Below are 288,358 nucleotides of genomic sequence, written 5' to 3'. Positions count from 1 at the left end.
TAATATTGCTCTTAATGAGCTATTACCATATTGAAATTGACAACTCGCCTCTTCCAAGGGGGTTTCTTGCATGCAGACTAACATGCTGGAGATAAATGCGGCAGTTGACGGGTTGAAGCCGAATTCCCGCCGCGCTGTCAATTTCAGTGCTTTTAACCACCACCTGCTCCCAAACCCACTCACTCCTGCAAGTAAAAATTCACCCCCAAAGTGTCTACATGGGTTCAGAACCTTGGTTAGACCACATTTGGAAGCACTGTGAACTATTCTGGTCTCCACATTATAAAAGCGATATTGAGATACTGGAGAAGGTGCTAGATTTACTATGATGATGCCAGAACTGAGCGTTATACCTATCAGGGAAGATTGAACAGGCTGGGAGTCTTTTCTCCAGATTAGAGAAGACTGAGGGGTGACCTGATAGAGGTCTTTAAATTTATGAAAGGGTAGACGTAGAGAAAATGCTTTCACTTGTGGGAAGATCAGAACTCAGGGCCATAAATATAAGATAGTCACTAATAACTCCAAACATGGAATTCAAGAGGAACTTCTTTACGCAAATCCATGCCCATCTTTCCAACAACCCCCTGTTTGAATCCCTCCAATCAGGTTTCCACCCCAGTCACAGTACCAAAACGGCTCTTATCAAAGTTACAACTTACATCCTATGTGAATGACACTGGAAAGCTATTCCTCCTCATCCTGTCTGCATCCTTTGACACGGTTGACCACACAATCCTCCTCCAGTGCCTTTCTTCCATCGTTCAGCTGGGTGTGACTGCAGTCGTCTGGTTCCATTCTTATCTATCCATTCATTCATTGGCTCTCTTCCAGCTCCTGCAGTTTTCTCTGGTGTCCCCCAAGGATCTATCCTTAGCCCACTCCGCCCCATTTCTCATCTACATGCTGCCCCTTGGCAACATCATCCGAAAACACAGCGTTGGTTTCCACATGTATGCTGATGACACCCAGTTCTACTTCACCAAATCTCGTGACCCCTTCACTGTCTCCGATTTGTCCACCTCACTTGTCCAACATCGAGTACTGGATGAGCAGAGATTTTCACCAACTAAATATTGGGAAGACCAAAGCCATTCTCTTTGCTCCCTGCCACAAACTCCGTTCCCTAGCCAATGACTTCATCACTCTCCCCGGCCACTGACTGAGGCTGAACCAGACTGTTTGGAATCTTGCTGTCCTATTTGTCCCCGAGGAGAGTTTCTGACCACATATCCTCTCCATCACCAAGACCACTTACTTACACCTTCGTAACATCGCCCGACTCCACCTCAGCTCATCCATAGAGAATTGTTAGTATTCCAACACTCTCCTGGCTGGCCTCCCATCTTCCACTCTTCATATATTTGAGCCCATCCAAAACTCTGCAACCTGTATCCTAGCTCACACCAAGTCCCTTTCACCCCTCACACCTATGTTCGCTGACCTACATTGGTTCCCGGTCAGGCAACGCTTCAATTCAAAAATTCTCATCCTTGCTTTCAAATCCCTCCATGGCCTTTCAGCCCCCCCCCCCCCCACCCCCCATCTCTGTAACCTCCTCCAGCCCTACAATGCTTCGAGATCTCTGTGCTCTTCCAATTCTGGCCTCAAACGCATCCCTGATTTTAATCACTCCACCATTGGTGGCCATGCCTTCAGCTGTCTATGCCCTAAGCTCTGGAATTCTCTCTCTAAACATCTCCACCTGTCTCTCTCCATCTGTCTCTCCCCTCCTTTCATTCGCTTCTTAAAACCTACCTCTTTGCCCAAACTTTTGGTCAACTGTCCTAATATCTCCTTTTGTAGTGCAGTGTCAAATTTATTTGATAACACTCCCGTGAAGCAACTTGGGACATTTTACTATATTAAAGGGGTTATATAAATGGAAGTTGTTATTGTTGTTGAGAGGGGTTAGAATGCGGAACTCGCTACTGCAAGAAGTAGTTGAGGTGACTGGCATAATTGCATTTAAGGGGAGAAAGGAATAGAAGATATGTTGATGGGGTTAGAAGAAGGGTGGCTCGTTTGGAGCATGGACCTGAAGTCAGCTGACAGGAGACATGCGCATAGTGAGGAGAGGCATGCTTGTTTAGCTTTCCCCAATTCTTAAAATTGGGTGGCGTCGGTATTTTCCCGCTAAGCATTGTGCGTAAAATGGTATAACTGCAGACTAACAGTTCTTGTGTAAAAGCCGAATTCAAGATTATTTATCTGAGAGAGAGCAAACAAAAAGATAGATTATAGCAGACCCATTCGCCCTCAATTGCACCTTCTACTCATAACAGAATGATAAAAAACACCAACTTGGAAGGCCTAAAAATGTGAGTGAACAGAGAGTTCAGAAAGTAGAGCGAATGAAGAGTATTCTAAGAGTAGAGTGTGAAGAGTATTCCAAGATGAGAACTGAAGTAACACGGAGGAACAGCACAGAAATGACGAGAAGACGAATATATTGAAAAGTCTGAGTAAATCATAGGGGGTTTAGCCCCATTGAAAACTGATCAATCAGTGGCTTGCAATTAGTTCTTTATTTTTACAATCCTAGAGAAATTACCCTTCAGTTCCGATAAATGCACACAGCTACTTTGCCAAAAGAACGCATTATCATTAGATTAGGATTAATATACATTTAGGGAGAATGGGAGTTACATATAGGAATTCTATGACGAACTCGGATTTATTGAAAGGCACGGTTTATTTAAACCAACCTGTATTTACCCTGTAAAATATACAGAGCTGCATTTAAAGTTATCTCCATTCATTTAATTTTCAAACAGAATGAGTAATGACCAGAACTCGCACAGGTCAGTCTTCTATCCAAGTACCCAAACAAAACTGGATTTGATTTCATAAAAGCTACTGGGGTATGATGTGCTAACTGTTTATTTTTCCAAAGGGTGCTAGCTTCTATGATACTTCAGAATATTGAGGCAAGTTTGCAACCTGTATCTGAACTGGTTGAAAGACCAGCTCAATTGAAATGCAGCTCCCAATACAGCAAAGAAATGAATAAAGGATGATACTTTTGCACCACATGTAGCTGCAAACTGTAGATATTAGACTGGACTGAACCCCAGGGCTGAATTTATTGCTTGTTTATCTGTGAATGATGTTTCATTGGTCCATTAAAAAAAAACATACCCCAGCAGCTTCTATGAAATGAAGCTTCTTTGTGTAGTTACCAGGAGATGTGATTTAAATCGGTCTAATTATAATGGAAGAAAGTCAATGATACAAAGCAGCTACATCAGCAGTAGTGGGGCTGCAAATTCACATTTGAGTAGAAACAGATACTTGTAGTGTTAGTAGTGGAGTGGAATTTATATATAGACTACTACAATCCTAACACTGCAGATTGATCAGGGCAATTACTAGCAGCAAGGCTTTAGCCCAATTATACCTGTCTCAGTTAGTGAGAAGCAGATAAAGCAGGCCGGAAAAACTGCCTTCTTCAGGACCCAGTTAACACTTTTTGCAGACAGTGAAAGACAGCTCTCACTATGGAACTGCCAGGGTCACACCACTACCACCCCCGTCTATATTTATAAACCTACACAATTAAACGTGTTTACAGAGCAACAACCTCCCAACAATCTGAAAACTTTTTCACATGATTGCCTTAACAAGGTTTGTTACCTTGTTCAGCTTCTGGTGAAATGCTCATGGAAGATCCGACTAGCATGCACTGACAGTTTTACAAGGATACTATATGGAGGAATATTTTGCTCGATCTTAAATTTGGGGCACTTGCGATAAAGTTAATTACTCCTACACTCTTTAGAATGAAGTGTAGAGTTATATCACATTACCTGCCAGTGTTCATCCCTCCATGGGATGCATTTCCATTATCCTTTCCTCCCACCCCGCCCCCTCCCCCCCACCCGGTCGAACTCGGGGCACGGACTCGCCCTCGGGGCATGGACTTGTCCTCTGGACATGGTTCCTACATGCACTGGACGTCCTCTAGTAATTCACCCAAGTGGCCATTTTCCTTTTGAATCCATAAGCAGTGAGTGCTAGACTCTTTAACCCTGGAGGTCAGCACAGCCGAGTCTGTTTCCATCTCCTCCCAACATCCAAGCTCATGCATTTTCCAGCAGTGCACACTGGATTCCAATCATGTGTGGGAACCTCGGCTGGTTTTGCTCCCTTTAGGCACAATGGTCTAATAGTAGTGACTGCACTGCCATCCTAATTTACAGATTAGGAGATTTAACTGGTACCTTTCTGACCTGTGTGGCCGAGCTCCATGCTAGGCAGCGCATTCACCAACTGAGCCATCATGGGTGGGTAGGTGGGGGACATTGTTAATAGCTCGTACAGTAGCAACCCATCAATGGTAGATTTACCAATGTGGGGCCAGCTGTGGATAGGCAATGGCAGACATTTAAAGATCACATGGATGAACTTAAACAATTGTACATCCCTGTCTGGCGTAAAAATAAAACGGGGAAGGTGGCTCAACCGTGGCTAACAAGGGAAATTAGGGATAGTGTTAAATCCAAGGAAGAGGCATATAAATTGGCCAGAAAAAGCAGCAAATCTGAGGACTGGGTGAAATTTAGAATTCAGCAGAGGAGAACAAAGGGTTTAATTAGGAGGGGGAAAATAAAGTATGAGTGGATGCATTGGTGGTCATTTTCCAACATTCTATAGACTCTGGATCAGTTCCTATGGATTAGAGGGTAGCTAATGTAACCCCACTTTTTAAAAAAGTAGGGCGAGAGAAAACAGGGAATTATAGACCGGATAGCCTGACATCGGTAGTGGGGAAAATGTTGGAATCAATTATTAAAGATGTAATAGCAGCACATTTGGAAAGCAGTGACAGGATCGGTCCAAGTCAGCATGGATTTATGAAAGGGAAATCATGCTTGACAAATCTTCTAGAATTTTTTGAGGATGTAACTAGTAGAGTGGACAAGGGAGAACCAGTGGATGTGGTGTATTTGGACTTTCAAAAGGCTTGTGACAAGGTCCCACACAAGAGATTAGTGTGCAAAATTAAAGCACATGGTATTGGGGGTAATGTATTGACGTGGATAGAGAACTGGTTGGCAGACAGGAAGCAAAGAGTAGGAATAAACGGGTCCTTTTCAGAATGGCAGGCAGTGACTAGTGGGGTACCGCAAGGTTCAGTGTTGGGCCCCCAACTATTTACAATATACATTAATGATTTGGACAAAGGAATTGAATGTAATATCTCCAAGTTTGCAGATGACACTAAGCTGGGTGGCAGTGTGAGCTGTGAGGAGGATGCTAAGAGGCTGCAGGGTGATTTGGACAGGTTAGGTGAGTGGGTAAATACATGGCAGATGCAGTATAATGTAGATAAATGTGAGGTTATCCACTTTGGTGGCAAAAACAGGAAAGCAGAATATTATCTGAATGGTGACAAATTCGGAAAAGGGGAGGTGCAACGAGACCTGGGTGTCATGGTACATCAGTCATTGAAAATTGGCATGCAGGTACAGCAGGCGGTGAAGAAGGCAAATGGCATGTTGGCCTTCATAGCGAGAGGATTTGAGTATTGGAGCAGGGAGGTCTTACTGCAGTTGTACAGGGCCTTGGTGAGGCCACACCTTGAATATTCTGTACAGTTTTGGTCTCCTAATCTGAGGAAGGACATTCTTGCTATTGAGGGAGTGCAGTGAAGGTTCACCAGACTGATTCCCGGGATGACATATGAAGAAAGATTGGATCGACTAGGCTTATATTCACTGGAATTTAGAAGAATTAGAGGAGATCTCATAGAAACATATAAAATTCTGATGGGATTAGACAGGTTAGATGCAGGAAGAATGTTCCCGATGTTGGGGAAGTCCAGAACCAGGGGTCACAGTCTAAGGATAAGGGGTCAGCCATTTAGGACCGATATGAGGAGGAACTTCTTCACTCAGAGAACTGTGAACCTGTGGAATTCTCTACCACAGAAAGCTGTTGAGACCAATTCATTAGATATATTCAAAAGGGAGTTAGATGTGGCCCTTACGGCTAAAGGGATCAAGGGGTAAGGAGAGAAAGCAGGAATGGGGTACTGAAGTTGCATGATCAGCCATGATCATATTGAATGGTGGTGCAGGCTCAAAGGGCCGAATGGCCTACTCCTGCACCTATTTTCTATGTTTCTATGTTTCTATGTAGCAGCCATCTCCCTGTCTGCCAGCACTCTCCAGCTGCCTCCCACACAAGACAACACTACATCACGTGTGTGAGCTCCTCAGTCGCAACTCCAGAGAAAAGCTCTCGTCTCTTGCTAAAGTACAAGTGCTGCACTGGCTCAACGTGGCTTTCAGATCCAATCTGTGGAGTGCGGTCGGCCTCTGCAATGAGCTGCCAGTGTGCTTGGCAAGTGTGGGAGTCGCTGCGGGCATTGAAAAGGAAGCTAGACTGGTTGTTGTGAGCGAAAGATGTCCTGAGTTCCAGGAGGTGGATGGGCTGCGACTTCAGTCAACGTGGTCTCCTGGAGCTCATTCAATTGCTTTGACTGGAATTTTCCTTGTGATGCGCTGGCAGTGGGGGAGCTCTGTAGTGCGTGGGAAACCCAGAGATTTCAGCAGAGTGTTTATCAGTGACTTTTTAACGAAACCACTGCATTAGCATCTGACTTCCTGGTTTCCCGCCCAATTAGCACGAGCAGATGACGACCGCTAGAGTCTATTTCAGCGGAACTATTTAAAAGGACCCTGCGATGATGAAAGTTGAAGGATTGTCCAGGTGGGGCAACAGAGGAACAAACTTCATTAATGGAGTAACAATGTGGCAAGGCTGCACCTCGCTTAAATGATGCCCCCCTGGAGCTGATGCTGCGTTATGTAAGGTCCCGCAGGGAGATTCTCTTCCCAAGCCGACTCCAGCACATCACTCTCCATAAATACTTAGCTTTTGGTGCACCCATTCATATCTATCCAGGCACCTAAAGCACATCTTCAGCATTATGACTGTTTGCTCGATGGCAGTTCCCGTGGTCACATGGCTTTGATTATATCTCTCCTGGGTCTCATTGTTTGGGCTCCTAACGGGTGTCATCAGCCTCTGGGGGTAGCCCTAGCCTCCAATGAGCCAGCCACAAACTCTGCTTCGAGGTCAGAAGAGCTCTGGGATGGTGGACTGGAACAGGATGAAAGCATCATGGCAGCTACCTGGGAATCTTGCACACACCTGCATGATGATCTTTTTGTGGTAGCATATGAGCTGAACATTGATGGAGCGGAAGCCCTTGTGATTGATGAAGATTCCAGGGTGATCTGGGACGCCTTGATTGCCACATATGTGCACTCGGTGACCCCACGGACCTGTGGGAAGCCAAGCAGAGCCCCAAAAGCAAGCGCCCCTCATTCTGATTGGCCTCATTGGGTGCAAAGCATGCATAGCTGACGGCCCTGGCAAGCATGGCATTGGTCACCTGAGTGATGCATTTATAGGCAGCAGATTGTGAGATCTTTCAGATGTCCCCTGTAGATCCCTGGAAGGAGCCAGAGGCGGGGAAATTGAGGGTGGTGATGACTTTGACAACCACTGAAAAGCGTGCCCACCAGTTCTACTTGGCAGAGGTCTTCTACTAGGAGGCTACAAATGTCTGTGACCACCTGATGCGATACCATGAGCCTCCTGTGGCACTGGTGTTTCGACATGTCCAGGAAGCTGATCCTCTCCCTATATAACCTGTGTGGGGGTATCGCTTCCTGCGAGCTGCACCGCTGTGCTCATCCCCTCTCTCCTGTGGAGCGGCAGGTGAGGAGAAGGCTGCTGCTGCTCATCTTGGTCCTCATCGGAGGTAACGCTGCATAAGTGGCACCCATGCTGAACTGATGCTGGACAGATGGAAAGTGTAGATCAAACACTCAAAAATCCAAGATAGCAGAAATTACTTCCAAAGTAGTGGAAATCATCTGCAAAATAGTGAAAGCACACTCTCCAAAAGCCTTTCACTTAGGCAAAGAAGCAGGTGAGTACTTATAGGATTGTTTGCCTGTCATTGTGTCAGCCCCCTCAATTCACGCTGCCATCCAGCTTTGCTTTCACTGGCGAGTTCCAGGAAGCCTGGGAAACTGGAGAGTTAAAGCTCAAATCTGCAGTTAAAACAACTCCTAATTATCTCTTAACATCTTTCAATTGCCAACCCACTTATCCCATGGGGGGTGCCGAAAGTGCTGCAGTTAACAGCGGAAGTCAGTGGGTTTGAGCTGGCTTCCTGACCCACTGTCAGTTTCACCCTTTTCAACCACCCATCCGCTCCCAAACACGCTCAATTCCCACTTTGTTTTTCCTAAATTGACCCAAGGTTTTTTTGCTGAGTTCTGAGCAAGGGTCTATACCCGAAAGGTCAATTTTTGTCTCTCCACAGGTGCTGACTGACCTGCTGAGTGTTTTCGGTTGTTGTTGTAGATTTCCAGCATCTGCAGGATGTTGCTGGAGCAGTTTTCTTGTCTCTCCCAGGAGACTGCATGTTTGTGGAGGGGCTAATGGTGGAAGTTGCACCATGTACAGATGGCACAGGTTTGATGGATCAGTTGACCTTTTTCTTGTCTAACTATCACGTATTTTTTCTGTGGCTCAGTTGGTAACACTTCTGACTGAGTCAGAAGGGTGAGGGTTCAAATCCCACTCCAGAGACTTGAGCACAAAAATCTAGGCTAACAATCCGATACAGTACTGAGGGAGTGCTGCACTGTCAACGGTGTGATCTTTTGGATGTAAACGATTCCATGGGACTATTTCGAAGAACAGCGGGGGAGTTATCCCCGGTTTCCTGGCCAATATATAACCCTCTATCAACATCACTAAAATAGATTATCTGGTCATTATCACATTGCTGTTTGTGGGAGCTTGCCATGTTTGTCAAATAGTCTGCCATGTTTCCTACATTACAACAGTGACTACACTTGGCTGTAAAGCGCTTTGGACATCCAGTGGTCATGAAAGGCGCTTTATAAATGCAAATCTTTCTTTCTTTCATATCTATGCATATTTTGATTAAAAAAACAGTTCAGTGCTGTCAATGGATTAATAACTGTCCTCATATTCTCAGATAATGCATAATAACCTTAAACTGCAGTGTACACCAATTTACAGAGCACAAGCTTCCTTGATCAACATGCACTTGAACAATTCTACTGTGTGTTAAACAAATCGTTTGTTTGGGAAAAAGCAATAATCAAACAAAAAGCAACAGCCCCCATATAAAAATTTACATTAACACAAAATGCAACTGCATGTTTCTGCAAAATTAGCTTCGGCTGTAATTTTATCAGGGCAAAACAGAGTCAGTCACTGGTGCCAGTTTTGTTGACCTCTACCCACGCTCAATGTAAATGTGAAAATATGGTGGCGAGATGCCAGCTGCCAGTTAGGCTGCAGCTGGCACAATACGAGACCATGCCGAAACCATTCTTTTCTGCTGTCACACACATGTTCATGATGCAAAAATTCATTATGGTGCCACTACACATAAACACTAAAAAAGAAAGGATCATAAAATGAATGTACTATAAAATAACAATGGTGTTAGTAAAACACCCAATTGCTACATTTGTTGAAGTTTCCCTGCGAGTTCCAGCTTGTTCAGCAAGATAAGGGTTAAGGCAGACAAAACCGGCTCTGGGTGCTCGAACTGTACTGTAAAAAAACTTCAAAGGGCAACTGGACTCTAAAGAGAATAAACAAAAAAAAAATTATCACTGCTGGCAATCTGAAACAAAAGTGCTGGAATCACACAGCAGGTGAGGCAGCATCTGTGGAGAAAGCAGACAAGTTAACACTTTAAGGAGTGACTATCTTCCGTTTCAAACAGCTACATCCATAAAATGATATCAGGCTGCTGGAATTGTGGTGTGGGAGACACCCATATCTTTAAAATTATAGACGACAGGTGGTCTGATATATCACGCATACACACGCACACATACTCAATCTAGGCTGACACGTCAGTACAGTAGTGAGGGAGTGCTGCACTGTCAGAGGTGCAGTACATCAGATGAGACGCAAAACCAAAATCTCATCCTCTCTCTCAGGCGGATGTAAAAGGTCCCATGCCACTATTTTGAAAAAGAGCAGGGGAGTTCTCCCCAGTGCCCTGGTCAACATTTAATCCTCAACCAACATCACTAAAACAGTTTATTATGGATATTTATCTCATTGCTGTTTGTGGGAGCTTGCTGTGTATAAATTGGCTGCCATGTTTTTCACAACAGTGACTACACTGTAAAAGGAATTCATTGGCTGTAAAGTGCTTTGGGATGTACTGAGGTCATGAAAGGCACTATATAAATGCAAGTTCTTGCTTTCCTTGTCTGAATTTAATTGGCAACCGTGCCCTATGCATCAAGTTGCTTCTCTTAAACAAAAATAAAAGGAAATCAATAAACAGAATAATGAAATGCACCAGAATAATACTTTTTGCAAAAACAATTCTGAATTTTCCAAAGGATGAATACTTGTCTATGGAGGTTACCAGAGGGACTACAGTGTCTAAACAATCAACTCCTTCAGTGCTGGATTAACACAGTCTGATATGTTGGGCCCACGGAACAGCTTTTGCAGGGCACCTCCAAACCTACCGAGCCAGCGCTGTTTCTGCTGTGTTTTTAACCTACCTAGTGTTTAAAGGATGTGAGATTTACACCGACTAGACCTTAGCTGGTAGGTTATCTACATTACATTCGTGACTACACTTCAAAAGTCCTTAATTAGCTGCACAGCGTTTTGGAACGACCTGAAGTCATGAAAGGCACTATATAAATGCAAGTCGTTCTCTTATCTCGAAACAGAGTAGCAGTACTGAGGCTCAGGATGTGGACTTCAAAACAATGTACTTCTAAGAAAATAACCTTTTACTGTTGTACACGTAAGAGCCATCCATCATCAGAGTACAGGATTGTTCACCGACTCTTAGAGGCATGCAGTAAATTCTATAAATGCATATCAAACACTAACATAAGAAATAGGAGCAGGAGTAGGCCATTTGGCCCCTTGAGCCTGCTCCACCATTTAATAAGATCATGGCTGATCTGATCTTGGCCTCAACTCCAATTCCCTGCTCTCTTCCCACTACCTTTGACTCCCTTATCATTCAAAACTCTGTCCATCTACACCTTAAATATATTTAATGTAACCCCTAAATAAATCTAAATCATCGCCCAAAGCACATTTTGGAAATGACGGCTGTTCCATCAACAAATATGGGGTATGATTAAGAAGTTTGCAGATGATACTAAAATTGGCTGTGTGATTGAAGCTGTGGACTGCAGGAAGATATCAATCAAGTAGTTAGGTGGGCAGAACAGTGGCAAATGGAATTTAATTTGGAGAAGTGTGAGGTAATGCATTTGGGGAGGACTAACAAGGCAAGGGAATACATATTAAATGGTAGGACACTGAGAAGTGTAGAGGAATAAAGGGACCTTGGAGTGCATGTCCACAGATCCCTGAAGGTAGCAGGCCAGGTAGGTAAGGTGGTTAAAAAGGCATACGGAATGCTTGCCTTTATTAGCTGATGCACCGAATACAAGAGCCGGGGAGTTATGCTTGAACTGTAAAAAACACTGGTTAAGCCACAGCTGGAGTACTGCATGCAGTTCTGGTCACCGCATTATAGAAAGGACATGATTACACTGGAGAGGGTACAGCAGATGTTGTCGGGTGGAGAATCTTAGCTATGAGGACAGATTGGATAGGCTGGGTTTGTTTTCCTTGGAACAGAGGAGCCTGATGGGAGACCTCATTGAAGTGAATAGAATTATGAGAGGATTCGATATAATGGCTAGAAACGATCTATTTTGCTTAGCAGAGGGGTCAACAACCAAGGGGGAAAAAATTTAAAGTAATTTGTAGAAGGTTTAGAGGGGATTTGAGGGGAAATTTCTTCACGCAGAGGGTTGTGGGGGTCTGGAACTCACTACCTGAAAGGGTGATAGATGTAGAAACCCTCACCACATTTAAAAAGTACTTGGATGTGCACTTGAAGTGCCGTAACCTACAGGGTTACGGACCTAGAGATGAAAAGTGGGTTTAGGCTGGATAGCCTCTTGTTGGCCGGCACAGACACGATGGGCCAAAATGGCCTCTCTCTGTGCTGTAAACTTCTATGATTCTATGAAATATGGAATTAATGGTGGGTAATTCTATATTCCACAACACCATAGATATAAAAGATTTCAGGTCAGTGTAGTGACATTTTAGAAAAAAACAAAATCGTAAACCGAGTGGGTGGGGCTGTCCTTCGTGACAAATAATCCACTTATTTAACCAAACCACTTCATGAAATGGTCCTGTTGTATTCTGGCACTGCCAGTGTTATGGACTCTTTATAGTTGCATATTGTCGGGCAGATCACACAGCACAGTGCCACAAGGTAAAGGGCACAAAGCAGCAGAACCTCAACGATGACATCACACTATTGGTTCCCCCGATGTTTAGTGGTTAAAGCTACCAAGCTTAAAGGAAAGAAACAAAACCAGTGACCTTTGTGTGACTATAGCGCTGACCTCTCATCACGCAGAGTCCAAATCCCCAACTCAAAAGTTGAGCAACTGAGAAAAATACAAACTCACACTGCTCATCTCCACTTTGAAGATTTAAATATTTTCAGAACCCATGGCACTAATAGTGCTCAATTAGATCAGTTAGCACCAACTGAAAGAATGCCCCTTTTTTGCATTTAAGGAAATACTGAGAAGGCTTTAATGGCCTGTACCATTCTTCGAGTTTGGTTCCAGCTGGTGTGCTTTGGGCTTCGGACGTGTGGACTTTGAACATTCTCTTCATACAAAATGTAAAGGGAGAAAACCGTTCCAGTAATAAGTGTGACGTAATCTTCCTGAAATATCAGAGCGGTTCCAATAAACTGATGCCCTGCCTGCTACAAGTAACATTTTTAAATGTAAATGCACCACAGATTCTTTCTAGTGAAATAGAAAATAGGAAAATATGGAACCAAATAAAATGCAAGGTGTCAGGCATTATAGTAAAGAAAGCATTTATTCAGCACATTTCACTTCCTCGGGCCATCCAAAAGCATTTTATGTAGCTAATGTTGTAATGTTGGGAAACAGGGCAGTTAATTTGCGCACAGCAAGCTGCCACGAAGCTGTCACCAGATCATTTTTTAGTGATGTTGGCTGAGGGATGAATATTGGACAGAACACGGAGAAGTCCCCTGCTCTTCAAATAGTGTCACATCGTTTACATCCACCGGAGAGGTTTCATGGGGGCCTTAATCTCACCGCGAGCACCTCTGACAGTGCAGCATCCCCTCAGTACTGCACTGTGGGGCCGGCTTAGGTCACGTGCTCAACTCTCCAGAGTGGAGCTGAAACCCAGGAACCTCTGACTCAGGGACAAGAGCGCTTCCACTGAGCCAAGCGACACACCTCGTGGAGCATAAACTTGCAAACTACACAGAAATGGGACGCTTGTTTGGGAAATTGAATTGTTACATGTTAAGGTCCTAGGGAGATTGTTGGCTTTCGAGCACAGCGCTGCTATATATTTAACGCTGTATAATCCAACATTCGAATGTCTACTACTCAATAATCAAATGTATATCATTTTATACATGTAATCGCTAGACTATCAACAATAAAAACACACGGACCCTCTGGGATCGATCACAGCGGCCCCGGAGCGAAGTTACTTCCCCATCATTACTTGCTGCTCCCCAGTGGAAACCAACTCGGGGTCGCGGATCTATTCTGCCTTGTATCTCAACCTTGGGTCACAGTTCAAACTGAGCAAGTGCACGGCCAAAACGTGTTTTTCTTGCTTTCGAAAACACGATCTTTGCTAATATAAAGGGATCTTAACCCTGATAATGAGTTTCTGATTAAAGGACGGGTTCGCGCCACAAGCTGGTGCCAGCACTGACATCAGCCCCACGTTTCAACAGCCGCTTTCCAAAGTAACGTGAAGCCGAGCTACAAGAAATCGCCTGGACTTCGCCCAGGGAATTACTGCCCCCTCCAACTGCGGGTTAACCCCACTGTATCCTTGTCAGATCGCACGAAGTGGTTTATTGGTTTATTACTGCCATGTAAAGTTACTGGGTGTCAGATTGGAAATCACATGAGCAATTAGCATATTGGGGAGTCAATCTGTGCGACTTCTGCCTTTGAAAGGCACAGCACAGGTGGGTGCCGGTGAGAGTCTTCACTGGCCCATTGTGGTTTTCAAATGAAGACGATTTTCACATGGTGAGCACGCGTGTCAGTGTCAGCAACACACATGACAGGGAATGCCCGCTGGGCCAGATTGAGAAATTGTATCTACTGGAAAGAACATCAAGTGGTCATGGCAAGTTAGAATTGCAGTGTACCAAAGTGCAGTTGTGCACATATAGAGAGCCCCTTGTATTAACCACATTTACACACCACAATTAAACTGTCACCAAGAACAGAAATGGTACACAGGAGAGCGAGATACAGAAGGAAGTCAGCTATAATGGTTCACATTTAACATTCACTTGGCACCTACCTCCCGCAGCTCCGGTTAGTTCGCGCTCTCGATATATCCGTTAAATCCAATCGCTAAGAAGTTGCAGGGTGCCCATACGGCAACAAAAGTTCGAGTAGAAGTTGAATGTGTCACCAAAAAAAGACGCGCGGCTGAAACTCACAAGCGAAACCAGGCGCCGAACTTGAAATTGACCAGAAATTGTCGGTTTCAGCTTCCTCGGTGCGCCCGCTATCAACCCGCTCAGACGCTGCTGCACCCGGTAACCATTTCCTACTCACTCACACCGCCAGCAAACTTCCCACCATCTTTGCTCCACCGGCAGCGGTCCAAACACACATTCCTGAGACTCCGCCTTGTTATTTTTGAGTGGAGGACTCGCTCGATTCTAACGGTACCGAAGGAGCAATCCTGCTCTCCTGTGGTAACTGAACGGCAATTGCTGCTCAGAGAGAGAAAGTTGTGCTTCTCAGATGCTGCCTGTTTGTCAGTCACAAGCAACAGTGTAAAGACACTGCACGCTGGCAATGACGGCGTTACTGTTGTAGCTGGCGGTCAATAAACACACACACACTACAATCGAACATTTTAATGTGGCGTTGTTTTTGCCTTTTCTGTTAACCCTTAATCACACACTGGGTTGGCCAACATTAGCCCCCAACAATCTCACAAAAGTGCCCCCTTTTTTGAGGGGCACAACTGATAAAACCCAAATCATAAAAAGACAAAAGAAACTTCTCAAATGAAATAATAATGTAATTCCCTGGATCCACTACACACTTTAATCCGGGGAGCCCAGCAGGCGCGGAACCCGCGTTGTTTTGACAATCCACACACAGCTTCAACTGACTTAGCCTCTGAAACAAGACTGCCGCTTACGGTGAGGCTAAAACAACAGGACGCTGCCTTTACCTTGTGTGTGCAGATAGAGCTGGAAGATTAGCAGTGAGACATAATCAAGATCGCAAACGAATTAAATGAATGTATTTGTGTGTATCTAAACAGGTTCATTTTAACCTCAACCCTACGCCTGTCGCTCCCGATGATTGACAGGTTCAGCACTACAATTGCAGCGTGTGTCTGCACCCAACATGACTTACGTATTGACAAAATGTAACCAGGCTCGGCAATAAGTTCATTGTCTTCCCGGATCGCCTCGATATCTGCGAGGGTTGTTTGGGGGGTACTGTCATTTAAGCAGGGCAGAATTTGGGAGGGATTCGCACTCCGCCTTTACACTCGCACCCACACGACCATTCCGGCAGTTGCTCCACAAAGCACATGGAAAAACCGCCGAGGGAAAATGCAGGCAACGTTTGATGTGCAATACCTGCTGACAATGCTACTTTCTGCAACCTGTTTCACGAGAGAACAGGGACTGAGATGGAGCGAATTAAGTTAAACAAGTAAATCCAGCCTAAATGGATATACATTTCTCTATGACATTCCTTTCACATCCAAAGGGACATGATAAAGTTTCGGATAAACCCTTTCCATTGATTTACAAGCACACAATATAGCAAAAAATTTAGGAAGGCAAAGAGGAATCACAAAGCGAAAATATCAAAGAGTTTAAAAAGTAATAGTTTTCTATAGACACGTAAATAACAAAAGGAAAATTAAGATAGGGAGAGATCCACTAAGAGATGCACGAGATATACTCACATGTTTTGATAGTGAAATGGCAAAAATACTGACTTGTTACATTCCCTCAGTTTTTACCAGGGAGACTAACAAGGAGGACATGACATTCGAAGAAGGGACCAAAAGGATAAAGACAATTTAGAAAGGAGGGCGATAATTGATAAACTAGACAGATAGAGAGGGTAAAACCCTCGGTTTGGATGGATTGCATCCAAGCATACCAAAATAAGTTAGGGAACAGATAGCAGAGGCACATTATAAATATATTCACCAGGAAAGGGAATAGTGGCAGAAAGGACTGACTGACGGACAGCTAATATTATTCATATATACGAAAAGAGAGAGAGAACAAATCGAAGTATCAATAGACCAGATAGCTTAACGTCGGTGGTAGGAAAGATATTGAAATCTTGACTCAAAGATGTAACAGAACAACATGTAGAAATCAAAATAAAGAGTAGTCACTATCCAGGGCCTCAAATACCCCTTCCAGGTGAAACAGCGATTTATTTATACTTTTTTCAATTTAGTATACTGTATTCGCTGCTCACAATGTTATCTCCTCTACATTGGGGAGATCAAGCATAGATTGGGTGATCGCTTTGCAGAACAACTCCATTCAGTCCATAAGTGTGACCCTGAGCTTCCAGTTACCTGTCACTTTAATTCTCCACTGCATTCCCACTCTGACCTCTCTGTCCTCTGTCTCCTACACTGTTCCGACGAAGCTCAACGCAAGCTCGAGGAACAGCATCTCATCTTTCATTTAGACCCTTTACAGCCTTCTGGATTCAAAATTGAGTTCAAAAATTTCAGAGCGTAACCACTACCAATCTTTGGCTCCCTTCCACCGCCGCCACCGCCCCCACCTTCAGAGCCTGTCTATTTCTTTTATTCTCCTTGTCTCTAATGGCAGTTGGTCATTATCCCACCATTCACATCATCTTGATATTTGTTTCGCACCCGATCTGGAGTGCCCCCGAGTGGGACCGCCTGTGAAAGCTGCCAGTCCGAGCAGTACCGGCCGCAGAGAGGGAAGGAATGGCTACCTGAGGTAAGTGTGATTGCTTTTTATTTTTGTGATTCACGTTGATATGGTGTCAGTAATGTATTGGGAATGTTTCTGGTGTTTTTTTTTCCACGGAAGCCTCTCTTGGGACGCTCCGAGGCCAGCTGTTTAGCTCGGGATTTTCAGTTGCTCAGCCAGCCTAGTGCTCTAAAAGAGGTGTGGAATGCCTCCCGTAGCACTCCGCTCCACACTAAGGGTCCAGCTGGTGAAGTTTGTAGCTGGAGATGCAAACCATTTCCCTGCGCAAAATGTACCGCTCCGCCTGGATTAATGACACAGGCGTGTCCGAATTTCCACCCCATGGACTTTCAAAAGGCCTTCGATAAGATACTGTGTAGTAGGCTCATGACTAAGATCAAAGCGTATGGAGCCAGGGGACAAGTAGCAAAATGGATAGCAAATTGGCTAAAAACAGAAAACAGAGTTTAAGGGTTAAAGATAATTACTCAGACTAGCAGAAGCTAGGAAGTGGAGTTTCACAAGGATCGGTGCTGGGACCACTGCTGTTCATCATTTACGTAAATGATTTGGACTCAGGAATCAGAAGTACAATATAAAAATTTCAAATAACACCAAATTGGGGAGAGGTATAGTTATTACTGAGGTTGACTGCAACAAAATACAAGACGTTAACAAACTTGCAGAATGGGCGTGTAAATGGTAAATTAATTTCATTATAGGTAATTGTGAGGTGGTGCATTTTGGTAGGAGGAATAAGGAGGCTACCTACACCTTGGAAACTAAGAGTCGAAATAGGGTAGAGACGAAAAGATACAGATTCTCAAATTATTAAAAGTAGCAACGAAGGTTAACAGAAATATAAAAAGTGGAAACAAAGCACCGTGGTTAATGTCTAGAGGAACAGAATTCAAAAGCTGGGAAGGTATGTTAAAGGTCTGTAAAACCTTGGTTAGACCACACTTAGACTTCTGTGAACAGTCTTGATTTCCATATTTCAAAAAGAATATGGAAGCGCTGGAGAAAATGCAAAAAAGATTTGCAAGATAAATACTAGATCTGAGATCAGGAAGACTGAACAGACTGGGGCTCTTTTCTCTAGAAAAGAGAAGATGGAGAAGTTTTTAAGATTATGAAGGGTTTGATAGGGTAGACGTGAAGAAGATGTTTCCACTTGTGGAGGAGTCCGAACTAAGGGCCATGAATATGATAGTCATTGATAAATCCAATAAGGAATTCAGCAGAAACTTCTTTACTCAGAGAGTGTCGAGAATGTGGAACTCGCTGTCACATGGTGTGTTTGGAATGAATAGCTTAGATGAATTTAAGGGGAAGCTGGAAAAGTATATAAGCGATATGTTGATAAGGTGAGATGAAGGGGGGGTGGGAGGAGGCTCGTGTGGAGCATAAACATTGATATAGACCAGTTGGGCCGAATGGCCTGTTTCTGTGCTGTAAATTCTATGTAATTCTATGATATAAACCTCGTTAGTGCATCATTGTCTCCTTGGCATGTGACATCATGATGTCCAGCCCGTCACCAACCCCCCCCACTGTTTCATGGAGGGTAAGGGAGGAGGGGAGGGTAGGAGGAGGGGAGGATAGGAGGGGAAGGAAGGGAGGAGGGGATTAGGAGGAGGGGTGGTGGATGGAAGGTGCAGGGGATGGGAGGGGAAGAAGTGTTGATAACATGAAAGAATGATCAATAACAAGGCTCTGGTATAATGAAAATCAAACTAGATCTGGAAACTGAATCAGAGCCTTTTAAATTGAACAAATAGGATGAACAATGTGACTGTTGTACAATCAGTTCTGAAATGTGTAACATTTGCATGTCTAATTATTGCTGTTATGATTCATCCTGTTGTTGCTTTGGCCTATGAAGACAGTAACGTGTATGTGAATGTGGTATGAAACCTCTGAGTAAACACTACCAAACAAAGAGTCCCACACAGTTCGGATTCAATCACATGTCATTAAAAGGTTTCGAACAATGTCTTTAAACACCCCACTTGTCCCCACCCACCCCACCCCCAACAGCTATTTGTTTCCTGTGGATTATGGTCACCATGTATAAATTATAACCAACTGACAGGGAAAAATTAACTTTCCTTTAGTGCTCTTTGCTGCTTCTTCCAAAGACAGGCTCGAATTCCAGTGGAACAAAGCACTTTCCTCTCCCAATGTATCATCATCATCACAGGAAGTCCCTCGAAACGAGGATGACTTGCTTCCACGCCTAAAACGGATGAGTTCACAGGTGTTTCAATGATATTCTGGATCCCAAACTACATCTTGAAGAGTGGAAGATGCCTGCGCGTGGATTTTTTTAACGTGTGGTGGCCGTTGCACCCCAGCCACCAAACAGGCTTGACAGAGCTAGGTCTTGGCACAGTGGCAAGGATTAACCAAGACGACTGGAGACCAGCTCCGCTGCACGGACCTCGTGCGCACACATATCGCAGTGTGGGCTGGTCCGTGCGGCCCCTGGGCCCTCGCCTCTCTGGACCCCGAACTTTCGCCTCTTCTGGGCCCCGATCACGTCCCTCTACGAACTCTTGCTGCTCCTTCATCCTGACCTCGCTGCTCCTGCTGTACCTGCCAACACTGCAATCAGCCGTCGCCCTCCTGCAGCAGCACGTGCTGATCCCTGCAGTGGTATACCGCAAACGCTGCTTCCCTAAATGGCCCCGGCCTGTTGATGGTCTTGCAGGCTGGGACCGCGCCGATTTCTGGGCTGGGCTGCTGATAGTCTTTCCCAATGTATATCAGCTTAGACATGACTGACACTAGGAGTGAACTAATGCTTAGTACAGTGGTGGGATATCCCTCTGTTTACTAATTCAATCAAAACATCAATCCATTTGAAAGAACACACGGGAAGCTATATCTTTTTTTAAAAGGTCATTAAGATTATGAAAGGGTTTGATAGGAGAGAGGTAGAGAAGATGTTTCCACTTGCGGGGAAGACCAAAACTAAGGGCCATAAATATAAGATTCACTAATAAATGAAATAGGGAATTCAGGAAAAATGTTTTTACCCAGAGAGTGGTGAGAATGTGGAACTCGCTACTGTTGTGTATCTGTAAAGCATGCACTCCCATGTTCTGCCACCAGGGAGCGCATCCCCTGAAGTCCCAAGGGATCCCAGCATCCCTTGGGAGCACTGTATATAAGCCAGCCCCTAAGGCCTGTTCCTCACTCTGGAGTGTCTTAATAAAGACTGAGGTCATTGTTACTTTAATCGCCCTGTGTGCAGCCTCATCTGTGTTAGGACTATTATACGAGTATACGAATCCAACGCAAAGATGCAGCAAACTGTGGGCATCCTGGAGAAGTTCTCGGAGGGTGAGGACTGGGAAGCCTATGTCGAACGGCTAGACCAGTACTTTGTAGCCAACGAGCTGGACGGAGAAGCAGGTGCTGCAAAAAGGGAGAGTGGTCCTCCTCACGGTCTGTGGGGCAACGATCTACAGCCTCATGAAGAATCTTCTGGCTCCGGTGAAACCCACAGATAAGTCGTATGAGGAGCTGTGTACACTGGTTCGGGAGCATCTTAACCCGAGGGAGAGCATGCTGATGGCGAGGTATCGGTTCTACACGTGCCAACGTTCTGAAGGTCAGGAAGTGGCGAGCTATGTCACCGGGCTAAGGCGACTTGCAGGACAATGTGAGTTTGATGGCTGCCTGGAGCAGATGCTCAGAGACTTTTTTGTACTAGGCATTGGCCACGAGACCATCCTACGAAAACGTTTGACTGTAGAGACATCGACCCTCAGTAAGGCCATTGCGATAGCACAGGCGTTTATGTCCACCAGTGATAACACCAAACAAATCTCTCAGCACACAAGTGCTAGCAATGTTCATAAATTAACTGGAGCTGTGTTTGCGAGCAGAAATGTACAGGGCAGAACCCACGAGTCTGCAACTGCCAGCAGGCCTCAGGTGACCCAGATGACTCAGAGTCTGCCACAAAGGATGAATGCAAGGCAATTCACACCTTGTTGGCGTTGTGGAGGCTTCCATTCAGCCTATTCATGCAACTTCAAAGAGTATGTTTGCAAGAGCTGTGGAACAATGGGGCACCTCCAAGGAGCTTGCAGATGATCTGCAAGCTCTGCAAAACCTGCTAACCACCACATGGCAGAGGAAGATCGGTCCATGGTGGATCAAAACAGAGAGAGGAGGCAGATGCTGAAGTATATGGCGTGCACACATTTTCGACGAAATGTCCACCTATAATATAAAATTGAATGGATTACCTGTAGCCATGGAACTGGACACTGGTGCTAGCCAATCCATCATGAGTAAAAAGATGTGGTGCAACAAGGCACTCAGACCAGCCCTGAACCCCATCCACATGAAACTGAGAACGTACACCAAAGAGCTCATCACTGTCCTGGGCAGCGCCATGGTCAAGGTCACCTACGAGGGCACGGTGCACGAACTGCCACTCTGGATTGACCCGGCTGATGACCCCACACTGCTTGGAAGGAGCTGGCTGGGAAAAATCTGCTGGAACTGGGATGACATCCGAGCGCTATCGCATGTCGATGAGGCCTCATGTACCCAGGCCTCAAATTCTTAACACATTTCCTTCCCTTATTGAGCCAGGCATTGGAAACTTTTCCGGGGCGAAGGTGCGGATCCACTTGGTCCCAGAGGCACGACCCATTCACCACAAGGCACAAGCAGTACCTCACATGATGAGGGAGAGAGTAGAAATCGAGTTGGACAGGCTGCAACGTGAGGGCATCATCTCCCCAATGGAATTCAGTGAGTGGGCCAGCCCGATTGTTCCAATACTCAAAAGTGATGGCACAGTCAGGATTTGCAGCGATTATAAAGTAACTATTAATTGTTTCTCACTACAGGACCAATACCCGCTATTTAAGGGAGACGACCTATTTGCGACGCTGGCAGGAGGCAAGATGTTCACCAAGCTCGAACTGACTTTGGCCTACATGACGCAGGAGCTGGAGGAGTCTTCAAAGGGCCTCACCTGTATCAACACGCACCAGGGACTGTTCATCTACAACAGATGCCCATTTGGAATTCAGCCAGCTGCAGCGATCTTCCAAAGAAACATGGAGAGCCTACCCAAGTCGGTACCACGCACGGTGGTTTTTCAGGACGACATATTGGTCACGGGTCAGGACACCGTCACGCACCTACAAAACCTGGAGGAGGTCCTCCTGCGACTGGATTGCGTAGGGCTGCGGCTGAAGAGGTCGAAATGCGTCTTAATGGCAACAGAAGTGGAGTTTTTGGGGAGAAAGATCACGGCGGATGACATTCGGCACACAGACGCCAAGACAGAGGCTATCAGGAACGCGCCCAGGCCACAGAACGTCACAGAGCTGCGGTCGTTCCTAGGACTCCTGAACTTTTTTGGTAACTTCCCACCAGGGTTAAGCACCCTCTTAGAGCCCCTACATGTGTTATTGCGTAAAGATGAGAACTGGGTATGGGGACAAAACAAAGTAATTGCTTTTAAGAAAGCCAGAAACATTTTATGCTCCAACAAGCTGCTTGTATTGTATAACCCGTGTAAAAGACTTGTGCTAGCATGTGATACATTGTCGTACGGAGTCGGGTGTGTATTACAAGCAGCTAATGTTGTGGGGAAGTTGCAATCTATCACCTATGACTCCAGGAGCTTGTCTAAGGCCGAGAAGGCCTACAGCATGATTGAGAAAGAGGCAATAGTGTGTGTGTTCAGGGTAAAGAAAATGCATCAGGACCTGTTTGGCCTCAAATTTGAGCTGGAAACCGATCACAAGCCCCTCATATCCCTGTTCGCTGAAAACAAGGGGATAAATACTAATGCCTCAGCCCGCATACAAAAGTGGGCACTCGCACTATCAGCGTATAACTATACCATCCGCCACAGGCCAGGCACCGAGAACTGTGCGGATGCTCTCAGTCGGCTACCATTGCCCACCACGGGGGTGGAAATGGCGCAGCCTGCAAACTTGTTGATGGTGGCGCAGCCCGCAGACTTGTTGATGGTCATGGAAGCGTTTGAAAATGATAAATGTCGTGGCCCACAAGATTTGGACTTGGACCAGCCAAGATCCTCTGCTGTCCGTAGTAAAATACTGTGTACTGCATGGGAGTTGGGCCAGCATCCCCGTTGAAACGCAAGAACTAATCAAGCTGTTCCAGCGGCGAAAGGACAAGCTGTGCATTCAGGCAGACTGCCTGTTGTGGGGTAACCGCATAGTGCTACCCAAAAAGGGCAGGGAGACGTTCATCTCGGATCTCCACAGCACACACCATAGTAATGATGAAAGCGATAGCCAGATCCCACGTGTGGTGGCCCGGTATCGACTCTGACTTAGAGTCCTGTGTACGGCAATGCCGCGTGTGTGCTCAGATGAGCAACACGCCCAGAGAGGCACCACTAAGTTTGTGGTCCTGGCCCTCCAGACCATTGTCGAGGATCCATGTCGACTATGTGGGCCCGTTTCTCGGTAAAATGTTCCTGGTGGTGGTGGATGCTTTTTCAAAATGCATTGAATGTGAAATAATGTCGGGAAGCACCACCACTGCCACCATTGAAAGCCCAAGGGCCATCTTTGCCACCCATGGCCTGACTGACATACTGGTCAGTGACAACGGGCCATGTTTCACCAGTGCCAAATTTAAAGAATTTATGACCCGCAATGGGATCAAACATGTCACCTTGGCCCCGTTTAAACCAGCCTCCAATGGGCAGGCAGAGCGGGTAGTACAAACAATCAAACAGAGCCTCAAACAAGTCACAGAAGACTCACTCCAAACTCGCCTGTCCCATGTACTGCTCAGCTACTGCTCAGACCCCACTCGCTCACAGGGGTGCCCCTGGCTGAGCTACTCATGAAAAGGACACTTAAAACCAGACTCTCGCTGGTTCTCCCCAACCTGCATGATCAGGTAGAGAGCAGGCGGCAGCAACAAAATGTAAACGATGGTCGCACCACTGCGTCACGGGAAATTGATCTGAACCCTGTGTATGTGCTAAACTATGGACGTGGTCCCAAGTGGATCGCGGGCACGGTGATAGCTAAAGAAGGGAGTAGGGTGTTTGTAGTCAAACTAGACAATGGACACATTTGCAGAAAGCACCTGGACCAAACGAGGCTGCGGTTCACAGACTGCCCTGAACAACCCACAGCAGACACCACCTTTTTTGAGCCCACAACACACACCCAAAAGATCAACGACACCACCCCGGACCAGGAAATCAAACCCATCACGCCCAACAGCCCAGCAAGGCCAGGCTCACCCAGCAACCCTGCAGGGTCAACAACACGCCTGCCCAGCGAGGGCACAGCCAACACACCAGAACAGACATTTGTACCGAGGCGGTCCACCAGGAAAAGAAAGGCTCCTGACCGCCTCACGTTGTAAATAGTTTTCACTTTGACTTTGGGGGGGGGAATGATGTTGTGTATCTGTAAAACATGCACTCCCATGTTCCGCCACCAAGGAGCACATTTCCTGAAGTCCCAAGGGATCCTAGCATCCCTTGGGAGCACTGTATATAAGCCGGCCCCAAAGGGTTGTTCCTCACTCTGGAGTGTCTTAATAAGAACTGAGGTCACTGTTACTTTAACCTCCCTGTGTGCAGCCTCATCTGTGTTAGGAACACAACAGCTACCACCAGGAGTAGTTGAGGCAAATAGCAGAGATACATTTAAGGGGAAGCTAGATAAGCACATGAGGTATAGAGGATTAGAAGGTTATGCTAATAGGATTAGATTAAGAGGAGTGGGAGGTAGGCATAAACACTGGCATTGAACAGTTGGGCCAAAAGGCCTGTTTCTGTGCTGTACATTCTATGTAATATTAAGCACTCATTTGCTTTGCTAACTTCGTTTCTAGGCTACTATTCCTTATCTAATCCTACCATACAAGTACTAATCTTGATCCAAAAGTCGGATGCTCACCGGCTATCTGTTTTGTATGCCCATTGCAACCAAGTGTCAGTTATATCACATGTTCAATATTCATATAGCATCATCCTTTGCACAATAGGAATGCCAAGCAGTATAAAGCCGCTTCCTTCTGGAAGAAGTTGCTTTGTATCACCAGCTGTCTTGCTCACCCTCTTGGCAGCAAAGGCACAAAAACAACACACAAAGAGATACCGAGTGAGGATTCATGCGATTCACCAGATAGCAAACTTTTTTTTAAAAAGAAGGCTACATTGTAAATCAAACTCAAAATTGCTAACTGGCAGCCAACTATACAAAAGCAGAATAATATGTTTCACGAAAATAAGTACAGCCATTTCTCATTCATTTTCACCCACTGACGGCTAAATTAACCACCATTGCTGCTGCTACTTCACCGACACATTTCTGTGACCAGTGGGCGCCGCAGGGAATAGAATGTCTAATAGACACATGCAATAACATGAGGATTTGTTTACAAGTTTCCCTTTTGCTCTGTTGAAATTGGACTTCATGTTTCAATTCTTTTATTAGCTGTGCTCCTTAAATCAAAGGGACACGAGCAAATGTGTTTGTCTGTCAATGACACTTGGGCCACCCACTGTTATTTATATGGATCAATTAAAAAGGCATTAACTATACAGTTGATTTTAACAATATATCCTGATTTCATTTTATCTTGAGCTTCTTTCAGTTGAATTGGGCCACATGTTTGACTAATGTGTTAGTGGTGCCCTTCAAAAGGGGCACTTGTGGTAATTTCTGTCAGTTGGCACTGGGGCAACTCAGTGCCATGCATGTTAGTCCAATTAACATAGGCACAGCACATTCTCGGCAATCTGCAGTGATGTCACACTGTGTCAGTTTGTTGTAAACTTTTCTCGATTGTTGCTTCAAAAGAACAAATTTAATATTTTTTTAAAAGAAATAAGCTGCATCCAAACATGAAAAAAAGTTAGCATTAAAAAAATTATTTCCGCCACTGTGCTCTCTAAATGCTCCAATCCCCCTTTGCCATCTCATTTCAAAGTACTTTTGCCTCAGCTATGAATAACCTCCCTTCCTCTAGTAGACCAGTTCTATTTTGGAATGTAACCGGTTTATTGACAGGACTAGGTCGTGCCCAATTCTAATGGTTGACATGTGTTGCAAAGAGAAGCTGTTCTCATGGGCCCAAGCTTCCACATGATTTGCGCCTGATTTTTAGGAGCAACTGGTGGAGAACGGACTATCTTAGAAATCGCAATTCTCCACATTTTTTTTTCTGCAGTTCTAGTCAGGTAGAACAGTTCCACTTTGGAACAGAATTTTTTCTTCAAAAGGGGGCGTGTCCGGCCACTGACGCCGGATTTGAAAGTTTCCACAGTGAAAACGTACTCCAAACTAAAGTAGAATGGAGCAAGTGAAGATTTTTGTAGAACTGAAAAAACCTGTTCTACACATTAAAAAATCAGGCGCAGGTTACAAATTAGGCGTCCAGAACGAGGTGGGGGGGGGGGGGGGAAGGGAAGTCATTAAATTCTATAATAAATCCTTATTTATACTTATACAAATATTATACAAATAAATCCAACCTGAATAAACACTTATAAGCAAAGAAAAGATTAAATAAACCATCTTCCTACCTGTGTGAAAGTGCTTCAGGCAGGCCTTTCGGGACCGAAGGCTGAATGGGCCGGCCCGAGACTTCGGGCAGGGCCTGTCCCCAGCACCAGATTTACAGGTAGGTGGCGTTGGGTTGGGTCGGGTCGGGGAGGGGAGGGGAGGTTCGGGTCGGGGGGGAGAGAGAGAGAGGGAGAGAGAGGGGGGGGAGAGAGAGGGGGGAGAGAGAGGGAGAGAGGGAGGGGGGGGCAGAGGGAGAGAGAGAGGGAGGGGAGGGCGGAGGGAGAGAGAGAGAGGGAGGGGGGAGGGAGAGAGAGAGAGAGGGAGGGGGGAGGGAGAGAGAGAGAGGGAGGGGGAGGGAGAGAGAGAGAGGGAGGGGGGGAGGGAGAGAGAGAGAGGGAGGGGGGAGAGAGAGAGGGAGGGGGAGGGGGGAGAGAGAGAGAGAGGGAGGGGGAGGGGGGGAGAGAGAGAGTGAGGGAAGGGGAGGGGGGGAGAGAGAGAGAGAAGGGGGGGAGGGAGAGAGAGAGAGTGAGGGAGGGGGGGAGGGAGAGAGAGAGAGAGGGAGGGGGGGAGGTCAGGTCGGATCCAGTCCGGGAGCAGGAGTCGGGACGGGTCCAGTGGGGGGGGGGGGGGGGTCGGGTCGGGGGGCGGGAGCGCGGGTCGGGTCAGGTCCAGTCGGGGAGTCGGGGAGCGGGAACAGGAGCGCGGGTCGGGTCGGGTCCAGTCGGGGAGTCGGGGAGGTGGGGAGCGGGAACAGGAGCGCGGGTAGGGTCGGGTCAGGTCCAGTCGGGGGGGTGGGGAGCGGGAACAGGAGCGCGGGTCGGGTCGGGTCCAGTCGGGGAGTCGGGGAGGTGGGGAGCGGGAACAGGAGCGCGGGTAGGGTCGGGTCAGGTCCAGTCGGGGGGGTGGGGAGCGGGAACAGGAGCGCGGGTCGGGTCGGGTCCAGTCGGGGAGTCGGGGAGGTGGGGAGCGGGAACAGGAGCGCGGGTAGGGTCGGGTCAGGTCCAGTCGGGGCGGCGGGGAGCGGGAACAGGAGCGCGGGTCGAGTCGGGTCAGTCGGGGGGGTGGGGGGGGGCGCCGGGGGGGGGATCTGGTCCGGAGGCGGGGGGTGGGGGGACCGGGTGTCGGGTCTGGTCCGGAGGCGGGGGGGGGAGCGGGTGTCGGGTCTTGTCCGGAGGCGGGGGGTGGGGGGACCGGGTGTCGGGTCTGGTCCGGAGGCGGGGGGGGGACCGGGTGTCGGGTCTGGTCCGGAGGCGGGGGGGGGAGCGGGTGTCGGGTCTGGTCCGGAGGCGGGGGGGGGAGCGGGTGTCGGGTCTGGTCCGGAGGCGGGGGGTGGGGGGACCGGGTGTCGGGTCTGGTCCGGAGGCGGGGGGTGGGGGGACCGGGTGTCGGGTCTGGTCCGGAGGCGGGGGGGGGAGCGGGTGTCGGGTCTGGTCCGGAGGCGGGGGGGGGAGCGGGTGTCGGGTCTGGTCCGGAGGCGGGGGGGGGAGCGGGTGTCGGGTCTGGTCCGGAGGCGGGGGGGGGAGCGGGTGTCGGGTCTGGTCCGGAGGCGGGGGGGGGAGCGGGTGTCGGGTCTGGTCCGGAGGCGGGGGGGGGAGCGGGTGTCGGGTCTGGTCCGGAGGCAGGGGGGGGCGGGGAGTGGGTGTCGGGTCTGGTCCGGAGGCAGGGGGGGGGCGGGGAGCGGGTGTCGGGTCTGGTCCGGAGGCGGGGGGGGGCGGGGAGTGGGTGTCGGGTCTGGTCCGGAGACAGGGGGGGGGCGGGGACCGGGTGTCGGGTCTGGTCCGGAGGCAGGGGGGGGGCGGGGAGCGGGTGTCGGGTCTGGTCCGGAGGCAGGGGGGGGCGGGGAGCGAGTGTCGGGTGTGGTCGGGGGGTGGGGGGGGGAGCAGGAGCTGGCCGTGGGAGGAGCCTTATTCACGCAGCCCCAGTGAGGCCATTCAGCCAGGGCTAGGGGCGGCGTGCTTCGGGCCCCTCCCACACAGTTCGGCGCCTGGAGCTACTGCACTTGCGCGCCCACTGTAGCGCGCATGTGCAGAGGTCCCGGCACTGTTTTCAGTGCAGGAACCTGGCTCCGCCCCCCCACAGCTCATGCTGGCAGCGCCGAGGGCCAGAGGACCTGCAAGTAGGTGGAGAATACCGAGGATTTTTTTAGGCGCACTTTGTGGCACGAAAAACGGGCGTCCAGGTCGGGACTGCGCCGTGGAAAGTGCGTGTGGAAACTTGGGCCCCATGTGTTGTACTTGTATCAATTATATGGCTCCAGATGGAAGAATCAGTCAATGTATTTATTTGCCAAATACATCTCAGGAAAACAGGGCAGATAATTGCTACTAATTGGATAATTGGGCTAATATTTTCCATCTGAAACCTTTTCATCAGTACCAAAGGAACAATCAAGAGGGTAACAATTTGTACAGCAACCTAGCTATTAAAGAAAGGCAGCAAATGCCAAACCGTTTGGAATTATGAAAAGGAATGGAAAGTGAATGGAACACTTAGGGAGACCCCACAAGAGAGATCGATCAAAGAAAAGCTTAATTTCTGCTATGCGTAAACTAATTATTCATTTGAAATTTTTATGAAAATTATGTCCATACATTACATGCCATTTTGCTTTATTAAAAATTGCATTTCCTCTATGGGATTAAAGTTTTTGGCAAGTATTAAAATAAAACTTTAACATTGCACCAAAGTACAACATCACTGTGGGTTAGTCGATGTACATGGGGAAGAACATCAATGACACAGTGTGCCCTTTTCCTCCTAATGCTATATTTCCGGCTGGATTTTGCAACATAGCACCACATTACTAGGGCATAAAGGGGAGAACTTCATGTTTGGGAACAGGAACTTCACATTATATACGTCACAATATTAAAACTTCATGGGGTAGATTTTGACTGTGCGAAAGTATAAAATAGGTGATAGCGAATCAGCTGCCTGCATTACATCTCTCCCCATTTTATCAATGGAAATAAAAACAGGTACCGATGTGAAACAGGGTGCGGATTCACCATCACCTGTCTTCCACAATCGCTCAAAGTTAAAATCAACTGCCACATCTTTTAAGGGGGGTCAAGCTTTGCTTGAAGAGTTCTGTCTACCCATCAATGACTTCTTAAACCAACCGTGAGCGAATTGACACTTCAGTGCTAGCTTTGAGGTTAGTAAAGTATTTAAACTTTGAAATTCTTTATTAAAATATTTTACTGACATAGCGTGCACTGTTCCAATAAATGCTAAAAGACTGTATAAAATTAACAGCCAAGAATGTCATGATATTATGACATGCTGGTATATTGTGATATGCAAAGAACTATGATAATCACACAATCATTTTCCCACAACATTGTAATTAGAAACCAGAATAATTATGTTGAAATTATATATCAGCACTGGAACATTTTTACAGGACACTGTTGCATTGGCCAAAGAATACTTAAAAAAAAAAATCAAATTTCCGCTCGGTTGTGTTGGTTTTTTGGCGCAATTCGCCTGAAATCTGTGAAACCAGTGCAAAAGATCACAGAATTTTAAGCGTAAATTACGTTCAGCGCAAAGCAAGCTTCTGCGATCTGTGGCGCTAGTTTAAAAAACATTGTTAAAAGCTGGCCCCGCCCACAGAACTTACCACCCATGGCCCCACCCACAGAACTTACCATCTATGACGCCACCCACAGAACTTACCACCCATGGCCCCACCCACAGAACTTACCATCTATGACGCCACCCACAGAACTTACCACCCATGGCCCCACCTACAGAACTTACCACCCATGGCCCCACCCACAGAACTTACCACCCATGGCCCCGCCCACAGAACTTACCACCCATGGCCCCACCCACAGAACTTACCACCTATGACGCCACCCACAGAACTTACCACCCATGGCCCCGCCCACAGAACTTACCACCCATGGCCCCGCCCACAGAACTTACTACGCCCCCAGGGTGAATTAATCGGCATCGAGAGTTTCCATGAATTGCACTCATATGTGAGCCTTCAAAGAGGCTCTAAAAATGTAACTTTTTTAGGCATGAGAGCACAAATAGGCACGTTTTAAAAGCTTTTGACTATCATTTTTTTTTAAATTACTAGGAAATTGACTAATGTACCCCAATATAACTAGTAACTGATTCTGTATAGTTTTTTAAAAAGTCATTTTCAGTTGTTTAAAATCGGGTTACTCACAGGTGGTGGACTAGACACTCTGATTAAAATGCTTATTTTTTTGTGATAAACCAATTTTCAGCTGTATTAATCAAACTGCACCAAGTTACCACTCTTAAATATATCAAGGAATATTTTTAAAGCAAAAAACATTTTTTTTTTAAATTACATTGTAAAACACTGCCCAATTGCACTGGTTCATGGAAGATTTTACATTTGCCGATATGCAAATGAGTTTGAATGGAAACGAAAGAAAAAAAAACTTCTCAAAACTGGCACAATTTTGGGCACAATTTGCGGCCAAAGCACAAACTCTACCCCCACAAGTTTAAGGGCATCTTGTAATTTTCGATATTTGCACAATGGTACAATTATACAGTATTTTATTTAAATAGAGGATATTGCACTCATGATAGTATCATAGATTGATTTAACGGGTGCGACAGACTGCAATTCACAAACATCATAGTGTGATTGAACGAAACTGAGTGGGACGTTATTCACTGGTATAATATTAGGCCAAAAATTCCGGCCTTGCCGGGCCCATACGAAATGCACATGGACCCAGCGAGGCGTCACAAAAGCTGGTTTTCGAGGCGTAATGCGCATGCGCCAAAAACCAACTTTTCTGATCTGTCAAGATTTCGGTGGACATAATCTCCACATCCCCGGGAGAAGGACATTCGAGCAGCAGAGATTGGGCTATTTGCCCAACTCTTACCCAGCAAATGTCCTTCAAACGTTTACTCCTGGTAAAAGCAGGCGCATAGCTTACTTTTACCAGTTTAAGAGATTTAAAATATATAATAAATAAATTTAAGCATAAAATTTTATATTAAAAACCCTGCCCATTAAGGTAAGTTTATTTTTAACACTATTAAAACACATTAAAAAAAATCCCCCAAATATATTTTTTCTAAAACATTTAATTACATTTAATTTCAATTAATTTTAAATATGTGAGGTGATTTATTTATTTATTGTGCTGTGTTTTGGTGTTTTAGGGGTTTTCTCATTGATAGTAATGGAAATTCACACAAAAGGAGTTCCAATTTTTAAACGATGAGAATAGTGCATAGTGATTGGTGGTCCAGGCCCATGTGACTCCAGCTTGTACATATGTACCTGAAAGATATCTCCCCGTATGCTGCACAGCGACTCTAGGCCTCCGACCGGAATCCTACAGTCCTCCAGGACCACCAGGTACTTTTGTAGATTTTTTTCAAAGGAAGCCTCCGACCGCAATTTTCCCCCCATTGTATTTGTTAAGTAAATGATGATAATGCTCACCTTGAAAAGAATGCTCCAACAGTTATAGTTCCCAAATCAATGGCACCTCAGGCTTTGTTTTTCTATTGGCATTATTGTGTGTAACTACAGTGAAATCCAGACATCAGTTGGAGTTAAAATACAAAAATATATAAGATTCTGAGTGGGATTGACAGGGTTGATGTTGAGAGGTTGTTTGCCCTGGCTGGAGAGTCTAGAACGAGGGGGCATAGTCTCAGGATAAGGGGTCGGCCATTTAAGACTGAGATGAGGAGGAATTTCTTCACTCAGAGGGTTATGGATCTTTGGAATTCTCTGCCCCAAAGGGCCCTGTGGATGCTGAGACGTTGAGTATATTCAAGGCTGAGATAGATAGATTTTTGGACTCCAGAGGAATTAAGGGATATGGGGATTGGGCAGGAAAGTTGAGTTGAGGTCAAAGATCAACCATATCTTATTGAATGGCGGAACAGGCTCGAAGGGCCATATGGCCTACACCTTCTTCTAATTCTTATGTTGTTCTTATAAAATGCTGGAAATACTCAGCAGGTCAGGCAGCATCTATGGAGAGAGAAAGAATTAATGTTTCAGGTTGATAACCTTTCTTCAGAACTGGTAGGAGTTTGAGATCACCAAGTACAGAGCCAGGGAAAAAAGGGGGAGGAGGAGGTGAGGAAAGAACAAAAGAGAGGGTGGAGGGCAGGACACATTAAATGACAGCCTTCCACCCCACCACACTTCACATTCAACCAATCATCCTCTACCTCCTGCTACCTCCACCAAATACATCTTCCCCTCCCCTCCTCTCTCAGCATTCCGAAAGGACCATCCCCTCTTCGAAACCCTGACACATTCTTCCATCACCCCCAACACCCTCTCTCCTTCCCATGGCACCTTCCCATGCAAGCACAGAGGATGCAACACCTGCCCTTTCACCTCCTCCCTTCCCACTGTCCAGGGCCCTAAACAGTCCTTCCAGGTGTCACAGCGATTTACTTGTAATTCTTTCAATTTAGTATACCATATTCGCTGTTCATGATGTGGTCGCTTCCATATTGGGGAGGCCAAATGCAGACTGGGTGATCGCTTTGCTGAACACCTCCGTTTAGTCTGCAAGCGTGACCCTGAGCTTCTGGTAGCTTGCCATTTTAATTCTCCACCCCACTCCCACTCTGACCTCGGCCTCCTACATCATCATCATCATCATAGGCAGTCCCTCGAAATTGAGGAACACTTGCTTCCACTCTAAAAATGAGTTCTTAGGTGACCGTACAGTCCAATACGAGAATTACAGCCTCTGTTACAGGTGGGATAGTCAGTATTTGAAGGAAAGGGTGGGTGGGGAGTCTGGTTTGCTGCACGCTCCTTCCGCTGTCTGTGTTTGGTTTCTGCATGTTCTTGGCGATGAGACTTGAGGTGCTCAGCGCTCTCCCGGATGCATTTCTTCCTCCACTTAGGGCGGTCTTGGGCCAGGGGTTGCCAGGTGTCGGTGGGGATGTTGTACTTTATCAAGGAGGCTTTGAGGGTGTCATTGAAATGTTTCCTCTGCCCACCTGGGGCTCGCTTGCCGTGTAGGAATTCCGAGTAGGGTACTTTCTTAGGGAGTCTCATGTCAGGCATGCGGATGATGTGGCCCACCCAACGGAGCTGGTCGAGTGTGGTCAGTGCTTCGATGTTGGGGATGCTGGCCTGGGCGAGGACACTGACATTGGTGCGTCTATCCTCCCAGTGGATTTGCAGGATCTTGCGTAGGCAGTGCTGGTAGTACTTCTCCAGCGATTTGAGGTATCTACTGTATATGGTCCACGTCTCTGAGCCATATAGGAGGGCGGGTATCACTACTGCCCTGTAGACCAGAAGCTTGATGCCAGATTTGAGGGCCTGGTTTTCAAACACTCTCTTCCTCAGGTGACTGAAGGCTGCTCTGGAGCACTGGAGGTGGTGTTGCACCTCGTCGTCGATGTCTTCCCTTGCTGATAGTAGGCACCCAAGGTATGGAAAGTGATCCACGTTGTCCAAGATCGCACCGTGGAATTTGTTGACTGGGGGGCAGTGCTATGAGGCGGAGTCAGGTTGGTGGAGAACTTTGTCTTACGGACGTTTAATGTGAGGCCCATGTTTTCATATGCCTTGGTGAAGGTGTTGACGATGACTTGGAGTTCGGCCTCTGAATGTGCGCAGACGCAAGCATCGTCCGCGTACTGTAGCTCGATGACAGAGGATGGGACGATCTTGGATCTAGCCTGGAGGTGACGAAGGTTGAACAGTTTCCCATTGGTTCTATAGTTCAGTTCCACTCCAGCGTGGAGCTTGTTGAGAGTGAGGTGGAGCATTGCAGCGAAGAAGATCGAGAAGAGCGTTGGCGTGATGACGTAGCACTGCTTGACCCCGGTCCAGACATGGATTGGGTCTGTGGTGGATCTGTTGATCAGGATCATGGCTTGCATGTCGTCATGGAGCAGGCTCCATAGTTCCTCACAGTTGACAGTGTCAAAGGCCTTTGCGAGGTCAAAGAAGGCCATGTACAAGGGTTGGTGCTGTTCCCTGCATTTCTCTTGTAGTTGTCACGCGGTGAAGATCATGTCCATTGTACCCCTTAGTGGACGGAATCCGCATTATGACTCTGGGAGGAGCTCTTCAACCACAGGGAGAAGACGGTTGAGGAGGATTCTAGCGATGACGTTCCCAGTGGCCGACAGCAGGGAAATTCCTCTGTAGTTGCCGCAGTCGGATGTCTCCTTTTTTGAAGATAGTCACGATTACGGCATCTCTGAGATCTCCAGCATGCTCTCCTCTTTTCAGATAAGAGAGATGAGGTCATGCATTCATGTCAATAGTGCTTCTTCATCATACTTCAGTGCCTCGGTGGGGATTCTATCTGCTCCTGATGCCTTGTTGTTCTTGATCTGATAGATGGCCTTTTCTACCTCATGCAGGGCTGGGGTTGTGCTGAGATGGTGGTGCGTAGCATGCTGCGGGATGGAATCGAGGATACTCATGTCAAAGGCAGAGTTTCAATTACAGAGATCTTCGAAGTGCTCCTTCCAGCGGGCCCTGACTGCCTTATTGAGTGTCTCCCCATTCATGGCCAGCAGTGGGGTGGGGCCTTGGGTGCTTGGGCTATAAGTGGACTTAACTACGGTGAAGAATCCTTGCACATCATGGTTATCGGCCAGCTGCTGGATCTCTTTTACTTTCTCCACCCATCATCTGTTCTTCAGGTCATTTGTTTTTAGTTGGACCTCGGCCTTCAGCCATCTGTAGAGCTGCTTTGCTGCTACTGAATTGGGTTGCTGCTTTAAGTTGAGAAATGCCTTGCGCTTGCGGTTTATTAGCTCCTGGATCTCCTGGTCGTTCTCGGCAAACCAGTCTTGGTGTTTCCTGGTTGAGTGACCAAGTGTCTCTTCGCTGGTGCTGGTTATGGTGGCCTTGAGGGAAGACCAGGCGCTGTGGGCACTCTGCGTCTCAGGGTCATCGAGGGTCGCCAGGTTGGCAGTGAGGTGCTGACTGTATAGGGCTCTCTTAACTCGGTCTTTGAGTGCGTTGATTTTTCTGCGGCATTGCTTCTGTTGCCGTCGCCGCTTTGGGGCTATATTAATGTTGATGTCGGAACGGATTAGGCGGTGGTTTGTCTAGCAGTCGTCGGCTCCTGTCATGGCGCAGGTGATGCGCACATACTTGCGGTCCCTTGCTCGGATGATGATGTAGTCGAGCAGGTGCCAGTGCTTGCAGCGAGGGTGTTGCCATGATGCCTTTTACTTGTCCCTCTGGCAGAACAAGGTGGTTGGTGATGACAAGGTCATGCTCTACGTATCGCTGGAGTTGGTTTACCCTATCCCCTCTCTGCCGATCACGCCTCGCCAGAGGTCTGTGTCCTTATCGACTCTGGTGTTGAAGTCGCCGAGGAGGATCAGATTGTCATCCCTAGGGACTCGGGACAGGGATTGTTCGAGTCTGAAGTAGAATTCCTCTTTGGCCTCATCTGTTGCGTCGAATGTTGGGGCGTACGCACTGATAACTGTAGCGCACTGGTTCCGGGCTAGGGTGAGCCGGAGAGTCATGAGACGTTCGCTTATCCCGCAGGGGGAGTCTCTGAGACGGCCGACCAGCTCGTTCTTGATGGCGAAGTCAACTCCATGGAGGCGACGTTCTTCTTCTAGTTTGCCTTTCCAGAAGAAGGTGTAACCACTACCTTGTTCTTTGAGCTGCCCTTTTAATTCTCCGCCCCACTCCCTGACCTCAGCCTCCTACACTGTTCCAATGAGGCTCAATGGAAGCTCAAGGGGCAGCACTTCCTCTTTCGATTAGGCTCTTTACAACTTCTGGAATCAACATCGAGTTCCACAACTTCAGATCATTACCACTGCTTCCACTTTCTCACGACAGCAGGTGCTGGTATTGGTTCTGCACCTCAAGACCCATCTTTTATTTCTTTACTGGTCTCATTACCAATCCCTTTTGTCATTTAATGAGTTCTGCCTTCCACCCTATCACAGACCTTCCCTTTTGTTCTTTCCTCCCCTTCCCTTCCCCCTTCTTTCCCTGGCTCTGTACTTACATATAAACTGTTAAATCTCTAACTTATTCCAGTTCTGTTGAAAGGTCACTGACTTGAAACGTTAAGTCTGTTTCTCTCTCCACAGATGCTGTCTGACCTGCAGAGTATTTCCTGGATTATTTCATATTTCCAGCATCTGCAGTATTTTGCTTTTGTATCAGTTGGAGTGAGATTATTCAGGAACATGCCTGAACTGCAGACACCAGTTGAGTGAGATTGTTCAAGTAGAAGGTTGTTATTTGGGCAGCTGAAGCATGAAGACAAGATTTGGCTTGATGGATTTGTGCTATGAGACAATTGTAAGGTGGCAGTGAATTCAGATAGCTCACATGGAGGCTTAGGGCCAGCTGCCAGCCCAATGGTGCCTCTGACACTTTGCGGAATGGTCTCGTCAGCTGTTACGAGGCCTGCAACATCAGCCTGGGTGACTCTCATAGAATCATAGAAATTGACAGTGCAGAAGGAGGCCATTTTGGCCCATCGTGTCCGTGCCTACTGACAAAGAGCTCTCCAGCCTAATGCCACTTTCCAGCTCTTGATCCGTAGCTCTGCAGGATATGGCACTTCAAGTGCATATCCATGTACTTTTTAAATGTGGTGAGGGGTTCTGCCTCTACACCCTTTCAGGCGGCAGGTTCCCGACCTCCACCACACTCTAGATGAAAACATTTCCCCTCAAGACCCCTCTAAAGCTCCAATTACTTTAAAACTATGCCTCCTGGTATTGACCCCTCTGCTAAGGGAAATAGGTCCTTTCTATCCACTTTATCTAGGCCCTTCATAATTTTATACACTTCAATTAGGTCTCCCCTCAGCCTTCTCTGCTCCAAAGAAAACAACCCCAGCCTATCCAATCTTTCCTCATAGCTAAAATTCTCCAGTCCAGACAACTTCCTCGTAAATCTCTTCTGTACCCTTTCAAGTGCAGTCGCATCTTTCCTGTAATGTGGTGACCATAGAAACATAGACATAGAAACATAGAAAATAGGTGCAGGAGTAGGCCATCCGGCCCTTCGAGCCTGCACCGCCATTCAATGAGTTCATGGCTGAACATGCAACTTCAGTACCCCATTCCTGCTTTCTCGCCATACCCCTTGATCCCCCTAGTAGTAAGGACTACATCTAACTCCTTTTTGAATATATTTAGTGAATTGGCCTCAACAACTTCCTGTGGTAATTCCTAAATGGCTTACCCCTTATCCTTAGACTGTGACCCCTGGTTCTGGACTTCCCCAACATTGGGAACATTCTTCCTGCATCTAACCTGTCTAAACCCGTCAGAATTTTAAACGTTTCGATGAGATCCCCTCTCATTCATCTGAACTCCAGTGAATACAAGCCCAGTTGATCCAATCTTTCTTGATATGTCAGTCCCACCATCCCAGGAATCAGTCTGGTGAACCTTCGCTGCACTCCCTCAATAGCAAGAATGTCCTTCCTCAAGTTAGGAGACCAAAATTGTACACAATACTCCAGGTGTGGCCTCACCAAGGCCCTGTACAACTGTAGCAACACCTCCCTGCCCCTGTACTCAAATCCCCTCGCTATGAAGGCCAACATGCCATTTACTTTCTTAACCGCCTGCTGTACCTGCATGCCAACCTTCAATGACTGATGTACCATGACACCCAGGTCTCGTTGCACCTCCCCTTTTCCTAATCTGTCACCATTCAGATAATAGTCTGTCTCTCTGTTTTTACCACCAAAGTGGATAACTTCACATTTATCCACATTATACTTCATCTGCCATGCATTTGCCCACTCACCTAACCTATCCAAGTCACTCTGCAGCCTCATAGCATCCTCCTCGCAGCTCACACTGCCACACCACTTAGTGTCATCCGCAAATTTGGAGATACTACATTTAATCCCCTCGTCTCAATCATTAATGTACAATGTAAACAGCTGGGGCCCCAGAACTGCATGCAGTACTCTAGCTGTGGCCTGACTAGTATTTTATACAGTTCAAGCATAACCTCCTGCTCTTCTATTCTGTGCCTTGGCTAATAAAGGCAAGTATCCGATATGCCTTCTTAACCACCTTATCTACCTGTCCTGCTACTGTCAGGGACCTGTGGACATGTACTCCAGGATCCCTCTGTTCCTCTACACTTCTCAGTCTCCTACCTTTTATTGTGTATTCCCTTGCCTTCTTAGCCTTCCCCAAATGCATTACCTTACACTTCTCCAAATTGAATTCCATTTGCCACTGTTCTGCCCACCTGACCAGTTCATTGATATCTTCCTATAGTCTACAGCTTTCTTCTTCATTAACAACCACATGGCCAAATGTTGTATCATCTAACCCCATGAATTTCCTCTTCAGTATCAACCATACAGCCAATTTTAGTATCATCTGCAAACTTCTTAATCATACCCCCTATATTCAAATCTAGATCATTAATGTATATCACAAAAAGCAAGGGACCCAGTACTGAGCCCTGCGGATCCCCACTGGAAACATCCTTCTAGTCACAAAAACAACCATCGACCATTACCATTGGCTTCCTGCCCCTGAGCCAATTTTGGATCCAATTTGCCACATTGCCCTGGATCCCAATGGGCTTTTACTTTTGTGACCAATCTGCCATGTGGGACCTTATCAAAAGCTTTGCTAAAATCCATATGGACTACATCAAATGCACAACCCTCATCAACCCTGGTTACCTCTTCAAAAAATTAAATCAAGTCAGACACAACCTTCCCGTAACAAATCCATGCTGACGGTCCTTGATTAATCCATGTCTTTCTAAATGAAGATTTATCCTGTCCCTCAGAATTTTTTCCAATAATTTTCCCAACACCGAGGTTAGGCTGACTGGTCTGTAATTACTCGGTCTAACCCTTTCTCCCTTTTTAAACAATGGTACAATGTTAGCAGTCCTGCAGTCCTCCAGCACCACACCTGTAACCAGAGAGGATTGGAAAATGATGGTCAGAGCCTCTGCTATTTCCTCTCTTGCTTCTATTAACAGCCTGGGATATATTTCATCTAGGCCTGGGATTTACCCATTTTCAAAGATGCTAAACCCCTTAATACTTCCTCTCTCACTATGTTTATCTCGTCTAATATTTCACACTCCTCCTCCCTGATTGTAATGTCTGCATCGTCCCTCTCTTTTGTGAAAACAGACGCAAAGTACTCATTAAGAACCATACCCACGTATTCTGCCTCCACACACAGATTACTTTTATGGTCTCTTATATGCCCTACTCTTTCTTTTGTTATCCTCTTGCTCTTAATGTATTTATAAAACATCTTTGGGTTCTACTTGATTTTACTTGCCAATAATTTTTCATGCCCTCTCTTTGCTTTCCTAATTTCCTTTTTAATTTCACCCCGCACTTTCTATACTCCTCTAGGGTTTCTGCAGTATTGAGCCCTCGGTATCTGTCATAAGCTCCCTTTTTGTTCCTGATCCTACCCTGAATGCGCCTTGACTCTCCCTCTGGGAAAACACTTACCCCCACTCAATACCCCTCTGATGGCATGGTCCAGATGAACAATTCACCATATAAGGAATTGTAGGAAGAAAATGTAGTGTATTTGTGCTCTCATAACCATCTCGCCAACATGTGTTTCATTTTCATTTTTACTTTCATTTATGTGAAATACCAATGATGGGCACAGTGAAAGGGATATATAATAGACCTGGCTCACATTGTATTTTTCCCTGGTGCTTTCTATTTGAAACTATGACATTTGAGTTGAGAGACACAGATAATGATTCTGATCATTTTGGATAAATAACCATTTGTTTTAATTAGCCTTGTTTTCCCAGTGCAAACAGATTCTAATTTAATGAAAAATTACTAAATAAAGTCAACAACTGCTGAAATGACACTACCACTAATGCAACAAGTCTAGATTAGCAATGGAAGAAAATGAATCTCACATCCAGATTGAGCATTCACCCCTAAACACAGCCATTCTGCTCGTGACCCAGTGGCCCAGTGTATCTGGGGCATGGCGGCACACTGAACTGAATGGTAATTCCTCCACATTGAGTACTTGATCTCAGCCTGGCTGTTTAAGGAGATATTGGCCCCGATATTGATCTTAAAGTGGTTTCCGAGGGGTGGGGCGGTTAGAATTGCATGGGTGAAACCTGGAAATCAATTCAGTGGATCGGAATCTGCAATCGCAACTGAATTGAAACAGTAACTTTTAACTCCTGCATTTTGCATTTCCAAGCTGTGCAGCGGTGTGATGCAGACCCACATGATGTGCTCTCAGCTCTATTTAAAGGGACATTGCATAAATGGAAATTGGAGGAGCCAGGAGGTGTTTACGATGGATGCAGATAGAGCAAGGGCAGCACCCAGATTTAATGGAATTACTGCTGGGTGCAGTCAGGAGCAGGAGTGACATACTTTTCCCCAGCAATGGGAGGAAGAAATCTGTGGCTGTCACCAAGAAGGCGTGGTTAGAGGTATCTGAGGAAGTGAGCAGCAGGAGCATTGTGCCCCGGTCTTGGATGCAGTACAGGAAGTGATTTAATGACCTAACCAGGTCAGGAAAAGTGTGAATTGGCTGATTCAACTACATAGTGTGGTTTATGCCCACCCACCTCTTTCACTGTGTCTTGTTAAGTATATTCCATCACATCCCTCCTCACAGCCACTCAGCAACACCCAGCCTTCACTTTCTATGCACTTCATCACTGCCCCATTTAGCCATCTACCATTGCCACTCACTCCAATCCTTATGCAATGTGACACATCTGTCTGATAATCACCCTCACTGAATGCTTTGCATCCATCGGGAGAATACCTGACCTTCACACACTCATGGGGGTCTGTTTTCTCGCCCTGTAAAAAAAGGGAGTGCAAAACGCGAGGAAGATGGAGAGGGAGAGGGCTGGAGGTGGGCCGTCAGCTCACTGAAGGAGAGGAGGAGGCCCTGGAGATAAGTGACACATCTGCATCCCTCTCAATTGGAGATGGAGAAACACAGAACTCGCAGATGGCTTGTAACAGAATTACAAATACCTCTGACACACATAAGCTGACTTTATTTCATCAATGACTGAACTATGAGAAGACTGTATGGTGATTGTCAAGATTGTGACTTTGCAATAGCTAAATTATATCCCTTTCTTTTGTCTTCCAGGACCTTCACGTACACAGGCAAGTGTCACTGGACATGCATGAGGACGATTCCTCAGAGGACCTCATTCCTTCTGAGGATGCACTGTTATGTAGGTGAACCTCACCTGTGTGTAAGACTTGCCACTAGGGGGCACACCTGTGGGAGACCTATGGGTCACCTGTGTACCCTGGTGCAAGGAGGTATAAAAGGCAGGCCACCAAGTTGCTGCCTCACTTTGGAGTTATATTAACGAGACCAAGGTCACAATGGTTTGAGCTTACAACACAGTCTCGTGGAGCTATTCTGAACATAACATGCACCATCTCAGGACGTACAGCCATGCACCAGCGCAAATACTTGTACTTTGGTGGGTGCACTTAGACAGTTAGTTGGGTTTACACCTGGTGATTCACAACTCACAAGTGAGCACGAGCAGACACTGTCAGCAAGGACAGCCGTGGAGAGTCCGTGTCAGAGGGCACAATCCTCTCCAAGCTCTGCTCAGTTGGACACAGATGCTGAACCCTGGGGGCTATTGTTCAGAAGGAGGTGCAACAACAACTTTGCCAGGTATTGACACGTGTCATGTACACTTTTCACAATAGCGGAAAGGATGGAGGAGTACAACTCGATCGCTAGTTAATTGGTGGCGCAGGGAATTACGAGAATGTCTGCCATGGAGAGAGTGGCCGTCTCCATGGACCTTCAAGCACGGCTCTCAAATGGCTCCATGCAGGCCATAGCCACGGCCATGCAGATTTTGGATGCCAACCTGACTGCTGCCATAAACAGTACGACAGGTACCTTATCCATGGCCTTACAACACATCACTGATCTTCCCCAAGCTGGTCTGCAGCAAAGTGGAAGTTATTATATATGTATACTACAGATATACTGTCTGTGTAGTCACTGTATAGTTGCATAAGATGGAGACTTGTTTACCGGAGGTACCATCAACAAGGTTCACACTGTATACACTATGCTGGCTTCACCAGAGGGTGCAACTGGTGGAGGCCCAGGGGTCACCTGTACACCACAGGTACCCAGGTATAAAAGGGAGTCCACCATGTGGTATCCTCACTCTAGAGTTATATTAAATGGACTAAGGTCACTACAGTTCAAGTACAATACTTGGCCTCGTGGAGACATTATCAGAGCATCTAAGGACATAGCAATTGGCGACAAGATTACGGGCTTTCATGCGAAAATGGCTAACCTTGGTACATTGCAGCAGTTCGCTGATGGGGATGATTGGGACGCCTTTGTGGAGAGGCACGACCATTTCTTCACAGCAAACGACCTGGCAGGCGATGATCCGGCCACGCTGGTTGATAAACGCAGAGCTATCCTGCTCACCAGTTGAAGGCCCACTGTCCATGACCTCGTCAGGGACTTGCTGGCACCAGCGAAGACAACGATCAAGATGTACGAGGTATTTGTAACGCTGATCTAAGAACAACTCAAGCCCAAGGAGAACATCCTCACAGCCAGACACCGATTTTACACCCACCGACAGCCCGAAGGCCAGGAAATTGCGAAATATGCCACAGACCTCAGGAGGCTGGCGGCACCGTGTGATTTCGGCGAACACTTCACCAAAGCACTGCAGGATATCTTTGTCATTGGAATCGGCCATGAGGGCCTTCTTCACAGGCTACTATCTGCGGATACACCAGTCACACTGCAGAAGGCCATCATCATGAGCGAGGCATTCATGACCTCAACCTGCGGCTCTAGGTGGATGACTCATCCTCAGGACTCAAACCCGGCAAGTATTGTGCACAGACTGGCACCTTTTAGAGGCAGGACTGTAGAACGTGATCTCCTCAGGGGAGAGAGAACCGGCCCCGGAGTCCCTTAACTCTGAGTCCGCCGAGGGGGGCTAATCGGTTAGCACTATGCTGGCATTGCGGAGGAAATCACTGGCATCACCAGTGCAGTTTTAAGGACTATGTGTGCAAAGGGTGCAGCACAAAGAGCCACCTCCAGCGAATGTGTAAAAGAAATAGGATTCACCGTGTTGATGAAGAGTCTGCAGAGTGCCATGAATCCAGCGCGGATTATGAAGCGATAGTCAGAGAGGCAGCTCAGCCCCACGCTGAGGTGTACGGAATGTTTACCTGCACCACAGAATGTTCCCTGTTGAGAATGAAAGTCGAGATAAACGGTGCTCCAGTCTTCATGGAGGTGGACACGGGGGCGAGCCAGTCAGTAATGAATCAAGAAACCTTTGAGAGGCTATGGGACAATCAAACTGAATGACCCAAGTTGGTCTCGGTTCAAGCAAAGCTGTTCACCCACACCAATGAATTTATCCCAGTCGTTGGTAGTGCGAATATTAAGGTACTCCATGATGGCGCAGTGCACAAGTTACCACTGTGGATTGTTGCAAGTGATGGACCAACACTACGCAGAAGAAGGTGAATGGAGAAGATCCATTGGAGCTGGGAAGATTTCATCCCTCCAGCGATCAACTTCCCCCGTGCTCAGAGGCAAAGCAAGCCCCCACCTGAGGTTGGATCCGGCACCGGAGAGCAGGCACAGACCGCTCAACACGACTGTGTGGAGATGATCCAGCTGAGACGACCCGAACGCACCTTCCAGGCTCCAGTGGCAGGACTCTGGAGGAAGAAAATTGGATCCAAAGGCAACTTCCCAGCCTCGGTGGCAGAACCCAGGGAGAAGAGGATCACAGCAACCAACATCGTGGATGGAAGAAAGATGGCGTATAAACCAAGAGGTGAAGAGCTGAAGGAAAAGATGGCGGTGGCTAGACCACGAGGTGCAGCGCTGATGCAGCAACACGTGATACCAAGTGAAGAAGAGGATTGGGGCAAAGATAGCAAGGCTCTCTTAAAGGAAGCCTGCAACCCACCACACTTAAAGGGACAGTCCCACATTCTCACTCAATGTAATAACAACTGTGTTAAATGTAAAGCTTATAATTGATAATCAGAGTTTTATACATGTAATAAGTAAAGAAAAATCGGGTGATTGCGATCGGAGCTACAGTTTATCTACAATAAGCAATGAAACGTTATGCGATGCACGATTTCAACTGCATTCTGATAATGTAGTGGGCAAACACCCACTGGAAGCACACAGGTTCTGAGGGCTACCCGATGCTGTAGCCTGCGCCCCTGGGACCAGAGTGATGCACCACAGAGTGTGGCCACAAGCAGCTAAAATAGACCAGCTGCAGAGCAAGCGCTCTCAGGAGGGCAACGGCACCAGTATCGATACCCTGACCCTGATCGGCTCCGCCTCTCAGGTACCCAATGGCACCAACCGCCACGAGCCTGCAAGAGCAAACTGCGCTAAGGCGCAACCCCCAGACCCCATCGCCACCCAGGGTCACGAAGGGTCACCCGCAACGGTTCTCCCAATTGGAACTGGGACCAGCCAGGTTCCCAAAGCAAATAACGCCCAGGCAAGTGAGTTAGCAGTTCCCTGCGCACTGCTAGACAACTGCCCTTCTGGGAGCAGCAGCGACCCGGGGTGCAAGGAGAGGACAGGGAGGTCACAGGCATCTGTGAACCTGCCCGACACTAGGAGCAACGGCAAAGGCCCCGAGAGCAGGCAACTCGAACCAACCGGGTTCCCACTGCCAGCACCGGGCAACGCGTCGGTACCAGGCTACCTGGACACCATCCAGCAGCTCTGGAACTAGCTTGTCCTCAGGCACCGGTGCTGACCCCAGCATTGATCCCAAAGATGTACCATCAATGTATCTCACCAGTCAAATGTACTTGTCTCACAACTGTACCACAAATGCAATGGATATAAATGCAAACTTCCTTTTCTGGACTTGAATGTATATGAATGTAATGAGCCACCGGCATGATCTACATGTGGGTGGGAAATGGATATATGTAGCCATGGACACACATATGGATCACACCCAAAACCCACTGAAGCCCCACTGCATCATCGAACTATCCCAACTGGTAACCAGTACCTAACGTTGTGGCAATAAGGACTTGGGGGTTAACAGGGAGAGAGCCAAGCCAAAGCACAGCCAAGGTGTAAGGGCTGTTGGCACTTAAGTCTGGGGAGAGCAAAGCCAGAGCACATAATGCAAAGTTATTGGCACAAAAGACTTGGGGGAAAGTGGTGTTATATATGTAGACGATAGATATACTCTCTGTGTAGTCACTGTATAGTTGCATAAGATGGAGACTTGTTTACCGGAGGTACCATCAACAAGGTTCACACTGTATACACTATGCTGGCATCACCAGAGGGTGCAACTGGTGGAAGCCCAGGGGTCACCTGTACACCACAGGTACCCAGGTATAAAAGGGAATCCACCATGTGGTATCCTCACTCTGGAGTTATATTAAATGGACTAAGGTCACTACAGTTCAAGTACAATACTTTGCTTCGTGGAGTCATTATCAGAGCATCTAAGGACATAACAGAAGAAATGATGTGGCCCTGGCCCATGAGATGATGGCGATAAGTGATATAAGAACATAACAACATAAGAATTAGGAGCAGGTGTAGGCCATATGGCCCCTTGAGCCTGCTCCGCCATTCAATAAGATCCACTTTCTTTCCCTATCCCCATATCCCTTAATTCCTCTGGAGTCCAACAATCTATCTCAGCCTCAATACACTCAATGACTCAGCATCCACAATATTTTGGGGCAGAGAATTCAAAAGATTCATAACCCTCTAAGTGAAGAACTTCCTCCTCACCTCAGGTTATCTTGAGACTATGCCCCCTAGTTCTAGACTCTTCAGATAGGGGAAACAACCTCTCAGCATCTACCCTGTCAATTCCCCTCAGAATCTTATATGTTTCAATTAGATCACCTCTCATTCTTCTAAACTCCAGAGAATATCAACCCAACCCACTCAATCTCTCCTCATAGGACAACCTTCTCATCCCAGGAATCAATCTCATGAATCTTCGTTGCACCGCCTCTATGGCAAGTATATCCTTCCCTAAATAAGTAGACCAAAACTGTGCACAGTACTCCAGATGTGGTCTCACCAAGGCCCTGTACAATTGTAGCAAGACTTCCTTACTTTTGTACTCCAACACCCTTGCAATAAAGGTCAACATTCCATTTGCCTTCCTTATTGCTTGCTGTACCTGCATGTTAACTCTCTGTGTTTCTTGTACTAGGGGAGCTAAACCATTCTGAACACTAACAATGAATAATTTCTCACCATTTAAAAAATATTCTGTTTTTTTATTCTTCCTGTCGAAGTGAATAACCTCACAGTGAAGTGGGAACTCCACTCAAAGCGCTCCCACCTCTCACCCATTGCCCCCCTCCTCAGCCAATACCCCTCATCTCCTGATGCCTGAACAGCAGGTGGAACAGTCTTTGCCAGGGCCCTCATGGGCTCTGAAACCCACAGGTCATAGGTCAAAAGCAGTCAGGTCAGGGACCTGAGCATCTGCCTCTCCCTCTGCTGAAGCCACACAGGATTTAGAAAGACTTACATATTTACAGCACCTTTCAAGACCACTGGACATGAGAGAAAGCTATTATAATACATCAAGGGTATATATGTAGATGTTATAACAGATGTTATGTTGTTAAGGACACATAAAATTGATTGCCTAGCACCATTTCCATGTCTTGCCCATCATTGTATCCTCAGTGTCAACTCACCCCTTCACGTGTTTAATGATGAATGTCAATACATGCCGGGACCCATTGGGTGGATGTGCATTGGATGGATGCGTGGTTGAAGGAAGGTTTAGTGTAAGATGGGGGGGGCGGGGGGTGTCAGGGTTTGGTGGTGGTGTGAGTGGGCCAGCGAATTTAATTTATTATATTTTCCTGTGTGAGTCAACACCAGCTGAACCGTCGCATTATTAGGGCATCCTGGGCAGCAATGTATGTGGCTGGTACATTGGCAATGGGTGCCCCATCTTCATCCACCCCTTCCTCTATGTTCTCCTCATTTGAAGATTGATAAGCCCTTTCATCCTCCTCCACCCTCTCTGCTGCACAATGTTGTACAGGACTCAGCACACCACTATTCCAGCAGCCGCAGAAGTCACAACAGCCCACAATTGTTTTGCCTCTGGTTCCTTCCAGCGCACTACCAGAGACATAATGAGGGTCTTGCAGTCCGCTGCACATAAATTTATAGGGCAGGTGACTGATGGATTGTTTGCCGGGGCTGGGAGTTATGAAAACTTTCTCCGTGATGACAATAGCCAGAATGAATGGGCACTCGCATTCGCCTCTCTGGCTGCATTCCTCTTCTGATGTGCTGTTAAACATATCCAACGTGCTTCCCATCCTGATCTTGCCAGTTTGAAAGTCTCCAAAGTTTAGAAAAAGCTGCATCAACACAAGAACTTTCTGACAAGCATTTGCCAGCGAGAACAGAGACACCAGCTGTAATAAGTGAGATTTTATTCAGATGGGGCAATCATAACTTTAAATACCCTCCTGAAGTGCAGCTCAATCTCACCTCCATTTCACTGGTCAGTTTCCCGAGCCTCGGGAAACCCATGCTGGAGGCAGTAAATTTAAAGGTAAGTCAAATTCAATGGAGAAATATCTCTAACCTCTCATAAGAATATTACTTACTGTGATAACTACCCGCCTGCCTGCACTAATTAAGGTATCAACTTTAGCGAGTAGTTTACTCACTGGCATCCAAATGCACTGCCATTAAATAGATGGATACAGGTTGCGGTCGTGATCTAAAATTAACTTATTTTAACTACCTGCCCACCCCCAACTCATCTGTTCTTAGGGTTAAAATTCCCCCTATTAGGTCAGGAATGCCAACTTAACCTATGGCATTCTAGCGTCCCTCCTAGTGAGCAGCTCAGAGATAAGTAATGTGCACTGCCAGTTGGTTGGTGACTGGTGTGTGACATGGCAAGATCCTAAGGGACCATAGTCCCTGTTATATATGGAGAAAGAGTCAGACTGAACACTGTGAGCTCAAAATAAAGTGTGACCTTAGTCTTTTATTGCAGGTCTCCAGAGTGCCTCCCCAACCTGTGAAGCCTCCTTAAATACCTGTGCTCCCAAGCGATTATGGAATCCCTTGGGACTCCAGGGGATGAACCCTCTGGTGGCTGTAAATACAAGTTTACATATATAACAACACTCCCCCCCCCCCCAAAGTCAATAGTGTAACTATTCACAATGTGAGTCGATCTGGGACCCTTCTTGCCCTGGTTGATTGTCTCAGTGTGAAAGCTGGTGTTGTTGAATCATTTGTTGGGCCCTGCTGGACTGCTGTAGATGATGGGTTCTGCTTCATGGTCAACCGTGGTATGTTGGGGGATCAAAAAAGTTAGGGTCCAAGGTGGGTTGCTCAGGATAGTCCGTGAATCTGAGTTTGATTTGGTCCAAGTGTTTCCGGTGAATGAGTCCATTTGAAAGTTTGACCCGAAACACCCTGCTCCCCTCTTTGGCCACGACAGTGCCGGGAAGCCACTTAGGACCTTGTCCATAATTGAATACAAATTCAGGATCATTGATTTCAATCTCGCGTGACACATTTATGCTATCATGTTGAAGCCGCCTGCTCTCTATCTGTTCATGTAGATCAGGATGAACTAACGAGAGCTTTATCTTAAGTGCTCTTTTCATGAGTAGTTCAGCAGGTGGGATCCCAGTGAGTGAGTGGGGTCTCATGCAGTAGCTAAACAGGACTCAGGATAGGCGAGTCTGCAGTGAGCCTTCAGTTACCTTCTTCAAGCCCTGCTTGATTGTTTGCACTGCTCTCTCTGCCTCACCATTGGATGCTGGTTTAAATGGGACAGATGTGACATGTTTGATCCCGTTACGGGTCATGAATTCTTTGAACTCAGCACTGGTAAAATATGGCCCGTTGTCGCTCACCAGGACATCGGGTAGGCCGTGTGTGGCAAATATGACCCGCAGGCTTTCGGTAGTGGCAGCCGATGTGCTAGCCGACATTATCTCACATTCAATCCACTTGGAGTATGCGTCTACAACCACAAGGAACATTTTACCCAAGAACGGGCCTGCATATGTGTACCCTAGACCACGGTTTGGAGGGCCAAGACCATAAACTAAGCGACGCCTCCCTGGGTACATTGCTTAACTGTGAGCATGTATTACATCTGTGAACGCAGGACTCTCAGTCCGCCTCGATACTGGGCCATCACACGTGGGATCTGGCTATCGCTTTCATCATTACGGTGTCTGGGTTGGTACTGTGGGGGTCATTGATGAAGGTGTCTCTGCCCTTCTTGGGGACCACTACTCGATTGCCCCACAGAATGCAGTCTGCCTGTATAGACATTTCATCTTTGCACCACTGGAACGTCTTTATCTCTTCCTGCATTTCCATTGGGACACTGGACCAGCTCCCATGCAGCACACAGCTTTTGACGAGAGATAATAAGGGGTCCTGACTTGTCCAGGTTTTGATCCGCCGGGCAGTGACGGGCGATTGCTCACTCTCAAATGCTTCCATAACCATGGCTGGATCTGTGGGTTGCGCCATTTCCACCCCCGTGGTGGGCAATGGCAGCCTACTGAGAGCATTGGCAGTTTTCTGTGCCTGGCCTGTGGCGGATGGTGTAGCTGACAACGTGAGCGCCCATCTCTGGATGTGGGCTGATGCGTTGGTATTTATCCCTTTACTCTCGGAGAACAGGGATATAAGTGACTTATGGTCAGTTTCCAATTCGAATTTTAGCCCAAACAGATATTGATGCATTTTCTTTACCTCATAAACACACACCAACGCTTCTTTCTCAATCATGCTGTAGGCTCTCTCAGCCTTAGACAGACTCCTGGATGCATAAGCAACCGGTTGCAGTTTCCCGAAATCATTAGCTTGTTGCAATACACACACCCGACGCCATATGACGATGCATCACATGCTAGTACCAAATGCTTACATGGATCATACAACACAAGCAATTTGTTTGAGCATAACAATTTTCTCACTTTTACAAAGGCATTTTCTTGGCTTTTGCCTCAAACCCATTTGACCCCTTTTCGTAGTAAGACATACAGTGGTTCTAACAGTGTGCTGAGACCCGGTAAGAAGTTACCAAAGTAGTTCAGGAGTGCCAGAAACGACCGAAGCTCCGTCACGTTCTGTGGCCTCGGTGCGTTCTCGATTGCCTCCATCTTCGCGTTGGTGGGCCTGATGCCGTCCGCCGCAATCCTTCCCAGGAACTCCACTTCAGGCACCAGGAAAATGCACTTCGAGCATTTTAACCTGAGCCCCACACGGTTGAGTCGACTAAGAACATCCTCCAGGTTCTGCAGATGCTCGACTGTGTTCTGACCTGTGACCAAGATGTCGTCCTGGAAGACCACGGTGTGCGGGACCAACTTCAGTAAACTTTCCATGTTTCTCTGGAATATCGCCGCCGCAGATCGGGTTCCAAACGGGCATCTGTTATAACCAAAAAGACCTTTGTGCGTGTTGATGCAGGTGAGGGCCTTTGATGACTCCTCCAGTTCCTGTGTCATGTAGGCTGAAGTCAGATCCAGCTTCGTGAACGTCTTTCCTCCCGCCAGCGTTGCCTTTGGTAGTTGCAGGTATGTGTGACCTGCCCTGTATATTACAATTCGAAAACAACATCACTTTGTTCACAGTACTTGTAGCAGCACTTCTATCTTGAGAGATTTGCTTAGTATTGTCACTTGTGGCAATGAACGCCTGGGCTATGGCCTTACTCAAGGTTGGGGTCTCTACAGTCAAATGTTTGCGAAGTATGCTTTCGTGGCCAATGCCAAGTACGAAAAAGTCTCTGAGCATGTGCTCCAAATGTCCTTCAAACATTTGTGTCCTGCAAGGCGTCTTAGCTCGGCGACATAACTTGCCACTTCCTGACCTTCAGACCTTTTGTAGGTGTAGAACCGGTACCTCGCCATCAGAATGCTTTCCTTTGGCTTCAAATGCTCTCAGACCAATGTGCACAAATCTTCGTACGATTCCTCCGTGGGTTTTGCTGGAGTGAGCAGATTCTTCATGAGACCATACATTGGTGTCCTTCGTTTGGCAGCGCTCTCGTCCCCATCTAGCTCGTTGGCCACGAAGTATTGGTCGAGTTGCTCCACAAAAGTTTCCCAATCATCTCCCTCTGAGAATTTCTCCAGGATGCCCACTGTTCTCTGCATCTTTGGGTTCGCTATCTGTATCTCGTCGCCAGTTGTTGTATGTGGAGAAAGAGTCAGACTGAACACTGTTAGCTCAAAGTAAAGTGTGACTGTAATCTTTTATTGCAGGTCTCCAGAGTGCCTCTCCAACCTGTGAAGCCTCCTTAAATATCTGTGCTTCCAAGGGATTATGGGACTCCGGGGATGAGCCCTCTGGTGGATGTACAGAGTAAATACAAGTTTACATATATAACAGTCCCTAACTCACAAAGGGGAGGGGAGGAAAAGCATTCCAGTTTGGTTTAGGGACAAAATTGGAGATGTTTGTTATTGACTAAATAGTTAGTTTAATTGGTCTCGATGATGACTTCGACGCTATTTACACTGTACATTCTGCCATGCAGTCTTACTCATCTGTGGGTAAAAGAGACTTGTATTTTTATCGTGCCTTTCATGACCTCAGGATGTCCTAAAGCACTTTACAGTCAATGAAGTACTTTGTGAAGTGTGTTGTACTGTAGGAAACACAGCAGCCAAATTTCCCCACAGCAAGGTCCCAACTGCAATGTGATAAAGACCAGATAATCTATTTCTAGGTGTTATTTGAGGGATAAATATTGTCCAAGACACTTAGGAGAACCCTCTGCTCTTCTTCGAGTATGAGGTTCTATTCTCCTCTCCTCTCTCCCTCCTTCCCTCTCAGTTGTCAGTTGTCAGAAGATGCTGTATAGTGAGAACACCTCTTGCAATTTGTATTTTAGGCCCCATCTACTGTGGGGCAATAATATTAAATTTTTATAGCATCTTTAATGTAAAAATAAATCCCAATGTACTTGTGAAATAGAAATACATTTACCGAACCATGGAGGGAGTGATTAGGAATTGTAACTAAAGCTTGGTCAAAAAAGTGCATTTCAAAATGGGTTTTAAAGATAAGAGAGAAGTGTTGGGATTTAGGGAGGGAGTTCCAGAGGGTAGGGTTGAGTCGGCAGAAAGCTCTGCCATCAAAGGGCGATGTACAAAGGTTCAGAGGGGAAGGGATACAAGACTGGAGGAGGTTAATGTGCAAAGTTAAAGCACATGGGATTGGGGGTAGTGTGCTGACATGGATTGAGAAATGGTTGTCAGACAGGAAGCAAAGAGTAGGAGTAAATGGGTACTTTTCAGAATGGCAGGCGGTGACTAGTGGGGTACCGCAAGGTTCTGTGCTGGGGCCCCAGCTGTTTACACTGTATATTAATGATTTAGACAAGGGGATTAAATGTAGTATCTCCAAATTTGCGGATGACACTAAGTTAGGTGGCAGTGTGAGCTGCGAGGAGGATGCTATGAGGCTGCAGAGCGACTTGGATAGGTTAGGTGAGTGGGCAAATGCATGGCAGATGAAGTATAATGTGGATAAATGTGAGGTTGTCCACTTTGGTGGTAAAAACAGAGAGACAGACTATTATCTGAATGGTGACAGATTAGGAAAAGGGGAGGTGCAAAGAGACCTGGGTGTCATGGTACATCAGTCATTGAACGTTGGCATGCAGGTACAGCATGCGATTAAGAAAGCAAATGGCATGTTGGCCTTCATAGCGAGGGGATTTGAGTACAGGGGCAGGGAGGTGTTGCTACAGTTGTACAGGGCCTTGGTGAGTCCATACCTGGAGTATTGTGTACAGTTTTGGTCTCCTAACCTGAGGAAGGACATTCTTGTTATTGAGGGAGTGCAGCGAACTGATTCCCGGGATGGCGGGACTGACATATCAAGAAAGACTGAATCAACTGGGCTTGTATTCACTGGAGTTCAGAAGAATGAGAGGGGACCTTATAGAAACGTTTAAAATTCTGATGGGTTTAGACAGGTTAGATGCAGGAAGAATGTTCCCAATGTTGGGGAAGTCCAGAACCAGGGGTCACAGTCTAAGGATAAGGGGTAAGCCATTTAGGACCGAGATGAGGAGAAACTTCTTCACCCAGAGAGTGGTGAACCTGTGGAATTCTCTACCACTGAAAGTTGTTGAGGCCAATTCACTAAATATATTCAAAAAGGAGTTAGATGTAGTCCTTACTACTAGGGGAATCAAGGGGTATGGCAAGAAAGCAGAAATGGGGTACTGAAGTTGCATGTTCAGCCATGAACTCATTGAATGTCAGTGCAGGCGAGAAGGGCCAAATGGCCTACTCCTGCACCTATTTTCTATGTTTCTATGTTACAAAGATAGGATGAGGTAAGATTTTGGAGAGATTTGAAGCTCAGGACAAGCACCATATCGCGGGCGAAGTGGGACCTGATAAAATGAATCCTATATGTATAGGATAGTGCTACTATTGAAACTCAGAAAGTCAAAGTTAAGAGACAGTGATATTTATAAACTGCACTCCAGCCTGTTTTCACCGATGTCAACAGGAGAATGAAGTGGAAGGAATTGGATTCTCGGTGGCAGGCTGAAAGGAAATCTTACTGATTGGACACAAATTGTATACTAAATTTGATCTAAACTATAGTTATGGACATCTACATGGAAAATATATTTCCTAGGACGTGCAGTCCAGGTGCAGAAATTGGAATGCCCAGGGGCCAAATAGTACCGTGTGAAATACTGGTAGATGAACACAATAGCCGTGATTTTCCCTACCTCGGCGGGCAACGTCGGTGGCGGGTCCCGGCCTCGCTGCCGGCTCCAGCCCGCTGTCCAAAATCATTTTCCCTGATTGGGCTTGTAAAGCCAGCCCAGTGAGTTTGCCGGCCAATTGAAGGAAGTGGGTCTGATGACGTAATTTGATCAGCCAGTTTCCTTAAAGGGACCACGCACAAATTTATTTTGACAGTTGTGCGGTCAGTGTTCTACAATGCTGCAAACACTGACAAGCACTGGACAAAGGTGCACCCAAGCTCTGAAAATAGTTCTTAATCCTGTCAACAAGGTCATATTGACCTGAATTGCCTCTTCCACCGCTGCGTGTCAGGTCTGTTCAGTGCTGACAGAGCCGACATTTGGGAAAGGCAGGTGACGACAGGTTGACAGCGGGGTCCTGACTTGATGTTAAAAAAAATACATTTTCCCACCGAACATGCCCGCTGACCCCCCCGAAAATCTACCCTCAGTGAGTTTGTCTGAAATCCCTCTCTCTGTTATATTAACAGAGGTGTGGGTTAATCCCGCCACTCATAACGGAGAGAGGAACTTCAGACAAACTCATTCAGTGCTTGTCCATGTATGCCATGCAGTATTTGAGAGTTTGTTAAAGCCACAGTTTCTTTTCTACATTCTGTAATTCCAAAAAACCGCAAACCTTCATAATAGTTCTTTTACATATCGGTCTAACAAACAGGGTAAATCTCATTTAAATACTTATATACAGACAGAAATTGTAGCTTATCACTGTATTTAATTCTGTTCCTTGTCAAATGTCATAATTTGTTTGTCAAATTAGATTGCAGAGTAAAGATTCCACTGCATTATGGTGCATAACTACAACATGGGTATTGTTCTAAAAGAGCAAGACTGCAAGGGGGAAAACTTTGGGTTATTTGTGCCTCTTGTAAGTGCCCCAGGCGCAATCGATTTTTCGCCTAGGAGTGGTACCACTGCGGACTCCCGTGAAATTCCGCCCGAGGTTAACGGCGGAGCTAACCGGTAGTGGCCCGTTTCCACCCCAGAGCAAAAATTCGATAATGCCCCGTGAAGCTGCTGCGGGTGATGGCCCGATAGCTTCGCGGAGCGTGTATCAGGCTTTAGACCACTTGCGGGGCGAAGATTAAAGGGGAGGTGCAGTGGTGAAAATCTTTTTAAATGGCCTTCTTCACTGCAGATCCGTGCCATGATCTTGCAACTTGGCAATCTGCTCGTATGCCGGGCTGCTGCCATAGCGCCCCGCTTCCTGGTGGTCTAGCGATGGCCTCTTCTCCCTCCGCCAGAGTTAGCAGCTTGACCCTCCCCTTTAATGGAAGGGGAGGGCCCTGTCTTCCCGCCAGCAATAAGCCTCCCTCCACGTAGTGCTGGAAAATGAGCGTGGCTTTGTGCCTCGGTCCCTCCCCCGAGAGGAAGTGAAGCTCGGGGGCGGCATGCCCAATATAGCTCGTGAGGTGGCACTTCTGTGCCTGGCGCAGGATCTCCCGCCTCGCCGCTGGTACAGAATTTTCAGCCCCAAGAATATATCAATGTAACGGGGATTTAAATCGAATGTGTCATTTCAGTGACTTAAGACATTCAGCTCCACACGAATCCCCAATAACGTCACAAAGCACATTAAGCAGGCCTTTCACTGTTACATTTGCCTCCTAAACGGCCATTTTACATTATAGATCAGTAACAGGAGAGCAATACCAACATAAGCTCCATGTGCTGGTCTTCCACGTGTATGTTGTTCTCTCACACTCCCCTGTAGGCCTGTTGGAGGCCGATTCAAAAAATGGAAGCCTGGTTTTCTGCACATGTACAACGGTGGTGTGAGCGAGGAGGCAGGGAAGAGAGATGATTCTTCTGAGTGGAATTTAAAAGTTGCTGCCTTGGAATATTGAGCCAGCCCAGCGCATTATGTCTGACTGTGTCATCATATAAATGCAGAAGTGGAAGACCACTCGGCCCATCTAGGTTCATCCAGCCAGAGCGATCCAAATGCTTCCCCCCATAATGTAGCATCCAATTTTCTTAAATGAGTCCCTTGAGGATAATCTGTTATGCTCATAAATTGGGTTAATTTCACTACTTTCTCGTTATTTGTTTAAAAAAAGAGACTGTGTTCAAATAATTAAGAAGGTTGATATTTTATATTCGCTGCTCTACTTGGATGTTTATTCTGCATGTTGACCGCTCTGTGAAGAAGAATTTTCTGATATCTAAAAGTATCTGGGAGAGATTGGGGTCATCCCCGGGGGCGCAAAGAACTTTTTGCCTGAGTACGTTGCCGCTAACGACTCCCGCTAAATTGCGCAGGGGTTTAGCGGCGGCAGTAACCCATAGCACCCCGGTCTGCCGTACCGGTGTGATGATGTCATCACCGTGCGCAGCGACCTGTTTTCGCCTCGGAAGCAAAAATTCGGTATCGACTCCTGAAGCTGTGCCGGATGATGCCAGTGATAGCTTCAGTGGGCGCGTACATGGAGGCCGGCTGCTTGCTGGGCATTAGTTAAAGGGGAGGTGGCGTGCACATAAATTGATAAATCAGCCGACTTAACAGTCGCGGCCCATGGCTCCCTTGATCACGGGGCCCCTGCCGGGTTGATGGCACAGCACCCCATTCCTCAGCGCTCCAGGTAGGGTCCCCGCAGAATCTGCAGCTTGGCCCTCCCCTTTAATGATGGGGAGGGCCCCTTCTACGCGGCAGGGCTGCACTCCCCAGCGCTCCACTTCCTGTCGGGGGTGGTAACCCCAATTTCGCGAGTGGGGCGGGACTTCCGTGCTTGGCGCAGTAACTTCTGCCTCGTGGCTGTTACTCCCCCAAACAGGGCACTATGCAATTTCCTGGCCCAAATCTGGTCTGAACTTGTGTTCCCTTGTTCCACACCTGCTGTTTAAAGTAATATTCCGGTTTAACATTTTTGATACCTGTAACAATCTTATGATCTCCCTCCAAGATCCGGTACCTCCTTTCCAGGCTGAAAAGCCCAAGTTTCTCCTGTTTTCTTCTCATAGCTCAGGGAGAGTTAGCCTCATGGCTCTTCTCTGCACTGCCTCCAGCACTTGAATGGCCCAGCACAAGTATGGTGATGTGCTGAACTGACTCTCTGTGTTTAGCAGCACACCACAGGGTTGTTTATTCTGGCAAGGCCTTTGAAAACTATGGGCATACATTGACTCTGGGTATTGGGATATCGGCAGTTTGTACATTTCACGTGCCATCAACTTTGGGAGACCTGCACGCCCATCAATGACTGATGCTCGTGTGATGTACCAACTCCTTAAACACTCTCAGATACAAACCTGTTACCGCATTGCCAACCTGGTACTTTGCAATACAGGCCCCACCACTTACCATGATTATCATGGGCAGCTGCTTATATTGGGAAACTGCTGCTGACCATCACCATAGGCGTCAATTACAAAGGCGCTGCTTACAACGTATTAAGCGGGCCGACTATTCCAGGCAGTTCAATAGGTTCTTCAGTAAGTTTGCACCTCGATAATCCCCTGTACTTGTGAATTTCCTACATTACAACAGTGCCTACACTTCAAAAGTACTTAATTGGCTGTAAAACGCTTTGGAATGTCCAGTGGTCGTGAAAGGTGCTATATAAATGCAAGACTGTCTTCCTTTCGTTCTAAATCAGCCCTTTGTCTTGGTAACTGGATTCATCAAAGGCATCAATATAGAGCCATGAAGGGGAAGAGGAGAGGAGAGAAACGCACAATCCAAACTGGCGGTGCACTCATTGGCTGTTTAATCCTTAGCGCCTGAATACTGTTTGGTTTCAGCCCATTGAGAATATGTTAGCCAGCTTCAGTCTGATAGAGCAATGTTAACACCGGGGACAAAATGCGGAGGTTTAACTGTTTAAACCGTGAGGGGGCTTATGGTTTAACTGGCCCATTGCTTATAGCGGAAAAATCACGTTAACACCGCTATATGGGCTGTGTCTTGCATTTCTTATCCTTGAATAGACTCTTCACCACCCCCGCCACCAAACCACACACAACAGTAAGCACAAGGAGGAAAAAAGCCAAGAAAAAAATCAACACCAAACAAAATGTAAAAATACTGGGCAGGAGAAAGCCCCGGTCCTCCACAGGAGAAAGCATCTCCGACCCAAAAAGCCACCCACAGAATGCTGAATGCCTAAGACGGGTTAAAATTGGAACTCCACCGGGGTAAATCATCCATTTTTCTATGGCCTACCTTCTACAGTACTAAAGTCTGAAGAAGTATGACCCAGACTAGCGCTTGCTGCCCCACACTCATTGTAGCTGGAGGGGGATGAAATTTCCTGTTTAACAAAAAAACGTCTGCGCTTCTCTCCAAGCAAAAAATTATACATATTTTAGAGATGACACATTTCAAAGCCACCTATTTCCATGATTTCTTTAGCGAATCGTTAATTATGGAAAAATACAACTATAATTTGACCTTAACAGAGGGAATTTAGCCCCTACCTGCGGGCCAATCTCTGCCTGTCTGTTGCATCAGAGAGCAGATAATTGTGAGCCCGCTGCCTGGGCTCCCTCACAGAGAGGAAGCCCAAACTTCTGCAAGCGGAAATCCGTGGTGAAAAACTGGCAGAATAAGACAAGGGTGGGGTGGGGGGGTGCAGTGGGCAAGGCTTAACATTAAAAGCAGAACACAAGAAGAAAATAATGTGACCCATTGATCACCTTTCAACAATTCCGCTGCACACACAAAATGATAAATAAGTGAAAACTGAGTGAAGAGAATAAAGATCGACAATCCCATTAAATATGTACAAAAGTTTTTATTTACATGGCTGGCAAATAGCTTGCAACAGTAACAAAACAAAAAGGTCTTAAAAATAAATATAATAAATATATTTAAAAAAAATATTTAAGACAAAGTGCATGAAATTCGACAAAAATCATACTGCATTGGCAAAGGTTAAGGAGGGGAGGAAGAACGGTTCATTGGGTGGGGGCGGGCTGTGTAGAGAATACAACTTTAATATAAATAACCTGGAAGATCTCCCTGTGCTATAGAGTGCTGCTCTAAACGGAGAAGAAATTTAATCTTGAATCGTGTTCCTGAAGGTTCTGTTCCCTGTCCTTGGATATATTGTTCTTCCACAACCTGTATGGATAGGGCAGTAACATCTGATTAATGACCATGTCCTACAGTTGAAAGAATGCTACACAATCTGGCAAAACAATAACCCTCCGCACATCTTAATTCAGCCTTCCACAGGATGGATTGAAGAAAACGTGTAGCATCGGAACACTTACATTCATCAATTAGGCTGTGGTGAGACACTGTCACCATCAGGCAGCTTGAGAAATGAAGCAACATTCGCCTAGCGTTTCGAAGAAAACATAAAAACATAGAAAATAGGTGCAGGAGTAGGCCATTCGTCCCTTTGAGCCTGCACCACCATTCGATAAGATCATGGCTGATCATTCCCTCAGTACCCCTTTCCTGCTTTCTCTCCATACCCCTTGATCCCCTTAGCCGTAAAGGCCATATCTGAATATCTCCAATGAACTGGCATCAACAACTCTCTGCAGCAGGGAATTCCACAGGTTAACAATTCTCTGAGTGAAGAAGTTTCTCCTCATCTCAGTCCTAAATAGCCTACCTCTTGTCCTAAGACTGTGTCCCCTGGTTCTGGACTTCCCCAACATCGGGAACAATCTACCCGCATCTAACCTGTCCTGTCCCGTCAGAATCTTATATGTTTCTATGAGAACCCCTCTCATCCTTCTAAACTCCAATGTATAAAGGCCTAGTTGATCCAGTCTCTCCTCATATGTCAGTCCTGCCATCCCGGGAATCAGTCTGGTGAACCTTTGCTGCACTCCCTCAATAGCAAGAACGTCCATCCTTAGATTAGGAAACCAAAACTGAACACAATATTCCAGGTGAGGCCTCACCAAGGCCCTGTACAACTGCAGTAAGACCTCCCTGCTCCTACACTCAAATCCCCTAGCTATGAAGGCCAACATACCATTTGCCTTCTTCACCGCCTGCTGTACCTGTATGCCAACTTTCAATGACTGATGAACCATGACACCCAGGTCTCGTTGCACCTCCCCTTTTCCTAATCTGCACCATTCAGATAATATTCTGTCTTTGTGTTTTTGCCCCCAAAGTGGATAACCTCACATTTATCCACATAATACTGCATCTGCCATGCACTTGCCCACTCACCTAACCTGTCCAAGTCACCCTGCAGCCTCTTAGCATCCCTCTCACAGCTCACACCATCACCTGCAAACTTGGAGATATTACACTCAATTCCTTCATCCAAATCATTGAAGTATATTGTAAAGAACTGGGGTCCCAGCACTGAGCCCTGCGGCACTCCACTAGTCACTGCCTGCCATTCTGAAAAGGACCCGTTTATCGCGACTCTCTGCTTCCTGTCTGCCAACCAGGTCTCTATCCACATCAATATGTTACCCCTAATACCATGTGCTTTGATTTTGCACACCAATCTCTTGTGTGGGACCTTGTCAAAAGCCTTTTGAAAGTCCAAATACACCACATCCGCTGGTTCTCCCTTGTCTACTCTACTAGTTACATCATCAAAAAATTCCAGAAGATTTGTCAAGCATGATTTCCCCTTCATAAATCCATGCCAACTTGGACTGATCCTGTCACTGCTTTCCAAATGCGCTGCTATTTCATCCTTAATAATTGATTCCAACATTTTCCCCACTACTGATGTCAGGCTAACTGGTCTATAATTACCCGCTTTCTCTCTCCCTCCCTTTTTAAAAAGTGGTGTTACATTATCGACCCTCCAGTCCATAGGAACTGATCCCGAGTCGATAGACTGTTGGAAAATTAGCACCAATGCATCCACTATTTCTAGGGCCACTTTCTTAAGTACTCTGGGATGCAGATATCAGGCCCCGGGGATTTATCCGCCTTCAATCCCATCAATTTCCCGAACACAATTTCCCGCCTAATAAGGATATCCTTCAGTTCCTCCTTCTCACTAGACCCTCGGTCCCCTAGTACTTCCAGAAGGTTATTTGTGTCTTCCTTCGTGAAGACAGAACTAAAGTATTTGTTCAATTGGTCTGCCACTTCTTTGTTCCCCATTATAAATTCACCTGAATCCGACTGCAAGGGACCTATGTTTGTCTTCACTAATCTTTTTCTCTTCACATAGCTATAGAAGCTTTTGCAGTCAGTTTTTATGTTCCCGGCAAGCTTCTTCTCGTATTCTATTTTCCCCCTCTTAATTAAACCCTTTGTCCTCCTCTGCTGAATTCTAAATTTCTCCCAGTCCTCCGGTTTGCTGCTTTTTCTGGCCAATTTATATGCCTCTTCCTTTGATTTAACACTATCCTTAATTTCCCTTGTTAGCCACGGTTGAGCCACCTTCCTCATTTTATTTTTACTTCAGACAGGGATGTACAATTGCTGAAGTTCATCCATGTGATCTTTAAATGTTTGCCATTGCCTATCCACCGTCAACCCTTTAAGTATCATTTGCCAGTCTATTCTAGCCAATTCATGCCTCAAACCATTGAAGTTACCTTTCCTTAAGTTCAGGACCCTAGTTTCTGAATTAACTGTGTCACTCTCCATCTTAATAAAGAATTCTACCATGTATGGTCACTGTTCCCCAAGGGGTCTCGCACAACAAGATTGCTAATTAGTCCTTTCTCTTTACACATCACCCAGTCTAGGATGGCCAGCTCCCTGATTGGTTCCTCGACATATTGGTCTAGAAAACCATCCCTAATACACTGTAGGAAATCCTCCTCCACCGCATTGCTACCAGTTAGGTTAGCCCAATCAATATGTAGATTAAAGTCACCCATGATAACTGCTGTACCTTTATTGCATGCATCCCTAATTTCTTGTTTGATGCTGTCCCCAACCTTACTACTACTGTTTAGTGGTCTGTACACAACTCCCACTAGCATTTTCTGCCCCTTGGTATTCCGTAGCTCCACCCATACCGATTCCACATCATCCAAGCTAATCTCCTTTCTTACTATTGCATTAATTTCCTCTTTAAACAACAATGCCACCCCGCCTCCTTTTCCTTTCTGTCTATCCTTCCTAAATGTTGAATACCCCTGGATGTTGAGTTCCCAGCCTTGGTCACCCTGGAGCCATGTCAATGTGATGCCAATTACATCATACCCGTTAACTGCTATCTGTGCAGTTAATTCGTCCACTTTATTCCGAATACTCCTCGCATTGAGGCACAGAGCCTTCAGGCTTGTCTTTCTAACACACTTTGCCCCTTTAGAATTTTGCTGTAATGTGGCCCTTTTTGCTTTTTGCCTTAGATTTCTCTGCCCTCCACTTTTACTTTTCTTGTTTCTATCTTTTGCTTCTGTCCCCATTCTACTTCCCTTTGTCTCCCTCCATAGGTAACCCATCCTCCTGCCATATTAGTTTAACTCCTCCCCAACAGCACTAGCAAACACTCCCCCTAGGACATTGGTTCCGGTCCTGCCCAGGTGCAGACTGTCCGGTTTGTACTAGTCCCACCTCCCCCAAAACCGGTTCCAATGTCCCAGGAATTTGAATCCCTCCCTGCTGCACCACTCCTCAAGCCATGTATTCATCTGAGCTATCCTGCGATTCCTACTCTGACTAATCCTGAGATTACTACATTTTGAGGTCCTACTTTTTAATTTAGCTCCTAGCTCCCAATTCGTCTTGTAGGACCTCATCCCTTTTTTTTACCTATATCGTAGGTACCTATATGCACCACGACAACTGGCTGTTCACTCTCCCTTTTCAGAATGTCCTGCACCCGCTCTGAGACATCCTTGACCCTTGCACCAGGGAGGCAACATACCATCCTGGAGTCTCGGCAGCAGAAACTATCCATTTCCCTTACAATCGAATCCCCTATCACTATAGCCCTCCCAATCTTTTTCCTGCCTCTCCGATGCTGCTGGTGGGCTTTTTGTAGGCCGCTCGCCTGGCGCTCCGCCTCCTGACTCCCCGCTCGCCTGGCGCTCCGCCTCCCGACTCCCCGCTCGCCTGGCGCTCCGCCTCCCGACTCCCCGCTCGCCTGGCGCTCCACCTCCCGACTCCCCGCTCGCCTGGCGCTCCACCTCCCGACTCCCCGCTCGCCTCTCCGACGCTGCTGGTGGTGGGCCTTTTGTAGGCCGCTCGCCTGGTGCTCCGCCTCCCGACTCCCCGCTCGCCTGGCGCTCCGCCTCCCGACTCCCCGCTCGCCTGGCGCTCCACCTCCCGACTCCCCGCTCGCCTGGCGCTCCACCTCCCGACTCCCCGCTCGCCTGGCACTCCGCCTCCCGACTCCCCGCTCGCCTGGCGCTCCGCCTCCCGACTCCCCGCTCGCCTGGCGCTCCGCCTCCCGACTCCCCGCTCGCCTGGCGCTCCGCCTCCCGACTCCCCGCTCGCCTGGCGCTCCGCCTCCCGACTCCCCGCTCGCCTGGCGCTCCACCTCCCGACTCCCCGCTCGCCTGGCGCTCCGCCTCCCGACTCCCCGCTCGCCTCTCCGACGCTGCTGGTGGTGGGCCTTTTGTAGGCCGCTCGCCTGGTGCTCCGCCTCCCGACTCCCCGCTCGCCTCTCCGACGCTGCTGGTGGTGGGCCTTTTGTAGGCCGCTCGCCTGGCGCTCCACCTCCCGACTCCCCGCTCGCCTGGCGCTCCACCTCCCGACTCCCCGCTCGCCTCTCCGACGCTGCTGGTGGTGGGCCTTTTGTAGGCCGCTCGCCTGGTGCTCCGCCTCCCGACTCCCCGCTCGCCTGGCGCTCCGCCTCCCGACTCCCAGCTCGCCTCGTACAAAATTCTTACAGGGCTTGCCAGGGTAGATGTAAGGAGGATGTTTCCTCTGACTGGCGAGGCTCGAACCAAGGATCACAGTCTCAGAATAAGGGGTCGGCCATTTAGGACTGAGATGAGGAGAAATTTCTTCACTCAGAGGGTGGTGAATCTTTGGAATTCTCTACCTCAGATGGCTATGGAGGCTCCGCTTTGAGTATATTCAAGATAGAGATTGTTAGATTTTTTTGAACATTAAGGGAATGAAGGGATATGAGGACATTGCAGGAAAGTGGAGTTGAGGTCGAAGATCAGCCCTGATCTTATTGAATGGCAGAGCGGCTCGAGGGGCCGAATGGCCTTCTCCTGCTCCTAGTTCTTATGTCTGGTCACATGGGAACAGGAGTAGGCCACTCAGCCCCTGGAGCCTATTCTGCCATTCAATTAGATCATGGCTGATCTGTAACTCAACTCCATTTATGCTTCATCCCTGATCTAGTGAACCTTTGCTGCATTTTCAGTTGCTTTTTTATTGCAATTGATGCCCTTCTGAGGTTCATAGCAGCTTTTCATTATCCCACTGACTGGCTTCAGGTGTGTATCGAAAATACACCCAGATCCTGAAGTCTGTGCAGCTATGGCACCAGCAGGCACATGTATTAAATCACATGTATCCTCCTGTAAACAGTTCAAAATGTAACTGCACAAACGTGTGCACCAGTGCATGATTTTCTGTTTTTCACTAAAATGGCACATTTTATTCCTTTTAGTGTTCAATATTCTCCTTAACTATCGATCAAATAACGAGCTGTTTTCAGTGGGTGATGAGTTCATTTAAATTTTTTTCTCGTCAAGGTCCCCACTAATCTGTGACAAACTTCAGAACTATTTTTCTGGGACTCTGAAGGTGGCAGGATAAGTTGGTAAGGCTGTTATAAAAAAGCATAGGGGATCCTTGGCTTTATTAATAGAGGCATAGGTGGTGAAATTGGGTGTCTTTGCGCCTCCCGTTATCGCTCCCTCCACAGGCGTGGCGATGACATCGACTCCCGCCATATTTGGCGAAGGTTTTGTGGCGGCGGTACAGCGTTGCGCCCTGATCTCCTTCACCCGGAGATCGTGATGTCATCGTCGTGCGCATCGCCCTGTAACGCCCCAGACCCGAAGTCGCCTTTCACCCCCTGCAGCAGCGCTGGGCGAAAACACTGACAGCTATAGGAGTCGTGCATCAGGAGGCTGGCTGCTACCGGGGCGATGCTTGAAGGCGAGGTGGCACAATGGGCTGAATGGCCTCCTTCTGTGCTGTATGTTCTTTCCGGTCAAGGTCTTCACTAAGGCGTGATGTTTATTTCATTGTGTGGGATTGGTGGAACTTCCCAAGCTGTTTGTGTGACACCTGATGTCTCTGGGATCCTGCACACAATCATTAAAACACTCACTTGCACCCTGCTTTGACAGCTTGTTGTAACTAAAGATGTTTTTATTGCTAAAATAAGATTGTGAGCAATCCAGAATATCCCATGTCGGATGTCCAAGCCTTGCCACTGAACCAAAAATAGCAGGCTTTTTAATTTATTTTTTTCTACAATGCAGAGAAAATATTGTTAAGAATGTTAGTTACCACGTTAAGCTACCCCATTGGCTCAGCGATTAAATGCTGGTGGTGTGATAGTATCGGCTCCAGCTCATTGGTCGCACACTCACCTCTGGGTCAGAAGGTTGTGGGTTCAAGTCCAATCCAGAATTCCAGGCAGTTGAGAACAGAAATCTAGACTGATACTCCAGTGCAGTACTGAGGGAGTGCTGCACTGTTGGAGGTGCCGTCTTTCGGATGAGATATTAAACTGACGACCAATTTTCCCTCTAATTATTCTTGTTTTAAATTTGTTGCGTGGCAACTGCTTGTGAGCAGCCTGCGCGGGACCTCCTAATTGATGCACTGCTGCCCATACCATAGGTGGAACATTGCTGAGGACTCATCTGCTCCCTCAGGTGGATATAAACGAATCCGGGTACTATCATATCCCCCTGGTGTCCTGGACAATATTTAATCCTCAACCAACATCTAAAAGCAGATGATATGGTCACATCACTGTTTATGGGAACTTGCTGTGCACAAATCGGCTGCCGCTTTTCCAACATTACAAAAGTGACTACATTTCAAAATGACTTAATTGGCTGTAAAGTGCTTTGGAACGCCCCGAGGCTGTGAAAGTCACTATTGAAATGAAAATCTTCTTATTTCATTGATACTGAGCCGTGCAGACAGGGGCATTCCCGGGTCCAATCCCCAACCTGTGCTGAACTTATCTGGGGCATACATGGGGGATTTGCAGACTACCATCAAAGTCCAAGGTGAAAGGAGGGGGTGGGGGGTGTCACCCAAGCTGGTTTCTCCCGATTGGTATCTAGTGACCACGGGTGGACAGTGGGCACATGTGTCTGTCGGGGCAGGTTCAGGCTCAGTTGTATTGCCTTCATGGTTAAATAGCTTGCCAACATGCAATGCCCTGGCTCACGTGAGCTATGGCCATTTAGGTGAGGCACAGGAGAATGCTGGTGCTCATGGATGAGGCTGCACTTCCGGGAGATGAGAAAATTTTGTGGAAAATACATAAAACATTCAATGTCATCATGGGAAATAGTAATGGCAGAAACTGGGAAATGTTATAACAGCTTTGCTTGGTCCAGGAAAAGGGAAATTCCAGTCATAGCCCAGACTACTAAGATTCAGTGTGAAGTATGGGTGTGGGATTGAATGCTGAAAAGTCTTTATACCTTCTCCCAATTTGGTGTGGGTCTCACACATCCGATCACAATCTCTCACCTTCCCATTCTAGGAGCCCAATCTCCCACCCTCCTATTCCAGGAGCTCAATCTCCCACCCTCCTATTCCAGGAGCCCAATCTCCCACCCTCCTACTCCAGGAGCCCAATCTCCCACCCTCCTACTCCAGGAGCCCAATCTCCCACCCTCCTACTCCAGGAGCTCAATCTCCCACCCTCCTACTCCAGGAGCCCAATCTCCCACCCTCCTACTCCAGGAGCTCAATCTCCCACCCTCCTACTCCAGGAGCTCAATCTCCCACCCTCCTACTCCAGGAGCCCAATCTCACACCCTCCTACTCCAGGAGCCCAATCTCCCACCCTCCTACTCCAGGAGCTCAATCTCCCACCCTCCTACTCCAGGAGCCCAATCTCCCACCCTCCTACTCCAGGAGCTCAATCTCCCACCCTCCTACTCCAGGAGCTCAATCTCCCACCCTCCTACTCCAGGAGCTCAATCTCCCACCCTCCTACTCCAGGAGCTCAATCTCCCACCCTCCTACTCCAGGAGCTCAATCTCCCACCCTCCAACTCCAGGAGCCCAATCTCACACCCTCCTACTCCAGGAGCCCAATCTCCCACCCTCCTACTCCAGGAGCTCAATCTCCCACCCTCCTACTCCAGGAGCCCAATCTCCCACCCTCCTACTCCAGGAGCTCAATCTCCCACCCTCCTACTCCAGGAGCTCAATCTCCCACCCTCCTACTCCAGGAGCTCAATCTCCCACCCTCCTACTCCAGGAGCCCAATCTCCCACTCTCCTACTCTAGGAGCCCAATCTCACACCCTCCTACTCCAGGAGCCCAATCTCACACCCTCCTACTCCAGGAGCCCAATCTCACACCTTCCCACTTTAGGATCACCATCTCATATTTAATTAGCGGATATACTGACATGCACACATTCTCAGGACACTCAAGGCTGTGTCATCCATCAGTGTAAGAGTCAGTTCATTACATAAGCTGCTGTTCCACCACTTACCGAATGACTTCAATAAAGGAGCACTGTTGGAGGCTCACTGCTAGCTTTTCCGCTCCAGCTGCCGTGATTTTGTTCTCTTCCAAACTGAAATAAAGGTGGGAAAATGTTTCGTTATTCAGAATAATGTCCATATCCCAACAGCTACAGAAAACACACGTACCCCCAAACTAAGAAAACATTTTGCGAGGATAATTCACAAGGACCCTCCATTTGATTTCCATAGTTTGCTTGGAACTTGGGAATGTAATTGGATTTAAAAAAAAGAGATTAAAACCTATTCATGGCAATTGAAAATGTTCATATTGGGCTGTTTTTTTTGCAATAGCAGCAAACAAGTTATATTGGGGATTTGGTCAAAGGGACAGGACAGCAAAGCATTCAGTGTCAAGATGTCATAATCAAAACGGTGAGGTGTCGGGGCTGGGACCACCCCCCGATTGCCCCACAAAATACTTCTCCACCTGGTGACACAAAAGACACAGACAACCTGAAGAGTTTCTGGGAATGAGACCCAGGACTTAATGGAACACAAATGGCAAGAGGCATGCACCCAGAAACCTCAGCCCCCTTACCTGCATCAAATGATGTAAGGCCCAACTCAGGATCACATCCCGTTGGGAGTGTGGGACAACACAAAGACCCTGACCAGCCTTGATATTCCACAAGACTCAAGCCGAAGCTTGCTGGGCCAGCTCACTGGAGAGCAAAGCCGATCCTTTCTCCCACCCATTCTCACAACATGACCAGCTCTTGTTGCTAGCTGGAAAAAGGATTTATCCCCCTGACTGAGATTGACTATAGCTCTCTTCACGAGAAGATTTTATTGGGTTTATACATGGTCACTTTTTCTGATGCCATTTCCAATATGGAGCAATGTGAATCCTGAAGATGATATGAGGAATGAGAGGCTTTAAATGTAAGGAAAGACTGGAGAAATATCGAGGCTTTTTATCATTAGAACAAAAAAGATCCAATAGAGGTGTTAAAATGAGAGAAGTTTTGATAATGGAAATGGGGGAAACTATATCCACTGTCTGGTGAGTCAGTAACTAGAGGGCATAAATTTAAGATTATCAGCAAAAGAACAATGAGAAAGGTTAGAATTTTTTTTAATCCAGAGAGTTGTTACGGCATGGAACACTACCAGAAACAGTGGTGAAATAGAATCCATAATAGCTTTGAAAAGAGAAGTGGATAAATATTTGAACATTCTGAATGGATTGACTCTTCCATTAAAACAGCAGAAAGAGGAACTTGGAGAAACTTATCGAGTGTTTGTCCACTTGTGGCCCATGCTGAAAATTGGAGAGTTAGATAAAGCCAATCCCTCCGCTTCACACAATATTAGGTCATTCAAAAAATAAACAAGCCTTCATTATCCAAAGAAAGATTTCACACATGAATTTAAGCCTTAGTTCTACTGTGTATTCCATTTGCTCTCTGAGATTTCCACTGGGCTAAAGGTTAACTGTGTTCGAGGTTAATATCAAGGAAACTTAAGAGATCCAAGGAAAAAGATTTTGCTTCAGTGATGAGTGTTCGAAGGTAGATTGCCTTGTAGTATTCCGTTTAAAATGTATCTGGGTGTTTTTAAATGATTCCAAATCTTAAGCCTGATGAAAGGCTGCAAATATATTTCAATGGCAGAAATTATTACATAGCAGGCCACAGGTTTTTGATTACAATGGAATAGAGCGCAGAGCTGATGTCCAGACTTCGCTCAGATGGCCAAAATGTGAATATATTTTGTCTCTATGTCATGGGGCTGACTGCAATAATAGAGTATGAACGACGACACAGTCTGAGTGGAGGCAGGGTGGGGTTCCCAACCCTCCCGCACAGTTTGGTCTCATGAGTGCTGTTGATGGCAACTCAGGAGAAACAGTCCCTGCAGGTATAGTTGGCGCATGTACAGTACCCAGGCTGTCATGGCTTGCAACCAAACCACATTGTTGGAGCCCTGCTGGTAACCACCCCGGTCATTTGGAATTTACAGTTTCATTGCGGTTCTGAGGATGACGGCATTGGGACCAATTAAAATCGCCTGGAAACTCTGGGCCCTGTGTGCTGTCGTATATTGGCCCAGAATCTGCGGTCCTAACGAGGGTGAACTGGCAGCGTTCGCCGTCATTTTACCTTTGAAACTGACCACAACTTCAGAATTTAGCGCATACGCAGCCAAATGCATAACTTCTGAAGTTACTGCTCCTCCACAGGCTGCGCTGTGTCACCACCCCCTCCCTCACTGGGCACCAGCCCAGAGCCGGCAATCAGTGAAATCACTGATCTGACGAAAACTTCCCCTTTTCTGAACAAATATCGCTGCTAGAAAGCCCATAAAAAGTTAGACCCATTCAAAAGAGGTGGAACTGGGTTTCTAACTACCGATAAACAACCCTTCTGGCCCTGAAAAATTAATTTAATATTGGTAGAATGTCAAATTTTTCCATTAAGTAAAAATGATTACATTTTAAAATGAATTAAAAACAGTTTTTTTCAATGCTTTTGCTTTTCAGGTCTTTGACCCTCCGTGGGCCCGACTGCATCCTCGGCGGCACTTGGGCGGCAAGTGTCTTTGCCGCTCAGACTGGCGGCAGCCGGCGGGAGCTCCCAGTCTCGGGATGGAGTCGGACCCACGGACGGGCGAAGAGCTGAAAAGGAAAAGCATAAAAAAAAAAAGAATCTCACGATCTTCAGGGGACTCCATCCAGGTAAGTCCCTGTAAAGAAAAAAATTATACAATGTTTACTCACCTTTTCAAAAATTTCTTCATACTCACCATTGGGGACAAACCAGCCTCCAGCCAGCGGTCCATCTCCATTCTGGTACCGACTCCCGCCCACATCAATATGGCAACTCAGCATCGGGAGTCCACTGACGCCTCCCGGTCGTTCTCCCCTCCCGCCCGCTCCAGCCCAAATCGAAAGTGGCACTGGGCATAACTCGAGGAAGAATGTTGGTGGCAGTGGGCAGTCCATCGAATTTTTTTAAAGTTTGTTTTTGATATTTCAGCTTCTACCTTAACCCAATGTATATGTCCCAATATTTATTTTGGTCTCTGTAATGTTTTTTTTTAAGTGATTGTTTATTAGTGCTTTCTATTTCCTGGTTCCCTGCCTGTGAGAATTCTACACTCTGATTGGCTGCTTAGACCATTTGATGACATCACACCAACTCGCGCTATGGGATTCCCATTACACTCCGTTGATTTGAACTGCAAGTCGGAAAAGCCAAACTTTTCGCCACAGAGATCGCGAGATGTTTGTGGGAAGCTTCCTTCGGAGCCAGCGGCGAACGCCTTTACTTCGCTGGTGACTGAAAATTATGGGCCATTGTGTTTTGTTCTGGGAGTCGGGCTGCTTGTCCATGAGGACTGATGGTGGGCTTCTGTGGCGGGGTGTGGGAGTCAGTGAATTGAATTTGGTTTTGATTTTATTTTATTTATTATTTTTATAACTTGCTGTGTATTGTAAAAAGTCATTGAATTGTATGAAAACTTTAGTTACAAGTTATTTATATCAATGTGGCATTAGTGATATTTACTTGGTGTTCCTCATTGCGGTCGATACTGTAGAAACATAATAGAAGTAGTTTTTATTAAAACATTACTTATTTTTAAATCTTTGTATTCTTTTGTGTTCCTTCTTTGATTTATAAATTATGTTATTCATTTCACTATATGAGCTGAACAAGAAGTTAAAGTACAAGACAGTAAGAAAAATAGCCGGGATAAGTGCTGGGGAATTCTCAGATGATTAGTTGTGGTAAGAGGCGTCAAGATTGTGTTTTTAAAATTCGTTCCTGGGATGTGAGCATTGCTGGTAAGGCCAGCATTTATTGCCAGTCCCTAACTGCCCTTGAGGAGGTGGCGCTGAGCCGCAACTTAAACTGCTGCAGTCTGTGAGGTGAAGGTACTCTCACAGTGCTGTTAGGGAGGGAGTTCCAGGATTTTGACCCAGCGGCAATGAAGGAAGGGCGATATACTTCCAAGTCAGGATGGTGTGTAACTTGGAGGGGAACTTGAAGGTGGTGGTGTTCCCATGCACCTGCTGCCTTTGTCCTTCTAGGTGGTAGAGGACGTGGGTTTGAGAAGTGCTGCCGAAGAAGCATTGGCGAGTTGCTGCAGTGCATCTCGTAGCCGGAATCTTCCCAGCCCTGCGAGTGTGGGTTTGGAGGCCGGCCCGCTGTCAAAATGACCCTCATTGACAGTGGGTCAGTATCCCGCTCTAAACCCACCTCCGTGTGACTTTCTGACTGTCATACGTGTGTTTGGATCGCAGACCCGACAGCAAGTGGCAGAATAGGTAATTCACATAATTAAAAGGTACTTAAATGGTAGTTAAGATGGTTAAAAGCAGGCGCCTACAATTTTACCAACCTTTTGATGGGTTTGCCGTGCCTCAGGTTTCACTCCAGGTAAGTGTGTCGGGTTCTCAGTGACTCTCCATCACTTTGACTAGCTGACAGCTGCAGAAGTGGTATAAAAGCTACCATTTCACAGCTGTTCACTTTCCAATGTCAGAAGCTGAAGCCTTCTGGTTTTGGAAGAGTATTTGAGCTGTATGCACTATGGAAGTGTCTGCAGTGAACTCTCTATTCACTGTCACCTCCTTGGAGCAACCTCTCTCACCATTGACAGATCGCTTCTGTCATCTACACCTCACCTGCCATCTATTCCAGCAGCCTCGGTGCCCTTGAAAAAATCTTTCCTTTGTCCTTAGAATCCCACCACGATCAGCCCCAACAGCATCATCACTAAGCACACCAACATCACCACAATCACCTGATGCTGCACAGTACCAGGCTGTCATGGCTTGCAACCAAACCACATTGTTGGAGCCCTGCTGGTAATGACCCCTGTTATTTGGAACTTACTGCTTCTGCGGATGATGGCATGGGGGCTAATTAAAACCGGCTGGAAACTCTGGGTCCTGTGTGCTGTCATATATTGGCCCAGAACCTGCAGTCCTGACGAGGGTGAACTGGCAGCGTTCACCGTCATTTTGCCTTTGAAACTGACCACAACTTCAGGATTTAGCACATGCGCAGCCAAATGTATAACTTCTTAAGTTACTGCTCCTCCACTGGCTGTGCTGTGTCCCTCCTTCCCCACCCCTCCATCCCCATCCAGAGCCGGCAATCAGTGAGATCACTGATCTGATGAAAACTTCCCATTTTACGAATAAATATCGCTGCTCGAAAGCCCATAAAAAATTAGATCCATTCAAATGGGGTGTAACTGGGTTTGTAATGGTGATCTGAGTAATAACTACTGATGAACAACCCTTCTGGCTCTGAAAAATTAATTTTATATTGGTAGAATGTCAATTTTTTTTATTAAGTTAAAAATGATTAGATTTTATAATTAATTAAAAACGTTTCTTTTTAAGTTTGTTCTTGATATTTCAGCTTCTACCTTAACCCAATGTATATGTCCCAATATTTATTTGCTCTCTGTAAATTTTTTTAAAGTAATTGTTTATTAGTACTTCCTATTTCCAGGTTCCCTATCTGTGAGATTTCTACATTGTGATTGGCTGCTTAGATTGGAGTTCAGGACTGGCAGCAAGTCATCCTCGTTCGAGAGACCGCCTATGATAATGATGAGACCGTTTGTTGACATCACAGCAACTCTCGCTATGGGATTCGCACTACACTACGTTGATCTGAACTGCACGTCAGTAAAGCCGAACTTCTCGCCACAAAGATCGCGAGATGCTTGTGGGAAGCTTCCTTCGGGGCCAGCGGCGAACGCCTTGACTTCGCTGGAGGGAGAAATTTAGAATTCACAAAGGGTTTAATTAGGAGGGGGAAAATAGGGTATGGAAGAAACTTGCCGGGAACATAAAAACTGACTGCAAAAGCTTCTATAGATATGTGAAGAGAAAAAGATTAGTGAAGACAAACGTAGGTCCCTTGCAGTCAGATTCAGGTGAATTTACAAAGGAAGACACAAATAACCTTCCGGAAGTACTAGGGGACCGAGGTCTAGTGAGAAGGAGGAACTGAAGGATATCTTTATTAGGTGGGAAATCGTGTTAGGGAAATTGATGGGATTGAAGGCTGATAAATCCCCGGGGCCTGATAGTCTGCATCCCAGAGTACTTAAGGGAGTGGCCCTAGAAATAGTGGATGCATTGGTGATAATTTTTCAACAGTCTATAGACTCTGGATCAGTTCCTATGGACTGGAGGGTAGCTAATGTAACACCACTTTTTTAAAAACGGAGAGCGAAAACGGGTAATTATAGACCGGTTAGCCTGACATCAGTCGTGGGGAAAATGTTGGAATTAATTATTAAAGATGAAATAACAGTGCATTTGCAAAGCAGTGACAGGATCGGTCCAAGTCAGCATGGATTTATGAAAGGGAAATCATGCTTGACAAATCTTCTGGAATTTTTTGAGGATGTAACGAGTAGAGTGGACAAGGGAGAACCAGTGGATGTGGTGTATTTGGACTTTCAAAAGACTTTTGACAAGGTCCCACACAAGAGATTGGTGTGCAAAATTAAAGCACATGGTATTGGGGGTAATGTATTGACGTGGATAGAGAACTGGTTGGCAGACAGGAATCAGAGAGTCGGATAAATAGGTCCTTTTCAGAATGGCAGGCAGTGACTAGTGGGATGCCACAGGACTCAGTGCTGAGACCCCAGCTATTTACAATATACATTAATGATTTAGTTGAAGGAATTGAGTGTAATATCTCCAAGTTTGCAGATGAGACTAAACTGGGTGGCGTTGTGAGCTGCAAGAAGGACGCTAAGAGGCTGCAGGGTGACTTGGACAGGTTAGGTGAATGGGCAAATGCATGGCAGATGCAGTGTAATGTGGATAAATGTGAGGTTATCAACTTTGGGGGCAAAAACACGAAGGCAGAATATTATCTGAATTAGGAAAATTAGGAAAAGGGGAAGTGCAACGAGCCTTGGGTGTCATGGTACAACAGTCATTGAAAGTTGGCATGCAGGTACAGCAGGCGGTGAAGAAGGCAAATGGTATATTGGCCTTCATAGCTAGGGGTTTTGAGTATAGGAGCAAGGAGGTCTTACTGCAGTTGTACAGGGCCTTGGTGAGGCCTCACCTGGAATATTGTGTTCAGTTTTGGTCTCCTAATCTGAGGAAGGACGTTCTTGCTATTGAGGGAGTTCAGCGAAAGTTCACCAGATTGTTTCCCGGGATGGCTGGTCTGACATATGAGGAGAGACTGGATCAACTAGGCCTTTATTCACTGGAGTTTAGAAGGATGAGAGGGGATCTCATAGAAACACATAAAATTCTGACAGGACTGGACAGGTTAGATGCAGGAAGAATGTTCCCGATGTTGAGGAAGTCCAGAACCAGGGGACACAGTGTAAGGATAAGGGTTAAGCCATTTAGGACTGAGATGAGGAGAAACTACTTCACTCAGTAGAGTTGCTAACCTGTGGAATTCCCTACTGCAGAGAGTTGTTGATGCCAGTTCATTGGATGTATTCAAGAGGGAGTTAGATGTGGCCCTTATGGCTAAAGGGATTAAGGGGTATGGAGAGAAAGCAGGAAAGGATACTGAGGGAATGATCAGTCATGAACTCATTGAATGGTGGTGCAGGCTCGAAGGGCCGAATGGCCTACTCCTGCACCTATTTTCTATGTTTCTATGGGCCATTGTGTTTTGTTCTGGGAGTCGGGCTGCTTGTCCATGAGGACTGATGGTGGGCTTCTGTGGCGGGGTGTGGGAGTCAGTGAATTGAATTCGGTTTTGATTTTATTTTATTTATTATTTTTATAACTTGCTGTGTATTGTAAAAAGTCATTGAATTGTATGAAAACTTTAGTTACAAGTTATTTATATCAATGTGGCATTAGTGATATTTACTTGGTGTTCCTCATTGCGGTCGATATTGTAGAAACATAACAGAAGTAGTTTTTATTAAAACATTACTTATTCTTAAATCTTTGTATTCTTTTGTGTTCCTTCTTTGATTTATAAATTATGTTATTCATTTCACTATATGAGATGAACAAGAAGTTAAAGTACAAGACAGTAAGAAAAATAGCCGGGATAAGTGCTGGGGAATTCTCAGATGATTAGTTGTAGTAAGAAGCGTCAAGATTGTGTTTTAAAAATTCGTTCCTGGGATGTGAGCATTGCTGGTAAGGCCAGCATTTATTGCCAGTCCCTAACTGCCCTTGAGGAGGTGGCGCTGAGCCGCCACTTAAACTGCTGCAGTCTGTGAGGTGAAGGTACTCTCACAGTGCTGTTAGGGAGGGAGTTCCAGGATTTTGACCCAGCGGCAATGAAGGAAGGGCGATATACTTCCAAGTCAGGATGGTGTGTAACTTGGAGGGGAACTTGAAGGTGGTGGTATTCCCATGCACCTGCTGCCTTTGTCCTTCTAGGTGGTAGAGGACGTGGGTTTGGGAAGTGCTGCCGAAGAAGCATTGGCGAGTTGCTGCAGTGCACCTTGTCTGTGCCATGAAACCCCAAAATGGATGCTTCTTTGAGAATACTTGATGTTAGAAATATGTCCATATCATAGACCCAATGAGAGTGAAGTAATTAATAATGTTCCAGTTTTCCCTGTGGTTCTACCTCCCCAACATTTGCTTGCATCCGTGCAACCATCAATAGGAAGAATGACTGGTTAAGGGCCAGGATTCAAACAATGTTAGGGGAGCAGCGATCACAGTCAATCAGTAGTCATGACAGTTAATACAATGGTCCAGAATTTGTGGTCGGAGGCTTCCCGTGGGCGGATGCCTCCTACTGCAAAAATTTCAATGAAAGTACCTGGTGGTCCCGGGGGTTCAGAGACTTGTAGTCCTGGCCTTCATGGAGGCTCACATATCCCAGGAGCATAAGGGTTTCCTACGCATCACTGGGATCACCAGCCTAACCTATCAGAATCGGGTTCCCCATTCATACTTGTAAGATCCACATATACAGAACTACCATAAGTATGATTGGAAATACCCCCAAAAACTCGGATACACTGTAAGTAAAACAAAACATCACATATTTCAAATTAATACAAATGGAATTTAATTAATTATTTAAAACAAAAACTTAATTTTTTGCAAAATAAATTTACATATCCTAAAGGGTCTAAAAATAAACTTTCTTTATTTAACAGGATTTTGAAAGTTTCATTATTTTTCTGTGCTTTAAAAGTCTTACGCTGCTAAAAACAGGCTTTACGCTTGCTTTTATCAGTTGTAGGAATTTGAAGAACATTCGCTGGGCAGGAGTTGAGCAAATAGACGCTCCACCCACGAGGCCCTTTACTTTTGGATGCAGTGGATCTGTCAAGAGAAGACAGATCACAAGTTCCGGGTTTAGGCGCATGCGCTTCGCCGGGACCCCACCAGCACGTGCACCCCTCGTACCCGCCCGTGGGGATCACAAATTCAGGCCCATTGGAGTTTTAAGTTTCTGGGACTGTAGGGATTTAAAAAAATATTTGTTCGGGGGATGTGGGCATCACTGGCACGGCCAACATTTATTGTCCATCCCTACGTGCCCTTGAGAAGGTGATAGTGAGCTGCCTTCTTAAACCGCTGCAGTCCCAGTGGTGATACTTCTTTGTAGTGGTTGGTACAACTCAGGGTGAACCTAGAAACATAGAAAATAGGTGCAGAAGTAGGCCATTCGGCTATTCGAGCCTGTACCACCATTCAATATGATCATGGCTGATCATGCAACTTCAGTATCCCATTCCTGCCTTCTCTCCATACTCCCTGATCCATTTAGCCGTAAGGGCCACATCTAACTTCCTTTTGAATATATCCAATGGACTGGACTCAACAACTTTCTGTGGTAGAGAATTCTATAGGTTCACAATTCTCTGGGTGAAAAAGTTTCTCCTCATCTCGGTCCTAAATGGCTTACCCCTTATCCTTAGATTGTGACCCCTGGTTCTGGACTTCCCCAACAGCGGGAACATTCTTCCTGCATCTAACCTGTCCAATCCCATCAGAATTTTATATGCTTCTATGAGATCCCCTCTCATTCTTCTAAATTCTAGTGAATATAAGCCTAGTCGATCCCGCCTTTCTTGTATGTCAGTCCTGCCATCCTGGGAATCAGTCTGGTGAACCTTCACTGCACTCCCTCAATAGAAAGAATGTCCTTCCTCAGATTAGGAGACCAAAACTACACACAATACTCAAGGTGTGGTCTCATCAAGACCCTGTACAAGACCTCCCTGCTCCTATACTCAAATCCTCTCACTATGAAGGCCAACATATCATTTGCTTTCTTAACTGCCTGTTGTACCTGCATGCCTACTTTCAATGACTGATGTATCATGACACCCAAGGCTCGTTGCACTTCCCCTTTTACTAATCTGTCACCATTCAGATAATAATCTGCCTTCCTGTTTTGCCACCAAAGTGGATAACCTCACACTTATCCACATTATACTGCATCTGCCATGCATTTGCCCACTCACCTAACCTGTCCAAGTCACCCTGCAGCTTCTTAGCATCCTCCTCACAGCTCACACTGCCACCCAGCTTAGTGTCATCTGCAAACTTGGAGATATTACATTCAATTCCTTTGTCTAAATCATTTATGTATATTGTAAATAGCTGGGGTCCCAACACTGAAACCTGCAGTACCCTACTAGTCATTGCCTGCCATTTTGAAAAGGACCCGTTTATTCCCATTCTTTGCTTCCTGTCTGCCAACCAGTTCTCTATCCACATCAATACATTACCCCCAATCCCAAGTTAAGAGTCAACTACTTTGCTGTGGGCCTGGAGTCACATATAGGCCAGGCCGGTAGAACAGCAGATTTCTATTCCTAAAGGACATTCGTGAACCAGATGGGTTTTTACAACAATCCGGTAGTTTCACGTTCACCATTACTGATACTAGCTTTTTATTCCAGATTTTTATTTAATTAACTAAATTTAAATTCAGGATGCATTCTGAACCCTTGAACTGTTGGCACACTAAAGAACCAATATGCATATAGGAGAGGAAAAGTCAACAGTGAATCATACAGAGCTGTCAACATGAATTATCTGCAACTTCAGTTCATCACAGCACCGCCACCTACAGAATCATGCTAAAAATTGTACCATTCCTGTTTATCTGATAGTCATATGTACAAGTACTGCAGTTAATGCTACAACTACAACTTGTAATACTGCCAACTAAAGTGTATGGTTACAGCCACAATGACATGGCATGAAAGGCATTTATGCTCATCATTATACACTTCCAGCTACTAATAATCAAAAAAACAGCAACATACAACTATACAACAGTATCAACCAGGATATCTTTTTACTTATTTCCAGAAACAAAAGCTGACAAATCGCACATGTTTAGGATAGTGTGGCTTGCGTTGGTCCCTATATGATCTCCTATACATTTATACTGCAAACTGGCTGAACTTATATCCAGCGGAAGAATTGCTTTTCTTTGAAGATACATATACATAGAAACATAGAAAATAGGTGCAGGAGCAGGCCATTCAGCCCTTCTAGCCTGCACCGCCATTCAATGAGTTCATGGCTGAACATGAAACTTCAGTACCCCCTTCCTGCTTTCACGCCATACCCCTTGATCCCCCGAGTAGTAAGGACTTCATCTAACTCCCTTTTGAATATATTTAGTGAATTGGCCTCAACTACTTTCTGTGGTAGAGAATTCCACAGGTTCACCACTCTCTGGGTGAAGAAGTTTCTCCTTATCTCGGTCCTAAATGGCTTACCCCTTATCCTTAGACTGTGACCCCTGGTTCTGGACTTCCCCAACATTGGGAACATTCTTCCTGCATCCAACCTGTCCAAACCCGTCAGAATTTTAAACGTTTCTATGAGGTCCCCTCTCACTCTTCTGAACTCCAGTGAATACAAGCCCAGTTGATCCAGTCTTTCTTGATAGGTCAGTCCCACCATCCCGGGAATCAGTCTGGTGAATCTTCGCTGCACTCCCTCAATAGCAAGAATGTCCTTCCTCAAGTTAGGAGACCAAAACTGTACACAATACTCCAGGTGTGGCCTCACCAAGGCCCTGTACAACTGTAGCAACACCTCCCTGCCCCTGTACTCAAATCCCCTCGCTATGAAGGCCAACATGCCATTTGCTTTCTTAACCGCCTGCTGTACCTGCATGCCAACCTTCAATGACTGATGTACCATGACACCCAGGTCTCGTTGCACCTTCCCTTTTCCTAATCTGGCACCATTCAGATAATAGTCTGTCTCTCTGTTTTTACCACCAAAGTGGATAACCTCACATTTATCCATATTATACTTCATCTGCCACGCATTTGCCCACTCACCTAACCTATCCAAGTCACTCTGCAGCCTCATAGCATCCTCCTCGCAGCTCACACTGCCACCCAACTTAGTGTCATCCGCAAATTTGGAGATACTACATTTAATCCCCTCGTCTAAATCATTAATGTACAATGTAAACAGCTGGGGCCCCAGCACAGAACCTTGCGGTACCTCACTAGTCACTGCCTGCCATTCTGAAAAGTCCCCATTTACTCCTACTCTTTGCTTCCTGTCTGACAACCAGTTCTCAATCCACGTCAGCACACTACCCCCAATCCCATGTGCTTTAACTTTGCACATTAATCTCCTGTGTGGGACCTTGTCGAAAGCCTTCTGAAAGTCCAAATATACCACATCAACTGGTACTCCTTTGTCCACTTTATTGGAAACATTCTCAAAAAATTCCAGAAGATTTGTCAAGCATGATCTCCCTTTCACAAATCCATGCTGACTTGGACCTATCATGTCACCATTTTCCAAATGCGCTGCTATGACATCCTTAATAATTGATTCCATCATTTTACCCACTACTGAGGTCAGGCTGACTGGTCTATAATTCCCTGTTTTCTCTCTCCCTCCTTTTTTAAAAAGTGGGGTTACATTGGCTACCCTCCACTCGATAGGAACTGAGCCAGAGTCAATGGAATGTTGGAAAATGACTGTCAATGCATCCGCTATTTCCAAGGCCACCTCCTTAAGTACTCTGGGATGCAGTCCATCAGGCCCTGGGGATTTATCGGCCTTCAATCCCATCAATTTCCCCAACACAATTTCCCGACTAATAAAGATTTCCCTCAGTTCCTCCTCCTTACTAGACCCTCTGATCCCTTTTATATCCGGAAGGTTGTTTGTGTCCTCCTTAGTGAATACTGAACCAAAGTACTTGTTCAATTGGTCTGCCATTTCTTTGTTCCCCATTATGACTTCCCCTGATTCTGACTGCAGGGGACCTACGTTTGTCTTTACTAACCTTTTTCTCTTTACATACCTATAGAAACTTTTGCAATCCGCCTTAATGTTCATTTAGTGGCTGATGATGTCCAAATCCTACATATTATTGTCAGCCCCTACACAGTGTGCCGTTGTATCTGTTGAAAGTGAAGACTCTTTTTGTTGAATGCTATGCACCAGCTCAGAGCCCTGCCAACATTATCCGTCACTGGGGTTCAGTGTTGTACTCACTCAAGTTTCTTTAAATGCAGCATTCTTGGTAGCACTTCAGCCAGTCTCACCACACCCTCATCACTGATGTTATTCCAGGACAAGCTGTGAGGAAGTGCAGGAAAAAGTGGGCATGATTAGAATTTTCAAGAACATCTTTCTTCAGGATCTCAGTCATCAAACTGTAGGATATATGGCATCACAGACCAGCAACTTCCTCCCACGAGTGGGAAAAACCCGGAACTCATGAGTCATCCTGCTGAATGTAGGAAGCGGCTCATGGTTCAATATTTGATGTTTCAACAGCATTCACTCCTTCATATTACAGAAACACTTCGAGTGGAAATGCTTCTGCAATATGCTGGGGTTCCACATTTACAAAGCGGGGCTAAATCAACAGCACTGCATTGTTCTTCTTCAAATAGTGCCACGGGATCTTTTTGGTCCACCCAAGATCTCGAGCCTTTGCTTTCAAGCACTATGTGTGCCTAAGAACTCATTTTTGGAGTGCAAGCAAGTCTTCCTCGATTTCGAGGGACTGCCTATGATGATGAAGGGCCAAGGGCTGAGCTTCAGATGTAGCATTCTGAGACTGCCTTCAAGCTCTGATTTTAACCTTTTCTGGATGAAGTACTATTTGTCAAATACCCTTAAAATGATCTATTAAGCATGGAATTCTCTTTGGGGTCGGATGAAGGATACATTGTGGGAGATGTATGATGCCCACAGCTGGGATTTTCAAGAGATATATTGCAAGGGGCTATAAAACCAATCACCAGGCCAAATAGGGGACACATGTCTGCAAGACCCGTCACTATAAGAGGGATAAAAAAAGAAAAATGCGTCTGTATTGTACAATCTGGATGGTTGCATTGGCTGCCGCCATCTTAGCCACAATTGGCAGCTTGGCACTGGGTCTGGGTCGGCACTGGAGAAACGTACAGCGGAATAGGCTGAATGTCCACTAGAGAAAGGAGAGAGGGCTCTTTAGTGTTTGAACAATGAGTTCATTCTAAACAAAGTAACAAATGTTGAATTTACATACAGTCACTGAAGAGTGCGAGAAACAGGAAGGAAACTGTTAAATTCAACCTTTCTACGACTAACTCAAAATCTGTTCACGTGTCACGAAATGACAGCCAGTCAGCGCGATGTTGTTGATTAAAACCGTGGCAACAGCATTATGCTGAAGCCTCAATTAATTTGAATATGCAGATACCAGCAGCCACACAGCTACTTTGCACCCGAGAGATGTAATACTTACATGACCTCTTCAATACTGGGACAGCATACAAGTCCAGCTGCAAGCTCCTCAGCCACGTTGTTATCTAACCTGTTCAACTGAAGGCTAGGAGAGAGAATACAGAGGTTAGTAAATCCCAACACCCTGAAGAAAACAGCAATGTTCACAAAGTCTTCTACAGAGCAAACATGTTCCTTTTTCTCACTTGTATACGCCCCTCCTCTGATGAGAGGGTACTAGTTCCATAGATCCCAGCAGCCTCCTGGTACCTCACCCCAGTAAATGTTCCTCAAGTGTGACCCGAAACAATTGGTGTCAGCAGGCTATTTGGCAACAGGGCTGTCACTGTTGAGTCAGATCTGGTCCTTCTCAATGTGCACGCCTGTGTATTTTCCACTGTGGGTCCCTGCTTAGCCTTCAGGGCCAGAGTTCCCTGGCTCATTTCTTTACTCCCTCTCTGGCCAGTGGTAGTGAAAGACAATGCGAGTGCCCCTACTATCACCCTGGCTGATATCAGCCAGTTCTACACAGACCAGAAATCGAACATATTCCCTTTCGGTAGTAAATCGGGAAGGACACTAACCATCTGATACATGGGGAGCTTGGAGCTCTGAAAAGATCTGTGGTTCCCAGTGCTACAAATGCGCATTAGTGGAGCTTTATAAGTAATGTTATGCTAATAGCTTTTAAGCTTCCTAATGATGCATAAATTAGCATATGCTTCAGAGTGTCTTTTAACATGTGTTTTATATCTCAGTGTGTTTTCCTGTTTAAAGATTTTTGCCTCATTGTTTTTTTGTGTGAAGAATATGGCGATTAAAAAAACCCAGGCTGTGTACAACCGATGAATCTTCCTCAATCTGAAGGTGGGATAGCTCATCCTGCAAATATTCCATAGGCACTGATCCACCAATAAGAAAAGAAATGGAGCCATCTTGTAAAGTCTGAGTGTGTTGTGAGGTCGTAAGGAAGATAGCACAGGAGGGAAGACAGGGTAAGTGGGAGGATCACCTGCTTGACAATAAAACAATATGGGAGTGAACCTACTGTTGTCAGTTTTCCATCTGCATCCTCCACCTTGTGGGACCCGGCTAACAACAACTTGCATTTATATAGCACCTTTAACGTTCTAAAACAACCAAAGGCGCTTCACAGGAGTGTCATCAGACAGAATTTGTGACTAAGCAACATCAGGAGATATCAGGCTAAGTTCTGCAAATTCACCATCGGAGGGTTCGTCGTCTGAGACTTTCACTCAGGATTCACTTGAGTCTCCGAGTGAAAAATGCACTCAATTACACGATCACACCACAAAAAGATGCTCACACTGTGGAGTCTCCCTATTTTTATGTATTGGCAGAGTTTTTAGCTCTCTTTGTGCCATGCCCCATTAACTGGCCAATTGGGCAACCAGCCATTGAACCTCCAACCAATGCCACTGCGAATCTATTGTCAAGCAGGTGATCCTCCCACTTACCCTGTCTTCCCTCCTGTGGTACCTTCCTTACGACCTCACAACAGACTCAGTCTTTATAAAATGGCTCCAATCCTTTTCTTATTGTAAACAGCAGAGGCTGCATTACCACACAGCAGCAGTCCACTAGCTGGAACCTCTATTACACTTCTCCCTCCTTAATGAAGGAGTAATTATAACAAACAATCATCAGACAAAACTTGCATGGTTATACATAACAAAAGGTATGGACTTAATTTATCATATTTACAAATCAAACTTAATCACTGGTTTTCTGTTTCGACGAGGATACCGTGTCAAACTTACTCATTCTAGGCTGATCCTGAGGAAAGTTTTCCTCCAAGGCATGCCCTTGATCTACATTAGAACTCTCTACAACTTCAGACTGTTTGTCTGCTTGACTCAGACTCAGACTTAAATTCTGACTTTCTCTTGGATTTGTTTCTAGTACATTTGATGTAGGATTTGCTACTGGTACTCTACTTGCAACAAAACTATCTGATGAGTCAGAAATAATTGAATCATTCCAACTTTCAGCTTCTTCCACATCTGTAGGTAAAATATCAATGTGAACAATTCTAACTTGTCCATGATCAAACATCTTGACCAAATATGTGCGAGGGTCACATATTTTCACCACTCTTCCTGGTAACCACTTTAACCATTTATGGAGATGGTTCTCCACTCTCACATTTTGATTTAACTTCATACCTTTCTCTTACTCTATCTCCATCATGATTCTCTTTACGCTCACTGGCACAGAGTGCGTGAAGCAAAAGCAATTGGTCTCTCCTCCCCACTATGTAGTACATGAGAGATTACTGCCCCAACGCCATACGGAGAGGCGTCACATGCTAGCTTGATCTCCTTAGATACGTCACAGTGAACTAATATGGTGTTCTCTACCAATTGGCTTTTACACTCCTTGAATGCTGTGTTGCATTCTTCTGACCACTTCCACTGGACATGTTTTTTCAACAGCTCATTCAGTGGATGTAACACTGTCGCCAAATTTGATAGGAATTTCCCATAATAGTTCAAAAGATCCAAAAATGATCGAAGTTCAGTGACATTCTTGGAAATGGGTGCATTTCTAATTGCATCCAGCTTTCCCTTGGTTGGATATAAACCATCTTTGTCTACTCTGTACCCTAAGTACTCCACTGAGTTTTGAAATAACTTACACTTGTGAGCAGACACTTCTAACTCTGTGCTTCTCTAGCCATTTGAGCACTTCATTCAATATGTTATTATGGATTTGCCTGTTTGTTGTGAAATTAGTATGTCATCTAAGTAACATATTACCCTTCAATGCCTTGCAAAATCTGGTTCATCACCCCTTGAAATATGGCAGGAGCGGAAGACACTCCAAATAGTAGCCTATTAAATTGATATAGGATGAATATTTATAGTCACGCATGACTTGGACTCCTCATCTAGTTCAAGTTGTAAGTAGGCATTTATGAGATCCAACTTTGAGAAGATCTGACCACCTGTCAGTGTTGTGAACAAATCTTCTGTATTTGGCAATGTATTGGGGACATTATCCTCTAGAACCTTGTTTATGGTTACTTTATAATCACCATACAATCTTACCTTACCATCAGACTTAGGTACAACAACAATCGGTGTAGTCCAATTATATAGATCTATCTTAGAGATAATAGTCTTTAGCCTTTTGAGTTCTTGCTCAACTTTTTCTTTAAGTGCATATGGTACGGGATGTGGCTTGCAGTAAACTGGTCTAGCATCTTTCTGTACCCTAACACTCTCCTTGAAGCCTTGGATTGGACTGCCTTCGGATACGTCGTCATGACATCATCCTTTGATGCAAATCTCGTTTCAACACGAAAAATCTCACTCCAATCCAGCTTCAGTGATCCCAACCAATTTCTTCCGAGTAAGGCAGGCTTGTTTCCTGCCACTACTAAGAGGCAAGCTCTGAAATTGATCCTTGTATTTCACCGGTACAGTGATACGATCTACCACAGGAATGTTCTCTCCTGAGTAGCCTCGCAGCTCTATCTTGGATTTCTCCAATGTGAAATCATGCAATTTGTCGAGGTATAGTGATTCTGGTACTACGCTCACGGATGCACCTGTGTCGATTTCCATGGGCATCTTGGTTCCTACAACATCTACTTGGATGATGATACTTTTCAAATTGCTGTTAGATACACTTGTGCTCCTGATGACGTGCATCACTTCATCCTGCTGCTTTTCTTCCATGCTATGTACTCTCTGGGGATTTCTACTTATAGCCTTAAAAGTTGGTTTGCTCTTCAGTCGGCATGCCTTCGCAAGATGCCCAGTTTTCATGCAGAAGAAAGACTCTGCCTTCACATATGGACAACTTTGAGCAATGTGTTGTCCCAGACACAAGTAGCATGACCTCAATGCTCTTACCATTGCAAGTTGCTGAGACCTTGGGGCCCAACTGCTTTTTACTTTTAACTTGCAGGTAATTCACCTCGGTTGTCTGACAACTGGAAGTGGTATGAAATTCTCGGGAATATTGATCAGCCATATCTATTGACATAGCTGTCTGACAAGCTAAATCAAAAGTCAATTTAGGAGTTGTCAACAACTTTCTTCTGATCACTTCATTTTTCATCCCACAAACAAAGCGGTCATGTAATGCTCAGTCCTGAAAGTTTCCGAAATGACAGTGAATAGATAGCTTCTTTAATGCTACAATGTACTCACTGATACTTTCGTCAGTTAACTGATCTCGTATTCTGAAATGATATCTTTCAGCAATTTCTAGGGGCTCAGGGCTGTCGTGCTGTTCTAACAATCTCCGTAAGTGTGTATCCTTTGGCTTGACGGGAACAAGCACATTTTTCAGGGTTTCATACACCTCAGGGCCTGCTTCAGTGAGGAAAATAGCCAGTTTTCTTTCCAACACCATCTGGTTACGGTTTTCGTTATTGGGAACTTTGATGATACTATTCGCGGTGAAAAACATTTCCAGCGCTCCACATACGCTCCAAGTGTCATGGTCGCAATGAAATTCCCCCAAGCGCCCTATTATTCCCATAGGCGCGGCCATCTGGACTCTGGCAGTTCAGCCAAGTGTGCTTGTAATTTACCTTGGATTTTTAGCTGTGTGGTAACAAAGAAGCTCTGAAAGTCTCTCTGTCGATTAGCTGAATCATTTACCAACAAAAATTTCAGCTAGGGAATCCAGAAATCCTATCCTCATCGCCAATGTGATATTTTCCGTACGACCTCACAACACACTCAGGTTTTACAAGATGGCTCCATTCCTTTTATTCTTGTTGTAAACAGCGGAGGCTGCATTACCACAGTAGTCCACTAGGTGGAGCAGTAGTCCCTTACCATCGAGAAGAAACGAGGCTTCACTGCACGACAGACAACATGCTGAAACCAGAGAGCTCAGCATGTGGATCACTGCAGAGGAACCCGCCAGTCCTTTGGCATTGTGGTACCCCCAGAATAAACCACTCCAACCTCAGTTCACAGCTTCAGGTGCTTGATTTCTGAAGAAGTTCAGACAGAACACGTTCATGAGATCACCAGGGTTGGCCTGTTCTCAAGGCTTAGCTAAAGGTCCAGCCACCGGTCACCAGGGTATCTATATGCAGCAGCAGGTGAACCACTCACTGATGGTGAACTTTACTGGTTATAAAGTGATTCCCAATATAACATCATGTGATTCTGTCACAGTCTTGTGATTATCATTGAAAAATGATCACCATGAGGCAGAACATTCTACCAGGAGTAGGCCATTCAGCCCCTCGAGCCTGTTCCGCCATTCAATTAGATCACGGCTGATCTGTACCTTAAACCTAATTACCCACCTTGGCTCCATATCCCTTAACGCCCTTACCTAACAAAAATCTCAGCTTTGAAATTTTCAATTGACCCAGCCTCGCAGCTTTTTGGGGGAAGAGAGTTCCAGATTTCCACTTTGTGTGAAGGTACGTCGTACAACAGCTGGAACTTTGTTACGGTTTCGAAGAAGTACAATGGATGCAGGAAGATTATCAAATAATTTCAAAATTTTTCAGGGAAAAATCTGGATTGCACAATGAAAATAAAGGCATGATAAATTAAAAACTTAAGGACAAAAGCTGTGTATTAAGGTCCTGGTTTCCCCACTCAATCCCGTGCACACTGGATTCGAGACACTTACTCAAGCTTCTTTAAAGACGGCATTTTTCTCAGTGCCATTGCAAGCTCCATCACTCCTTTGTTCCCGATGTTATTTTCAGGTAAACTGCAGGGGCAAAAGAAAATCTATAGTGACTATTATTACACCACATTGTAACATCAGCAAGGCAGAGCAGGACCTGCATTAATGCATGGGCCTGAGAGGCTCTTGCTAAACACAGGGTTCCACCGCCTCCCCAGTCCCTCTCCACTCCTCCCCCACCCTCCTCCCCCTCCACTGCCTCCCCTATTCTTCTGCGAAATAGTGTCATGGGATCTTTTATATCTACCCAAGACATTTAACATCTCATTTGAAAGACGGCACCTCCGACAATGCAGTACTGCAATGAGCCATCCGGCTGGGTTATGTGCTCAACCATCTGAAGGGGAGCTTGAACCCATGACCTCTGTTTCGGAGACAAATGCTAAGATGAAAATCTTAAAGTCAATTCTCTGAGGCATAGGGAGCCTGTGCAGCTTGGCAAGGACAGTGTCAGTAGGGATGAGGGCCCTAGTGCGGGTAAGAATGGTGTTGTGGATGATGTAGTTTATGGAAAATAGAAGTGGTGGAGGATGTTGGGTTCACTTTAACAGATGGCAAAGAGGGCGCTGGAGAAATCCAGCTTCAAGTTGATAGAGTCATGATGCTGGCAGCAGAGAGGGTGAGGCAGGGGTAGAGCAGAGTGGTATAACTGTGGTCTGTGAGGGGGAACAGATTTATTCTTGTATTTATTGGCTTGCAAGTAGGCAAGGAAATAAAATGTACTTGCTTATTTATTTTCCAGGAAGCAATGAAAACCATTTCCTTCGATGACTCTGTAATCTTAAACTGTCTTACTGCACTTTGTCTTAAGTTGTGTTTGCTGGAAAACTGCTGAAAAGAGTTGGAGAGAGACAAAATGAAAGCATGTCCATATATGGGTTAAATGGACGAGAGTGTCATTGATTGGCTGAGGGTGGACGATGTCATGGTCATGGAGTTTGGGGTATTTAAAGAACTGCCCTATGGGGGGAGGGGCAGAACAGGAGCAAAGAAACAGAAACTTTGAGCATATGACCCCCTGTTCTCCAAAGGATTGGGGTAATATCCATCATTTGTACGCTCTCAGTACTGTGTGTCGCTAGTTATACAATAATCATTAAAATTACTCATTGCCACTGTATTGGTTGTCTTGTTGAACTGCTCAACAACTCTGAGCATATCTCTTACATACATGTTTCTAAATCCTTTCAGCAGAGATGTTGTGCACCACTCCCTCACCCTTTTAACAGTATAATCTCCGCACCACAGTGAACACTGGAGAGTCAGTAGCAACACTCACTATTCAAGGCTCCTTTACTTAACTCCTTTACTCACTGTGACAGCAGTGATCCAGTTGGTAGCACTCTCGCCTCGGAGTCAGTGTGGGTTCAAGTCACACTCCAGAGACTTGAGCACAAAAATCTAGGCTGTCACTCCAGTGCAGTACTGAGGGAGCTGTACTGTCAGAGGTGCTGTCTTTTGGATGGGACATTAAACCGAGGCCCAGCCTGCTCTCTTAGGTGGACGTATCAGATCCCATGGCACTTTTGAAGAAGAGCAGCGAAGTTTTTCCCGGTATACTGGCCAATATTTATCCCTCAATCAATATCACAAAAACAGATTATCTGGTTATTATCACATTGCTGTTTGTGGGATCGTGTGTGCAAATTAGCTGCCTCATTTCCTACATTACAGCAGTGAGTACACTTCAAAAGTACTTCATTGGCTGTAAAATGCTTTGGGACATCCTTAGGTCATGAAAGGCGCTATATAAATGCAATTCTTTCTTTATAAGAAAAGAAAATCGACAGCATCTTTATAACACATCCTTCATTTTTAACATTCAAGTGACAACAGTCAGTCCAGACATCGCTGTTTGCTGCTGTTAACAAGAGGAGAGTGAATCCTGGAGCATCCCTCACCTTATCTCTTGGATACTCGGGCACTGCACGAGGCCCTGTGCCAGGCTTATTCCACCATCAGCGGTGAGGTCACTGGAATGCAGACTGAACGGAGAGGTAGACAGGTGTAGATTATTACTTATTCTAGTTATGTTGTGGCTTTCAGCCAAACCCACAATAAACACCATGGGGTTAATTTTACCCTAACTGCGGACGGGGAAACCCACAGGATCGGGTGGAACGCCCAATGTTGCTCTCCATTTTCAATGTGAGAAACCAGCATTGCACCCGATCCTGTCAGCTTCCCGATAGACAGGTTCGGTTCAAATTTCCCTCCAACAGACGCAGACTCCAATCCGTTCTATATATCACTGCCATTTTCTTTAAAATGAACCCAAGTTACAGGTGAATCAGCATGAATTTTACAAGAGTCGAAATAGCCAACAAGACTTCCTCATTCAACTGTTTATAGTTCTTTATACAGAAATAGATTGAACCTGAATAAACTACACCAAGGGCATTGCTATACACAGCAAGCACACACACAGGAGTGAATATAAGGCAACACTTACTTCAGAATCTTTAAGCAGGACAGCTTCGGCAGGGCTTGAGCCAACTTCTTTGCTGTTTGATCGCCGATTTTGTTCATGGACAAGCTATAAGTTTATATTGGCGGTGGGGTGGGGAGTGAAAAAAATTGTCATCAGTATTCAACAATCATTAGCCATACATGGGAACACAGTGAGCGTTGCATCAACTGTAAGTGATAACACCAGGACACCAGGAAATTGCTGAACAATATTTGGGCTGAAACACCTTCCGGTTGGAGTCAAATTGGGGGAAATCATTTCCAATTCTGATTTGATTTTAACAGAATTTAAAATACCCAAATCTGAAGGATAAACATTGGGAAATTTGCTGAGAAAAAAAATCAATAGTTTCTGTTTTCAGGCTCCTTTTAACAACGTGTCAGAAGCCAAAAGCAAATCGGACCCAGGAAGTGGCAGTGTGTGCAGTGTGACTTTGACAAGTGACAGAGCCAGCGATGGGAAATGACAGGGTAGATTTCCCAGAGCGTGTATTGGAAAATCAGGGGGGCAATTTTCCGATTGGTGTTCACAGCGGGTAAGGTACCATGGTGAGACCCAGAATATAAACCCAGAATAGGGAGTGTGGACATGGTTTTGGATTTTTCACCTTCTATTCGCTCGGCTGCTGATTTAAAGGCCAGGGTTTTCTATTGTACACGCTTTAAGTGGATGGATTTTAAAGGTAAGTGTTTTTGATCATTTCTGGGCCTTTACTGTTTTCTTGCTAGTACCGAGTTAGGGGTTTGGTTCATGTGCCTTTGTGCCAATTTGTCGTTGTTACTTTTGGCCTCAGCTCCCATTACTGGCACGAGTTGGAATCCTTTGAGCGGATGTGTTTGGAGTAGGCAGTTCATCCTGCCGGAGAGAGACGCTCCAAGCCTTCAAATCAGCACTTGTGCACCCACATCTGCAGAGAGAGATGGGAAAACCTCACTTTGGCAAGATGCAGCGCTGATGTTGCTGCTGGTGCCTTCACTTTCCAAGGAAAGGTACACCAATTGATTCCCTCCTTCACCCTGCTCTCCCCCACCCTCTCCACCCCCACTAAGGACCTGATGTGAATACCTGACTAGTCATTATTCTGGATTGGTCCGCAGCAGCGCTCTAAGCACAGTGTGCCAGGCTGTAGGTGGGTCATATAATGGAAGAAATCACGCTGGGGTGGCCACGAGCCAGCATTGCCAGTTAGGCTGAACCCACCAAGGTGGCACAATCAGTCCTGGCACACCTACCTGGCAGAGGGGCTTGCTTTCGGTGGGCCTGGGTCAGCAAAGAGACAGATGCTGAGCGGTGCCACCTGCTGCATGGACGCCTGCAGCCACTGCACATCAATGGACACGCACATCCAGGGACAGCTACAGCCTGAAACTTGGCAGCTCCTTCTTGGCCTATCGTATGGCGCAGTGAAGTGGCCCAGAGGGCAGCCCTCCTCGCGAGAACATCACGCATCAAAACCTCAATGTTGGCAACCATCAAACAAGGGGATCGGTTCCTTGTCACTTTTCTCCACAGTTCCCCTTCCCTTTGTGCTTTCCCACCATTTCTTCATCTCTTGCCCCTTCAGATTTTGTAAAGGCTGCTTCATGGGTTGAGATGGCTTTCTGAAATTTCCCCACTTTTCAGGAACAAATTGCTCCTATCTCTTTAAATTTCACGTGCACACACTTTTCCTGTCCCATCACTAATGGCCTTCCTATACTTGCCCGAGTCTGCACCTGCTGTTGTGAATATTTGAGCAAATGAGGTTACACTGGAGAATTGAATGCCACCTGCAATTGACCTTTGGGCTGGGATTGGCAGCAGTTCCGAACCATTTAAGAACTTGACGTAGATGAAAATCTAGCCTCTTTTCAAAAACAAAATTCAGGAGAAGGCAAATTGTTTGCAGTGATTTGACGGTGCACAAAGCGAGCTGGTGTCAGTGCTCACTCTTCAAGTCAAGTGGATTGTATTACTTCAAACTGTAACGTGACCAATCAGCACGACAATACACTGCACTCACTGAATCTCTTCCACCGAGGGGCACTGCCCGAGAGCTTCCGCCAACCTCTCACCGCCGGTTGCCGTGATGTTGTTCTGTGTCAAGCTGGTGGTGAGGACAGAAAAGGTTGTAAAACATTGAAATGTACCGAATGCTGAAGCTACCATTGGTTTAATATGTTTAATATATATTTAACACAAGTCCAGACATAAGTTAACAATATCAGAAAGGTCAGGATGTGTAAAAGTAGAATATTATTTAAATAACACCAATATTTTGATCAATATTTTGTCATCCTTCCTCTCTCCATGGAGTTTTGTTAGATTTTTGAGTCTTTAGCTATTTAATTTAGGTTCATCAGCCTCCATATTTTAGGCCACCCTCATAGCTAATTCTTTGACACACCCTAAACTTTTGAACCGCGTAGACTTAAGAGGTGACCTGACAGAGTCATTATAAAATAATGCAATGGCTGGATTGCGTGCCAATTGATAGATTATTTCAGTTTGACAGATTGGGGACAGTAGTCATAGAATCATAGAAACTTACATCATGGGAGGAGGCCATTTTGGCCCATCGTGTCCGCGCCGGCCGACCAAGAGCTATCGAGCCTAATCCCACTTTCCAGCTCTTGGTCCGTAGCCCTGTAGATTACAGCACTTCAAGTGCACATCCAAGTATCTTTTAAATGTGGTGAGGGTTTCTGCCTCTACCACCCTTTCAGGCAGTGAGATCCAGACCGCCACCACCCTCTGGGTGAAACAATTTCCCCTCATATCTCCTCTAAACAGCCCCCCCCCAGTTACTTTCAATCTCTGTCCCCTGGTTGTTGACCCTTCTGCCAAGGGAAACAGGTCCTTCCTATCCCCAACCTGCCCCAACCTACAAACAACTGGGACACCATGACATCTTCCCACTTCTTAGACTTGCCAACGTACTGCTGCTGTGAATGAGATGGCCAGTTGAGAGCCAAGTTCGGGGTGGCACTGAGAGTCCAGGCCCATTGTGCTGAGAGCATCTGTGTTGCACTGTTGTGAATAGATAGTAGCATTTGATTCCAAAAGTAGTCAGAATGGGGCCACAATTCAGGTATTTGTAGATCGATATTGTGCAGCCAAAACTCCTCAGCGACTCCTGCCACAACTCCAGTGGGAGTTCCACTAGAATGGCTGCAAACTCCACTGGGACTCGGATATGCCAGTAGAGGGGCAGGCGGATATCAATTCCATGAGGAGATTACAGAGATTGGGACGGTGGCTAGGGAACGGAGTTTGAATCATAAAATCAATATAGAATCATAAAATCATAGAATGATACAGCACAGACGGAGGCCATTCAGCCCATCATGGCTGTACCAGCTCTTTGAAAGAGCCTGTACCCGCTCTTTCCCCATAGCCCATCATTTTTTTCCTTGTCAAGTATTGACCCAGTTCCCTTTTGAAAGTTATTATTGAATTTGCTTCCACCACCCTTTCAGGCAGTGCATTCCAGATCATATCAACATGCTGTGTTAAGAAAAAAGTTATATGCCAACTAATGGGAACATTGATGTAAACGGTGCAAAACATAGCACAGACCCTGGTGACTGGGAGAGATACAGAGAACTAAAGCTAACAAAACAGATCGTGGGAGCTACAACAAAAACTTATATTTATATAGCGCCTTTAACGTAGTGAAACGTTCCAAGGCACTTCACAGGAGTATTATCCGATAAAAATTTGACACTGAGCCGCATAAGTTGAAATTAGCGCAGGTCAAAGAGGTATGTTTTAAGGAACGTCTTGAAGGAGGAAAGAGAGGTGGAGAGGCAGAGAGGTTTAGGCAGGAAGTTCCAGACCAGGCAACAGAAGGCATGGCCACCAATGGTTGAACGATTACAATCAGGGATGCTCAGGAGGGCAGAATTAGAGGAGCACAGACATCTCAGGGGGTTGTGGGGCTGGAGGAGATTACAGAGATAAGGAGGGGCAAGGCCTTGAAAGGATTTGAAAATAAGGATGAGAAAGGGAGTATGAAATGAAACTTGCAAGGGATATCAAAATCAACTCAAAGAGTTTTTACAATTATATTAGGAAAAAGAGGGCCCCTTGAAAACTGATAATGATGATATTCTAAATGAAAATAAGGAAATGGCGGATATGTTGAATAATTACTTTGCGTCAGTATTTACAGTAGAGGAAGAGATAGCATGCTGGACATCCCAGGGAAACTAATATTGAATCAGGGATGGGGAAAACAACAGTAATGAAGAAAATAATGGCACGAAAGACTGACAAATCCCTAGGGCCAGATGCTTTCTATCCCAGGGTTTAAAGGAAGTTGGTGAGAATATTGCGGATGCCCTAACTCTGATCTTCCAAAGTTCTCTAGATTCAGGAATCATTCCTTTAGATTGGAAAATTGCGCATGTCATCCACTGTTTAAGAAAGGTGAGAGGGGGAAACCAGGGAATTATAGACCAGTTAGCCTAACATCTGTTGTGGGGAAATTGCTAGAATCTATAATTAAGGATAGGGTGAGTGAACACCTTAAAAATTTTCAGTTGATCAGAGAGAGCCAGCATGGATTTGTGAAAGTCAAGCCTGACGAACCTGATTGAATTTTTTGAGGAGGTGACAGAAGTAGTGGACAGGGGAATGTCGATGGATGGTATTTATATGGACTTCCAGAATGCATTTGATAAAGTCTCTGATAAGACACTGTTAACTCAAGTTGACAAAAGCCCATGGAATTAAAGGCAAATTATTGACCTGGTTAGGAAATTGGTTGAGTGGCAGGAGACAGAGCTAAAAAGAGTAGAACAGAGTACTTTCTAACTGGTGAAAAGCTAGAAACAGTGGAGGTCCAAAAAGACTTGGGGGTCCAGGTACACAGATCATTAAAATGTCATGAACAGGTGCAGAAAATAATCAAAAAGGCTAATAGAATGCTGGGCTTTATATTGAGAAGACTAGAATATAAAGGCATAGAAGTTAAGCTACAGCTATACAAAGCCCTGTTTAGACCACACCTGGAGTCCAGTGCATAGTTTTGGGCACCAGATTTTAAGAAGGATATATTGGTCTTCGAGGGAGTGCAGCATAGGTTTAGCAGAATGATACCTGGCCTCCAAGGGTTAAATTACGAGGAGAGATTGCACAAACTAGTATTGTATTCCCTGGAATTTAGAAGGTTAAGGGGTGACTTGATTGAAGTTTTCAAGATATTAAGGGGAACTGATAGGGTACATAGAGAGAAACTATTTCTTCTGGTTAGGGAATCTAGGACTAGGGGACAAGTCCTGAATATTAGAGCCAGACCTTTCAGGAGTGAAGTTAAGAAACACTTCCACACGCAAATGGTGGTTGAAGTTTGGAACTCTCTTCCGGTGGATCAATTATTAATTTTAAATCTGAAATTGATAGATTTTTGTTAACCAAAGGCATTAAAAGGATATGGGCCAAAGGCGGGTATATGGAGTTAGGTTACAGATCAGCCATGATCTCACTGAATGGCAGAACATGTTTGAGGGGCTAAATGGCCTGCTCCTGTTCCTATGTGACCTCTGAGGCTCCATAGAAAGGACCTACACAGCCATGAAAATCTAGCTTGAGCGTACTTGCCCACGTGGAAAGTTAAACTACCCTATATCTTTCTGCTGAAAGTGCTGACGTATGTTGGAGGGTCATAGTCCACAGAAGCTGGCAGTCCTCTGGTATCTCACTCAAGTGGCCAAAATGGATTTCAATGTCGAAAGTGTAATGGATTCTTCATCTGTGAGCGTGGACAGTGCATCGTGGTGAACATCATGGCAGAGCCTAACCCTGCCTGACCCGACATCCACACCCACAGATGGTCGTGTATGGGACACGGGATTGCGGTCAGAAGCAGGGACTCTGGCTGACTTTACTCCTCCCGAGGAGCAGACAAGGGGCGGAGGCCAATTGAACAGTGCCAAGTGAGACGAGTTAAGTCAGCACGATCTGGGGAATGAAGCTGGGGCCATCCCGGTCTCCATAGCTCGTTAGCAGACTGTGCGGTCCCTGTACCAACCGAGCTACTGGGCAAATACACATCTGGAATCAAAACACAACCACTTACTTCAGTATCTTCAAACTTTTCATAATGGGCAGGACGTCCGCCAGTTTCATTGCTCCCACATCCTCGATACAGTTGCCATACAAGCTGAATAGGAACAGATGGTACATTTCATTAGGAGTTTACAGGTGAAGTTGCTGCTCTCATTCACCAAGACCCAGCACAGCACAATAACACAATGATAAAATAATATGTATTGCATTTTGATTATTATTTGGTTTTCCATTCATTTTAATGATGCATTGTACATTTGACACCGGTGTACCCATACTAGGCTAGGCTGATTTAGTCCATCAGATGGAAACATGCTACCGGTTGACAATGTGCTGTGTGATATTAGTAACAAACCCATTAACACAGTTGTATGAAATTTCTTTGTCTTTTTAAAGTAAAGCATTACCCTGGGTTAACTGATTACTGACATCAGGCAGCACCATTTCAATCTGCTGGTGTGAAGCACAATCAAACGGTATATTGGATTGCAAACTGGCCTTCTCCTGTTTATATCCAAGTAGTCGTGAGTCCATCTTAAAGTTGGAAACACTCAGAAAGGAGTTTGTAGGAGGTGCAAGCACTCAGGATAAGGCTAACGAAAGTGCTGCACTTCAGCCCATCAATGAGACCATCTCCATGAAGTAGTGGAGCATCATTTCCATTTGGCACCCTCTTTCATTTACTTTACTTTACATTTAAACAACTTCCGGCATCATTCTCTGTTGCACCAATTGGGAATGGCCGAAAGGCCAGCCAGCTCTTTTCAATCAGCAGCAGCACAATAGACCAATAAGGTTACTTTGCCCTTTGAGACCCCCTACTGTACAGGAAGGAGAACCACACGCTCTCCTCACACTGCACAGTGCAGTGCGGCAGCATCATAACCAAAGAGCAAAGATCTGCTGGCTTCTTTCCACTTGGACCTTAATCATTTCTTCGACATTCATCAGGATAGTTACACTGCAAAGATAAGACCAGACTCTTCACTTGCTGGGTCCAGACTAGGGAATGTTACTGAGTCCCAATAGCCTTAAGTTGCTTTAGATCAAGCTCACCCGTCATTAATTATGCCATAACAGGAAAAACTGTGGAAATAAAGTGTTTGGGTTACTTTTCCTTAAATTCCCTTTAATCATAATTCAAAAATATGGACACTCACACGCACGCTCACGCACACGTCGACAGGCATGGTCTAACTGAAGGGTCGGACTGCTTGCTAAAAACACAATTCGGGAGGCAGCATAGCTTTTTTCCTTCATGGGGATATATGGGTGGTTCCTCCCTTTTATTTTTATAATCTTCATCCTTCCAGCTGGGAGGCTACGGCTGAGAGGTTGATACACAGCCTGCTCCCAGGCCCCTGACCTTGTCCCCTATAGTTGGGCCATCCAGGGACCACCCAGGCAATCACTCTCCATTAATGAAGCTTGTCTGAATTTCTGTCCATTAATTTAAATGGATGGATCGTGGGCCAGGTTCCCTTACAGGCCTGTTCCGATCCCCATCCCCTTCCCCTGAACGTTCCTCACCCAGGTGATCCAATAGCTCCAGGTACAGGAACAGGAAAATCTGCCCCTGTATTTCGCCACATCACAGCCACCCATTGTTCAGAGGACTTGTTTTTGTGGAAGAACCATTAAACTGTATTCACTGGGTACATAACAAACAGTCACTGGACAAAGTAAAAAGAAAGAACCTGCATTTATATAGCGCCTTTCATGATCTCGTGACGTCCCAAAGCGCTTTACAGCCATTTAAGTAATTTGGAAGTGTCTTACTGCTATCATTTAGAAAATGTGACAGCCAATTTGTACACAGCATGATCCCACAAACAGCAATCTGATAACAACCAGATAATCTGTTTTTAGTGATGTTGGTTGAGGGACAACTATTGACCAGGATACTGGGAAGAACTCACCTGCTCTTCTTTGGAATAGTGCCGTGAAATCTTTTACGCTCACCTAAAAGAGCAGACAGAGCCTCATCCAAAAGACGGCACCTCCGACAGTGCAGCACTCCCTCACTACTGCATTGGAGTGTCAGCCTCGATTTTGCGCTCAAGTCTTGAACTCATTGAATGGCGGTGCAGGCTAGAAGGGCCGAATGGCCTACTCCTGCACTTATTTTCTATGTTTCTATGTCTCTGGAGTGAGAATCATTTAAAGTAATTTGTTGTATGCAAAGTATTTTCAAGTGTTTCTGAAGGGTCTCATCAGGTGGCTATATCGAGACAAACCTTCTTTATTAATGAAATAGGCCAGCATAGACTCTGAGCTGCGCATGTAGTGGGGTCAGGCAGATCAATGTAGCAGTGTACTTACTCGATTTCCACAATCGCAGTGCTGCGTCTCAGTCCATTTGCAAGCTGTGCTGCACCTTTGCAGCCAATGGAGTTAGACCTCAAACTAAGAGAAGAACAGCAGAGGATTTTAATGCTCTCAATAACTGCCGAGGACAATCTCATCTATTCCAAAAAAACATGTTTGAAGGTGCAGAAAGAAAGTGTTTGAGTTTGTCAGTAATGTCTCTTTCACTTTCCTCAATAACCTCAATTCAAAGCCACACACACTCTAGCACCAGCATGGCCTAACTGTATGGTCACACTGCTTGTTAAAAACACAATTAGGGGGGCTGTATTTTCTTTTACATTATGTTTACGGGGATATTTATGTTTTTGTAATCTTCTTCATCCTTCCATCCAGGCACCTCAAGCTGAGAGGGTAAATGCACAGTCTGCTTCCAGGCTCCTGGCAGTGATTCCTATCGCTGGCCACAAGGAGGCACCAGAGACCACAAACAGCAGTGAGATAAAAGAGCAGATAATCTGCTTCTGGTGTTGGTTGATGTTAGGATACCAGAGCTTCCCACTCTTATTCGAATATTGCCCTGGGATCGTTTACATCTATCTCAGAGAGCAGACAGGACCTCGGTTTAACGTCTCATCCAAAAGACGGCACTTCTGTGCAGCGGTGTTGCACTCTCCGTACTGCACTGAAGCATCAGCCTGATCCCTGACTTTCTGACCTTGCACCGGGCCATGACTGGGCCATGACTGAGACTAGTACAGGTGGAACTGCAGGCAGCATTCTATATAGGTAGTTTGTTGGTTCAGTCTCTTAGCACCAGATAGCAGCTCACTCAAACTCCAGGTTCATATCTTAATGGAAAAATGTAGCTTAGATGAAAGGCACTGGATGGAAGTTTACTAGACTTCAGTGAAGCCTATAAATTTATATTAGATTACAGAAGACAGGGATTGAAGAGGAAATTGGTGGAAAAAGGTCCAGTTCCACTGGTTGGGGGTGGGCTGGTAACTAGAGATCATATATTTAAGAACACCAATAGAACAAAGGGAGAGGAATATTTTTGAATGATGTAGGGGAACGGTAGAGAGGCAGCATGGGTGTGATGGGCCAAGTAGCCACCTTCTGTGAAACTCTTTGATTCGATGGGGTTGGTTCTCCACTAGCCGCCTGGGTGTGAAATTGGCGATGTGGATTGTCTGCCAGTCATTGCAACCACCTGACTTTCAGGCGGTTTCTGTAACGGCTGGTCAATCTGAAACGCCAGTTACACGCCAGGGAGCAAGTTGAAAATCTAGTCTTATGATTCATATATCAGGAGTTTGGGTACAGAAGTCAGTACAGCCCAGGGGATTACCTGTCCAGTCATTTGCAACTTGTAAAATCTATTCTGTAGCTTTCTCTCTTCCTTCTCCCCCCCCCCACCCTGGTCTTTATTCAAATTTGAATACAATGCTGAGAACTCACGTTAATTTCTTCAGACTGGTCATGTTCAGGATTCCTTCAGCTAATAGCCGTGCACCGCTATCCCTGAGCACCAAGGAATCCAGGCTGCACAAGAATAAAGACAACAGATAGCATTAATGTTTCCTGTGCCATTCCTTCGAGTGTCACACATTTCAATTGCTTTGCTCCAAATTTATTAACAACTTACATTTATATAGCGCCTTCAACGTAAAGAAAAACACCGAGAGAGAGAAGGAGGTGTCAGGACAGATGCCCTAAAGCTTGGTTAAAGAGGTAAGTTTTAAGGAGATTTTTAAAGAAGGAGAAAGAGGTAGAGAGGCAGAGATGTTTAGGGAGGGAGTTAAAGAGCAGACAGTGTCTGTTGATCAATGTGGCTTGTTTTGTTGAATGATTGATGGGACTTGTGATATTTGCAACTCCAAGAATGCTCAGTGAGTATTGCAAATCTTACCTAGATCCATCCTTGTATTATGTTCTTTTTTTAACAATGTTGTCAAACACATAAATGAATGCCATAAGTTTGACTGAAATGATCTACTTCAAAATAAAACAAATCAAGAAATCAAAAGCTGGCATTTCAAACAGCTCTTCCAAGCTCTGGTCAGATGAAAACCTCCATTTTGTCCCTTGACCATGGATTCCAGTGCATTAAATTAAACTAAGGAAGCGGAGTTTGCCATTTTAAGATAGAACAGTTCACCAAGTATCAGTGACTTGCTTTTTAGTTGAACCAACTCTTACCGACTTTCTTGTTGTCTGACATTTTACATTGTATTTTGAATATTTGTAACTTTACTGTTTCAAATCTCCAATTAAGTGTAAATAAATAAATTTATTAGTTACTACAGTCTGTAAAACTGTGTGGCAATACCGGTCATTCTGAATTGAGTTGGTTGGTTGCATGACTAAATTAAACCGAATAATCAGAGTATTGCACATGGATCATCATCATCATTGGCAGTCCCTCAAAATCGAGGAAGACTTGCTTCCACTCTAAAAGTGAGTTTTCAGGTGACTGAACAGTCCAATACGGGAATTACAGTCTCACACAGGTGGGACAGACAGTGGTTGAAGGAAAGGGTGGATGGGGAGTCTGGTTTGCTGCACGCTCCTTCCACTGCCTGCGCTTGTTTTCTGCATGCTCTCGGTGACGAGACTCGAGGTGCTCAGCATCCTCCCAGATGATTTTCCTCCACTTCGGGCGGTCTTGGGCCGGGGATTCCCAGGTGTCGGTGGGGATGTTGCACTTTATCAATGAGGCTTTGAGGGTGTCTTTGAAACGTTTTGTTTACCCACCTGGGGCTCGCTTGCTGTGTAGGAGTTCCGAGTAGAGCGCTTGCTTTGGGAGTCTCGTGTTGGGCATGCGAACAATGTGGCCCGCCCAACGGAGCTGGTTGAGTGTGGTCAGTGCTTCGATGCTGGCATGACATCCCCAGCATCGAAACATGGATAAAGGTCAATCCTCAGGGTAAGCAGCTCTGGCAGGCCAGATCATGGGGCAGTGTATAGCTTCTGGACAATATGGGACAAGGCCCAGTTACAGGAATGGTTCAGAGACGATGCTCACTTGAATGAGACCTGAACCCAGAAATGCGTTGGGTTTCCTGTCGCTGGTTTAGGGAGCGCAATGCAAACACTGCCAACTTCACACCCGTTTCAGGCAGAAGTCGAAGTTTACACCCAATGTTTCACAATGCCAATCTTCATTACATGAACACAGAAGGTAAGGATGTATACGGCACCTCAGATGCGACGTAGAATAGGCCAGGATATGGTATGAAAAGACCTGCCCACTCCAATATAGGGTGGACAGAGCTTTTGTATCACAGACGATATCAGTTATACTGGTCCCAGTACTGCATGAGAGAGAATGGCATCCGAAAGTCAAATGTAAAGGGATGTTAATGTGCAAATACCTTCCAGATTTAGGATAACGGTCCAACCCCCTAACTCCACCAAGGTTTTTGGGCAGTGCAAAGGGTCCAATACACTCACCCTTTTCTCATTCCATCTCCGTGAGAGAACTCCTTTACCCAGAACAGTCTGGTATGCAGATAGCTTTGTAGGGGACGGGGGCGGGAGAGAGAATGTCTGAGGTGATTTTCCCATGGAGAAATGGCTAAAGAAAGTTATAATGGGGATTGAGTGAACACTTGCAGATAGTATACCCCGGTGTATAAAGAGCACGGTGAATCAGGGCACTTGTTTTTTTTTACATTGTTTATAGTCATGAATATGTATACTGTGCAGTCACTGTAATCATTCGAGATTAGTGGAGAGTACAAGTTTAACTGCACCATTCTATCCGGGTGGGAAAATATCGGCCCAGATTTCCCGGACACTTGTTAGTTTTACATAGAAACATAGAAAATAGGTGCAGGAGTAGGCCATTCGGCCCTTCGAGCCTGCACCACCATTCAATATGATCATGGCTGATCATGCACTTCAGTACCCTATTCCTGCTTTCTCTCCATACCCCTTGATTCCTTTAGCCATAAGGGCCACATCTAACTCCCGTTTGAATGTATCTAACGAACTGGCCCCAACAACTTTCTGTGGATAGAATTCCACAGGTTCACAATTCTCTAAGTGAAAAAGTTTCTCCTCATCTCGGTCCTAAATGGCTTACCCCTTATCCTTAGACTGTGACATGGTAGAAGTCCCAGGAAATAATGGTGCAAGTGAGTTACACCATTATTTAAGCTGCTCCGCCAATATCCTCATCAAAGCTGTGTATCTTTGATGACCCATGCTCCACACCCACAGTTAAATTAACAGTTAGCACAAATCTCCTGGATCTGCTTCGGATTTCTCGCCGCAGCCACGTAAGACGGAATTCTGATGATGCAAGGGAGTGTATTTCAATACATTGCTTCAGAATCATTGATTAAATCAAAGTAACATCTCTGCTCTTTCTCACTATTTTGAATTCTTAGCTAAAATGCATCAAAACACCTCTGCTTCATGGGTTAGTACAGTGGTCTGAGAGAGAGAATGGCCACAGTACGTTGTGTGCACGATGTGGGGAACCTGAAGTGCCTGCACCGATATTGATGCAAATGAGAGTGGGGGAGAAATAGGTTCAGGCTCTATTTCGGGTCTAAGATGAGCGGCATGCTCACAGCAGCTCCAGAGACCAGAAGCCCCAAGGCTCGTTCGAAATTGGGCCTCGGGGCCTGATGTGAGTTACTCCGGTGAGCTGAAGGCATCTGGCGGGTCACCCGAGGCAGCTAAAGGCCAATCTGGACCGAGTTGCGGTGTCGACCTCAGATAGGTAGTGGGAGGCGAACGTGGGGGGAATGAGTGTGGGCCGGCAGTGATATGCAGTGGAGCTGTGGAGCTTAAACAGGTGCTAAGCCTCTCTTTAGCATATGCAAAGGGCCCAAGGCCTGTTTAAGGCGGCCACCAGGGATGCCTGAATCAATTTGGCATCGGATGTATTTCAGGTGCCTTTGGGGCGCGGGACATCGTCCTTGAAATTGGACCTTAATGCTCCGTCTCGCACTCGTCACATGCCCAGCAACCACCCCCCCGCAGCTTAGATATCTTAAATGAATAATGCCATTCTTTAAATAAATCTGTAACTTCGAATGTTCCTGAAAACTGGGCACAGCCGCTGAGCATGTCCAATACTCGAACAATTTAGTGCCAGTGATCAAGTTCAGATCAGTGCACGGATTCTGAGTGAGATGTCCATTACTCGGGTCAGGCCGATGCTGATCTGTTTAATTGATTTAGATGGAGGACAGCCATTGGCTGCATACTCATCTAGTCCCTGATTGGCTACTAGGCTCACTGAGGTGTATTCAAATTCTGTTTCCAGTTAGTTGACCATGGGGATAGCAGGGCAGGTAACATTGTGGGTTCCCAGAAATTCCCGGCCAAAACATTTCCCAGGAAATGGCCAGACTTATATAATAAAAAGGTTCTTTCGGGGAAAGTGAGCAGCGGGGTATGATATTGAGTTGTATAGACAAGGAAACGCCCTGCTTTGATTCACAGGTCTCAAATTTGAGAGCTCCCCCCGCCCCCCCCCAAAATGAGAAGTATTGGTGTTTATGCATTGGCAGGGCTGTTTCATACAGTTGTTTCAATGTTTCATTGACTGACCTCAGCTGGAGCCATGATAGATCAGTTCAGGACCTGGAATGTCAAGGACCTTCATGGACAACCCCAACTATTTGTCCCACCTGTGAGAGAGACTGGACCATACAGCCACCTAAGAACTCATGTTAAGAGTGGAAGCAAGCCTTCCTCAATTCTGAGGGACTGCCTATGATGATGATGATGATGAGATCACTTCAACATGGCTTCAGTCCCTCAGGAAATACAATATCCGAGGCTGGCTTCTACTCTGTGACCCCCATGGACACTAAGTCACGAAGGAGCCAAGCTTGACTGCGATCCTATCCTTAATTATGTAATAATACAACTTCTCTCCCCACCCCCAGTCAAACAGGAATAATAGCCGCTTGGTCGGGGCACCAAAGATTTCGAACCATCCCTCAGAATGAGGCAGTGACTTTAGGACAGGAGGCAGGGAAAGGGGAGAAAACTGTGAGGAGGGACGGAGGAGAGCATGACCAACTTCCTCTGCACATCCTGCTATTTTGCTGAGAGGCACTCACACAGGATGGGAAATAGTGCTCGAGGAAACGTTATAAAGAGCGATATTGGGCCTCATAAACCACAAGATGGTGGCTAAGTGGGTTATTCTGCCTGCACTTGGTGTGTCATTTCCTTCTGTAGTAACCATAGGGCTCCATCATGAATTATTTTTAGCCCGCAGCCCAGGAGCTTAGAATGAAAAAACTGAAATGTACTTCATACACATCATATATAAATGTAAAATTATATAACACAGAGCCATGGAATCAGCAAATTAGAAAGTAAAATAGCAATGTTGTTAGAGGTGAAGGGCCTTGTCTGTGGATTACAACAAACATCAGCCCCACCCCCACCCCATTCTTCTCCGAAGATTGAGCTTGCCAGATTAATGAATTAGAAAAAGTGGAGAGAGCAATGGGAGAGATAGGGTTCAGAAAAAGTAAATCTAGAGTGAGAATCATAGAATCGTACAGCACAGAGGGGGCCATTCTGTCCACCGTGCCTCTTAGGTGTCAAACCTTATGTCCCATAATACTCCTGTGAAGTGCCTTGGGACATTTCACTACGTTAAAGACGCTATATAAATACACGTTGTTGTTGTTGAAAGAGCGATCCAATTAGACCCACTCCCCTGAAACTGGAGAGAAACACCAGCAAAAAGGAACAGAGAGTTGACAAACCCTTCTCTCCAAAAATCAACCAGGACCTAAGAACAAAAACAGTGACTGAGCCAAGAGCACGATGCTAGAATGAGAGGGATCAAGATGGAGTTTGAAAGAGGGGGATCTGTGGGGAGAAGATCAGGAGATGCCACAACCACACCGTCTAGGCACGAGAGGATGGGCTCTAAAACAAGCTTAATTCAGTCCTAAATAATGGCTACTATATAAAGGATAGGTTATTGTGGATGCAAATCAGTTTAACAACCCACGGACCTGACTGCTTATTCCACAATTACCCATCACTCTCCCGCTGCAACATATAAAGGAGACATGTCCTTTCAATATCGAGTTCAACAATTTCAGACCATAACCTTGGCCCCATTTTTCCCAGACAGCAGGTGCTAATAATGATTCTGCTGTTGCCATTTACAGCTCCTCTAGACCCATTTTGTTTCTTTACTTGTCCTATTACCATCTCCTTTTGTCTTGCACCATATCCCTTTTATCATTTAATCTCTCCTGCTTTCCACCCTATCACAGACCTTCTCTTTTGTTCTTTCCTCCCCCCTTTCCCTGCCTCAGCACTTGTCTAAAACCCGTTACATCCGTAACATTTTCCAGTTCTGATGAAGGGTCATTGACCTGAAACATTAACTCTGTTTCTCTCTCCACAGATGCTGCCTGACCTGCTGAGTATTTCCAGCATTTTCTGTTTTTATTTCAGAATTCCGATACCCACAGCCTTTTGCCTTTTGCATTCTGTTACCCTACATGTGATGGCTTTGTTCAATAAATATTACATCGTGACATTCTGAAATGTTATTTTCATTTCATTTTTCCAACCAATTCCCATCAGCTCGTGGGCAAAATTCCCCGAATACTTGCGTAAGAAAAATAACAAAGCAATATTTCACTCACTTTATCTCTTCCAGTCTGGTACAGTTACTGAGCCCTTTTGCCAGCATATTTGTCCCAATCAAACCAGTAGCTGTCGGGATTCTAGACAAGCTGAAAGAGCAAACAATACTCATCAGACACCTTAGCGCTTCACTTAATCCTGACAACAAATCCCTGCTTCCTAACTGGACGATGTCAAGCCTGATGGGCTATCTAAACTGCTAGGCACTGTTGGTAATCTGTGAGTTGGAGACCTCATTTCATGTTACTTGCTAAAGACCCGGCCTTCATTTTGTGCAACGTGAAGGGGAGGACCGAAAAGGTCACACTGGCAGCTGGCTCAGTGGCACTGGCATTGGTCAAGCAGCTCTCTGTAATAGCCGAGCAAGTATATGTGATTGTAGAAGAGCAACTGGGGATGGGCAACAAATGCCGGCCTTGCCAGCAACTCGACCTCTAGACAATGAATGAAACAGAAGTATCAGTGCACGATTTAATGACATTCGAGAACATTATCACATGAAATTATCATTCTGTCAGTGCAGCTTTGTTTGGAGATAGTTTATAGGGAAGTGTAACACCGGCAATTATGGATGGTTGTGAACAGCAGCAGATGAATGGAGGGATTCAGTGAAACTAGAACCGTGAGGGACTGAAGCCCAAGAGTAAACTCCAGCCTCATGCTGACTCCCATTTTATCCGGATTACAGTCTCAAGCAAGTGAACGCAATGCTAAGGTCAGGTAAGTCCGTGGAACTTCAGGAACCGAGAATAATAGTGGGGGAATTTTAACCCCTCAAAAAACGGTTGGGTTTGGATCGGTTGGGAGGTTAAAGAATTAAAAATCTGAATCCCGACCCCCAACCCACCCACTCCCAGATTTAACGGAGGCGGGAAGAGGGCAGGCAGCCAACCTAACAGTGGGAACATTGCCACATTAAATATTATAATGAGGCTGCGTGCCTCATGGTGATCCACCATTTTAAATTTACCTGTGGGCCGGGGGATTTAGCAGCCTCGGGAAGCCCACTGGCTAACGGGAGGCAAGGACTGCTCAATCCAGGAGTTCAGTGCCCTTTCACTTAGCTCTAATTCCAGCATACCTGCCTTGCCAACGCCCCGCGATCAGACACACCCCACTCTTCCGATCTGCAGCCTCAACTCCCCCCTCCTCCCTCCAGCCCTCACCCCCTCGACAACCAAAGCCCCCGACCCCCCCCGACAATCTATAGCCCCCTCCCTCCTCTGACAATCTATAGCCCCCTCCTCCCTCCGACAATCTATAGCCCCCTCCGACAATCTATAGCACCCAACCTCCCCTCAGACAATCTATTGCCCCCGAACCCCCTAGACTATCTATAGCCCCGACCCCCCCGACAATCTATACTTCCCCCCCCTCGACAATCCACAGTCCCCCCCCGACAATCTATAGACCCCCTCCCGACAATCAATAGTTCTCCCCCCCCGACAATCTATAGTCCCTGACCCCCCCCGACAATCTATAGTTCCCCCCCCCCGACAATCTATAGTCACCCTCCCGACAACCTATAGTCCCCCCTCCGACAATCTGTAGTCCCCCCGACAATCTATAGTCACCCTCCCGACAACCTATAGTCCCCCCTCCGACAATCTGTAGTCCCCCCGACAATCTATAGCGCCCCCGACAATCTATAGCCCCCCCGATAATCTATAGTCCCCCCCGACAATCTATAGTTCCCCCCCCCTCGACAATCTATAGTCCCCCCCCGACAATCTATAGCCCCCCCCGACAATCTATAGTCCCCCCCGACAATCTATTATCCCCCTCCCCGACAATCTATAGTCCCCCCCCGGACAATCTATAGTCCCCCCCCCCGACAATCTATAATCCCCCCCCTGACAATCTATAATCCCCCCCGACAATCTATAGTCCCCCCCCCCCCGACAATCTATAGTCCCACTCCTCCCGACAATCTATAGTCCCCCCCCCGACAATCTATAGTCCCTGACGCCACCCGACAATCTATAGTCCCTGACCCCCCCGACAATCTATAGTCCCCCCCCGACAATCTATAGCCCCCCCGACAATCTATAGTCCCTGACCCCCCCGACAATCTATAGTCCCCCCCGACAATCTATAGTCCCTAACCCCCCCGACAATCTATAGTCCCCCCCCGACAATCTATAGCCCCCCCGACAATCTATAGTCCCTGACCCCCCTGACAATCTATATTCCCCCCCGACAATCTATAGCCCCCCCCCGACAATCTATAATCCCACCCCCGACAATCTATAGCCCCCCCCGCCGACAATCTATAGCCCCCCCCCGACAATCTATAGCCCCCCCCCGACAATCTATAGTCCCCCCCCGACAATCTATAGCCCCCCCCCCCGACAATCTATAGCCCCCGACCCCCTCGACAATCTATAGTCCCCCCCCCCCCGCCTCCCCGACAATCTATAGCCCCCGACCCCCTCGACAATCTATAGTCCCCCCCACCCCGCCGACAATCTGTAGCCCCCGACCCCGCAGAAGATCCCCGGGCCGGCTGAAGACCTGCAGCCCCTAATCCCCTCCGAGTTTCCCCGGCCTCCCGATGGCCTCCCCTCCCCCACGATCCCTCCCTCCTCCCCTGCAGCCTGGTGCTGCAGACCTACCCCACCTCTCCATCTGGCTGGCTGTGGGAGGGAAACTGAGATTCAAAATGTTAATCAGGCCCTGTCGTTAAATTCGGTAGGGCCTGAGGGAAACTCGTTCCCCAGTTTTCTGAGCGCATTGCAGCCCCCGCCCCACACAACCCACCCACCCAGCAACAAATCTGATCTTGGATTCATACTTGATCTTCTTCAGCTGTTCGAACCCGGACAGGGTTTTCCCCAGTTCAGTTGCTCCCTCCTCTCCCAGTTTGTTTTGTGACAAGCTGAAATGGAAGCAAAGGAACAGACTCGTTAGCGGCAGAACCTCACCTTTAAGCAGCGGTGTAGATTTTGGACATTACCGGCTGGCCTTAACTGAAAATTCTATGACCAGATTATCTATTTTAGTGGTGTTGATTGATGAGACGTTAAACAAAGGCCCCGTCTCTCCTCTCAGGGTGGACATAAAAGATCCCAAGGCAGTAATTAAAGAGCAGTGGAGTTCTCCCCAGTGTCCTGGCCAGTAATTATCCTTCAGCCAACACCTAAAAAAATAGATAATCTAGTCATTATCTCATCGCTGTTCGTGGGAGCTTGCTGTGCATAAATTGGTTGCCGCATTCCGTTCATTACAACAGTGACTACACTTCATAAAATACTTCGTTGGCTGCGAAGAGCTTTGGAATGTCCCTGTGGTTGTAAAAGGAGTGAAAGAAATGCAAATAATTTCTTTCTTTTCTCTCCTTCACCTCACACCGGCATCAGACACGGATTAGTTTATGCAAAGACTCTCTCGAACTCGAGCAGAGCCAGGCTGTTGTTGTGTCTGAGGTAATGGGCTCGGTTTTAATACACAGGGAGTGATAGCCCCAGCAAGTGGATTCTCTGTGGCCGCAGCAGTGCCTAGCCGCCTGGAGAGGGGTTGGAGCAGAGAAGATTGAGAGGAGATTTAATAGAAGTGTTCAAAATCACGAGGGTTCTGGGCAGAGTAGATAGAGAGAAACTGTTCCCATTGGCGACAGGATTGAGAACCAGAGGACACAGATTTAAGGTGATTGGTAGAAGAACCAAAGACGAAGTAAGAATAAACTTTGTTACGCAGCGAGTGGTTGGGATCTGGAATGCAATGCCTGAAAGGGTGATGGAGGCAGACTCAATCTTCTCTTTCAAAAGGGAGTTGGATAAGTTCCTGAAGGAAAAAATTGCAGGGCTCCGGAGAAAGGGCGGGGGAGTGCGACTAGCTGAGGGTTGGCACAGGCTCGACGGGCCAAATGGCCGCCTTCCGTGCTGTAACCATTCTATGATTCTAGTCAGCCGTTATGTCTGCCTGATGGGGAAGAGTAGTTCACAGTAAGTCCTCCAGTGGCCCGCTGATCAAAAGAAAACAGAATACTCTGCTCAAAGCCTTTATTATAACAGCAGAAAAAAACTTTCATTTCCCAATCAGACCGACCAGTTCCAAGCTCGCCAGGTTCAGTCTCTGTGTGCACCATTTTTATTGTTAAATCAGACAGAAACCCAGTGCAAATTGCTGCTGTTTCAGATGGGGGCGAAGACTTTATAATGAACTTTTGCCAGTTTTGCCGAGGGTCTCATTGAAAGTGGTCCAGGAAATTTTGCCGGAGCGTAGCAACTGGCATGACTCACTCACACCAGAATTGCCTGACACTCCTGCGCTAGAATAACGGCATACACCACAGATGCGCCATTACAGTGGCACAATTTGCCAGGAAATGCCGGGCCACCGTGCGTTGGTAAATGAGTATCTGACGGTGTCATTTCAGGGCCAGTGTGAATAGCCATTAACAGAGATTCCAGAACACATCCACTTGCAGTGCAGCCCTCACTGTGTAAAGACACTGGAATCCGGTTACCATGATCAGTTTGGACCGGTTACAAACGATCGCTCGGTCAGAAAGTGGCAGTGACGAAGGTGCCTCAAAGGACTGCTGTCATCTTCTGACAGAGCGGCGTCATCGAGTGGCTCAACAGCACCCATCAACACTTTAACATTCACATTTTCACACAGCCGACTAGTGGCCCCGCTCCACCGTTCACCAATCACTTTCGCATTAAAAAGTTAATTTTCATTTTGGCCTTAGGCTTTTTGACTGCTTCCCATTCATTGCGGAGAGATGCTCAGCACTCACAGGCCATTTAAACAGCGGAGGAACACACCGTGACTCTGAGGCTGTTTACTGGCCAGTTGTGTGAGCTGCAGGCGAGTGTGGCTCAGAGCTGTTCAACAACACTGTACACTGACACTCTGAGGCAGGAAACAGTGGGGAGTCCACCACAAAACTGATTAGCACAACTGACCTGTACTCACAAAACATGTAGGGGCCAAAATTGCCCCCTTTTTTAAGAGTCGTTACCACCTAAGCACTTCAGTCGGGACGGAGGTCCTGACATTTGAGAAATTGCCCTCCTTTATTTTTGTGGCAGTGCACGCTACAGCCCTGCTCGTCTTCCCGCCCTGTCGGGCACGCGCTGACCCCTTGCCTACTCGCGTGGGAAATTGCCCCGCACGAGTGGATCGGCCGCAGCTCGGTGCCCCCGACAGCTTTCCCCGGCCGGAAGCTGCTTGTGACTGGGCAGCCCGTCCGCCCTTGAAGGTGAGGGCGCACCGCCGTGGCCGCCATTTTATTTTAATAGTTGGCTGACTCTGAAGTCGTAAGCGTCACTCCGCTGTCCGCCCCAAACACCACTCGGAGAAAAAATAAACTTTAAAGACCTCAATTTCGCTCGACTCTCTGCCTATGGATTGGGGCGGAGAAAAATCATTTATATTGGTAGGTGCGCCCAGTTTCGGTCGGGTGGGCAATTTCGGCCCCGTAAACTTAAGACAAATGGGTTAATACAAGCAGGATTTATGCATTACGTCTGCAGAATCACTGCACACAGGTTCCTCTTTATTGCAATGACGGTGAACACTCTTGCGGGGTAAGCCTGGTGGGCAGATTATACATTTACTTGATGCTCACATTGGGTCGAGAGCTGGGCTGCCAATCTCACTACTGCTCCACCAATCTGTGCCCTGTCTACAGGGTTCAGCCAATGACACTGAAGAACTGACAGCCAGCCTAGGCGAGCCAATAAAAAGAGATGGAGATTGTGGGAGGGGGATACTCATGAATGAAATCAATGGACGTTTGGCAGCTAGGCAGGTGTATGGCACATGGAGTTTGACGCAGAAGTGGGCAGTGACAAGTAACAGTGCTAAAAATAGCAAATGCAAAGTTAGAAATATATCATTAAAGTGCAGCAGGAAATGGATCTGGGTGTACACTTCAACAGTGAAAATGTCATGCTTTGATGTGAGCGAAACTGTCACAGCAAATATCCAGATGAAAACATCCAGGAAGTGACGTTGACGCTTGACAGAGTTATATACGCCCTCAGGGCCTCCCACAGCGCTTTACTCATTCATTCATTCATTCATAGGCAAGCCCTCGGAATCCAGAAGTGAGTTATTTGGTGGCTGAACAGTCCAATATGAGAGCCACAGACTCTGTCACAGGTGGGACAGATATTCGCTGAGGGAAGGGGTGGGTGGGACTGGTTTACCACACGCTCCTTCCGCTGCCTGCGCTTGACCTCTTCACGCTCTCGGCGATGAGACTCGAAGAGCTCAACGCTCTCCCGGATGCACTTTCTCCACCTCAGGCGGTCCTCGCCAGGGACTCCCAGGTGTCAGTGGTGATGTTGCACTTTACCAGGGAGGCTTTAAGGGTGTCCTTATAATGTTTCCGCTGCCCACCTTTGGCTCGTTTGCCGTGAAGGAGCTCCGCATAGAGCATTTGCTTGGGGAGTTTTGTGTCTGGCATTCGAACTATGTGGACTGCCCAGCGAAGCTGATCGAGTGTGGTCAGTGTTTCAATGCTGGGGATGTTAGCCTGGACGAGGATGCTGATGTTGGTGCGTCTGTCCTCCCAGGGGATCTGCCCAGTTGATCCTCGCCACACAGCACTGCACCCCAGTCATCAAGATTCACGGCGCGGCCCTCGACAACGTGGACCATTTCCCAGACCTCGGGAGCCTCTTGTCAGCAAAAGCAGACATTGATGCGGAGATTCAACACCGCCTCCAGTGCGCCAGTGCAGCCTTCGGCCGCCTGAGGAAAAGAGTGTTCGAAGACCAGGCCCTCAAATCTACCACCAAGCTCATGGTCTACAGGGCTGTAGTAATACCCGCCCTCCTGTATGGATCCGAGGCATGGACGATGTACAGAAGACACCTCAAGTTGCTGGAGATATATCACCAACGATGTCTCCGCAAGATCCTGCAAATCCCCTGGGAGGACAGGAGCGTTTACTGACAATGAAGAGTATTGAAATGTAGTTACTGTTGTAATGTAGGAATCGGCATTGCCTGTTATTGAAACTGACTGAGTTTCATTTTCATTGATATCAAACGTAATAAAGCAAAACGACAGAGCATTCGTTCATGCTTACATCTCCCTATCTGCTATTGGCCCACTACACTCCCTCTTCCCACTGCACCAATCAGCAGAGCTCCACTGTGCTGCATCAAGAGTGCAACGATTTCAGTCTGGACCTATCCCTGTAGCCTCCATTCCCAACTAGATGCTTATCCAGCTCCTTTTTGAAGGAGTTAATGGGCTCAGCCATAACTATTTCTGCTGGACTTCAACACTGGAGTGAGGTCGATGGACTCATCAGATTCACCATTTTCCTTCTTCTGAAACTTAAACCAATTTCGTTTCAAGATATAAAAAGCAGATATTTTTCCCCGGGGATCTTGTGATTTGGTAAATATTATTGTATGTATAATGAGGATGTGGAATGGGGGCAGGGTAAGAGGGCAGAGGCATATGTCGTGTTTATATTGGCAGAAAGTGGGTCATGCCCAGTGTTCCTGATGGACAAGGCCACCCACCCAATTCCACTCGAGTCCATTTATTGATGACAGCTTGAAGAATGCAAATGTCAGATGCCCAAGAGCAGATAACCTGCTCGGAGATGGTACAAGCCACAACCTAAAGTACAGGACTTGAAAAATAAAATTAGAATTCAAAATGTCGGGGAATAACAAAGCTTTGAAAAAAATAGGGATATAAAGTTTCTCTCATCTTCCCAGACATGTATTTGAGTCCATTCTTATTCTGTTACTACAGTAGTTGACGCGCTCATCACTTGTTAGGAACATGAACCTGAAACGTCGGTGCTTGGGAAACAGACGCCTGAGCTGAAATATTTGCCCAACATGGAGAGTTGGCTCCCTGTTGGACAGTTCAGGATGGCCACAAGGTGGTGCTCTAACAGCATGCTTTGCACACAATGACTGCACTTCTGGAAATACTAAACAAAACCTTTGATTTTATTATTTGAAAGCAGAAAATGGAAAATTGGACCGGTGGGTTTGCCCTAGTGTTGTTCCTGGTGAGTCAAAGGTCAGAGAGAGAGAGAGACGTGGTCAGAGATGGTGAACTAAGTGCTGAAAAGGCAAGGAAGGGCATTAAGGATTATGGGAGTAGATGGAGTTAGGTCACAGATCAGTCATTCTCTAACTGAATGTCGGAACAGGCTTGAGGGGCTGAATGGCCTGCTGCTGTTCCTATGTTCCTAAGTGAATGGTAATTGATTGGTTCCTGAGAAATTTGAACCAATTAGTTTACACAGAATTTACAGCACGAAACAGACCATTCGGCCCAACCAGTCTATGTGGGTGTTTATGCTCCACACAAGCCTCCTCCCACATTATTTCATCTAACCCCATCAGCTTATCCTTCTATTTTTTTCTCCCTTGTGTGCTGATCTAGTTTCCCCTTAAATGCATCTATGATATTCGCCTCAACTATTCCCTGTTAACCAGGTTAAGCGGACAATGGCGATGTGGTTTCATTGATTGTTGGGAAATTTGAGGCAATTAGAAAAGCATATCAGATTTTTTTTGCGTGTGTGGAGCAGGCACTTTTAAAGTGTAGTCTCCAGTGGGGTATATTTTACCAGTCTCTGCTCCCATTGCCGAGCAGAGATCTGAGTGAGAATCCATGATGCAAGTTCACTCAAATTAAGCTCTAATGGGAACACTTTTAACATATGATTAGCGGTCCTCCTGTGGCATTTCTCAGGTGAGTCAGATGATATACCGTATCATTCTGCTGCTAAAAAATGAAAGACATGCAATTATATAGCGCCTTTCACAACATCGGGACGTCCCAAAGTGCTTTACAGCCAATTAAATACTTTCGAAGTTAGTCTTTGTTGTAATGTAGGAAAGTGGCAACCAATTTGCACACAGCAAGATCCCATAAATGGCAATGTGACAATGACCAAATCACCTGGGGTTTTTTCTGGATGTTGGTTGAGGGATAAATATTGACCAGGACATCAGGGAGCATGCCCCTGTGGAAAGAGGTGCTGTGTTTTAGTTGACTGGTCATTATCTAATGTCCATCAACTGGGGAGATGTTGAGTGAGCGAAGGCTACAGTGTCTCCCAGCAAAGGGAAGGAATTCCAAGGGGGAGAGCAGCACCCATATGGTCCCCGAACTTCCGGGAGGCAGGATCCAGGGATTATCAGCGGTGTTAAGGGAGCAAATGTCAAATGAGGTGGCTCAAGGGATCAAGAATATTTTGTACAAGGAGAAAGTTAACTGAGCACCCACCAGAAATAATAGAACATAATAATAATGTCAAATATAAATCAAACGTACTTTATCTCCTCAATGCTGCGACATTTGCGAAGTCCCACAGCCAGCGTCATCATCCCGGTGGTACTTATGTTGATTGATTCAAGGCTGAGAAAGGAGACAAAATCTAACTGTGAGCACAGCAGCAACTTTCTAAGTATAGGAGAACCTGTCGGCAGTCATTATCAGAGTGGATGGCTTTTGTGCTGAATTATTTGTGCTTGGGAAAAGTAACAGATTTTCCCAATGTTATTCCTAAAGCCAGCTAAACTGAAGGGTTTTTTCCCCCAGAGTGGGGAAGGAAGTCAATTTTAAAAGTCATTCGGAAAAAGCAGACATCCCCAGCCCATCCTACTGCCCCTTCCAGTGTCTGCTTTCAGAATGAGACCCAAGGCTTGGGCCAGCTCACCAGGTGGTCCTCTGGGCTGAGGCACACATGCCTCACAGTGGGCAAGAAAAGAATAAATAGCCAACTAATGATATAACGATCTGGTACATGGACTTTATGCACAGTGCAGAGCCCCAGAAACCACACCAACAGGGTATCCCTGACACTCTGTGACAATCACACACCTCTTTGAAATCACACCCGCTATCTCCCCTTCCCCTTAATTGTCTTCCCTTCTCTCTGAAAGCTGGTAACTATTTGCTAGGGTACAATTCCACTGGCACCAACTGCTCTCCAGTACCTCAACCAAATGGCCATTGCCATGTGTGAGGCTGGACATAGGGTATTGGCAGACTGTTAGGCCATAGGGGCCGTCACAGCTGAGCCTGGTCCTGGTGTCCAATATGTAGGAGACATCAGATAGCAATTAGCTGTCTGATTTACCCCCATCCCTCATGCTCCTTAGCTCAGTAACATTCAGGCCTAAAATAGCATCTCTACCGATGTCATAGCAACTCAGTGCAGACTGTAGAATAACAGCAGAACTGCTCTAGATTCACACGATGTAGTCCATTTAACCAGTGAGCCACCGATTGTAATGTCTGTAGCTCCAATGTCTGTGTTACTGCAGCTAGTGCTGTTTAATAAAGAGCAGGTCACCTGACCAGCAGGTCAGAAGATTCTGGAACCTGCAGCCATCTTACAGGTTGTGTGTTGTGTGCTCTCCAAAGATATGAGGGAGCTACATATCCCTAATTGTATGAACATTTTATGAATCAATTTAATGTAAAATTGGACAGATTTACAAAAGGCTTTCCAATATCCTTGATGGCTTTAAAGACATTCATGAAACGCCAGTTCACTAGCCACTGCAGAACTTACCTAAGCTTCCTCAGCCCCTGGACAAGATGAAAGATTTCAACCACTGTCTCTGCTCCCTTGTCGCCAATGTTGTTTTGGCCTAAACTGAAAGTACATGAGAAAGATCTGTAACTCCATATTCCAGGAGAGAGTGACATCACTAACAAGCACAAACACCATCACAGCACAATCATTGACATCCTCCTGCAGTAAATCAACGAGATGTTTGTGGAGGTCAGACCTGCACCCGGGTAGCATTTACTAATTGTCCTGGCCATCCTAATATCAAACATACCCGAACTTTCCAGTGACTTCTGCTCAGCGGCACTGGGTTATGGTCACTGAATAAGTATCTGGGTATTGCAGGTCACTATTCTGTCTATTTTTCTTTCCTGTAAATCACTGACAACCACCTCGACCTCGGAGGCAGTGCCATTGCTAGCAGACAATCCCTTCCAGCGATACCTTTCTTCTCCTTCTCTGAAGGAAGCAGTGCAGTTGGTGGAAAAATGGCTGCCATTTAGTTGCTCTTAGGGACAGACAGATGGAAATAACCTGAGATCACAACGGAGAGAGATGTTAGAAAGACTTGCACTTTAAGCAGCACTTCACCGTTCCTCTCTGAAACATCCCAATTCATTCTACCCCACGCAGTGAATTCATTTGAATGGCAGCAACTGTTGTTAAATATGGCAGCCATTTTTCACACACCCTACAAACGGCAATGTGAATGACCAGCTTTTCTGTTCTTGCTGGTGGTAGTTGAGGGAGGAATGTTGGCCAAGACATCAAGAGACTTCCTTGCTCTTCAATTCTGTAACAACCATCTGAACATGAAGCGAGGACTTTGGTTTAATGTCCCATCCAAAAGACGGGACCTCCGGCGATGCAGCACTCCCTCAGCACTGCACTGAACTAGCAGCTTATAGTCCTGGACTGGGACTTAAAGCCACAACCTTTGGACACAGAATATTAAAATTACAGGTAAGTTAACTTGATACACCGAAAGAAGACGCTTGCGGTAGGAGGGACAAGGCCTACGTGGATTCCTGCTTCAAGCAGTATCACAATTTAATTCAGTGTGTGATATCCAACAGCAGATACCCAGCACAAGAGTTGGAGAGCCAGCGAACGTCAGAACCTTTACACAATCAGAGTTTTGCTAGAGTAACATACAAAAAGTCTGCAGGTTGCTCAAAACAATACTGACAACAGCACCGGGCTGGGAGTAATACAACTCGTGACACCTGTGTGTAATACACAACCACAGGCTCTCTCAATATACAGCAAACTCTTATAAAAATTGGGATTAATCCTGAATTTCCTTTTGCCATTTTTGTGGACTGCGAGGATATTTTTGCTTAATTACATGAGGCAATATTAAGGTAACTGGTTTGATCAGTTCCTAAGCCTGATGTGAGGGGATTAGAGCTGAAATAACCTCATTTAAGGAGCACTCCTACCAAGATTACTATGGGATGGATGTGTTTTTTGCATATAAAGATGTAAATCACAAGCTAATAATTTGAATATTCCACTGGCGTTATTCTGGTATTTTATTGCTGGAACAAGAGGAAGCAGTGCGAAGGACAGAGATGGACGTTGACTTGGAGGCATCAATACTGGTTACACATAAACTTTCAACAAGGTGTCATAGTGAGGAGGTCATCGGCAGGGCCACTGGTTCACAGTAACAGACTACATCAAATGTTTTAATTATGTGAGGTCCCTGGATTCTTATTGATGTTTGGGAATTTATATATTAGCATGGATAGAGGATTGGCTAATTAACGGAAAACAGAGAGTCAGGATAAATGGTTTATTCACTGGTTGGCAATCAGTAACTAGTGGGGTGCTGCAGAGATCCCAACTATTTACAATTTATATTAACGACTTGGAAGAAAGGACCGAGTGTAACGTAGCTAAGTTTGCTGATGATACAAAAATGGGTGAGGAGGACACACAAAATCTGCAAAAGGACATAGACAGGCTAAGTGAGTGGGCAAAAATTTGGCAGATGGAATATAATGTTGGAAAGTATGAGATCATGTTTGGCAGAAAAAAATTAAAGAGCAAGTTATTATTTAAATGGAGAAAAATTGCAAAGTGCTGCAGTACAGTGGGACCTGGGGGTACTTGTGCATGAAACACAAAAGGTTAGTATGCAGGTACAGCAAGTGATCAGGAAGGCCAAAGGAATCTTGGCCTTTATTGCAAAGGGGATGGAGTATAAAAGCAGGGAAGTCTTGCTACAGTTATACAGGGTATTGGTGAGGCCACACCTGGAATACTGCGTGCAGTTTTGGTTTCCTTATTTAAGAAAGGATATACTTGTTTTGAAGGCAGTTCAGAGAAGGTTCACTAGGTTGATTCCGGAGATACGGGAGTTGACTTATGAGGAAAGGTTGAGTAGGTTGGGCCTCTACTCATTGGAATTCAGAAGAATGAGAGGTGATCTTATCAAAACATATAAGATTATGAGGGGGCTTGACAAGGTGGATGCAGAGAGGATGTTTACACTGATGGGGGAGACTAGAACTAGAGGGCATAATCTTAGAATAAGAGACTGGCCAATTAAAACTGAAATGAGGAGGAATTTCTTCTCTCAGAGGCTTGTAAATCTGTGGAATGCGCTGCCTCAGAGAGCTGTGGAAGCTGGGACATTGAATACATTTAAGATAGAAATAGACAGTTTCTTAACTGAGAAGGGAATAAGGGGTTATGGGAAGCGGGCAGGGAAGTGGACCTGAGTCCATGATCAGATCAGCCATGATCGTATTAAATGGCGGAGCAGGCTCGAGGGGCCATATGGCCTACAGTTGCTCCTATTTTTTATGTTCTTATGAATTGAATTTTACAATTCCACCCTTTTCTTTATGAAGAACAAAATTAACAAAATGATTTTATCCATATTACACAACACAGAGAGTTCAAGCTCACTTGTAGGAGGTCCATTTTGTGTATGGTTTTATATATGTATATATCATACACACATATATGGATATACAAACACAGCATATTAGAATTGTTCTCGTTCACAAAATAATCACTCCAGTAAGCGATGCAGCCCATATACAAAAGACTGTGGGCTGTCACTGTATCATATGTCTACCAGGATGGTGGAAGGTGAACTAGGTGGTCCTCGGTCCTTTTAGCCTAGCAATTCCTGTGTTCTTGTGGGTTTGAGATGCAGCCTACAAGCATGTTCACACACACACACACACACACACACACACATATGTATATATATATATTATATATACACACACATATATATACATAGATATAATAACGGAAAGGTACAATTAAGTGCGAGACTTACTGGAATTCCAACAGGTGCGGACATTGTTTAATGGTGGGTAAGAGATGAAGAAGTTGGAGTGCTTCGATTCCACACTCGTACAAACTGGAAGTTAGCAAACGAGAAAGACATTTATTTGACACTCTGGAATGTTACGAATAAACAATTCATCCCAAGCAATCTAATACTCTCGCGTAAATCCGCCACAGATCAGCTGTCGGTATATTAGGTCATAAAAGGAACTGCAATCGAATATCCTCAAAATGTAGTTCAGATAATCAAAGTCTTTTACAGTAAATCAAATGGAATGGTTACCTGATTGACCGCAGAGAAGAGTGCTGCGCTGTGGTGTCGATTCTGATGTTGGAAGGAATCAGAAAGAACTCAGGTCACCTTTAGTTACTGTGTACCCCTGGAGTCAAGAGGAGCCCTGAATACTAGTCATTGTGTAACGCTGATGGGCCATGTTTCTCCATGGGTAGTGCCACAGTGTGGTTCAATCAAACACAGACGTGGCCCCGATTTTTACTCTAGGGGATCGGCAGCTTCTCCCATTAGCGCCCCCGGGCGCAAACGACCTTTGGCCCAGGTGTGGCACCGCCACCGACTCACGTAAAATTCCGTGGAGGTTAGCGGTAACCGGTAGCGCCCTGTGCCTCTGCGCTGGCAATAATGACTTCACCACTGTGCGCAGTGACCCGTTTTTGTCCCGGAGTGAACATTTAGTAACGCCCCCTGAAGCTGCCGCGGGCGATGTCCACGACAGCTTCACGGGGTGTGTACCGGGGATGTAGGCCATTCACAGGGCGAAAATTAAAGGGGAGGTGTGGCAGTAAAAAAAAAATGGCTGACTTACCGGTCGCAGCCTTTTCTGCAGATCGCAGTGTCCATGCCGTGACCTTGCAGCCCGGTGCTCCGCTTGTGTGCCCATCAGCTGCCACGGCACCCCGCTCCCTGGTGGTCCAGCGATGGCCCCGTTTCCCGCCCGCAGAGTCGGCAGCTTGGCCCTCCCCTTTAATGGACGGCGGGGGAGGGCCCTCTCTTCCTGCCAGCGCTACACATAACGGTGGAAGGTTTGCGTCCCTTTGCGCCCCGCCCTCACCCCAAGAAGAACTGCAGCACGAGATGTTGCGCCCTCTCGGGGATGGTGAGCCCAATATAGCTGGCGGGGACTCCTGCCTCGAGGCTGTACTTAATTTCCCCCTGCAGGTGATTTCCCCGCTTAGACCAGAGTTAAAATTACAGTCCGGTCTCAATGATGGCACTGGGCCACAACATGCCTATATAAAGGACCCTGTTTGCTCTGGCCGGGTATTTACTGCAGGGCTGGAGCAGCGCAGTGTAGAGCTCTATCATTGATAACGTTTATCCCCACACACGTTTCTAGGGCTGTGGGTTCATTACAAACCACATCCTAATTTTAGTTGTGAGTGGTACTGGAATTGCCATCAGAATTTTGGCCAGTCTGATTAGATGCACTTAGCTGTTGTGCTTCTTTCAGTACTGGGAGCGGAGAACAAACATGTTACACATTATTATAATAAAATCCGAGTTGCCCTCCGCTCCCCGGTCACATGACTACTCCACTGACACCTGACGTTCCGAGGAATACCGAAGGAAATGTTTGTTTGTGAGAACCTATCATAAATGCATAGTCAACATCGGACACATCATTATTTGAATGCATCAATATAACATAGAAATAAATAGGACATTCTCACTTCTAAAATGTTCATCGTACATGTTTAACTCTCTTCAGAAGCAGATGGTGTAAGATCGTTATTTCCTACATTCATTTCTATTGCTTATTATATTATATAAACTGGAAGGAGAGGAATGTGGAACCAATGTTTGAAACACAGTTTCTCTATCCAGCCGATTCTCTGTGCACAACCAGATAAGCACACAAGAATTAGGTGCAGGATTAGGTTATTCGGCCCCTCGAGCCTGCTCCGCCATTCAATGAGATCATGGCTGATCTTCGACCTCAACTCCAGTTTCCTGCACTGTCCTCATATCCCTTAATTCCCTTAATATCTAAAAATCTATCGATCTCTGTCTTGAATACACTCAAAGACTGAGCTTTCACAGCCCTCTGGGGTAGAGAATTCCAAAGAATCACAATCCTCCGAGTGAAGAAATTTCTCCTCATCTCAGTCCTAAATGGCTGAACATTCTGAGACTGTGACCCCTGTTTCTAGACTCCCCAGCCAGTGGAAACATCCTCCTTGCAGCTACCCTGTCTCGCCCTGTAAGAATTTTGTATGTTTCAATGAGATCACCTCTCATTCTTCTAAGCTCTAGAGAATATAGGCCTAGTCTACTCAATCTCTCCTCATAGGACAATCCCCCCATCCCAGGAATCAGTCTGGTGAACCTTTGTTGCACTCCCTCTAGGGCAAGTATATTCTTCCTTAGGTAAGGAGACCAAAACTGTGCACAATACATAGAAAATAACATAGAAAATAGGTGCAGGACTAGGCCATTCGGCCCTTCGAGCCTGCACCACAATACTCCAGGTGTGGTCTCACCAGGGCTCTATGTAATTGCAGTAAGATGTCTTTACTCTTATACTCAAATCCTCTTGTAATAAAGGCCTACATACCATTCTTAATTGCTTGCTGTACCAGCATGTTAACTTTCAATGATTCGTGTGCAAGGACATGCAGGTCCCTCTGAACACCAACATTTTCCAATCCCTCACCATTTAATAAATACTCTGCTTTTCTATTTTTTGTACCAAAGTGGATAACTTCACATTTCTCCACATTATATTCCATTTGCCATGTTCTTGCCCACTCACTATATCCCCTTGAAGCCTCTTTGCATCCTCCTCACAACTTACATTCCCACCTAGCTTTGCATCATCAGAAAACTTGGATATATGACATTTGGTCCCCTCATCCAAATCATTGCTATAGATTGAGCTAGAAATTATAAACCTGATAACTTAGTTTACTTCCTAAAAATGGGATATTTACACTGACACACCTTGGGCTGTTCCACCTCGCGATTTCCTTCATTGAAGAATATTGCGCTCCACCATCTGAACTGTGTCAGGAATAGTTAATGGACATGCAGTGCATGCGGTCGAGGGCATATACCTTGGGGCTGAAATTGCCCGCGCTGGGTTTGGGGCGGTCAATTCGAAATAGATGGGTTTTTGCGCCAATGCAAAAAATGTTTGTTGCGCTAACAGAGCATTCACGTGTCGTTCGCACATCAGTGCGCCGCTGATGATGTCAGCGCGCCACTGATGATGTCAGCGTAATGTGGACGTGCCGCATCATGCTGACATGTCACAATATCCCTCCCATTCTTTTAAAGGGGAGGGCCGCTGCGAACTCTGATGCCTCTTTAGTGGCGCCCACAGGGACCACCAGGGAAAGTGTCGGTCAGGCCAATGGTCTGAATGAGGAAACTGTTCTGCATGTTGGCGGCCCGGCCACACCAGCGGCCGCTAATGTCGGCCAACAGGAGAAAAATGGTGGCCGCCGGGCTAGCACCTCCCCTTTAAGGGTGGACGGGGCGCTACAGCCATCACAGCGTCTCACACCAGGAAGCTTTCGACGGCATCGCCCCACGCCAACTTCGCATCCCTCAGTGTGCATGCGCTAATCGTGGGGCATGGTGCAAACCACTTTTTGCTGGCGAAGCCCCGGGGGAAATTCGGGGGGGGGGGGGGGGGCGCACTCTGCCAGCCTCGTCTGGGTGAAAACCCTTTAGCGCCCTGTTAGTGCATCCCGGAGACGCTAATGGGCCTTTCTGAAAGGGCCGATTCTGGCCCCCTTGTGTAATATTTCTGATCACGTTGGGATCAGCTCACCCTCGATATAACATCACCAATCTCCATACCTGTCATAATCAGACTGAGGGGCCGGAGGAGATCGGCAATCATTGTCCACCAGCCTTATTAAAACGTTTGTGTTCTTTATCCTGGAAAAATAAGTTTTCATTCTCATCAGCTTGAACAGAATGCAGATTCTCAAACAGGACAGCGAGCTTGGATTTCTTAAAAAAAAAATTCTTATCCAGCAATCTGGGACTGAAGTGAGGGTGACAACAGGAGGCCAGCCATAGCAGAGTTTATTTTTAAGGTAATAATTTGTCAGTAAATAAATAGCAGTAAACTCCAGAGAAAGCCTCTTGCAGCTCCTTCACATTATTTACTGCCGCGTAATCCCCAGTGAACCATCTCAAGGGGCTGACCTCACCGGAGGCAAGTGGAAAAGAGGTGACAAGATGTCTGTTGGCAACGTTCGAGCTGAAGCCAGGCTGAGTGCCAGTCACCACACCGATACCGGGGTTCGAGGGTTACATTATGAGGACAGGTCACATAACCTTGTCTTGTACTCCCTTGAGTATAGGGGACTGAGGGATGATCTGATCGAGGTGTTTAAAATTTAAAAGGATTTGTTAGGGTAGATACGTAGAAACTATTTCCTCTGGTAAGGGAATCAAGAACAAGTGGAACGTAATCTTAAAATTAGCACAAAACCATTTAGGAGGGAAATCAGGAAGCATGCAGAGGATAGTAGAAATCTGGAATTCTCTCCTCTAAAAGGCTATGGATGTTGGGACAATTGGAGCTTTCAAGATGGGATCAACAGATTTTGTTAGGTAAGGGTATCAAGGGATATGGAGTTAAGGCAGGTACATGGTTTTGAATTGCAGATCAGGCATGATCTAATTGAATGGCAGAGCATGCCCGAGGTGCTGAATGGCCGACTCCTGTTCCTATGGTCCTGGCCGAATGGACCCGCAGTGCAATTTCCTGATTGGTCAGCTATCCAGAACCTCTCCAGCCACTGAGAAAGGCCTGCTGACAATTGAAAAAAAATCAAAATTCACAAATTTCTAATGACTGTGCATGCACATGTTGCACACACTCGGCTGTTTATGGTGAATCTGCCACACATGGTACATGAGGTGGATTCCACATCAAGGCAGCACCAGCGTGTTACAGAACCACTTTAATAGGGACAGTTTCGCACAGTACAGGTGGCATCAGTCTAAAGAGGTTTGATATGGTTTCACTTTCCCTTTTTGTTTCACCTCAAGCCTCCGGAGATCACCACAGGAATCACAAGTACCACAAGACCAAACTATTTCCTAAATATTGCGATTCATCTATATATAAATACGTATTATTATTATCCAACTGCAGTTTGAGGAGAATGTCCCTGGAATAGGCCAGACTGCCCCAGCACCAGCTCACATTCTCTTTCACATTTGAAGTGTGAAAGTTTTCAATGCAGATTTTTTTTGAAAATAAATGATTATAAATTTGGGAGACCAAATGCAATGATAATGTCATTATACAAGCAGCCTCTCAGCTATTTACCAAATGGGACTTGTCTTTTAATGGAAGTACAAGTTCTGCAAATTTGTTTTTCCTGTTACCTGAACTGTTTAATCTCTGGGAATAAATATTCCAACGTGTTTCTGTATTACTGATACAGGGTGCTTTTTTCACTCCAATGTTTTTTAAATTCTGGCAGTTGTATAGCTTTTTACTACTTTCCTATTCAGAAAACATATTTTCATTCAATGGGAACTTGTGAAATATTGCCGGTTATTTTAACCTTGGGCAATAGTGTAAAATGGGCGATATCAAATCAGCTGCCAATTATACATGTCTCCCGATTTTAAAAATTTCGGGAGAGATATATAATTGCCAGCTAATTCGATATTGCCCATTTTACACCATCACCCAAAGTCAAAATCATCCCCATCGCATTCTTCCTGCATGGCAAACTCCCGATCCCACATTCCCAGCAAGTATCAGGGAATATACCTTTACACCTAACCCCCCAGAAGTTGCTAAAATGCATGGCTTGCGAAGCTGTTACAAGCTGGATGCTATGGCTGTCCCTGAATCTAGAGGTTTATTTTACTTTGTGAAATGGTCAACGATTCCTGTTTTAACCAGTTTATTAGAACAGCTTTTTAACTGAATTATTCAGCCTTGTGTATTAAAACAAATGCCAGACAGTCGAGGAGAGGGGAAGCAGTGTACTGGATGAGTGCCCTGTACTCTCCACTCTGGGAATTTGATTCAAATCCAGCCCAGAACGACAGGATAAAAGTCTCCTTTCTGTCTTCAGTTGCAAGACTCCTAAGTGAAATTAGTTTGGATAATCTCACGCCATGTTCTAAGTAGGTACAGATCCACAGAAAGGAGGAATGTGGTCCTAACCCAGGACTAGCTGGCAGTGGCACTGGCACTCAGTGAGAGCACAAGGGAAGCAGGCGTGGAAAATGGAAAGTTCACACTGCACTTTCTGAGAGGCACTTTTTGAAGTTCTGGCAGCTTCCCTCCACGTCTGAACAAAACTCTATCTAACTTGGATTGCTTGACGCTGACATGACGAGAATGGGGCGGATACGTGTCGCATTTTCCAGAGTTTCTTTCCCTTACTGGCTCTGGTTCCTTTTCTGTTTTTTTGCCTCTCCCAGGAGATGACATGGCTGGCTGTGGTGTGTAGGACGTGTCTAGTTAGGATGTTCCAGGCATTATGAGGGTGAGGCAGGCTTGATAGACCAGTTGGTCTTTTCCTGCCTGTCACTTGCATACGTTCATATGGATTTCCCATTTACACCCAGCCCGATTTTATACTTGTTGACTTCAATGGAACCAATTCAAAATTAGGTGAGGTGCAACATGGGCACCTGACCCTACCCACTCCATCTCAGCATCTACCTGGTCAATCCCCTTCAGAATCTTGTATGTTTCAATGAGATCACCTCTCATTCTTCTAAACTCCAGAGAGTATAGGTCCATTCTACACAATCTCTCATCAGAAGACAGCCCTCTCTTCCCAGGAATCAATCTGGTGAATCTCCGTTGCACCATCTCCAAGGCAAAGCTGACCCCAGATGGGTTAGGTTAAAATCGGGGGTTAGGTGTGAAAAGAGGTCCAATTTCCAGCATTGCTCACCTCAACCTCAATAAAAAAAATGAATAGCTAAACGTATAGTCCCATTAATGACAGCACAATATTTCAATCAGACAGCTGATTGAATAATCTATTCCATTCAACCAGTTCATACTGACCTAACGTCTGCAATGTTTGGGTGGGTACAGACACACTTCATTACAAGATTAGCAGCATCTGCACCGTGTATCCACCACTCTTCAAACCTGAAATAAAAACCAGAATCAACATGGCCAGCATTTACATTTCAATTTAAACACTACAGATTCTTACATGTACAAGTGCAAATGGGATCTTGAACTGAGATTCCTTCAATCCTTGACTGTTGGAATGTTCAACGTACTGGTATATAAAAGGAGGAAAAATAACAAAAAGGATTCCCTGGATAATTCACAAGCAGGAGCCCGAGAAGTCTGGTCAGAATGAAGTCAAAAGACCAGAAGACGGACCAGTTGACAGGTATGCAAAGCTGAATATAGCAGAGTCAGTTCCGTTAGGAAATGGGGTGGAAAGTGTAACAGTTTGAAAATAAAGAACACTGCACCTTTCCTTCTACTGTCGGTACAAATATTCTTACCTGACCGTTAATGCTTTAGAGCAAGACTGCAGTGCCACAAAGAGATATTCCACAGCAACCAGAGAAATCCCATTCTTCTGCAGACTGGAAAATAAAACAATAATATTCCAAATAACGCATTCCACAGGAGTTGGAGGATTAACCAATGGGAACAGTAGCATAGTGGTTATGTTAGTGGACTAGTAATCCAGAGTCCTGGACTAATGATCCATCAAGTTCAATTCTCACCATGGCAGCTGGGGAGTTTAATTTCAATTAAAACAAATCTGAAATGAAAAGCTAGCATCAGTAAAGGTGACCATGAAACTACTGGATTGTTGTAATGTCCTTTAGGGAAGGAAATCTGTCGTCCTTACCCAGTCTGGCCTACATGTGACTCCAGACCCACAGCAATGTGGTTGACTCTTAACTGCCCTCTGATATGGCCAGCAAGCCACTCAGTTGTAACAAACCATGACAAGAAAACTGCAGCGATTCAAGAAGGTGGTTCACCACCACCTTCTCAAGAGCAATAAGGGTTGGGCAATAAATACTGGTCCTGCCAGCGACACCCACATCCTGGAATGAATTAAAAAAATGATGTAACTATTTGTACTGCACTTTTTTTGACATACAGACAAGCCCCCCCTGCCGGTACTGCACTTTGACAGACATGCAACAAGCTCTGCCCCCACCCCCTTCACCCCCCACCCACCCTGGACCGTGATGCCGAGAAGCAGGACCTGAGTTTGCAACTCGCTCCCCCCCCGGCCGGCCTGGGGCCGAGAGAGAGGCTGGGGCGGGGAGAGAGAGAGAGAAAGAGGCTGGGGGGGAGAGAGAGAGGGACTGCGGGGGAGAGAGAGAGGCTGCGGGGGAGAGAGAGAGAGAGGCTGCGGGGGAGGGAGAGAGAGAGAGAGGCTGCGGGGGAGGGAGAGACTGGAGGAGAGAGAGAGAGGCTAGGGGGGGAGAGAGAGAGGCTGGAGGAGAGAGAGACAAAGGCTGGAGGAGAGAGAGAGGCTGGAGGAGAGAGAGAGAAAGGCTGGGGGGGGGGGGGGAGGTGAGAGAGGGAGGCTGGGGGTGGGAGAGAGAGGCTGGGGGAGAGAGAGAGAGGCTGGGGATAGAGAGAGAGAGAGGCTGGGGAGAGAGAGAGGCTGGAGGGGAGGAGAGAGAGAGGCTGGAGGGGGAGAGAGAGAGAGAGAGAGAGAGAGAGAGAGAGGCTGGGGGGGGGGGGCGGGGGGAGAGAGAGAGAAAGGCTGGGGGGTGGGGGCAGAGAGAGAGAGAGAGAGTGAGAGGGGCTGGGGGATGAAAAGAGAGAGGCAGAGAGGGGGGAAAGAGAGAGAGGCTGGGGGTGAGAGAGAGAGAGGCTGGGGGCGGATGTAATGTCTGTAGCTCTACACTGTAGATGCCTGTGTTACTGCAGCTAGTGCTGTTTAATAAAGAGCAGGTCATCTGACCAGCAAGTCCAGATTTCAGAACCTGCAGCCAAATGTTGTGTGCTCTCCGAAGATATGACATTTGGCAATAAGAATGGGATGTAAACGGATAATACAAAGCTGAAATTTTTGTTGGTGAAGGATTCAGCCAGCCGACAGAGAGACTTTGAGAGCTTCTGTATTTATGGAAACAGCTACAAATCCGAGGTAAATTACGAGCACACTTGGTTAAACTGCCAGAGTCAAAATGGCTGCCCCTATGGGAATTATAGAGCATTTAGGGCCATTTCAATGTGACCATGAAAGTTTCAGAGCGTATGTGGATTGGCTAGAAATGTTTTTCACTGCCAATATCATCGAAATTCCCGGTAATGAAGACAATAACCGGACGGTGTTAGAACGAAGAAGAGTTATATTCTTAGCTGAGGCCAGGCCAGAGTTGTATGAAATGCTGATAAATTTGCTTGTGCCTTACAAGCCAAAGGATACAATGCTGAAACAGATTCTAACTAAGCTCGAACAACATTATAGCCCCGTTCTGTTAGAAATTGCTGAAAGTTAACGTTTCGGAATACGAAATCAGAAGGCCGAAGAAAATATCAGTGAGTACATTGTAGCATTAAAAATTTCGGAGACTTTCAGAACCGAGCATTGCAAGACTGCTTTGTTTGTGGGATGAAAAATGATGCGATCAGAAGACAGTTATTGACGATGCCTAACTTGACTTTTGATTTAGCTTGTCAGACAGCTAGGTCGATGAGCATGGCCGACCAATATTCTCAAGAATTTCATACTAATTTCAGTCATCAGACAACCGAGGTGAATCGCCAACAGGTTCAAAGTAAAAGGCGATGGGGCCCCAAAGTCTCAGAAACTGGAAATGGGAACAGAGCATTGATGTCCTGCTATCGGTGCCTGGGACAACACATTGCTGAAAGTTGTCCATATGTGAAGGCAGAGTGTTTCGTCTGCAGGAAAACTGGTCTTCTTGCGGAGGCATGCCGACTGAAGGGTAAACCAGCTTTCAAAGCTATGAGTAGAAATCCCCAGAGACTACATAGCATGGAAGAACAACAACAGGACGAGGAGATGTTAGAGTTAAACGTCATCAGGAGCACAAGGTTAACGGACGGCGATTCGAAAAGTATCATAATCCACATCGATGTTGCAGGATTCAAGCTACCCATGGAAATCGACACTGGTGCATCAGTGAGTATAGTACTGGAGTCACTATACCTCGACAAATTGCGGGATTTCCCATTGGAGAAAGCCAAGATAGAGCTGCGAGGCTACTCGGGAGAGAACATTCCGGTGGTAGGTCGTATCACCGTACCGGTGAAATACAAGGATCAAGTTCAGAGCTTGCCTCTAATAGTAGTGGCAGGAGACAAGCCTGCCTTACTCGGAAGAAATTGGTTGGGATCACTGAAGCTGCATTGGAGTAAGATTTTTCGTGTTGAAATGAGATTTGCGTCAAAGGATGATGTCATCAAGAATTATCCGAAGGTGTTCTGTGAAACGGGCAGTCCGATCCAAGGCTAGATCAGTTTACTGCAAGCCACGTTCCGTACCGTATGCATTCAAGGAGAAATTTGAGCAAGAACTCAAAAGACTAGAGACTGAGAACATTATTTCTGAGATAGATCAAAGTAATTGGGCTACACCCATTGTTGTTGTACCTAAGTCCGATGGTAAGATAAGATTGTGTGGCAATTATAAAGTAACCGTAAACCAGGTTCTAGAGGGTAATGTCCCCAATACATTGCCAAATATAGAAGATTTGTTCACAACACTGACAGGTGGTCAGATTTTCTCAAAGTTGGATCTTACGAATGCCTACTTACGGCTTGAACTAGATGAGGCGTCCAAGTCATGCTTGACTATAAATACCCATCTAGACCTATATTAATTTAATAGGCTACCATTTGGAGTGTCTTCCGCCCTTGCCATATTCCAAGGGCTAATGAACCAGATTTTGCAAGATATTGAAGGGGTAGTATGTTATTTAGATGACATACTAATTTCAGCACCAAATAGGCAAATTCGTAACATATTGAATGAAGTCCTCAAACGGCTAGAGAAGCACAGAGTATGAGTGTCTGCTCGCAAGTGTGAGTTATTTCAAAACTCAGTTGAGTACTTAAGGTACAGAGTAGACAAAGATGGTTTACATCCAACCATGGAAAAACTGGATGCAATCAGAAATGCAGCCATTCCCAAGAATGTCACTGAACTTTGTACATTTTTCGGTCTTTTGAACTATTATGGGAACTTCCAACCAAATTTGGCTACAGCATTACATCCATTGAATGAACTATTGAAAAAATAGGTCAATTGGAAGTGGTCAAAAGAATGCAATACAGCATTCAAGGAGTGTAAAAGCAACTTGGTCGAGAGCACCATGTTAGTTCACTATGACGTATCTCAGGAGATCAAGCTAGCATGTGATGCCTCTCTGTATGGAGTTGGGGCAATAATCTCTCAGGTATTATGTAGTGGGGAGGAGAGACCAATTGCTTTTGCTTCACGCATTCTTAGTGCCAGTGAGTGTAATTATGCGTAAATCAAAAGGGAAGCTTTGGCATTAATTTTTGGGGTCAAGAAATTCCACAAATACTTGTATTTGTAAGTTTACTCTCATTACAGACCATAAGCCCCTGACAGCAATCCTCCATCTAAATTTCCCAGTTCCAAAATTAGCTGCAGCCCGAATGTAGAGCTGGGCTTTGATTTTGTCAGCATATACATAGGATATTGAAAAGAGACGATCAGCTGATCACAGTAACGCTGATGCTATGTCTAGATTGCCTTCCCCATCACAAGTTACACCCATAGAGGTGTTCTATTTTTCATACATTGATGAACTACCAGTCACAGCTGAAGAGATTGGTAGAGCAACCAAATGTGACCCAGTGATGTCAAAGGTATATGATTATATTGCAAACGGATGGCCAAACCAGGTAACAGACAAAGATATTCATCCATTCTTCATTCGTAGGAATGAATTATCAGTCGATAAAGATTGCATCCTGTGGGGTGCAAGATTGGTTATACCAAATAAATCCAGGTCCAAATTATTAGGAGACCTCCATGACCAGCACCTGGGAATGTGCTTGACCAAGAGTTTTGCACACAGTTACTTAAGGTGGCCAAGTCTTGATAAAGATATAGCATACATCGTAAGTCAGTGTACTACATGTCAATCGGTAAGCAAGCAACCACCATCAGTACCATTACAGCCATGGAAATGACCTCCCAGAGTGTGGCAAACATAGAAACTTAGAAAATAGGTGCAGGAGTAGGCCATTTGGCCCTTCGAGCCTGAACCACCATTCAATATGATCATGGCTGATCATGCACTTCAGTACCCCATTCCTGCTTTCTCGGAATACCCCTTGATCCCTTTAGCCATAAGGGCCACATTTAACTCCCTTTTGAATATATCTAATGAACTGGCCTCAACAACTTTCTGTGGTACAGAATTCCACATGCTCACAACTCTCTGATTGAAGAAGTTTATCTTGATCTCGGTCCTAAATGGCTTACCCCTTATCCTTACACTGTGACCCCTGGTTCTGGACTTCCCCAAAATTGGGAACGTTCTTCCTGAATCTAACCTGTCCAATCCTGTCAGAATTTTATATGTTTCTATGAGATCCCCTCTCATTCTTCTAAATTCCACTGAATATAAGCCTAGTCGATCCAGTTTTTCTTCATATGCAAGTCCTGTCATCCCAGGAATTAGTCTGGTGAATCTTCGCTGCACTCCCTCAATAGCAAGAATGTCCTTCTTCAGATTAGGGGACCAAAACTGTACACAATATTCAAGATGTGGCCTCACCAAGACCCTGTACAACTGTAGTAAGACCTCCCTGCTCCTATATTCGAATTCTCTCGCTATGAAGGCCAATATGCCATTTGCCTTCTTCACTGCCTGCTGTACCTGCATGCCAACCTTCAATGACTGATGTACCATGACACTCAGGTCTCGTTGCACGTCACCTTTTAATAATCTGTCACCATCCAAATAATAATCTGCCTTCCTGTTTTTACCACCAAAGTGGATAACCTCACATTTATCCACATTATACTGCATCTGCCATGTATTTGCCCATTCACATAACCTATCCAAGTCACCCTGCAGCCTCTTAGCATCCTCCTCACAGCTCACACTGCCACCCAGCTTAGTGCCATCTGCAAACTTGGAGATATTACATCAAATTCCTTTGTCCAAATCATTAATATATATTGTAAATAGCTTGGGTCCCAGCACTGAACCTTGCGGTACCCCAATAGTCACTGCCTGCCATTCTGAAAAGGACCCGTTTATTCCTACTCTCGGCTTCCTGTCTGCCAACCAGCTCTCTATCCACGGCAGTACATTACCACCAATGTCATGTGCTTTAATTTTGCACAATAATCTCTTGTATGGGACCTTGTCAAAAGCCTTTTGAAAGTCTAAATACACCACATCCACTGGCTCTCCCTTGTCCACTCTATTAGTTACATCCTCAAAAATTCTAGAAGATTTGTCAAGCATGATTTCCCTTTCATAAATCCATGCTGACTTGGACTGCTGACACTGCTTTCCAAATGCGCTACTATTACATCTTTAATAACTGATTCCAACATTTTCCCCGATGTCAGGCTGACCGGTCTATAATTTCCTGTTTTCTCTCTCCCTCTTTTTAAAAAAAGTGAGGTTACATTAGCTGCACTTCAGTCCATAGGAACTGATCCAGAGTCTATAAAATGTTGGAAAATGACCACCAATGTATCCACTATTTCTAGGGCAACTTCCTTAAGTAATCTGGGATGCAGACTATCAGGCCCTGGGGATTTATCGGCCTTCAATCTCATCAATTTTCCTCAGACAATTTGCTGACAATAAGGATTTCCTTTAGTTCCTCCTTCTCACTAGACCCTCGGTCCCCTAGTATTTCCGGATGGTTATTTGTGTCTTCCTTAGTGAAGACAGAACCAAAGTATTTGTTCAATTGGTCTGCCATTTCTTTGTTCCCCATTATAAATTCACCTGATTCTGACTGTAAGAGACCCACATTTGTCTTCACTAATTTCTTTCTCTTCACGTATCTGTAGAAGCTTTTGCAGTCAGTTTTTATGTTCTCTGCAAGCTTACTCTCATATTCTATTTTCCCCCTCCTAATTAAACCCTTTGTTCTCCTCTGCTGAATTCTAAATTTCTCCCAGTCCTCAGGTTTGCTGCTTTTTTTTGGCCAATTTATATGCCCTTCCTTGGATTTAACACAATCCCTAATTTCTCTTGTAAGTCACGGTTGAGCCACCTTCCCGTTTTATTTTTACGTCAGGCAGGGTGTACATGTTGATTTTACTGAGCTAGAAGGACAACAATTGTTCATTGTGATTGATAGCCATTTGAAGTGGGTCAAGGTATTTCCAATATGGAAAATAACAACGTAAAACATTAGATATTTTGCAAATATTATTTTCTTCATTTGGCCTCCCAGAAGAAATTGTTTCAGATAATAATTTTGTTCAGAAGAATTTGCGCAATTCATGAGCAAAAATGGTGTGAAACATATCAAGGTTCCACCATACCTGCTTCGAATGGTGCAGCAGAGCGCACTGTACAAATTGTAAAACGTGCCCTCATCAAACAAATGTTGGATCCAAATCCAAAGAAACGACAGTTGTCATTGGACCACAAATTGGCTAATTTTCTAACAATGTATCGTAATACTTCTCACACAACCACTGGTAGAACACCAGCAGAGTTGTTTCTCAAACGACAGCCACGAACCAGATTCTCGTTGTTAAAACCAAACTTGGCACAGTCCATAGAAGAGACACAATTAAGGCAGAAAGAGAACCACGATAGGGGTAGAGTAAAAGAGAGAAATGTGAAATTAAATCAGAAGGTGAGAGTGAAGAACCATCACCATAAATGGGTAAAGTGGTTACCAGGAAGAGTGGTGAAAACATGTGGTCCTTGCACATATTTGGTCGGGATGTTTGATAATGGACAGGCTAGGTTTGTTCACATTGATCATATTTTACCCACAGACATGGAAGTAGTTGAGAGTGGGAGTGATTCAATTATTTCTGACTCATCAGATAGTTTTGATACACCAGTAGCATATCCTACATCCAATGTACTGGAAACAAATCCAAGAGAAAGTCAGAATTTAAGTCTGAGTCCGAGTCAGGAAAACAAACAGTCTGAAGTTAGAGAGGGTTCAAATGGAAATCAAGGGCATCCCTTGGAGGAAAACTTCCCTCAGGATCAGCCTCAAATGAGTTCGAGAGCAAAGGTATCCTCTTCGAAACAGAAAACAAGTGGTTAAGCTTGATTTGCAAATATGGCAAAATAGGTCCATATCCTTTGTTATGTATAACCATGCAAGTTATGTATGATGATCGTTTGTTAGAAAAATTCTTCATTAAGGAGGGAGAAGTCTAATGTCTGTAGCTCCACACTGTGGACGCCTGTGTTACTGCAGCTAGTGCTGTTTAATAAAGAGCAGGTCACCTGACCAGCAGGTCAAGATTCCGGAACCTGCAGCCATCTTACAGGTTGTGTGCTCTCCGAACATATGACAAGGGGAGAGAGAGAGAGAGGCTGGGGTGAGAGGGGGGGGAGGAAAGAGTAGAGAGAGAGGTTGGGGGGCGGGGGGGAGAGGGAGAGAGAGGCTGGGGGCGGGGGGAGAGAGAGAGGCTGGGGGCGGGGGGAGAGAGAGAGGCTGGGGGCGGGGGGAGAGAGAGAGGCTGGGGGCGGGGGGAGAGAGGTTAAGGGGGAGAGAGAGGTTAGGGGGGAGAGAGAGGTTAGGGGGGAGAGAGAGGTTGGGGGGAGAGAGAGGTTAGGGGGGAGAGAGAGGTTAGGGGGGAGAGAGAGAGGTTAGGGGGAGAGAGAGAGGTTGGGGGGGAGAGAGAGATTAGGGTGGGAGAGAGAGGTTAGGGGGGAGAGAGAGGTTAGGGGGCAGAGAGAGGTTAGGGGGCAGAGAGAGGTTAGGGAGCAGAGAGAGGTTGGGGGGGGAGAGAGAGAGAGGTTAGTGGGGAGAGAGAGGGGGGTTAGCGGGGAGCAGAGAGGGGTTAGCGGGGAGAGAGAGAGAGGTTAGCGGAGAGAGAGAGAGAGTTAACGGGGAGAGAGAGAGACGTTAGCGGGGAGAGAGGTTGGGGGGGGCGAGAGAGATTGCGGGGGGAGAGAGGTTGGGGGGAGAGAGTGAGTGAGGTTAGGGGGGAGAGAGTGAGTGAGGTTAGGGGGGAGAGAGGGAGAGGTTGGGGAGGTGGGGACGGGGGAAGAGGGAGGCTGGGTGGTGGGGTGCGGGAGTAGAGAAACACGGGTGGGGGAATGGTGGATCATGGTCTTTCAACCCCCTACAAGGGACATCGTTGGAGTGGATGATATCCAGAAGTCACGACACTGTCACTATTCACTTCATACCGAATAAACCTGTTAACAATCCGTACACAATGCCCCATCTATGGTGGTAGTGGGGTGGGGGGGGGAGCGAAGAGGATGCACTTGCGCTGCGGTAAGGCACTTTGGCTGGGGGAGGCATGCGCTTGGACTGGGGTAAGGCACTTTGGCTGGCCCTTGCTGTCTTCTGGGGAGCTCCGTCTTCTGCTGCTTCAGGAAGTCAAAGTGGATCGAGTTACAATTTGCAAAGTCAGTGAGACCTTGAGATAGGCGGTTCCAGTTACGCATTCCCGTGAAACTTCAGGGTGTGGCTTATCCTCCAAGGCGACAAATCAGAAACAAAGGGTGGAGCATGTTGGCAATTTTTGCAGTACAAATAAGTACATCAATAAAAAAAACATAGCAGAAGATGGCCAGCTATGCTGTTCCCCTGGGGTTTCTGCTGGTCTCTCACTGAAGTTACAGTGGGAGATTGGTGGTCGCCCGGCAGAATTATAGGGTAATCTTTTATTGTACTGCACAACTTAAATTAATCTTTAAAGAGGCAGTGCTGACAAATTGCAGGTGCCGTTGGCAGTCTAAGTCTCAGTATTCACCATGTTGATATTGGGTATGGAATTTATGCTCCAGCAGGCTTTATCTGTTAGACTATGATTTTTTTGGGGAGCAGATGGGGTGGAGTTATGCATTTGACTGAAAGTTTAAAATAAATTTGCAGGAAAGATTTTGTTCTGTGGCCACCTTCATTAACGAACCTTGTTTGGACATTTCACCAGGCGAGTACAGTATACTCCTTTAATGTTGCACAGAGATACATTCATTTTTAAAGTACAATGTTCTTCCTGCTCCCACCACCAAATGTCAACAGTGCAGAAAGCAGATCAGCCTCACAAAGTCTGCAAAATTCTGCTCCAACACTGAAGTGCTGGGAGAATTAGAGCTTTCAAGACTGAGATCGCTAGATTTTTGTGAGCTGAGGGTATCGGGGGTATGGAGCTAAGGCGGGTAAATGGAGTTGAGGTACAGATCAGCCATGATCTAACTGAATGTCAGGACAGGCCCGAGAGGCTGAATGGCCTACTCCTGTTCTGATGTTCCTAAGTGGCGGCTTCAAATACATCAACGGTATTGGTGCTTGCCAAGAAAATAAAGACACCAGACTTGCAAAATGCCTCATTCCATTGATGTGATTGAATTAAGTTCTCAGGATCCTTGCAAATGTGGTGCGTCTGTTTGATTGGTGCTCTACTCACTTGAGTTCCTTTAATTGTTTTAGATTGGCCACGACTTTCACTAGGTTCTGCAGGCCCTCATCCCCCATCATGTTGCAGGTCAGGCTACGATAAAACGGAACCGTTCAGTATGGCAATGTTTCAAGCAGCTCTCCTTATTAAACATTTCCTAATGAATAACCCTGCCTTTACCACTAGTTACAATACCAATTCACAGGAATAACAATACCTTTACTGTAACTCCAGACTAAACATTCAGGTCACATGGTACATGGTACAATCACAGGAAATCATACTTCACTGCACAGTGCTCTGGTCAGATCACACGTGGAGTACTATGTCCAGAAAGACATCCAATTCATGGAATCAGTACAGAGAAGAGCCGCAAGCTCTGATCCCCGAGTTACAAAGACTGAAAAAACTTGGGATTTTCATCTCAGAAGCGGGTGACTGAGTAGTTACGTTAGAGAAACATAAAACGTCAAATAGTATTGCAGAGGTAGATGTGGAACATTACTTGGGGGCGATAGTATAAAATGGCAATGTCTGATCAGTTGCCCAGTATATATCTCTCTCCCGATCCCACTGACTTCGACAGAAATGAAAATCGAGAGAGATGTAAAGAACTGGTTCTTTCTGAATGGATGAGCTTTCCTCATCCAGAACAGATCCAAGGAGATCACTTGGCGAATGGAAGCCTTAAATTCTACACAAGTGACCTATTTTGCTTACAATAGATTAGTGTGGTGTGTGTGCTGAAAGTGGTATTCAGTGTTCCATGAGCCAAACTTCAATGAGGAACAACATGTGCAGAACAGCCAACGATCTTGTGATACTAGAGTCAATGTTTTGTTTATTGTTCTTGTTGCTGATATTTGTGATCAAATTGAGGGATATCAGTGATGGGAAATGGGTTAGTTTCCCACGTGTGGTACCTAACATCAGTGCCAGTTCAAAGGTTAGCTCTAATGTGGGTTAAGGGCAGTGTAAAACTCCCTGCATGGCCCAGAAATGTGATTTATTCTACCGTTTTCATTTTCCACACTAGCTATTGTTGCAAAACTGTCAAGTACCATGGGGATTAGATTGAATCACTCCAGCTTATTGCACTTAGGTCATAAGACAACAACAGATGAGAAAGGCCATTTCGTTATGGGTTCAAACTAGTTAATGATACATTTCCCTTTTCCACACCATTTATAATCTTGTATATCTCAATAGGATTACCTCTCAGACGGCTCCTTTCGAGGTTGAAAAACCAAGTGGGTTTTGACAGGTTTTATTCATAACTCAACCCTCAAGGCCAAGGCCTAGCCTTCTGGCTTTTTTCTGGACTGACTCTAACACTTGAACATCCCCCTTGTGTCTCAGTGACCAGAACTGGACAAAGCACTCAAGGTATTACCTCACCAGAGCTCTATACTGTTTCAGCATGACTTCCATTGACTTGTATTCTACTGTTTTTGTTCAACATTCGATTGGCTTTGATGAATTTGAATGATAAGGGAGTGAAGGGTTATGGGAAGTGGGCAGGGAAGTGGAGCTGAGCCCAAGATCAGATCAGCCATGATCTTAGGCTCGGGGGGGCCAGATGGCCTACTCCTGCTCCTATTTCTTATGTTCTTATAGCTTCTTTGCATTGGTTGGACCTACTGAATGTCGATTCTACTAAGACCCCAAGGTCTTTTTCAACTTTGTCTTTAGCTGTTACAACATCATTCGTGGAGTACATGTGTTACCCATTTTTCCAAGTCACTTCAGTCATCACAGAAAAGTAACTTGCATCCTATTTGTCTGGGTCACCAACAGGCCCCAGAGCTGAAGGGATCTACTGTCCTGAATAGTAGATCCTATGTCATAACCAATTGCAATGGAAGATTCCAACTTTATACTAAATTATGGCCTTTTCAACGTTACTGTGTAGTTTAGACAGCCCAACCTTCTACATAAATCATCATAGGCAGTCCCTCGGAATATTTGCTTCCGCTCCTGAAGTGAGTTCTTTGGTGTCTGAACAGTCCAATACAAGAGCCACAGATTCTGTCACAGATGGGACAGATAGTCGTTGAGGGAAAGGATGGGTGGGACTGGTTTGCCGCACGCTCTTTCCGTTGCCTGCGCTTGATTTCTGCATGCTCTCGGCTCAGCGCCCTCTCAGATGCACTTCCTCCACTTCGGGCGGTCTTGGGCCAGGGACTCCCAAGTGTCAGTGGGGATATTGCACTTTATCAGGGAGGCTTTTAGGGTGCCCTACATAAATAACACACTGTTGAAAATAGCATTAGTACACCATCTCTCTATCTCTGTAATCTCATCCAGCCTTACAACACTCCGAGATCTCGATGCTCCTTCAATTCTGGCCTCTTGTGCGTCCCTGATTTTAATCGCTTCCCTCATTGGTGGATGTACCTTCAGCTGCTGAAGGCCTAAGGTCTGGATTTCCCTCCCTAAACCTCTCCGCTTCTCTGTCTCTGTTTGCTCCCAGGATGACAGGATTGACATATGAAGAAAGACTGGATCGACTAGGCTTATATTCAATGGAATTTAGAAGAATGAGAGGGGATCTCACGGAAATATATAAAATTCTGACGGGATTGGACAGGTTAAATGCAGGAAGAATGTTCCCGATATTGGGGAAGTCCAGAACCAGGGGTCACAGTCTAAGGATAAGGGGTAAGCCATTTAGGACCGAGATGAGGAGAAACTTCTTCACCCAGAGAGTGGTGAACCTGTGGAATTCTCGACCACAGAAAGTTGTGAGGTCAGTTCATTAGATATATTCAAAAGGGAGTTAGATATGGCCCTTATGGCTAAAGGGATCAAGGGATAAGGAGAGAAAGCAGGAATGGGGTACCAAAGTGCATGATCAGCCATGATCATATTGAATGTTGGTGTAGGCTTGAAGGGCCGAATGGCCTACTCCTGCACCTATTTTCCATGTTTCTATGTTTAAGATGATCCTCTTTGGTCACCTTGTGAAGTGCCTTGTAACTACGGTAAAGGAGCAAGTTGTTGTTTTTAAATAGACCACTGAGGAAAACTGTACAATAATTCACAACTAACAAAACAATGGCTGTGGAACTATCAGCAGACCCTAAAAGTCTCTGGAGCTGAAACTGTCCCTTTCTATAAGGCTTCTGGCTGCCTGAAAGTGGCAGCCACGGGTCGGTGCTGAATGGCCAGTGAGTCTCCGCGGAGGGACCGGCATTTTGAAAATTGCCCTTCCTCAGGTTTGGAGGGGTGTACGGTACCCCGTTTTCCCGCTGCGGCGTGCATGCACCAACCCCTTACCGACCAGCGGAGACCCCCTTCCTGAAAGTGCCTGTCGGGAAATCGCATCCTTTCCTGAAATTGCCCCGCGGGAGCGGCCCCACCGCCGGTCAGTGCTATGACAGCTTTTGCTGTCGGTACGCTCTCTGTGGCTTGGTGACACTGTCGGCGACGCCATGTTATTTTTTTTGTCGGCCAACTGCCAGGTTGGGCGAACAATTATGGCTGTGGGTTCGGCTGGGCCGGCAACAGCCAGCGTGGCACCCCCCTCTTGGGTGTCAGGCTGCTGGTCCAGCCGAAACTCTCCCGGCTGGCCCAGTGTTTGCCAATAAAGTGGCTGCAGAGTTCTCAGTGGCCCTCAGTGGCGCGTTGGTCACTCTGCCCCGGCTCCACTTCCACTCCGCTAGTGACGGCCACTCCGCCCCGCCCCCACTGCTGCTCCGATGATGAGGCCACTCCCACCCCACCCCAAAAAAAAGCACAGAGGGCTGAATTTCTCCGGTTTGGCTGCCCCAAGCATTGGGGCAGCCGGAACATGACGAAAACGGTAGGTGTGCCTTGTTTCATGCGGTGGGCAATTTTGGCCCCTCTTTCTCTTCTTTGATTGAAGGTTTTTTCCTGTACTGTCACCCTGGCAGCGCCCCAACACATGCCCAAACATAAGATTAGAGGCACTGAAAGACTTTAAAACTTTTACTTTGTGCCACTGTAATATCACATAAATAAAAACAAGTTCAAAGACACAGTGTAGAACCGAGCATCCTGTGCGGAGGTATGGTGTGCTCTATCAATGTCTGTCACCAATCGGCCGGCACAGTCATCAAGGCATCCATCTACCATGGACATATTCTCCCTACGTTATGGGCACCGTCATCCTCAAGTACAAGAGACACACCATTGCTATGGGTGAAGTCACTGTTAGCTGCAGTGTGAGGAGAGCTGCCAGAGGTCAAATGCAAGGACATACTCGAGCACCATTAAAACAGTGCAACATCTTAGAAAGGAAACTGTACTTACTTCAGTTCTGTCAGATGGCTGCACTGTTCAACAATGGAGAAGAACTTGAACAGGTCTTTCCCTTTAAAGATGCACTCCTTCACACTGTACACGAAGAAGAGAAATAACACACGTTAAAATGACTAAAAGGAGTTAATTCTGCGTTCACTCATTCCTACAGTGTGTAAAACCTAATGTACGGTTGAAGGAGATGACTGACAATACAGAATATTAAACTAAACAGCAAATATCAAGTCACAAAGAAAATTAAGCAGGAAAGATAATAAGCAAGTAATAATAGGAACTGAAAGCTGGCAATAAAAAAGTAAGTAGCTCAGTGAAAAAATGGGAATTCATACAAGAATGCAAAATAAATATAAACAAGGATAGATGGAGATAGTGAAAATGCTGGGAGTTCATTACTTTAGATAAACATCATCACTAGTTATGAAATTGTGTTAATTAAGGGGATTTATTCCTATACTAATGAAACACAGTGAGATTGTTGCATTAAAACAGTCTGCATTTAAAGTAATACTGAAAACTATACTGCATTTAAATTTTGCCATGGATGTATTTTTAACAGTTGAATTAGTTCATTATTAGCAGAGGAAGTTAAGTCTGCAGGTTCTGGAGGTCTGAGAATGTCTTAGTGTCAACACTGAACAATTCTGTGATAGATTCCAGGACCTGGCCAGAATCAACTCATAAGAAATTCTATGTTTTAACTTTTGATATGAATATGCAACCTGGCCTGGGCACTGGGACCAAGAGATTGAAAGTCAAAGCCATGGCTGCTTTGATTGTCTCAGCTGGAGAGCATAGAGACTACGTGAAACATCCAGCTCTGTCGGGTGTACTGCATAGTGGCAAGCTGATGGTGGCATTGTGAGCTATGTTGTTAAACATAAGAACTTGTGTATTTATTGCTCAAAATCAAACAAAACTGTCTAGGCCGGTGCTGTAATGGAAATTGATGGCAAGCCATGGGTGTGGTTGCAATGACACCATTTTAGTAGAAAACACCTTAATACACTCACACAATACATGTAAATGTGCATCACATATTTATATTTATTTAACAAACATCTATCACCATTTAGTAGCCAAGAAAATAAGCACTCACAATGATCAAAAAAAAGACTCACACATTTTGCTTTTTGTCACTTTACCAACAAATGCACAATAAGGTTAAAGGACACATGCACACACCACGCAAATTTGAGTATTGAGATCGCATGCCCAATAACGGTGGTATTACTCATATTTTATTTACTCATCAGTCACATTTGGATTTCCAAGTAGTAGCCGCGTGTGGCTAGTGGCCAATGTATTAGACACGATAGGTCTAGGGCTCCAAACCAATTCAGTCAGATCCCATTTGGCGAGACCCTGTGCTGGTTCAAAATGCAGAATGTGATGGTGGAACAAGAGAAAAAAAGAGAAAGAAAATCAATGAACTCACTCACCTGCACACCTTCCTTTCACATCTCTTGGCAAACTTTATAAGGGATCTTCCAGTTGAAGCCAAGCTACACAAATAAATGAAGACATGGAACAAATGTCATCCATGTTAAAAGTACTCGACCACATTATTTGATAAAAAGGATTACTACGACACCCGACTTCAGACAAATAAAGCCTAAATCCTAGCAGAAGTTTAGTACTTGATGATCCAATTGACTGCCCATTAACTTTCTTGTACAGGGTTCTAACATATCAAACCATCACCATTGTATGGACTTCTAATGGATTGACCTCCTCCCTTACCCTCTGGTCCTTTATACATTTTTTGATTATCACAAAATCTCATCCAGCTATGTGGCTTGCAAATCCTAGGCTGACTATATGCTCAATCCACATCCACCTTTCAGTGAGACAGCAGTGTACTTTAGAGATCTTAATCAGTATGGTGATTTTACATGATATAACATCTGCAGTATTTGCTGAATGCCCTATTTTATCTGTTCACTGGAATTTCTGAGCCAAGTATAATTCCAATTCCAGTGCAACATTTCCTGGCCAATTAACTTCAGGACTCATCGACATGATGCATGGGGAGGAAACAAACATCAGATTTTGACCAAATGTTTTTTTTTAGTAGCCAAGAAGAGCCAAGCGATAGAACAGAAAATGCTAAAAAAAATACACTGCAGGTCGATCCACACCCGACTGGAGGGCTGTTTCTGGGGAGATTGTCCCTCAGAATTCAGTTGTGATGAAGAGGCTCTCTCAGCTCTAAACCATATCCTGTCTTTTCTCTTTCCAGATACTGACTGAAATGCTGTGTATTTCCAGCATTTTCTGTTTTTATTTTTTATTTTCAGTCTTCCCAGTATTTTATTCTTGTTATACCCAGAAAAGACTCGACAGTCTTACTCGGGATCATGCTACCAAATGGGATCAAAGTCACTGGTGCAACTGTTCACTGATCAAATCCATCGATATTCCTAGTACACAGCTTATTATAGTTAGATAATCCAACAAATTGCCATTCAGGTTTCAACTCACAAAGTCCTACATTAATACAACAGCAAAATGCCATGGATGCTGGAAATCAAATAAAAACAGAAAATGCTGGAAATACTCAACAGGTCAGGCAGCACCTGTGGAGAGAGAAACAGATTTGATCTAAGTTTAATTTGTTTATTGTGTCGGGTTTAGTGTCCCCCCTTTTTAGCCAGGGGGCACTTGTATAATTTGTGTTTTTAGTGTCCTTAAAAAAACAAGGGGGCACTTGTTTAAAAGTTTCTGGAGTGTGTCCCCTCTTTAACCAGGGGGCACTGTATTAAAGTTTGCAACAAAATAGTTGTAGAGCTGTTGCGCGGTCTTCCGCAAGAGATGGGCGCCGGAGGGACTGGACTGTATCATCACCCCCGGCAACCAAATTTTTATTTGATTTAAGTTGACTGTCTAAAGTTTAATTTGTTTAGTTTGTCAGTTTTAGTGCCCCCCTTTAATCAGGGGGCACTTGATTATTGTTCTACTTTAAAATAAGAGTAAAAAATAGTTGTAGAGCTGTTGTATTGTAAGTGGCTTAGCCAGTCACGTGATGTTCGTCAGACTCAATAAAACCCCAGTCAGTTGGGCCTAGGTCATCCACGATGAGGTTGTGAGCCTAGTGGATGAACTGGTAATGTGTAGTGTGATTGCTATACCTGTGTTAATAAACCAACTAGTTCATTATGGCAGTGTTGCTATGAATGCTTAAGTAAAGAACCCATGAAGCAAATACATTACAGCAGGGAAAGGGGGGAGGGAGGAAAGAACAAAAGGGAAGGGCTGTAATAGGGTGGAAGGCAGGAGAGATTAAATGATGAAAGGGATGATGGTGTGAGGCGAAAGGAAAAAATATTTTCCAATCGTGCTCTAGATGTTATACTTGTGTCCTCTCGTCTGTTGCTCACTGTTCAAGTGAAGCAGCTGGTTTGCTCCCACTTTATCGATAAATTTCATGATTTTGAAGATCTGTATTATGATGCTGCTCAAGCTTTTTGTCTCCGGTGAGACTGATTTTAGTCACTTGAAGGTTTTTTACACAACTTAGTCCCTTAAGAGCAGGTCACTCTCCTCTAAAACCTTTCTGGTGCAGCATATATATATCCTTTTTCAGGTAGGTTGAAGAAAATTGCACGACTTACTCTAAAATTGGCCTCGCCATTGATCTGTACAAGTCATTATAATTTGTTTTCACTTGTAGACCAGTGCCCTGCAGATATATCCCAGTATTCAGTTTGCCTTACACTGATCGATGCTTTCCGAGGATTAACAATCATTCCCAACTTCTGGTCCTTCTCGGTCTTTGCCAATATACCCTTTAAAGGAAGTGCTTGACTGTGTTCTTGTGGGGCACGCTTCTCTACATTAAATAGGACCGGTTTATATTGCCATTTTAATCGGATGCTCTTGCTTTCTATCCCATGAAGTTGGGTATAGCCCAATGCCAGAGTTCCACTGGCCTAGCTAAAATAGGGCCCTTTTATGCTCGGCACATGTCTATTGTTACCTGTTCCTATGCTTATTACCTGACATTTACCTGCCTTGAAATCCACCTACAATATTTCTGCTCACCTACATATTTATGCTCGACCATTTCTACATTATCTGCATTTTACGAACATGCAAAAATGACGGGCAGGAAAAGGCCAGCTGGCTCATTGAGCCGGCTCCATGCTCATGGTGCCTGGAGCATGACTTCCTATCTCCCAGAAGCCATGTTATACGCAGGTATATAGACATCACGAGTGAACCATATTGGTGGCAGATCTGAATTGTGCAAATACATTGGCAGGTTATCAAAGAGGGATTTTTTTAATCGGTAGAATGGAGCACAAACTCCAGAGCAAATTAATAGGATGATCACCATGCATTTACCTCACTTCAACCTCCACTACATTCTTGCAGGTATTGAGAGATTCCATCAGGTACAGAACACCGGTCGGGCTGATTCTGTTGTTGCTAACACTGGAACAGGATCAGATATAAAACACAGGTTTTAGCACAATTATGCAGTCTTACTCTAAGAGCAAGACTACAAACAACAAGGAAGAAAAGCAGATACACTACACACAGCCAATCCCATTTCTTTTGTCAAGTATGTTTAATACAAACTGCAAACAGTTTGGCAGTAAACTCCGAGCCTTCCCTCTGCTTACACGGTTTTATAGTTCTGGACAGTCATGCTTTGCAATACTCATTAATGGCCGTAGAAGCATTTGGTCAGGAGCCGAACCGTTTGTCTGACCATTCCCATTGAGTTTCTTGGAATGGTCAGGGAAGAAACACTGGAGTAGCTTTTTAATTCTGCCAGCCCCCGCCGAGTGTAAACCTGGCATTGTAGATCGTCCGCCCATTATAGAACCCGCCTTATTCTCATTTATCTCAGTGCCGACAGCGTTCAGTGCCTAACGCGGGCAGTGCCGACAGCGGGCAGTGCCTAACACAGGCAGTGCCGACAGCGTGCAGTGCCTAACGCGGGCAGTGCCGATAGCGGGCAGCCAATGTGCCATGCCAATTTTACGCCTGGGTGGCAAGTTGAGAATCTGCCCGACTTTACTCGAAACTGCCTAGTTTGACTTCTACATTACCAATGGGATTATACAGTAGACCCTGGTTATAATGCAATGCTTGGGAAATAGAACTTTCTAGCTAGCAGTGACTGCTACTGAAGTAGCAAGAGTCAATTAGTAAAGGACAAGAGAAGTTGGCGCAGAAGCACATTTAAACTTAGGGGAAAATAATCAGTGTTTATCGAGTTTCGACTGTTTCACTCCAGGACACTCCGCCTATTTAGTACCAAGTGCAAACAGGATGTGATCATTTTTTTAATATATTTCAATAGCTATAGTGTAATTGTAAGAGTCACTCTAATTGTGCAATTGCAATTAAACTTTATATTAAAAGCAAGAGGATAACTAAAGAAAGGATAGGGCCTATCAAAGACCATGAGGGTAATCTCTGTGTGGAGGCGGAAGATATTGGTATGGTGCTTAATGAATACTTTGCATCTGTTTTCACAAAAGAAAGGGGCAATGCAGATATTGCTATCGAGGAGGAGTGTAAAATTCTGGATGAAATAAACATAGTGAGACAGGAGGTATTAAGAGGTTTAGCAGCTTTGAAAGTTGATAAGTCCCCAGGTCCAAATGAAATGCTGTTGAGCGAAGCAAAAGAGGAAATAGCAGAGGCCTTGACCATCATTTTCCAGTCCTCTTTGGATTCAGGCGTGGTGTCGGAGGACTGGAGGACTGCTAATGTGGTACCCTTGTTTAAGAAGGAAGAAAGGGATAGGCCGAGTAATTACTGACCTGCTAGCCTAAACTCAGTGGTAGTAAAATTATTGGAAAAAATCCTGACGGATAGGATAAATCTACATTTAGAAAGGCAAGGATTAATTAGGGACAGTCAGCACGGATTTGTTAAGGGAAGATCGTGTTTGACTAACTTGATTTAATTTTTCGAGGAGGTAACCAGGAGGGTTGAAGAGAGTAGTGTGTACTATGTAGTGTATATGGACTTTAGCAAAGCTTTTGATAAAGTCCCATATCAGACTGGTCACAAAGGTTAAAGCCCATTGGATTCAGGACAAAGTGGCAAGTTGGATCCAAAATTGGCTTAGAGGTAGGAAGCAAAGGGTAATGGTTGATGGATGTTTTTGTGACTGGAAGGATGTTTCCAGTGGGGTTCCGCAGGGCTCAGTACAGGGTCCCTTGCTTTTTGTGATATACATCAATGATCTAGATTTGAATATAGGGAGTATGATTAAGAAGTTTGCAGATTACACTAAAATTGGCTGTATGGTTGATAATGAAGAGGAAAGTCATGGGCTGCAGGAAGATATCAATCAACTGGTCAGGTGAGCAGAACAGTGGCAAATGGAATTTAATTTGGATAAGTATGAGGTAACGCACTTGGGGAAGGCTAATAAGGAAAGGGTATACACATTAAACGGTAGGCCACTTAAAAGTGTAGATGAACAAAGGGACCTTGGAGTGCTTGTCCACTGATCCCTGAAAGTAGCAGCTAGGTGGATAAGGTGGTTAAGGCGGCATATGGAATGCTTGCCTTTACTGTCCGAGGCATAGAATACAAGAGCAGGGAGGTTACACTTAAATTGGAAATACTCTGGTTAGGCCACAGCTGAAATACTGCGTGCAGTTCTGGTTGCCTTATTATAGGAAGGACGTGATTGCACGAGAGGGTGCAGAGGAGATTTACTAGAATGCTGCCTGGAATGGAGAATCTTAACTATGAGAACAGATTGGATAGGCTGGGTTTGTTCTCATTGGAACCGAGTAGGCTGAGAGGAGACATCATTGAGGTGTATAAAATTTTGAGGGGCCTGGATATAGTTGATAGCAAGGGCCTATTTCCCTTAGTGGAGGGGTCAATTATGAGGGGGCATTGTTTTAAGGTGGTTGGTGGAAAGTTCAGAGGAGATTTGAGGGGAAGCTTCTTCATGCACTGGAACACACTGCCTGGAAGGGTGGTGGATGCAGAAATCCTCACCATATTTAAAAGGTGCTTGGATGGGCACTTGAAGTGGCGTAACCTGCAGGGTTACGGACCTAGAGCTGATAAGTGGGATTAGACTGGAGAACCTCGTGTTGGCTGGCGCAGATACGATGGTAACTATTGCAGGGAATCAAATAAGGCCAGGGTGATCTCCTGTACTAGTTTCAATCACCTGGATGGGTCAGAGAGGAATTTTCCCAGATTTTTTTCCCCAATTGGCCTGGGTTTTTATCTGGTTTTTTGCCTCTCCCAGGAGATCGCATGGCTCTGGTTGGGATGGAGTATAGAATGTTTCAGTATAAGAGGTGTCGCAGTTGTGTGGGACGGACTGGTTGGGCCGGATGCTCTTTACCGTTCCGCCATTGTTCATAGGTTTATATGTAACCTTCAGGACTGCTGACCGAGGGCCGTGTGGGCTGAAATAGCCTCCTTCTGCGCTGTAAATTTCTATGTTTCTAAAAGCAGATACTCACTTTATTAGTTTTAAAACATGCAGCTTTGGTAAGAAATCCCGCAGGCACTGTAATCCTTCATCGCCAAGTAAATTGCAGGACAAGCTAAAGGACATTCAATAAAACTGGCTTTACTACATGTGGGAGGAGTACATAAATCACATCAGTATTTAGTTAGGCCGTTTATAATACTTCCTTAAAGCTTGATTAGCAGAAGGAGATTGAGACCAAACGTTTCCATTCAATGCTGGCAGTTTGCCTGTGATCACATGGACACCAAACTAACAGCTTATTCTGCTGTCTGCCCCATTTAAATTCTGGTCACCACCTTCAGATACTGCAAGGAATTTTCACAATAATATCTTGTGACCAGATAAAAGACACCCTCTCCCTTTAATGACATCAAGATATATAAATGAGCATTAACTATGGTAACTAACTATGCCAGCCTCATATCGAGGTTAAGATGCTCACTCGGAGTTCAGGTCAACAATGTACTTACTCCACTTCAGTCAGGTCTTTGCAGCGTCCAAGAATCTTGAATAGTTTTTCCACGCTCCTCTTGCCCAAGTTACACTCCTTCAGACTTTGAAAACAAGAGAGAAAGTTGATTTTTCTGCAACACAAACCAAAGTGCCACTCCCCATAACATGAGGCGAAGGGTTACCTGAGAATCCGTGAGCGAGGAGATTCTGATTTCTTCCTATTTCCTTTGTGTCTGCGAAAAAGGGAGAGCATTAAAACAAGAACAAAGGAGTTCACACAAACAACTTGTTACTAATACAGCAACTGTGGGATTTCACCCTACAAAACACTGAGGATTAGAGATCGGGAACAGGTAACAGCAACCCCTCCATTATGAGCACACTCTTAGGGGGCGAAATTGCTCTGCGCGATTGGGGAAGGTATCCTGCCTGGCGCAGAAGTCCCGCCCCGGCCGCTGAATTCAGCTTACCAACCCTCAGAGGAAGTGGGGTGCAATCTCGCGCCCTCCACTTCCTTTTGGGGCGGTTCCAGCAGCACTAATGGGGCGAGTTGTGCCTATCAAAAAGGGACAATTTTGTCCCCTTAATATCAACAACTGGCAGGAATATTTGTACTGGGCTATGCAATATTTTTAGTCAGCCTGCACTGTATGTATTCTAACATCACACCATAGGTTTTACACTGAGTGCAGTGAAAAGATCTTCAAAGGGGAGGAGGTAATGGGTGACTGCAGCTTTTAAAAATAAGTCCCACTTTTAACAGTATTGCTGACTATCTCTGATCCTTACATTACAACAGTGGCAACACTCAAATCGTACTTCATTGGCTGTAAAGCACTTTGAGACGTCCGGTGGTCGTGAAAGGCGCTATATAAATCCAAGTCTTTCTTTCTTCTTTCTTACCCAATGTTGCAAAAATATATAAAGCCTCAGCAAACCTTACATACCATAGAAAACAGGAGATTGTCCTTCATGTAGACATGGAATATTGCCAGCTTACAAACTGTGCGGGAGCTATGCAAACAAGGAATAAGACTTATAGGGAAATATTGAAAAGACATTACCTATGGTCTCTCTTCATGAGGCTTATTGAGGCTCTCCCACTCGATCTAGAACAGAAAACAAGCTAACATGTTAGGATTCTGTTTCTCTCTGTTGTATATGTGGAGAGTGTTCTCTAATCATTGTGGAGCTTGGCTGGGGTGGGGGGGCGGGGGGGGGAGGTTGGGGAGGGGGTTATTAGGAAGGACGTTGGCATCTTATCATAAGCTTGTTGGTCCTGAAAATCTAGAGGGCTCGTACCGATCTCCCACTGTTCTCAGCTGTGGCTTTGGTTGGGAGTTACCATGGAGACGGCCAGTAACTCAGCGGGATTCCAGGGCTGTTCTTTTTAAGGCTACTTACAATATGACACAGAGTGACCAGAGCAATTCTTGTCATTGGCTCGCATTCCGTAGTGCGAGTAAAAGTTATCGTTTGCCAAACCCCTTTGTGGAGAAATCCGACTCATCACCAAGATATTTCACTGTATCAGGAGTATTTCTGTCTGCTTGATGAAGCAGACTGCAGTTCTCAAGGTGTTGGCACAAACTGAAGTTGCTGCCTTCTTCATATTGGTTCAAAGTCTAAAAAGGTACTGTGTTTTCTGCCCCGTTTAGTTGTGAGCCTGACTGAGGTTGACACTGAATTATGGGGAAAGCACTGTGACCTTGAGAGTGATTGTCATAGATGTGGAACAGATACAGAGTGGGGAAGTTGCCCAGATCGGTAAAGGGACTGACATCAATGCAATGACATCCTTTAATTGGAAAGCTAGATTGAGGTCTGGCCCATCCCTATAGCTCGAGTGCAAGGAGACAGCCTGTTGCCAGGTCTCTCCGCCTGTGCTGCTCTGAAGCAGCGCTGGGAAATATGTGAGCAAGCACTTCAGTGGAAATTTGGAACTTTCTCCCCCAAAAAAGCTGTTGAATTGAAAACTTCAAAACGGAGATTGGTAGATTTTTGTTACATAAGGGTGTTAAAGGATATGGAACCAAGGCGGGTAGATAGAGTTGTTACAGATAAGCCATGGTCTGGTCGAATAGCGGAACAGTCTCAAGGGGCTACTCCTGTTTCCATGTTGCTGTTTTCATTCTGACTTTCTTTCCTCCTCCTTCTCCCTCCCCACGTGTGGAGATATCTGACTCTCCTCAGTACTTTCCCCAGCAGTATGGCCAAGACTGGGAGCTCAGGTAAAGGGTGCCTTGCGGCCACTCTGTACATCCTGTGTTTTGCTACTCTGACTTAGTGTGTCACGGTGAAGCGCATTGTTTTCATTTTGTAATCGTTACATTTTATTTCAATGTAAGGACCCGATGCACTTACCTCACTTCTACTTTCAGAACATTCTCGCAGATGATCAGAGAATTAACCAGCGAAAGTATAGCGTCTAACGAGATGCTGTTCTCACTAATGCTGGGGGCGGGGGTGAAAAAAGCAAAATCAAGTTTGAGTTTTTCTAGCATAAACATAAAGCACTTTGCTTGGAATGAGAGTCAGGCTACCCTTCTATGTGCTATTGTGCATTTTCATCTGGCCTAGAAAATCTCCAACTTTTCAGACTGAGCAAGATAGTTTTCAGGCAAGTATTTCGCTAATGTTGCTGTAATGTTGTAGTACGCAGCTGTGCTGTATTGCAGATATCGCAGCAGGAACAAAATCTTACAAACATCTGTGACACAGCGTCGCAGAGCTGTAACCTACAGCGGACCGAATTCTTCAATAGCGCACATATTACTTTTTAAGATGCAAATTCAAGTGACCTGGCGAAACTCAACACGTAGAATAATCCTGGCACAGCTTAGTATGGAGGAACAGTGTGGGTCCTTAATAATACAGTCTCCAACCAATTCTATTTGTAATAAAACTACTCCTTATTCAAACTGTTCCTGCAAGGAGATTTTCTCACAGTGTGTGAATTAAGAACATAAGAAATAGGAGGAGGAGTTGGCCATTTGGCCCCTCAAGCTTGCTCCGCCAATCAATACGATCATGGCCGATCTGATCTTGGCCTCAACTCCACTTCCCTGCCCACTCCCCATAACTCTCGACTCCCTTATCATTCAATAAATTACAGAAGCACAGAATTCCCTGCAGCTCCCAGCAGTCTAAATATACTGAATGGTGATAATGAATCAATGCTCAGAAGAGGTATTGGATAGATTACTTCAAAATCTTCAAGTCACGTAGGGCTGGTAGATGATTCAGTAGTTCTGTAATAGCCTCGTCATTCAGTGCATTATTTGACAAGCTGCAAATGGAAAAAGCACAGGTCAAACTACAGTAAATATCTGACTTCTTGAGGTGTTTCTCAATTAATTCTTAAAGGTAATTTCAAGTCTGAGTACATCGTGAAACAGAAGCTTCACGGAGGGAGAGTTAACTTCAGCAGAAACCCTGGAGAAACAGCACCAAAGGCCATTTTTACCTGTCTGCTCTGTTTCTCCAATGGTTTCCACAATCTTCTCCCAAAGTTAAACCAGTAGATCTGGAAAATTCCCACAGAAATTTCAGACCATTGACTCCAACAATATAACACGTTAGGTGATGTCCCATTTTCCCCAATTATTGTGTTCTTGAAATGTACAGATCCCTATTTAGGCTGCTGTTGTACTATACCTACCAGTCTTAGACCAGTAGACTCAGTTTATGATAGACACCCTGTAGACCAAAGGCATACTGTGGGTAGGGCACTTTTGTGCTCCGTTGGTATAAGACTCTTTGCATGGATATTTACTATGTTCAGAGAGCTTCATTCCTCGACCAGTAAGTTTTGATGTATTAATAGTTCTGGTGGGAGCACCTACATACTCTTAAGATTGAAAAGATTCTGCAGTAAGTTTATAAAGTGCCCAGGCTCTCCAAATGACTGTCTGGACATTTTGACTGATATAATACACCTAGTGCAAAGCCAAAGGGAATGTAACCCCAATTACTGAAGGAGGTTTCACTCCATGAGCAACACTGCACTCCAAAGATGAGATCACCAATCTCATTCCTAAGTGATATTGTAGATTGTGCTTGATGTTTTCTTTCCTCTGGCGGATTGCTGTACTTGGGTGTGGGGGTGGGGTGGGGGGGGTGGCATTGGCAGATGGGGGGTGCAGCCCTCTGGTACCTCAGCCAAGTGCCCTTTGACCCTGTCAGCATTATGTTGTGACTGAATATGTTACAACCTCACTCCTGGGCAATCTGATTTGGGTTATAACTAAGCTTTTTTGCATGTTGTTGTTAACTCATCTTCTGATACAAGTCTTTGTTACCAGCTAGACTCTATTTGCTCCAACTCACAATGCCCATCCACTTTACCTAAAATAAATATTTCATCAATAATCGAGCCCAAGTACTGACTGTTGCTGCCAAGTTGATTAAAAAGTGTGTTTGACCTTTGGGCCCTTTATCCAACGGCTTTCTCGAGCCCATTTTTCATCAGCATCTTGTACTTACTCAAGCTCTGTAATTCCAGAACACTGTTCAAGTTTCAAGCAGAGTTTTCTCATGGACTCATTGTCCATTTCACACTCTTCCAGACTGTAACACAAAGCAGCATATTCCATTGAAGGATGAACTATTAAAGAGCTACACACACACAAAAGACTCAAAACATCTGGACTTATTGATAAGAACTGTTTGTATATTCTATTTAAATTAGTAATTTCCAAAATTCTTAAAATATTGTAAAATGATCCTGCAATTAAATTTGATTTTTTGTAACAATAAATTCATACCTAATTTTCTTTGGCACACACAAATACCATTCTCCATATTTAGCTGCAAGTGACAAGACTTTTGACGATCCTTGTAATTCTCTTTCCCGTTGAAATCTGGTGAGTTTGAAGCAAAAGAAATCATCTGGCAAATACTCTATACATTTTCATGTGGATAAACATAAAGTGATGTGCAGTGGAACAGGAAACACATAGGTGGATACCCAGGGTATGGGTGAACAAAGTAATAGAAGTTGGGCGATTATTGACCGTTCATTGCAAGTTTCCAGTCAATGCAAAACTGTTATTAACGGATCTAATCATGGATTATGATGAAGTTTGTGAGGATCTGATTACAAGTCATTTTTTTTTACTTTAGCCTAGTATAACTTATTGTTAAGATCACATTTGGAACAGTGTGTGCAGTCCTTGGCACCTAACATCTAAACGGATATTGAATTACATAGATTTACAGCACAGAAACAGGTCATTTCATCTAACTGGTCTATGCCGGTGTCTATGCTCCACACAAGCCTCATCCCCCCCCCTCTTCATCTAACATTATCAGCATATCCTTCTATTCCTTTCTCCTTCAGATATTTGTCGAGCTTTCCCTTAAATGCATCAATGCTAGTCGCCCCAACTACTCCTTGTGGTAGCGAGTTCCACATTCTAACCACTCTCTGGGTAAAGAAGTTCCTCCTGAACTGCCTGTTGAATTTATTGGTGGCTATCTTATATTTATGGGTCCTAGTTTTGAACTCCCGCACAAATGGAAACATTTTCTCAACGTCTACCCTATCGAACCCTTTCATAATCTTCAAGACCTCTATCAGGTCACCCCTCAGTCTTCTCCTTTCTAGAGAAAAGAGCCTCAGTCTGTTCAGTCTTTGCTGATAAGTATATCCTCTCCATTCTGGTATTATCCTTGTAAATCATTTTTGCACCTTCTCCCGTGCCTCTGCATCATTTTTACAATATGTTGACCAGAACTGTGCACCTTGACTCATTGGACAGAGATCGGGGCAGGGTGGGGGAGAGAGTGATGGGATGATTCTGGGCTCCAAATCATGGAGAGAGACGCAACAGAACTCAACTGGATTTCATTGGTAAAAAAAGATTGCAAGAGAACATGATTCAAGTCTTTAATATAAAAGTTTACTTGATGTACACCGTGGCCTTTTCTTCTTCCACATATTCAAAATATTATTCAAATTTAACATATAAAAGGTTTAAATCCATTCAATGTAAACGCATGATATTGCACCTGTGGGATCTGTCAGTTACCATTATTGGTCTCTTTGGAGGAGGTCTATTCGCTCCAGTCAATGGAACCTTACACAAGTGAGTATTCTGCAAGTACTATAACGAGAAACCCTAAACACCTATTCCTGCCTCCAATTCCTTCCAGTTCCAATGTTTTCGTTTTTAAAATTGCTTGTTAGAGTTGTTGTGGACAGTATAAAGTGTTACCGACAACTTATTGGGCCACTCAATGCTCAGGCCATTATTAGTGTGTAAATCATTCTACAATTTGTGACAAGGAAGAGATACCTCGTGATTTGCCAATCGTCACAAGTTGCTGGCCGATTTGCTGTTAGCCTTGCAAAACCGCAGCTCGCCCTCAACCTCCCTGTGATTTTTAAGTAAATGCTACCTTTGCATGTTAATTACAAATTAAACTCGCTGCAGAAAATTAGGGCTTGTACTTAACAGTGTAAGGACTCTTTTAATGACAAGATTTATGTTTCTCCAAGCCAATCAACTTCTCCGGTTCAGAAAGAGAACAATTTAAACTATAGATTCTCATTTCTACAGGCAGTAAATTACTCTGAGATTTTTAAAATTTAAAATGTAAAATGTTTTAATATTTTCTTAATTATCCTTTCTGTCCCTCTTAATCCAATGTTTCTTTCCCTCTCTTTATTTCTCTTTCTGTATCTGATTTGACTCTAATTTCTCTATTTCCATCATTCCTGTTTCTTGCTCAATCCTTAAATCTCATTGGTTAAGGAGATAGACTGTTGGTTCCATCTTTCCCCAAGGTCCCAGACGCCCCATTGCACTTCGAGAAATGGTAGTGCAAATATTTTTGAGTGGAAGGGTGAAGGGAAAAGTCTAACAGGACATGTCGCAAGAGGCCCCGCTCCAGGAAAATCTAGGCCATTGTCTTCATTCACGGTACCACTGAAAAGCAAATTCCACACAAAATTGAGAGACAGAGTAGGTTGGGCCTATACTCTCTGAAGTTTAGAAGAATGAGAGGTGATCTCATTGAAACATATAAGATTCTGAGGGGGATTGACAGGGTAGATGCTGAGAGGTTGTCCACCCTGGCTGGAGTGTCTAGAACTAGGGGGCACAGTCTCAGGATAAGGGTTCAGCCATTTAAGACTGAGATGAAGAGGAATTTCCTCACTCAGAGTGTTGTGAATCTTTGGAATTCTCTACCTAAAAGGGCTGTGGATGTTGAATCATTGAGTATATTCAAGGCTGAGATAGATAGAATTTTGGACTCGAGGGAATCGAGGGATATGGAGGTCAGGCAGGAAAGTGGAGTTGCGGTCGATGGTCAGCCATGATCTTAGTGAATGGCGGAGCAGACTCGAGGGGTTGCATGGCCTACTCCTGCTCCTAATTCTTATGTTTTTCTTCTTTGTAAAATGGAGACTTTCATCTTTCTTCTTTATAATATTGCCAAACAGGCTAAAAAGCTGTTTGCGGCATCTTGCAAAATGCGAAATGGCTGTCGCATTTGCTCACGTAACGGTTACTGCACTTAGAAGTAAAGTAGTTTATATATGTAAAATGCTTTGAGATGTTTGACACATGTGATAAGACACTACAGAAATATTTCTTTAATACACTGTCAATTCAAAGTATAGTAGAATTACCTGTCATTCCTATGGAACTTGATTAATCCTTTTCCACTCTTCCCCAAACTAAAATGGAAATTAAAAAAGAGATAAAGTTTATTAAACATCAAACTGAAAGCAGTTATAAAATGTACTACTCCAAATCTTTCCTCCTCCAAGTCACACACTGTCCTGTCTTGGAAATATATCACCATTCCTTTATCGTTGCTGGGTCAAAATCCTGGCGCTCCCTCCCTAACAGCACCGTGGGAGTACCTTCACCACACGGACTGCAGCGGTTCAAGGCGGCATCTCACCACCACCTTCTCAAGGGCAATCAGGGATGGGCAATAAATGTTGGCCTTACACATCGCATGAATAAATAAAAATAAAAATAAATCTGATTATGACAGCACACTGCTTGTGGTCAAGGCATTCTCTGGTTTTAAAGTGGCAGTGTGGTCAATGTCCGAACAGTACAATTTGTCCATGGAACAGGATGTGACCAGATACTAACAGGTAGTTTGAAGTGGGCATGATATTTTATTGAAGCACTGAAATGCTTCTGCTGCCCAGAATGACCTAGGCATCACAACTAACCCGGTAGTGGGGACAACACAGCAGCTGTTCAGAGGCGTAAACATGCCCACCATCTCCCCGGAGGCAGCAGATTGCTTCTTATTCAATGTAAAATAACCAATAAGTAACCTTTTACTAAATCTCTCAAGTAACACAATGGCACATGTTGTACATAGTAAATAGTGTGACATCATGTAGACATTAGAGGCTGAAAACTGCTTTACAGCTGTCCCCTCGTTATGTCCCTGAAATTTATTTTTAGTCTGTAGATATGATGATAAATTTAATTTGCTCTGATGACAAAACACAGGGAGTGTTCCATATACTAAACAGCTGCTATTACCAGTCTGCAGTTTGCCCATAGAACTGCTTAGAAAGGAAACTCCATTTATCTTAACAAATAAAATCCATTTTTGATTCGAATGCTGGGAATATCCTTGGGGGGCTGCTCCCAATTGGTCGATGTAACTTTGAAGGAGGATCGAGCGAAACCCCATTGACGCATGTGACCAGGGTTTCTGCTGATCTGCCACCAAAGTTACAGCGGCCAATCAGGAGTAGCCACCCCACTCCACCCCACCCTGCCACCAAGGAAATTCCAGGCCTAAGTCAATAACTAAACACTTAGTTCCCATTTCAATGATTCAGAAGAAAAATCACAGGTTTGTATTTTTAAATAGATAAAAACTTTTGAGACAATTGTTATTAATATTCTTTTGATTTCCCATCATGCTCTGAAAGTGCACGATGTGGCTAAGCTGACGTAGAATAGCTGCACTCCAACTTCGTGCTGCCTGCTCGTTAGCATAGTTTCTCCATGCAGCCAGTGCCAACCACACTGTTGATTGGCTGCACGCATCAGCAGGGGGCCCGAAATCAGAACTTCCTAGCATTGCTTAAAGCTAGCCTGCACCTCTTAAAGGGGAGGTGCATTGTGGTTGGAGCAGGTGCTGGGAGTTATGCAGGAAGTGACTCTGACATGGGAAACAATGAAGAATGGTACAACATGGGAAAGAACGAACTCCCAAATTTATCCGATTGCACTGGAGGTTTTGGTGGAGGAAGTGGAAAGGAGGAGAGATGTCCTGCAAGGTTCCTTCTAAGCTGCGTGGCCGTGCCGTGGTCTAGAGGTACCCCACAGGCCGCTTATTGGCTTTTAAATGGGAGAAACTGCGCTTGCCCAAAAGTTGAATGTCCCCACAGCCACTTAAAAGGACCACGCACCCAAAAAAAAATTAGAGGGATATTGAAGTCCTGGATCCGCAGGAGCCAGAAGCCCCTCCAGACACATGGTCAAAAGGCAATGGGAGCAGATAGCTGTAGAGGTCAATGCCAGGGGTCTAGCCCAAGGACCTGGATACAACGGTGCAAGATGTTCGATGACCTCACCCAAGTGGTCAAGGTCAGTCAATGCATCTTCAAATGACCCATCCTACCACTGCACCACCAGCCTCAGCCACTCTTCAATTCCACACCCACCCTCCACCCATTCTCACCTACCAGCAATCTATATTCATCAGGACTCATACCGAACATTCATATGCTCCACACTGCTGCAAGACTCACACCCACATCTCACAGCTTCCATGCACTTCCAGCTATTCAACAATGACAGCATGACACTCACGGACACACTTCCCTCTCTCTCTTGCAGGACAAGGTGCTGCACAACCGGAGGCAGCAGGAACTTACCGAAGGGGACAGGCGTGCCTGCATGTCCTAACCCCCAGGAAGGAAATGGTGCTGGCCATTACTGAAACGACCAGTGGAGGGGCTGAAAATATTGAAGATGACAATATCTTCATACCTAATCCTCCTTTTCACATCCCACTTCCCCTCCATCCCACAATCGCTTCTGACTTACAAGGAGGCAGACAGAAAGCGACAAACTATAGACCAATTAGCCTAACATTTGTCGTTGGGAAAATGCTGGAGTCCATTATTAAGGAAGCAGTAGCGAGACATTTGGAAAAGCATAATTTAATCAAGCAGAGTCAGCATGGTTTTATGAAAGGGAAATCATGTTTAACAAATTTGTTGGAGTTCTTTGAGGATGTAACGAACAGGGTGGATAAGGGGGAAACCAGTGGATGTGGTGTATTTGGATTTCCAGAAGGCATTCAATAGGGTGCCACATAAAAGGTTACTGCACAAGATAAAAGTTCATGGGGCTGGAGGTAATATATTAACATGGATAGAGGATTGGCTAACTAACAGAAAACAGAGAGTCAGGATAAATGGGTCATTTTCCAGTTGGCAAACAGTAACTAGGGTGCCGCAGGGATTGGTGCTGGGGCCTCAACTATTTACAATCTATATTAAGGACAGATGAAGGGACTGAGTGTAATGTAGCCAGGTTTGCTAATGATACAAAAATGGGTGGGAATGCAAATTGTGAGGAGGACACAAAAATATGCAAATAGATTAAGTGAGTGGGCAAAAATTTGGCAGATGGAGTCTAATGTGGGAAAATGTGAGGTTATCCACTTTGGCAGAAAAAATAGAAAAGCAAATTATAATTTAAATGGAGAAAAATTGCAAAATGCTGCAGTACAGAGGGACCTGGGGGTCTTTGTGCATGAAACTCTTTTGAGTTAACCTGCAAAAACATAAAACATTAAAACCATGCCACCCGACCTGGGTGACACAGCAGACATTTTCAAGGCCCCTTTTTTTTGGGGGTTTTTGGGGGTTTTTTTGGGGCGCTAAAATCAAATTTTTCCAGTGCCCCCTATAAAAGGGAAGGGGGGCACTAAAAGCACCGGCAATTAAAACAAATTAAACTTAAAAACGTAAAATCAAATTAAAATTTGGTTGCCGAGCGTGATGATGCACTCCAGTCCCTCCGGTGCCCACCTCTCGCGGAAGGCCGCGAGCGTACCGGTGGACACCGCGTGCTCCATCTCCAAGGACACCCTGGACCGGATGTAAGAACGGAAGAGAGGCAGGCAGTCAGGTTGAACGACCCCCTCGACCGCCCGCTGCCTGGACCGGCTGATGGCACCCTTGGCCGTGCCCAGGAGCAGTCCTACGAGGAGGCCTTCGGACCTACCCGCTCCCCTCCGCACAGGGTGCCCAAAGATCAGGAGAGTGGGACTGAAGTGCAGCCAGAATTTCAGGAGCAGCCCCTTCAAATAGTGGAACAGGGGCTGCAACCTTGTGCATTCAATAAAAACATGGAACACGGACTCCTCCAGACCGCAGAAATTGCAGGCGGCCTGGGAGTCCGTGAACCGGCTTAAAAATTTGTTGCACGGCACTGCTCCGTGCACCACCCTCCAGGCCAAGTCCCCGATGAATAGTGGGAGGACCCCTGCGTAGAGTGCCCTCCATCGGGGACCCCCGCCTCCTCCGGACGGCAAGATGGTACGCCATGGCGTGTCCGGACGGCCGGCGAGGATGGCAAAGTTGAGGGTGTGCAGGAGCAGCCCGTACAGGAAACCCCTCCGCGCGGAACTGAAAGGCACGGAGGGGGTTTCCCCGAGGCGGCTCAAGTTGTGAGGCGCCGGCCCCCGAGAGAGGTTCCGGGGTTTGGCGCCGATGAGGAATTCCGTCCGGACGGGGGTCAGTTCGGACGGGATCTCCCCACGTGCTTGAGCCTCCTCGATGCACCTAACGGAGTCAGGGCCCAGAGCTGTTTTTAGCGACTCGATGGCATCGGCCGCGTGGCGGACGTTGGCAGAATTTAGGCGCCGCGCCAGCGTGTCTGGCGCCATCCAGCCCGCTCCTCCGCCATCGAGCAGGTCCCTGACCCTGGTCACCTCACCAGCCACAGCCCTCTCTTCCGACCGCCACATAAAACCTCGGCCGTGGAGGTACGGATTCCCGAGCAGCGGTTCCTGCAGGACGGCCGCCACTCCAGCCGGCGGAGAGCTGCGCTTGGTGGAGACTTTGTTCCAGACCCTGATGAGTTCCCTGTAAAAGACAGGCAGCTCCCGGAGGGCGGTCCTGGCACCCCCCAAGTTCACAAACAGGAGCTGCGTGTCATAATTGAGGTCGAGCTGCTGGCGGAAGAAATACCTCGCCAGAGCACACCACCTAGGAGGGGGCTCGACGTAAAGGTATCTCTGCAGGGTCTGAAGACGGAAAGTCGCGAGCTGGGCGCTGACGCACACCAACGACTGACCGCCCTCCTCAAGCGGGAGACTCAAGACCGCGGCAGAGACCCAGTGCTTCCTGTTGTTCCAGAAGAAGTCCACCAGCTTCTTCTGTATCTTGGCGACAAACGCAGGGGGAGGGGTCAAAGTGACCAGCCGGTACCACAGCATTGCGGCCACCAGCTGGTTTATGACTAGTGCTCGACCCCTGTAGGACAGCACTCGGAGCAGTCCTGTCCAGCGCCCTAGGCGAGCGGCGACCTTGGCCTCCAGCTCCTGCCAGTTCGCCGGCCAGGCTCCCTCGTCGGGGCTAAGGTAGACTCCCAGATAGAGATGGGTCGTGCTCCAGGCAAAAGGCCTGAGCTCCTCCGGCAGGGAGTCCACCCGCCACTGACCCACCAGGAGTCCGGAACATTTCTCCCAGTTGATCCTGGCGGAGGACGCGGCCGAGTAAATCTCCTGGCACTCACGCATCCTCCGCAGGTCAGCGGGATCCTCTACCGCGAGGAGCACGTCATCGGCGTAAGCCGAGAGGACGACCTCCACGCCTCTTTGTGCATGAAACACAAATATTTAGTATGCAGGTGCAGCAAGTAATCAGGAAGGAAAATAGAATTTTGGCCTTTTTTGCAAGGGGGAATAGAGTATAAAAGCAGAGAAGTCCTGTTACAACTGTACAGGGTATCACTGAGGCCACACCTGGAGTACTGTGTCCAATTTTGGTCTCTGTATTTAAGGAAGGATATACTTGCATTGTAAGTTGTTCAGAGAAGGTTCATTAGGTTGATTCCAGAGATGAGGGGGTTGACTTATGAAAATAGGTTGAGTAGGTTGGGCCTATATTCATTGGAGTTCAGAAGAATGAGAGGTGATCTTATCGAAACATATAACATAATGAGGAGGCTTGACAAGGTGGATGCAGAGAGGCTATTTCCACTCAGAGGGAAACTAAAACTAGGGGACATAGTCTCAGAATAAGGGCCACCCATTTAAAACTGAGATGAGGAGGAATTTCTGCTCTCAGAGGGTTGTAAATCTATGGAATTCCCTGCTCCAGAGAGCTGTGGAGGCTGGATCATTGAATATATTTAAGGCAGAGATAGACAGATTTTTGGGCGATAAGCGAATAAAGGATTATGGGGAGTGGGCAGGGAAGTGGAGCTGAGTCCATGATCAGATCAGCCATGATCTTATTGAAGATGGTGGAGCAGGCTTGAGGGGCCAAATGCCCTAATCCTGCTCCTATTTCTTATGTTCTTAACGTTTTCCACTGACCTTATCGCCACCTCAGTTATGTCTCTGATTGTGTTCAGATATCCTGCCAAGCAAAGGACTCCAACCAATGAGATGAAATTGTTGCTGACACTGTAGTGAGGAATAGAAAGTTATTTTCGACATCTGTGTTTATGATTTGCTATAGAGTCAGTTGCTATAGTTATCAACCATTTTAACCCATCATAGTATTAAAAATAAATCTCTCCAAGCAAATTTCAACAGCATTCTTTTAAAAACTGACAGCCAATTCATTCCAAGAAGTTTAAAATCTTGAACTTATGCCTAAACAATCATCATCATCATAGGCGGTCCCTCGAAATGAGGATGACTTGCTACCACGCCAAAAAAAAGGACGAGCTCACAGGTGTTTCAATGAAGGACCTGAACTACATCCTGAAGGGTGGAAGATGCCTGTGCGTGAATTTTTTTTTACGTGTGGTGACCGTTGCACACCAGCCACCACACGGGCTTGACAGAGCTAGGTCTTGGTCCAGTGGCAAGGATTACCCAAGACGACTGGAGACCAGTTCTGCTGCACGGACCTAGTGCACACACGTATCACAGTGTGGGCTGGCCCCTGCAGCTCCTGGGCCCCTGGCCCCGAACTCGTGCTTCCCCTGGGCCCCGATCACATCCCTCTACAATCTCTCACCGCTCCTTCGCCCCGACCTCGCTGCTCCTGCTGTATCTGCCCACGCTCCAATCACCGACCTGGATCTTGATGGCGTCACTCTTCACAGCCGTTGCCCTCCTGCACCAGCTGTACCTTGAAGTGGCATGCCTCCACGCTGCTTATGTTCCCTGGCAGGTCAGGGCCTCCACGCTGCCCATGGTCGCCGCTCCTTTTACCTAAACAATAACTGCCCAATGGCTACACAATCATTTTCTGTTGGTTTCCTTACTAATTTAAATTTAGCCTCCGACTGTCCACGGATTGCAGGAAGATCATTGGAGCCACACAGGTGGCAGGGAAAAAAGCAAGTCAGAGATTCTGCTTATTCTACCAATGCTATTTTACTTCCAGTGACTCAGCTCAACGGTATGCTGGTTGAAATGAGATCACCACATGTGTATGGTAAGGGAGAACCATTACTATATACCAGATTCAATCTCCCATTCAGCCACTCTGTGCGCCCACATTAACTCGATTTGTGGTCAGAGTGAATGGAGATAAATCCTTTGAGTCTGTGATACAAAGCAATATGGAGATAAATTTTACTCTTGATGGGCTACTGTTAGCGGGAGTTTATGTCACAATCCCCATAATTTAGCATCCCACAAACTATGCATCGTACATTAACCACCCATTTGTGATACCCTTGATATTTCCTGCTCCAAGCCTATGCTGGGACAGGGAAGGATCCTACAATGTATCACAGAAAGTGCCATCAAAAAGCAAAGATATAGCAGCACAAAACTTCATCAAATGGAATTGCAGTAAAGCTACCCTCAGCCTTTACATTTGTACCAACAACATTTATAGACATCAAACCCAACTCATAATCTGCTTAGAATTTAACTGCAATTCAATCCATGTATTCTATAAAGTACATTGCCAGGAGGCAGAATAAAATGCCACTGAATGTAAGAAGCAGTTTACGTTTTATTTCACTTGATGACACCAATTAGGTTTTCACATGAACTTACTTTATTAGTCTTGAAACATGCAGCTTTGGTAGGAGCTCAACTAACGTTTTGAATCCTTTATCTCCAAGTGAGTTATTAGATAAACTGTGAAGATAAATGAGTTGTAAGTATAGAATCATAGAATAGTACAGCACAGAAGGAGTCCATTTGACCCATCGAGTATGCACTGGCTCTATCGAAGGGCAATCCAGTTAGTCCCACTCCCCGGTTCTTTCACCAGATCCTTGCAATTTTTTCTCCTTCAAGTATTTATCCAATTCCCTTTTGAAAGCTACTATTGAATCTGTATCCACCATCCTATCAGGCCGTGCATTCCAAATCCTAACCACTCGTCGCGTAAAAAAGTTTTTCCTCATGTCGCCTCTGGTTCTTTTGCCAATCATCTTAAACCTCTGCCCTCTGGTTATCGACCCTTCAGCCATTGGAAACAGCTTCTCTCTATTTACTCTATCTAAATTCTTCATGATTTTAACCACCGCAATCAAATCTCCTCAGAATTCTTTGCTCTAAGGAGAACACTCCTAGTTTCTCCAATCTATCCATGTAACTGTAATCCCTGGAACCATTCTAGGAAATCTCTTCTTTACCCTCTCCAAAGCCTTCATGTCCTTCCTAGAGTGTGATGCCCAGAATTGGACACAATATTCTAACTGGGGCTGAACTAGTGTTTTATATAGGTTTAGCATAACTTCCTGGCTTTTGTACTCTATGCCTCTATTTATAAAGCCCAGGATCCCATATGCTCTATTAACTGCTTTGTTAACCTGTCCTGCCACCTTCAAAGATTTATGCACAAACACCCACAAGTGTCTCTGATCTTACGGCCCCATGTACCATTTAACATGTATTATCTCTGCTCATTCTTCCTACTAAAATGTATCACCTCACATTTTTCTGCATTGAATTTCATCTGCCATGTGTCTGCCAATTCCACCAGCCTGAATATGTCCTCTTAAAGTCTTATTACTATCTTCCTCACTGTTTACTACACTTCCAAGTTTCGTATCATCTGCAAATTTTGAAATTGTGATCTGTATCCCCAAGTCCAAGTCATTAATGTATATCAGAAACAGCAGTGGCCCAGTACTGAACCCTGGGGAACGGCGCTGTATACCTCCCTGCAGGCCCCAAAACAGCCATTCACCACAACTCTCTGTTTTTCATCCCTTAGCCAATTTTGTATCCATGCTACTCTACTGCTCCTTTTATTCCATGGGCTTCATTTTTGCTAACAAGCCTAACATGTGATACTTTATAAAATGTCTCAGGTAAAAATGTTACATTCACAAGAATCACTCACTGTCTTTTTTTTTGGTTAGTAAGTTTGTGAGTTCTCCCCATATTCTGAGCTTGAAATCACCCCAACCTACTGAGTTTAGGGTCATCTCATCTATTGAGTTTGAGATCTCCAATATATTGAGTTAGAGATTTCATATATATTGGGGTGAATTTTAATGGTAAAGAGCGCATGGGTTTGGCTTTGGGAGGGTTGATAAAATCAACGAAAATGTTCATAAGCTGGCTCCAACACACCGACTTCTGGGTTTAACAAAGATACATTTCGATGCGTACGCGTAACTTCCCCCAGAGAGGTGGTTTTTATTATATTGGTTCATGGGGATGTGGGCGTCGCTGGCAATGCCAGCATTTATTGCCCATCTCTAAATGCCCTTGAGAAGATGGTGGTGTGCCGCATTCTTAAACTGCTGCAGACCGTGTGGTGAAGGTACTCCCACAGTGCTGTTGCGGAGGGAGTGCCAGGATTTTGACCCAGCGACGATGAAGGAACAGCGATATATTTCCAAGTCAGGATGGTGTGTGACTTGGAGGGGAGTTTGCCATTGTCCATAAAAGCACAGAATAGCAGCCACTTTGACCAGGCTATCAAACCAACAGTTACAAAATGTAATTTTTACCTTTGCAATGGCACACAATTGTGCTGCTGTGATATCAAAGCATTTATTGTGACTTGAAGAAATAGCTAAATAAGGAGCAATATTATTGAATGATTTCTAATACTGTAATTACACACAAAGCTGAAAGACAGCTGCGAGTGGAAACAAGAGCAAGCTCTTTGAAGACACTAAAATAGGATGGTGAACAAAAGTCTTTTGCCATCACTTACTCCAATTCTGCTAGATCAGTGCAATGCTCCAGTGCAGAGCCCAGCTCTTCCAAATGCTTCGGTTGAAAACAACAGTTGGTCAGACTGCAAAAGAGTTCATGGCAAGATTATATAAATGGTTCAGCACAGGGAGCTCGGTGATTACCAAATGGACTGTGTGTCTGAACAACTCAACCCTAGCACCTCAAACATAGGGACACTTCCCAAGGACCTCAAACATGGACTGGCGGAGAGGTTATACAATATTAAAGCACAATGATACGCAATTGTTTGGGTTTGTGATGTTTGTAAAAGCTGTCACTGTAGTGCTTATTATGGTTTGTCCTCATGTGTTTGATTGTCTTGTCTCATGTGTCCTTTGAGCCAATGGTAGGGCATCCAGATTTTATTGATACAAAGTTCCCCCAACCCATTTTAATCTTGGATATCACATCTACTAAAAAGTGAATTGGGAATCCTGAACCAAAGTGACAACTTTTATTCCTCATGTTATGTAATTCTCTTATTTGTGTTGATAATATCAGTGTAGAAAATCAAACATATTAGCGTGGAGGTTTGCATTGGCGACAGCACATAACAGCTGGTATTGCATGGACTGCCTGTTATAGGCACCGCTCGATATGCAACAGCACTGGATATCAGGCAGGGTGTATAACGGGAGGCCGATGTAGTATCGTCTTTCTTGCAGTACCGCCCAAACAAATTTCTGCTCCATCAAATCACAAACCAACTCTTTCTCAAAACAGGAAAAATTCACTCTTGGCAAAATTGGGATCAGAGATCAACTTGAGCTTGTTGCTCTTTCCATCCATTTCATTGGAGGGCCTTCGCTTTCCCTTCCTAACAATGCTCTCAGCACAGCCATCAATTGTTGATTCCACCCATTATGGTTGGAAGGTATTTTCCAACCTATTGCAGTCTACAGTTTGAACAAATAGTTTGAATTGCCCAGTTAGTGTGAATGAAGCAATTTAAATAAAGTAGCACAGAAAGCAATTTTTTGCTTGAAAGAAATAATTAACAGATATTTCAAATTAACCAACTGCAAATTAAGAGTAGATTTTAGGAATCAATGCAATGTTCACTTTTGTTGTACATTAGGTGTTTGCAGCTCGCGAGTTTGATGATAATGAGGCCCCAGGCCCAATATTACGTGCTCCTTGGGCCTATTCATTCAGGCGCGGCGATTGCTCCCAGTGCCCCCTGCAAGTCCATTTCTGGGTGCGCTCATAGTTCTAGGCCTTTCTGTTTTTTTGGTGGGGGGGTTGGAGGGGGAGAGGTGGACTGTATACCCTGTGTATATTTATGATAAAGCATGAATGTTCATCGCGCCCCTTTAGTGTTTTTATGGGTTAAAGTGCTGGTTTTTGAGCACAATCGATGGACAGAGTATAGAATCTCGTGCTTATTGTGTTGCCTGCATAAAAGCAGTAATCATCAAACTTCAATCCATCAGTTGTGAAGTGTTTTGGGGGATCCCAAGGACATAAGGCAGGTTCTTTCTTTGGACATCTATCTAGGCGACTTATTAAATACTTTCATGGATTCCTTAGACCAGTTTACCTTAGTTTTCTTAATGGCGCTGGCTTAGTCTTTGAATCTCCAATGTTGCTCAATTTAAAATCAACCGGCTGAGTATTCAGTTCATCTCTGTAAAAAGGAAATAGATTTTCAGATCAGAGAAATATCAGTCCTGTGCGTTATATGCATTTACTATACTAAATATAATTTAGAATAAAATTGGCTTTTGTCAATAATAATAAATCATAATTCAAATGCGACAAGCCAATATCTGGAGTTGGTGTGGATGCAGAATGTTTGCAAACCTTTCCCTACACTTGGACTTCTGTGACTGGTTGGCAGCTTACCTTGGCTTGCAATGGAAAGAATTGGCCAACGAGCCATATTTTCAGCAGGGCTGAAACATTCTGCTCACGAACTGGCCAAGGACATCTGCTGAGAATTTTTGGCAGGGTTCTTCCCGATTGGTTGCCGTAACTTTGGGGGAAATGCCATTTATGTGCTTTCGGAATGGGAGTAACTCCCCCCTCCCCCCTCCCCACCCCACCCAGAGGAAATTCCCAGTAAGCTTATTTTCCAACACGGGAAAGCTAGAAGACAAGGTAGCCTACCAGCTTCCAAGTCCTAGCAGTGTGATTGTTCCTCCATCTCAAATCCTTAACAAATAGCTCATTGCTTATAACAAAACGATGCGTTTATTTTCTTATTCAAGGCTCAAGTTGTCCGGTTAAATGCTCAAGCAAAATTTTAATATATGTGAATTCAAATATTGTATTTGCCAAGTGAGTTCCAGAACTTCTATCAATCTGGACCAAGTTCAGTGCGATGGGACAAATTAAATTAAACCAAACCCCAGCCATCACACCAAGACTGTTCAACCATCACTAGAAAGAACATTCATTTGGAAAGATCATTGACATCAAATGGCTGAAGCCACAATTTGTGGTTTTCAGAAAACACCAGGATAATGCCATTAACCTATGTAATAAATACAGAATTTGATTTTGTTAATCATCACAAACCAGGGGCCCCAATTATAAAGTGACAGGATCACAGAATGTAGATCCCAAAACACCAGCAAATGTCCCAGAATTCCGTGTAACAAAATCAGAATTTGACTTATTCCGTCACCAGAAATCAGTGACCCTGATAATGAGTTAGCAATGAGAAAGGAGTTTGGAAACCAGGATTCGGGAGTACTCTATTGTGTACAAATGTATTTAAATGACTCCTTTCTGTACAGAATTTCTTACCTCACTTCAGTGCCTTCATGCTGATCTGCAAATTTAATTAACACTGTCTGGTGATGGTTCAGGCTGTAGAAATTAAATTACAAACAAAAATTAAAGTTAAATGCATGTGGATAAGTAGATCACCTTTTGTCAGCAAGGTCCATAATACTGATTACCGTGCCTCAACAAACCATTGACGCATGGGAGTGAATTGTTACTACTCATTTAATCTGAAGTTTAGAGCATGAACCTCCTCCATATGGTCTCAATCCTAATACTACTGTTCTGTTAAAAGAGAGACTGTGACAGAGTAATATCCAGGTGGATAATTTGGACGAGGACCACGAGTCCTATCATATAGCCAGGCAAAGCTCAGTGCACAGTGAGTTGTAGGAACAGGAGTAGGCCCTGCAGCCCACAAGTTATGTGTTCTTAATAAATCCAAGAACTGATGGCTCAGTGGATAAATGTACTCAGCGATGTGATATTCAGACATACACACCAAAAAAAGCAGAGATCCATTAGCTAATTTAGGAACATAGGAATTGCTAGGCGAAAAAAGACCAAGGCCCACCTAGTCCACTTACTACCATCCAAATAGTCCCATATACAACAATCATAGCAATCAATCTCTAGCAAATAGTCTATAACAGACACAGACATGTCGCAAAGAAACTCCAGTGGTGGACAACTTTGAGACCCATAGGTCTAAAGTCACCGGTTTCTCCCAAACATGCTACACTTAGATGTCATGTCTTAAATTACTCACATACTGTATCTCAAAATATTATTTTCTGAAATAAATCTATCTAATTTGCATTTAAATAAATCAACACTAATTGCTTCCACCATCTCCCTAGGGAGCCTGGTCCATAGATTGATCACTTGCTCACTGAAATATTGTTTCCGCAGATTAGTTTTGAATTTACCCCCCCCCCACCTCTTCGAGTGCAGGCCGTGACCTACTGTTCTGGGCAAGCTAAAATAGCTTGTCATAGGCTACATTATCTAATCCCTTTAGATTTTTAAATACAGAAATTAATGTGACACGTCTCTGCTGAAATTGACTTAGCAGCTGGTGTGCCGTGGGGAGAGTGATCAGGAAAGTCAGCTAATGTTCCTCTTCCTGATGGCTGCTGAAATATTGGAAACTCTGCACGTTTGATTGTGGATGGGGATAGGATTAAGCTTGGCTGTGATGCTCTTCATGAGAAAATCGGCTGATAACACTCACGGGACAGATAATGCAATGTTCGGTGCCAGTAACACTGATGTGCATCGGGTGCTGACTCTCGGCATTCGGACTTGCTGAAGCCTGAGCCCTGCTCAGTGCCCCTTTCAACCTGCGTGCAGTCTGGCTGTGGCTCTCCGAGCCAGAGTTCCTACCATGTGCTGACCCTATAATGGCCCTGCCTTACATAGAAATTACAACATGGAAACAGACCGGTCGGCCTCACAGGAGCAGACTGCAGCACAAATTACAAGCCCTTCCCACAATGCACTGGAGTAGCTGAGCAGTGCTTCAGACACCAACAACCATTTCTAATGGGTTCAGGTGTGGCCAGCACAAGAGTATAAAATTCCAAAGGCATGGCCCTCTCCTTGTTATAGGGCCATCAATGGCTTGTGCTTGACTTCAAATGGCCAATTCCTGAAAGGAACTTATTCCCTATTGTATTAAAAAAAATGGTGGTGCTTACACCTACTCCCCCCGCCATCAGTATATGCTGGCTACAGGGTGTCGCAGCAGCAAGTCACCAAGGTTTTTCAAAAGAAAATCATTCTTAGGATGTGGGAGTCACTAGCATTTATTGTCCATCCCTAATTGCACTGAGAAGGTAATGGTGGGCTTCCTTCTTGAACCGCTGCATTGTAGTTGGTCGATACAACGGAGTGGCTTGCGAAGCCACTTTAGAGAGCACTTAAAGGTCAACCACATTGGTGTGGGACTGGAGTCACATGTAAGCCAGACTGAGTAAGGATGGCAGGTTTCCTTCCCTAAGGGACAATAGCGAACCAGTTTGGCTTTAATGACAATCCAGCAGCTTTGTGGTCACTTTTACTGATAGCAGCTTTTTATTTCCAGAATTTTTACAACTGAATTCAAATTCTCAAAATGCCATGGTGAGATTTGAACTGATGTTCTCCGGATTATTAGTCCAGGTCTCTGGATTACTATTCTAGTAACATAAGCACTACATTACCATACCCTTCTTCGGGGGCACCTCCACGCCAATTCTGGATACATAATCTCACTTCTCTGTTGGCTTTAATGACCAACTTTCAGCCAGATCCAAATGGACAGATGGTTGTGATGTTTATGAATTCACTGTATAAGTTGATTCTGATTCATATGGGCCCATGGCTGGGCGGGTAGGTAGGCAATGTGCAAGGACAAATATAAGAAGATTCTATACCAAGATTTTGAAAATATCTTCAAAAGATCAGGTGATGTAACGAACTCTGAATTTCCATTTGTAGATATATTAATGCAGTACAAACCCACTATCTGGTACTTGTAGTGTGAAGCTTTCTTCAATCAAAGGGTGTACTCTGGACTCAGTTTATCCCTTCTACATTCTGTGATGCACATTTGGCTAAACGGGATGTTCTGCTCATAATATTCAGTTTCAGAGGCTGCTGTACCTCCGAGCCTCACTTTGTGCTTTACTTCCAGCACGTTACATCCAGCACGTTACATCCCGCACGTTACATCCCGCACGTTACATCCCGCACGTTACATCCCGCACGTTAAATCCAGCACGTTACATCCAGCACGTTACATCCCGCACGTTACATCCCGCACGTTACATCCCGCACGTTACATCCCGCACGTTACATCCAGCACGTTACATCCCGCACGTTACATCCCGCACGTTAAATCCCGCACGTTACATCCAGCACGTTACATCCCGCACGTTACTTCCCGCACGTTACTTCCCGCACGTTACTAACTCCATTAACAAAAGCTTTCCTTTGTTCTTCTTTACCTCACTTCAACCTCAAACATCCTGGGGCATTTCTTCAGGACCGATGCCAAGCACAGAACACCATCTTCAGAGATGCCATTGTTGCTGAGGCTAAGATAGAAAGGGTTTTTAAATGACTGAACATGAGCAATGGATGTAAAAACACATTCTATTTCTCAAGACATCAGTGAGCACATCAAATACTAGTTGATTCACAGTAAATCATGGTCTGTATTCCTCTGCATTAATGTATACGTGGCACCTGAACCGCCTTGATTTAATGGAAATGATATCCTGGAACTTAAACTACACACTCATCCCAATTCTACTGTAGTTAACTCTGACAAATACTCATTTACCAGGAACACTACTCACTCCTTGTCCTTCTGTCTGGGCTGCATCCTCACCTCAGTGCAATGTGGCAACAGTAGTTTTTCATTAAAAAAAAATTACTTATTTAATGCAGCATGTAATGGTTTAGGACTGATTTTCAGATGGGTACGGAGTCCCTCACTGGCCATTATGTGTTATGTACTTCCATTCTGCCTGAAAAGAAACTGCATCAGGCATCTCTGTAATTCAACCTCTAACCATCATTAATATAAAACAAGTGTACTTACTGTTACCAGTTAATACACCACAAGTTGCACGCACACCTTACTGATAATAATCAATGATCTAAAGACTTACTTTATCAATTTGGAAATATGAAAATCTGGTAGAATCTCAACAAGTGTTCTTAAACCATGGTCTTTCAGTTCATTGCCAGACAGGCTAAAGAAAAACATAGGAAGGATTGATACTTCTGTTAGAAAAGGACATTTTATTTAAGATTCATAGCCTGTTAAAACATAACCAGAGTGTGAAAATATGGGGGATGGATTTTCCTTAAGGAGCAGTATCGCCAACAGAAGTGGGTGGGGCTGGACCTCTGCCCATCAGCCAAAGCCACCATGATCTGGACACATTGTGTATATGGAGTGGGCTCCTGGTAACATTTCCACTCATCAGAGGGACTTGTCACTGCTGGAGAGGAAAAAGCCATGGTATTGCAGAGGAACTCGCAGCAGCACTTGAGATAGGCTATTTGAAAGGAGGCAGAAGTCTTTTCAACTTCCATTCTTCTGGCTTTCCCCTTGGAAGGAGAGGGGAATGCCATGCCCCACTCCCTCGGTGCCCCACTCCCTCGGTGCCCCACTCCCTTGCTGGAGGCTGGCAGCATTGGTGGTGAAGGTAGTGGAAACTTTCGGTGCTCAGTTTTAGGAGCAGGAATTCGAGCGGTGGGCCTCCTAATCCATCTTCTTTTAGAACTGCCTGAAAACAGGCACTTTCCGAAAGGAAAATCCAGCCCATAATGGGAAGTTATCCAACCGAGTCGAGCTGAGAATCAACACTCTGCTCTGCCGAGCAAATGATTGACTGGCTTATTGATGGAATCAGGTCAATGACACAACTGCAGCACAGAAACTGCAATAATCTGTGCACAGAATTATCTCTCATGTAGGTGGAAAAAGCTTCATAGCACACAAACTATGTCACCCGTTTAGAAAGTAAGGTAAATAGCTTTACCAATCACAAGGTAGCATCTTCTGCTAGGCCTAATCCCTGCCAAAGTTTAGCAGAGCAGGTCAGCTCAATTGGATCAGCTCAAAGGTGTGGGCAATGCTCCCAATTGGGAGCTCGTTGGTTTAGGTGTGAGCAATGCTCCCGATTGGGAGCTCGCTGGTTTAGGTATGGGCAATGCTCCCGATTGGGAGCTCGCTGGTTTAGGTGTGAGCAATGCTCCCGATTGGGAGCTCGCTGGTTTAGGTATGAGCAATGCTCCCGATTGGGAGCTCGCTGGTTTAGGTATAGGCAATGCTCCCGATTGGGAGCTCGCAGGTTTAGGTGTGAGCAATGCTCCCGATTGGGAGCTCGCTGGTTTAGGTGTGAGCAATGCTCCCGATTGGGAGCTCGCTGGTTTAGGTATGGGCAATGCTCCCGATTGGGAGCTCGCTGGTTTAGGTATGGGCAATGCTCCCGATTGGGAGCTCGCTGGTTTAGGTATGGGCAATGCTCCCGATTGGGAGCTCGCTGGTTTAGGTGTGAGCAATGCTCCCGATTGGGAGCTCGCTGGTTTAGGCCAGGTGGATAGGAAGTAGCCCACTGCTGCACAATTGAAAAGCTCGTAAAGTATTAAAGGGGCAGGCATCCTCCAAAATGTGGCCAAGATCAGCTGCAGTGCAGTGAGGCCCCTGATTGGCAGATTCCAGCCTTGAAGTGCGACCTCAAGGGATTAGGTGGGGCAAGGAACCAACAAAAGGAGCATCCAAAGGAAATCTGCAGCAGGTCAGTGGAAGGATGTGGCCAGGATGGTCAATGCCAATTCTCAAGCATGGGATTGAAAAGATATGGCACAAAAGCAGACAGTCAAGTATTGATAACTGCAAAAAATAAAATTGAGTTGGAAATAAGGGACGGTGGTGGGCGGGGGTGAATTTCTGTGGGGATCACCCCTTTATGCCAATTTTTCCAGGGTTTTCATGGCGCTTCCTCTGAAATTACTGTGGTCGAGCGGGAGATTCCCTATGGAAAATTCAACCCCAAGATTTCTAGAAATCTCACTAATCTAGTCGCTGGGCTCTTCAAATTTACCCCGGCCTGTTCCCCAGCACCGAGCAACTCTGGATTCCTGTCATGTCACTTTAGGTACTTCCCAAAGGAAACGATTCTATGTTGCGAACTTATCTATTGGTGGCAGTTTGCAAATAGAACCACTACTTCAGTTCCCCTCACAAACAACATAGATTCATATAAACCGACCAATGCGTACAGTGAGAAAATCGCATTAGCACCAATGTGCCCGCTATAATGTACCTCATAACTTTCTCCAGTTACTCTCCGATCTCCCCTCATGATCTTTCCGAGCTCATCCTGTCCAGGAGACCCACTTCCTGCTCTCTTGACCCTATTCCCACCAAATTGCTGACCACCCAACTTCCTTTTCTGGCTCCCATGTTAGCTGACATTGTTAATGGTTCTCTCTCCTCAGGTACCATCCCCATCTCCCTCAAATCACCCCTCTGATCAAAAAAAATAATCCTCGACACCTTTGTCCCCTACCGCCCCATTTCCAACCTCCCTTTCCTCTCCAAAATCCTTGTACGTGTTGTCACCTCCAAAATCCATGCCCGCCTTTCCCACAATTCCATTTTTGAATCTCACCAATCGGGTTTCCGTGCCTGCCACAGCACTGAAATGGCTCTCATGAAAGTCACAAATGACATCCTTTGTGACTGTGACAAAGGCAAACTATCGCTCCTCGTCCTTCTTGACTTGTCTGCAGCCTTTGACACGGTTCATCACTCTATCCTTCTCCAACTCCTCTCCACTGTCATCCAGCTGGGTGAGACTGCACTCGCCTGGTTCCATTCTTATCTATCTAATTGTAGCCAGAGAATCACCTGCAACGGCTTCTCTTCCCACCCCCACATCATTACCTCTGGTGTCCCCCAAGAGTCTATCCTTGACCTTCTCCTATTTCTCATCTACATGTTGCCCCTTAGTGACATCATCCAAAAACACTGCGTCAGTTTCCACATGTACACTGACGACACCCAGCCTTACCTCACTACCACTTCTGTCGACCCCTCCATGGTCTCTAAATTGTCAGACTGCTTGTCCGACATCCAGTTCTGGATGAGCAGAAATGTTTTCCAATTGAATATTGGGAAGACAGGAGCCATTGTTTTCGGTCTCCGCCACAAACTCCATTCCCTAGCCACCGACTCATAAGAACATAACATAAGAATTAGGAACAGAAGTAGGCCATCTCGCCCCTCGAGCCTGCTCCACCACTCAACAAGATCATGGCTGATCTGGCCGTGGACTTAGCTCCACTTACCCGCCCGCTCCCCGTAACCCTTAATTCCCTTATTGGTTAAAAATCTATCTATCTGTGACTTGAATACATTCAATGAGCTAGCCTCAACTGCTTCCTTGGGCAGAGAAGCCCACAGATTCACAACCCTCTGGGAGAAGAAATTCCTTCTCAACTCGGTTTTAAATTGGCTCCCCCGTATTTTGAGGCTGTGCCCCCTAGTTCTAGTCTCCCCGACCAGTGGAAACAACCTCTCTGCCTCTATCTTGTCTATCCCTTTCATTATTTTAAATGTTTCTATAAGATCACCCCTCATCCTTCTGAACTCCAACGAGTAAAGACCCAGTCTACTCAATCTATTATCATAAGGTAACCCCCTCATCTCCGGAATCAGCCTAGTGAATCATCTCTGTACCCCCTCCAAAGCCAGTATATCCTTCCTTAAGTAAGATGGCCAAAACTGCACGCAGTACTCCAGGTGCGGCCTTACCAATACCCTATACAGTTGCAGCAGACCTCCCTGCTTTTGTACTCCATCCCTCTCGCAATGAAGGCCAACATTCCATTCGCCTTCCTGATTACCTGCTGCACCTGCAAACTAACTTTTTGGGATTCATGCACAAGGACCCCCAGGTCCCTCTGCACCTCAGCATGTTGTAATTTCTCCCCATTCAAATAATATTTTCTTTTACTGTTTTTTTTCCCCAAGGTGGATGACCTCACACTTTCCGACATTGTATTCCATCTGCCAAACCTTAGCCCATTCGCTTAACCTATCTAAATCTCTTTGCAGCCTCTCTGTGTCCTCTACACAACCCGCTTTCCAACTAATCTTTGTGTCATCTGCAAATTTTGTTACACTACACTCTGTCCCCTCTTCCAGGTCATCTATGTATATTGTAAACAGTTGTGGTCCCAGCACCGATCCCTGTGGCACACCACTAACCACCGATTTCCAACCCGAAAAGGACCTATTTATCCCGACTCTGCTTTCTGTTCGCCAGCCAATTCTCTATCCATGCTAATACATTTCCTCTGACTCCACGTACCTCTATCTTCTGCAGTAACCTTTTGTGTGGCACCTTATCGAATGCCTTTTGGAAATCTAAATACACCACATCCATCGGTACACCTCTATCCACCATGCTCGTTATATCCTCAAAGAATTCCAGTAAATTAGTTAAACATGATTTCCCCTTCATGAATCCATGCTGCGTCTGCTTGATTGCACTATTCCTATCTAGATGTCCCGCTATTTCTTCCTTAATGATAGCTTCAAGCATTTTCCATCTCTCTCCCCAACTTCTGTCTGAGGCTGAACCACACTGTTCACAACCTTGGTGTCATATTTGACCCTGAAATGAGCTTTCGACCACATTTCTGCAGCATAACTAAGACGACCTATTTCCACCTCCATAACATCCCCTTCTCCGTCCCTGCCTCAGCTCATCCACTGCTGAAGTACTCATCCATACCTTTGTTACCTCTAGATTTGATATTCCAATACATTCCTGGCTGGCCTCCCACATTCTACCCTATGTAAACTAGAGCTGATCCAAAACTCAGCTGCCCGTGTCCTAACCCCTGTGCTCGCTGGCCTACATTGGCTCCCGGTTAAGCAACACCTTTATTTCAAAAATCTCATCCTTGTTTTCAAATCCCTCCAAGGCCTCGCCCCTCTCGATCTCTAATCTCCTGCAGCCCCACAACCCTCCCTCCCCCCAAAAAGATATCTGTACTCCTCTAATTCTGCCCTCAAGAATCCCTGATTATAATCGCTCAACCATTGGTGGCCATGCCTTCTGTTGCCTCGGCCCAAAGCTCTGGAATTCCCTGCCTAAACCTCTCCGTCTCTCTAAGTCTCTTTCCTCCTTCAAGAAGCTCCTTAAAATCTACCTCTTTGACCAAGCCTGCCCTAATTTCTCCTTATGCAGCTCGGTGTCAAATTTTTTATCTCATAATACTCCTGTGAAGCGCCTTGGGACAATTGACTACATTAAATACAAGTTGTAATTGTTGTTGTTGTTATTATAAGCATTTGGGATTGTATTTGTGAAACAGAAGGACATTTCAAGAGGAAGGCCGAGAGAGAAGTTCGGTGCTAGGAACTGTTGAGAGAAAGAAGGAAATGAACCATGAGATACTTCTGCTCTTCTCTGCACAGATCAGCTGTGGCACTGATTTCAATTGCTTTGAACCTCACAGGGCAGGGAGCTTTCTGTACCAAGACATTACGAAGAAGCTTTTGACTTACTCAAGCGATGCCAGCGGAGGATGATGCTGCAGGATCGTGCTGAGAGCTTGCACATGCTGCGCTTCTAACTTGCAGTTCACGAGACTGTAAAAGAAAGATATCTGATAAATACCTGTGCTTGCAAGTGGAAGTGTAACAACTTAATGAGCCAACAAACCTTTAACACAATTACTCTTCCTCTCCCCCACCACCACCTGATCCCCAATTTCTTACAGTGTTAGCCACGCTTCAGTGGGTAGCACTCTCGCCTCGGAGTCAGAAGGTTGTGGGTCAAGTGCCACTCCAGGGACTTGAACACATAATCTGGCACTCCACTGCTGCACTGTCGGGCGAGATGTTAAACTGAGGCCCCGCCTGCCCTCTCAAGTGGACATAAAAGATCCCATGGCACTATTCCGAAGAAGAATAGGGAGGGTTTTCCCATTGTCCTGGCCAAGATTTATCCCTCAGCCAACATCACTAAAAAAACAGATGATCTGATCATTATCACACTGCTGTTTGTGGAGTCATGCTGTGTGCGAATTGACTGCAACGTTTCCTGCATTACAACAGTGACTACACTTCAAAAGGAATTTCATTGGATATAAAGCGCTTTGGGATCTCGGGAGGTCGTGAGAGATGCTTTATAAATGCAAGTTCTTAAGTTCTTTCTTGTTTTATACAAGGTGGGCATGCTCCTGCTGCCAGGCGCTTGTTGATAATACAACTCACGGATCATGGCTGTAAATCCATTCCCTACCATTTCCTGATGTAGTCGGTCGGTACGTTATACAGTGAGGTCAAACAATCGAAACAGCAGCTAAGTAAGAGCTGGAATCAATATAACGATGCACATAAACCTATTTTGTTATTTGCAAGTTAAAGGAAGCATTGCAGAAAATACAGCTTGGTGTGGGGAGGGGGGGGGTCCTAGTGCATGTGCTGTGCAACGAATGATACGCAGCCTTTCTCCTGACACATGTTGCATCTCTGGGAAAAAAACAACTGGCTGTCAGATTGCTTCACACTAGTGAGGATACACCAAGGACAACACTGGGGGAATTTTAACTGTGAGCAGAATTCAGGAGGACAGGGGGAGGGGCAAGTGCCACCCCCTATCATCAATTTGAGGCCCAGGCTATTTAAAGGCTCAGTTGCATCCTAGTCACCCGCCCGCCCAAGGCAGGCGTAAGAAGGCAGCCAGCCACCTGTGCAGCCTGGAAGCCTCCTGCCGGCATTCAGATAAGTCACGAAGAGAGGGTGGGGGGAGAACCTGTCGCAGTAGAGACTCGAACTTTCCTTGTGGTATGGGGGAATTCCTGGCCGGGAGGGGTGGATACTTAAAGCAGTAGAGGCCCAGACTTTCCTTGTGGGGGAATTCCTGCTCCTCTGGGTTCCGCAAAGATCAGTTTGACATTACTTTTCAGGTCGAAGGCTTCTTCCCCGACAGGTTTTACTGAGCGGGTTGGCCGCTGTAAGAGCTTCGCTCAGTCAATGGATAAAATGCCATCGGGATCTCAATGAAAACATAGGACGTTAGCTGCTCGAATCTCCACTCCCATTCTCAACTTGACGTGGGAGGGCTACCGAGTTTTGCTCAGACACATTGATTGTAGGACAGCTCAGCTCAGTCAAACGCTGCTGCTTTTTGCTTTTAGCATGCAGGTAGTCTTGTGTTGCAGCTTCACTTGGGTGGTATCTCAGTCTAAGGTATGCCTGGTGCTGCTCCTGGAGTGCTCTTCTACACTCTCTATTGAATCAGGATTGGTCTCCCAGCTTCATCATGATGGAGCAGTGAGCAATGTGTTGTGTCATGAGGCCTGCTTTTAGCAGCGTAAGAGTTTTAAAAAACATAAACATAAAATGTTTTCATTCATTCATACATTAAAAACGATGTGCAATAAGGTAAGTTTAAACATGGAAATTTATTTTTCAAAAAATTACATTTTTGTTTTAAATATTTAATTAAATGCCATTTTAATTCATTTTAAATATGTAATTTTTTTTGTAATTTATTTGATGTGTAGAGGTATTTTTTATGTGATCCCCATTCCTACTTATGGGAGTGTCTTGACATGAAATCCTCATTAAGTATGAATGGGAATGCCCCTACTTTGATTGGTTGGGCCGGCCCAGGTGATCCCAGGAGCGCCTGCGAATCGGCTGCGCCCCGGGATACGTGGGCCTTTTAACAGATCTTCGTGTAGAGGCCCAGGACCACAAGTCGCTGAACCTCCCGGACCACCAGGTAAGTTTGTATTTTTTTTGCAGGTCGGAGGCATCGGAAGCAAATTCAGCCCGAATTAGATGCCCACTCCGAGGACATTTTATGATGTACTTCCCCCAAGTGATGTTCAACAGGAAGGAGTACAGTTCTGTCAGCTGCATGGCAGCAATAGGTAGGAGTTTTCCTTGGCCTTGTTTGGCCTGAAGCCACAAGACTTTAGGGGTGAAATTGGATTGCGACCCATTTGGGGGTGGTAATCATGTTGGGGCGTGACTTCCTGCACCCGGCGCAGAAGACCCACCTTGGCCGTGAAAATCGGGTTACTGCCCCTCACAGGAAATGGAGCGCAATGTCACGTGCTCCACTTCCTGTTGGGGCGGTGTCCGTGGCGCTACATGTGCGGGTTCAGCAGCAGTGCGCGGATTCGTAGCGTTGACGTGTTTCAACGCCCCTCCATTTCTGTTATGGATGGCCGCTGCGAACACTTCAGGCCCTTTGATGGCTTCCAGTGGGCCACCAGGGCTGTGTGCTCCAGGGCCACAGCCCAGCGCGTGGCGCGGCACACATCCCCTTTAACTTCCGTCCCGGGAGCGGAGGTCAGCCCGGCTCATGGCCCACGACAGCCTCACGGGGCACCCGATTAGGTCCTCGGCAGCGGGGCCCCGCTCGAACATTTCCTCGGTGGCGGGGCCCCAAATGCACATCTGCTCGGCAGGGCCCACGCGAACATCTCGGCAGGGCCCGTGCGACATCATCTCTTCGGCGGGGCCCACACGAACTTCTCCACGGTGGCAGGGCCCCACCCGGCGACCCATTCAGCTCATCGATGAGCAGCCACCCCACCCCCTCTTCCTTTCTGACATTCAGAAATCCAGAAATACCTGAACCTGGGCTGGGTGTTTCCGGATTCGTGACGTCAGAAAGACGTTCCAAAATCTGGCAAATCGCAAAATCCGGAACGGCATCGGTCCCGAGGGTTCCGGATTCGGGACGCTGAACCTGTACCAGACCCAGCCAACTCTATATCTCTAAGCTCCAATGAAAATTGGAGTTGGAATTTTAACGGGGAAGATTACTTGGGGACGGTGGCGGGGTGGGGGGGGCAGGGGAGGGGTGAGAGCTGTACTCCCGCAGGCCCTGCCGATTTCGAAGCCTCTATTTCCCATGCAGCCAGCCAGATGGAGAGGCTGGCTGTGGGCGTGTAGACCTACAGCACTAGGCCACAAAGAGTAGGGAAAGAGGGATCAGGACTGGCCAGGGCCGACCGGAGGAGGACCTGCTGGGTGGTGGGGGGGGTGGCTGGTGGAGAGAGGATCAGGGCTGGAGCAGTGGGTGGGGGAAGGATGACTGGATTAGGGCTGGACTCCTGTGCATTGGGTGGCGGGGGGGGGTGGGGGGGGGGAAAGAGAAGATCTGGGTTGGAGGATCAGGGTGGGGGTGGGGGGGGGGTGAGAGAATGAGAAGATCGGGGCCGGAGGATTGTGGTGGGTGGGGTTGGGGGGAGAACTGGGCCAGAGCATCGGGTGGTGGAGGGAGAGGGGAACAGTGGTGGGGGTGCGGGGTGAGGGGTAGTCTGGGAGTCCAATCTGAGGCCTTATGGGGGTCTCCGATCGCAGTGGGTGGGCTAGGCAAGGACCCTGGATTCAGGAGGTAGGTGTAAAGGCACTTACCTCCTGGATGCAGCAGTCTTTGCCTTGCTGTAACTGGCAAATTTTACTAAGTGTGCAAAACCCAACCAGCTACAGTTAAACACAAAATGGAGTTTAAAGAAGAGGTTTCCAGCCTCATTATAATATTTAAATAGATGGCTTGCCTCCTGCAGTGAGTTGGCAGCCTGGCCCCGTTCCAACTCCATTAAAACCGAATGTGGGCAGGTTGGAGGCATGTTCAGGCCGGGATTCACATTTTTAACACTTTAACTTCCCCAAACATTCTCAACTCACTCGCTTTTTAAAAAAAGTTAAAATTCCCCCTATGATCCCTGGTTTGCTAGTTCAATACTGTACGGTGTGCACTGCAATATCTCACGGTAGGTGATGGGAATCTTTTCCTGGCACGTCACCACAACAACTGACCCAACAGCTCTTGAAAACTACAGCCTCTATTTGCATTGTTGCGAGCAACATTACTCTAATCTTTGCTGGGCATTTGCATAATGTATTAACAAGAGAAACCAGGCAATGGCCATTCTGGCAGTAGCCCATGTATATTTTGGAACTTCCTGGGCAAAGGTTCTGCACAAATAATCCCCCAGCCCAAAGATAATGAAGTTAAATTCCAGTGGAATGTCTACTAGTGCACCCATGTCTGGCAGCAAGTGGTTTGTGCGGAAGTCAGCAAAAAGTGCTTCAGCATCTGCCACACCAGACTGTTGCAACTTGAAACAATTATAGAAAACACCAAACACTTGTAAAATCGTGGCAACAGCCAGGAGAAATCAACCAGCAGCTAGCCTGTAAGTAGTTGATCCTTTCAAACAGCATAGTGGGGAGGGTCCTTCCTGCTGCGGAACGCATGCTCAGCTGCGGGAGCTTAAGAGAGGGTGTTAGCTGGAGCGTGGAGCTCCAAAATGGCAGCGCTGGCGTCAAATCAGCGAGCACGCCATCAACAGCTTCACCTACGTAATTCACCCCACACGTGTGCGCGCGCATATCGGATGCCATTTTGGTAACCAAATGGCCCCTGTAGTGCCCAAACAACGGTTGCTACCGATTCATACTAATCTTGCCAGCAATCAACTTCGCGCCGTTGGAATTTGGAGTTCGGATTTTCCACTCTGTCTCGCATTTGTTTACTTTCCTGCTCAAAATTAAAAATATGAAGGCGGTGATAGTCAGTATCTGCCTGGTACCGTGGTACCTGTGCCGAGTGTATTGCAAGTTGGGTTATATTGCTACCCTAGAACAAGAGAACAATGGCTGTTCCTACACAGGATTGCAGATGTACGCAGTTATTTGAAAGTTACAGTTTGGAGCTTTGATTGGGACCACCGTCCCCCTTTCCACCAGCGGCTGGAGAACGCTCACATGCTCCTCCAAATAGCGGCACATTCGTTAAGAGAAACAAAACTGCTCATTGCTGGAAAGTCCCCTCATCGAGAGTAAAGAGAAAACATTTATTTGCATTTTCAGTTAGAAACTTCTTGCTCATGTGGAACCGGGCCAACATGCACTGGCAAGTGGGCAGAAGGCACAGAGTTGCAACACTGCTTACACAATGAAGCACAGTTGGCAGCTAGCTGGCTCAGAATGAGAGGCCAACCAGCCACAATAAGATATTCGCCAGTTTGGTTTAACAGCAGTCACTACCAATTAATGACTAAATCTATAACCACTTAAGCACTTCCTGGCAGACTTTCACTTCCTTGTATGTAACGAGAGCTATCTTCCAATCTACTGGTGGATCCACACTGAGGAACACTTCAAAAAGCAGTTCAGCAATGCTACCTCAGGAGCCTAGTACCGTGGTACCTGTGCCGAGTGTATTGCAAGTTGGGTTATATTGCTACACTAGAACAAGAGAACAATGGCTGTTCCTGCACAGGATTGCAGATGTGCATAGTTATTTGAAAGTTACAGTTTGCAGCTTTGATTGGGACCACCGTCCCCCTTTCCCTCAGCGGCTGGAGAAAGCACATAGAGGCCAGGAACCAGGAACTACGTCATGGACCGGCATGAACGGGCATGAGCTAGGGTTGCCAAACCTGCAGGATTGCTCTGGGGTGTCCAGGAATTGAAGATTGTTCTCCTGGAAGCTGCTGCAGCAAACGTGGAGAAACATCATAGGGGCATTAAAAGAGAATGGGGTTTGGTTTCATTTTCTTTGAAAGTTTCTGCCAGAGGTGGAGTCAAGGGAGAAACTCATCCCCTTAGGTTGGTCTAGAAATCTCCAGCAGCAAGTCTTTGTTTAGCTTAAAATAGTGGTATTTGAGAGAGTATTACCCAGTAAATATAGCATAAATAAACTGTATCAGCTGTGGCTCAGTGAGTAGCACTTTCACCTCTGAGTCAGAAGATTGTGGATTCAAGTCCCACTCCAGGAATTTGAGCACATAAATCTCAGCCGACACTCCAGTGCAGTGCTGAGGGAGTGCTGCGCTGTCGGAGGTGCTGTCTTTTGGATGAGACATTAAACCAAGGCCCCGTCTGCTCTCTCAGGTGGACATAACAAATCCCATGGCACTATTTCGAAGAAGAGCCAGGGAGTTATCTCCAGAGTCCTGGCCGATATTTATCCCTCAATCAACATAACAAAAACAGATTATCTGGTCATTATCACATTGCTGTTTGTGGGAGCTTGCTGTGTGCAAATTGGCTGCCACATTATAACAGTGACTACACTCCAAAAGTACATAATTGGCTATTGAGACATTCGGAGGTCGTGAAAGGTGCTATATAAATGCAAGTCTTTCTTTCTTTTTAAAATTATTAGAGATGGGGACTGGAATTATCAGAGATGGGCTGTTTGACTGGAATTATTAGACACAGGCTGTTTGACTGGAATTATTAGAGATGTGGACTGGAATTATAAGAGATGGGCTGTTTGACTGGAATTATTAGACACAGGCTGTTTGACTGGAATTATTAGAGATGGGGACTGGAATTATTAGAGATGGGCTGTTTGACTGGAATTATTAGAGATGGGCTATTTGACTGGCACCTCCACAAATACATGCAACCAGAGTTGGGAACACTAGCCTGAGCTATTCTGCCTCTGGTGGTCACAAAAGATGCCTTTGCTGGCAAGGTTAGTATTGCTGCCAGAGGTGGAGTCACGGGAGAAATACATCCCCTTGGGTTGGCCTAGAAGTCTCCAGCAGCTACTCCTTGTTTACCTTAAAATAGTGATATTGGAGAAACATTGCCAAGTAAATATAGCATAAATAAACTGTACCCCATAAAAAAGTGTGCTCATAACAGGCACATGATTCCATTTTGGGCGCACGTCATTTGTGCAGGTGCGATACATAACCGAGGCGGTAGACACAATTAAAGACAGTCTTCCTCCAAAATGCTGATGGAATTACTCTCAAATCTCTGCATTCATGGGAAGCAGCTTCTCCAGTTTACAGTAAACGGGATGTGGAGGTCACCAAAAGCAAACACTGTACAACAACATCCAACTCCCTCTGCTGCTGTGTGGTTCCATGTCCAGCTATGAACAGAGCACACCAGGTCAATGGGAGTAGATTTTCAGCTTGCCACCCAAGTGGCACTGGCGCTGTCGATCGGCCGTCCGCGATAGAAACCGCTGGTTTTCATTTCCATTGAAATGAATAGAATTAAATTTGGACGATTTCTATAAAGGGTGGCCAATCTACAACACCCAGGGTCAGCAAGCTGAAAATCTACCCCAGTGGCTTAGATTTCCCCCCACCCCACTGTATTTTGGCAATCCTGGGGCGAATGGCACTAGAAAATTCCCCCTCCCATTTCCTGCTTCCAGGGCCCGGTAGCAAATGGTTCACCTACCCATATATGGGTGAGCATTTTACATTTAGATGCAAATGAGGGAAGTACAGCTCCAATGTATTTCCAGCGATTTATGCTCTTTGAACGCTGGGAGTAGGCCAGGAGACATCTGTAAATAAAATATTTTGTGAAGAAAATGATACTATCTTCAAACTATTGCAGTTTCTCCAGCTAACTTGAGCCAGTCCCAAAAACTATAAGTAAAAAATACACCTAAGGTTAGGTGTCAGCGTGGCTCATTGGCTCGTGCCTCTGAATCAAAAGGTTGTGGGTTCAAGTCTCACTCCAGAAACTTAAGAAACATAATCTCGGCTGACACTCCAGTGCAGTACCGAGGAAGTGTTGCACTGTTGGAGGTGTGGTCTTTCGGATGATGCATTAAACTGAGGTCTGGTCTGCCCTCTCAGGTGGACATAAAAGATCCCATGATACTATTCGATGAAGAGCAGGAGAGTCCTGGTCAACATTCCTCTCTCAACCCAAAACAGATTTGGTCATTTATCTCACTGCTGTTTATTGGACCATGCTGTGTGCAAATTGGCTGCCACGTTTCAATACCTTACAACAGTGAAGACACTTCAAAAAAGTACTTAATATGGCTGTAAAGTGCATTGGGATGTCCTGAGGTTGTGAATGGCACTATATAAATATAAGTTATTTTTTCAAACACAAAACACCAATGTGTACAAATATATTTACTGAAAAAGTGAAATTTAAATAAATACTGGATGGAAAAGAAACATTCACTGATTAAAGGAAAGCTTACTGTGTATACACGCATTCATTATTCCATTATCCAAATTCCTTTGTACAATCCACAACACAAGCTCAGCTGAAGGACAAAGCAGCAGATTGAAAATAAGATAGTCTGCAGGCCAAGAAGGGAGAGATCATTAAGACTCTGTCCAAGGAAGAAGAGTCAAAAAAATAAACTGATCCCCTTGTACAGACTTGCAAACTAATAAAAAATTGGTAAATGTAAAAAAAAATGTTTTTTAAATGTAAAAAAAATCTTTAAAAAAAAACTTTAAAAGTGATATGGGGGTAAATATTCTTTGTAAAGGTTCAAAATGGATTTTAAGTAGATATCAGCCGTTGTCAAGACAGCATGGAGATAGAGACAAGGGAAGGAATGATCAATAAAAATGAGTGGAAGTAAAACCCAATGTGGAGGTTTACAGAGATAGGTGGACATCCCAAAGTGCTTTACAGCTAATGAGCATTTTCTTGAAGTATAGTCACTGTTGTAATGTAGGAAAGGCAGCAGCCAACGATGGAGTGAGTGATGGAGTGTGACAACACTTGATTCCGTTTCATGGTTGTTGAAGCTGACTTGCAGCTGTGAGGAGTGTTACATGCCCCAGAGTGTAGCAGTGCCCCATGCCTGTCAGTAGATGGGTGCTGGGCTCAATGACCTATCACACATATCACAATGCTGTCTAGGGGAACTCCAACGCCCAGTAAACATTTCTGGGCCCCATCAAGCTGAGGTCTCCTTTACACAGAACATTGTGCCCCTTGCAAACAAAGTCTCTGGGTTAGAAATTTGTTATAGCCAAGAAATGTGCAGTGTTTAGACTAAAAATGATGAAGTACCGCCACCTAAAAATCATCCAGGATGCACGCAAAATTCGTCCTCGCCCCTCATTAAAATGATTGCAGTCATGATTCTTGTCAAGCTCAATGGCATTACACAGAAAAGCTCGACCGATATCGGAGGCAGTCTAAACACAAGTAATGAGTGCCACAGGCTTTTTTCACTACATAAAGGGGAGGTCCATTGATGCTGCAACATCTTATTCTCAGCGTTGTTGGCTGTGCAGCTGCATCAACAACCCTAAATAGAAGGACAAGGAGAAGTAGCATTTAATTACAAATGCTGATGGCAGATCGTCGGCCCAGGGAGAGAGCTCGGAGGTTTTCCGATGAAGCTTTAGCGATATTTGTTTTAGCAATGGAGTGAAGGCGGGCAGTCCTGTACCCGGCAACTGGCAGGAGCCCTCGCCACAAGTCTGCCGGACTATGTGGCGAGAGGTGGCACACCACGTCATGGGCAGCACTGTAATCCCCAGGACCCACACCCAGTGCAGGAAGAAGTTTAACAACTTCACATGAGTGGTCAAAGTGAGTGAAGTCTTCAACAAATGCTACATACCACCATCTGTACCACAAGCTTCACACACTGCTCAATGTACCACAACAACCAACAATCTCTACCTAGCAACACTCACACCTACATCTCACACCTTGCACACATTGGTAGCCATTCAACTATGGTAGGCACAAGAGTCATTAGTTTTTAGAATCCATGTGATATGTTTCTAGATACATTTATTAATTGTGTTTGGAATATTTTGTGGTCTCTCTCATTTCAGCTTTGCGCCCAGGAGGATTCTGTGATATGGGGTGGGATAAGGATTGTACGATGGGGATGAGGTGAGCTATGGGGATCTGGGGTTTCATTCTTGCGAATCGGAGTCTGATGAGCCAGTCACGGACAGCCCGTCCGGAAGGCCGATTGTCTCGCTGTCTCTGCCCTCCCTCCTGTTCCTCTTCCTCCTGTGCCTCATCATCCTCCTGAGGTGGTCCCGCAATTCTAGCTGGCAAGGCCTGCGCCCTCTTGATTGCTAAGTTGCGGAGCATGCAGCAGACCACCACAAAATGGGGCACTGGCTCCGGAGAGCACTGGAGGGCTCCTCCCGAGCAGTCAAGGCAGAGGAACCGTTGCTTCAGTAGCCTCATGGTCTGCTCGATGATGTTCCTGGTGGCAGCATGACTTTCATTATGAGTGCTGGGCACGGGTGTTGGGGTTGCACAGGGGAGTCATGAGCCAGGTTCATGAGCGGATAGCCCTTGTCTCCGAGCAGCCACCTTCGAGCTTGATGTGTCGGCTGGAAGAGCGCTGGCACACCGGTTTGGTACAGGATGAAGGCACCGTGGCTGCTGCCAGGATAGTGGGCATTGACATTGAGAATTCGCTGTGTGTGGTCGCACACCGACTGCACAATAAGTGAGTGGTAGCCTTTGCGGTTACGGAAGATCTCAGGATTGTTATGCGGTGCCTACAAAGCCACATGGGTGCAGTTGATGGCGCCCTGCACCATCAGGAAGCCCGCTATCCTGGCAAAGCCACATGTACGCTCGTCTGCTTCTCTCTGGTGATCAGGAAGCCAATGCAGGGCCTTGGTGAGGCCACACCTGGAGTATTGTGTACAGTTTTGGTCTCCTAACTTGAGAAAGGACATTCTTGCTATTGAGGGAGTGCAGCGAAGGTTCACCAGACTGATTCCCGGGATGGCGGGACTGACCTATCAAGAAAGATTGGATCAACTGGGCTTGTATTCACTGGAGTTCAGAAGAATGAGAGGGGACCTCATAGAAACGTTTAAAATTCTGACGGGTTTAGACAGGTTAGATGCAGAAAGAATGTTCCCAATGTTGGGGAAGTCCAGAACCAGGGGTCACAGTCTGAGGATAAGGGGTAAGCCATTTAGGACCGAGATGAGGAGAAACTTCTTCACCCAGAGAGTGGTGAACCTGTGGAATTCTCTGCCACAGAAAGTAGTTGAGGCCAATTCACTAAATATATTCAAAAGGGAGTTAGATGAAGTCCTTACTACTCGGGGGATCAAGGGTTATGGCGAGAAAGCAGGAAGGGGGTACTGAAGTTTCATGTTCAGCCATGAACTCATTGAATGGCGGTGCAGGCTAGAAGGGCTGAATGGCCTGCTCCTGCACCTATTTTCTATGTTTCTATGTTTCTATGTTTCTGCTGTAGAGAGCCGCCATGCAATGATGGACGGTGCACTATGAGATGTTAGCTATGTCTCCTGCTGCAGATTGGAAGGATCCACTGGCAAAGAAACTGAAGGCCCCCGTGACCTTGACTACCACTGGGAGAGCTGTGGTCACTCTGGTCTGAGGCTGGAGGTCTGGTTGCAAGACATAAGAACATAAGAAATAGGAGCAGGCATCGGCCATACGGCCTCTCGAGCCTGCTCCGCCATTCAATAAGATCATGGCTGATCTGAGCACGGACTCAGCTCCACTTCCCTGCCCGCTCCCCATTACCCCTTATCCCCTTATCGATTAAGAAACTGTCTATCTCGTTATTAAATTTATTCAATGATCCAGCTTCCACAGCTCTTTGAGGCAGTGAATTCCACAGATTTACAACCCTCAGAGAAGAAATTTCTCCTCACCTCAGTTTTAAATGGACGGACGTTATTCTAAGATTATGCCCCCTAGTTCCAGTCTCTCCTATCAGTGGAAATATCCTCTCTGCATCCACCTTGTCGAGCCCTCTCATAATCTTTTACATTTCGATAAGATCACCTCTCATTGTTCTGAATTCCAATGAGTAGAGGATCAAACTACTCAACCTTTCCTCATAAGTCAATCACCTCATCTCCAGAATCAACCTAGTGAACCTTCTCTGAACTGCCTCCAAAGCAAGTATATCCTTTCGGTGGCAGAGTTCTGTAACCACTTCCTTGGTGAAGCAAAGCCTCCTAATACACTGCTCCTCACTTAATTGAAGGTAGGAGAAGTGCTGTCGGAAGTCCCTCAGAGGATAAACCCTCCTGTTGAGTGCCCTGATGGCTCTGCACAAATGTTCCCATCTTTCTCACTGCTTGTGCTCCCTCCGCCGTAGATCCTGGAGGGCAAGGTCGACTGCCAGTACAACCCCATGATTTTAGCAAGTGTTGTAGTTTGAAGCTTTTCAAAAATAATGAGGAAGTTTTGTAACACTCCTGATACCAAATAATCTTGAAATGTCTAAAGGAAGCTCTTGCAGTAGCAGGAAGTAGAACAAAGCTGCTCAAATTGCAAAACCCTGTCAGGTCCAAGTGATTGGTGAGGATCCCTTTAAATAGTGTTGCAGGAGCCGGCTTCCTGCTGCTGCACACCTCCTCAACCGGTCATTGCTTTCTCCAGCCGGTAAGTTCAATGACCAAAACGAAGTTGGGAGATCGGGCGTCAAGTGAGCGTTGCACACTCACTGATGTCATAATCTCTGTGATTGTGATGTCCCTGCCGACTGAGTTAACCGGCAGCGCTCCCGGCATGACGGATACGGTGTGTGGCACTGGAACCGCCATCAGCTGACGGTAGAGCTCTGGACGGCATTTTAGCACCATCTCATGGCGCTAACATGTGGCGCTAAACACACAGATTTCTCCCCCTCTGTCCCTTCAAGTAGCTGTACACAGTCAACTGACTGACTGGGCATATGTCACTTGGCTTGCTGCTGCATTCAGTGAGCCCTGATGAAATTGACTTCCTCATCTAAATTATGAAGTGCTACAGGAACCCAAACAAAGGAATTCCCATCCTCAGCACTTTGATAACTGCAAGTAGCAATCAGTATTAGTGTAGGAAATAATGTATTGTAAAAAATAGAATCCTTAATATGCAGGAATGACACATTCCACAGCAACAGAAACTTCTGCAGGGAATAAAATGCATTAAAAAAAAATCAATGCTTGGCCAATAAAGAAACACTTTAGTATCAACTTTGCAAAAAACCTTCCTTTAAGAAACCAACTTCAGCAGGCCCACCAGTGGATATGCCTGTTTTATGGGTGGGGTGAGAGCTTGGGGCACAGCTCACCAGAAAAGGTGTGAAATTTGGTGTGGGACCTAATCTGAATAATTATTCAGACGAGGCTTGCGTTGGTGAGCGAAGCCTCCATTTGCCAGTCAGTTGTCTTTGGCATGAAATGTGATGACCTGTGATTTGGGTGCCTGATTTTCCAGCTCGCGCTTACTGCCAGCAATGTTCCGCGCCGCTGGCGAGGTGCCATATCGTTAACGACGCCTCGGAAATCCAAGGCCTCAACGTCCAAAATAAACTTGAGTGAAGTGTGCGGTAAGGACAAGCAGAGAACTGAGTGAACACAAAAGGGGTTTGTGTGGAAAATATTCTTTTTAGATTGATACACCCAGCTTTAAATGGAGCTAAAAATACCACAGACTTTGTGATAATTCGATGCAGAGATAGTGTCAGCTCTGGCTGAAAACACACTTGCAACAGCGCCAGTGCTTTCCATCGGGTCAGTTGATCAACAGTCATATAATGGCAGTTTGAAAAGGAAGTAGTCAATAAGAGTACTAAAGGAGTATGTGTTAGAGAGCAGCATGGAGGGTTGGAACATAGCTGAGCAGATTTAATCGAACATTCAAGCATTTGACGTTGGCAACATGAACAGACCGAGACTGACACTGGCACACTCAACCTGAAACTGAAACTGAAATTTTATATTCAAAATTGCTTAAATATCATTTAGCAGCCTGCAATATCTTGCATGTACAGGATGCCTTTTGTGAGTCTATGTAAATGCCTTCTGTCACATTTCAGTCACTGCAAAGGGTGCACTGCATACTCCAAGTTCAATAGTAGCTGGCTGGGGAATGGTGGTTAGGCCTGATCAGTCTGAAGGAAAAGGACAGTAAGGTAGATCATCCGAGTCCTCACCATGCCACAAACGCACATCGACACAATTTTCTGATGTGTGTCTGCAGCACACAATCCACTCTGAGAGGCACATTACTGTCAGAGCCCATTATTACCATCCGGCCAATTTCAGCCAACAGCTGCTTTGTTCTGGCTGGCACCTGGTTCTAGGCTGCGGGCCTGTCTGAACACATTTTGCAAGCCCTGACCTGGGGCAGTGGAAGTGGCTAAAGCATTTTAAAAGGGCAGAGTACAGGACACTCTGCACCTAATCTGACCTGGAAGTGCTTGATGCTAACAGTGAGTGCCTGAAATGGAACCTTATTGACTGCCAGCACTAACCTCCCAGACAAAATAAAAAATATAGAGTGCCCGGAAACTTTGTAGTGCAACTGCTTTAGAACAACCTTTTAACGTTATACTTGTGTCATACTGGTATGCCCCATATTCTCTCCTTACCTCCACCATAACACTGCAATCACCTTAATATGGTACCTCTCTCCCACCCACCCCCCACAGCAGTTTACTGCAGTCAGTCAAGAATTCTCTCCCCGCACCATAGTACAATCAGTCGAGAATGGTTGAACTGGCGCTGGGCAAGCTTCCTCACAGCCTGTCTATACTGAGAAGGGTGAGGTGCCAGGAAACAACCCGTTACCTGAGTACTGCCTCGTGACTGCCTTCACATTCCATCGGAGGTGTTGAGGACCTGGAGGACCTGTGTGGTGAAAGTAAAATGAATGCAGGAACTCTGGAACACTGCAGCCATCAGAACAATTTGTTGGTACTTTAAACTTTCAAACTTAAACTGAAATACCTGTTAACTGGGATGGTCATTGAGCCTGTGTAAAATCTAATTGTCGCCACATTCCCACCATCACTGCAACAAATTCAATGTATACATTAGTTTGGATTCTTTGTCACTTTTACATCAATATCTCCATAATAGTGTCTCTTAATGTGATGTGACAAAGTACTAACAACAAATAACAGTTGATAGCAACTAAGATGATATTGCACACACAAATAGTAGCAATATGAATTCATAGATCTTGTAGCAGCAGTTTGAATCTAAAGGGATTAGTTCCTTGATCCATTTGAAATTGCCACCTTGTTTCCCTGGGGGAATTTCTCACTACGACACAGTCTCCTCAAGCCAGGGTATATAAGCCTGCAGTTCTAGCTCAGCATTGCCACTGTCCGTTCCTGTGGAGCCAGGCTATTAGACGTGTACTAAACCTTTCCCAGCACCCGTCAAAGGTCCATTACAGTCAGAAGATGGCAGCCGACTTTGTTAAGATTCGTCTCTATGGGGAACGACTTGGATACGCTTGTACCCACAAGACAGACACTTGGGGCTAGCTCTGTCTCTCTTCCATCCCATTGCACTTGACAGGACTACACCTTTTACAATGAATGCAGCTTTGAGCCCAGGTTTGCAATTTGCCAACTATAGAGCATCATCGACCAACACTCTAATCAGAAAACGACATTCTGCATAAACATAGACTGTATGCATCAACATGTCACGTGTTTGTCTGAAATTTCTTCACCCATTACTTTATTAGAGAATGAGAAAATGTCTTTATAAATATTCTCAAAATCTTTCCTACCTGACTTCGATATCCAGGATATTCGAACATGTGCTTATAGCATTTGCTATGTTAAGAATACCGTCTACAGTGATATTATTGCCACCCAATCTGGAGTAAGAGAAGGAAGTTCAGTTACGTTTATGGAGTTCTTATTACTTACGAACTTACAAAGAAGTCAGTAAGGACCAACTGGTCCCTCAGGCATGTCCTATACAGTCATTGTGTGACTTCTGCAGACCATTACCTCCATTCCAACCAACACACAGGAGAAGCAAAATAAAAAAGAGAAAAAAAATCCCAGGTCAATTTAAGAAAAAACTCTGGGAATTTCCTCTCTGATCTCCCTCCCCTTCAAAGACAAGCAAACAAGTTTCAGGATACTACAATGATTGGAAGACATCCCGCCCTGCCCCACCCCCTCCCATTGCTCACCTACCTTCTATATGTTTATTTAGTTTGAAAAATGCAGCTTTGTATAACAGTGCAAAAACAACATGGAAACAACAACTAAGAAATATTACTTTGAAAGTCTTAGTAGTAACTGATAAATACATTATCATGATACTGATGCACCTCATGCATAACATTTTGTCCACAGTGAAGTCACTGTTCCCTCACGAGGTATAGCCACAAACTAGCCCTGAATAGTACAAATGCAATATTGTTCAGGAACACGAGTCAGGAAAGTCACATTTGCATAGATGATGGTGAGAACAGAAGAGTGACCACAAAGCAATAAATAAACAAGGGATTTAAAATGGTCCATTTTTTTTTGTATGAAGAAAGACCAAGGCCCATTGTGCAGGTACCACCAAGGTTGAAAAGAGTAAGAGATGAGATAAATCAGGAAGTAATGATTAGTTCGAAGGCAAGAAGATTATCGGAGGAAGGAAAGACTGAAGGTGATAAAGAAGGGTCACCGTTGTGAGATTCGGGGTAAGAGTTAAAATGAAAAACTGTGCTGTAAGACTTGATCACAACATGGTGCGAGTGTTGGGGAGAGGATAAGCTCTTCAGTTTGCAGAGCTACAAAGAAGAAAAGGGAAGAAAGTTCAGAGGAGCAGTGCATCGATAAAATAAAAACAAGAAAAGCTCCAATGAAGAAGAATGGAGTGATTACAAGTAAGTGATGGGGTGTCAGGGGTTTATTTCGAGAATAGTGAAGAGCCAGGGTGATCACAAAGCACTGCTCTGATTGAATGGTTCTGGTGATAAATATAGAGAGAATAAGCAGTACCTGGAGGAGATTCAATGGCTATAATCTAATCAATGGGTTCCTACCGTTTATACGGAGAATAATGAATACTTAGGATAATCATAGACAACAATTTAATTTAGGGGTACAGATTGTTTATGATTAGAATAAAGAATACCTGGGAGCATTGACACACATTAATCTTATTAAAAGGGATCAGATGAACCAAAATGTCACGAATCAAAGTTTGATGCAGGATGATTACTGCCTTGAAATCATTCTGTGTACCCAATAATGGGGAAATGTTCCTGTTGGCATTCCTTTGGTGCAAGCTCCTACCAACATTATTTTATGGTAGATGTTAACCTAACCACTTTAAATAGGTTAACCACGGTCTTAAACTATCTTTGACAGCAAATGGCTGCAAGCGCCTCAAGTCATGCATCAAAAATTTCTTCTTATGTTTTATAACTCACAAATAGCGCTGACATTTTAGCCAAAACGTTTCATATATTTGGTGGGTGTTGACATCCCGACTGAAACATTAATGATTGCAACTTTATCTTTGCAATGTAATTCAGTGCATGAAAATCTGCAGTTGATTCGCCAAAAGAAAGTCATCAAACCAGTAAATAATGGTGTGGGGGCGATGTTCCTCTGCAATTCCACCTGAAATCTGGTATGATTGTGGCAGAAATGGTGAGAAAATGGACAAAGCCTCACCATCCCTACCAGCAGTTTCCTCCCCCAGCCTCCAACGGGACCACCACTGTCCATCTCCTTCCCCGCATGCCACGTGTAACTCCTGGTGGTGGGTGTCGGGCACAGGGTCCCCTTTCCACCCAGGTTCCCGGATGGATGAATTAAGATGGCCTACTTCATCCACATGTACCATGTGATATAAAAATTCTACTTACTCAATTTTTCTCAGGCTTCCCATTTGAGGGAGCACAGCAACAACCATTGCTATCCCAGCATCCCCCAGTTCATTATCATGCAAGCTGGAAAGAAATTGAAGCACAAAATGGTAAGAAATGTTGGGCATGAGTTGAAGAAAATCAGACAATTTGGTAAAATTATTTGTGATACTTGCTCTATTTCTTCCAGTTGGTGACAGATTTCCAGTGCAGAAGACAAGTGGGTAACACCCTTCACACCAATATTGCAACATGCAAGGCTGGAATTGGAAGTTTGGTTTATGTTAATTTCTCCAAATTAAAGCAACAACAATTTAGATGGAAATTTATTAATACTATTGTGATACACAACAAACTGCACCAAGAACAACTTGCATTTATGTAGCACCTTTAACGTCTCGGGACGCTTCACAGGTGTGTAATCAGATTAAAAACTGACAGAGCCGAAGAAGGAAATATTAAGACCGGTGGCAAAATGGTACTTCAGAGGGGTAGGTTTTACGGAGCGTCTTAAAGGACGAGGGAGAGGTGGAGAAGCAGAGAGGTTTGGGAGGGAATTCCAGAGCTAAGGGCCTAGACAACTGAAGGCATGGCTGCCACTCATGGGGTGAAGGAAGTGGGGAAGGACAAGAGGCCAGAGTTGGAGGATCACAAAGCTCTCAAAGAGTTGTTGGGTTGGAGGAGGTTACAGAGATAGCAAAGGGTGGTGCCTCAACCTCTCCTCATTCAATGTCCAAAAATGCACACATTCCAGCAGTGGTCACTGGATAGTGAGGAGGAACGGGAATGTTGGTTGCTTCTCCCCTTCCCTAGTGCAGGTGTAATTGCACAAGTAGACTATCCATTCAGGGATCAGCTAACTCAACAGACCCAGCGATAGCTCAGTATCACAGCTACCCACTAAGCAATTAGGGGAGCTTTAGTTCCATGTACCTTTAACACCAGAAGGAGGTTCTATCAACCGTGTTTGTGGGATTAAATACATAGCACCAAATAGTAACCAGATGAGTGTCCAATAAACACAATATCAAGAACATAAAACCATAAGTATTAGGAGCAAGAGTAGGCCATTCTGCCATTTGAGCCTGCGCCGCCATTCAGTAAGATCATGGCTGATCTTCTACCTCAACTCCACTTTCCTGCACTATCCCCATATTCCTTGAGTCCCTTAATATTCAAAAATCTATCGATCTTAGTCTTGAATATACTCAATGACTAAGCATCCACAGCCCTCCAGGGTAGAGAATTCCAAAGATTCACAACCCTCTGAGTGAAGAAAATTCTCCTCATCTCAGTTCTAAATGGCCGACCCCTAATTCTGAGACTGTGACCCCTGGTTCTAGACTCCCTAGCCAGGGGAAACATCCTCCCTGCATCTACCCTGTCAAGCCCTATAAGAATTTTGTATGTTTCAATGAAATCACCTCTCATTCTTCTAAACTCTAGGGAATATAGGCCTAGTCTATTCAATCTCTCCTCATAGGACAATCCTCCCCATCCTAGGAATCAGTCTGGTGAACCTTCGTTGCACTCCCTTTATGGCAATTTAAATTCTATCGTATTATAGTCACTCTTCCCTAAGTACCCCTTTACTACAAAGGTTATTAATTAACCCTTTCTCATTGAACAATACTAGATCTAAAATAGCCTGCTCCCGAGTGGGTTCCTGAACATACTGATCTAGAAAACTATCTTGTATACATTCCATGAATTCGTTCTCCACACTATTGCTGCAAATTTGGTTTGCCCAGTCTATATGTAGATTAAAGTCCCTCATGATTACCGTGTTACCCTGGTTACATGAGCCCCTAGCCTAATTTCCTGATTTATACTCTGCCCTACATTACAACTACTGTTTGGGGGCCTATAAACAACTCCCAACAATGTTATCTGCCCCTTGTTGTTTCTGAGTTACACCTAAACTGATTCTACTTCTTGATTTTCGGAGCTAAGATCCTTTTTCTTTACTGTTTTTATCCCATCCTTTATTACCAGGGCTACTCCTCCTCCTTTTCCAATTTGCCTATCTCTTTGAAAAGTTGTTGCATAAGGTGCTATTCAGTCAGGGTCCCAGTTTTATTACAGGACTGGAGCTCATAACTTGTTTGGAATTGCACCAATTATGTAATCATTCAACCAGATTAAATTAGACACTACAATTATTAAAGTAAATTTCTTACGTAAGCGTCTTCAGGCTGGTGATTTTAGGAATGATTTCAGATAATGTTCCAGCAAATTTGTCATCGTATTTCCTGCTTTTTAAACTACAATTGAAAAAGGGGAGACTTAAAATACATTTCTTTTGTATAATTTTATAAATAAAACAAAAATATAACTTTCTTTGTTAGACAGTATTATACTTTGGATTCCAGATAATATCCATAAATTTGCTCTTCACCACCAAAACCATATCATCTGGAATTGAAAGAATCAGATTCTAAGAAAGTATGTCCCACACAGATTCTCTCTACGCACACATGGGCACAACCATTGGGGAATGAGGGGTTGGGGGTGGGGAATGGGCACAACCATTGGGGAATGAGGGATTGGGGGTGGGGAATGGGCACAACCATTGGGGAATGAGGGATTGAGGGTGGGGAATGGGCACAACCATTGGGGAATGAAGGGTTGGGGTGAGGAATGATGCGGTCCACACTCCTGCTCCAAATCTCAACGTCCACCCTGCCAACTCGTGGCCTAGTTTTCAAATATAAATAGAAATGCCTTTAAACATTAATGCTACATTTGGCTTTTTGAGATATACTTAAAAGGGTAATTTGTACCATATTATAAGGCATCTTGCAAATCAAAGGTTCCATGAGCCTGTCATGGGGAAACAGTGGCTGTATGTAGTGCTACTGTTAGTGCGCTCATGAAGAATTCTTCTGTTCATTAAATTGTAAACACAAACAAAGCCATTCTTCTTCCATATCTAAGATTTTTTTTTAAAAGGTTACAAATGGTTCAGTGACCTTTCACCCCAGGGCCTGTGTTTGAATCTGAATGATGCATCATCCCTCTGATGGATCATGGTCCTAAGTTAAATGAAGTCAGTCCATCCCAATCCGTTTTCTAGTTAGGTCAATATCACTCACTATTTGCCACCAATTGCTATTCATTTACCAAGCTGGTGTGAGAAGCCCAAAGAGAGCTGGTGTGAGAAGTGGGAAACCAAATACAACTCCAGTAGAGGGCATTTTTCCGACATAAGGGTTAAGGAACATTGCTGGAATAGGGCAAGGGAGATTTACCCTGCATCTGATCTATGCACGTCATCTGGGAGTCTTTGAGAGGATCTAGCAGGTGCCTGCTTTCAGGCCACCATCAGTCCTGCTCTTAGCAAGCTAACGGGAGATGTGAAAGAGTCGCTCAGAAGTCCCACCTTCCTCCTCCCCACTCTGGTTTTCCTTCCCTCCCCAGAGATCTGACTGGTCTCAGTGCTACCCTCTGTGGTACCATTGTGTTGTTCTGATACAGCGCTTTTCGACTTCATCTGTTGGTTGGCAGCAGAAGTAGAAGAAGGAAAATGAAGAGCAGTCAGTGTACTAGTAGATGAAAAGTGTAACTATTACTCTGATCAAATATGAGAGTCAGTGCCTCATTGCTAGTCTAATTCAACTACGTAGATACTAAGTATGAAACGGTCAAAACAGTGGGGTAAGGCGGGGGGGGTTAAAGGTTAATCGTCTTTATAGCCATGACGCGAGATTTGTTGAAGGAGGACAAGTGGGGAGTTGCCAGTTCTACACAAAATTAAATGCAAACTCCTGTCTATTATGTTTATTTTATGCAAAAGATTTGCATTTAATAAATTCCATGTTGTCTGATGAGAGTGATAGGATTGTGCAAGGGAACATTTTACTTGCATGGAAATTTGATATTTCTGGCTGGACCAGATCAAAATAATAGAATAAAAACAGAAAATGCTGGAAATACTCAGCAAGTCAGGCAGCATCTGCGGAGAGAGGACCAGAGTTAACGTTTCAGGTCGATGACCTTTTGTCAGAACTGGATGAAGGCAGAGATCTAACAGCTTACAAGCAGGTATAGAGCAGGGAAAGGGGGAGCGGGTGGTGTGGAGCAACAAAGGTCTGTGATAGGTTGGAAGGCAGGAGAGATTAAATGACAAAGGGGATGATGGTGCATCATCGTCACAGGCATCCCTCGGAATCGAGGAAGACTTGCTTCCACTCTTAAAATGAGTCCTTAGGTGGCTGAACAGTCCAATACGAGAACCACAGTCTCTATCACAAGTGGGACAGATAGTCGTTGAGGGAAGGGGTGGGTGGGACTGGTTTGCCGCACGCTCTTTCCGCTGCCTGGGCTTGGTTTCTGCATGCTCTCGGCGACGCGACTCGAGGTGCTCAGCGCCCTCCCGAATGCACTTACTCCACTTAGGGCGGTCTTTGACCAGGGACTCCTGGCCAGGGACTCCTGGCGCAAGGCAAAAGTGGGTGGTAATGGGACATTAAAGAAACAAAAGATGAGTCTAGAGGAAATGTTACAGCAGGACCATTACTAGCACCTGCTGCCTGAGAAAGTGGAGCAGTGGTTATATCTGAAGTTGTTGAACTCAATGTCGAGGACAGAAGGCTGTAAAGTGCCTAATCGAAGGAAGAGGTGCTGTTTCCCCTTTTCCCATGTTCTGTACTTGCTTATAAACTCTTAAATGTCTAACTTCTTCCAGTTCTGATAAAGAGTCATCGATCTGAAACGTTAACTCTGTTTCTCTCTCCACAGTTGCTGCCTGACCTGCTGAGTATTTCCAGCATTCCCGGTTTTTATTTTAGATTGCCAGAATCCGCAGTACCTGCTTTTTAAAAAAATAATAATGGAACTGGATTATTTCAATGGTATATTTATCTGGCAATTTATAAGAAATTGGGGTACATTTTTAATTTTACTTCCTGTGCTGAAAGCATCAGCAGAGTGGAGTGGAGAGAGGGACATCGGGCAGGGAAGGGCATCGGGCAGGGAGTGGCATTGGGCAGGGAGGGGCATCGGGCAGGGAGTGGCATCGTGCAGGGAGGGGCATCGGGCAGGGAGTGGCATCGGGCAGGGAAGGGCATCGAGCAGGGAGTGGCATTGGGCAGGGAGGGGCATCGGGCAGGGAGGGGCATCGTGCAGGGAGGGGCATCAGGCAGGGAGGGGCATCGGGCAGGGAGTGGCATCGTGCAGGGAGGGACATCGGGCAGGGAGGGGCATCGGGCAGGGAGGGGCATCGGGCAGGGAGTGGCATCGTGCAGGGAGGGACATCGGGCAGGGAGGGAGATTGGGCAGGGAGGGATATCGGGCAGGGAGGGAGATCGGGCAGGGAGGGGCATCGGGCAGGGAGGGAGATCGGGCAGGGAGGGGCATCGGGCAGGGAGGGACACCACCAGGGAGGAGCATCAGTCAGGGAGGAAAGTCTGGCAGGGAAGATTACAAACCCATAATGGTGCCGCCGGATTCTCCTTCCATTTACAGAAAGTCAGACAGGTTCTGTCATGGACGTGTGATCCTCATGCGCAATTTTTTTCTCTGTACTCAGTCCAAGGCATTGCTTTATGCCTGGGCTATAGACAAAATGCTACCCCACTCGAGGTTTTCTCTTGGCTTATTTGGGACCTCTTTTGCCTCATGCGCACATGTGTGAAAGTGTGCAAGAGATGTTGCAAATTCAAATTCTGCCTTCAGTATTTTATATTTGTATTTCTGCTCCTCTGCTCACACCACATTGCTCTCTTTTCTGCCAGTCCTTCCATCAGCATCTCCTGTATCGTCCCCCTCCTTCCCTTGAGCCTCCCTGTTGTTAATGGAACAGGCAGATTGTTTCTTCCTTCAGATCCGCTTGGAGACAGGGAAATGCGCGATCGACCACACACCTATTACATTTTGCATCATTCCCAGCATCCTCCTGTCTCTAACCCGGTGTCAGGATTTTGCAGGGACAAAAGCGGAGGCTCTCACTGTTCCAGGGAGTGACCCACAGGCTGGGAGGCTGGAATGGGAATGGGAAATCTCAGTGTGATGGAGTGAGGCAGCCAGCAATAACAAAGAGATGGAAAGAGAGGCAAAAGGGCTATGTGAAAAGGAACTGAGGGAGGAGGATAGAGAGACATAAGAACATAAGAATTCGGAGCAGGAGCAGGCCATTCGGCCCCTCGAGTCTGCTCCACCATTCAATGAGATCATGGCTGATCTACCGCAACGCCACTTTCCTGCGCTATCCCCATATCCCAAACCAACATGGAAAATTTGCAGGAACTTTAAACACAGCAGAAAACAATAATGCAAACAATCACCAGAGTGATGGAGAGAATGTGTAACAAAAAGGTTTATTTTGAATAAAGTAGTTTCTCAGTTTCCCTCCCTTGCACCATCCCCTATAAACAGACCCGGATCCTCATTGTGGGCTGGTTGCTGATATTCATCCAATGAATGGTTAGAGGGAAGGCAATAACTCGTCAATAATGAATTCAATGCTTAGAGCTGACAACCTTTCTCATTAGAAGGGAGTTTTACTCATTGTGGTATGAAAATTTTGATGTATCTCATTCACACTTTTTGATGATCTAAATCTCACTCCATTCCCATTATTGCCCTGCTGCTGACAGCTCTGTATCCTATGCTGCCAACTTAGCACACTCACAATATACTAAAGTGGGTCACCATCCTCAAGTTGTTAAAGAAAATGATTTTGGAGGAAAAATTCAAGTTGTGTGGGGGCACGAAACAGGCAGCAGCGGATCAACCAACTGTTATACACCCTGTCCGATTATCCTTTCCATTGAAGATCATTTTGTAGCCTTGCAAAATTTGAATTTAACTCCATTTAACTCTTCCAATAGTCTGACCAATTCTGGTCTCCAAATAATGCATCCATTAAGGTGGCAATGAGAAGAATTACAGACAAACGTGTTCAATGTTTCTGTCTTAATATCCCACAGTATACTTAGGGGCCTCATCATCATCATAGGCAGTCCCTCGAAACAAGAATGACCTGCTTCAATGCCAAAAAGGGATGAGTTCACAGGTGTTTCAATGAAGAACCTAATATTCCAGGTCCTGAACTACATGTTGAAGGGTGAAAGACACCTGTGCATGGATTTTTTTTAACATGTGGTGGCTGTTGCACACCAGCCACCACACGGGCTTGACAGAGCTAGGTTTAGTCCAGTGGCAAGGATTAAGCAAGACGACTAGAGACCAGCTCTGCTGCGGACCTAGTGCGCACACCTATCGCAGTGTGGGCTGGCCCGTGCTGCCCCTGGGCCCTCGCCTCTCCTGGGCCCCGGGGCTTTAACTTAAAGCTGTCTCCTTCTCTACGCTACATTTTGCAATCCGCTTTTTAAATTATTTCTAACCAACTTTCCATAGGACAACAAAAGTGAAAGCTATATGGAGACGGAGACAAACAGGAACGTTAGTTTTAAACCTCTGTTCCAGGACCTGAGGGAAAACACGGGACTGGGGCAAGATTTCCTCTGTGCACAATGTGTAACAAAACAGGAAAATAACTTTAACCACAGTGTCACATCTTCCCCGTAGATTTCAGACGGGCGGAAAGAATGGGTAATGAAGGGTTGAGTGAAGTGAGGAAGAGTGCTGGTTGATGGGTTATGGTGGTTTTGAAGTGTGAATCATAAAAGAAAGGAAAGTCCCCAAGCTGGAGGATGAGGAACTCAACCAACCGAGAAAATAAAATGTTTCACACTGCAAGCTGCACATCACTGAAACCGATCATCGAATGTTCGTTAGTTCTTGCTGTGGAGAGCAATATAGAGAATCGTAGACTCCATTTAAACTTCTATCCAAACTGCCCTGGGTTCACTCAAGATATGGGTCTATGGTTTGCAACATTTGCACTAGCCCCAAGGATCCAGCCATTCCAGCAACCTAGAAAGGATGCCACATCAATCCAATGGCATCAATGCGTTGTTGGGCAAGTGCCACAGAACAGAATCTGGATTCTGGTTCCACTCTGGACTGATATCCACAGGATGTCCACTCTATGTGGACCCCACTCCAGTGCTAGCATCACACTACAGCCGGCAGGAGGTAGAGGGGACATATTTTACCAGCAACATTGATTTCAAGGGTTTAGAGTAAATGTTGCAAGGCTCCATTCCTGGTGAGGAGCCTTGCTCAATGGGAGCACAGATCGGAGAAACAGCCAGTGACCTGCCATTGATTGGTACACCTCTCGAATTTCCAGTGAGTGAAATGAATGGTAAGCCCCACAAATCAGCATGTTGATCTCTGCGCCTGATTATACGATCTGTGCTCCCATGAAGTGAGACTCCTCAGCGGGACTGAACTTGTCCATGGCAAATGAGCCAAAGGCGGGCAGAGGAAATGTTACAAGGACACCCTCAAAGCCTCCCTGATAAAGTGCGATATCCCCACTGACACCTGGGAGTCCCTGGCCATAGATTAACGTATAGTTAATCTCTAGTGTAAACCCCGTCTGGGCAGGCTCAAAGCCTGCACTGCCAGAGATAGACTCTCGATTGAAGTGGGGAGCTAAATGCTGGACTATGTGAGGCCCTTGAGACTGCATGGTATGCCCATGAAGACAACAAAGTTGGGAGGTCCTGCTGTAGATCAAATGTATGTACTTACATTAAATCTTTTATGTTCTTGCAAGTGCCCAAGATGGCGACACATTCTCGGTCCATAACACACCGTACGATATCCAGGCAGATGTGGCTGGTTCCACTGTTTATAACAAAAGTCAAAACAGTCATATCTGCTGGAGTAATCCTGAAGTTCCGAAACTCTAACGTGGACTTTAAAGCCTCCGCAACTTCGTGTGCAAGGTCACAGTCTTGTGTCTCATACACACAGTGGCACAATTCGATTATTTTTGGCCCGGTTAGATACGGGGTGGCGAACTTCTTCAAGTTCTGTAAGATGGCCTCCTGCTTCTCTTGCACCCACTCCTCATTCTTGCTCGCCAAGATACTAAGGAACTGCCTACATTCTTTCGCAGCTAACCCAGACAGAAATATGTGAACGGCATCCGTGAACTCATTTTTCATGTCGTTCTTCGACGTCCATTTTGATTTGAGGTAAAACCTGCTTTTTAGCATTTTGCCAGTAATGTTGCTGTCAATCATCTGATGAAGTGCTGCCAGGAACTCTTGGAGCGTCAGGTGAACAAAGGCATGTCCATTCTCTTGGTTATGGTCAATCGTCTTAACTTCAAAAGTGGTAAGAAATCCATATGAGGAAGCAAAATTGGTGACCTTTTCAGAAAGGAGGTCTTTTAAATAAAACACAGATTTACTCTCCTGGAGTCCTTTTATTGCAAGATTGCAGAGACCATGAATCTCTTCTCTGTGTTTGTTTAACAGCAGGTTTTCAGTGCAGCCATGGGCTTCTTTAATCTTGACACCTTTGCTTAAAAACACACTAAGCATCTTGATATAGAATTGTGTCATTGTATGAGGTAGCTTGGGTTCAAAATGACTTTGAGATAAAAAGTGCTCAAGACAAAGGAATACTACCCAGCACAATGCAGGAATGTAGCACATGTTTAAAATCTTCTTATTCTTCTGCAAATGAGAGGTCGCCTGACGATTGTACTCACTGTCTTCGAAGAATCGGCCAGCATATTCTTCGATCTTACACTGATCGAATCCTGAGACTTCCCCTACTTGATCCACAACACCCAAAGGTAAGCAGAGTACATCTTTGGGTCTAGAAGTTATTAGAAGCGTGCATCCAGGGAGCAGACTCCCATTATACAGGCTGTAAAATAGTTGTCCCACTGACAGTAGTGCATCGGGGTTGCTAGAAACATCCAAGGTGTGGACATAGGCTTTCTCTGTAAACTCGTCAAAGCCATCAAATAGAATCAAAATCTTTTGTGGGTTTTGTATTATGAATCGAAATACGGCATGGGAGTTCCTTTCCGGTTGAAGAAACAAGTCAAACAGCATGCTCTTCAGATCTATGGCTTTGTCAATTAGATTCAGTTGACGGAACTCAAACAAAAATACGTACTGGAACTGACTGACAGCCCCTCGCGTCCATTCGTAGCAAATTTTGTGCATCAGCTTGGTCTTTCCAGTTCCTGCTTTTCCAAGCAGGATGTTGATTCTACAATTGGAAATGTGCTTATTGTTGAGAAATTCTGCTAAGTTTGTAACTGCGTCCTGGTTCTCTTCAAGCCCTTGAGAACTGAGCACGTCATCCCGACTAGCATCGATTCGCTCCTTCAGTTTGGTCGCATTTCCATCTTTCATGGTCAAACTTCGAAACGTCTGGTCAAGGGTCACTTGTTTGATTTGGTCTTCTTTTGCAATGTTGGCTTCATATTTCTGAGAGATGGTCTTTATCATTAACAATTTGTAATCCTCTGTAAACTCTGTTGACGGAAAATAAAAAGATCTTCAGCGTTTGAAAAATGAAAAATCGGACTAATATTATAAAAACACGTATCTGTAGTATTAAAAATCTAGTGCACATTCATTGTAGGGGAGTTCTCCCCAGTGCCCTGGTCAAACGTTATCCTTCAACGAACATCACTAAAAAAAGACAGATTTTCTGGTCATCATCATGTTTGTGGGACTTTGCTATGCACAAATTGGCTGCCATGTTCTCTACATTATAACAGTGACTGCATTTCAAAAGTAGATAATGCATGATTACTGACATGTGGAATGCTCTAGTAAATTACCCATCAACTAAATGTGAACCTATTATAGGATGATTGATTGACTTAGTAAGTATGAATGAGGAACCAGTTAGCAGCAGAACACTGAGCAATCAAATTGCTTTTTTGAAAGCTAACAATCTCAAACTGGCAAGTGGCAGGAAGCAAAAAAACAAAAATATTCTGACTTTAGTTTCAGCTGCTATCTTGAACTTTTCCCTCAGCTGAAAATGTACTAAAAGTAACATTTATAATGTTTTCAAAAAATGTAAATTTTTACTTATAAAGCTCCCTCTATGGTGTTGTAAGTCCCTGGAAAGGGTTTTCTCTCAATGGTTTACTCCTGTTGAGAACCTGGAGCTCAATTTGGAGTATGAGACTGGACCTTGAATGATTGTGCCTGTTTGCTGGAAAGCACTTGAGCTGGATGGGTGAGCAGTTGGCCAACAAGCACTTGGGAGAGGTGGGAGTGACATTTTGTCGCCAGTTTTTTTACTGCCTTGGTTCATCCAGATTGCCCACAACCCAGTGTCAACCAGGAAAAACCATCGCCCTCTTCCGTTTTGCTCTCGAAAGTAGCTTAGGGCTCCCTCCCTTCTAAATCTAGTGAACACCACCACATATTGGAGCTGGGATGAGCACATAACATACCAGGCAAGACAACCCATTCACCCAGCATGCCAAGATTTGCTGTTTGTAAACCCTGCCAAGTCTCTCCACTTCCAAATGATGGAAAAGTGCAGAAGCTTGTGTGTCACATGGTATAACCCTCATCATCATACATTGTGTGTCACATGATGTAACCCTCCAGTCATTCTACAATGCGGATTCCATCCACTAAGGGGTACAACGGACATGATCTTCACCGCGCGACAACTACAAGAGAAATGGAGGAAACAGCACCAACCCTTGTACATGGCCTTCTTTGACCTCACAAAGGCCTTTGACACTGTCCACCATGAGAGACAAAGGAGCGTCCTCCTCCGCTTCGGCTGCCCCTAAAAGTTTGTCACTATCCTCCGCCTGCTCCACGACGACATGCAGGCCGTGATCCTCACCAACGGATCCACCACAGATCCAATCCACATCCGGACCGGGGTCAAGCAGGGCTGCGTCATCACGCCAACCCTCTTCTCAATCTTCCTCGCTGCAATGCTCCACCTCACTATTAAAAAGCTCCCGGCTGGAATGGAACTACACTATAGAACCAATGGTAACCTGTTAAACCTTTCTTCGCTTCCAGACTAGATCCAAGACCGTCCATCCTCTATCATCGAACTACAGTACTGCCTTGCATCTACGCACACTCAGAGGCTGACTCCAAGCCATTGTCAACACCTTCACTGAGGCGTACGAAAGCACGGACCTTACGCTAAACATCCATAAGATACCAGGACAGCCTTCGGTTGTCTGAGGAAGAGAGTGTTTGAAGACCAGGACCTCAAATCTGGCACCAAGCTTATGGTCTACAGGGCAGTAGTGATACCTGCCCTCCTATATGGCTCAGAGATGTGGACTATATACAGCAGACACTTCAAAGCGCTAGAGAAGTACCCCCGCAAGATCCTGCAAATACACTGGGAGGATAGATGCACCAACGTCAGTGTCCTCGCTCAGGCCAACATCCCCAGCATTGAGGCATTGACCACACTCGATCAGCTCCGTTGAACGGGCCACATTGCCCGCATGCCTGACACGAGACTCCCTAAGCAAGTGCTCTACTCAGAGCTCCTACATGGCAAGCGAGCCCCAGGTGGGCAGAGGAAATGCTTCAAGGACAGCCTCAAAGCCTCCTTGATAAAGTGTAACATCCCCACCGGCACGTGGGAATCCCTGGCCCAAGACCGCCCAAAGTGGAGGAAGAGCATCCGGGAGGGCGCCGACACCTCGAGTCTCATCGCTGAGAGCATGCAGAAACAAAGCACAGGCAGCAGAAGGAGCATGCGGCAAACCAGGCTTCCCACCCACCCTTTCCTTCAACGACTGTCTGTCCCACTTGTTACAGAGACTGTAATTCCCGCATTGGACTGTACAGCCACCTGAGAACTCACTTTTAGAGTGGAAGTAAGTCTTCCTTGATTTCGAGGGACTGCCTATGATGATGATGTAACCCTCCAGTCATTATACATTGTATGTCACATGGTATAACCCTCCTAAAGTATACTGCATGCACAATGAGCTTTGCCACAACAGATCAGTTAGAGTGTGTAATTAATGTTTATGCCTTGTATCTACTGCCAATATGTTAACACTTTGGATAGCACACTTCAAAGTTTGAAAAGCACAAAAGAAGCTCAGTCATTTCCTTCTGGTTTCCTGATCTTCACACTCTGATCTTTCTCCAATGGCAGGATCCAGGAATTTGCTAGGAGCTGTCAATCTGCACAAAATCCCCTCAATGGTTACAATCCAATTCCCGTTGGGATGTGCCTTTATTAGATCACTTAGCCACATGGAATATCTGAGCAATAGGCTTTACGTGACAGGCTAGATTGAACACAGCCTCACCTTGCAGCTAAATATCACCAATGTGCTTCAGACTCCACACCACCCCTGAACAATGCTGCAGGAGATTGGCTAGTACAGAGTAAAATGGCCACTTACAAACTGTAGCACACTCAAGGCTTTCAGAGACCATCATAAATTGCAAGCAGAATTTACACATTCCATCCCACATCACTCAACACTCGATCCCAGGCATGGTCCAGCCTACCTCACAAAAGTGCAATTCCTCGTCCGGGTAGGTAAGTGATTGGCTAGTTGACTGTGTCAAAGAGGAAGCACCATAATTTTGTACAGCCTCCCGCTCCTCCCTGACTTCCGGGCCTCCCGCTTCTCGCCGACCTCCTGCTCCTCCCTGACCTCTGGGCCTCCCAGGCCTCCCCGACCTCCGGGTCTCCCTCTCCTCGCAGATCTCCAGCCCTCCCGCTGCCGAGTATATTACTCCCCTGCGCCCCACTGATTTCAGATTAAGCTCCAAACTGCGTTTTTGACCTCTGCCCACTCACAGCCCTCGTCCGGGCAGGTAAGTGATTGGCTGGTTGATTGATAAGTATCTCTCTTTCGCTTTTATAACAGATAAGTCGAATTAGAGGGCTGGCAGGGCAGCTCAGCCCTGTGGAGTGCATGACCTGTGGCATGTGGGAAGTCCTGGACGTTTCGCGCAGCCTAGAAAACCATGTGTGTAGGAGTTGTCTCCAGCTTCCACGTTTCAGAGCTTGAGCAGCTGCTGAAGTCACTACAGTGCATCCGCGGGGCTGAGAGCTACATGGATAGCACGTTTCAGGAGGTGGTCACCCCGCAGCTTAAAAGTATGCAGGCAGAGGAGAAGTGGATGACCACCAGATGGAGGAAGAACGCAAGGCAGGTAGTGCAGGAGTCCCCCCTGAGTCTATCTCACTTTCCAACCGATATTCTCTTCTGAGCACCGGTGAGGGCGATGGTGCCTCTGGGGAGTGCAGCCAGAGCCAAGTCGAAGGCACCACGTGTGGCTCAGCTGCACAGGGGGGAGGAACAAGGAATGTAAGAGTTTTACTGGTAGGGGATTCAATAGTTAGGGGAATAGAGAGACGTTTCTGCAGCCGTAGATGCCACTCCAGGATGGTATGGTGCCTTCCTGGTGCCAGGATCAAGGATGTCACAGAGCGGACGCAGGCCATTGTGGATGGAGAGGGTGAACAGCCAGAGGTCGTGGTCCATATCAGGACCAATGACATAGGTAGAAAGAGGGATGAGGTCCTGCAGGCACAATTTAGGGAGCTAGGAGAAAAATTAAAGGGTAAGACCTCAAAGGTAGAAATCTCCGGGTTATTACCGGTGCCACATGCTAATGAGTACAAGAATAGAAGGATAGAGAGGATGAACGCGTGGCTGGAAAGTTGGTGCAGGAGGGAGAGCTTTAAATTCCTGAGGCATTGGGACCACTTCTGGGGTTGATGGGACCTGTACAAACCAGACGAGTTGCACCGCAACAGTGCAGGGAACAATATCCTCGCGGGGAGTTTTGCTAGTGCTGTTGGGGAGCATTTAAATTAGCTTGGCAGGGGGATGTGAACCTGAGAACAAGTTCAATAGGTGATAGAGAATTCAAACAGGTTGCATTCAGACAAGCTGTGAGAATACACAGACTTCCCAGTCAGAGCTGCTATGTGAGTGGGAGCATGTTGCATTAAGTCATCAATCAACTTGACATTTTAGGACCTTTGGTAACGAGCCAATTAAAGGTTAACAGAATATCAATTGAGCCAATAAGGTCAAAAAAGGCGCGTTCTTTTCTGTAAACTGATCAGGTATATGAACAGCCATTTTGGCCATGTGTTCTCAGTAAGACAAAGGAACTGGCAATCAGCCAGAAGCTTGTTGCTGCTGCCAGAATAAAAGTTATGTTAAAACTACAACCGGAGTTCGCATTTCATTGAAAATTAAGATATCTAATAATTTTGGCGTCACGAACACGATCGCTGAGGGAAGAAACTCAATTTTGGACATCGGACCTACATACTGAGGTAAGGACTCCTCTTTATAAAAGTCCTCGGTCAAAAGTCTAAATTCGCCTCTCCTTCTACGAGATTCCGAAAGCCTCCGGTTTGCGAACCCTCCGGTTGGTAATCGGCTCGAGCTCCCATAGACGTCTAACTTTGGCGGTGTGTTAGTTAATTAATCACCGATCCACTGATCGGCTGGAAAGCCTACGACTCGAGACCCCAGTAAAGAAATAAGTATTATAGCAGCAGGAGATAAGAGCAAAGAATTGCCTACAACTGTTAAAGGTGGGCAGGCACCACCTGAAGTTTCGATAGATGAAATCCTCCAACAGTTGAAAGAATATATAGAGCAACAATTCGACTTATCTAAAACCTGTATTAAGATCGAACAAAAGTACGGAACCTTCAAAGGACAGTGGTCCTTGGACGAGATCAGAAGGGTCTGGGGAAAAACGACCCGTATGAAAAATAAAGAGCGAACCCGATGGTCCCTAACCGTTATGGGACAGATCCGACAGCGGAATGAAATTATAACGCGTTCCCAACATGATAGGGACCTGACCAGTACAAAGGACCAATTGCAAGCTGTTTGTGCAAGGCTGCGACAGAAAAAGCTTGAACTTGAAAAGTCGGAAGCGGAAGTTAAAGATCTTAAAGGTGAAATTAAAGAATGGAAAAAAATCATTAGGTCAAGAGACAGTAATAGGAAAAGGAAAATGTATCGGTCAATTCCCAGGGTACCCATGTTTGGATAAATTAAAAGCGCAAACCCGAGGACACGACCGAGGAATAGATACGGATTCTGAATCCTCCGACAATACAGTGTCGGAGGATGATGAAGAATTAGGGGTGTGCTTTGCGCCGTTTAAAAAAAGACGAGTTGTAGTCAAATCAGAAGAGACTGCGGATGAGGGCGGAACCAAAAAAATGAGGAAAAGGGTGTATGCAGAATACTTATTTCATGATCCGGCAGACCCAGAGAAAATTGATAAATGGTCCAAGGAATTGCCCAATCCAAAGAAACGGGGCGTGAAAACGTGGGACCAATTGGACCGCTTAAGAAATATATATCAACTTCATCCCTGGGACGGAGTGCAAATTTTGACCATAATGGTGCCAAAAACACAAGGAAGAAAATTGCACGACAAGGTAGAAGAAGCTTTGGGGCAGGATGAGCAAGAATTAAACGCAGGATGGAAGGCGATTAAACACTGGCTGCAAGCCTTCAGTCCAGCTAAGACAGACTGGGGGAAAATTGCAGCCTGCCAACAGAAAGGAACAGAGGAGGTCCTGGAGTATGACGAGCGGTTTAGATGCACGTGGCTAGAACATTCGGGTATGAATAATACGGACGAGGAAATGGATGAACAAGTGTTTGGACAGCTGAAAGCAGCTTTCGTGGCAGGTCTAAAGCCAGAACTGTCCAAAATGCAAAATGTTACCGGACTGGGAAGGTAGAGGAACTACCTTTGCAGCATTGGTGGATCGATGTAACCAATTAGATCGGGATATGGGAGCTAAAGTCCAAGCTGTACAGGCTATGGGAGGGAAATCCCAGGATTCCGATAAACAGTCATTACGAAAATTACCCGGAAAATGTCATTATTGTGGGAAAGAAGATCACTGGGCCAAGACGTGCAGGGCAAAACAGCAAGATCGTGGCTGGGGAAGAGGATGCAGCTAGGGATACAATTCAGCCAACAAACCAGGCTTGTCACAAGATAATGACCTCATAGAAGCATTTAAGCGACTGACAATACAACAACAGAAGGAGTTACTTGGGATAGCAAAAAACGATTAGACCCCACCCTGGCCCCCCTCCTCGCACTAATACAACAAAGGGGAGATGGGCTATATATAACTGTGAGGGTGGGCGATAAGGATGTGGACTGTCTTTTAGACACAGGGGCGGAATTAACATGCTTACCCCTACAATATGGAGACTTTTTGCCGTTGGATGGTAGGGCACGTACAGCCTATGGAGTTGGGGGCCATAAAATGGAAATTAAAAGGACAACACCGGTACTTATAGGGCTGGGTCCACATGAACTAACCACGCCAGTCTGGATAGGCCCAGTAGATCAACCTCTTTTGGGAATGGACGTTCTAATCCAAGTAGATTCATCGTTGCATTTCGAGGATGGTCGGGTGAAATGGTCAATTAGAACCTTGAAGAAAGAAGAATTGAAGGAACACCCGATATGGGCTAAAGATAAGAACGATTGTGGCCTACTCCAGATGGAGCCTGCATCATTTACAGGGACCAAGCCTCCATGCACTAAACAGTATCCCATCAGTCCAACTGCTATCGCGGGACTCTTACCGGTTATTTAGCAATTGGAGAAACATGGGGTGCTTATTAAAACGCATAGCTCCTCCAATAGCCCTGTGTGGCCGGTACAGAAATCTAATGAGACTTGGCGTTTGACTGTAGATTATAGGAAAGCTAACTAGTGTATTGATCAAAAAGTTCCTTTGGTCGCAGATCCCTCCACCATCTTTAATGCACTCAAACCGGAACATAAATATTTCTCGGTTATAGATATGGCCAACGGATTTTGGTCGGTGCCTCTGGCACCGGAGGTTTGACAGTGGTTTGCTTTCACAGTCCAAGGGCAACAGTATATTTGGACCCGGTTACCGCAGGGTTTCCACAACAGCCCTACGGTATTCCACATGGCTTTACAAAGCCATTTGCGAGAATTAACTCCCCTGTCATCCACAGTCATCCAATTTGTAGACGATATCCTGCTAACTTCAAACACGGAAGAACAGCATGAACAAGATTTACGAGCTTTGCTGGACCACCTTCGGCTGAAAGGACTTAAAGCCAGCATCGACAAAGCACAAATATCCCAAGAAGAGATTGTAGACCTGGGACAAAAGATTTCACAAGGAAAGAGAGAACTTACCCAGGATAGAACTGCAGCCATTCGGGCTGCTAAAAAACCCACCACTATTCAGGAACTAAGGTCTTTTTTGGGATTGTGTAACTTTAACAGAAATTGGATTGACTCCTTCACACAGCTTGCTCAGCCATTGAATAATATTTTAAAGGGGAAACGTGCCTCTAAAGAAGCCATCACCCTCACTAAGGAACAGCAAGAGGCCTTCCTGAGTTTGAAAAAGGCTTCGTGTTCAGCACCGGCTCTGGGAATCCTCGACAGTGGTAAGCCATTTACCCTGTTTGTCCATGAGAAAGAAGGATATATGACAGCTATACTGACACAAGAACATGGGGATCGGCAAAGACCTATTGGCTATTATTCGGCAAAACTGGATGCGGTAGCCCTTGGATGGGAAAGTTGCCTAAGGGCCATGGAAGCCAAATGTCGAGCGGTAATGATCACTGCGGGTCTAGTCCTCGACCAAAAGCTGATTGTCAAGTGTCCCCACACCGTACATGCTTTGCTGACTATGAATAGAATGTCTCAGGTGACAGCAGCTAGATGGACCCGCTGGACAGCAGTTTTGGAAGCTCCTAATCTCCATATCGTCCGGGCCAGCCCGGTTAATCCCGCAACTATGCTCCCGATGTCAGAATCGAGGGAGCAAGAGGGGGGAGAAGGTGAAGAGCATGACTGCGTGGAGATTTTAAAAGAAACAACAGAAGTAGCCTTAGCAGCAGAGGAGCCTCTGCACAACCCAGACCTTATCCTGTTTACAGATGGTTCCTCCTTTGTTGACAATGGTACCAGAAAAGCAGGATGGGCAGTTACAACCTTATATGAGGTAGTGGCAAAAGGATGTTTACCCTCAGGAACGTCAGCACAACAGGCCGAGTTACGGGCCTTGTCAGAAGCATGTCGAATAGCAGAAGGACAGACAGCTAATGTCTACACAGATTCGCGTTATGCTTTTGGAGTCGCTCACGACTTTGGTCTGTTATGGCGGAAAAGAGGATTGCTCACTGCTGCTGGTACACCTATCCGAAATGGAAAAGAAGTCCGAGACTTACTAGAGGCCATACAATTACTTCAGGAAATGTCCATCCTGAAGTGTAAGGCCCATACCAAGGAAAATACCACGGAAGCACAGGAAAATGCCCTAGCCGACCAGGCAGCTAAAGATGCCGCCTCACAGGACGCTCCCCCAGAAGAACCAACACAGATGTGCAGATTGGAAGCACTCAGGACTCTTGACATGAGACCTTCAAACAATGCAAGGCGAGTGCTCCAGAGAGGAAAAATGGACATGGATTGAGGCAGGAATTAAGCTATGCGAAGATGGTGTCTGGAGACAAAGAGTTACCGACAAGCCAGTCGCGCCACAAGCGCTTATGCCTTTTTTAGCCCAACAGATGCACTCGTGGGGACACTTGGCCTCACAACAGATGACGGCACGGTTCCAGAAAAGCTGGTGGGGTCGGGGATTTAAAAAACATGCCCAGCTGGTAGCAGAAAAATAATTCTGGACCCATCACGGTAATGCCCCAACTGAGGCCCCCTGCCCCTGTCGGATCATTCCAGCATCTGCAGGTTGATTATATATCTCTTCCTTCATGCCAAGAATACACTAACATTCTTGTCATGGTCGACAGATTCTCTAGATGGGTAGAAGCTGTCCCAACTAAAAGAGCCACAGCCAATCACACTGCACAGGTCTTGTGTAAGGATTACATTCCCCGATGGGAAGTCCCGAGTAGCATTGACTCAGATCAAGGAACACACTTCATAGGTGCTGTCTGCCAAGAAGTCTGTAGGTTACTGAACATTACGTGGGATTTACACTGTCCTTATCATCCACAATCATCAGGACAAGTAGAGCGAATGAATCGAACTCTGAAACAACAGCTTGCCAAATATCACCAAGAAGGAACACCATGACCCCAGGCACTACCAATAATGCTATGTAGCATTAGGGCAACCCCAAACAGAACTACAGGTCTAAGCCCATTTGAAATTATAACAGGAAGGCCCATGTCGCTGCCAGGAACTATTGATTTACGGAAAGCTGATGTTCACTTAATGAGTGACACTTTGTTATCATACTGTCAGAACCTAACCAATGCCATTAGTTCTGTTTCCCGACAGGTATCGGCAGCTTGGGGTAATCCACCCGAAGGAGGACACGACATCATCCCGGGAGTCTGGGTGTATGTGAAAAAGTTGCATAAAGAACCTTTGGGTGCCAAGTGGGAGGGACCTTACCAAATGTTATTGACCACCCAGGCAGCTGTTAAAGTCCAAGGAAAGAAAGCCTGGATCCACGCCTCACACGTTAAGCAAGCACCCGTAACTGAAGCTGAAATCTGATAAGAACAATTACTTTTTGCCAAAATGTATAAATTTAATGTATTACTGACTGTTGGTATTCTAGGCATTTGCCTACTTCTTACTAGCCGACCCTCTGCACCAAAGGGAAATAGTAGGGTAGCAAGGGAATGACATGTAAATACCTTTTTATATATGTAATACATTTATGCCAAACATGGTAACATTTCTAGTTGTTGGGTGTGTGAGCATATTCCTATTCACTCAAAGGGAGGGATTCCCTTGAGGGCAGTTCCCTTGAATATCTCGGAAATGGCTGAGTGGATAATTAATCAAAACAAAACAGGCAATGCGTTTCAGGATACGGAAAACTGGGCTCGTAAATGGAAGTCAGCAGGTTACAATCTGACTACCTTTGAAGGGGGGTACCAACCGTGCTACAATAATTCCAAACGGCCCCCATTTTTTGTTATCACTAATACAACGTGAATAGGAAGACCAGGGGAATCGGTCTGTCTGATTAGAAACATCAAAAGAGGCCAAAATATGGGGTATTGTAACTGCTCCCGGAATTATAATATAATCAAGCCACGGAACCATCCAAACTGGGCCGATGTGGGAGTTTTTAACGTAACGGGGATTCTGAATAAAACAGATGGAAAAGCCTGGACAGGCCCCGGAGTGTTGCTGACAAAGAAACAGCTAACATTCATTGCCTATAATGGCACCTATTGGGTGTGTGGCCACAAGGCTTACCCTTGGCTGCCCCAGAATTGGACGGGATCCTACTATTTAGCCTATATTGTGCCATATATGTATCATATAAAGTCACTGTCGGAACATTTACACCGTCCTAAGAGAGCTATCACAGAAACAGAGAGGTTCTTTGCCATTCTGATCCCCAGGTATGGGACCGCCAGACTGGCAAGGGAATCCATTAACATGGCATCCGTTGTGGAACGGGTAGTCAATGATACCTCAGAGGCCCTAGTTAAAATCAATGCAGAAATGGTAGCAATCCGCACAGTAGCCCTACAGAATAGACTGGTCCTTGCCTACATCCTGGCTGAAAAGGGAGGTACTTGCGCCCTACTCGGAACTGAGTGTTGCACATGTATCCCAGATAGCTCTGAAGAAATTACCCACTTAGCGGCGCATATCCAAAAGGAGGTAGAAAAACTTAAGCAACCCCCATCATTCACTTTGTGGAGTGGAGCCACTGAATGGCTAGGTTCAATAGGAACTTCATTGGTGGAAGGTTTAATTCTATTTGTTGTAATTGTTTTACTTTTATATTGTTTATGTTGATTAAATGTTGTTGCGACTAGGCGGCTGTAGCTGCTGTCCCGCAGGTGAGACAGGTACCAGCAGACCATCTGTACGTGGCACAGGGGTATGTTATGCTTAATGGAAGGTTGTTTACTGGTTGAATTAAGATATTGATTTGGATTAAATTGGAATAAGGTTAATTAACCTACTAAAACCAGACTTCCATTGCGGCCACGATGGAATTCGGGTTAGTGTAAATTTGTGTGGAAGCTACTAGTCCAGACATGTGGCGAAACACATCAACAAATTTTAGAAGGAAACTCTATTAACATGTATGAAATTATTTTGTAGAATGTTTAACCAGTGATACCTGATGTTTTATGATTCAGTTTGTGAAAGAATCAAAGGGGGGATTGATAGAGAATTCAAACAGGTTGCATTCAGACAGGCTGTGAGAATACACAGACTTCCCAGTCAGAGCTGCTACGTGAGTAGGAGCATGTTGCATTAAATCATCAATCAACTTGACATTTTAGGATCTTTGGTAGCGAGCCAATTAAAGGTTAACAGAATATCAATTGAGCCAATAAGGTCAAAGAAGGCATGTTCTTTTCTGTAAACTGATCAGGTATATGAACAGTCATTTTGGCCATGTGTTCTCAGTAAGACAATGGAACTGGAAATCAGCCAGAAGCTTGTTGTTGCTGCCAGAATAAAAGTTATGTTAAAACTACAACCGGAGTTCGCATTTCATTGAAAATTAAGAGATCTAACATTAATAAAGAGGAAAAACAATTTGACTTAAAAATGACCTGAAATTGCTGGCAAATTCAAATACTCTTCTCCTGTTTGATGCAATGTGTTGTCCAATTCTTCAGGGTCTTGATTCAACATAGTTGTGGTGAATGTGGCTTTAGAACTGGATTTTGGAGCTTTGCAATTATTACCTAAAAAGGAATAGGAAATCTGCTTTCAGGCTTGCATACGAACATAAGAAAATGATGGGCAGGGAAAGACAAGCTGGTCCATCAAGCCTGCCCCACACAAATAATGTCTAGTGCATCATGACTAGACACTTCCTAACGCCCTGCAGCTACTGGGAGAGGCAAACAAATCAGGAAAATAAAACCAAGGGTAATAAGGGAGAAAACATTCTGAAAAATTCCTCTCTGACTGACTCAGGTAATCGAAACCAATCTAGGAGGACACCTATCAATGGTGAGATCAGCGGGATAGATCGACACGAGACTCCCAAAGTAAGCGCTCTACATAGAGCTTCAACACGGCAAGTGAGCCCCAGGTGGGCAGAGGAAACACTTCAAGGGCACCCTCAAAGCCTCTTTGATAAAGTGTAACATTCCCACTGACACCTGGGAATCCCCGGCCCAAGACCGCCCAAAGTGGAGGAAGAGTATCCGGGAGGGCGCTGAGTACCTCGAGTCCCATCGCCGAGAACAAGCAGAAATCAAGCACAGACAGCAGAAGGAGCGTGCATCAACCCAGGCTCCCCACCCACCCTTTCCTTCAACCACTGTCTGCCCCACCTGTGATAGAGGCTGTAGATCCTGCATTGGACTCCTCAGTCACCTGAGAACTCACTTTTAGAGCTGAAGCAAGTCATCCTCGACTCCAAGGGACTGCCTATGATGATGAGATTTACAGTCTAAGTCGCCAATCTCACTGGACACTCTGGGCCACTGTGTCCCTGTATTCATTTAACCAAACACGTGCCAATCTCCTTCCTTGTTGCTTGGTCAAAATCCTGTGATTGCCAATCAACTACCAATATGGGTGCACCATCACCACATGGACAGCAACTGATATTCAGGGGTGGGTAATAACAGCGGCCTTGCCACATCACCCACACTCCATGAACAAATCAGGCAGCCAAATTGTATATGACACTGGAGTGAAACATGGGCTCCTGATTACAGCAATCTTCCAGTCTAAGTCAGGTAGTCTAATGTGGAGTGAGCATGTAGGCCAAGGGCAAGTACTTACGATAGATTTACCTAGCCCTAGGGCTAGCTTCTATTGCCACTCATAGCTATTATTATCTACATTATTGTTAGTGTTTCTATTTACCTTTTCTTGTTCGCTTTGCTTGTGTAGGTTTAAGGCTCTCCACTTGCACTGCACTTCGTTTTCTTCCACTCTGTGAAATATCTAAAGAAGTTGGGGAAATTTTAATGACCGGTTACAGAACAGACCAAGAGGGAATGTTAGTTCTTGACAACAAGTCCAATTATTCAGATTGCTGGAACTTTGGTCAAACCATTTCAAAAACTGCCATGCAGGCCAGTTGTATACTAAGTTATTATATATTTATGTAACAAACCACAATTCACAACCTGCTGTTCACACACATATATAATATATACAGTTACATACAAATATTGCTCAAAGACTATTTGCTAATTAGGTGCCCACCATGGCTCAGAGGTAGCGCTCTTGCCTCTGCGTCAGAAGATTGTGGGTTCAAGTCCCACTCCAGAGACTTGAGCACACAATCTAGGCTGACCCTCCAGAATAATGCTGAGGGAGTGTTGCACTGTTGAAGGTGCTGTCTTTCAGATGAGATGTTAAACCGAGGCTCTGTCTCCTCTCAGTAGATGCAACAAATCCCACAGCACTATTTTGAAAATAGAGCAGGGGAGTTCTCCCTGGTATCCTAGCCAGTATTTATCCCTCAACCAACATCAGTAAAAAAACAGATGATCTGGTCCAGTATCTCATTGCTGTTTGTGGGACCTTGCTGTGAATTAACTGCCGTGTTTCTTATATTGCAATGGCAACTACACTTCAAAAATACTTTATTGGCTGTAAAGTGCTTTGGGATGTCCTAAGATTGTGAAAGGCGCTATATAAATGCAAGTTCCTTTTTTCTTTTTCTTAAATTTGCCTATGCCAGGCCTCTGCCGGTGCCAGTCTTGCATTGGTTGTGGAAGCTGCCAGAGATTTGCCTGGGGAAGTTCACTGTTCAACTTCTTTCTTTTAATAAAGTAGTCAGGCATCCCCAGCAATATGGCCAAATACCACACTGATTTAATTCACCCCGAGAACACAAAGATACATTTCCTTTTAAAAATATCGAGACCTCAGTATTGCATCATTGTTTTAAAGACGGATCCATTACATTCCTTAGTTTTGGTGCCATTACATAACAACTGATCCATGGGTTTTATTTGGACTTGTTCAGTTTGAGTGTTTATGTCACTACCCAAACAACAGACAGGCTCAGGTTACTCAGTGAGTGACACGGTTCTACTACAACTGTCCCATCTTCATTCTTCCATGTTTGGATTGATGTAGTTCAGGGCATTGTAACTGATACAAACAGTTGCAGGGTCCTTGCAGTGTAAACTTAGCAAAGACATTCACAAAGAATACAACAGCTCTATTACCAGTTATTGGAGGGGGTGGCAGGGGCAGACGGAATAGTTAACATTATGGCCATTAACATTAAGTCCAGTTCAAATCCCAGGCTGGATGGGCTGAATGTTTCCCTCACCCCACCCCGCCCTGCAACCCCCCCATCATCTCTTCCATTCTTTTTTTCTTTTCTAAAAAATTCTCTCATGATTTCCACCCTTACCTTTTGCACTTGGTTGTATTTCAGAGTCAGAATTAAATTCACCCAGTTCCTGGTGCAACAAATCTGAAGAAACAAAGGCATTTATGCTGTCAATTACATTTTTCACAAACTGGAAGAATCGCAGAACAGCACCTGACTGACTGACTGCCAGGCACGGCCAATTATATTGCAGATCAGCAATATATGTCCAAGTTGGTGTGTGTGACTTGGAGGTGAATGTGCTCCTATGCATCTGCTGCCCTTGTCCTTCTAGGTGGCAGAGGTCACAGATTTGGGAAATGCTGTTGATTTCACCATATAGGGAGATCTATATTACATCTCATCTGTGTCACACCTGCGCTAGGAGGACAGAGTGCTGAGTATTAAAAAAATCCCAAAGCACAATATTAACGTCTTTGAGTGGAGTTAAACCACAACTGTAATTGTATGTAAATGCAGCTAACATCCTAAGTCATGGCTTGAGAACACAAGAGAGAAGCAGCAGGACAAGAAAGTCTCAAAACTCTTTAGTCTGCGATCAAGTCGGGTCTTAACTCTGATTTACACACCATAAGTAAATGTACCCTTTTGTAAACCTAGAATTCACACACAAAATAAATGGGATTTCTTGATACATAGATATCTCAGAATAAAATATAGAATAAGTAACATTAGTTTAACACATTCCCCAAAGCATTTTTATTTTATTTTGTGCATTGACTCAGATATATTACTAGTTACTTTCAAGTGGAATGGGTTTGTAAACACTGATTTTGATCTTCAATAGAATGCAAAAGAACAAATTGAACAAGAACAAAACAGCAAAGGTTTAATATTTAACTAGGTTCAGAAATGACATTTTGGGGACACAGTATATGAGTAATTTGAGACATGACATGTGGTATCTGTTGCATACTTAGGAGGAACAGGTGACTTAGGGCCTATGGTTCCCAAAGTTCTCCACCACTGGGGTTTTCCTCACACCATGTCCGGATCTGTTGTAGACTCATTGATAGAGGTTGGTTGCTATGATTAGTCAGCAACTCTATTATCATTGCCTCATGCAACTACCAGGATGGTAGAAGGCAAATAAGATGGAGCTTGAGCTTTATTCATCTAGCCATCACTATGTTGGACAAAGTGGACCAATTCCAATTAGATTGGGTCAATATTGAAAAATTACAAATTCATTCCACCTCATAGTTCTCCTTTTCAGACTCTGCAGAATCTTGTAATCAACACATCACAAATTACCTTGTGTGAAGTCATGTCCAGCTGTCATTAGCGAGTTCTCCAGACACATAGGGAATGAGTTACAGGGCATCATGATAATGATCCTTTCAATGAACTTCTTGCAGGTGTCATTATCTTTGGTCAGCAATCTGTTTAGCAACTCTGATACTTTCTCCTCATTGGTTTTTTGGCTCATGACAAGGTCCAGCTCCTCCTTGTTGAAGATAGCCTTGGCCTCAGCAAGGACACGCTTAGCTTCCTTGCTGAGAGATTCCACCAGCTGCCCATAGTTACTCTCCAGCACTTCCTTAATTCCACTGCTGCTCATCCTGGCAAAGAAACTGGATTGACAAATTGGACATGAGTATACTGTTAAACGTATAAATCATTCATATAACATTTGCAATTGAAATGAGAAATGTTTAGCAAGGCTCACTCCACTTCAAGCTTATTTAAACAACAACTTGCATTTATATAGTGCCTTTAACATAGAAAACCATCCCAAGGCGCTAAATTTGAAATCATAAACTTTCTTCCAGAGTGAATTTGGTGATGATTTTCACAAACTTTCATACTAGCACTGAAACTCTTCTCTGAGTCCTCACCAGAGGGCATAGGATGCTCCAAGCTCTGCTTTAGCTGGATGCCATTGCTGAACCTTGGGAGCCGTCAACAAAGAAGTTGATCTTAGAGGAGCAGCAACAAATGCGTGAGGCTCTGGCGGCTTTTCCAGCTGCGATGTGTGCAATTATAGAGAAAATAGAGGAATCCAATTCCAATATGAACACCACCATATCGCAGGCGACAGTGAGGCTGTGCTTCTCCATGGAAAGGATGGCACCAACATGGAGCAGCTAATGCGCCAATCAAACGAGAAAAGGCTTGCTGTGAACAACAGATTCAGACTCTTGTTGACCTCGTCTCTCGAAGGGATTACAACGTAGACTTGGGCGTTCATCACCCCACTAATGTGCAGCAAGGTGCTCTCCAGTTCCTTGCTAGCAGGGAAGTGCGGGTGGCCTATGAGAGGGATGATGGTGAGAGGGAACATGGAAGTGGGGGCTCTGTTCCAAGCACTCCCACTTCTCCCCCATTGCTTCCCTCTCAGTCAGAGGCTCACATGCTGCTTCGGATCCCGATGGCTGAGTCTGCCCCTGCACAGTTGCAGTCTTTGGTGGGGCCCTCACAGGCTGCAAAACCAGAGTATGTCTGCCAAAAGTGTCAAAGTAGTTACAGCAGGGAAGTGAGCAGCCTGCCTCTACCTCTGCTGAAGCCACAGGGGTTGCACCTTGTAGCAGCACACGGAAAAGAAAAAAGACACAATCATAGATGCACATGGGTGTTTGCTAAAATGTTAGGGTTAAGTTTCAGTTCTATCTATGACGTGCATAAATTTATTTATTTGCACCAATTTCCCATCATACCCATTTTTTTGTGTGCTACCTGGGAAGTGGCCTTGTCACTTGGAGTGAATGGTGAGACATTATTTATCCTTGAGCAATGGGTGTTTGTTTGACAGGAATGGTTTGGTCATTTTGGGACTGCTTTGTGGTGTTGGTGGGGGGATGTGGGGGGGAAATTGTTACTGCAGCTGGGAGCCAGATGGATGCACAGGTGCAACTTAACTAAATCGGGTCATGATGAGGCCATCCCGGGCAGCAATGTGCACCGCTGCTGGTGCCATCTCCCCCATGCTCCTCCTGCAGCTCCAATCCTCACTGCTGTGCAATGTTGTGCAGCGCGCAGCATACAACGATGATTCTGGAGACCCTGGCTGGTGCGTATTGAAGGTACAGATCTGTCACGGCATCTGAAGTGCATCTTCAGCATGTTCATTGCTCTATGACACATCTGGTCAACATGTAGCTTTTATGATAGTACTCCTTGGCCTCCTCAAGGATGTTATCAGCCACGTCTTCAGTGGATAGCCCTTGTCTCCAAGCAGCCAGCCGGTAAGTCTGCTTGGAGGGTGGACTGACGAAGGACGAAAGAGCCATGATAACTCCCTGGAAAACTGGCACATACATGCATGATAATCTTTTGATGGTTGCAGACGAGCTGCTCATTGATGCAGTGGAAGACCTTCTGGTTCACGAACACTCCTGGGTGATCTGGGGCTGCCTTGATGGCCACGTGTGTGCAGTCGATGATGCCCCCAGCCACAGCCGTAATGCCAAGCACTCACTCAGTAACACTGGCTTCATCAGTGGCAAAGTTTATATAAGTGGCTGATTTGTGAAACAGGGCATTGGTGATATGGGTGATGCATTTGTGGGTGGTCGACTGCGAGATCCCACAAATGTCTGTTTCAGATCCCTGGAAGGAGTCTGAGGTGAAGAAGTTGAGGGCGGTGGTGACTTTGACAGCCGCTGGCAAGGCATGTCCACCCGGTCCTCTGGGCTGCAGGTGTTCGTCCAGCAATCTGCAAATGTCTGCGATAGCCTGAGCCTCCTTTGGCACTGCTGCTCAGTCATGTTGAGGAAGCTCATCCTCTGCCTGTACACCCTGAGTTGGGGGTATCACCTCCGGCCTGGTGCACCCATGTGCTGATCCCCTCTCTCCTGTGGAGCATCAGGTCGGTGTGCAGAAGAAGGCTGCTACTGCTGCTGCGATGAGCTTCAAAATGCGCTCCAGTTAAATGTGGAAGTTGGCAGGATGACGACGGGTTCCCAACGCAGTCAATTTCAGCGTTGTTAACTGCCGACCCAGCTCCCAAATCCGCACGCTCGGCAATGTGAAAATGCCGGCCGTTAACTCTGCTTCTCTCGCCACAGATGCTGCCTCACCTGCTGAGTGTTTCCAGCATTTTCAGTTTTTATTACTAATTGCCTCATAGCCAATATATTTAACAAACCAGTTGCCAAGTTGTGTTAGATTTTCAGTCAAGCACACTGTTTGCCTTTCTGTATTTACTACTGATTTTTATTTGCGAAGCGAGAACAGTTACATGCCTAATGTATGCTTGCGTCTATTATATTCAAACTATAATCTCGTGTGGTCTGATGCTAAAGCTGGACCAGATTTTGGAGCGAAACACAGTGAAATTTCCTCCTCCGGGGCCAAACTCTGGATTTACACTACTGTCATGTATTCAACCAGCATTGTAACCCATGTATAATCTGACCTAAGTTGTACACTGTGAGAACACTGACCACTAGGTGGGAGACACTCCTAACCTGGGCCTTCAGGTATAAAAGGGGAAGCTCCACCCACCTTCATCACTTTGAGTGCTAAGGAATAAAGGACAGGTCACAGACTGACCTTCTCTCAAGCATGGGCCTCGTGTGCATTTGTACTGTATAGTAAGGACCTATCAATGGCGACGAGAAACTGGGATTTAAACCATGCGAGCATGGCCACTAGCAGAACAGACGAGAGGTACTGTGTTAAGGAATGGTTGGGACAGAGATTCAACATTGTTAAAGCAGCACACAGTTCTCCAGGCAGACAGGGGCAATCAGGCATGCCCCAACATGTAGTCGAACCCAGAGGGGGAGTTTGACAGAGACACTGGCAAGCTGAACGGCGATTCACACCATTGCAAGGGACAATGCGGCCAGTAATGGGGCCATTAACACCTGTTAATGGCGCACTCAAGGACAATAACAGGGGCAGTCAGGGACGATCGACGGGCAAGGGACCTTTTGTTTCCAACAACAGCTCATGTTGAAGGCATGGAGGCACACACTCAGCCGGAGTTTGCAGAGATGAGCAAAATACCTGCAGAAATTACAGAAATGAACGCTGGGGGAAATCGCTGGAAGCTGAAGTTCAGCGAGTTCATGTGGAGCACGTCTACAGTTCATACAATAGGACGCCACCGATAATGATGAAAGTGCTCCTCAATGGCATCCCAGTATCAATGGAGCTAGACACGGGGGCCAGCCAGTCCCTGATGGGTATCAAACAGTTCGAAAAGTTGTGGGCGTCCAAGGCCAGGAGGCCAAAATTATTGCCGATTGACGCACAGCTACAGACTTACACAAAGCAGATCATTCCAGTGCTAGGCAGCGCCATGGTATTCGTGACCCACAAAGATTCGGAGAACAGGTTGCCACTCTGGATTGTCCCAGGGGACGGTCCCGCACTACTGGGGAGGAGTTGGCTTGCTGTCATGAACTGGAAATGGGGCAATGTCAATGCAATTTCCTCTGTGGAGCGAGTATCATGCTCACAGATCCTGGACAAATTTGACTCACTATTTCAACCCGGCATCGGCACTTTCATGGGGGCCAAGTGATTCACATAAACCCGGAAGCCAGGCCAGTACACCACAAGGACAGAGTGGTGCCGTACATGATGCGGGAAAAGATAGAATGCGAATTGGACCACTTGCTGAGGGAAGGCATCATCTCGCCAGTCGAATTCAGTGACTGGGCGAGCCCGATTGTGCCGGTGCTCAAGGCGGATGGGTCGGTCAGAATATGTGGTGATTACAAGGCCACCATCAATCAGGTGTCACTCCAAGACCAGTACCCACTACCGAGAGCGGAGGACCTCTTTGCGACGCTATCCGGTGGCAAACTTTTTTCAAAATTGGACCTAACCTCAGCTTACATGACCCAGGAGCTGGCAAGTGAGTTGAAGAAGCTGACCACCATCACGACACACAAGGAGTTGTTTGAGTACAACAGATGTCCGTTCGGGAGTCGCTCGGCCGCCGCGATCTTCCAACGAAATCTGAAAAGCCTCCTCAAGTCAATTCCAGGGACGGTGGTTTTTCAGGACGACATCCTCATCATGGGTTACGATACTGAAGAACACCTCCACAACCTGGAGGAGGTGCTACGCAGACTGGACCGGGAGGACTGCGACTGAAAAAGGCGAAGTGCGTCTTCCTAGCTCCAGAGGTAGAATTCCTGGGGTTGAGGGTAGCAGCAGACGGGTTCAGCCCTACTGTGTCCAAGACGGAAGCGATCCAGAGAGCACCCAGACCCCGTAACACGACGGAGCTGCGTTCATTCCTGGGGCTCCTGAACTATTTTGGTAATTTTCTTCCCAAATTGAGCATACTGCTAGAGCCGCGACACGTGCCCCTATGCAAAGGTCGCAAATGGGTCTGGGGGGACAGCCAGGAAGGGCTTTTAATAGAGCACGCAATTTGTTATGTTCCAACACTCTGTTAACACACTACCACCCATGTAAGAAACTTGTGTTAACGTGCGATGCGTCATCCTATGGGGTCGGGTGTATGTTGCAGCATGTCAATGTCAAGGGTCAGTTACAGCCGGTAGCTTATGTCTCCAGGAGTCTGTCCCAGGCAGAAAGGGGTTACAGGATGGTAGAAAAGGAGGCGCTCGCATGTGTATATGCAGTAAAGAAAATGCACCAGTACCTGTTTGGCAGGAAATTTGAGCTGGAGACAGATCACAAACCCCTAACGTCCCTTTTGGCCGACAACAAGGCCATAAATGCAAATGCATCGGCCTGCATACAGAGGTGGGCACTCACGTTAGCCACCTATGACTATACAATTCGGCACAGACCGGGCACCGAAAACTGCGCCGATGCACTCAGCAGGCTCCCACTAGCCACCACTGAAGGGGCTACCGAGCATGCTGCTGAGATGTCATGGCTGTTGAAGTTTTCGGAAGCGAAAGCCCACCCGTGACAGCCCGTCAGATTAAAGTCTGGACAAATAGAGACCTGCTATTCTCTCTAGTCAAGAAATGTGTCCTGAATGGGGACTGGGCAGCCACGTACAGGGCATGCCCTGAGAAATTTAAACCATTTCACAGGCGCAGGGATGAACTCTCGATTCAGGCCGATTGCCTACTGTGGGGAAATCGCATAGTCATGCCCCAGATGGACAGAGAGGTGTTCATCAGAGAACTCCACAATGAGCACCCGGGCATTGTCATGATGAAAGCAATTGCCAGGTCACACGTTTGGTGGCCAGGGATAGACGCAGATCTGGAACTTTGTGTTCGCAGGTGCAACACGTGTGCCCAGCTGGGCAATGCGCCCAGGGAAGCCCCTCTTAGCCCCTGGTCCTGGCCCGCCAAGCCTTGGTCACGCATCCATGTGGACTACGCAGGTCCTTTCATGGGAAAAATGTTTTTGGTTGTAGTAGACGCCTGCTCCAAATGGATCGAGTGTGACATTTTAAATTCAAGCACATCCTCTGCCACGGTAGAAAGTCTACGGGCAATGTTCGCCGCCCACGGTCTACCAGACGTCTTGGTCAGTGACAATGGCCCGTGCTTCACAAGCACTGAATTCCAGGACTTCATGGCAGGCAATGGAATTAACCATGTCAGAATGGCACCGTTCAATCCGGCCTCAAACGGCCAGGCAGAACGAGCAGTGCAGATAATCAAACAGGGGATGCTCAGAATCCAAGGGGGTTCCCTACAAAGACGCTTATCACGCCTCCTGTTGGCCTATAGATCCCGACCACACTCGCTCACAGGGGTTCCACCCGCAGAGCTGCTAATGAAAAGGACACTTAAAACCCGGTTATCCCTTATACACCCCACCATGAAAGAAATTGTCGAGAGCAGGCGCCAGCCACAACATGACTACCATGACAGGAATGCGAGGGCGCGATGTATTGATGTAAATTATCCTGTTTTTGTCCTCAACTACGCTGCAGGACTCAAATGGCTCACAGGCACTGTGATTGCCAAAGAGGGAAATAGGATTCTGGTAGTTAAACTTATCAATGGACAAATCTGCCGCAAACACGTGGATCAAACAAAAAGGAGGTTCAGCAACCCCATAGAAGAAGCAGAGGAAGAACACGATGTAGAGTTCACTCCACCACAGGTGACCGAACACCGGAACCAAAGGGAGGAGAGCCCAATCACTGTGGGCAGTCTGGATAGGCCTGAGGCACCGCAAACAGCAGACACTCAGGCCAGTGCCCAACAACCGGAGCCCCAACTCAGGCGCTCTACAAGAGAGCGTAAACCACTAGAGAGACTCAACCTGTGATCCCAATAAGACTTTGGGGGGGAGGTGATGTCATGTATTCAACCAGCATTGTAACCCATGTATAAACTGACCTAAGTTGTACACTGTGAGAACAATGACCAATAGGTGGGAGACACTCCTAACCTGGGCCTTCGGGTACAAAAGGGGAAGCTCCACCCACCTTCATCACTTTGAGTGCTAAGGAATAAAGGACAGGCCACAGATTGATCTTCTCTCAAGCATGGGCCTCGTGTGCATTTATACTGTATATTAAGGCCCTATGAACTACAACGAAAGTTAGTGCAAAATGAAATACCAACATGACACATGTAATGTAAATACAGCCAAAAATTTCTATTGGTGCAAGCAGAATTTGATACCAATGTGAACTACACTAAGAGGAAGAAAGCAGGATAATAGCTGGTATAAATACATTAGGGCTGGTTTTCCTTCCCCCCGACCCTTTCATTTGAGTGCTGGTCAGGCAGAGCGCACCAGACACGCGGCCCTCCTGCTATGACCTGAATCGACCTGTATTTCTAAGTTCCGGTCATCTGAACCCCGGTCAACGTTCTCACAAGAGCCTGTGCTCAGAATTAGTGGTATTAAGGGTTCCTGTTCATTTCCTTTTGGGTGTGCGGCACCTTTAAGGGGTTGCATGGCCCATTCAAAATACTGTGCATGCATGGTTTTTCCTACTGCTAAGCCAGTTACAAAACAGAGAGCAGAGAAATGGGGTTAAAAGGATTTACTCAAACTGGCGGGAGCAGGGATTGGCGCTGGGACCACTGTTGTTCACCAATTACATCATGGTTTTGAACTCAGGAATCGGAAGTACAATTTCAAAATTTGCAGATGACCCAAAATTAGGAAGTATAGTTAATACTGAGGAAGACTGTGACAAAATACAGGAAGACAGGCGTGTAAATGGCAAATGAACTTCAATATAGATAAGTGTGAGGTGGTACATTTTGTAGGAGGAATAGGGAGGCCACATACTCCTTGGAAAATAAAAGTCTGAATAGGGTAGAGGAGCAAAGGGATTCAAGGGTAAAGATATACAAATCATTAAAAGTAGGAATGCAGTTTAACAAAGCCATAAAAGAAAGCAAACCAAGCACTGGGGTTTATTTCTAGAGTTATAGAACTGAAAAAGGAGAGAAGATATGTTAAACTTGTATAGAACCTTGTTTCGACTACGCTTGGAGTACTTTTTTTTTTTGAAATTCGTAGCCAATCGTTCCAATTCTTTGTCAAATCACAAACGCCAGAGGTCACCTTGCACACACCAAGGATCACTCTGCGCCAATGCTCTTAGCCAAAAGGCCTAGAGCCACTGCACCGTTCCTGGAAGTACTGCAATACCAGGTTCGTGCCATGGAGGTGGATGGGTCAGGTCCCCCACACACCTCCGTGGAGGTGGATGGGTCAAGCCACCCCACCCACCTCCAGTACTATCAACAGTCTAGGCCTAGAAATTCCCCGTAGTCGCACCGGCCATTCCTGAAAAAATGGTGGCCGCCTCACCTCCATCGGCTTCTGGTGTGGGACATGGCGGCTGCCATTTTGGAGAGGTCAGCACCACTGCCGTTGCCTGCACTAGCCTCTCCAATGTAAATGTGCAGATCGTGACGTTAATTGGCGTGCAACGCCTGATTTGATGCACGACTGCGATTTTGGTTATCGCCACACACCATAATGCCCTCTCCTAACCACTCACAGAAGAACATGCGTGCAGCAATTGTACAGCGATGCTGTCAGTGCTTTTTAAAGGGACACACACATCGTTCAGATAGGTTTGAATTTCAGCTTTTGGACTATTTTTTTAATATTTTATTTAAAGTAGTGGCTTGGTGCAATACATTTAAAACATTGTTGAAGTGTGCAGGAAGTGCTGCTGGGCGCACATGAGGTTTTGGATGTTAAAAGAAGGCCTCTGAGAAGACCACTTGCACACAGTATTGAGGGCTCGAGTTGCAGTCCCCTTTGAGTTGCAATATCACATGGAGATGAAGCAGAGGCAGAAAGGGGACAAGCTGCTTGCAGAGGGAAGAGGAAGAAGCAGAAGAGGAGGAAGCGGAAGGAAGGATGCAACACAGACAGCCCGTTTTTGGCCAGGATATTCGGGATGGAATCATCTGCTTGCGGTCCCAGTGACCACAACCCCAATTCCCTTTTACCATTTGTGTCACACCTTACCGTACCTTCCCTCTGTTACTGAACATCACAGCGTCGTCTTGGCAACAATGCTGAAATAACAGCCACCACAAAGCAAACTTTCCAATCCAACTTTATCCATATATGCATCCAATATTACATCAAACAATCAACTAATCACCCTTGTGCATTCCCTTAGTGCCTTTGCCTATCCTACTGATGTCACGCAGCACTACCCCAGTGGCTGCAGCATGGCTGGTGGAAGGCTGCAGACTTTCAGTGGGGGACACTGCAGATGGCCGTGCAGGTTGACCTCGAGGAGCTGGTGGCTGGAAGTGCCAAATTGATTGACGGTGTTTTTTTTTCTTCTTCTTAGAATCAAAGAATCAGAGAATGATTACTGCCATTCAGACAATCAATCCCCAGTCGGCTCTCTGCAAGAGCGCTTCAGCCAGTCCTAATCTCCCGCTCTTTGCCTGTAGCCCTGAAAATGTTTTCTTTCAGGTGCTTATCCAACTCCCTTTTGAAAGCGGTGATTGAGTCTGCCTCCGCCACCCTTTCAGGCAGTGCATTCCAGATCCTAACCACTCGCTATGCAAAAAAGTTTTTTCTTATGTCTGTTTTTTTTGCCAATCACCTTAAATCTGTGTCCTCTGGCTCTCGACCCTTCTGCCAATGGGATACAGTTTTTCTCTATCTACCCTGTCCAGATCCTTCCTGATTTTGAACACCTCTAACAAATCTCCTCTCAATCTTCTCTGCTCCAAGGAGAATAACCCCAGCTTCTCCAGTCTATCCACATAACTGAAGTCCCTTATTCCGGGAATGATTCTCGTAAATCTTTTCTGTACTCTAAAGCCTTCACATCCTTCCTAAAGTGCGGTGCCCAGAATTGGACACAATTGAGGCCAACCCAGTGTTTAGTACAGGTTCAGCATAATTTCCACACTTTTGTACTCTATACCTCTATTCATATAGCCCAGGATCCTGTAAGCTTTTTGAACAGCTTTCTCAACCTGCTCTGCCACTTTCAATGATTTGTGCACGTATACTCCCAGGTCTCTCTGTTCATGCACTCCCTTTAGGATTGTACCCTTTAGTTTATATTTTCTCTCCTCAATCTTTCTACCAAAATGTATCACTTCACACTTTACTGCGTTAAATTTCATCTGCCACGGGTCCGCCCATTCCACCAGCCTGTCTATGTCCTTTGAAGTCTATCACTATCCTCCTCACTGTTCATTATACTTCCAAGTTTTGTGTCATCGGCAAATTTTGAAATTGTGCCCTGTACACCCACTTCCAAGTCATTAATATATATCAAGACAAGCAGTGGTCCTAGTACCGACCCCCGGGGAACACCACAGTATACCTTCCTCCAGTCCGAAAAACTGTTCACCACTACTCTCTGTTTCCTGTCACTTAGCCAATTTCTTCTCCATGCTGCCACTGTACCTTTTATTCCATGGGCTTCAACTTTTCTGGCAAACCTATTATGTGGCACTTTGTCGAACGCCTTTTGGAAATCCATATACACCACGCCAACTGCATTGCCCTCATCAAACCTCTCTGTTACCTCATCAAAAACAATTGAGTTGGTTAAACGCGATTTGCCTTTAACAAATCCGTGCTGGCTTTCCTTAATTTTGTCCTTGATCACTGTTTCTAAAAGCTTCCCCACTACCGAGGTTAAACTGACTGGCCTGTGGTTGCTGGGTTTATCTTTACACCCTTTTTCCAACAATGGTGTAACATTTGCAATTCTCCAGTCCTCTGGCAGCATGCCTGTATCCAAGGAGGATTGGAATATTATGGCCAGATTTCCGTCCTCAATTCCCTCAGCATCCTAGGATGCATCCCATCCGCTCCTGGTGATTTATCTACTTAAGTATATTATCTATTTAAGTACAGCCAGTCTGTCTAATACCTCTTCTTTATCATTTTTTATCCTATTAAGTGTCTCCACTACCTCCTCCTTCACTATGTCTATGGTAGCGCCCTCTTCCTTGGTGAAGACAGATGCAAAGTACTCATTTAGTACCTCAGCTATACCCTCTGCCTCCAGGCATAGGTCTCCTTTTTGGTCCCCAACCCCTCCTCCTACTACCCTTTTATTATTTATATGCTTATAGAAGACTTTTGGATGACCTTTTATGTTGGCTGCCATTCTATTCTCATACCCTCTATGTGCCCCTTTTAATTTATTTTTCACTTCTCCTCCGACCTTTCTATATATAGCCTTATTCTCGGATGTATTTGCAACATCTGTCATATGCGCTCTTTTTCTGCTTCATCATATTCTCTGTCTGTTTCGCCATCTAGGGAGCCCTGACTTTAGTTGCCTTGCCTTTCCTCCTTCTCTCTCCTCTCCCTCTTCTTGGTCAACCATTGGCTGGGCAGGCTGGATTTCTTGGGTGTCTAAAATAAGGAAGGCATAAGGGTAGGGTTGTGGTGAGGGGAGGGTGGGAAACCAAGAGATGCATGCTTACACCATGTGCAGCTTGTACATCAGAAGATATTGTGGGATAAGGGAGAAGTGGGATGTGAGAAGGAGGATAATGTATAAGGACACCGGCATTTGTATTCTTTCAGCCCCACTGCTGGCAAAAAAGGTTCAGCCATCCCCTGCCAAGAACGTCCAGGGGGCGAGGTAAAGTTAGAAATGTAAGGTGTGCCTCGTGATTGGTACAGATTGTTGGTGGGTGAGTGATGGGGATGAAGGTTATGCATTGAGCAGTGTGTCAGGCTAGTGGTGCAGTTGGTAGGAGATGGCTTTTGAAGATGCATTCACCGACCTTGACCACTCATCTAAGCTCATGAAACTTCTTTGGCCACTGGGTCAAGGTCCTGGCGGCGACAGCAATCTGGTCCAGTGATATCCTCGGTGATCTGGTCCCACACCCTTCTTTCTGGAGGCCTCCTGGCCACCTGTGGGTGGAGGACCTCTCTTCCAGTGTGTGGACCCCCTGCACAAAGCTGGATCGCTGTGTGAGACCCCGAGTGCCCTTTCTCTGGTCTGTTCAGGCATTTGGGTTAGTGCTGAAGCCCTTTTACCATTTTTTACATGCAGAAGGCAGCTCAGATTTAAGAGCTGAAGACTGCTTATTTTTGAATGATTTTTAATTTTTTTTTCAGAAGGCAGTTCATCTTTAAGGACTTGAGACTGCTTTCAAAATGGCAGCCTTGCTATAAGAAAAGGCAGCATTGCTCCAGGGACGCGCCATTCGGCGTCCTGCTGAGTGCACAGCCTGTAGCAGCGTGTTCATCGCTGGGCCTGTGCGCTGAAATCATTCAGATCAGCGGGCGGCACCTGCGATTTATAAACGGACGCGAGCAAATCCTGCCCCGCAGTGCCACCGACTGTTTTCGGGCCTTATTGAATTTCTAGCACCTGGTCTCCATATTATAAAAAGAATATAGAGGCACTGATGAAGGTGCAAAAACAACTTACGAGGGTGATCCAGAATTGAATGGTTATGACTATATGGAAAGACTGAACAGCTATGGCTCTTCTCTCATGAAAAGAGAAGGCTGAGGGGGGACCTAACAGAGGTGTTCAAAATTATCAAGGAGTTTAATAGGATAGAGGTAGAAAAAAAATTCCACTTATGGGGAGTCCAAAACTAGGGGCATAAATACAAGACAGTTGCTAATAAATCCAATAAGGAATTCAGGAGGAACTTCTTTATCCAAAAAGTGGTAAGAATGTGGAACATGTTACCACAGGGAGTGGTTGAGGCGAATAGCCTTGATGCACTTAAGAGGAAGCTGGAAAGGCACATGAGGGAGAAAGGAATAGAAGACTATGCTGATAGTGTTAGATGAAGTAAGGTGGGAGGAGGCTCATGTCGATCATAAACAACAGCATGGAGCAGGAATGCTGAATTGCCTGTTTCTGTGTTCTAATTTCTATGTAATTTGTAATAACACTAAACACTGGCTGTGAATTTCCGTGGTCTTCCTTGTAACTTCGCCAGAGGTGTGGTAGAAACCCAGCTTACATGTGCAGGCAGGTTTTCCCATTTTTTAAAATGTTTTCTCCACCGCAACCCATGGGGCGGAGATACCGGAGAAACTCAGCTGATAGAATTTTTTTTTGGTCGGGGCTGCAGTGGGTTGGCCACCGCGAGCAGCCATCAGCACCGCGCTGGTGCGTCACAACATCCCTCCCCTTCAGTTAAAAGGGAGGGCCGCTGCGAGCTCTGCAACAAGTTCAGTTATCCCCACTGGGCCACCAGGGAGGGTTTCAGCTGTGCCAGTGCCCTTTAAGGGCAGAAGCGATGACCAGCCACACACAGCTCCCCGCTGGGGAACGCTGTCAGTGGCACTGACCGGCAGTGGCGCTGCTCCCATGGGGAAATACCGTGCGGGGTCATTTCCCGGGGGGGGGGCGGAAAGTGGGTCGCTGCACGTCGGTGTGGGGTCGGCGCGTGCCCGACATGACGGGAAAACGGGTAGAGCGGAAACCCACTCCTGCCCGGGGGCAATTTCGATCCATCCATCTGTCCCCGGTCAGTAAGGCCACTCTGCTCCATTCCCGCCTCTTAGAAGCTGTAATGAAGCTTATGGAGGGGGCAATTTCAGCTCGTGTCTATTTGGTACCCTCTGTAGTTTACATGCTAATGTAGTGATGGACCCACCAAAACGGTATTTTATTTTTATATATTTTAATACCGCCTTTGCTCATGGCTCATTCACGTAAGGCCAACCACAGCAATAAATCTAAAACAATCTGATTGCTTAGTTTCCAAAACATGGCTGACCTCACACTTTCCTAAACTGAACTCCATCTGCCACTGTTTTGCCCACTCATTTAATCTGTCTATGTCCCTTTCTATCTGAGAGGTGTTCAAAATTATCAAGGAGTTTGATAGGATAGAGGTAGAGAGAGGCGGGAGTCGAGAGAGGCAGCGGCCTATAAAAGGCTCAGCAGTCCGGGGAGCGTCGAGAGAGGCGGGAGTCGAGAGAGGCAGCGGCCTATAAAAGGCTCAGCAGTCCGGGGAGCGTTGAGAGAGGCGGGAGTCGAGAGAGGCGTACCGGTGCAGCTCCAGCTGGGAGAGAAGGCAAAAAAGGCAAAAAAGAAGTAGAAAGAAATCAAAAGGTGACGTCACAGCCAACGTGGTAAGTGATTGGCTGCTGATTGGTGAGTAGTTTTTCTTTTTCTTCATTAGTCAGTAACTTTTAACATTGTTGTCGCCAATTTAAGTGTATCTAAGGGTTAAGTCATGGCAGGACAGCTCGGTCACGTGATATGCTCCTCCTGTACCATGTGGGAACTTGGGGACAACACCAGTGTCCCTGACAACTACATGTGCGGGAAGTGTATCCACCTCCGGCTCCTGACGGTCCGCGTTGCGGAGTTGGAGCTGAGGGTGGATTCACTCTGGAGCATCCACGATGCTGAGAATGACGTGAGTAGCACGTGGAGCGAGTTGGTCTTACCGCAGGAGAAGGGTCCACAGCCAGCGAGGGAATGGAAGACCAGCAGGAAGAGTAGTGCAAGGAAGGTAGTGCAGGGGTCCCCTGTGGTCATCCCACTGCAAAACAGATACACTGCTTTGAGTACTGTTGAGGGGGATGACTCATCAGGAGAGGGCAGCAGCAGCCAAGTTCATGGCACCGTGGCTGGCTCTGTTGCACAGGAGGGCAGGAAAAAGAGTGGGGGAGCGATAGTGATAGGGGATTCAATTGTAAGGGGAATAGATAGGCGTTTCTGCGGCCGCAACCGAGACTCCAGGATGGTATGTTGCCTCCCTGGTGCAAGGGTCAAGGATGTCTCGGAGCGGGTGCAGGACATTCTAAAAAGGGAGGGAGAACAGCCAGTTGTCGTGGTGCACGTTGGTACCAACGACATAGGTAAAAAAAGGGATGAGGTCCTACGAAATGAATTTAAGGAGCTAGGAGCTAAATTAAAAAGTAGGACCTCAAAAGTAGTAATCTCGGGATTGCTACCAGTGCCACGTGCTAGTCAGAGTAGGAATCGCAGGATAGCTCAGATGAATACGTGGCTTAAGCAATGGTGCAGCAGGGAGGGATTCAAATTCCTGGGGCATTGGAACCGGTTCTGGGGGAGGTGGGACCAGTACAATCCGGACGGTCTGCACCTGGGCAGAATCGGAACCAATGTCCTCGGGGGAGTGTTTGCTAGTGCTGTTGGGGAGGAGTTAAACTAATATGGCAGGGGGATGGGAACCAATGCAGGGAGATAGAGGGAAACAAAAAGGAGGCAAAAGCAAAAGACAGAAAGGAGATGAGGAAAAGTGGAGGGCAGAGAAACCCAAGGCAAAGAACAAAAAGGACCATTGTACAGCAAAATTCTAAAAGGACAGAGGGTGTTAAAAAAACAAGCCTAAAGGCTTTGTGTCTTAATGCAAGGAGTATCCGCAATAAAGTGGATGAATTAACTGTGCAAATAGATGTTAACAAATATGATGTGATTGGGATTACGGAGACGTGGCTCCAGGATGATCAGGGCTGGGAACTCAACATCCAGGGGTATTCAACATTCAGGAAGGATAGAATAAAAGGAAAAGGAGGTGGGGTAGCATTGCTGGTTAAGGAGGAGATTAAGGCAATAGTTAGGAAGGACATTAGCTTGGATGATGTGGAATCTATATGGGTAGAGCTACAGAACACCAAAGGGCAAAAAACGTTAGTGGGAGTTGTGTACAGACCTCCAAACAGTAGTAGTGATGTTGGGGAGGGCATCAAACAGGAAATTAGGTGTGCATGCAATAAAGGTGCAGCAGTTATAATGGGTGACTTTAATATGCACATAGATTGGGCTAACCAAACTGGAAGCAATACAGTGGAGGAGGATTTCCTGGAGTGCATAAGGGATGGTTTTTTAGACCAATATGTCGAGGAACCAACTAGGGGGGAGGCCATCTTAGACTGGGTGTTGTGTAATGAGAGAGGATTAATTAGCAATCTCGTTGTGCGAGGCCCCTTGGGGAAGAGTGACCATAATATGGTGGAATTCTGCATTAGGATGGAGAATGAAACAGTTAATTCAGAGACCATGGTCCAGAACTTAAAGAAGGCTAACTTTGAAGGTATGAGGCGTGAATTGGCTAGGATGGATTGGCGAATGATACTTAAGGGGTTGACTGTGGATGGGCAATGGCAGACATTTAGAGACCGCATGGATGAACTACAACAATTGTACATTCCTGTCTGGCGTAAAAATAAAAAAGGGAAGGTGGCTCAACCGTGGCTATCAAGGGAAATCAGGGATAGTATTAAAGCAAAGGAAGTGGCATACAAATTGGCCAGAAATAGCAGCGAACCTGGGGACTGGGAGAAATTTAGAACTCAGCAGAGGAGGACAAAGGGTTTGATTAGGGCAGGGAAAATGGAGTATGAGAAGAAGCTTGCAGGGAACATTAAGACGGATTGCAAAACTTTCTATAGATATGTAAAGAGAAAAAGATTAGTAAAGACAAACGTAGGTCCCCTGCAGTCAGAATCAGGGGAAGTCATAACGGGGAACAAAGAAATGGCGGACCAATTGAACAAGTACTTTGGTTCGGTATTCACAAAGGAGGACACAAACAACCTTCCGGTTATAAAAGGGGTCGGGGGGTCTAGTAGGGAGGAGGAACTGAGGGAAATCCTTATTAGCCGGGAAATTGTGTTGGGGAAATTGATGGGATTGAAGCCGATAAATCCCCAGGGCCTGATGGACTGCATCCCAGAGTACTTAAGGAGGTGGCCTTGGAAATAGTGGATGCATTGACAGTCATTTTCCAACATTCCATTGACTCTGGATCAGTTCCTATAGGGTGGAGGGTAGCCAATGTAACCCCACTTTTTAAAAAAGGACAGAGAAAACAGGGAATTATAGACCGGTCAGCCTGATATCGGTAGTGGGTAAAATGATGGAATCAATTATTAAGGATGTCATAGCAGTGCATTTGGAAAGAGGTGACATGATAGGTCCAAGTCAGCATGGATTTGTGAAAGGGAAATCATGCTTGGCAAATCTTCTGGAATTTTTTGAGTGGACAAGGGAGAACCAGTTGATGTGGTATATTTGGACTTTCAGAAGGCGTTCGACAAGGTCTCACACAAGAGATTGATGTGCAAAGTTAGAGCACATGGGATTGGGGGTAGTGTGCTGACATGGATTGAGAACTGGTTGTCAGACAGGAAGCAAAGAGTCGGAGTAAATGGGTACTTTTCAGAATGGCAGGCAGTGACTAGTGGGGTACCGCAAGGTTCTGTGCTGGGGCCCCAGCTGTTTACACTGTACATTAATGATTTAGATGAGGGGATTAAATGTAGTATCTCCAAATTTGCGGATGACACTAAGTTGGGTGGCAGTGTGAGCTGCGAGGAGGATGCTGTGAGGCTGCAGAGCAACTTGGATAGGTTAGGTGAGTGGGCAAATGCATGGCAGATGAAGTATAATGTGGATAAATGTGAGGTTATCCACTTTGGTGGTAAAAACAGAGAGACAGACTATTATCTGAATGGTGACAGATTAGGAAAAGGGGAGGTGCAAAGAGACCTGGGTGTCGTGGTACATCAGTCATTGAAGGTTGGCATGCAGGTGCAGCAGGCGGTTAAGAAAGCAAATGGCATGTTGGCCTTCATAGCAAGGGGATTTGAGTACAGGGGCAGGGAGGTGTTGCTACAGTTGTACAGGGCATTGGTGAGGCCACACCTGGAGTATTGTGTACAGTTTTGGTCTCCTAACCTGAGGAAGGACATTCTTGCTATTGAGGGAGTGCAGCGAAGGTTCACCAGACTGATTCCCGGGATGGCGGGACTGACCTATCAAGAAAGACTGGATCAACTGGGCTTGTATTCATTGGAGTTCAGAAGAATGAGAGGGGACCTCATAGAAACATTTAAAATTCTGACGGGGTTAGACAGGTTAGATGCAGGAAGAATGTTCCCAATGTTGGGGAAGTCCAGAACCAGAGGTCACAGTCTAAGGATAAGGGGTAAGCCATTTAGGACCGAGATGCGGAGGAACTTCTTCACCCAGAGAGTGGTGAACCTGTGGAATTCTCTACCACAGAAAGTTGTTGAGGCCAATTCACTAAATATATTCAAAAAGGAGTTAGATGAGGTCCTTACTACTCGGGGGATCAAGGGGTATGGCGAGAAAGCAGGAATGGGGTACTGAAGTTGAATGTTCAGCCATGAACTCATTGAATGGCGGTGCAGGCTAGAAGGGCCGAATGGCCTACTCCTGCACCTATTTTCTATGTTTCTATGTTTCTATGTTTCATGGGGAAAATGTTTTTGGTTGTAGTAGACGTCTACTCCAAATGGATCGAGTGTGACATTTTAAATTCAAGCACATCCTCTGCCACGGTAGAAAGTCTACGGCCAATGTTCGCCGCCCACGGTCTACCGGACATCTTGGTCAGCGACAATGGCCTGTGCTTCACAAGCACTGAATTTCAGGACTTCATGGCAGTCAATGGAATTAACCATGTTAGAACGGCACCGTTCAAGCCGGCCTCAAACGGCCAGGCAGAACGAGCAGTGCAGATAATCAAACAGGGGATGCTCAGAATCTAAGAGGGTTCCCTGCAAAGCCACTTATCACACCTCCTGTTGGCCTACAGATCCTGACCACACTCGCTCACAGGGGTTCCACCCACAGAGCTGCTAATGAAAAGGACACTCAAAACCCGTTCCTGCCCCTCGCCCTTCTCCTCCCTCTATCCCGTTCCTCCCCCTCGCCCCTCTCCTCCCCCTGCCCCCTCTCCTCCCTCTCATCCCGTTCCTCCCTGTCACCCCTCTCCTCCCCCCTCTCCTCTCCCTCGCCCCTCTCCTCCCCCTCGCCCATCTCTTCCCTCTCGCCCCCTCCTCCCCCTCGCCCCTCTCCTCCCCCTGCCCCCTCTCCTCCCTCTCATCCCGTTCCTCCCTGTCACCCCTCTCCTACCCCCTCTCCTCTCCCTCGCCCCTCTCCTCCCCCTCGCCCATCTCTTCCCTCTCGCCCCCTCCTCCCCCTCGCCCCTCTCCTCCCTCTCATCCCGTTCTTCCCTCTCATCCCGTTCCTCCCCCTCGCCCCTCTCCTCCCCCTCGCCCCTCTCCTCCTCCTCGCCCCTCTCCCCCTCCTCGCCTCTCTCCTCCCCCTCGCCCCTCTCCACCCCCTCGCCCCTCTCCCCCTCCTCGCCTCTCTCCCCCTCCTCGCCTCTCTCCTCCCCCTCGCCCCTCTCCTCTCCCTCGCCCCTCTCCCCCTCCTCGCCTCTCTCCCCCTCCTCGCCCCTCTCCTCCCCCTCGCCCCTCTCCCCCTCCTCGCCTCTCTCCCCCTCCTCGCCTCTCTCCTCCCCCTCGCCCCTCTCCTCCCCCTCGCCCCTCCCTCTTGTCTACTTCCTCCCTCTCGTCATTCTCGTCTCTTTCCTTTCTCTTTCCCTTCTGTTTTTCTCATCTCGTTACCTTTTCTCTATTTCACAGTACCAAAAGCAATCTTCAAATGCAGTTTCACAGGAAGCGGCACTAAGCAAAGCAACAAGGGCTTTCCTTTAAACACAACAGGACGGTGAGGGAACCTCAGGTCACTGTGACTAACTGCTGGTATCTCTGTCAGTGGAAAGAGTAGTTTGATACAACATACAAATATACACAAATGGAGGACAGGAAAAGACCCACTGGTCCATCTAGCCTGTCCCATAGGACAGAGTTGCTTCTAATAAGAATTCTAACTACACTCCAATGAATAAAATTAACTTTCATTCTAAATAGTGATTGTCAACATAGGGGAGAAAGGCCAGGCAATGTGGAGATTCAAAACTGCTACATAACCACTGGAATTAAGAAGAGAAAGGACACTCTTGTTTGTCTCTAAAACAGATTTCTAAATCAAAGAATCCAGACTCATTAGTGAAATGTATTACACAGAGCTTCATGAAGAATGTGCTACGTGTTTCAATTGGAACCTTTATGGGCTGTGAAACTAACCTAGACTAGTCTGGAAAAATGACATCTCCACGCTTCTTGAGATCACTCAACTGCTGTAGTCAATGAGTGACGTAAGTTTGGCCATCTGGGTCGATGTGAAAAGGAGCAAATTTGGCTTAATTTGTAATTTCATGTACCTATGACATTTCATGCCAAATTCAGGACAGCTTTGTACTGTGGGCCCATATCTACTGCAATTGCACTGCCCAAACTCATTTCAAAATGGCCCATCCCCGCAGAGGAAAACAATATCCCAGCATTCATGTAGGGAAGAACACAAGTCCCTCAGTGCATGCTGAACAACCTTCTCCATATCCTGCAAAGTGTGCAGTTTGTGCCTCTGTCTGCACACAGCACAGTTTCCATATCTTATCACATGGAGTGGATTTTAACCCTACCAGCCCAGCGGGAGGGAGGCAAGGGGTTGACTTGACCGGGTGACTTGATGGTCGATTTCCAAAATGGATCCCGCTGTTTCCAAATTTTGCTGAACCTTCTGGACAGGCGGCTATGCCAGCCGCTCCTTGCCAGTGAAGTCCGACTTTAAATTTGCAGATCGGGGCTTGATGATCGTAACGGGCCCCGACTGCGATTTTAACTCTGGCTTGAGTGGCAGAACTGCTGCAGCTTTCCCCCAGGCTGAACCTGGCCAGAAGAGTATCATGGTGTGAAGATTCCCCTGAAAGGGAAGTGTTTCACCTTTCTTTGTGGAGCCACGAGAAGCCGGAGGTGTTTCTCCAGGCCCCACAAGGAAAGTTTAGGCCTTCCCTGCCCCAGAACGCCCTTCTATAAGCCGACGGGTGGCCCATGGGCCGGCTGGTTTTCCGCAGTCCAGCAGCTAATTCCTGCCCATTCTGGGCGGAAGGTGGACTTGCGATATATCAATGAGTCTCGAGGGGGTGAAATCACAGAGTCTCATGTCGTCACCTGGCTGATTAGAAACTGAGTCCTGCAGTTTCCTGCCAGGAGTTTAAAAAGAATCAACCCTACTGTAATGTGTTTACTTCATGGGTTCTTTGCTGAAGAATTCTTAACAACACATTGCTATTAAGAATTAGTTGGTTTATTAGCAAAGGTTTAACAATCACACTGCACATTACCAGTTCATCCACCATGCTCACAACCACCTGCCTCATTATGCATTCCCTGAACCCAACTGGCTGGGGTTTTATTGAGTCTTGTGATCATCACGTGACTGACTAAGCCACTCTCAACTCAACAGCTCTACAACTATTTTGTTGTACCTGTAAATCAACTTTAAATTTAAATCATTAAATTTAAATCAAGTGCCCCACCGACAAATTAAACAAATGTACTTTTAACAATATGGTTCAAATTAAAATTTGGTTGCCGAGGGTGATGATGCACTCCAGTCCCTCCGGCACCCACCTCTCGTGGAAGGCCACGAGCGTACCGGTGAACATCACGTGCTCCATCACCAGGGACACCTTGGCTCGGACGTAACCATGGAAGAGAGGCAGGCAGTCAGGCTGAACGGCCCCCTCGATCGCCCGCTGCCTGGACTGGCTGATGGCCCCCTTGGCCATGCCCAGGAGCAGTCCTTCGAGAAGGCCTTCCAACCTGCTCGTTCCCCCCCGTACAGGGTGCCCAAAGATCAGGAGTGTGGGACTGAAGTGCAACCAGAATTTGGAAGAGGGGCTCCAACCTCGCACATTCGCCATAAATGTGGAACACGGACTCCTCCAGACCGCAGAAATTGCAGGCGGCCTGGAAGCCCATGAACCAACTTAAAAACTTATTGCACGGGACTGCTCCATGCAATACCCTTCAGGCCAAATCCCCAATAAATAGAGGAAGGACTCCCGTGTAGAGAGCACTCCATTGGGGACCCCCTCCTCATTCGGATGGCAAGATGGTGCGCCATGGCATGTCCGGACGACAGACCAGGGTGACAATGTGGAGAATATGGAAGAGCAGCCCGTACAGGAATCCCCTCCGCGTAGAACTGAAAGGCACGGAAGGGATTTCCCGGAGGAGGCTCAAGTTGTGAGGCGCCGGCTCCCGAGGGAGGTTTCGGGGCTTGGCGCTGATGAGGAATTCCGTCTGGATGGGATCAGTTCTGACGGGATCGCCCCACCTGCTTGAGCCTCCTTGACACACCTAACAGAGTCAGGGCCCAGAGTTGTTTTTAGCGACTCGATGGCATTGGCCGCGCGCTGGACATCGGCCCAGGATAGGCGCCGTGCCAGCTCCTCTGGCACCATCCAGCCCGCTCCTCCGCCATCGAATAGGTCCCTGACCCTGGTCTCCTTGCCAAACACAGCCCTCTCGTCCGCCTGCCACCTAAAACCGCGGTCGTGGGGGTATGGATTCCTGAGCAGCGGCTCCTGAAGGACAGCCGCCACTTCAGACAGGAACTACGCTTGGTGGCGACTCTGTTCCAGACCCTGATGAGTTCCTGGTAAAAGACAGGCAGCCCCCCCATGGTGGTCCTAACACCCCCCCAGGCTCACAAGCAGGAGCTACCTGTCATAATTGAGGCAGTACTGCTGGCGAAAGAAATACGTTGCGAGCACACCATCCAGGAGGGTGCTCGACGTACAGGTATCTCTGCAGGATCTGAAGCATACTCACAGGTGCATATATTACACCTACATTTATGTTGTCATGCTTGGTAATTGATGAACAGCTGGTGTCTTTAGTGGAGCACAGCGATCTCTGAACGTTGCTCACATTTGGTAGTCTAGTTGGGAAGAAGGGCGGTTCTTCCAGCTGGGACAGTGGAGAGGGCTACAAGCATGTTCACTGGTACGCTAGTGGAAGAATACATCTATCCTTGTGACATGGGTTGCTAATTGATTGGGAGGTAGGACACAGAATAGGGATAAAGGGAACGTTCTCTGATTGGCGGGATGTGACACGTGGTGGATCCCAAGGATCTATATACTAGGGCCTCAGCTTTTCAACGCATTTATCAATGTCTTCGCTAAAGGAATAGTGTTGTATATCCATGTATGCTGATGACACCAAGTTAGGAGCTCTATAGATGGAAACAGAAAGTTGCAAAGGGACCTAAGCAGATTACATGTAGACAAACAGTGGCAGACGGAGTTCAACATAGGGAAGTGTGAGGTCATCCACTTTGGATCTGAGAAAGAAATAGTGGAATATTTTCTTAATGGTGAGAAATTAGGAACTGTGGAGGAGCTAAAGGATTTGGGTGTCCATGTACAGAAATCATTAAAAACTAGTAGACAGGTACAAAAAGTAATCAACAGGCTCATGGAATCTTGGCCTTTATCGCAAGGGGACTGGAGTACAAAGGGGAGGAAGTGGTGTGTCAGTTGTGTAGAGCCTTTTTCAGACCCCATCTACAGTACTGTGTTCAGTCCTGCCCACCACACCTCAGGAAGGATATGCTGGCCTTGGAGGGGGTGCAGTGCAGATTCACTGGAGTTATACTGGAGCTTAAAGGGTTAAATTATGAGGGCAAGTTGCACAGATTTGGCTTGTACTCCCTCAAGTACAAAAGATTGAGGGGTGATCTGATCGAGGTGTTTAAAATGATAAAGTGATTCGATAGGGTGGACACAGAGAAACCATTTCCTCTGATGGGGGAATCCAGAACAAGAGGACATAATGTTAAAATTAGAGCTAGGCCTGTTAGGAGTGAAATCAGGAAGCACTTTTTCCACACAAAGTGTAATGGAAATCTGGAACTCTCTCTCCCTGAAAATGCTGTGGATGCTGGGACAATTGGAACTTTCAAGATTGGGGTAGATCGTTTTTGTTGGGTAAGATTAGCAAGGAGGCAGTTAAATGGAGTTAAGGTACAGCTCAGCCATGATCTAGTGGAGTGGAGGAACAGGCCTGAGGGCTGAATAGCTGACTCCTGCTCCTATACTCCTAAGTACCAAAGGATGTTGATCAATTAATTGGGGTTGAAATTTGTCTATGCTAATAGCACAAACGGGCTGGTAGCAAACCGACAGCCTAATTTTACAGTGTGCATGATTTTCTCTGTGATAAAAGTGAAACTAAACCATCACAATAGTGGCTATCCTTCATTTTCATTTTAGACCTAAAAGAAAAGAGAAGTAGAGTATCCGGGGGTGAGGAGGTAAAATATCCTTGGTCATCAGCTTATTTAGCAGCACTCAATCTTTTCCTTATTGGTTCGATGGCTCATGCGCTTCATGAACACTGCCAATTTCCTGGCAGAGCGAATGCACCAGCTACGCATGGCTACTCTCTCGAACTTCCTTAATTTAGTCACCATATAAAGGAACAGGAGTGACTAGCTGGAGATGAACACTGTCAATAATACACAGTACACTTTATTTAACTTTTCCATTTCAAAAAGCGAAAGGAGCAGCAGAGTTCACTCCACTCCAGTCCAATTTAAACTTCATTCCAAGTGAATTTGGTGCGGGGTTTACACAACCTATTCAGCCACAGTACTCAAGCGATGATTCACTCCAGCGCTGTGTAACGGGCGAGAAATGGTTGTCACACCGATCTCACTCGCTGTAATTGAAAGGCCCGAGGACGGTCCTAAATTCATCCTTGAGCCTCATTGGAATCAATCTGGTGAGCTGTGAGCATAAATCGGGGGCCTCGACTCAGTTCTGCCGGCTCAGACTCAGAGCTGGCCAGCAGATAAAGTTCAAGGGTGATATGGGGGGAATAGGAGACGTAAGAACATGAGAAATAGGAGCAGGAATGGTTATATGGCCCCTCGAGCCTGCTCCGCCATTTAATACGATCATGGCTGATCTGATCATGGACTCAGGTCCACTTCCCTGCCTGCTCTCCATAACCCCTTATTCCCTTATCGTTTAAGAAACTGTCTATTTCTGTCTTAAATTTATTCAATGTCCCAGCTTCCACAGCTCTCTGAGGCAGCGAATTCCACAGATCCACAACCCACTGAGAGAAGAAATTTCTCCTCACCTCAGTTTTAAATGGGCAGCCCTTTATTCTAAGATTATGCTCTCTAGTTCTAATCTCCCCTATCAGTGGAAACATCCTCTCTGCATCCACCCTGTCAAGCCCTCTCATAATCGTATACGTTTCGATAAGATCTCCTCTCATTCTTCTGAATGCCAATGAATAGAGGCCCAACCTACTCAATCTTTCCTCATAAGTCAACCCCCTCATCTCCGGAATCCACCTAGTGAACCTTCTCTGAACTGCTTCCAAGGCAAGTATATCCTTTCGTAAATATGGAAACCAAAACTGTACGCAGTATTCCAGGTGTGGCCTCACCAATACCCTGTATAGCTGTAGCAAGAAGACTTCCCTGCTTTTATGCTCCAGCCCTTTGCAATAAAGGCCAAGATTCCATTGGCCTTCCTGATCATTTGCTGTACCTGCATACTAACCTTTTGTGTTTCATGCACAAGTATCCCCCAGGTCCCGCTGTACTGCAGCACTTTGCAATCTTTCTCCATTTAAATAATAACCTGCTCTTTGATTTTTCGGCCAAAGTGCATGACCTCACATTTTCCAACATTATACTCCATCTGCCAAATTTTTGACCACTCACTGAACCTATCTATGTCCTTTTGCAGATTTTTTGTGTCCTCCTCACACACTGCTTTTCCTCCCATCTTTGTATCGTCAGCAAACTTGGTGGAACAGTGCGTGCGTTGGCAGCGGCCTGCCGTATTAAAGTGCAGTCAGAGGGACCATTCCTGCCCCTCCTGGCTCCACACTGACACAAGTTAAAAGAAACATACCTGCCAGTTTCTTTTGCGGCCTCATTAAGGACCAATGGCTCGGCTGCTGTAGTAGCGCAGCGCACATCCCTCCTGGTTTAAATTAATTTCCCTGTAATACAGGATGCCGATTTCAATATTAAACTGAAAGCTGCACTGATTTCAGGCGAGTATCAGGGCTGCCTAAAAAAACAGCCCTGACAAAATTAGTGTCACCACAAACACATGCGCAAACAGGGCATGGGTCGACGCTGTGCTAAATCCGTCATCATTATGCCCATTTCACACCCATAAATCAGCTGCACTGATGTTGAATTCCTGCCCCACAGTTTCTTCTGTTTTTCAGGAAATGTAGTTACAAAACTTCATTATCAGTATTGCCAAATCTCACAATTTCACCACAAAACACACGATTTTGGAGTGAATAGAAGGCCTAAATTGCAGGATTCTTTTTTGCAAAACAAATATGTAGACTTGCACGTGCGCGAAAATGACACTATCTGAACCATCTTCTACAGGAGGTGTTCTAGGGAAAGGTATTGTATATAGATGTTCCAGGGAAATATATTTTCTGTAGGAGATGTTCCAGGGAAAGATATTTTCTGTGAGATTTTCTAGTGAAAGATCATTTCGATAGAAGGTATTCTAGGGAAAAATATTTGCTATAGGAAGTGTTCAGAGCAACATAATTTCTATAGGAAGTGTTCTAGCTAAATATATATTTTTTAGGAGATGTTCTTGGAAAGATATTTTCTACAGGTGTTGTTCCAGGGAAACAAAATCTATAGGAGATGTTCTATGGAAATATGTTTTCCATAGGTGTCCCAAGGAAATATGTTTTCTAAAGGAGGTGTTACAGGGAAAAATATTTTCCAAATGAGATGTTCCAGGGAAATTTATTTTCTATAGGAATTGTTCTAAGGAAATATATTTTCCATAGGTGTCCCAGGGAAATATTTTTTCTATAGGAGGTGTTGCAGGGAAATATATTTTCTAGAGGAGATGCTCTGGGGAAAGATATTTTGTATAGGAAGCATACTAGCGAAAGATATTTTCTACAGGTGCTCTCGGGAAATATGATTTCTGTAGGTGTTGTTCCAGGAAGAAATATTTGTGAAAGGAGGTGCTCTAAGGAAATAAATTCTCTTTAGATGATGCTCTAAGGAAAGATATTTTCTGTGATGTTCTAGTGAAGGATACTTTCTATAGGAGGTGTTACAGGGAAATATATTTTTATTAGGAGTGGGCTCCTGGGAAAGTTATTTTATGCAGGAGGTGTTCCAGGGAAAATATTTTCTATAGGAGGTTTTAGAGGGAAAGATATTTTCGACAAGAGGTTTTCCAGGGAATTGTATTTGCTACAGGAGGTGTTCCAGGGAATTATATTTGCTATAGAGATGTTCTAGGGAAAGATATTTTCTACAGGCGGTGCTCTATGGAAACGTATTTTCTTAAGGAGGTGTTCTGAGAGATATTCTAATGGCAATAGAAAAAGTGATGCGGTCATCAGTAAGACAGAAATGGAATACATGTGGATAGAAATAAAGGAATATAAAGGATCAATCACACTAAGAGGGGTAGTCTACAGATCACCTAATAGTGGAAGGGAGGTGGAGGAGAAATATGCAAACAAATAAGAGAAATGAGTAAAAAAACATAGAATAATCATGGGGGATTACAACAAACCCAAAATTAATTACCAGAAGAGATAGTTATAGGGGATAAGGGAATGGAGTTCCTACAATATGCACGACTTGTTTCTAACCCATTATGTAAGAAGCCTGACAAGAGAGGATTCTCTGCTGTATTTAGTATTGGGGAATGAACCAGAGCAAGTAATGAGAAGTAAAAGTAGGCAAACATTTAGGCAATAGTGACCATAATATAATACAGTTTAAAATTCTAATTGATAAGAATATAATCATGACAAAGACCAGGATAATATATTGCAGAAAAGCTAATTTTTAGGGGCTGGGTATAGAATTTGGGAAAATAAAATGGACAACAATATTGGCAAACAATGATGTAGGACAGCAATGGGAAACATTGAGTAAAGGTGTTCGATAGAGTCCAGGAAAAAATATATTTCACTAAAAATATATTCCATTCAAACGAAACACTAATGAGACACCACAGACACAGAATAAAGACATAAGGAGGTAAGGAAAGAGTCGTACACTAAGTACATGGACAACAGGGGACAGCAAGACAAGGGAGAATACAAAGAGATTAGGAGAAAAGTTAAAAAACGTATTTTTTTAAGAAGGTTTTCCAGGGAAAGATATTTGCCTTAGGAGATGTTGCAGGAGAATATATTTCTATAGGTGTTCTTATGAAATTTATTTTCTATGGAAGGTGATGGAGGGAAATATATTTTATATACGATGTTATACAGGGAAATATATTTTCTATAGTTATTCGACGGGAATATATTCACTATCGGTGGCATTCCATGGACAATGTTTTATACAGGATGTGTTCCAAGAAAATGTACTTGCCATAGGAGGTGGTCTATATTTTCAAAAGATGTTCCCAGTAGATATATTTTTACAGGGGGTGTTCCAGGAAAATATATTTTCTACAGGGGGTGTTATAGGGAAATATATTTCCTATAGAAGGTGTTCCAGGGAAAATATTTTCTGTAGGTGTTCCAGGAAATATAATTTCTATAGGAGGTGTTCCAGGAAATATAATTTCTATAGGAGGTGTTCCAGGAAATATATTTTCCAAAGATTGTGTTTGAGGGAAATATATTTTCTTCAGTGTTCCAGGGAAATATATTTTCTATAAGAGGTGTTCTTATGAAATATATTTTCTATAGAGTGTGGTTGAGGGGAATATATTTCATGTGAGAACTGGTCTAGGGAAATATATTTTTATAGGGATGTTCCAGGGTAGAATATTTGCTATAGGAAATGTTTTAGGGAAATATATTTTCTATAGAGTGTGGTTAAGGGCAATATGTTTTCTACGAGTTGTTCTAGGGAAAGCTATTTTCTATAGGAAGTGTTACAGGGAAATATATTTTATAAGGGGTGGTCCAATAAATATATTTTCTATAGGAGTGTTCCAGGGAAGTTTATTTTCCATAGGAGGTGTTCTAGGGAAAGATGTTTTATATGGGTGTTGTTCCAGGAAAATGTATTTTCTATGGAATGTGGTCGAGGGAATTATATTTTATATGTGAGATACTCTAAGGAAATATATTTTCTATAGGGTGTATTATATGCACATATGTATTCTGTAGGAAGTGTTCCGGAGAAATACATTTTCTATGGATGTTCCAGGGAAATATGTTTTCTATAGGTGGTGTTCTAGGGAAATGTATTTTATAAGTGTTCTATGAAAGATATGATCAGTAGTAGATCTGTTTTTATCAATGTCCTTTTTTGTAACTATCTAAAATGAAACTTTCAATTAATGTTTCAGAACATATAATTTACCATTGTTCCCTACGAAACATAGATAGGGCTGATATTTTGAGAGCTCCAAAAAGCAAAAATGATTAAATAATAACTGCAGCATTGAACATATAAAGACATGTCTTACAATTATAGGTTAACGAAACACTTAAGTGAGTAATCACACCTACTAGAACACAGAAATAAATTCATTTATACCAGACAAGTAACGTTTATTGTAATGGTTTCTGCCAGAACTATTTTCTCAGCAAATGTGTAGCAAGACCATTGACATTCGCAGTAAGTGTTTGGCATTCATGACAACAGCAGAACCTTATATGTTTAAAGCATTTTCACACTGCAACATCCAGACTCAAACATCGTCAATGATACAGGCACCTCTTTATGGATTATCACTAACTTGTTCTCTTCTTACTCTATAAATGTTTGAAAGAAAGAAGACTTGCATTTAGATAGCGTATTTCAAGGCCTCAAGATGTCCGAAAGTTCTTTTTACCCAATGAAGTATTTTGAAGTGTAGTTACTATTGTAGAGTAGGAAACACGCAACCAATTTGTGCAAAGCAAAGTCCCACAAACAGAAATATGATAATAACAAAATAATCTGTTTTATTGATGTTGGCTGAGAGGATAAATAATGGCCGGAACACTGGGGAGAACTCCCCTGCTCTTTTTGGAAATAGTGCCATAGGATCTGTTGGGGGCCTTTGTTTAACATCTCATCCAAAAGACAGCACCTCCAACAGTGCAGCACTCTCTCACTACAGCACTGGAATATCAACCTGAATTTCACATTGGTCCCTGGAGTTACAATGCAAGTCCAATGGGTGCTGGCGGAAATCAATTTAAAGACAAGTTAGAAATATACAATCAAGTCTAGAGGTTACAAAGGCAGGGATGAGGGCTTCAGCAGTGGTTGAGCTGAGGCAAGGGCGGAGACGGGCGATATTATGGAGGTGGAAATAGGCGGTCTTAGTTATATTGCACAAATGTGGTTGAAAGCTCATTTCAGGTTCAAATGTGACAGCCAGATTCAGCCTGACAGAAGTTGGGGTGAGGGACCGAAAACAATGGCTTCGGTCTTCCCAATATTTAATTGGAGAAAATTTCTGCTCATCCAGAACTGGATGTCGGACAAGCAATCTGACAATTTAGAGACTGTGGAAAGGTCGAGAGAAGTGGTAGCAAGGTAGAGATAGGTGTCATCAGTGTACATGTGGAAACTGACGCTGTGTTTTCAGATGAAGTCACCAAGGGATAACATGAGAGGTAGGTGAGAAATAGGAGGGGGCTAAGGATAGATCCTTGGGGGGACACCAGAGGTAATGATGTAGGGATGGGAAGAGAAGCCATTGCAGGTGGTTCTCTAGCTACGATTAGAGAGATAAGAATGGAACCGGGCAAGTGCAGTCCCACCCAGCTGGATGACGGTGAAGAGGCGTTGGAGATGGATAGAATGGTCAACCATGTCAAAGGCTGCAGGTAAGTCAAGAAGGATGAGGAGGGATAGTTTGCCTTTGTCACAGTCACTAGGGGTGTCATTTGTGACTTTGATGAGAGCCGTTTCGTTACAGTGGCAGGCGCGGAAACCGGATTGGAGGGATTCAAACATATGGTTGCGGGAAAGATGGGTATGGATTTGGGAGGCGACAGCATGTTCAAGGACTTGGGAGAGGAAAGTGAGGTTGGAGATGGGGTGATAGTTTGGAAGGACGGAGGGGTCAAGGGTTGCTTTTCTGAGGAGAAGGGTGATGACGGCAGATTTGAGGGAGAGGGGGACAGTGCCTTATTTACCTTTAACAATGTCAGCTAACATGGGAGCCAGAAAAGGAAATTGGATGGTCAGCAGTTTATTGGGAATAGGGTCAAGGGAGCAAGAAGTGGGTCTCGTGGACAGGATGAGCTCGGAGAGGTCATGAGGGGAGATTGGAGAGAAACTGGAGAAAGGTGTGAGGTCAGAGCTAGGGCAGGGGGGATCTTTAAAGGAACTTTGGCCCGGTGGGCTGGGGAAGGAAGGGAAGAGGCAGATGAACGGATGGTTTCAATGATAGAAACAAAGAAGTCCATAAGCTCCTCACACTTATTGTCAGAGGTGAGGGTGGAGACTGGAAAGAGGCATTTAAGAAGACGGTTAGCAGTGGAGAATAGAAGCTGGGGTTTATCTTGCATTCCATAATGATTCTGTAATGGTGAGCAATTTTGGCAGATGAGAGCAGGACCCGATAATGCTTTATGTGGTCTAGCCAGATCTGGTGGTGAATGGCTAAACCATTTGTTCGCCATATCCGTTCAAGTTTCTTGGACTTAAGGGAGTGAAGATGTGGGCTGTACCAGGAAGAATCACGCGGGTGAGAGAGTCATTGTTTTAATAGGGACCAGGACATCAAAGGTTGTGGTGAGGATGTTATGGTGAATGGAGGCCCAAGGTTGGACATTTGGGAGATAAGGCTGGGAGTGGGGAGGAGGGGGGTGGAACGGGGTTGTGGGTGGAGAGCGATACGAGGAAGTGGTCAGAGATGATCTTATCTGCGATTGACATGACGGGAATAGCGAGGCCACGAGAGATGGCGGAGGTCGAGGGGGTGGCGGTGAATATGGGTTGGGGAGTTTACATGGAGAGAGATATTAAGGGAGGACAGGAGGCTAGTGAACTCAGAGGAGAGAGAGCATGATGCATTGAGATGGAGGTTGAAATCACCGAGGATGAGAAGTCGTTTGGTGCAGAGGCTGAGGGAGAAGAGCAGTGAAGAAATATCAGGAATAACATTTTTATAGTACGTGGGTGGGCGATAGAGAGTGAGAATTTTAAATGAGAGGTGAGAGGGGTGGAATACGGTGAGATGCTCAAAGGAGGAGAAAGTGCCAGAGGAGTAGGGAAACAGACCAAGGTGTGATTTGCTGATGAGAGCCACAATGGTGGTCTGAGCGGGGCAAGTGGTGGAAGGTATAGCCAGGCAGGGAGGCTTCATTTAAGGGTAAGGTGTCATCACCCCTCAACCAGATTTCCGTCAGGGCCATGATGTCGATGTAATCATCCACGATCAGCTCATGGATGGCAAGGGCCTTGTTCACAAGCGAACGGACATTCTGCAGGGAGATGTGGAGAGGGTTGGTGATGGTTGCCCACTCCCTGCATCCACAGGGTCAATGCTGGGGGCGGGGGGGGGGGGGGGGGGGGGCGTGAGTTGGACGGGGAGGAGATTGGCGAGATTAGCCCCCAGTGGGCGCACAGGGCGGGAAGGTCGGCAAGAGAGTAGGATATGAGAGTTGGGGTTGCTGCTCGTAAGGAGGCAGCGACGAGTGCCTCAATGAGCCCTTCATAGGATGCCAAGAATGGCACAGGGGGAAGCTGTAGGCTGATCTAAGAGGGAGTCAAGTCTTGTCAGTCACACATGGCCCAGAGTGTTTAAATATTGTACTTCATTGGCTGTAAAGCACTTTGGGATGTCCGGAGGTCGTGAAAGGCGCTATATAAATGCAAGTTCTTTCCTTATATGTGACTCGCACATGTGATTTTTCCCACACTTTCAATCCAAACCCTGTAACCTCGATTTGCATTTACAGTTGGATCATCCCAGAAGCTGCCGTCGCAAGACAAGCCAATCGCCGCACCAGTCCTGGATGCAAGGTATCCAGTACAAATGATGAGCTCTGTCGAGCCCGTGTGGTGGCTGGTGTGCAACGGTCACCACACGTTAAAAAATGCACGCACAGGCATCTTCCATCCCTGGAGTTCAGGACTGGAATATCGGCTCTTTCAATGAAATATCTGCGAGTTCATCCCGTTTGGTGTGGAAGCAAGTCATCCTAGTTCGAGGGACAGCTTATGATGGATGATGAGATATCAGATCACATTAACAACCTGCATCAAACCAGCTCACAAACACGCAGAAGTTAACTCTCCAAAATACGTCAGCAAGTTTACCGTAATATTCTAACCGCATACAGACCTGGATGTAAAACTTGCATTCATTTCGCGGTTAGTGTTTTTATTTTGCCATTCTGTCCCCGTGGCTGTTGTAATAGCTCTCCCCTTCGCCCCCAGCAAGTATAAAAGGAATCTCCTGCCTATCCCTGTACTTGCCGGTTCTGTTCTTCTCACGCTGCCAACATCTTTAAAAGACGTCTGACCATTTACTTATCAACCTTAACGACTGCATCCCTCGACTTTCATTAAGCTGAATCAAATTTCATCTATTTTTTTGCAGCTTTGACAATCTCTCAATTCTTTATAACCAGTCTATGAATTCTAGCTCGGAGCCCGCTGATCAGTATCTTTGCTCGTCCCTGTGTCCAGGAGGATTTATTTGTTGGGCGATTCTCCCCCCCGCCCCCAGGTGTTCAATGAAATTGCCCCTGAAACCGATAAGGGGCTAAGGGCAGTCTGCTACACACCTACCCAGTAACAGGTTGCTTGTTCCACACCGAATTGCTGCCACAAAGAGGAATAAAGGCTCCATTCGCCCGCATGAGCATCACCCCACCTCGTTCTGAAACTGAAAGTGACTGCTCGCTGTTAGCGCAGCAAACAAGAAACTTGCTCGCCTCTTGTTTCCAAGAAATCACGTGGCTCCGGGCGGCAATATTTGAAAGGAGAAAATATTTGAAGGGCGGAATACAAGGAACTTCAAACAATAACCACGCGAACTGCACGCTCCTTGAATAACACCATGGACACCTCACTCATTGCAAGCCCTTCCACTGAGAGGCACCTTATTACCCGCAATGAAAGCAAGTGCCGCGGCCCAGAGAGAAATTCCAATAATAAGACAACGTCGGGTTACCTTGTGGAGTTCTAGTCATGTGTGTGAAATCATGTCTGCACGCTTTTCCACCTTACAAGCCGTTTGGTCTCGATATTTGCCGAGAAGAAGGTGCCTGAAGTTATTACAGTGCCAATAAAATCTTTATACAGGTAGTGGGAATCCTGGAAAAAACAATCACATGTCATCTTTCCTTTCATCATCTATTGTATGTCCACGCGTACAAAGTACATGCAGATATGTTTAGCAGCTCACCTTGTTATTTTGTTGATCGATTTAGTTCCCTCTTCATACAAGATAGTTAATATGTACGGTAGTGTCCTGGTTCGGTTACTGGACTAGTAGAATCATTGAATCATACAACACAGAAAGGACTATCCAATTAGGCCCACACCCCATCTCTTTCCCCATATCCCTGGAAATTTCCCCCTCAAGTGTTTATTCAATTCCTTTTTGAAAGTTATTATTGAATGTGCTTCCACCGCCCTCTCAGATAGTGCTTTGCAGATCACAACAACTCGCTGTGTTAACAACAAATCCTCATGTTGCCTCCTGTTCTTTTGTTAATTATCTTAAATCTGTGCCCTCTGACCACCAATCCTATTGCCACTGGAACAGTTTCTGCGTATTTACTCTAACAAAACCCTTCGTGATTTTGCATATCTCTGTCAAATCTCCGCTTAGCCTTCTCTGCTCTAAGGAGAATAATCCCAGCTTCTCTAGTCTCTGAAGTCCTGCATCCCTGGTACCATTCTAGTAAATCTCCTCTGCACCCTCTCCAAGGCCTTGACATATTTTTTAAAGTGTGGTGCCCTGAATTGGCCACAATACTCCAGCTAGGGCCTACCAGTGTTTTATAAAGATTTAGCATAACTTCCTTGCTTTTGTTCTCTATGCCTTTATTTAAAAAGCCAATGATCCTGAATGCCTTTTTAGCAGCATTTAGTTTCGTACTTTTTCAAGTTTTGCATCATCTGCACACTTTGAATTTATGCCCTGTATACCCAAGTCCGGGTCATTTATATATATATCAAAAAATGCAGTGGTCCCAACACGGAACCCTGGGGAACACCACTGTATCCTTCCCTCCAGTCTGAAAAACAACTATTCACCGCGACAGGGTATTCCAAAAGCAAAATACTGCGGACGCTGTAAATCGGAAATAAAAATAAAAAATACTGGAAATGCTGCCTGACCTGCTGAGCTTTCTGTCCCTTAGCCAATTTCTTATCCTCACAGTCACTGCCCCTTTAATACCATGGGCTTCAATATTGCTAACAAGTCTATTATGTGGTACTTTATCAAATGCCTTTTGAAAGTCCATATACACAACATAAACTGCACTACTCTGATTAACCCTCTCCGTTACTTCATCGAAGAATTCAATCAAGTTAATCAAATACAATTTGCCTTTAATAAATCTGCGCTGGTTTCCATTTATTAACCCATAATTTTCTTAGTGCCAATTAATTTTGTCCTGGATTTTTGTCTCTCGTTTTCCCATCACAGATGTTGGCTGACTGGCCTGTAGTTGCTGGGTTTACCTCTCCCATTTTTTGAATAGGGGTGTAACATTTGTAATCCTCCATTCCTCTGGCACTACTCCCTGTTTCTAAGGAGGATTGGGAGATTGTGGACAGAGCCTCTGCATTCTCCACCCTTACTTTCCTCAGCAACCTAGGATGCATCTCATCCAGACCAGGTGATTTTCCTACTTTGACGCTGGCAACCTTTTAAGTAGCTACTCTATCTATCCTTTAACCTATCCAATTTCTCTGCTACCTCATCCTTTACTGTGACATTGCATCTGTCTTCACTAAAGAAGAGGATGCTGCCAAAGTATTTATTTAGTACCTCAGCCATGCCCGTTTCACTCCCTCCACCACCGCACCGTCTACAAGATGCACTGCAGCAACGTGCCAAGACTTTTTTGGCAGCACCTCCCAAACGCACGGCCTCTATCACCCAGAAGGACAAGAGCAGTAGGCTCATGGAAATACCATCATCTGCAAGTTCCCCTCCAAGTCACACACCATCCTGACTTGGAAATATATTGCCGTTCCTTCATCATCGCTGGGCAAAATCCTGGAACTGACTCCCTAACAGCACTGTGGGAGTATCTTCACCACGCAGACTTCAGTGGTTCAAGAAGTCAATTCACTACCACCTTCTCAAGGGCTATTAGGGATGGGCAATAATGCTAGCCCTGCCAGTGACGCCTACATTCCAGGAATGAATTTTTAAAAAGTCACTCCTCAGTCTTCTCTTTTCTAGAGAATAAAGCCGCAGCCTGTGCAATTTTTCCTGATAGGTATAATCTCTCAGATCTGGTACCATACTGGAAAATCTTTTTTGCACCTTCTCCAGTGCCTCTATATCCTTTTTATAGTACCCTGTATGGAGACCAGAATTGTTCACAGTTCTCCAAGTGTGGTCTAACCAAGGTTAAATCAAAGCCCCTGTCTACCCTCTCAGGTGGATGCAAAGAATGACATGGCACTATTTGAAGAACAGGGGAGTTCCCTCAATGTCCTGGCCAAAATGTATTTCTCAATCAACATCACTAAAACAGATGATCGGATCAATTACTTCAAAATTACTTAATTGGCTGTTACGTGCTTTGGGATGACCTGTGGTCAGGAGAGGCACTATGTAAATGCATGGTTCTTTCTTTTACTAGTTTTCTAGGTTGTCATGTACGTCATAGGTTCTCAACCGAGAGCCCACGGCCTTTTATGGGTCCGTGAGAAGCTTTCAATGCATCCACCAGAGGATGGCCTGTTTCTCAGAGCAGGGCCTATCTGGGAAAATCTTGAGGGAGGGGGTCCTTGGTCGGGCTAAAGGACCGATCCTGGGAGGTTGCAGACGGACAGGGATAGAGCATATCAGTGGCCTGTGGAATGGTGTAGATGTATGCAGCCTGGGTCTGTGGGGTGGGCGGAGGTACAGTGCAGACTTGGCTGGGGTGTGAGGATTCCTGGCTGCCCTGGGGTGGCTGACTAGCTTCATTGGGCTGGTTGTTGGTTACCGAATTTGGGCCCCAGGCCCCGGCTTGGTAATCTCCTGAAACGATTACTGGGAGGCTCTGCTCAGCAGTGCAGCCGCTCCTTGGCCTGTCCGGAGGTGCCAGCTCCGCAGTGTTACCAGAATCTTCCGCTGTCATTGAAGCCCAGTAACTGAATGTGTGGCTGGAACTCGAAACCGCCCCCCCCCCCGTCCCCTCCCACGGACTGTGGAGCAAACTGCCCCCCCTCCCCCACACAGACTGTGGAACAAACTGTCCCCCTCCCCACAGACTTTGGGACAAACTGCGCCCCCTCCACGGATGGTGGTACAAATCCCCCCCCCCCCCCCCCGCTCCACCCCCACAATTTTTATACAGTAAAACTACTTATCTTGTGTTACAGGGGGTCCATGGATTGTTTATAACATGGGAGGGGGGCCTCAGAAGCAAAAGGGTTGAGAACCCCTGGTGTATGTGATAGCCTTTCATTCGTTTGTATGGTAGTAGCAAAGCAAATCTAATGTCAACACCTAAACCAGATATCCAGGCCAAAAGCTTCCTGTCCAACAGTGTGGATATCTTGTAGGCTGCCTGTGAATTTCCTCTGAGGTCAGTGCTCAGTGATGTGCTCCAGGGTCTGATTAGGAGCTCCACAGTTGCATGATGGTGATGCTTTAATCTTCCATCTATGGAGAATGTGACAGCATCTACCACGACCAGTTCTGAGCTGGTTGATGGTTGTCCACGATATGTATGTCATCGTGTAAGTTTAGCCTATTACTGCAGCGTGGGCATGAAGGAAAATCACACTGCATCTAGATTATATAGTACCCTGAACACTGCATTCATCTGAACTCACTGAAGGGCAGCTACAGATTACTGTATATACAGTTCCCATTCAGATTATAGAGAGCACCCCGCAGCAGACAATATTCATCTTGCAGTTTTCTGTGCCTTTTGATAAAACACATTAAAAGGCCTGGATTTTGCAGTAGAAGTAACAGTGAGGCTGTCGGTGCTCACCGTTATTAAAGTGTAAATTGGACAGCAACTTCCGGTGACCAGAGATGCTCAGTTAAATTTGCCCTGCCCACAAATGACAACATTTGTGGCTGTGACAAAGGCAAACTATCCCTCCTGATCCTTCTTGACTTGTCTGCAACCTTTGACACAGTTGAGCACTCCATCCTCCTTCAACACCTCTCCACCATCATCTAGCTGGGTGGGACTGCACTCTCTGGGTTCCAATCTTATCTAGCTAATCGTAGACAGAGAATCACCTGCAATGGCTTCTCTTCCTGCTCCTGCATCATTATCTCTGGTGTTCCCCAAGGATCTATCCTGGCCCCCTCCTATTTCTCATCTACACGCTGTACCTTGGCGACATCATCCGAAAACACAGCGTCAGTTTCCACATATATGCTGATGACACCCATCTCTACCTAACCACCACTTCATTCGACCCCTTCACAGTATTTAAATTTTCAGACTGCTTGTCCGACATCCAGTTCTGGATGAGCAGAAATGTTCTCCAATTAAATATTAGGAAGACTGAAGCCATTGTTTTCCTGTCCCCACCAACAACTCTATTCCCTAGCCACTGACTCCATCCCTCTCCTTAACATCTGCCTGAGGCTGAACCAGACTGTTCGCAATCTTCATGTCATATTTGACCCTGAAATAAGCTTCCGACCACAAATCTGCACCATATCTAAGACTGCCTATTTCCAGCTCTGTAACATCGCCCATCTCCTCCCTTCCCTCAGCTCATCCTCTGCTGAAACCCTCATTCATTCTTTAGTTACCTCTAGACTTGACTATTCCAATGCACCCCTGGCTGGCCTCCCATGTTTAGCCCTGATTCCCGGTTAAGCAAAACCTCAATTTCAAATTCTCATCCTTGTTTTCAAATCCCTCCATGGCCTCGCCCCTCCCTAATTCTGTAATCTCCGCCAGCCCCACAACCTCTCAAGAGATCTGCGCTCCTCTAATTCTGCCCTCTTGAGCATCCCTGATTATAATCGCTCAACCATTGGTACCCGTGACTTTTGTTGCCCAAGCTCTGGAACTCCCTCCCGAAACCACTCTGCCTCTCTACCTCTCTTTCTTCCTTTAAGACTCTCCTTAAAATCTACCCCTTTTATCAAGCTTATGGTCACCTGCCCTAATTTCTCCTTATTTAGCTCAGTGTCAAATCTTTTGTCTTATAATACTCTTGTGAAGCGCCTTGGGATGTTTTACTATGTTAAAGGTGCTATATAAATACAAGTTGTTGTTGTTGCTCCTCCAGAAGCCTCGCTACACCAGTACCTCGCCTAGATACTCAGCATGGAAACACATGCAACGACGTGAAGTTAGGGTGATAGATACCCATAAAACATGCCAGAAAAAGTTAGGGCTTGTCCATTCCAGCGTGAATGGCTTTTTAACAGCGTGATAAGTCTTAATTACTGCCAATATGCTTCTCCAGCACTGAAAATGACCTTTTACAAGTATAAAGTCTCATTCCTTTAGATTTTAATTATTGATGGAGAACGTTTTTTAAACTTTTTCTTTTTGTCCCTTTTCTCTCTCACTCTCTCCCTCTCTCTCTTTCTCCCTCCCTCTCTCTCTCTCCCTCTCCCTCTCTCTCCCTCTCTCTCCCTCTCTCTCTCTCACCCTCTCACTTAATCTCATTTTTCTTTCTCTCTATTCTTCTCTACATGATTTCTCATTGGATTACCTTTGCTAATTTACACTTCCTGGTTCAGACTGCATGGCTCAGTAAGGATTCTTCAAGCCGATTGTCTGGGGAGCTACAGTTGTTTGCCCTGTTCACATTGGTGTGATCCCCTGTAGCGGGCATGGTGTGGAAATAGATCCCTAATATAAGAACATAAGAATTAGGAGCAGGAGTAGCCATAGGGCCCTTCGAGCTTGCTCGGCCATTCAATAAGATCATGGCTGATCTTTGACCTCACCTCCACTTTCCTGCCTGATCCCCCTATCCCTTGATTCCCCTAGACCCCAACAATCTATCCATCTCAGCCTTGAATATACTCAGCAGCTCAGCATCCACAGCCCTTTTGGGTAAAGAATTCCAAAGATTCACAACCCTCTGAGTGAAGAAATTCCTCCTCATCTCAATCTTAAATGGCCGGTCCCTTAACCTGAGACTATGCCCCCTCGTTCTAGACTCTCCAGCCAGGGGAAACAACTTCTCAGCATCTACCCTGTCAATCCCCCTCAGAAACTTATACAGGTATGTTTCAATGAGATGGTTCATAGGACAACCCTCTCATCCCAAGGATCAATCTAGTGAACCTTTGTTGCGCCTCCTCGAAGGCATATATGTCCTTCCTCAGATAAGGAGACCAAAACTATGCACTACTCCAGGTATGGTCTCACCAAAGCCCTGAACAGTTGTAGCAAGACTTCCTTACTCTGGTTCTACAGTCCCCTTGCAATAAAGGCCGACATGCCAGTTGCCTTCCTAATTGCTTGTTGTACCTGCATGCCACAAGTTCTAGTGCAAAAACCTAGAGAAAGTCTATGGGCAAATTTATGTGTAATTAATGGCTAGCGTCTGTTCGTTGGCACAAAATCGGGGGCGGCAGGGCTGGATGCCGCGCGACAGATTATAACATTAAGACAGCGTGATAATCAGGCGCGATATCCCTAATGTCGTCAATGAGCTGACCTCTAGATGGAAACTCGCCTAGAAAAAGTAATAAAATCAACAAGTTGTCAACAGCATTTAAATTAAAGGAGTCAATAAATGCTCCAAAGTGAGATTTTGGATGTAGCAAAACTGAAACTAACTTGGTACATTTTGAGGCTGATACTGAAGGAGAATTAGTTCAAAAACTAGTGTTAGACCCACTACAGTTGATTTGTTCATGTTATACTATTTTATTTTACAAATTACAGTAAGGCGGGCTCAATAACCCTATTTACTGTATAAATAAGGCCCGTTTACGAACCCAGGTCAAGGTCCAATATAGGTATCCGTGGAAATAACACAGTCCCCAAGTCCCGCCAAGTTTCCTCGAGTTGCAGACTTCATCCCGATACCCTTGCGCTGTATGGCTATGAGCCGGTACTGCTCTTACAGTATTGTAGCTTCCATACCTTCCCGGTGTAAGATTCCTTCGTGTGCCTGCCTCCCGGTGCTCCGTGTTATGTTTTGAATAGTTTAAAGCAGGCGTATACTTTGATCCTTTGCTAAGTGCTGAGAATAGTTTAATTGCTGGGATGACTGACACACAAGATTTCTCTTTTAATTTACCCCGGACAAGGGCGTGGTCTAAATTCCGGGTAATTCCGCATAATTAACAGAATCGCTTTCACTTGCTCCACTGGCTTCAGGCTTATTCTCTGTCGCTGCCGAGGACAACTCGGTGTTTAAACTATAAATGGCAGCATTTATTTTTTTATATGATCTCAAGAACCTTTGAGTTAAGATGCCAGGATGAGCTTTTACAGATAACTTTAAAATAAAATGTCCTTCCTCTCGGACTCTCTCTCTCTTGTGCTCGCTCTCTGTCTCTCTTCTCTCTCAATTGTTCTTACTCTGCTACTGCATAAGTTCTGCCTCCAATTTTAGATTGCGACCCATCGTCGTTACATTAAATCTTTAAGGACTCTATTTTAAATTGTCCGTTTTACTCAACATTACGTAATAGATTCTTTGTTTAAAAGTGTAACTTCGCCATTATTTTAATTGTCTATTTTGAAAGTTTACCTGCTGTTCACCGTCACATTCATTCTATCTCTGTTTTAAGTTATAACCTTTACTCTCCATTGCCACACACTTATTATCCCGCAAGTGATGTTCACTGTATTTTAAAAGTTATATTGCTATTAAAAAAGAGACTATTACTATTTCGAATATAAATACTTTAACAGAAACCTGACAAAAATATTGTAAACCCCCCTCCTGCTAGGAGATATTCCTATATATATTCCTATATCTTACTGAGTTCTCGCAGTCGGGATATTCTCCTCACACGGTCGTGTGGGGCTCGGATTGAGGGAGGCCTGTTCCCACATTAAATCTGCTCATTTGATCCTATCTGGGTTTTCTCATGGAAGTTAGAAAACTGGAGCGTCCTTTTATAAGAATTTTTGTTTGTCTTCAGAGAATGGGGAAACTATTTCATAGGATTACATCGGATATACGGCACAGAAACAGGTCATTCGGCCCGCCCAGTCCATGCTGGCGTTTATGCTCCACTCGAGCCTCCTCCCGTCTTTCCTCATCTAAATCTATCAGCATAATCCTCCCTTCTCCCTCATATGATTGTCCAGCCTCCCCTTAAATGCATTTATGCTTCAATCACTCCCTGTGGCAGCGAGTTCCACATTCTCACCACTCTTTGGGTAAAGAAGTTTCTTCTGAATTTCCTGTTGGATTTCTTGGTGACTAGCTTATATTGATTGTCTCTAGTTATGCTCTTCCCCAGAAGTGGAAACATTCCCTCTGTATCAAAGCCTTTCATCATTTTAAAGACCTCTCTGAGGTCACCCCTCGGCCTTTTTTTTTCAAGAGAAAAGAGACCCGGCCTGTTCATTTTTTTAAATTTCAAAATATACTTTATTCATATAAAAATTTGCACAGTACATTCAAAAGCAGTTCAGTACATTTAGCTGCGGTTAGCAATCCCATACACTACATTTGGGTGCTGACGGCACTTCCGTTCAATATATTTCCTTGCTTTTCAGTTCAAGTACCCGGCCTGTTCATACTTTCCCGATATGTATACCGTAGCATTCATGTTATCATCCTTGTAAATCTTCTCTGCACCCTCTCCAGTGCCTCTATATCCTTTTTACAATATGGTGACCAGAATTGCACACACTGCTCTAATTGTGGTCTAACCAAGGTTTGATACAGGTATAGCATAACTTCCCTACTTTTCAATTCTATACTTGTAGAAATAAACCCTGTTACTTGGTTTGCTTTTTTATAGCCTTGTTAACCGGCAACTTTTAGTGATTGGTGTATTTATACTCAGAGGTCCCTTTGTATCTCTACCCCACCTAGACCCTCACTTTCCAAGTACCTGTATCAAGTTTAAAACTAAATTACAAATGCGGAATATAATACATACATAGATACATATCAATATTTAACAGCACATATACAACAACTCATACAGCACCAAGCATGAATAACAATGTTTATCCTGAGACTGGTGTCAATCACCATCAAACACACACACAATTAAACATTTGCTGTACGAAGAAACGAAAAGTTAACTAAGTTATAAAATACAAAATTAATTAAATATCTAAAGTGTATGGAAGCGAGAGGATCCGACTGCATCAGAAAACGAGAATCCAAGTCACACAGCAACTTAAAACCAATTAAATTCTAATCCTGCTTTACAACAATGACTGCACTTTAAAATTATTTCATGGGCTGTCAAGCGCTTTAAGACGGCCTGGGATCGCAAAAGGTGCTATATAAATTCAAGTTCTTTCTTTTATCTTTCAAAACTATGAGTATTCGTTCCTCAATAAAATCTGGAATTGGAACTAGAGGGGTATAAAAAATCAGCTCTTCGAAGTAATATTTTAACACGACCACTTGTATTGTGTTATTGTGATCCCGTTGGAATCGCTGTCTCGATGATTTAATTGGTTTTCTTTGTTGAGATTCAGTTAAGTGGTCACATCTTCGTTGCATAAGTACAGAAGCCTGACAGCGAACGTTTTGTTTAAGCACCATTTAGCTTTTTCTCTCTGACGGTAAAGACTGATGGACCTGCGTTCACCAGTAACTTTAACAACGCAATTCCCCCAAAACCCACACACGAACTCTAACCCCCAGTACAAAAACTTCGCATTGCATTTGAACCCTAACAAACCCTAACCATGAACCCAACCATAGGTCAAACAGTCCCACCGAGCTAAAATTATAAGGCGCGAAGACGAATCTTCGCCAAACGAAAGTGAGGAACCCTAATCTCGAATCAGACACTAAATTAAACACAATACTAACACCATACACTACCCACTAACTGAAATCTGACCAAGCCATAACCACAATACACACATCTGAATTATCACACTAATTTTTAATACATTTTGCTGCGGGAGTACTTTGTATTAAACAAGCCCTAGACACTAAAGTTCTCCTTTAAATGGAAATAAAACAGATGGAAAGAGCGACATTGTAACGATAGATGTGGGGGAGAGAGAATTGATGTAACTTTGAACATAATTTTAAAAATGGAGAGATATGAAACAACTAATGTAATGGTGAATATAATTACATAAAAGGGCAACACAGAGAATGAATACACGATAAATAAACTTGAACAGTTAAAATAGCGAAATTAAAAATAATTCACGTAATGGAGAAAGACAATGTGCAGTAAATGTGAATTAAACTTCAACTGGAGAGTTATTCAGAAAGACAAAGAGGTTGAGAGAGAGGAAAGATAAATTAAGTATTTATGGGTTATCTACCATAAAGCCAAAGGTAAGAGGAATACTAATAACTAGCCCAAGCACAAACACTGGCCACATTAATCCTAACACACCAATCCTACTCTTAATCCAACGCCGGCTCTTACACAAACAGCACAACACGTGAGTTCTGAGATCTTGAACCTGGTTCCATCCGCCGATCACCGCATTGGTCAGACAGGTGAGTGTAAGGGGAGTGGGCGGCTCATAGGATGAAAGGTTCAGCGAGACAAAATGATATTCTGAAAATTCAAGTGACCGTTCATTTTCTTTCAGGTAAAAATCTAAAATCTTGTCAAAGAAGCCTGCATTGAAATCTTGTTAAAGAAGCCCCCATTGAAACCAGGAGGACCGGGAGCACAGGGGTAATGGGGCTGCAAGGCTCGGCGTGGGGTGGGCGATGGGCTGCAGAGTGTTGGTTGAGCTGAAGGTGATGGCGAGTTGGAGATGGGAGATTGGCCAAGACAGCAATTCTTTGTGGGTATTTTATGGAGATTTAAAGGCTTAAGTTCTGATGACGGCTTCTGAAGTATTCGTGGTGAAGTTGAGTCCGGAGGCGACCGAACCTTTCAGGAGCAGATGGACTGAGGTAAATATATTTCAAGGCCCGAAAAATCACAAGGAAATCGTCCGAATGAATCTATAATCGAACAAACATCATTCGAGAGAGTGATGCGGTTTGCTGTGCTCTGCTCCCTGAGCCGGTGCTCAGTTAGTCCGAATAGCTCCACATTCCCCACCATTCGCCAATGCTCTCTGCGTTTGTACTCAGGCCTATGTTTTCGTAGCATTGGTGAAGGACGAAAAATATCCATTGATTGAGATCGCAGAGAACTGTTGTAAGGAAAGTACAATGTAGACCCGGATTCAAAAGTCATGCACCTGAAACGCTAACTTTATCTCTCTCACCACCGACACTGCTTGGCCTGCTGAGTGGTTCCAGCATGTTCTGTTTTTGTTTAAAAGGTGTACCCGACTCTTCGTGTTAAGTGACCTGTATAGTGTGTTTTGAGATTCCCTTAACTCTGGGATTCCCTGGAATTCCCTGGAAAGCAATGACAGGATCGGTCCAAGTCAGCATGGATTTATGAAAGGGAAATCATGCTTGACAAATCTTCTAGAATTTTTTGAGGATGTAACTAGTAGAGTGGATAAGGGAGAACCAGTGTATGTGGTGTATTTGGACTTTCAAAAGGCTTTTGACAAGGTCCTATATAAGAGATTGGTGTGCAAAATCAAAGCACATGGTATTGGGGATAATGTACTGACTTGGATAGAGAACTGGTTGGCAGACAGGAAGCAAAGAGTGTGAAAACGGATCCTTTTCAGAATGGCAGGCACTGACCAGTGGGGTACCACAAGGTTTAGTGCTGGGACCCCAGCCATTTACAATATACATTAATGATTTGGATGAAGGAATTGAGTCTAATATCTCTAAGTTTGCAGATGACACTAAGCTGGGTGGTGGTATGAGCTGTGAGGAGGATGCTAAGAAGCTGCAGGGTGACTTGGACAGGTTAGGTAAGTGGGCAAATGCATGGCAGATGCAGTATAATGTGGATAAATGTGAGGTTATCCACTTTGATGGCAAAAACAGGAAGGCAGATTATTATCTGAATGGTGACAGATTAGTAAAAGGGGAGGTGCAACGAGACCTGGGTGTCATGGTATATCAGTCATTGAAAGTAGGCATACAGGTACAGCAGGCAGTAAAGAAGACAAATGGGATGTTGGCCTTCATAGCTAGAGGATTTGAGTATAGGAACAGGGAAGTCTTACTGCAGTTGTACAGGGCCTTGGTGAGACCACACCTTGAGTATTGTGTGCAGTTTTGGTTTCCTAATCTGAGGAAGGACATGCTTGCTATTGAGGGAGTGCAGCGAAGGTTCACCAGACTGATTCCCAGGATGGCAGGACTACATATGAAGAAAGACAGGATCGACTAGGCTTATATTCACTGGAATTTAGAAGAATGAGAGGGAATTCATAGAAGCATATAAAATTCTGATGGGATTGGACAGGTTAGATGCAGGAAGAATGTTCCCGATATTGGGGAAGTCCAGAACTAGGGGTCACAGTCTAAGGATAAGGGGTAAGCCATTTAGGACCGAGATGAGGAGAAACTTTTTCACCCAGAGAATTGTGAACCTGTGGAATTCTCTACCACAGAAAGTTGTTGAGTCCAGTTCATTGGATATATTCAATAGGGAGTTAGATTGGCCCGTACGGCTAAAGGGATCAGGAGCATGGAGAGAAGGCAGGTGTGGGGTACTGAAGTTGCATGATCAGCTATGATCATATTGAATGGTGGCGCAGGCTTGAAGGGCCAAATGGCCTGCTCCTACACCTATTTTCTATGTTTCTATATACGGTGTGTTTTGAGATGGCCCTGTACAGTGGGTTTTGAGATTCCCCTGTACAGTGTGTTTTGAGATGGCCCTGTACAGTATGTTTTGAGATGGCCCTGTACAGTGTGTTTTGAGATGGCCCTGTACAGTGTGTTTTGAGATGGCCCTGTACAGTGTGTTTTGAAATTTCCTGAACATCTGAACAGGTCCTGGATCACATCATTAGCAAGCGGCTCGATGTTGAAGCTTTGGCCTTTGACATGTGTTCATATTACTACATTCTGCAATGAATTCAAGGTATATGTAAAAGACCGAACCACGAACTGACTTCTCCTGAGTTGTACCAATATAGAATGGGGTGAAATCATTACTTTCAACAAACATACACTCCATTAAAAATGTGATATGTGAATGACGGATCTCTACATGAAAATAGCGCCTGCTGGTTAAATAGATAATGGTTAAACTTCAGATATGTTTTAGATATAAATATATATGTATGTATTCAGCGGTGACTACTGAGTTCTAAAGGAAATCGGAATTCTTTACATGTATTTTATGGCACTTTGAAGGCGTGGGTTCTAATCATGCGACCTGAAGTATTAATGGTCAAACTTTACATGTATGTGTAACTCGGCTGCATAAAGTAGTTACAGGAAAAAAGCTTTAAGCAAAGAAAACTCGTAAATAAATTATTTCTACAATTGCTTGCACTTATTTGGAATAGAGCTTTATCTGTATCATCTATCGAGCGATCGATCCAACTCTTTGCTTCTAATCACACACTTTCACTCTTTCCTTGTTCGGCTCTACACACCCGAAGCTAGTGTGGGATTCAAACGTGTATCAGAGTTGCATTAAGCGGCCTATGCTTAATAACAAATAAAATAACCATTGTGTGGCCCCCTGATACCTTTGTATCATCCGCGAGGACGGTTCACGATGAGTTTACAGCATCTGAGCATGTAAGAGCCGAGTCAGTGAGTGATGGGGGTTAGGGGGCTGAGAGCTGGAATGGTCCGTTACTGAGTTTTAAAAGCAATGTTTGGTCCTAAGATTTTCTTTATTCTTCCTTTTCTGCCAATTGACTCCTCTCTTCTCTACTGAAGATGTCTTGCTTGGCTACAGTTTCAGTAGTGCTGGGTTCCCCCAGTAACATTAAACCCAAGTGACCATTTACACCTCTGAGCATCGACTTTGAGTGTTTGACGTGTATGTGTGTGTGTGGGGGGGGGGGGGGCAGGGAGGGACGGATTAACCATGGGGTGGATGGGGCTACAGCCCCAAGCCCACCAAAGAACATAGGCCCACCAAGTAAATGTAGGGAGAAATATAAGCCTCCCAAATGGGCTGAATAGAATAGACAATAAAAGAAAAAACAAGACCAAGGAAAATATTGGCCTAACGTGTACATACCTATTTTTGCAGAGACAAGATCTTTACTATTTATCTGTGTTATTATTTAACTGTTTAACCGTTATCAAGAGCCACAGAGTGGCCCTGGACAATGTGGACCACTTCCCTTACCTTGGGAGCCTCCTATCAACAAGAGCAGGCATTGACGACGAGATCCAACACCACCTCCAGTGCGCCACTGCAGCCTTCGGCCACCTGAGGAAAGAGTGTTTGAAGACCAGGCCCTAAAAACTGTCACCAAGCTCATGGTCGAAAGGGCTGTACTAATACATAGTTCGCATGCCAGACATGAGATTCCCAAAGCAAGTGCTCTACTCGGAGCTCCTTCATGGCAAACGAGCCAAAGATGGCCAGCGGAAATGTTGCAAGGACACCCTCAAAGCCTCCCTGATAAAGTGCAACATCCCCACTGACATCTGGGAGTCCCTGGCCAAAGACCGCCCTAAGTGGAGGAAGTGCATCCAGGAGGGCACTGAGCACCTCGAGTCTCATCGTCGAGGGCGTGCAGAAATCAAGTGCAGGCAGCGGAAAGAGCGTGCGGCAAACCAGTCCCACCTGCCCCTTCCCTCAAGGACTATCTGTCCCACCTGTGACAGAGACTGTGGATCTCGTATTGGACTGTACAGCCACATAAGAACTCATGTTAAGAGTGGAAGCAAGTTTTCCTCAATTCCGAGGGACTACCTATGATGATGATGATTTAACTTATTATATAATATATTTAATATATAAAATATATGTTAGGATATAAAATATTATATGAATATATTATAGTATAAGTCCACCGTAGTAATTTGTTATTATATTTATACATAATGTAATGAACATGAACAAACATAGCTACAGGTCCATTTGGATCAGTTTGCCCCAGGCCCATGCCCTGGGGGGGGAAATCACAGTGTGACCTTATCAAATGTCACCATACCTACACTACTAGCAGGGATAGCCATTGAGAGCACAGGACCCATTCCCCCATCCCAATGAGATAATGAGTCCAGTTATCGTGTCCCGATCGTCTCTCGACCCTGACCAGCTGACACTGGAGATTAACCCTGGGGCTCTCCTGATCTGTGTGACTCGCCTGTAACCAATTGAGACTTGGGGTGGGGGGGGAGGGGGGGGGGACACGCCAAGCAGTTTATAACCAGAAATACTGTTTTATGGTGTAATATTGAGGATGTACAAATGAGTACATGTTTATTTCACCATGTCAGGCCCCTCCCCTTCACACTAGCAATGGCACACAACTTAAAAGATACCTTGAAGCATTTCAACGGGTCTTTCCAAAAGGTCTCAGCCCCGCTTATAAGAACATTAAAAATAGGAGTAAGAGTAGGCCATTTGGCCCCTCGAGCCTGCTCCACCATTCAATAAGATCATGGCTGATCTGATCATGGATTCAGCTTCACTTCTTGGCCCGCTCCCCGTAACCCTTTATTCCCTTATCACTCAAAAATTTGTCTATCTCTGCCTTAAATATATTCAATGATCCAGCCTCAACAGCTCTCTGGGGCAGAGAATTCCATAGATTTACAACTCTCAGAGAAGAAATTTCTCCTCATCTTTGTTTTAAATGGGCGGCCCCTTATTCTAAGACTATGTCCCCTAGTTTTAGATTCCCCTATTCGTGGAAACATCCTCTCTGCATCCACCTTATCAAGCCCCCTCATTATCTTATGTTTCAATAAGATCACCTCTTATTCTTCTGAACTCCAATGAGTATTGGCCCAACCTACTCAACCTATCTTCATAAGTCAACCCCCTTATCTCCAGAATCAACCTAGTAAACTTTCTCTGAACAACCTCCAATGCAAGTATATCCTTCCTTAAATACGGAGACCAAAACTGTACACAGTACTGCGGGTGTGGCCTCACCAATACCCTGTACAGTTGTAGCAGGATTTCTCTGCTTTTATACTCCATCCCTCTTGCAATAAAGGCCAACATTCAATTTGCCTTCCTGATTACTTGCTGTACCTGCATATTAACTTTTTGTGTTTCATGCTCAAGGATTACTGTGTGTTCTGGCCGTTTGCAAAACTGGGTCTTGAGATACCGAACAACTGTTCCCATCATGTCTGATGATTCAACCACGGGCCTGGGCAGCAACTCAAGGTGATCTTTGTATCCTAGCTGCCTGCAGCAATAGATGTACCTGAGGGAGGAGACTTAGTGCTGCCACTTCCCTGGCAAGGCTCCAGCCTGGAGTTGGCAGCCAACTCACTGACCTTTGAACTCCACAGGTTACCTTATTCTTTTGTTCGCCTGTCCCCGTGCTCCTCCCTCTAAAGATCCAAACACAGGGGATATACCTCGAGATACTTCTTGTTATCACTTTCTCCAGCTTGCCTTGTGTTAAAGTCTGATTGGTCAGATCTCAACACGTTCTATAAAACAACCCAGACCAGTTAGCCTAACATCTGTGGTTGGGAAAATGTTGGAGTCCATTATTAAAGAAGCAGTAGCAGGACATTTGGAAAAGCAAAATTCAGTCAGAGTCAGCATGGATTTATGAAGAGGAAGTCATGTTTGACAAATTTGCTGGAATTCTTTGAGGATGTAACGAACGGGGTGAATAAAGGGGAACCAGCGGATGTGGCGTATTTGGACTTGTGGAAGGCATTTGGCAAGATGCCACATAAAAGGTGACGGCACAAGATAAAAGTTCACGGGGTTGGGGGTAATATATTAGCATGGATAAAGTATTGGCTAACCAACAGAAAACAGAGAGTCGTGATAAATGGTTCATTCTCTGGTTAGCAACCATTAACTAGTGGGGTGCTGCAGGGATCAGTGCTGGGACCCCAACTATTTACAATCTAAATTAACGACTTGGAAGAAGGGACTGAGTGTAACGTAGCCAAGTTTGCTGATGATACAAAAATGGGAGGAAAAGCAATGTGTGAGGAGGACACAAAAAAGCTGCAAAAGGACACAGACAGGTTCAGTGAGTGGGCAAAAATTTGTCAGATGGAGTATAATATTGGAAAGGGTGAGGTCATGCACTTTGGCAGAAAAAATCAAAGAGCAAGTCATTATTTAAATGGAGGAAGATTGCAGAGTGCTGCAATTCAGCGGGACCTGGGGGTACTTGTGCATAAAACACAAAAGGATAGTATGCAGGTACAGCAAGTGATCAGGAAGGCCATTGGAATCTTGGCCTTTATTGCAAAGGCGATGGAGTATAAAAGCAAGGAAGTCTTGCTACAACTATACAGGGTATGGGTGAGGCCACATCTGGAATACTGCGTGCAGTTTTGGTTTCCATATTTACGAAAGGATATACTTGCTTTGGAGGCAGTTCAGAGAAGGTTCATTAGGTTGATTCCAGAGATGAAGGGATTGACTTATGAGGAAAGATTGAGTAGGTTGGGCCTCTACTCTTTGGAATTCAGAAGAATGAGAGGTGATCCTATTGAAACATATAAGATTATGAGAGGGTCTTGACAAGGTGGATGCAGAGAGGATGTTTCCACTTATGGGGGCGACTAGAACTAGAGGGCATGATCTTAGAATAAGGGGCCGCCCATTTAAAACTGAGATGAGAAATTTCTTCTCTCAGAGGGTTGTAAATCTGTGGAATTCGCTGCCTCCGAGAGCTGTGGAAGCTGGGACATTGAATAAATTTAAGACAGAAATAGACGATAAGGGGATAAGGGGTTATGGGGAGCGGGGCGGAGAAGTGGAGCTGAGTCCATGATCAGATCAGCCATGATATTATTGAATGGCTCTTTCCAATGTAATACTATTTCTTACCTGGGAATGCATGGTAGCGCCACACCCACAGAGACAGGGCTTCAGTAAACCACACGGCTGAAATGAAACTTAAAACTGATAGGCACAGATGGTGGCGCAGTGACTATCCACAGACTGGCAGAGTGGGCAGTCGCAGCCTTTTATTATTCTGCCACCTTCCTATCAATGGTGACAGGGTGACTGACGCTTCCGGGATCTCGGCTGAGGGGAGCTGCTGTGAAAGTTTATCAAATGTTAAACGCTACTAGAACCCCTTCTCCGCCCTTTCCTCCGAGCATCGGTTTGGTGATACGAGGGATGGGGGCGGGGGTTTGAAAAGGTCCAGTCCTGGAGTGACGGGGGTCTCGGGGTCACACTGTGTAACCCAGCAGACTGAGGCTCTCGGCTGTCCTTATCCACAAGACCTCAGGCTCGGCGGGCACAGTCTACATTTAAAGACCCGTACACATTAAAACTCTCAAAGATGTCTGTGCTGAGCAAATGAAAATACTTTCCCATCTAGTGTCAGCTTCAGGTACTGTCACAGACCGAGAATAGCAGCCACCAGATGCGGTGTAAGGCTGCCCCTCATCTTCCCCAGCAAGATAGCTTGACATTACACCTGCTCTAGACCCATCTTTTGTTTCTTTACTAGATCCATTACCATCTCCTTTTGTCATTTAATCGCTACTACAGGGGTGTAGTAATACCCGCTCTCCTGTATGGCTCAGAGACATGGACCATGTACAGTAGATGATACACTCATAATAAATGGTTAGACTGAGTACTGTGTGTAATGAGCAAGTGTGACCTTAACTGCTTTATTATAGTTCCAGAGTGCAGGTACCTTGTGGGTGGCCTACTTATATACTGTGCTCCCAAGGGATGCTGGGATCCCTTGGGACTCCAACAAGTGGACCCTCTGGTGGTCAGGTGTGATGCAGGTTACAAGGGGTTAAATACATAACATCACTCCCCCGTGAAGTCAACAATACATTTATTTACAAGGTGGGACGATCTGGGGCTTTGCGCTCCCCTGTCGATCGTCTCCGTACAAATGCTGGTGTGGGTGGGTTGGTCAGTTCTTTATTCGGCTGTTGGACAGCCAGCCTTGCCGGGCTGCTGGGATGATGAGTTAGGTTTCATGGTCAACTGTGATGTCAGTTGCCACTTGTGTGTGTGTTGGAAGGTCAAAGTTGGTGGTGTCCTCTTCAGGTTGTTCGTAGCTGTTGGTGAATCGCAATTTAATTTGGTCCAAGTGTTTTCTGTGCATTTGTCCATTGGTCAGTTTGACCTGAAATACCCTACTCCCCTCTTTGGCTGTGACCGTGCCAGTGAGCCATTTGGGACCATGTCCATAATTGAGTACAAACACAGGAGCATTGATCTCAATATCGCATGACAAGTTTGCGTTGTCATGGTACACGCTTTGTTGATGCTGCTTGGCCTCCACGTGATCATGGAGATCAGGGTGGACCAGCGAGAGCCTTGTTTTAAGCACCCTTTTCATGAGCAGCTCAGCTGGGGGAATCCCAGTGAGTGAGTGGGGTCTGGTGCGGTAGCTGAGCAGCACTCGGGACAATTACATCTGCAGGGAGCCTCCCAACACGCGTTTCAAGCTTTGCTTGATGGTCTGAACTGCCCGTTCTGCCTGGCTGTTGGATGTGGGCTTGAACAGGGCAGATGTGACATGTTTGATCCCGTTGCGGGTCATGAATTCTTTGAATTCCGCACTGGTGAAGCACGGCCTATTGTCGCTGACTAGGACATCAGGCAGATCGTGCAAGGCAAAAACAGCTCGTAGACTTTCAATGGTAGCCATGGATGTGCTTACAGACATTATTGCACATTCAATCCACTTTGAGTAAGTGTCCACGACAACCAAAAACATTTTGCCTAGCAATGGGCCCGCATAGTCGACATGGATCCTCGACCACGGTTTGGATGGCCAGAACCACAAACTTAGCGGTGCCTTTCTGGGTGCATTGCTCAACTGAGAGCAAGTGTGCACTGGCGCACGCATGACTCTAAATCTGAGTCGATGCCAGGCCACCACACATGGGATCTGGCTATGGCTTTCATACGCGATTGCGCCACAATCCGCCTGCAGTGACAGCTCATCTTTGCATCTGTGGAACAGCTTAATCGCTTCTTGCATCTCCACTGGGACACTGGACCAGCTCCCATGGAGGACACAGTTTTTTTACCAGGGACAGTAAAGGATCCTGGCTGGTCCACATCCTGATCTGGCGGGCCTTAACGGGGGATTTCTCGTTCTCAAATGCCTCCATGACCATGGGCAAGTCTGCTGGCTGTGCCATTTCCACCCCGGTGGTGGGCAATGGTAACCGACTGAGAGCATCTGCGCAGTTCTCTGTGCCCAGTCTGTGGCGGATTACATAGTTATATGCCGACAGCTTGAGCGCCCATCTTTGGATGTGGGCAGAGGCATTGTTATTTGTTATGTCTTGGATAAAGAATCAAACTAGATATTGCAAGCTCAAAGTAAGTGTGACCGTAGTCCTTTATTATAAATCTCAGAGTGCCTCTCCATCCTTATATACAGGTGCTCCCAAGGGATTGTGGGATCTCTTGGGACTCCAGGGAATAAGCCCTCTGGTGGTTAGACATGGTAATTACAGGTTTAGATACATTACAGTATTAATCCCTTTGCTCTCCGAGAATAGTGATATAAGTGGCTTGTGGTCAGTTTCAAGCTCAAACTTGTGGCCAAATAAGTACTGGTGCATTTTTTTTTACCCCATAAATGCATGCCAGAGCCTCTTTTTTAACTATGCTGTAGGCCCTTTCAGCCTTGGACAAACTCCTGGTTGCAAAATTCCCGATTCATTAGCCTGTTGTAACACACAACCGACTCCGTATGATGACGCATCGCAAGCTAACACTAATCGTTTACATGGGTTATACAGGACAAGCAGTTTATTAGAACACAATAAATTGTTGGCTTTCTTAAAGGCAGCCTCTTGTGAATTCCCCCATACCCAGTCATCTCCCTTGCATGTAAGGGTTCTAGCAGGGTGCTTAACCCAGGTAGAAAATTACCGAAATAGTTAAGGAATCCCAGGAACGACCGCAGCTCCGTCACGTTCTGTGGTCTCGGCGCGTTCTTATGGCCTCCGTCTTGGCGTCGGTGGGTCTGATGCCATCTGCTGTGATCCTGCTTCCTAAGAATTTGACGTCCTGTGCTAGGAAAACACACTTCGAGCGTTTCAACCTGAGCCCCACGCGATCCAACCAACTAAGAACCTCCTCCAGATTCTTCAAGTGCTCCATGGTGTCCCGACCTGTAACCAATATGTCATCCTGGAAGACCACTGTGTAAGGTACCGACTTTAGCAGGCTCTCCATGTTCCGCTGGAAGATCGCTGCGGCCGACCAAATCCCGAACGGGCACCGATTGTAGATAAACAGACCTTTGTGCGTGTTGATGCAGGTGAGGCCTTTCGAAGACTCCTCCAGCTCCTGCGTCATGTAGGCCGAGGTCAGGTCCAGCTTGGTGAAGGTCTTCCCTCCAGCCAGGGTCGCCTTGGGTAGCGGGTACAGGTCCTGCAGCGAAAAACGGTTAATCGTTACTCTGTAGTCCCCGCAAATTCTAACTGTACCGTCCTCCTTGAGTACCGGAACAATCGTTGTTGAATTCCACCGGCGCGATGATGTCTTCACGTTGCAGCCTGTCCAACTCGATTTCCACTTTTTCACACATCATGTACGGTACCGCCCGAGCTTTGTGGTGGATGGGTCGTGTACCGGGAACCAGATGGATCTGCACTTTCGCCCCTGAGAAGCTTCCAATGCCTGGCTCAAATAACAAAAGGAATTTGCTTAGAACCTGGGTACATGCAGTGTCGTCGATGGATGAGAGCGCTCGGATGTCGTCCCAGTTCCAGCGGATTTTCCCCACCAGCTTCTGCCAAACAAGCTGGGGCCATCCCCTGGCACAATCCACAGTGGGAGTTTGTGTACTGCTCCATCTTAGGAGACTTTGACTTTAGCACTGCCAATTACAGGGATTAGTTCCTTTGTGTAAATCCTTAGTTTGGTGTGAATGGGGCTGAGCTTGGGCCTGATGGCCTTCTTTCCCCACAGCCTGTCAAAGGCCGTCTTACTCATTATGGACTGACTTGCCTCCGTGTCTAGCTCCATAGACACTAGAATATCATTCAGTTCAACTTACAACACTATTGGTGGGCATTTCGTCATGAACGTGTGTACCCCATACACCTCTGCCTCCTCCGTATGGGTTTCCAATTCCGTCTGATCCGCTGTGGATCGATCTTCCTCTGCAATCTTCTGGAATTTTTTGAGTATGTTTCCAGTAGAGTGGACATGGGAGAACCAGTTGATGTGGTGTATTTGGACTTTCATAAGGCTTTCGACAAGGTCCCACACAAGAGATTAATGTGCAAAGTTAAAGCACATGGGATTGGGGGTAGTGTGCTGACATGGATTGAGAACTGGTTGGCAGACAGGAAGCAAAGAGTAGGAGTAAATGGGTACTTTTCAGAATGGCAGGCAGTGACTAGTGGGGTACCGCAAGGTTCTGTGCTGGGGCCCCAGCTGCTTACATTGTACATTAATGATTTAGACGAGGGGATTAAATGTAGTATCTCCAAATTTGTGGATGACATTAAATTGAGTGGCAGTGTGAGCTGCGAGGAGGATGCTATGAGGCTGCAGAGTGACTTGGATAGGTTAGGTGAGTGGGCAAATGCATGGCAGATGAAGTATAATGTGGATAAATGTGAGGTTATCCACTTTGGTAGTAAAAACAGAGAGACAGACTATTATCTGAATGGTGACAGATTAGGAAAAGGGGAGGTGCAACGAGACCTGGGTGTCATGGTACATCAGTCATTGAAGGTTGGCATGCAGGTACAGCAGGCGGTTAAGAAAGCAAATGGCATGTTGGCCTTCATAGCGAGGGGATTTGAGTACAGGGGCAGGGAGGTGTTACTACAGTTGTACAGGGCCTTGGTGAGGCCACACCTGGAGTATTGTATACAGTTTTGGTCTCCTAACCTGAGGAAGGACATTCTTGCTATTGAGGGAGTGCAGCGAAGGTTCACCAGACTGATTCCTGGGATGGTGGGACTGACCTATCAAGAAAGACTGGATCAACTGGGCTTGTATTCACTGGAGTTCAGAAGAATGAGCGGGGATCTCATCGAAACGTTTAAAATTCTGACGGGTTTAGACAGGTTAGATGCAGAAAGAATGTTCCCAATGTTGGGGAAGTCCAGAACCAGGGGTCACAGTCTAAGGATAAGGGGTAAGCCATTTAGGACCGAGATGAGGAGAAACTTCTTCACCCAGAGAGTGGTGAACCTGTGGAATTCTCTACCACAGAAAGTTGTTGAGGCCATTTCACTAAATATATTCAAAAATGAGTTAGATGTAATCTTTACTACTAGGGGGATCAAGGGGTATGGCGAGAAAGCAGGAATGGGGTACTGAAGTTGCCTGTTCAGCCATGAACTCATTGAATGGCGGTGCAGGCTCGAAGGGCCGATTGGCCTACTCCTGCACCTATTTTCTATGTTTCTATGTTTCGATGCAAATGGTGGTTTGTAAGGTTTGCAGGGTTTGCAGCTCGCCTGCACATTCGTTGGAGGTATCCCATTGTTCTGCAGCCATTGCACGCATAGTGCTTAAAGCGGCATTGATGGTGCCAATGATCACCTCCGCAGCGCCAACAGGGTGTTAACTGCCTCTCATTAAGAGATGATGGCGACTCTGGGTCAATTGAGGTTGGACCACAGCAGCCGGCATGTACGTTCTGTCCTGTACATTTCTGCTCAAAACCGATGTTATTTTATGCACTTCTTTGTTCTGCGAAATCTGCTTGGTGTTGTCGCTGGTGGACATAAATGCCTGTGCTATCGTTATAGCTTTACTCCGATTCGGAGTTTCTACAGTCAACAGTTTGCGAAGGATTGTCTCATGTCCGATGCCCAGTACAAAAAAGTCTCTGAGCATTTGTCTTATGAATCCCTCAAACTCACAATGTCCTGCAAGTAGCCTTAGTTCGGCGACATAGTTCACCATTTCCTGGCCCTCCGCTCGTTGACACGTGTAGAACCGATATCTCGCCATCAAAATGCTTTTCTTAGGGTTCAGGTGCTCCTGGACCAGCGTACACAGTTCTTCATAGGATTTCTCTGTTGGTTTAGCCGGGGCCAGGAGATTCTTCATGAGGCCATAGGTTGTTGCCCCACAGACAGTTAGGAGGATCGTCCCCTTTCAGCTCGTTGGTCATGAAGTATTGGTCGAGTCTCTCCACAAAGACCTCCCAATCGTCCCCCTCCGAGAACTTCTCCAGGATGCCGACTGTTCTTTGCATTTTTGCGTGGTTGTTCATTACCTCGTCGCCAATTGATACACTCATAATAAATGGTCAGCCTGACTACTGTTGTAATGAGCAAGTGTGACCTTAGCTCCTTTATTATAGTTCCAGATTCCAGGTACCTTGTGGGTGGCCTGCTTATATACTGTGCTCCCAAGGGTTGCTGGGATCCCTTGGGATTCCAACAGGTAGGCCCTCTGGTGGTCAGGTGTGATGCAGGTTACAAGGGGTTAAATGCATAACAATAGACACCTCAAATCACTGGAGAAATGCCACCAATGATGTCTCCGCAAGAACCTACAAATTCCCTGGGAGGACAGACGCACCAACATTAGCGTCCTCAACCAGGCCAACATACCCAGGATTGAAGCACTGGCCACACTTGATCTGCTCCACTGGGCAGGCCACATTGTTCGCATGCCTGACACAAGACTCTCAAAGCAAGCGCTCAACTCGGAACTCCTTCACGGCAAACAAGCCAAAGTTGGGCAGAGGAAACGTTACAAGGACACCCTCAAAGTCTCCCTGATAAAGTGCAACATACCCACCAACACCTGGGAGTCCCTGGCCAAAGATCGCCCTAAGTGGAGGAAGTGCATCCGGGAGGGCGCTGAGCACCTCGAGTCTCATCGCCGAGAGCATGCAGAAATCAAGCGCAGGCAGCAGAAAGAACGTGCGGCAAACCAGTCCCACCCACCCTTTCCCTCAACAACTATCTGTCCCACCTGTGACAGAGTCCGTGGTTCTCGTATTGGACTGTTCAGCCACCTAAGAGCTCATTTTAAGAGTGGAAGCAAGTCTTCCTCATTCCGAGGGACTGCCTATGATGATGATCATCATCATCACTCCTGTCCTCCAACCTATCCCAAATCCTTACCCTGTGTTATTTCCTGCCCTTCCATCCATGGCTCTGTACTTGTTTATAAACTGTTTGTAATGTATTTGCTTCATGGGTTCTTTGCTTAAGAATTCATAGCAACACATTGCCATTAAGAACTAGTTGGTTTATTAGCAAAGGTTTAACAATCACAGTACACATTACCAGTTCATCGACTAAGCTCACAACCACCTGCCTCATCGTGGATCCCCGAACCCAACTGGCTGGGGTTTTATTGAGTTTTGTGAACATCACGTGACTGGCTAAGCCACTTGCAACTCAACAGCTCTAGCAACCTGTGAGCATACTCACAGGTGCATGCGTTAAATCTCCAACTCCTTCCCGTTCTGATTGTCATGTATAGAAACATAGAAACATAGAAAATAGGTGCAGGAGTAGGCTATTCGGCCCTTCTAGCCTGCACCGCCATTTAATGAGTTAATGGCTGAACATGCAACTTCAGTACCCCATTCCTGCTTTCTCGCCATACCCCTTGATCCCCTGAGTAGTAAGGACTTCATCTAACTCCTTTTTGAATATATTTAGTGAATTGGCCTCAACAACTTTCTGTGGTAGAGAATTCCACAGGTTCACCACTCTCTGGGTGAAGAAGTTTCTCCTCATCTCGGTCCTAAATGGCTTACCCCTTATCCTTAGACTGTGACCCCTGGTTCTGGACTTCCCCAACATTGGGAACATTCTTCCTGCATCTAACCTGTCTAAACCCATCAGAATTTTAAACGTTTCTATGAGGTGCCCTCTCATTCTTCTGAGCTCCAGTGAATACAAGCCCAGTTGATCCAGTCTTTCTTGATAGGTCAGTCCCGCCATCCCGGGAATCAGTCTGGTGAACCTTCGCTGCACTCCCTCAATAGCAAGAATGTCCTTCCTCAGGTTAGGAGACCAAAACTGTACACAATACTCCAGGTGTGGCCTCACCAAGGCCCTGTACAACTATAGCAACACCTCCCTGCCCCTGTACTCAAATCCCCTCGCTATGAAGGCCAAAATGCCATTTGCTTTCTTAACCGCCTGCTGTACCTGCATGCCAACCTTCAATGACTGATGTACCATGACACCCAGGTCTCGTTGCACCTCCCCTTTTCCTAATCTGTCACCATTCAGATAATAGTCTGTCTCTCAGTTTTTACCACCAAAGTGGATAACCTCACATTTATCATCTGCCATGCATTTGCCCACTCACCTAACCTATCCAAGTCGCTCTGCAGCCTCAAAGCATCCTCCTCGCAGCACACACTGCCACCCAACTTAGTGTCATCTGTAAATTTGGAGATACTACATTTAATCCCCTCGTCTAAATTATTAACGTACAGTGTAAACAGCTGGGGCCCCAGCACAGAACCTTGCGGTACCCCACTAGTCACTGCCTGCCATTCTGAAAAGTTCACCCATTTACTCCTACTCTTTGCTTCCTGTCTGCCAACCAGTTCTCAATCCATGTCAGCACACTACCCCCAATCCCATGTGCTTTAACTTTGCACATTAATCTCTTGTGTGGGACCTTGTCGAAAGCCTTCTGAAAGTCCAAATATACCACATCAACTGGTTCTCTCTTGTCCACTCTACTGGAAACATCCTCAAAAAATTCCAGAAGATTTGTCAAGCATGATTTACCTTTCACAAATCCATGCTGACTTGGACCTATCATGTCACCTCTTTCCAAATGCGCTGCTATGACATCCTTAATAATTGATTCCATCATTTTACCCACTACCGATGTCAGGTTGACCGGTCTATAATTCCCTGTTTTCTCTCTCCCTCCTTTTTTAAAAAGTGGGGTTACATTATCCACTCGATAGGAATTGATCCAGAGTCAATGGAATGTTGGAAAATGACTGTCAATGCATCCGCTATTTCCAAGGCCACCTCCTTAAGTACTCTGGGATGCAGTCCATCAGGCCCTGGGGATTTATCGGCCTTCAATCCCATCAATTTCCCCAACACAATTTCCCGACTAATAAGGATTTCCCTCAGTTCCTCCTCCTTACTAGAGCCTCTGACCCCTTTTATATCCGGAAGGTTGTTTGTGTCCTCCTTAGTGAATACCGAACCAAAGTACTTGTTAAATTGGTCCGCCATTTCTTTGTTCCCAGTTATGACTTCCCCTGATTCTGACTGCAGGAGACCTACATTTGTCTTTACTAACCTTTTTCTCTTTACATATCTATAGAAACTTTTGCAATCCGTCTTAATGTTCCCTGCAAGCTTCTTCTCGTACTCCATTTTCCCTGCCCTAATCAAACCCTTTGTCCTCCTCTGCTGAATTCTAAATTTCTCCCAGTCCCCGGGTTCGCTGCTATTTCTGGCCAATTTGTATGCCTCTTCCTTGGCTTCAATACTATCCCTGATTTCCCTTGATAGCCACGGTTGAGTCACCTTCCCTTTTTTATTTTTACGCCAGACAGTAATGTACAATTGTTGTAGTTCATCCATGCGGTCTCTAAATGTCTGCCATTGCCCATCCACAGTCAACCCCTTAAGTATCATTCACCAATCTATCCTAGCCAATTCACGCCTCATACCTTCAAAGTTAGCCTTCTTTAAGTTCTGGACCATGGTCTCTGAATTAACTGTTTCATTCTCCATCATAATGCAGAATTCCACCATATTATGGTCACTCTTCCCCAAGGGGCCTCGCACAATGGGATTGCTAATTAATCTTCTCTCATTACACAACACCCAGTCTAAGATGGCCTCCTCCCCTAGTTGGTTCCTCGACATATTGGTCTAGAAAACCATCCCTTATGCACTCCAGGAAATCCTCCTCCACCGTACTGCTTCCAGTTTGGTTAGCCCAATCTATGTGCATATTAAAGTCACCCATTATAACTGCTGCACCTTTATTGCATGCACCCCTAATTTCCTGTTTGATGCCCTCCCCAACATCACTACTACTGTTTGGAGGTCTGTACACAACTCCCACTAACGTTCTTTGCCCTTTGGTGTTCTGCAGCTCTACCCATATAGATTCCACATCATCCAAGCTAATGTCCTTCCTAACTATTGCATTAATCTCCTCCATAACCAGCAATGCTACCCCACCTCCTTTTCTTTTTATTCTATCCTTCCTGAATGTTGAATACCCCTGGATGTTGAGTTCCCAGCCCTGATCATCCTGGAGCCACGTCTCTGTAATCCCAATCACATTATATTTGTTAACATCTATTTGCACAGTTAACTCATCCACTTTATTACGGATACTCCTTGCATTAAGACACAAAGCCTTCAGGCTTGTTTTTTTAACACCTTTTGTCCTTTTAGAATTTTGCTGTACAGTGGCCCTTTTTGTTCTTTGCCTTGGGTTTCTCTGCCCTCCACTTTTCCTCATCTCCTTTCTGTCTTTTGCTTTTGTCTCCTTTTTGTTTCCCTCTGTCTCCTTGCATTGGTTCCCATCCCCCTGCCATATTAGTTTAACTCCTCCCCAACAGCACTAGCAAACACTCCCCCTAGGACATTGGTTCCGGTCCTGCCCAGGTGCAGACTGTCCGGTTTGTACTGGTCCCACCTCCCCCAGAACCGGTTCCAATGCCCCAGGAATTTGAATCCTTCCCTGCTGCACCACTGCTCAAGCCACGTATTCATCTGCGCTATCCTGCGATTCCTACTCTGACTAGCACGTGGCACTGATAGCAATCCCGAGATTACTACTTTTGAGGTCCTACTTTTTAATTTAGCTCCTAGCTCCTTAAATTCGTTTCGTAGGACCTCATCCCTTTTTTTACCTATGTCGTTGGTACCAATGTGCACCACGACAACTGGTTGTTCTCCCTCCCTTTTTAGAATGTCCTGCACCCGCTCCGAGACATCCTTGACCCTTGCACCAGGGAGGCAACATACCATCCTGGAGTCTCGGTTGCGGCCGCAGAAACACCTGTCTATTCCCCTTACAATTGAATCCCCTATCACTATCGCTCTCCCACTCTTTTTCCTGCCCTCCTGTGCAACAGAACCAGCCACCGTGCCATGAACTTGGCTGCTGCTGCCCTCCCCTGATGAGTCATCCCCCTCAACTGTACTCAAAGTGGTGTATCTGTTTTGCAGGGGGATGACCACAGGGGACCCCTGCACTACCTTCCTTGCACTGCCCTTCCTGCTGGTCTTCCATTCCCTATACCTGCGGTACGACCAACTCGCTACACGTGCTACTCACGTCATTCTCAGCATCGTGGATGCTCCAGAGTGAATCCACCCTCAGCTCCAACTCCGCAACGCGGTCCGTCAGGAGCTGGAGGCGGATACACTTCCCGCACACATAGTCGTCGGGAACACTGGTGTCGTCCCTGATTTCCCACATGGTACAGGAGGAGCATAACACGTGACCGAGCTGTCCTACCATGACTTAACCCTTAGATAAGCAGCAACAATGCTAAAGTTTACTCACTGTTATAGAAGAGAAAAAAGAAAACCTACTCACCAATCACCAGCCAATCACTTACCCCCTTGGCTGTGTCGTCACCTTTCTGTTTCTTTCTACTTCTTTTTTGCCTTCTTCCTGTAGCTGCACCGGCTCGCCTTTTATAGGCCTCTTGCCGACCCCGGAACTCACGCCTCTCCACACACCTCCGACGCTGCTCCCGACTGCCATCGCGTTGGGCCTTTATAGGCCTCTCGCCGACCCCGGAACTCCCGCCTCTCCATGCACCTCCGACGCTGCTCCCGACTGCCATCGCGTTGGGCCTTTATAGGCCTCTCGCCGACCCCGGAACTCCCGCCTCTCCATGCACCTCCGACGCTGCTCCCGACTGCCGCCGCGTTGGGCCTTTATAGGCCTCTCGCCGACCCCGGAACTCCCGCCTCTCCACGCACCTCCGACGCTGTTCCCGACTGCCGCCGCGTTGGGCGTTTATAGGCCTCTCGCCGACCCCGGAACTCCCGCCTCTCCACGCACCTCCGACGCTGCTCCCGACTGCCGCCGCGTTGGGCCTTTATAGGCCTCTCGCCGACCCCGGAACTCCCGCCTCTCCACGCACCTCCGACGCTGCTTCCAACTGCCGCCGCGTTGGGCCTTTATAGGCCTCTCGCCGACCCCGGAACTCCCGCCTCTCCACGCACCTCCGACGCTGCTCTCAACTGCCGCCGCGTTGGGCCTTTATAGGCCTCTCGCCGACCCCGCAACTCATGCCTCTCCACGCACCTGCGATACTGCTCTCTTACATTATATATAACTGTATCCTAACATGCTATACATGACTGTAATAAGATATGACCTGTAACCACCAGCATACCTTACCACCAGGGGTGCAGTTGCAAGAGACAGGTATATAAGGACAGGTCTCAGGCAAGTGCAGCATTCCAGAGCTGTGAAATAAAGGTGCAGGTCCAGAGTGACCTTGACTTCACTATATGCCTCGTGTGAATCTGTACTGAGGGGACAGGACTTTACAGTGGCGACGAGTTACGGGATTACAGAATCCACAGAATGGCGAATAACGGATCAGATGAAAAG

At 45.7% G+C, this 288,358-nt stretch overlaps 1 protein-coding gene across 6 annotated transcripts; it reads right to left on the bottom strand.

The window, feature by feature from the left end:
* Positions 1–59,203: 59,203 nt before the first annotated feature.
* Positions 59,204–257,403, bottom strand: nlrc5 (NLR family, CARD domain containing 5). 6 transcript variants are annotated; one of them, XM_070896896.1, is made up of 54 exons: positions 257,329–257,403; positions 223,854–224,173; positions 222,621–222,683; positions 221,111–221,191; positions 219,838–219,972; positions 206,022–207,771; positions 199,598–199,681; positions 197,594–197,677; positions 197,418–197,501; positions 195,324–195,413; positions 194,528–194,590; positions 194,369–194,428; positions 179,577–179,660; positions 174,154–174,237; positions 173,485–173,574; positions 170,516–170,578; positions 169,305–169,391; positions 167,742–167,825; positions 165,617–165,700; positions 163,970–164,059; positions 158,058–158,105; positions 155,185–155,280; positions 154,904–154,987; positions 153,624–153,707; positions 152,783–152,872; positions 151,483–151,527; positions 150,601–150,651; positions 150,436–150,519; positions 149,955–150,038; positions 146,842–146,931; positions 143,937–143,999; positions 142,489–142,572; positions 138,223–138,306; positions 128,159–128,242; positions 127,701–127,787; positions 124,499–124,579; positions 120,959–121,000; positions 120,665–120,748; positions 117,364–117,447; positions 116,118–116,201; positions 109,639–109,722; positions 106,844–106,933; positions 100,656–100,739; positions 99,207–99,290; positions 96,895–96,978; positions 92,836–92,919; positions 90,816–90,899; positions 90,265–90,348; positions 88,304–88,387; positions 82,692–82,775; positions 81,449–81,532; positions 67,989–68,072; positions 66,277–66,288; positions 59,204–59,593 (listed from the first exon to the last, which is right to left on the bottom strand). In XM_070896896.1, exons 1-54 carry the CDS (start codon positions 257,397–257,399, stop codon positions 59,488–59,490), a joined length of 6,216 nt encoding a protein of 2,071 aa, XP_070752997.1. In that variant the 5' UTR covers positions 257,400–257,403; the 3' UTR covers positions 59,204–59,487. The 6 variants fall into 6 exon arrangements, with proteins under 6 accessions (XP_070752997.1, XP_070752991.1, XP_070752992.1 ...); XM_070896890.1 differs by lacking the exon at positions 66,277–66,288 and having other exon boundaries at positions 59,204–59,552; XM_070896891.1 differs by lacking the exons at positions 66,277–66,288; positions 257,329–257,403 and adding an exon at positions 249,530–249,591 and having other exon boundaries at positions 59,204–59,552.
* Positions 257,404–288,358: the final 30,955 nt, after the last annotated feature.

This window comes from Pristiophorus japonicus, chromosome 13 (genome assembly GCF_044704955.1).
Source record: "Pristiophorus japonicus isolate sPriJap1 chromosome 13, sPriJap1.hap1, whole genome shotgun sequence".
NCBI lineage: Eukaryota > Metazoa > Chordata > Chondrichthyes > Pristiophoridae > Pristiophorus > Pristiophorus japonicus.
This window is presented reverse-complemented; position numbering and strand designations above follow the sequence as displayed.

What these genes read in the sequence shown, in the direction of transcription:
- nlrc5 (XM_070896896.1), bottom strand. Translation starts at nt 257,399, where the DNA reads ATGCGGGCGAATGGAGCCTTTATTCCTCTTTGTGGCAGCAATTCGGTG. An exon ending in TCTGGAATTACAGAGCTTGA is followed by an intron (nt 153,708 to 154,903) that starts GTAAGTACAAGA and finishes TTCCATTTGCAG; the next exon opens with CTTGTCAAATAATGCACTGA. An exon ending in TCTTCTCTGCGGTCAATCAG is followed by an intron (nt 120,749 to 120,958) that starts GTAACCATTCCA and finishes GCTAACTTCCAG; the next exon opens with TTTGTACGAGTGTGGAATCG.